The sequence below is a fragment of the Myotis myotis genome, unplaced genomic scaffold (genome assembly GCF_014108235.1).
Source record: "Myotis myotis isolate mMyoMyo1 unplaced genomic scaffold, mMyoMyo1.p scaffold_m19_p_11, whole genome shotgun sequence".
Classification (NCBI taxonomy): Eukaryota; Metazoa; Chordata; class Mammalia; order Chiroptera; family Vespertilionidae; genus Myotis; species Myotis myotis.
Window position 1 is genome coordinate 19488641 of NW_023416315.1, and position 288358 is coordinate 19776998.

Genomic DNA, 288358 nt, shown 5'->3' on the forward strand with positions numbered 1-288358 from the left:
GGTACAGAGTGGAGGAGTTTTATAGGCAGAGGGGACAGGACGAGGAAGTTACTAGCGAAATGTGAATGACTTCAGGCAAGGCCACCTTCCTTTAGGGAGAGGTAGGAGGTCTACCAGGCAGATTACCTGACTAGTGCTGAACAGGTAACTCCATGTTGACTGGTTAAGATCACATTCCTGGGAGAGGCTGAAACTGTAACCAGGTTAGATATTAGTCTTGGTTTGGGGACATGGGCTTAGCACAAGTGACTCTATTTGGGGCCTGTTGAGTCTTTTTAACACTTTCTTTCTCAGATTAAAACAAAGAAAACTGTTATCACAGCCAGGATTCCCATATCTGTTACAAAGGGGTAAAATTAAAGGGACTATAATTTAGTTGAAAAAAAACACAAAAAGTTGCTGAAATTCAGTTCTGCTGAGTCCTCATACATTAAAGCCTCTGTGTGTGTTTGTGTGTGTGTGTGTTTATATGGTATGGTCACACACAGGCACACACAGATTTAATTATTTATATAGGGGAGGGCGGATGCCTAAGGGATTTACAAACACATACACACAAATATGTGTGTATTAATATGTGTATATTTCAAAACAGAACAATATAACCACTTCTTCTCCAGCTCCAGACTGATATTTCCTACAAAAATATTAAATACTATTTAAAAATATTAAAATAGAGAGAAACTAAGATGGCGGCATAGATAAACACCGGGAAATTTCTGCTTCCCACAACAATCGATAAATGCATCAAAAACACAAGGTGGACATCATCCAGAACTACAGGAGGGCTGGCTGAGTGTAAATTCTACAACTAGAAGGAGAGAAAAGCACACTGCGAGCGGGAGGAGCTGCGGAGGTGGAGTGCAGAGGTACGGGGGCTCGCGCGCGGAAAGGGTCTGGCACCTGAGGACGCGGCTGTCTTTTTGAATCCGGAGGGAGACACAAGCTCCCGACGGCTCTGAAATCCGGTTCCGGGAAGTCTCTGGGGACCCAGGGCTCATACGGGGAGATACTGGACTGTCTGGCAGCGGGCGAGCTTGAGAGCGGCTTTCCCTCAGAGGTGCTTGCAGCCATTGCCGGGACACTGGGACTCGCGACTCCTTAGGGCGGGGCTGAGGCTCCGCCATAGCTGCTTTCTCAGCCCTTTGATTCCTTGAGACCCCGCCCCGCCCAGGCTTCGGCAGAGGCTTTTGCATATGAATGCCCCGGCCATTTGCAACCTGTAATTACCTAACCGCAGCCGGGCCAGATAGACTCAGAGCTTCCAAGAGAAGGCCCAGGCCCCACAGCCGCTTGCATTGCTACACAGCTGAGCATCATCAGGGCAGCTGATTCTCGCTGCCAATTGCCCTGGAGGTCAATTCCTCCCAGTGATCCTACAACAACCAAGGCATAGCTACAACAAGACTGTGCACAAAGCCCACGAGGGGGTGCACCAAGAGTGTCCACCTCAGGTAACTGGGGAGGCTGAGCCACTGGGCCCTACAGGACACCTAGCACACAAAGCCACTCTATCAACACAGGGAAGCAGCCAAAATGCGGAGACAAAGAAACAGGTCACAAATGACAGAAATGGAGGAAAGCAAACGACTGGATATAGAGTTCAAGGCCACGTTTATAAGGTTTTTCAAGAATTTTATGGAAACCGCCGATAAATTTAATGAGTCCCTCAATAAGTATAGTGAGACCATGGAGGACATGAAAAAGGACCAACTAGAAATTAAGCATACACTGACTGAAATAAAGAATAATTTACGGAGATCCAACAGCAGACAAGAGGATCCCAAGAATCAAGTCAAAGATTTGAAATACAAAGAAACAAAAAATACCCAACTGAAAAAGAAAAAAGAAAAGAGATTCCAAAAATATGAAGATAGTGTAAGGAGCCTCTGGGACAACTTCAGGCGTACCAACATCTGAATTATGGGTGTGCCAGAAGAGGAGAGAGAGCAAGATATTGAAAACCTATTTGAAGAAATAATGACAGAAAGCTTCCCCTACCTGGTGAAAGAAATAGACTTACAGGTCCAGGAAGCTCAGAGAACCCCAAACAAAAGGAATCCAAAGAGGACCACACCAAGACACATCATAATTAAAATGCCAAGAGCAAAAGACAAAGAGAGAATCTTAAAAGCAGCAAGAGAAAGACAGTCAGTTACCTACAAGGGAGTACCCATACGACTGTCAGCTGATTTCTCAACAGAAACCATGCAGGCCAGAAGGGAGTGGCAAGAAATATTCAAAGTGATGAATAGCATGAACCTGCAACCAAGATTACTTTATCCAGCAAAGCTATCATTTAGAATAGAAGGTCAGAGAAAGAGCTTCACGGATAAGAAAAAGCTAAAGGAGTTCATCACCACCAAACCAGCATTATATGAAATGCTGAAAGGTATTCTTTAAGAAGAGGAAGAAGAAAAAGAAACTCTTACCATTTGCCACAGCGTGGATGGAACTGGAGAGCGGATAAATACCACATGATCTCACTCATTTGTGGAATATAATGAACAACATAAACTGATGAACAAGGACTGATCCAGAGACGGAGAGGCATTGATTGGACTGTCGGGCTTTGGAGGGAGGGTAGGGAAGTGTGGGGGTAAGGGGGAAAGATCAACCAAAGGACTTACATGCAGGCATATAGGCCTAACCAATGGACACGGACAACAGGGCAGGGGGGGGGGGGTGAAGGCATGAGCGGGGGGGGGGGGTAGAGGGTAACGTGGGGACAAGGACACATATGTAATATCTTAATCAATAAAAATATATTAAAAAAATAAAAAATAAAAAAATAAATAAAAAATAAATAAAAATATTAAAATAAACAAATACTTATTTTCCTGGTTTTCACAGACATTGCTGATCTATAGCTGGCTCTCTGAAACAAACCTGTGCCCTAAAACAAGAATAGGTGAGGCTGCTGGCAGGGGTGCTGGGGAGCCAGCAGAGCAGTTACAATCGATTAGAAGGTGGACACTGGCAGCTGATTCCTTGCCAGCTCTCCCTGCCACCCTCCACTCCCCTGGAAAGAAAACCTGCATATGGACTCAGCGACTCCCTTCTTTGAATTCATATCCGTAGGAAAGACATAAAGAGGTTTCAATTATGTTTTAAAATTCAGTCGTACTCGAAATTTCTCAAGGCAAGGAGCCATGCAGGACTGCAGTTGGACGATGAAGTTGTAATCAGATCATCTGGCCTGTCTGCCTCCAGCGAGGCTGTCACTTCCCGACAATGAGTTCCCTGGAGTTTTCTGGCTTGGAGTCGAGCCCCTGGGACACTGCCTTCCTGGTAAGCAGGCCATGAAATGAGGCAGAGGAGCGCTCGCTCTCGCTCTGGGTTTTTCTTTTTCTCCAATGTAGTTCCATCTGCAGTTTCTGTCAGTTCTAATACACGTAGTTAGAAGTCAAACCATCCAGCGCCCTCCAGCCAAATCTTAACAAGGAGGGAAGGTGGAAAGTCCGCATTAGGTCCTTTGTGTTTTTTAAATTCCTCACCTAAGGATAATTTTCCATTGATTTTTAGAGAGAGTGGTAGGGAGGGAGGAGAGATGATTGATAGATAGATAGATAGATAGATAGATAGATAGATAGATAGAGATGAGAGACACATCAATTGGTTGCCTCCCACAGGCACCCTGACCCAGCCTGCAACTGAGGTACATGCCCTTGACTGGGAATCAAACCCATGACCCTTTGATCTGTAGGCTGACGCTCTAACAACTTAGCAAACCCTGCCAGGACTATTAGGTCCATTTTAAAACACATCAAACATTCTTCAGAAAAGTAATTTAAACTGTGGTGGAATCCCTATCATCCCTAATACTTCGCCCGATTCAGAGTTTCTGAACATCAATTGGAAAGAGCAAGGCATCAGGAAACCCTGACTAGGCCCAGCCCTGATGCTAACTAAGCAGCTGGGAGGGCAGGTCCCTGTATCCTGGTGGCCTGTTCCTCTGACAATAATAATACGTGGATTTCCCATCTAACTCATGGGTGTTGCCACTGTAAGAACCAACTGAAGTAACGAAAGTATTTTGGAAATATACAATGCCAGGTATTTATCACCGCTGGCCTGGTTTATTTGGGTTCCTTGAGATGATATAGAAGGAGGGGAAAGACGGATTTGAGTCAGCTAGCTGCTCCCCACATCCTTCTGAGCAGATACAGCCTAATTCTTCTCTCTCCACGCAAACCCGTGGGTTCTGAAGTCCTGTTTGGCTCTTGCTCCAGCTTCTAAATACCTCAAGGGAAGCAGATGCTATCCCACCCAGGTAATTTACTCCCGAGTTTAGAAATCCTCAGTATCTGGGAGTTCTTTCAAGGTCTACCCACTGCCCCTTGCAAGTAAATTAATTGCCTCTTATTTTGATCTCGGAGGAGATAGAGACGAGCTCCTTCACCAGGGCCTGACCTTGAAGGGTTTTAGATTCTTCCTCAGCTGCTGTGTTTTCTTTTTTCTCTCTCCAGTGGAGGAAAGGCAATAATTTATTGCATATGCAGTTAAAAGAAATGTCAACAACTTATTTTACGTGCAGTAGAAAAGATAATCCTGCAAGAACGGAAGACTCAGAATGAGGCTAAAGACAGGCTTGTAGGTAAAGCAGATGTGTAAGTGTGGCCAACATAGCAACAGCCATAGTGGCACCTCCAGGAGCTGTGCAGGAGTTGCCATCTGATGTCCAGGTAAGACGATGGAGGAAGGGTAGATAAAAGAAACACAAGCCCGTCCAGCGTGGCTCAGTGATTGAGCATCAACCTATGAACCAGGAGGTCAACTGTTCGATTCTCAGTCAGGACACTGCCTGGGTTATGGGCTCGATTCCCAGTGTGGGGTGTGCAGGAGGCAGCAGATCAATGATTCTCTCTCATCATTGATGTTTCTATCTCTCTCCCTCCCTCTCTGAAATCAATAAAAATATTTTTTTTAAAAATAAAAGAAAAACAAGACTGCATGTTGACAGTTATAGACCCATAGCACTGGCGCTCTAAAAACCATCGAACTTGTCATTGGCCCGACTAGGGTAGGGACCAGGCATGTTCTGTTTTCCAGAATCTTCTTTTGTAAGACTTGAGAATGCTCTGAAGGCACTCAGCAAACAAGGCTCAGGGGCATATATTACCACCACTGTATTTTACATAAAAGACATTCAAATACAGCCATGATTCACTTGCGTCAGTAGAAGGTTATATGGTCTAGCTGGACACCTAGGTTATGGTCCTACTGAACACCGAGGTTATATGGTCCAGCCTATTGCTTTGGATCTCTAACAAGCTGAAATAAAATCTAAAACCTTTATTTCCAGTGCTTAGAATGTCTGAGGGATTTCAAGCACCATCACTTTTTTAGATGATAGACTAGCAATTTTTAACCTTAAAAAAGTAATCTTGAGGCATAAATTTAGCTCCCTCCGGTCGCCCAGTTTGTGCTTGCAAAGAAAGCTTTCTGGATGAGGCATAAATGGGATTTTTACATCATTGAGGGTTCAGCTTCATAGCTTTCTCCCAACTGTTTTGAAATACAGTCTGTTCTCCCTATTAATGGGTTCTACATCCACAGATTTAACCAACCTCTGATCAAAAATATTAAAAGAAAAAGTTACACTGATGTTATGTAGGTAGGCCTACAACGGTTGTGTCTATCCTAAATAGACATTTTTTCCCTTGACATTTTCCCCTAAAATATAATGTCTGACAATTGTTTATATAACCTTTGCATTATATTGGGCACTATAAGTAATGTAGAGATGATTTAAAGTAGACGGGAGGATGTGTGTAGGTTACATGCAACTATGATGCTATTTTATATAAGAGATATAGGCATCCTCAGATTTGGGGATCGTCTCGGGCACCCAGGAACCAATCACTTCTCTGTAAGGAGCACAGACTGTATTCAGTCTAATAATGAAACAGAGAGAGAGAGAGAAGAGACATTTTTGTTATGTAAATCATGAACACAAAAAGGAAGACTTTTCGGTATTCCACTTCCTTCCAGAATGTGCTGGGGGAAGTAGGTGTGCACCTGGGCCCCTGCTTGCATTTCTTTGCCTCATAGTGACCAGGGAGGGAGAAGAGGAGAGAGGAAGGGCTGAGGGTCCCCGCTGCCACCTAGCAGACCACCACACACTCCGTGGCGTCTCTCACTCAAGTGTCCCCCAGCTCTGGACCTGTTAAATGGCAAGTGTCACATGCAAAACTTACTTCTGCAAAAAGTTTTATGCAAACTTAAAGCAGGGAGTCAACAAGAAAGGGAGAGAGGCAGAGGGCAAGCAGGGAACTCTGAAAAAAGGCCTCCTGCTGAAAAAAAAAATCCCATTTTAAGAACAAATTAGTTTGATGGCAAATTGGCGGTTCTGTCGTATGGAGTTGAGTTTTAGCCTGGCCACCTTGAGGAGCAGCTTGACAGACTTCAGGCTGCCTGCTCACAGCCCAAAGCCTCGCCGACAGAAGACACGGCTGGGCTGGATGCAGATGTGGCCCCCTGCACCCTGACACACTCAATCTCCACCCTACCCCCCTGTCACACCATGTACCGGCAGGTGACAGGGACTTGGCAGGCCCCACTCTGGCTCTGGCTTGAATTCCTTCCTCATGGACCTGCTCCCCACACTTCATTCTGGCCCATGAAACTGTACGTGTCAGCCTGCCATCGGCTGTCTCTCCACACTCACCATCCGGAGGGGCAGGGCTGGCCTGAAGCAGACAGCAAGCAGCATCTCAGCAGGTGAAATGGGTACTTGGAGTCAATAGGTGTGATTAAAAGGCCCAACTCTCTTCTCTCCCCATTTCTGGCACTGGTCTGCCAAGCCCATCTCGTGGGGAAATTGCCTGGTGTTTGTGTGACATCTAGGAAAGGATAAAAGCACGCTTCCCCTTCTCTTGTGAAAAGATAGTGTCAGGAAGGAGGGAGAGCTGGAGGGCAGGAGGGAAGTGCAGCTGACACCGCAGTCGCCGTCTTGCTATCTTTGGATGCTGCCAGGCGCATGAAGCCTTGTGCGCTTCTGCTAAACGGGGGTGAGCAGCTGGGCAGACCGTCAGGGAGCTGGGAGCTGGCAGCTGGCGGTGATTCAGACGCACAGAGCTTGCTCAACCAGCGGCTTTATAAGACGGGCGCAGCACAGGAAGTGGGCAAGGAATGGCTCATCAGGAAGCAATTGTGAAATAGGACCCGTTTAGGTTGGTGACAGCTCCTGGTGGGAGAGGGAGCGTGCCTGTTATTAGGACTGAAGAGGACAGAGTGTGCGGCGCTCCATGGCGGCATTGCCGGCCCCATCTAAGGCCCAGAGCAGGCGGCCCTGTGTCAGGAACAAAGTGCTTTAGACAGACAGACAGACGCAGGATCTGCACGGACAGAGCCTGAGCTGCAGAGGCCCGACATGTTGATAATTGAGTGAGTGCCCAATGCAAGGATCGGGAGATGAATTACACAGCAACATGGCAGAAAATGTAGAGAATGAAAGGAGGAAATGCATGGTATTCTACCTCCCTAATGAAGGTATTTTCATCTGGCAGATGCCTGGCTAGCCTTGCGCACACACACGTTTATAACATGTTCAGTGCACCCAGAATTTCACACTGCTTTTTTCACTTGGCCTATGTACCAGCATTTCCCAGCGTTACTTCATGCTCTCATCACTGATGATAGCTATAAAAGATTCCACCTAATGGGTCTACCATAATTTACTAAACGATTTCTCTATTCTGTAAGTAGATGGCTTTCTTTTAAAAAATGGCGTTACTGAGGTGTGATTGGTATCGAATAAGTTGCACAAATTGAAAGTGTGCCGTTTGATAAGTTTGGTATATGTAGCACCTGTGAAACCATCCCCACAGTCAAGGTAAAAGCATACCCATCACCCCACCCCCACCCCCCCGCCAAAAAAAAAGTTTCTTCTTCCTCCCTCTGGGTCATTTCCATGAGGTAGACTGTAATGCCTCCTTATGTTCACGGGCTTTTATATCGCCCCTTTCCTTTGAATTTGGGCTGCCCTGGGATCTGTTTTAAGCCATAGAATGTGGTAAAAGTGACACCATTCTAGTCTCAGGCCTGAGCCTTAGAAAGTCCTAGCAATTTATGATTTTTGCGCTCTTGAAGTGTTTCTTCTTGGAAACTAGCTGCCATGCCATGAGGAAGCTCAAGCAACCACATAGAGAGGACCCTTTGTCCACGAATAATGAGCCACTCCAGGCCTCCCAGTGCTTGATCCCACACCACATGAATCACGCTAGCCGGTTCCTCCCACAGAATCCTAAGAAGCAGGAAGTCATTTTTGTTCCAGCCACTACATTTTGGATCGATTTGTTACACAATCATCAGTAAGTAAAATAGGCTGATAATGTAGCAGTTATTGCTAAAATAGGTTCCCATTCTTTGAGAATCCCATGAAAGGGTATGAGAGAGGTGAGGCAGGAGTTTTTTCCAATCCCATGTTCCTCTCCAGTTATGACCTCGCTGTTGACTCCTTGAGACTATCAGTAGGCCCTCCTTCCACCTGCCTCTTAGGTGGGGGACACAAGAGCAAGCTGAAGGGAGGATCTGGGCGTGTTTGGGGGCCCAGAAAAGAAACAAGTGACTTCCTGTGGGTCTGTCCCAATGTTGCACTTTGGGACACTCCCTGGGGGTGGGGACACACAGCCCAAAGCAGCCCAGGGCACCCCTATTCACCCTCGCCGGGCAGCAGCACTCACAGAATGAGCGTGCCAAGGTTCCTTTCCTCTTGGAGTGCGAGAGGCTTTGGGAGATCATTCTCCCCTTCATACCATCGTGCGTGCTTATCCTGGAGAAGTGCCCCGGCGTGTTTACCCACCTGCCCACGGATGGACACCTGAGCTGTTTCCAGTTACCAGTTCCCCTGGATAAAGCTGTGAACATTTGTGTCCCAGTCTTAGGGTGGGCACACATTTTCATTGTTCTGTGTATATACCTAGGAACGGAATGACAAGATCATAGAGTAGGTGAATATTGAATTATTTAAAATATTTATCTACTAGATGAACTGTTGTTTTTATTTTTTAAAAATATAGATTTTTATTGATTTCAGAGAGGAAGGGAAAGGGAGAGAGAGATAGAAACATCAATGATGAGAGAGACTCATTGATTGGCTGTCTTCTGCAAGCCTCCCACTTGGGATCGAGCCCACACTCGGGGCATGTGCCCTTGACCAGATCAAACCCGGGACCCTTCAGTCCGCAGGCTGACACTCTATCCACTGAGCCAAACCAGCTAGGGAAGACTGCTGTTTTTAAAGAGCAGTTTTAGGTTCACAGCAAAGTTGTGCAGAAAATACAGAGAGTTCCCATATACCCCTAAAGAAACACACCCACAGCCTCCCCCGCTGCTAACCTCCTGCACCAGAGGGGGGATTTGTAACAACGGATGAGTTGTTACAACCACAGATCCCAGGGCAGCCCAAATTCAAAATGGATAACATTGATGCATTATTATCCAGCAAAGTCCACAGTAGAGAGGGTGCAGGGCAGGAAAAAGTTTTCCTTGACCTTCTTGGAGTCCCTGGCTGGGCCTGGAAATTAAACTGACAAAGACAGATGAGTAGGAGAGAAGCACGCACACTTACTTAATGTGTTTTACGTGACCTGGGAGCCTTCATAAGGAAATGAAGATCCAAAGGACCAGTCAGACGTGAGTGTTCTTATGCTGGCTGATGACAGAGGAGGAATGTGGTAGGTCCCTCCGATGAGGTCAGTGTAGTCAACTGGGGGAAACTGAGCCAGGCCTGTTCATTAGGGCTGTTCTAAAACCACGCTCTTTTCCTCTAGGAATAGAGGCCCCGCGCACATGAGGGTTTTATGACCTGTTTCAGGGGTGAAGGAGGAGTCAGAGTGACCTTCCTGATTAAGTTGTTTTCAGATTAAAAGAAATATGCCAAGATGCCATATTTTGGGTTTAGTAGGTCCGGATTCCCATCAAGGGCAAGAGAGAGAAAGAGGAAGGAAACGGAAGGAAGAAAAATAGAACAAAGGCAGGCAAACATCTGGGAATGTTCTTGCTTTCGAACCCAGGAGCAAAACTCGGTGTCATAAAAATCTATTAAAAATACACCAGCCCATCTCCAGCGCTAGAACTGTGAATTCTCAACTGAATAAGGAAGTGTTTCATTTCATCTCCTTTGCATATTAATGTCATGCAAATACCAGCACGCTGGGAAGTGCAAGGGGCCTGGGGAGTGCCACCAGCCATAAACACTTAACTAAAAAGTTGAACACAGCCTATCAAAATGTGAAAGGGCACAAAGATAACGGGTGAGGAGACTTAAGGTCCGATGAAACACAGAGTCAGTTTATTCCAAAGACGTAAGGACAGACAGAAATGTTGCAAGAGACAGACAGCAGCAGGCTAAGTGGGCGGTAAAGACAAGACACGTCTTTGTTTAAAGTTTGCTTGAGATCTATGTCAGTGGACGTAGTGATCTGCGAGGCGGGAAAACATTGGCAGGAAAAGTGCTGACAGGGTTGTCTGCATGCTGCACAGAGAGGAGCTGGAGGAAACACACGTTTTCACACCGGGAGCCCGCTGAAAAGCGAAAGCCAGCCTTAAAACTCACACTGCATGAATGGTTTCTTTCTGCAGCTTTGCTGAAGACTGGAGTGTTATTTAAGTGCTTTGTGTTCATAAAAGAAAAAAACCAGTTTTGTTTTGAATTGACTTCACTATTAGATACTCGGGGCATTGTCCATCACGTCCGCCGAGCTCAGCTTTTGGACGGAATGTCTGTTGAATGCTATAGGTTTCCTGGCCATGTTGGCTTGCCTTTCTCCTAGCAGCTGTCTCCCACTCCTGGCTGGCCTCTGCTTCTCGTCTGTCTCTGCCAGCCATGCAATTGTTCTGATGGTTCAGTCTACCCGGTGTTCACTAAAATTTAGAGAAAGAGTAGGCAGTGGATTAAGGAGGCACCACCAGGGCTGGTGGCTTACACGACTGAGTACAGCAAGGGACGTGAGGCTGGGGAAAAACTAGAAGCCAGGGCTCAGGCTGGAGGGGGCCGCCACTCAACTGCAAGAGAAGCTGAAAAGGCAGACTTCCTGTGAAATTCCTTGATTCTTTTCTACCAGCAAGTAATTGAAAAAGAATGAATACTGTGAGGGGCAAATGGGATGTGTCAGGGGCGACATCCAGTCTCCAGTTCTCCCCTCTACAATGTCTAGACTAGGGAAAGCTGGTAGGCAAGTGGAATCACGGCATATGGTGGGCTCAGGGTGCCAAGAAGCACATCTTGGCGCTCACTGACATGTCAAGAAGCTGCATTAATTTTTATAAAATAACATCATCCATCCCATTAGTCAATTTTAATTTTGTTGGCTTGTTGTTTGGTTTCTACTTACCTGTAAGCCCACCTTTGGTTTTATAGTAGTATGAGTATTTGTTGATATTTAAGAAATATCCTAATTCAAATAATTTAAGTCAACAGTGGGAATCTGTAAGATAGTCTCTTTCTCAAGTCTGAGAAATGATGTCCTATCTCATTTCATCTTTACACAAATCCCTAGGGATGTGAATAATTATTCACATTTTTAACCATAAGAAAATTGGAAACGCAAAGAGGTTCAGCAATCTGCTCAAACTCACCCAGCTAGTAAGAGGCAGAACTGGGATTTGAACCTGTTCAGCACTGACTCCAAAGCCCATGATTTCCACCCTGACTCCCAAACTAGCAGCACAGGACTTGTGAATGATGCTATCTATGCCTCTCCCACCCGAGTCCTCTCACTGTGCTTTTGACCACTGCCATCTGCCCAGCTGAAGCTACACACCCTCAGCATTTAGAGCAGCGGTTCTCAACCTGTGGGTCGCGACCCCTTTGGCGGTCGAACGACCCTTTCACAGGGGTCGCCTAAGACCATCCTGCATATCAGATATTTACATTACAATTCATAACAGTAGCAACATTACAGTTATGAAGTAGCAACGAAAATAATTTTATGGTTGGGTCACAACATGAGGAACTGTATTTAAAGGGCCAGAAGGTTGAGAACCACTGATTTAGAGAGATCCAAGGTCTCAGAGGGACCTGGAATTCAGGAGGGTTTAGGAGGAATCTGCGATTAGAATTACTATCAATGATCTCTCAGTTACATTTCTCATCACTATGCTTTTTGGGGTCTGGGCCATTTAACCACCATTTACAATCTTTTTTTTTTATAGGTAAATATCGCCTATGTTCCAATAAACATCTGGAACTAGCTGAATGTCACCTAAACTGCCTGTGTCAAGATCAGGTCTGGTTGGTGAGGAACCTTCTGGGTTTGTGTCTCTTATGGGCGGAATAGCTCTTTTCTTTGTCGTGCACCCCACTTGTGGCTTGGTCTGCTGCTGTAGGAATGAATGCCTGGGAGATGTGAAAGTTTTAGCACAGGCTCATCAGTGTACTTGGGCAGTGGGACCGCTGGATTAAGCCACACAAAGGAAAACATGGGGAGGAAATACCGTAAAACGTTAACAGTGGCCGTCTCAGTATGTAGCATTAGGGGAGGTTTACATTTTCTCCTTTATACTTTTCTACAATATCAAAACAATACATTGCTTTTGATATAGTGAAAAATTATTTTTGGATGAAATAAAAAGGAATTTATGGGGGGGGGGGGGGAATCCACTCCTCACAGTGGGAAAAGAGCACTGTTGCCACACACAGCCATCTGCTACATCTTCATAAGTGTCCCACAGTGTGAGGAGGCGACAGGAGCCACAGATTGCATGTGGAGTGAAATGGGGACACTTGCGACAGCTGGGAGTGCTGCAGGGCGCTTGTTAAAGGTGTCAGCAGTGACACACTTCTTTGTTTCTCCTGGTTGACTCAGATCTAGCCCTGAGCACTTGAACAAGAAGTTATCCACATCAGCTTATCCACAAGCAAGTAAAGAGGGAGGGGACTCAGGTGCCTTCTCCCAGATCTAAGGTAATCTTGATAGATTCCTGTTTGAAGCTGAAGTGTTGACTAGGAGACTCTCCAGGGCCCAGGCTACAATTCTCACTGGGCAGTGTGACCTCGGTCGGAGCAGGAGGAAAACTCACCGAGGTGTGTAAAAAGACATGAGCTATCTCCATGCCTTGGCGGCCCACCCCAAGGAGGGACTTGGCTTCAATAAATATCTTTAGATTTTAAAATATATGTCTATGTTCTGCCCTGGCCAGGTGGCTCAGTTTGTTGGGGTGTCATTCCATTCACCAAAAGGTTGCAGGTTAGATCCCCAGTTCAGGTGCATATGTGAGGCAACCAATGGATGGTTCTCTCACATCAATGTTTCTCTCTCTCTCTCTTAAAATCAATAAAAACATATCCTTGGGTGAGCTGTGTCTATAGACAGAACACATGGATAATGGTGGTCACCAGGAGTCTCTGTCTTGAACTCCTAACTGGCTCGTTCTTGTTCTTTTTGTTTTAGTTTATTCTCCCTGGATAGAGCATATAATGGCCTGCTTATAAGCCCACACCAGGTTCCCGATCAGCCTATGGTTGTTCATCACAGGCTCCTGTCCTTAAAGCTGCCAAGCTGAATTTTTGGCAGAAGAAGGGAAAGTGACCCCCCCTTCCCCCTCAGTTCTATGACATACTGTCACCTGGTGGGGTGGGGAGAGGACTGAGCAGCATTGTTTGGGCATCTCCCCTTCATCCTCCTCCCTACTGTCGTACTCCGGTATCCCAGGTCACTTTATAAAAACAACTTCTCCAGCTTTAGTTGTTAAGTCTTCTTTCCCAGAAGGCTCCAAAACTGTCCACGAACCAGAGAAAGGCACCGGCACCTACAGTCTCCTGGCTTAGAACCCTGCAGCTTACCACCTCTCCTTCTCAGTCAAATGCAAAGATTCCAGGCCACTTAAAGAAACCAAATTTGGGGGCCTATCTGCCTCAGCAGGCCACCGACTAAACCAGGACACACCTCTGGTCTGAAGTGCCTTCATCAGGCTCAGCAAGGGTCATCTAACTAATTCTATGGACTTTCCTCAATTACAGACGAAGAAAAACATGAATGAGCGCATGAATGTGGCAAAATCAAATAAGGTGGATTGAAGAGCAGAGACACATAAGGCAGCCTGACTGAGCTTTGTAGCCACACAATCATGGCGACAACATTCAGAGTTGAGAACAAGACAGGCTTTGGGACCAAGGACCAAGGGGAAAGGGCTGATTCAGGAGATATTCCTTAGGAAACAGCAGCCAGCCTGCTGACAGATGGGTCAGGAATGGGTCTGAGTCCTTGGCAAAGCGATTTCAATTGAATCTGAAGTTGTTTGGGATCCTTTGAAAACCCTGGTATTAATCCAAGTCTATTATTACCACTGCCTTTTCATTTCCTCTCCTCTCTTGTGTTTGTATTTCTTGTCGCCCACACACACTAGCCCTGAATGGTTTACTTACAATTTTACACACAAACAACACAAATATTTTCAACCACCATCTAACATGATTAATAGCCTTTTGTTTGTTTTGAGTGAGAGGAAAAGTCTCCAGTTTCTCCCGTAGACCTTAATTGGGCTTGAATAGAAATTAATTTCATTTTCTCCTTTACTATTTATGAAGCATCAGACCATGCTAACATTTCTCTGGAGGCTCAAATGATATTGCTGGAACAGTGGATGGAGGGAACATCCACCCCCAATTTCCCCTCTTTTCCTCCTTTGCCTCTTACTGCCCTCCTTCCATACCATCCCCCCCCCCCCCCCCCGCAAAAATATTTGCCTCATGGGTCAGTCAAAATTCACAACAGAACCTTTCTGAAAGCCACATGGAGTCTACCCTCTTCCTCCAAGGCCAATCTGTCATCTAGGAGTCAGTCCTTTTTCCTCACCTAGCTAATGAAGCTCATGATTTATTACAATTTTGGTCCAAGGCCTGATTTCTGTTCATAAGACCCTGTCATCTTTGGATGAACCGTGCTGATGAAGGGCCAAGACTATAATGAAACACTGGCCTGACAGTTCACAACAGTGGGAGTTAGGAAATAACAGCAGAAGTTGTCTCCAACAGTGAACAAAGACATTCAGAACACCCAGCATCACGCATCTGAGCTGTGGGAGCAGGCTGCCTCCATTCATTCATGGTGCTAGCATTTTCAAGCCTGGATCTTTATACGCTTATTGAACAACTCACCTTGGGAGCCATACAGTATCCTTGTTTCAGATCTTTCGAAATATCACCTCTTCCAAGAAGTTCACCGAAATGAAGTGGAAGTGAAGCCATGCTCTCCCTTCCTTATTCTACTACCTTGGAACCGTGTCTCACCTCAGGGCACCCAAACTGGAACCAGCTGTGTATTTCATTCATCTCTAGATGGGTTGTTTTTATCTATAAATGTGTTGCTGTAATGATTTCTAGAACATAAATGGCTGAAGACATCAGAGCTGGCACAGAAGCTATTAAAAAAAAAAAATAAAGACTTTGCCTTTTCAGCTTTGTATTTTCTGTAGGGCCCAGTACATAGGAGGTGCTACACATTTAGTGTGTGAATTTATTTAATAATGAATCAGCTACTGATTTAGCACCTGCAATGACTCGGAGATACCCCCTGTGACCCCCACCATCTTTTAGGGCTATTGAAGACTATACTTGTGCTTCAGTAAAGAAAGTATAAATAAAAGAAACAGCCTGGACCCTGGAGGAGCAGTAACAAAGCCGGAGGAGTCCAGTCTGCAATGAGCAATGGCCACCATCCAGTCATTGATTTTTATTTTTATTTTTTTTTAGTATCTGGACATTTACTGGAAGGATGAGGTTGGCCTGGATAGTGATTCCAAATTGCTGCTTCTTAGTCTCTTAGCTTCTACAAGATAATATTTTCTCTAACCACAAACCACAGCGGTCAGAACCACAGAGCAATATACTGTAACAAGAGCAGTGTGCACAGTCCCAGTATTCTTCAATGGGTGACCCGCCGGACAACAGTCCCAAGAGCTATCTGTGTCAGAAAGTCTTTGGGGCCAACTGACTTAGTCAGTATCACATATCACACCCCATTTGGGCAATGCAATGTACAGCTGTATATGAGAGACTCAGATGAGTTGGCTAAATTTGATCACAGAATTCTATTTTCAGATAATATCTAGTATTTTTGCACCAAACTCACTTTAAAACGACATCTCTGTCTGAAGTTTATTGATAGTGTTTTCATGCACGTGGAACAGGGATTTGCAACTCACAATATGTTTGCACCAGAAATGGGATGCTGGCCCTTTTTCTCTGAAAGGTGATCCTGACCATCTGCCATTGGAGTTACATTAGCCACATACCCTGCAAGTGAGGCTTGGCAGGTCGACCAGAAGGACCAGACCAGGAGGCCCAGACAGCCTGAAGCTCGATGGATGCGTAGTCTTGTAAAGGCTGGCAAGAGGGTGGAGCCGCCAACCTCAGCTTGGGTTGAGCGTGCACTCCTTCCCAGAGACACAGCAACGTTTCGCTGCTCTGGGATAGACTCTTGGCCTGTCATGGGGATGGGTGGCAGCCCTGGAAGTGCATCTGACACTTAGGTCAGCGGCAGATCAGAGACAGGTAATAACTTTGATATAGGTCCACACCTGGTAGACTAGATGGGGAAATGTGCACAGTTTTCTCTGCAAAATTCAAATTGTCTGCAAGGTTGTGTAGGCTTCCGGGGTCTGTGAAACAGGTTTCCCGTCCTGGCTGCGGGAAGCTGCGGTGTCCTGGTCAGTCGCAGCACTGTGCTTTTCCTGGTGTGGTCAGGTACCACACGGATGTGTTTGTCTCCTTTCCTTCCATCCTCCACCCTGTGTCCTTTCCCCATCAGTCAGCCTGACACCCAGCCTGCCTCAGAGATGAAGAGACACTGCAGAAAGCTGAGAAATACATTAAAAAGTCCATTCTGGACCGGCTGGCGTGGCCTAGTAGTTGAACATCGACCTATGAACCAGGAGGTCATGGTTTGGTTCCTGGTCAGGGCACATGTCCAGATTGTGGGCTCAAACCCCAGTAGGAGATGTGCAGGAGGCAGCTGATCAATGATTCTCTCTCATCATTGATGTTTCTATCTCTCCCTCTTCCTTCCTCTCTAATATCAATGAATATATATATATATATATATATATATATATATATATATATCCAGTCTCTCTCTCTCTCTCTCTCTCTCTCTCTCTCTCTCTCTCCCTCTGTCTCTCTCTAAATATATATATATTCAGATCTAGGCTAAGAAACTGAGGCCCATGGTCACATAGAAAGAGGCCGATTTGATATTCGAACCCAGATCTTTCTGGCTTTAGAACCTCAGCTCTTAAACACTCAGCTATACCAATTCATCTTCATCTTCCTCCACCCACTGCACTGATGTGGACCTGGCCAGGTAACCTGGGGAGAGGGCCAAGGCATACTACAGGGGTGCCCTGCCAAAAGCAAGGGCAGAGCCAGGCATGAGTAGGCAGTATGAATGTTCTAGCTGGGGGTATTTCAGCTCAGGCTAATTTTGTGCCAAAATAAAAACAGCATCTTTCATAACACAACCACTGGGGCTTTTCACAGACTGGATTCTTTTCCCCTAGAAATGCCCAAATAAGAGTGATCATTGGTGGGTCTGTTAGGATTGGTGAGTAAAATCTGACATTAACCAAAAGAACTGGATGTGTGGGTGGCTTCTTTTTTTTCCTTCTTCTAATAGTTCCTTTTTTTCTTTTTCTCTTGGAAAGCACTTATTTCATTCCACAGGCCCATGTGCCAGCAGCTATCACTACAATCTTTGTTTCAAAAACTTGCTCCAGACCAACTCTAGAAAACTGGCTGCTGCCACTTGTTCAAAGCAAGGAGTCCCTATGTCTGCCCTGAATGGTGAATGTTTACTTTGAAGCTTAAATTTTGTTTTATTTTTAATGCAAACACATCTGCAGAATAGATAGCAGGAACTTGTGTCCCTAGGAGGCAGCCTAGCAGTTCTCTTCAGCTCATTATGAAAACTGTTTCACATCAATCTTGGATTTCTTACTGATTTTTCTTTCCTAGCATTCCTTTCTCCATTTTCTTCTTCTTTCTCCCATATGGTCCCTCAAAACTTGGCTTTTCAGTTGTCAAGACTTAGCCTCTCTACTAGTACTTTTAAAATAAGTCATAACATTGCCAAAATGAATAAATCTAACTTGGAACAAGTAGGACAGTTTTCCCCAACATGAGATTTTACAGGAAACATGCTAAACTCAGGATGTGGGGAAGATTCCCTTGGAATCAAACAGCACCAGATGGACTTCTGGATCTAATTGGGCCTCCTCAAACCTACTCTAAAAGGAAAGGTGAATGGATGACGGAATGAGACCTCACGAACCTCACTCCCAGGACCACGGTTCTCTTGAACCGGAATATGGCGTTTCAGATTCAGTCATTAGGCCATTCATTAAGCGTCCATCTGGCACATCAGACACCTTGGGTAATTAGCAATAATGAGTGAGAACACAAGAGCAGACCAGTTAAAAAATTTTTCTATCTATCCATTAGTCATATGTCCAAGTTACCAATTATCAAACATCAGTCAGATCCTGTCCATAATCAAGGATATAAAACATCTATTGAGAAGGCAGACTTTTGAGACCATGACGTCAGAATTGGGTTGAACTGCATGAGTCAGAATGGAAATTCACTAGGCCCTCAAACAGAGTGAATAGTGTAAGATAATAAGACTTGAGAGAGTCAGAACCAATTGGCTGGAATAGAAGAGAATCATGTGGCCAAAGTTGAATATCAAGATTTCAAGATTTGGGCAAAATTGTCACTAGATTTAATTATGTTAAGTGTATTATAGACATCAAGGGTCCTGGACGACGTCTATTTTTACTTCTCATTATATATCAAGCTCTATACAGCATTCAGCATACAGTAGAGATTAAGTATTTTGTAAATGAATGAAGTAATAAATAAATGAATACAGTAAAATATGTTTTCTGTCCTTTGTCACAAGTACTGCCTCTTTTGGCCAATATCTCCAGGGTACCAGGTGGGCAGACCATCATAAGCTCAGGTGTCCCAGGTGGGCAGACCATCATAAGCAATGGTCTGGTCTTCAGCCATTCCCATTTGGCCTTATTTTTCTGTTCTCCGTCAAACCTCAACTATGCTGGAACCCCTCCCCCGAGAGCCAGTTCATTTCATTAAGTTATCAGTACTGGGTCAATACATACAAATAAGTACAGGGGGATAACTGTAGCCATCCCTTGTAAAACATTTTTATTTTAACATCTTGGTTATGAGCAAGGACTTTGGAGTCAGACCTGGATTGGAATCTGCCACTTAATAGCTGTAAGACCCTGAGCAAGTCACTTAGACCAGTGGTTCTCAACCTTCCTAATGCCGTGACCCTTTAATACAGTTCCTCATGTTGTGGTGACCCCCAACCATAAAATTATTTTCGTTGCTACTTCATAACTGTAATTTTGCTACTGTTATGAGTTGTAACGTAAATATCTGATATGCAGGATGTATTTTCATTGTTACAAATTGAACATAATTAAAGCATAGTGATTAATCACAAAAACAATATGTAATTATATATGTGTTTTCCGATGGTCTTAAGCGACCCCTGTGAAAGGGCCGTTCGACCCCCAAGGGGTCGCGACCCACAGGTTGAGAACCTCTGACTTAGACTCTCTAAGCTTTGGTTTCTTCATCTCTAAATAAGATATATAAATAGAACGATTCCTACCTCAAAGTGTAGTTGTGAGCATTCAATGAAACTTTCCAGGTAAAAAATGCCTGGCATAGTGCCTAACATACAAAAATCACGCAGTAAACCTACAGTTCTCAAAATAGGTTCCCAGGCTCCAGTGTCAGCATCACTTGGAATCCCTTAGAATTACAAGCTCTTGTCTCCTCCCCAAACCTACTGAACGAGGAACTCTGGGTGTGGGGCCCAACAGTCTTTGTTTTAATAAGATTTCTAGGTGATTTTGATGTAAGCTAAGGTTTGAGAACCACTGCAGTAAATGTCAGCCATGATAATAATAATAGGTAACATTTATATTATGATAATGTATTGATAGTATTATTGCTTTGACAGGGACCATATAGGAATTTTAGTTCAGTTGTTGTTATTGTTTGTTCAGTTGTTTTCAAACCAAGCTCTGGGAAGCTTTGGGGCCTCTGGAGAGACATGCGAGGCCACTGCACAATGTTGAGGGCAGATCAGAGACAAGATCTAGCTCTGCTCTGACAAGTGAGCTCCCCCTTCTTAGTTTCATGTGCTTCGGTTCCAGTCCATGTTCAGTTTGCTTGACAAAAGAGTCCTTCTGGGAGATAAAGCTTGAAAATCACTGTCTCGCCCAACATGCCGATGGGAATTAGGCCAGACTATGGGGAGAGATGGGGACTAGAAGACTCTCCCGGGCCTGTCACCACAGAGGATGGTTAGCGCTGGCCCTGCATTCAGGTCCAGACTCCACAAGCATTCTCTGGGAACTGTGCTGGGAACCTTTGGTCATACATCATTCAATCACATCCTTGCCAGGTGTTCTAGTCCCTCCTTTTCAGAAGAGAAAATGCAAGTGTGAAGAGGGTAAGGAAACAAGGCCAAGGTCACCCAGTGAGTGCAGCTGGGACTAGGAGCCAGATCACCTGACACCGAGATTTGTCATCATTCTCCAAGAAGGGCTGCTGGTCACCCTTGAGCAGATGACCTTGCCATGCAGGAAAACAGCCCATGGGGGCGCTGGAGTCACCGCAGGGACGGTCAGATCACCCTCTTGAACTAACATGTACAGTAGCAGGCAGCTGCTCAGCATCAAGGCCTGGGCCAACTGATTGGTTTTTTCCAAAAAGAGCCATGGTCACAAGGAAGTAGGAAGTCCCCATTCAGAGGGGCTGTTCCCTGTTTGCTCAGTCAGTCAGGCTGGGAAGATGACCTCAACACACCAGATACGCAGCAGTGAGCTGAGAGAGTCAACAGTCTCCGCCTCCACCTCCTAACCACTCCACCTCCTAACCACGGCCAGACTCAGTGTATGGTCTCCGGCAAGGCAGGATTAACCCTTTAGGCCTTGGTCAAACATCTAACAGAATGGCCAAACCTGTTACTCATCATCCAAGGTGGACTTTGAAACGGAGTTAGATGCTATTGAGAGATCTTTGAGCCCCTTGCAAAGTTGCTTTAGATAAATGTTTTGTCATTAACTGCGGTATTCCTTATTCATTTATTAAGCCATTCTTCAAATGGCTATTGAGCACTCACCATGTGCCAGGCCTGTGTCACATACAGGGGACACAGCTGGGATCCAGACACATGTGGCTCTAGCCTTCTTGGAAGCTACAGAGTGGTGAGGGTGGGGAGTTTGCAGAATGGGGGGTGAGAGGGGCGGGTGGAGTTACTCAGGAGTAGGGAGGGCTTCCCTGATCACATGGGAATATTGTTAAGGATTTATTATGTGCTGGGGACGGTACTAAGTGTTACCCACAAATTTTAGTTCATGTGATTCTCACAACAGTCCCAGCAGTAGGAATAACGATCTCCATATTACAGAAGAGGAACAGGGGCTAGGAACATTTAAATAACTTGCCCAAGTAGAGTTCACTGTTGCTGACCTCAAAGCCGTGCTCTGAGCCTCTAGGTCATAGGTATCTATGTACATATATGCCCACAGACAAAGAACATCTCTTTCTCCCTGCCTGGAAGGATATCTGGCCTATAATGAGTTCTTAGTAAATAGCTATTAGGTAAATACACCCATCTGGGTTATGCTAGAGACAGAAGGTACAGATGACGAGATAATGGGAAGGGGGTGGAAACTGAAGTGATCATGAGGGGCGGGGAGCCCACTCAGCAGGAGCCCCAGGAACAGGTGCAGGAGGATGCCTGAGACTGTCATGGGGTTGCTGAGAAGCCACCGTGCTGGGTGCTGTCCTGTCAGCAGTTCTCAGGAGCAGTGGTGTTGGTTGGGGTGGGGGTAGGAAGAGGGGGCTGGCACTCACCTCTCTCCCAGCTGTTGTCACGGAAGGATGTTCTGTCCGTCAGGGGCCGGTCCGTCACACAGACTGGGAGCTGTGTGTACCCGTGTGGCTGGGAAGAAGGTGGCTCAGAGAGAGGCTGGTGTGATGCTGTGGTGGCTATCCCCTCCTCCTCTGACCCACCTCCTCCTCCGGGTGGCAGCGTTTGATCAACGGGCTGAGCGTACTGAGGTTATTTTCCACTGGTCTACGGATGCAGGACCGGTTTAAATAGCGATGACAGTTGTCATCAGCTGCCTTTATAACAGCGCGCCATCTGCTCCTTCCCCCATCACTTCAGCTACTTAGCTTTAAACAACACTCCGTTTTGGAAAAGCATGTTCATTTGAAAGTGTGTGTGTGCATGAATCCTCACCCAAGTATATTTTTCCATTGATTTTTAGGGAGAGTGGGAGGAGGGAGAGACAGTGAGAGAAACATCAATGTGAGAGAAAGATGGGATTGGTTGCCTCCCACACACACCCCGACCAGGGCCTGGATGGAGCCTGCAACCAAGGTACGTGCTCTTAACCGGCACCAAACCTGGGACCCTTCAGTTCTCGGGCCGATGCTCTATCCACTGAGCAAAACCCACTAGGGTGAAAGTCCCATGTTTTGCTTGTTAATATCAGGTTACTCAATATCCCTGGCTAGGATGAAAGATTTTTGAGTTGATGGAGTCACATGAGCAGAGTGATATTATTGTCACCCTTTTGTTCAGGCCATAGCAGGACATAACCATGTAGGATCCAGACAAGCATAGAAGGAAGAACCCCAAGACCTGAGTTAAAACCCAAGGGCTACTTCCTGTGGTGGGCTGGCTCTGAGATAGCCCCTAATGATCCCCCTCCCCCTTTCTGCCCTGTGTAGTCCCCCCCGCCCCTTGAGTGTGGTTGGCCTAGCAATTTCCTTCTTACCCACAGAATACAGCAAAGGTGATGGGATGTCACTTCTGAGATTAGGTTATAAGAGGTTGCAGGCTCTGCCTTCTCAGCTCACACGCATTGAAGGAGTGGAGTGATCAGCTACATCGCACAAGACCCCGTGGCAAGGAACTGAATTGCTCAAATTCTGTCGACAAGACAACTACTGAGCACCTTGGGAATGGATCCTTGCCCAGATGAAACCCCAGTCCTGGGGGACACCCTGACTGTAGCCCACGAGACCCTGAAACAGGACACCCAGATAAAATATGTCCAAGTTCCCAATGCACAGAATGAGGTCGTAGATGTGTGTTACGTTTTGAAGTTTGTGGTAAATTGGCACACAGCAATAGAACAAGAAACTTCCCATCTGGGTGATTGGGGCAGGTGATTTTGCCTCTTTAAACCTCGATTTTCTCATCTGTCAAGGTGGCAGGGATAATAAAGAAACAGAGTGGGGCAAAAGTATGTTTATAGTTAAAATTGATTTTTAAAAATGGTTTGTATGGAAAATAATATAAAATTAATTAAAAAATTACAGGAATACACTGTTTTGAGTAATCACTACTGTAAACCTACTTTTGCCCCACCACCCTGTATGTCTACCTTCTGGGAATTGAATTAGAAATTGTGCAAATGTTGACATCTCCGGAGTGAATAGGGGGCCTGGGCCCTGCCTGGGCTGGAGTTTGCAGAACGGGGGAGAGAGGGGCGGGTGGAGTTACTCAGGAGTAGGGAGGGCTTCCCTGCGGCCACAAAGCTTGGAGCAATGGGAGCTAAAGACAAAATGTCAAGAGCAGGGCAAGTTGAGAACCTCAGAGACCACGGAAGAGTTCAGCCAGGCAGAGCTGTCCATTCAGAGGACAAGCAGGGAGCGGTGCTAAGAGTGAGACGGGGGAGCCTTTGATAAGGTGCCAGTGAAGCCAGTGGTGGGAAGAGTTGATTAAGATGCTGCACTGGGTTAGATACATAGACGAGCCACGTCAAGGGCACAGGAATCCAGGCCTTTGCTGCCCACCACACTTGGCTCTGAGCCCCAACCATATGCTATTAATGAAACTCCTCTTCACATGGCCCATAAATCCTAGGAGACTCCTCTTCAAACGTGATACCCAAACCTCTGTCAGACTCCTCCACCCATCCGACTGCTCGGCATCTCCACTTGGCCCTCTAATGGGCATCTGAAATTTAACCTGTCCAACTCTGAACTCCTCATAGGTCCTCCAAACTCCACACCTGTCTCACATCTCCACACCTGTCTCACATCTCCCCGCCTGTCTCACATCTCCCCGCCTGTCTCACATCTCCACATCTGCAACATTGTCCTCCGCAGCGGGCAGAACTGTCCCCGGCGAGGTGAACTCTATGCAGCTGGCAGCATACCCGACGCAGAGTCTGTTTCCTTTTCTCAAATCCTATCCAGAGTCACCAACATGAGCTTCCAAATGGAATTTTCAAGCGCACGTGGCAACTTTCGTTTGTGTGCTTCTGGAGCTGAAGAGAGCGGGGCTCAGAGCAAGGGGATGTGTATTCATGGCTTAGGCAAAGGGTTGGCCAGAGTCCCGAGACCAGACTATGTGGACGGGTTGGATGAGTTCATTAGCATCGAATGAGATGATACGTCCGGCGTGCGTCTGGCTAACAGATCTTTTTCAAAAGCTTGCAAGGCATGCACTGACAAGACGCCTTCGTCCACCATGAGAAGGGCACTGGTTTGTTCCCTGTGGGCTAGACTTCTACACCCAATCGCTACTGTGATCTCACTTAGCCCTTCTGGTACCCACTTCCGGGAGTCACTTGGGAGCTGGCCAGGGTCAGAAATAGTCTTGGAAGGAAGAAGACGTCAAAAGATACTGGGATTGCTTAGCTCTGTCCCCAAGTACCGCCCTCTCCTCTGCCTAACCCAGGGGTGGGCAAACTTTTTGACTCGAGGGCCACAATGGTTTCTTAAACTGGACTGGAGGGCCGGAACAAAAGCATGGATGGAGTGTTTGTGTGAACTAATATAAATTCAAAGTAAACATCATTACATAAAAGGGTACGGTCTTTTTTTTTTCTTTCAGTTTTATTCATTTCAAACGGGCCGGATCCGGCCCGCAGGCCGTAGTTTGCCCACGGCTGGAATCACTGCTTTTAGCTACACTGTACAAGGCTGCTGGTAAAAGGCACGGGTTAGGTAATAGTTATTTTTCACACACTATGAAAGCTAAGGCCACCTGCAGATGTGAAGGCCATGCTTCTGAGGTAGTGGTGTGCCTAGTAAAGGTCTGAATTACACTACCCTGTGAAATTTAGATGAGCTTTGAATTATAAAGTGCTCAGTGTCCGGCAAGGTGGGAGGGGGAGGTGATGTGGGGGGAAAGGCGGCTGGACAGCCCTCATTAGGGTGCCTTCAACTTGAAGTCCTGCAGCAAAGTGAGACCTGGTGGGAGACGTGGCCCCCGTCCTTTTCGGTTAATTAGATTCATATTCCGGGGAGTATTGCAGTCAGGGGCTGTGAAACGGACACACTCCAGACCCCAATGTAAAGTCCATTCTTCACAACGGTTTGTATTTTTATAGCCCCTTGTAGCCGAGGCTCCGAGTGGCCCTTCATACTTCTGAGCACGGAAAACACAAGGTTTAAAGACCAAGGCCATCTGGGAGCAAGAGTCCGATCTGGAAAACCAGCTTTCCCGCGTCCCTAGGAGACACGGTCCCCTCCCCTTCCCGAACCCGCACAGCTTCGTGTTCCTTGCAGGATTACATGTTCAAAGGTTGTCTCCGACTCACCGTTTCTGCTCCCCTCCCTTTCCCCTTGCAGCATCAGAGGACAGAAAAGCACCCCTCCTGGGTTTGGCACGTCCTGCTCCCTGCAGCCTCTACAGCCTCTGCAGCCGCTCACCAGTGAGCCCATGCCCACCTGCCAGGACCAGGGGGTCCTGATCACGATCACGGGGAGCTGGTGACGACACTAGGCCCTCAGAATTGAGGAAAGCAGGTGTGGGCACCAATGTTTCCTACAGGAACGTTGTGGCGGTAATGGCGGTAGATCATTCAGACAAACAAATGAGCTTCAGCATGAATGAAGTTTGCTTTTGAAAAGTGTTCTCCAATCTCCACACATTGATCTAAGACACGCAGGAGAATTACCCAGCTGCAGCAGGGTTCTGAGAGTGTGCACGCTGCCTCTGCACAGAGGTGGGGGAGGAAAGTTCTAGAAGGCAGGCTGGAGCTGGAAGCTGTGGGCGCATGATGGTGAGGCTACTGCCGGTTCCCAGGTGTGAGCAGACGAGGAAGCACTATCTTCTTGCTCAGCCCTGGCCTGACCACAGAGTGGATTTTGCTGTTATTTATTCCAGGGGGAGCTCAAAGCCCCTTCTGTTATTAGAAGAGTCTGCAATGGCCTTGAGGAGGGCTCTGCCGGGGGCAGGACCGAGGACGGCAGGTAGAGAAGAGGGCAGGCTGGTTTTCTGTAGCCCTGCCCGGCCCTCGGGTTCCATTTTAGAGTCACTAGTAATTTCAACAAATCTGCTGGCCCCGATCTTCCGTTCCTTGTTGGGCTAAAAGGCAACCCCGGGGCAACTCTGGGAGCTCTCCAGGCTGCCTCTGGGTTTGGACTTGGCGTCTTCTGGTCTTGTGCCCTGGAGCCCCCAGGAATGCCCACCAGTTTTGGGGGGCTCTGACTTCGATTATGCCCAGGTCTCCTGTAGATGCTCAAACCCTCCCCCACCACGTCTGACCCGTGCAGCCCCTGGGAGCCGGGTGCGGTTCCAAGTGGAAGCCTGTGGTCCGGCGCTGCCCCCGGGGCCCTGCAGCTGGGGTGGGAGTTGCAGGTTTGGCAGAGTCTGTGGCTAATGAGCAGCAGGCCCAGGCTGCCTCGGCACACAGAGCGAGGAACTGCTCTGTCCATCCCCTCCGCGTCTCCCCAGCCTTCCAGAGGGAGCTAAGTGCCACGCGCCACTGATCGGTCAATAGGATGCGTTTATGGAGCTGACAGTGTGCACAGCGGGTGCGGGAGCTGTGGAGGAAGATGCAAAGGAAGAAAGCAGGGGAGAGAAAAACAATCTGAGCCAAAAGTTAGGGTTTATGTCCAGGAAAAGGCTCTGTGCCTTCTGCTGTGTTTACCTGGGCTGCTCTCGCCTCTCCTGCCCTTTGAGGTCAGCCCGCTCCCGCACTCAGGGAAACAGGCCAGACTATCCCGGACCAGAGCGCCCTTCCTTGACGCGGTGCTGACCCCTAGAGGCTCCCAATTAAAACACATCCCGAAGGACCCACTGCATTCTCTGATTGGTTTCCAAGGCTGGGCTATGGGCGGATTTTCCTAGAAAATAGGAATAACCACCTCTCTTCTTTACATGTACCTGATAGGAAATGCCTGCCCTGTTTGTTGGCAGCCTAATTACAGCCTGCTCCGATTTTTAGAAATGGCATTGTTTTCTGCTCTGAGAAGGAAAAAGGGAGGGCCAGAGGTCGTGTTTCACAGCTGTTTGCCTGCCATGGGACTGAGGGTTGAGGTTATAGTGCCAGCTATTTTGGGGTGAACTTCTCGAGTTTCCCAGGTGCCAGGCAGCCAAGCCTGCCCAAGGGAGAGAGGGATGATGGTGCCCCTAGTTCTGCAGGGGCTGCTCCACACTCTGGGTAGTGGGCTTTGTTTGGCTTACTTTGCTTCACTTGAACCCATTCATGTCCACACCGAACTCTGGGGACAATGCAGTGTCCCACCCAGCCTGACTTTATTCTGGAAACGAGACTCATTCCTAAAGGCAACGTGACTGTTCATTGTATCCCTAAACAAAACGCCCCAACTCTTCCATTTTGGTCGTAGCTTTTTATTCCACACTAGAGGCCTAGTGCACAAAATCCATGCACTGGGGGGAAGGGGGGTCCCTCAGCCCAGATTGCGAGAGGGCACAGGCCAGGTCGAGGGACCCCATTGATGCGCAATTGGAGCTGGGGAGCAATGTGGGACGTAGGCCAGCCAGGGAGGGACAGCGGGAGGGCTTGAGGGCACATCCAGCCTGTCTTGTTCAGTCCTGATCAGCCGGACCCCAGCAGCAAGCTAACCTACCAGAGAGTCTTCCCCCTGGTGGTCAGTACATGTCATAGCGAGCAGTTGAGCGACCTTAGCATATCATTAGCATATTACTCTTTGATTGGTTGTATGAACAACTGGACACTTAGCATATTAGGCTTTTATTATATAGGATTATTGATCACAAAGAGAAGGGAAATGTAGGAGGTCAGGAGAAAGAATTCAGCGATGTCAGCACCGGGGCTAATGAGCACCTAATATTTTGACTAGGTCGTTATGTCTGAAAGGGATCCCAGGGAAGATGGGCTCAGACTCGGAGAAATTCAGTTTCGCCAATATCAGGTCGCCCAGCCCGCTGGCATGAGATGGTATTTTCCTTATTTACTTTGCTTCCCACCCTCCCCACCCCATCAGCCAAGACAACACACATCCCCGCCATGTGAGTGCCTGGAGGGGACGTGGAAGGAGGCCATAGTCTGACTTTTACAGATGAGGGAACAAAGATGGGGGGTGGGGAGAGGTGACATGCCTAAGGTCACGCAACCTTTTCCCCCAGCCCACAGACTTCGGAGATCACTGAAAAGGGGAAATGGGGGTTATTCTAATGCCCAGTCCCTGCATTTCAATAAAGAAGCCAACCTGGCCCTAGCCGGTTTTGCTCAGTGGATAGAGTGTTGGCCTGAGGACCAAAGGGTCCCAGGTTTGATTCCAGTCAAGGGCTTGTACTCCGGTTGCAGGCTCCTCCCCAGCCCGGGTCCTGGTCCGGGCACACGCAGGAGGCAACCAATCGATGTGTTTCTCTCACATCGATATTTCTCTCTGTCTTTCCCTCTCTCTTCCACTCTCTCTAAAAATCAATGGAAAAATATCCTCGGGTGAGGAATAAAAAAAAGAAGAAGCCAATCTGAGTTTTAAAAAGCATACCTGTGAGTGATCAAGTAACAATACTAAGGGAATTTCCCCATAAGAAAGGCTTTGTCTGGGGACGACCATACCACACCCCGCTGAGTCAGAATGGGCCTGAGCGAGGTTTGGGCCGCTTGCACAATCGCCGACAACAGGCACGTTGACAACAAAGAACCACACGTTATCTGAAACACACACACACACACACACACACACAATATGCTGGCCTAGTAAGGCGGTCGCAAACCTAACTTCACAATCTATAGAGACCTATTCATTTGAAGAAAGAAAGTTATTCTTCATCAAATAATGAGACTTCCCACCAACTGGCAGACTTATTCTTTAAATGCTATTGTTTACCGGATAGCAGTCACTGGGAGGAAAGTAGTGGGAAAAGGTGTCAATGTCATCATAGGACGACCACAGATTTCTAATTGATGCCACAAAGGATTCCTAAGTAGGAGAGGAAAAAAAGGGGTCCCCACATATAAACCTAAGGGACTAGTGTGAAGGAAGAGTGGAAAATTACTGAATACCAGCAACGGCATCAGAAGAGGTACATTCACTTCTCAAAACACATCCATTATTAACGTTTGAATCCTATCAGTGGTTCCTATACCCCTCCCTCTTCCCCCATCACCACCCACCCCTCCCCGCCACCAGCCCAACAACAGCAACCACAAAGCTGGCCGGCGGTCCTTATTCTTGCTCCCCGATTTTATCACAGGACGTGTCCCCCAGGACCAGCCAGGGTGCAGGGAGTAAGAAAGAGGCAACCGCCACGGTGTTTGGAAGGCTCTTTAATAGCAAGCGCATGGTAATTACATCGGTGGGTGAGGCCCCCTCTCCCGGGAGAAAGGCCCAGGTGTGGACACGGTCCCGTTTCGGATTCACACGGCTGGAAGCGGCTAACGAAGGGCAACAACGGTTGGCAACCCCTTTCACAGTTTTGTCATTTACAAGAGATTTCTTTGAAAGGAAATGAAAGGCAAAGAAAGCATATACACCCTGTTGTTTTGTTTTCTGCCTAAGAAAAAAACCCCCAAAAGGTTCCTTGCTTATGCTTCTCATTCGATGGCTAAACTGCTTTTGTACACAGACGCAGGCTGTTCACAGAGAGTCTCAGATTCGTTCTCGAATTGACCGTTTACGTTCTCCCCCAAGGAGCTGCTCCGTGCACAGAGTCCTGCTCCTTGCTTCATCCGCACGGCCGCCAGAAGGTGCTTCCAGTGAAAAATAAATCTTCAGAAACAGAAACGAGAGAAAAGAAAAAACCAGGGAAAGGCAGTTCTACCAAGAACAGACCGTCAGCTTTCTCTGCGGCACCGAGCCTCTCGAACACACAGTTCTCAGTAAATGAAATGTTTATTTTCCTGCTTATGCCTCCTCAGCCTCACAATGCTTTCAATGGGCTTTCTAACGCGAACTGTTCACAGCTCCTCTATTTTTGCAACCCAAATTTAAAAAAATATCAAAGACAACATATTATTTGACAATTTGCCCAATGAACGTGAGCTGGAGCTATTTTGCCATGGGCACCACGTTGCCATGGACACCAGAGGCTACTGGCATCCAGGCGAGTGTGAGAATGATGCTGCATCAGTCTGAAAGACTTCAGCCTTTCCTGTGGTACCCGGTCTCAGAAAGCCAAGATAGCGGGTTGAGTCTTTAAAGAAGAGGATTCGTTTTTCTTTCAGAAAAGCTGTGGGCTTCTCTGGTAACCTGAAGATGAAGCCGCCGGCACTGGCATCTTGAGTTAACACTCACTCTCGGGGGGAGGGACATGCACCCCGCCTGAGCTTTAATTGTGCTCTTCCTACAACCCTGGAGCTGGGTGCAGTGGGTGGGCCTCGCCCTCAGCCCGTGGGAGGGGCGTTTCCAACCCTAGGTCTCCTCAGCAGCTGAGAGCAAGACCAAGTTGGGTTCCCGTTCAGCCTGCCATGTGATTGGCGCCTCTCTGAGGCCTGTTAGCACTTTGGACAGATGGGTTTCTCTGGCTGACAGCTGGCATACCCAGGACAAGGACTCCACCAAATTTACGGGACCCTTGCCGTCTCCCTGGCTGGGAGGCATTTTCAAACACGGACCTTGCCTCTGAACACTTGGGCAGGCAGCCCCTTTGAGCAAATCAGGCTCCTAGTGGGACAGCATGCAAAGAGTGTTCCTGGGCCTCACGTGATAACTGCCTCCTGGCTTTTTACTTGCTTTTTTAAAGACTCAGACCCGAATTCTGCCTTACTCATCTCCTCCCACCCCAGACTTAAGTCCTGCCTGCTCCCGCATGCTTCCCAAGTCATGGGAACTCCCAAGTCATGGGAAGCTATTGATGCCACAGTTTCCCAACGTGTCTGTCATCACATGCAAGGCAGAGTCTGGTGCCGTGGCACCGCAGCTCCCCAGGTCCACACACGTGTGCTCCGAGGAGACAGAAACGATCTTTGGAGACGTGACTGTGCCCGAGAATGGCTTCTGCTCACGTGAAAAGCAGCAGTAATTAGGAGGTCAGAGGTCTCCACTTAAGCATGCCAGGAACTCATGCTGGCACCAGGGCACAAGGGGCATTCCTAAGGAAGAGGCCTGGTGTTCTAGTCACTGAAGAACAAGGACTACGTGCTGCTCTGAGCCTGGGGGCCTGGGTTGGACGCCTCAGTGTGACTGAATCCGAGTGTGGCAGCCACCGTGTGGGTCTTACCTCCTTCCCTGGCTCCATCATTCACTCTCTGATTCCCCGAGGTCTGCTTGGGGTGATTACCAGAGAAAAGTAACCACCAGCCGTCAGAAACATGTCTCCGTGACTCACTCAACTCCAGGACCAAGGTGTGGTAAGGTCATCGCAGGCCCACAGCGATCAACAAGCAATCATTCCCTGTTCACACACCTGCACACTCACTCACACAGATACACACACACTCACACTCCACTGGATGAGATGGCAAGAAAGTCAAAGTCACTCCTTCCAGCTATCCCTCATGCAATTTCCCCTCTCAGTTAACTTACTCTACTTCCAAAGCCGCAATCTGTCAGGGCACAACTAAAACGACACCTCCCACAGGCAGAGCATGTACAGTGGAGACAAGTCTGGTTTCTGTAACTCCTGGGGCCTGGCTCTCACTAAGGAGCAGTTCCATCAGCCCCGCAGGGTCAGGTCCCAGGGGGTGTGGGCGCTCACAGACCAACAGAAACCCGTTCTAAGGTAGCCGGGGGGCCAGGATCCTAAGGACAGTGAGATTCTGAATCTATTTCCTGCTCATTTCCCTTGATTGTTGCTCTTCAGACCCACACACATCTTAAGGCAGTTGTGGAAGAATAGTGGTTAAAGCAGGAAGGGCAAAATCCCTTATTTCAGGCCAGTTAAGTGACTTGCCCAAGGTCACGTGATTACTGGCAGAGTCCGCACTAGAACCCAGGTGCCTCTCCTAACTTCCGGCCAGTGCTCCTCCCACTGTGCCCTGGCGCCTCCTGGGAACGTGTTTCTGAGTCTGTGAAAGTCCAGCCATAGCAGAGACCGCAGGCTGCTCGACCCAGTGATCAACCAGGTGCAACTGCGCTGTGCCAACCCTAACGCCACACACAACCCGGACGTGTGTGCGTGTGGCAGTGAGCCCTGGCGGAGAGGGACACAGAGAAAAGGAAGTTTAGAGGAAACAATCGATTTGTTAATGCCTTTTGAGGTTTTGCCAGGAAAGTAAGGAACATACAGTGATGTTATCCCCAACCCCTGGGGCAAAACAAATACCAGCTTTCTCCCGTCCAATGAACGGCTGAGTCTACTTCGGCTCAGTGTTTATAAACGCAACAGCCACATGAGAATACCAAAATGCATTTAGTCAACACCTAACCCCTTTTTAGATAAAATAACGTTTTACAACCATGTCCATCCCATTTTCAAACATATGCACATTTAGGTTTTGAGCCTCTAGGACACACACATTCCAGTTTACCTTCGAGTGGAGCACACTAGTCGAGCGCCTTCATTTCAGCTGCAGAAGGCGGGCAAACCTGAGCAAGAGCTACAGAAGGGCGGCTGCCCACACACCTGTGCTCAGGCCTCGAGCCTATCAGGTCCCAGCGAGCGAGCAAAGCCCGGCGCGCGTTCACCGCATTGGATGAATCATCAAGGTTTGTTTTGTTAATAGGCTCCCTGGAAGGAAATTCATTTGACTTGAAATTAACCTTGACTGTGTTTTCCCAAGACAAGAAAAAATGTGGTTCTGACGCCTCGGGTGGAACGCACGATGTAATTTTACCCAGTGACTTAAACTGCGGTGCACCATTTGACCACCAGCAGCCCGGCTCCTCCCAGCACCAATTAAACAGAAAATGCTGAGACCATCAGGTTTACACCGACGTGGCTGGAAGACAGACAAGACTCCCAGAAGCTCTGAAGCCTCTGCGGCTGCTGTTTTTTTAAATTTGTTTAAATCAAAACTTTCACAACCTAACAGGCACGCCTGTTAAAAACATCCCCACCCAGATGCTATGTTTAGCGAAATGCTATAAAAGAGCATCGGCATCCATGTTGTTAGGACCAGAGATGCAGAAGGGCCCAAGAAAAGGAATATTTTGAGTAAGTCCATGTTAGCATGACGAAGGGTTTCTCCCAGAAGTATTTGTTGGCTAAAGGATGACAGTCTTTTCTCTGTGAGTTAGCTGAGTATGGTGATCAAACTTCCCCTCTGAACCAAGCTAACCTGCCATTGAAAGATTCCCACTTTTGTGTCACTTTAAATATTCACTGCAGCCCTGGCCAGTGTGGCTCAGTTGGTTGAGCATCATCCCATGCACCAAAAAGTTGCTGGTTCGCTTCCCAGTCAGGGCACATGCCAGGGGCTGTGGACTAGATCCCCAGGAGGGGGTGTGCAGGAGGCAGCCCATCGATGTTCCTCTCTCATATCCATGCTTTTTCTCGGTCTCCCTTATCCTCTCTCTCTCAAATCAATAAAAAGTTTTTTAAAAATACACTGCAATTGAATTTTGAAGCACTTGATTACAATTTTTAAGTAAATACAGTGGGATCATTTTCTTGACTTTTTTTTTAAAAGAATAAAAGACAGATTAAGAAAAAAGGATTCCATCATATTTTTAAAAAAATGTTATCCTGGTTTATTTTCCCATTAGATTTATCTATGGCTTCAAAGCTGATGTGGCCCTTGGATTTTAGATATTTTCATGATTTAACAAGTTGCCACCTCATTATAAAGAGAGAAGGTAAATGTTTCCTGTCATATGTGGGACGGTTTACAAACAGTCTAAAGAAGTTGGTAACTGGTATCACCCCATTTATATTTTCCACTGTTAAGTCTTGGAATTAGCATGTTTTAAAATAATTGACCAGGCAAGTATGTGTATACAACCAGGAACCAGCTGCCACGTCCCCAGGTAACTCAGGACTGGTCGCACACTGGGAGGGGCTTCCCTCCCTCCCCTCTTCACCCAGAGCTGAGTGGCGATCCTTGTCTGCCCTTGTATTTGCACTTGTGCAGTGTAATGACTAGGTATTAAAACTCATGCTTTAAAAGCAAAAACGTTCACTTACGACACGTCACCAGGTACATACAAAGTGCAGACTGCAATTCTTCTCTGCCATGCTTTCCCTCCATAAAGTCACCGGTGAGGACTCAAAACACATCCTTAATACATTCAGAGTTCCCTACACTCAAGTCAGTGAATGTCAATTCTCCAACAGAAGCTCAAGAGAGAACCGTCAGCCACAGAATGGACTCTAAATTAGAAACGGCCAAGGCTACCGAGACAACGCCACAGACACCCACTGACACGGGAGTCAAACGCAGGTCACTTCTGAGCGTAGCTCATCCCAGATATTTTGTGGTTGTTAAGAAGGTATTTCGTTTTAATTTGGAAGCTGGGAGTCAGGCATCCTGTTGCTAAGAGCTAGCCCAGGAGCAGCACGGGAGCCCGCCTCGGGGACCACGGGGCTCACTCCTTGGCAGGTGGGAGCCCTTCCAAGTTTACTGCTGACTGACCCCCATTTGGGGGTGGTCCGCCTCTGGCTCCTCCTCCTCCACGTCTGCACTGTACTCTTCAAACGCGTCGTCGTCAGCATCCGGAAGCCCCAGTAACTGCAGGGAGAGAAGAGAAGCAGCTGTGAGCCCCAAATGCCCCAGGTAGGAAGGCCACCAAAGGCATCTGCTCCAAACTCAGCAGCACTTACAGGACTCAGCACAGCAGCTACGGATTTCCCATGAGAGTCTACCCAACGATTATGTTTATAAACTTATTAGAGGGAGATAACCCTTCAATGGACTGGGGCCTAAAGGGCTCGTTTTTATTGGGGAGCCTGGAGATTCTCTACTTTTAAGCATTAAAACATGACCCCTCCTCCCACCTATGTACAAAGATATGCTATCCACGCACACCCACACATATCTGGGATGTTAGCAGTAGTACAATGACCAGTGCGACTGTCCCATCAAGATGTCAAAAATCGATTCCCCTCATTTTCTCCCCTAAAAGCACAGCTGCTATTATTTTATAACACACATGAAGAAATGTGGAAAAACTCTGAAAAGGTTCAACAAAGTGGTTAAATAAATTACTGTGTGCCCAGAAGATAGAAATCTTATATAGCCACTTAAAATAGTATTTTTAATAATCTAATGATATAAAAATATGCTCACAATTGTGAAAAGAATGTGTTTACATTATGATACATATTTCTTTAAGTTTATACACAAATGCATAGAAAAAAAGAGTTCAATGAAATACATCCAAATATTAAGAGCATTATTTTTAGGCATTGCAATTCTGGGTAAATTTTTTCCTTTGTGACCTTTTCATATTTTCCAAATGCTCTCTAGTCATCATCAGGGAAAGTCACAATAATCCACAGCAAACATTTTCTTAAAGCACTGGCTGGACTTTGGTTGGAAACGGAGTGCCATGAGCTGGGCTGCATCGATATGAACAAGAAGCTCTGGTGTTGGCAGGAAGCCGTGACCTTGGGCACTCCTGAGCCTTGTCCGTGATCATGGGCATCCAGTCCCTGGCTCCTCAGTGAGATTACAGCATGCATGTGGCCAAAGGACTTCCTCACACGGTGACCTCATCCTGGGTCAATCAGTTTGAGGCAACTTCACCAAATGGCCCTATGATCTAAGCTCTAACTGCATTAAGACACTAACATAAGATGGGCCCCTCTGTTTGCTTGCACTGCCTCCCTTGTGCCTTGCCACGCCACCTCCACCCAACTCCCTTCCTTCTTCCTGCTCCTTCCCAACTCCCTAAGTGAGAAAGGATAAAAGCGGAGTCCCAATCATGATAATGCTTTGACTGAAGTTCTCAAAACACAACCCTGGCTGATCTCACAGAGCCCTGTGCACACACTCAGGGCAAGAGCGTCTGTTGGCGCTCCTGGTCCATTGTGCATGTGGCCTGCCAGGGCGGCCGCGGCCGACTGCAGACACGTGCCTTCTCCTCAGAGCACCGAGTACAGAGCTGCCTCAAAGGGCCGCTGTCGACTGGGAGCGGTGGGGCAGGAGGAACACATCCAGCTCATCCCAATAGTTTGTAACAATCTCTTGAGCGGTTGGGAGAAGGGAGGAGCTCCTTGCCCTGACCACAGCCTCCCTTCCATATCTTAGTGGATGGAATGAAAGATCAAGTTTGCCTCTCAAGAGAGAGGAGAGATGGTTGGTACCCTGAACGCAGGTGACTCACATTCCGGTATTCAGGTTTTATTTGAAAATCGAAATAAGTCAGACAGAAAGAGTTAAGAACCATAGGAACTAGAATGTGCCTGGGATTCCAAACGATATCACCCAGACACGTGACCGTCTAGCATTCCCACCCCTGTCTCCATTCCCATGCGTGGCGGGTAAGTCTAAATTTAACTTCTGGATCCGAATTGTGAACAGTCAAGATCTATCAGAGACAGGAGTGCAAACAGACTGGAGAGAATCGTGGAGCCCTTCCTCTCAGCGCACCCACACAGTCTTAGGAGGAGAATGAGACAGGCCAAGAAATCCTGTCATGCACATTTAAATGGCTGCTGGTAGTTATGATCACTTATTCCTTTTTAATCGACTGGAAAAAAACCTGTATGTTCTCTCTGGACAAGTGTTGGCATTCCCAGGGTCTTGCTGTCCACCAAGCTTCCTCCGAGCAACCCATGATTACATAAAATGGTGGTTCTCAACCTGTGGGTCGCGACCCCTTGGGGGTCGAACGACCCTTTCACAGGGGTCGCCTAAGACCATCGGAAAACATATATATAATTACATATTGTTTTTGTGATTAATCACTATGCTTTAGTTATGTTCAATTTGTAACAATGAAAATACATCCTGCATATCAGATATTTACATTATGATTCAAAATTACAGTTATGAAGTAGCAATGAAAATAATTTTATGGTTGGGGGTCACCACAACATGAGGAACTGTATTAAAGGGTCGCGGCATTAGGGAGGTTGAGAACCACTGACATAGAACTCCTGGGGCCCATCCACCCCAACAGGATTGTCCGAGATGGTAGAGATGCCAACCCTTGAATTAAAGTTCCATAGACCCAAGAGAGCATGATTAACTGAAGGACTGAATAGGGGCTTTTTGGAAAGTGGTGTAAACGAGTTGAAGCCACATTCAGTATGGAGATGCTAAAGCAGTTGGGGCATTTGCCACCATTTATCTTACTGATCGTAATGCTGCTGGTACCAAGAGACCCAAGGCCCGGGCAGTCTGTCTTCTTGATATGAGGAAAAGAAGAGGCAGGTGGCGAGATGACTAATGGGCAAGAGTAGTTGCCACTCTCTTACTTTTAGGGGCCATTGTATTTTCTGAAACACACACACAAGGGTTTGTTTATAATGTGAGCAAAAAACAAAAGCCATAATCAACTTAAATTGGCACACGCCTTGGTTCGATTCCAGGCCTGGGTGCCAGCCCTCCTCCCGCACTGAGCAAGTCCGGATCCTGCCCTTTCTCCAGGCCCCATCTCCTCATGAAGCCCCCGCCGGCTCTGCGTTACTCAGCGAGCCCACTCACCCCTGGCACTCCTAGCCCTTCTAGCACAGTGTAGACCAAGCATGTCAAACTCGTGGCCCGTGGGCCACATGCCTTATTTATTTGGCCTGTGTTAGCCTTTGAGCTTGACATGCTTGGTGTAGACAAAATTAGCTTTTTTTAAAAACACAACATAATTTCTGATTATAAATGTTTTCTGTGACATCACAGACAATTTAGAAATTACAGAAAAGAAAATAAATATCACCCATCACCCTGCCACCCAGAGGCTCTGTGGTCAGGCGCCCCCTGGGGGATGGAGTGTCCACTCATCCTCCTTACAGCACTAGGAGGACGAATGCACCTAACACAATGGACCGTACACATTAGCTATTGAATGGTGGTTATCATTTTGCCCAAACCAATGGTGATAAACTTTTGACTATAATACCCCATCAATACCTTTTTCCATCCTTTACGGTAGCCAGGTGCCTCTGTTAAGCATGTGCTGACAGCACTTAGTAAATTGGTTTTTCTCTCCACCAAGAACCCACGAGTCCTATACAACATTTCACGAAGTCCTGCTCACTTCTCAACAGTATTCTAGTGTTGTAAATGCTGTCCTAAGTACCCCACAAGAAATGCATCACTTAAGCATCACAGCAACCCTAAGATAACGACTGTCATTGTTTCCTAATCTTACAAATGAAGAAACTGAGAAACAGAGAGGTTAAGTAACTTGGCTAAGGTCACACAGCCATCAAGTGGCAGAGCTGGGATTTGAATCGCTGCCCCAGAGCCCGGGCTGCTCATCAATGAAGTATCCTGATTCCACATCACTGGGGAGAAAGCACAAACAACACCCTGAAGTTCACATCGCTAATGTCCTCCCAGGAAACAGCTCCCTAAAGACCCGGCAACGCAGAGAACGCAGAGCAGGGACTGGCACCCTCGGCGTGTTCTGCACAGAAAGCACCCGGCAGAGCGTCTGGACCAAAATAAACGCTCTGTCTTGTAACGTGGAGTTTCTCGGTGGTTTCTGTGTCTGTCTCTCCTTCCACAGCCAGCTCCTTGGGGGCAAGAGCGGGCGCTGTGCCCTGCCCTCACTCTCTAGAGCAGGGCTTGGGCAAATGCAGGCGACCGACACATAAGGTTGAAAATGTGATGAAGTAGAGGAAAAAGAGTAAAATGGCAAAAAAGGATAACTTTTATTTTTCCTTTTCACATCCAACAACGGATTTATTGGGGTGGTGGTGGTTTTCAGTGGGGGAGGGCAAACAAGAGAAAGGGGGAGAAGTGCAGCCTACAGAGCTGGTATGTGGAAACAGCTCAGCCTCCGGGCAGGACGGCTGGGGAAGGCCAGGTGCTGACCCCGCCCTGGGCCGTGCACGCAGGAGCGCATGGCTGCAGCAAACTTAATTGACTCTGCTTGACTGATGCCCCAATGGCAACAGAGGGCTGTCAACAGATGGATCTTATCTTTCTAGAGAGACTGCACAGGGTAGGGGCTGGCGATGGGCTGGCCAAGGGAAACAGGACTCACAGCCAGGGAGGAGGCTGTTCTGCGGTGAAAATGTTCCTCACGTGGCTTCCCCGACTGCAAACAAAAGCACCACGTTTTCAGGGAAACGATGTGCTGACGCTCACCTGCTTGACCACCCTGTAGCATTGGGGCATGTGCTGCTCCAGCAAATACTTTCCACTACAACAGCGACAAGACCCTCCCTGTGTCTTATTTCTAAATGCAACCTCCCTTAGGCAAAACAAACAAGTAGCTCTGGCTGCTATGGCTCAGTTAGTTGGGCATCGTCCTGTGTACCGAAAGGTTGCCAGTTCAATGCCTGGTCAGGGCACATGCCTGGGTTGTGGGCCTGGTCCCTGGTGGGGGGGGCCAAGCAGGAGACAGCTCAAGGATGTTTCACTCTCACATTGATGTTTCTCTCTCTCTCCCCCTCTAATAAAAAAATAAATAAATAAAAATTTTAAAAAATCTATTTGAACCAAGTGGGCTTAGAAATCTTTAAAAATAAAAAAAAAAAAAATTGGTTAGATGAATGATACAAATCAACAAAGTGTGGACAAAAGCCACTAAAATTCCAATTCTTGTAGTAATAGTGGGTTAAATGATTGGGACCAGCTCTCCCACAGGGAACCAAAAGCTGGATTAACTATGAAAAGTGCCTTCTTGGATACATTGAGGAATTCGGACCTAGAGGGGTAAACCTGCTTCTGTCCTGAGGTCCTTGCTGACGGAGAAGAAGCAGTTAGAAACCTGACTGAATGGCTGGCCTATGCTAAGAGCTGGGGGACCAGACAAACCCAGGGTCTCCCAGAGGAGCAAACTGTGATGAACCATCCCCACGGTAAGCTGGGACCCCACAGGCCTATACCTTTGCTTTGGTCTGAATGTCTGTGTCTGAAGTTCATGTTGAAATTCTAACCCTTGAGGTGTTGGTATGAGGAGGTGGGGCCCTTTGGGAGGTGGGAGGTGATTGGGTCGGGAAGGTAGATTCCTCATAAATGGAACCAATACCTTATAAAACAGGCCCTGGAGACAGCTCTCTCCTTCCACCGGGTGAGTGACGATGAGGAGATGGCTGTGACCGGGATGTGGGCTCTCAGCAGACACCAAGTCTCCAGGCCACTGATGGTGCCTTCCCGGCCCCCAGACTGAGAGAAGTCCATTTCTCTTGTTTCTAAGCCACCCAGTCTGTGGTAGTTTTTAGGAGCCTGATGGGGGTGGGGGTGGGGCCTAAGACAGCTCTCAGGACAAGGATCAACTAGGAGGAGGCAGCCCTGCAGCCTTGCTTGGCATCACCTGCAGAGTCTGAGAACCACAGTGCCATTGTTCAAAGGCATTCTCAGGCCAATAGGCCTAAGCCCTGGCAGAAGCAAACAGCCCCCACTTCACCCCCTTTATGAAGGTACCTTCATCGTGGGCCTCAATTTATTCCTATATATAAATTTTCAAATATATAAATCCAACGCCCAAAGAAACACAATAGCAGGAGTGAGAACAGTCAAAACAAATGGCAACAAACAGACTTACAAACCTTGAAATACTGGACTATCAAACACAGTCTCTCATGCAACCATGCCTACTATGTTCAGAGAAATTGAAGACAAGCTTGACAATTTCAGCAGAGAAGTACACACTGTTTTAAAAGATTTGAAAAAGAAATGAATAGAAATTCTAGAGCAAATATCCTGACCACATAGAGTCCAGAGGGCAAGGAACTGAGCTCGACAGAAGTGTGGGCACACTGGCTCTATCTTCCAATAATGATACAGGGAAACAGGTCACTTTCACAATTGGGTGAGTATTCATTTTACATGCTTCTCAGCAAGAATGAAGGTACTGCTAGCTAGACACAAACATAGATTCCGAAATCCTAATGGGTGGTGGTGGTTGGGTGGACAAGCTCTCTATGGTGAGTTCATAAAGAGAAAAGAATGGGACCCTTGCCCTGGCTAGTTTGGCTCCGTGGATAGAGCCTTGGCCTGCAGACTGAAAGGTCCCCAAGTCAATTCTAGTCAAAGACACCTGCCCAGTGTGGGGCGTGCAGGAAGCAGCCAATCAATGATTCTCTCATCACTGACATTTCTACTTCTCTCTCCATCTCCCTTCCTCTCTGAAATCAATCAAAATATATTTAAAATAAATAAATTTAAAAAGAAAAAGAATAGGGCCCACACCCAATTTCATGCCCACAGGTGTGGAGGTACCTCCTTTGTGTAGCCTTCTGGCCGCCCCCTGAATATAGGCCTCACCATTATAAGGGCCTGCAGCGCACTTCCCAGCAAGTTGGCTGTAAGACTCCTGGGTGAGGACAGGGATACTCAGTTGTCTCACGAAGGCTGTTTGCTTCCCACCCTATCAGCGATTCTTAACTCCAGTGATGCTAGAAATAACCCTCGTCCCTACACCGAACAGCTGTGTCACATCCCGTTCCCCCTCCCTCCCGCCCTCAGCCACCCTCCGGAGCTGCTATCTTTAAGCCACCAAGCAGACAAGAGACAAACAATTAGTCATCCCAGATTTTGCCCAATTTCCCCACGATCCACATTTTTTCAAAGGGCAATCCGGGTAGAAAACAAGGGCTTTAGAAGCCGGGCGGGCACCTACGGGTCTGAAAGACTTGAAGACTTTTTCCAAGACTTCCTGGAGCGTCTTCTTGCCGCAGGAGGAGATGTAGTCCTGTGCGAGCTGCAGGAAAGGCAGGCAGTCCTCGCTCTCACTCCACACGTGCTGGTGTCCAGGGGCGAGGGAGAGGAGAAAACAAAGACACAGTCATTACACGCAGTGCGAATCCAGAACGCCAGAGAGAGCGTTTCCATCACAGGAACTGGAAGAAGGCCTCCATTCCAGAGTAAGATGCATATGGTCACTGACTTGCTTGCTCTGAAAGGGACTGGAAAATGCAGACCCTATTGCCCGGCCAGTGTGGCTTGGTGGTTGAGCATCGACCTATGAACCAGGAGGTCACAGTTCAATTCCCCGTCAGGGCGCATGCTTGGGTTGTGGGCTTGATCCCCAGTGTGGGGCATGCAGGAGGAGCTGATCAATGATTCTCTCTCATCATTGATGTTTCTCTCTCTCCTTCTCCCTTCCTCTCTAAAATCAATAAAAACATGTTTTAAAAAAAGAAAAGGCAGGCCCTGTGCTCCTGGTCCATAATCTCACCCGCTCAATTTGCAACAGATCTGCTCATGCGTTGTAAAAAGGGCATTGGGGTCGACAGCCCCCACCCATGATGGCCACTGCCCCCCCTTCCAGTGCAGGCCGAGGGCGGCTTTCAACCAGGAGGGAGCGGAAACCAAGGGCCTGCATGATCCTTGACTTTGCCTTCGGCTGTGGCTGAAGGATTAATTAAACATAGTTTGTAACCACTAACTTGGAACAAGACATTCTTTACCCAGATTAGCCTGTGAGTGGGGGTGATGGTAAATTTATTTCAAAATGAAATGAATTTAGGAGAACACACAGAAAAGTCATCACTCAGTCACTCGGGGGGTGGGGGGGGGGGGCGGGGAAGACTTCTGAAAGTTCACCTTCCCTTAAAACGCTTTAAGAAGGCGCACACCCAAGCTTCACTTCACAATGTGAACCTACACCCAGGGGAGACTGGCTCTAGGTTTTACATTTTTCTTAAGGCTAGATGAGTTTTTCTTTTTCTTTCTTCTTCTTTTTTTAATCCCCGTGAGGATATCCATTTTAGCACATCTTTAGGACTAGACAAGTCTCTCCCATAAATGTTCCAGGATTTGGAATAAGCCCAAGAAACAGGTGTGAGAGACCGAGGAAGCGACAGGCCATGGGCTACCAGGATAACGTCAGGATGTGTATCAGTTATAAAAAATCAGTTTAGAAGTGACCAACTAATGACAGCTCAACACTGGTTTTTAAAAAGTATAGAAGGTCCAGCCGGCATGGCTCAGTGGTTGAGTGTTGACCAATGAACCAGGAGGTCACCGTTTGATTCCCGGTCAGGGCACATGCCTGGGTTGTGGGCTCGATCCCAGTAGGGGCTGTGCAGGAGGCAACCGATCAATGTTTCTCTCTCACCACTGATGTTTCTATCTCTTTCCCTCTCCCTTCCTCTCCGAAATCAATAAAAATATATTTTAAAAAGTGCAGAGGTGCGGGAAGAGGGAGACATTGGCAGCTGGGAATAAGAAGCAACAACTAAGCAGCAGGAGATGAGATTTATTTGGAGAAAGGGTCCATATCAAGCACATACTTACTCCCTCCCCTTAATACAAATGATTAGGGCAGTGGTTCTCAACCTTCCTAATGCCGCGACCCTTTAATACAGTTCCTCATGTTGTGGTGACCCCCAACCATAAAATTATTTTTGTTGCTACTTCATAACTGTAATTTTGCTACTGTTATGAATCGTAATGTAAATATCTGATATGCAGGATGTATTTTCATTGTTACAAATTGAACATAATTAAAGCATAGTGATTAATCACAAAAACAATATGTAATTATATATTCAATATGTGTTTTCCAATGGTCTTAGGCGACTCCTGTGAAAGGGTTGTTTGACCCCCAAAGGGGTTGTGACTCACAGGTTAAGAACCGCTGGATTAGGGCATCACCCCAGAAAGTTTGTCCCCATCACTCAATACACTCACTTCGCTGTCTTCCTCCCCATGGCAGCATTTCCAAGAACTAGATCTACACTCTTCCAATACTGCTCAGACCTAAGGGAGACTAACGAGGCGCGATGTGCCATCTTCACAGCCAATTATGTGTGTTTCATAGAAGCCAAGACCCATTTCCCACACACGCTGCTGGGTCCAGCAGACTCCCAGGGTAGCTTTTGGCTCAACCTAATAACGCTATAACTTCGACATCCTCTAACTCAGAGAACAGTTCAAACACGACTCCCCATTAGAGACCCTTAAAGTTGTGGGGCCACTGAAATGCCATCTATGCAACAGCCTCTCCCAGTGTACGAAAGTGGGGCAGTACAAAGTGCTCTCATGTCCATCATCGAACTTGATTCTTAATCGGCGGGGATTCAGCAAGAACAAGAAAGTCCACTTTACGGCACGTCTGCTCAGCACCCACGCTCACGCTTAAATGTTAACAAGTGTATTTCAGATTCTTACCCAAGTTAAAGATGGGACTACCATCTAGTACAGGGGTGGGCAAACTTTTTGACTCGAGGGCCACAATGGGTTCTTAAACTGGACCAGAGGGCCGGAACAAACGCATGGATGGAGTGTTTGTGTGAACTAATATAAATTCAAAGTAAACATCATTACATAAAAGGGTACAGTCTTTTTTTTTTTTTAGTTTTATTCATTTCAAACGGGCCGGATCCAGCCCGAGGGCCGTAGTTTGCCCACGGCTGATCTAGTACCACAGAGGAAGGAGACTTTTAGCCGGACCTCCCTGGACCTGGAGAGAAAAAGCAGCAAGTCTAGTAGGTGCCTGACACCATGCCTGGCTGGCAGGCAGCAGCTGTTCAGCACCGAAGTGCCCTTCGCCTCTGGAGTGTATGGGAGAATGGGGGTGGGGGGTTGGCCTTTCCACCTGCCACATGGCTAAGGTCACACACTGAGCAAATCGGACACCCACTGGGACTTCCCCAAGGACACTCTCCAAGGCAACTGGGGTGGTAGCTGGTTCAGAAGCAGGTGGACCCGTGGACGTGTACACCTGTTTCTTCAATTACAAAGTAAACGAAGGAAAGTGCGTCACTCACAGCATCAGCATCGCATCGCACCCACCTCTGCGTGGAAAGCGGCCTGTTCCTCTGCGAGGTGTCATTAGGGCATCTCTACCAGGAGATGGTTCATGCCACAGCTTTCCTTGCTCCGCTTCCGGAGTTGTTGGCTTGTGAATACATTTTGGAGAAGAATTAACACCCAATAAAGGGTTTCCCATCCAGTCTGCCCTAACTTCTCTCATTTGGCTAACTCACCCTGGATTCCCTGTCGTGTTCGTTTAAAAAAACAAACAAAACAGTTTTGACTAAATCCCTGCCCATATGATAAGGTGAGAGAGCACAGGGTTTGGAAAAAGACAGACTCAGGTGTACATGGCCCCTCAAAAGACACCATGAATGGTTTCAAATCCACTGTATCTCACAACAGACATGTTCGTTTTATTTTTTTGAAATTGTTTCCTTCCCAAACTAATCAAGGCCATCAGCAAAGATCCATAGAGTACAAAATGTGATGACCTAAAGAACAAGTCTGCGGTTGGGAAAGTAAGGACGAGGGGAACAGCAGAAGGAAAAGAAGATAGAACCCAGTGCGATCAGGACACAGTGCAAGGTGGACAGGCCTGGCCACGTGCTGAACAGGACACAGACTTGCCTCCAGAGCCCCTGGGAAGGCAGGAGATCAGTGCCCGAGGCAGTGCCCCCGGATCAAACAGCCTTCAGAACCAACGGGCAAGGGGCTGGGGGCAGGATGGTGACCTCTTAGGAAAAAGAGAGGGACCCATGCCAACACCGGGGCAGGGCAGGAAGGATGTCAGGTGGGTGGGCTGATGCCCCTGGAATCAGGATGTGGGTCTAGTTGTGTCCAGAGACAAATGGGTGACTGAAGGCCAGAGTCCTGAGCCAAAGGCTTGGGCAGCCTCCATGACTAAAACTCGGGGAGTGTTTGAAGCACCTGCAACCAAACACCCACTTTGGCCGTGAAAACAGGGGTCAGAGAATGCGTGGCTTTGAACAGTGTGCAGTGGTCCCCGGGCAAATGTAAAAGTAGGCACAGATGTCTCGGCTTTGCAATGGGGTTGTGTCACCACAGGAGAAATGCCAAGCAAGGGCTCCGTGAAGGGGAGGGCCGCAGGGATCTCCGGCTTTAAGGTGCCAGTCACCTGGAGGTTTATTAAAACACAATGACATCACCGGGTCCTACCGGGACTGTCTGATGGGAGCAGGGCTGAGAATCTGCATGCCCAACTGGCCCCCAAGTGATGCTCAGGCAGCGAAATCTAGGGCCACACCTTGAGCGCCAGAAGCAGAGCAGAAAAGAAATTAACTTCCAAGGTGGGGGGTGAGCATTACTGACTACAAGCAAGTCCAAATCGCAGGTCCGCTGAAGCTCCAGAGCAATCTCTGCCTCCTGACAGATTCCTAAGAGCTGCCAGTCCCCGGTGGGAGCCTGGGCTTTGGGACAGGCCATCTAGGCCCTTCCTTCTGTTGTTAGGTTGGGCTGGAGTTTGTCATCCAAGCTTGCCCCGCTTCAGACAATAGACTGTGTCCTCTGCAACTAGGAAAAAGAGCTCCTTTCTGCTTTCTGCAGTGTAGACGGCAATATCCAGCATCTCCAAAAATGGTAAGAGAAGATCAAGGTCATTGAACCCTACAATGATCTTCTCCAGCACCCAGGGCCTTGCCATGGGCCTCACGCTCACTGTGGTCCTGACTTGAGAACTTTCTGGCATCAGCAGTACCAGGGGATCCATTTTGAGTTTTGGCAGCTTAATCCCTAGTGGACTGCGGTCCACAGAAGAGATGGCATAAGATAAAAGCCAGGAGCCATCTCAGGCATGTCTCTCCTTAACTATGTGACCAAGTAACAACCTTTTGATTCTGGAGAAAATAGAACTTGTTGAAAGAGATGGCATTGTGTTTACCTGGTGGGATAGTGGAGAGAAAGCCCTTTCTTGGCTAATTTAACCTCTACCCTCCGACACACAGACTTCTGCACAGGGTGGGAAAAGCATGGCTGGCCGTCCCCATGACCTGCTCCTTATGTCAGCCACTGATCTGTTTTACCAGGGAGGTTACTGAGGCTCAGAGAGGTTACGAAACTTGTCTGTGATCACACAGGGAGCAAGGAGCAAAGCCAGGACATCACCAGGGGTGCATGCCTTCAACCTCAACTCCTTCACTTGCAGGACATAGAAAACAAGAATACTCACAGGAAGGTTACCGAGGTCCCAGCAGACTGACTCTCGTTAGCAAGGGTCCAATCAGTGTTTATTCACATGGACCTGAACTCACATTACATAACGTGACCCTCCCCAGGATTAGCCAGTCCATGTGTATAAGAAGGAAGGACATGTCTTTATTCCTGAAACAGTCTCTCTATACATATGCTCAGCCACTGTGGAAAGCTCTGTGCCGGGAGCCGGTCCATGCTTGCTGTTTCAAGGGACCTGGCATATATGGCATACTGTTCTTAATATGTTTGCTCACCTTCTTGGCACTATGTGTTTTAACCAAGGTCTCCTCTCTGAGAAAGGTTGTTTCCCCAGGTAGGGATTTTCCCCTGAAGTTAGGGAGGGAATAAAACCTCTTAACTAAGTGCCAGGTGGGTAATTAATCACTTTAACTACGAACAATCATGCTTAAGCTACATAATCTTTACTCCCTGGAATGAAGATAAGAAACGCCCTAACCTTTGAAATAGAGATTGATAGGATTGGAATCAACTGGTATAAATGCAGATGTAAGAAGACAGAACGAAGAGAGACAGAACCTAGGCACAGAACCTACACAGAACGTTCTCTAGAGACAGAAGAACTTCGCTGGAGAGAACATGGCAAAAGATCCTGGACAGAAACTGGCCTCAGAACCTAGAGACAGAACCTAGCGAGAGAACATGACCAAAGATCCTGGACTGAACCTGACTACAGAAATTGGCAAGAGAACCTGACTAGAACCTGGTAACTGAACCTGGCTGGAGAACCTGGAGAACCTAGCAAGACAACATGGACACAGAACCTGGACGGAACCTGGCTGAAGAACCTAGCGAGGGAACATGGCTACAGAACCTGGCTGGAGAACCTGGAGAACCTAGCAAGAGAACATGGACACAGAACCTGGCTGGAGATCCAAAGCAGAACCTCTCTGGAGATCCAGACCAGAACTTGGCTGGAGATCCTGGCTGGAGATCCTGGCTAGGCTGCTGATCAACTGAATGCTGCCTCTGTGTCATTCCTTCTTTGCCGACTCCGTCTACGCCTTTGGGAACCCCTGGACCTGCTGGGGTTGGACCCCGGCAGCTCTGCAGTCTACCACTATTCCCCACTTAATCCTCACCATAATAATGCAATACAGATGTGATTGCCACTCCCGTCCCCCCCCCACCCCCCCCCAACCGACAGATGAGGAAACTGAGGGTAGAGGTTAAATGAGACAAGGGCTTTCTCTCCACTATCCCACCAGGTAAACACAACGCCTTCTCATTTCAACAAGTTCTATTTTCTCCAGAATCAAAAGGTTGTTACTTGGTCACATAGTTAAGGAGAGACATGCCTAGAAGGGAAACGGAGAAAACAATATAGGCACAGCCATACACACATAAAGTTACCTTAGTTTTCTATAAATAAAATCTGTTAATACTATGACAACTGAGGTCTTTGTTTTTGTATCGAGGAGGGATTCAACTACACATTTCAGATCCAAACATGTGTTGATGGGTTGGCAGAAAAAGTAGGACAAGCGGGGAGTCATTCCTTGGCCCCGTCATTAGCGCTCAGGCCCAGGGAGGGGCAGGGCGGTGCTCCTCGTTCAGAGTCCCTTCCTCCTGGCGAGGGCAGGAGACAGCGGAGGGGCTGCCGTGCCCACCTACTCAAGGGCCCCTCTGTCAGGCTGGTACATTAGAGGCTGCCACCACCCTGCTCCTCAAACCTGGCAGAGCCCTCAGGACTCTCTGAGTTGGCAGAAGAGCAGCACGTGCCACCTGTCTGTGATCCCCGGCCCCTTCCCATCTGTAGGCAGGCAGAGTCAGCCCTGTCCTTGAACCTCCAGCTTCATTTTATCCCAGCACCTGACATCATGGGCCCTCCACAGGGAGAGGCCGGAACCAGGGCAGCAGTTCGGAAAGAGACAGCGTGAACTGGGTGGCCTGTGAAGCGAGAAGGGGACAGAGTGCACAAGGGACCTGGGAGCTGCCAACACGGAGGGGAAATAAAAGGAAGTCCTTGTTCCCAGGCCTCTGGAGCGCCTGGCCTTGATCTTGCCTGTGGGACACTCTGCAGGGTGGAAAGGACAGGCCTCTGGGCTTGGGCTCAAGTCCTGGCTCTGTCACGTCTTAGTGGCACAGTCCCCATGAGCCCCTTGCACTCACTGAGCCTGTTTCCTCGCCTGTGACATGGGGAAGAGAATACCTACCTCATAGAATTTTTAAGAGGCTCAAGAAGCCGCCCTTGAACCCAGTCTGAACTGAGTCCCCAGCTGTCACTCCTGGGCTGCCTTTTTCAGAGTAGGGCTATGGTTTAAGTGCTCTACCTCTTAACAGCTGTTGTGGGGAGTTAGTTAACCCCGCTGCACTTCAGTTCCCTCATCTGTAAAGTGGAGATAATTCTAGAGTACCTTACAGATTACTAAGAGTCAATGGGCTCATATATGCGAAGGATTAGAGCACTGGCCGATACACAGTAAACTGCACATGGGCGGAGCTGTTATTTTTTTCTGATGCTGTCATTCTTAAAATTTAACATCTGCACTAGACTGATGTGCATTCATTCTTATAAACATAGACTGAGCACCTTTCACGTGTCTGACAGTGTTCCAAGCGCTGGGATGCAGTGATGACCAAGACAGACAAGGTCACAGCTCTCAGGAGGCTAAGTCCAGTGGGGGAGGCAGAAAAGAAACTGTGTACTTGAAAGAGACCATCAAGCACTAACCAGTGCCATGGTAAGACTAAAAGAAGGTGAGGGATTATGCTGTCAGGTTTTCCCCAGGCCTGACTGGCGTAAAGGAGCTAGCCATGTACAGTGGGGGGAGAACGTTCTAGCAGAGGGAACAGTGATACAAAGGCCTTCTAAGTGCAGCGTGTCTGCAGACCAGAAAGGCCCATGTGGCAGGAACACAGCAAGCAAGGCGGATGAATGGCCCCAAATGAGACTGGGGAGGAGGCAAGAGACAGATGAGGCGTGGGCTTGAAGTCAGGGGGAGGGCTTAGGCGTTATTGTAAAAGTGATGGGAAGTCAGGCTAGGTGAGGTGGGAGGGCTGGTGGCATGACCTGGATTATATTTGAAATAGATCTGGAGACCCTGGATCAGGGAGTCACCCCTGGATCAGTGGAGTCACCCCATTTTAGGCACTTTTCCAAACAGCCCGAGAGTTAGCTACTAATATTGTCGTCCCTGTGTTACAGCTGTGGGAATCATGGCGTAGAGATGAATTAACTTCCCCTAAGGCAGTGGTCGGCAAACTCATTAGTCAACAGAGCCAAATATCAACAGTACAACGATTGAAATTTCTTTTGAGAGCCAAATTTTTTTAACTTAAACTATATAGGTAGGTACATTGTTATTAACTTCTTTAGGGTACTCCTAAGCTGGCCTTTGCTAAAAACGTCCTCAATCTGATTGAGGTACGTTCGCTGAGGTCGACCCCTTCCAACTCTCCCATCCACACTCGTCTTGTATACTTGTTTCGTCTGTCTCCTTTCCAAAAACTGACTTCTGCGCATGGGCCACAAAGTTTCAGTCGCACTGTAAGTGCGCGCCTGCATGTGGTATTTTGTGGAAGAGCCACACTCAAGGGGCCAAAGAGCCGCATGTGGCTCGTGAGCCGCGGTTTGCCGACCACTGCCCTAAGGCATGAAGTTAGATGTGGGGGGCTGGGGTGCAAACCCAAGGAGCCTGATCCCAGGGCCTGCCCGCTCCTAACCACTAACCAACACTGTCTCAGATGGTGGAGTGAGGGCCAAGACCCTGTTTGTATTCCAGGTAGCCCAGGCCTGGTGCAGAATAAGCCCTGCATTAATGTTTGTTGAATGAACGATGTGAAGACACTCTGTACACTGAGAAATGCCATGTCAATATTCTTATTAAGAAATCCTTCAGGTTTTAGAAATTCCAACCATCTCAAGTTCCTTTTTTAATGCTGACAGACTCTCCTGGGAAAGGGAACCCAGTGCAGTGAGGACATTTACTTGTTGCCCGAGGTCCTTTAACTAGAGGCACACAGCAGCTCCACAGACCTGGCCTGGGGCAGACTGGAGAGAGGTCTGCTGGTCGGTTGGTTGGTCGGCATCTGGTCCCTGAGGGCCTCTCTAAAAGGAGAAAGGAAGTCCCTTTCCCATCTTCTTTCTTCCTCATCTATTTCATTGTCAGTGAATGAATATAGTCAAGCATTTTCCTCCTCCAGGTGGGAAAACATTTAAAATATGGGTGGTCTTGAAAAGGCCTGATATGCATAATGTTTCTGAATGGCTGGAGGTACTTATTCAAGACAAGAGAATGACCCTGCACTTTCCCACCTGCTTAATCTCCTTGGAGTAATTTATTTGGGCGCACCTCCTTCAGTCCCAGAGGGAGGCCCATAAAATCCAGGACCTCCAGAGTCTCTTGCCCTAGGTCACAGTAAGGAGGGGGGAAGGTCACTGGGGGGCTAGGGAAGCCCCAGGCTGGGAGGGACTCCTAACATGGCAGTCAGTTGGACCCTGGCGCCCTTGCCACTCGATCCCTGGGGCTTCCTCTCACTTTGACAATGGAGCAAATCCCCCTTTAATGACTCCCACTCCTCCCAGTAACAAATAACACTTATTCTAACCACAGCCCACAGTGAGTGTTCTTCCATAGATTTATAGCTTCCTTGCTCTTCACAAGCACCTGTGATGGGGGCACCCTGACTTACTTCATGTGACAAGTGAGAACATTGAGGCTCTTTAAAAAAGCAAGACAAGCCCTAGCTGGTTTGGCTCAGTGGATAGAGCGTCAGCCTGCAAACTGAGGGGTCCCGGGTTCGATTACGGTCAAGGGCACAGGCTCTGGTTGTGGGCTCCATCCGCGGTGGGGAGGTGCTGGAGGCAGCCAATCAATGATTCTCTATCACTGATGTTTCTATCTCTCTCTTCCTCTCTGAAATCAATAAAAATATATATTAAAAAAAGAGAGAGAGAGAGAGAGAGAGACAAGCTTTAAACTCAGCCCAGATCCAACCTCTGATCCAAATCTGTGGGGGGCTGTTAGGTGCTTTATCTATCCAATCTTCTGGGCCCTGGCTTTATACCCATTTTCTGGATGTGAAAACTGAGCTGGGTGACGGCAACTGACCCGAGTCACAGGGCCAGAACTCAAATCTGGCTGTCACCCAAGGACATCCCTCTTCCACAGTGCACAGGGCTGGGGCCCAGATGGGGTGGGTGGAGGGGGTGGGCGGAGCCTGCTTTATCCCCAGGGCCACCTCTCCGGACCGAGAAACGTGGTCTTGCTGTCTCTCTGTAACTCCTTTGAGAACTTTCCCGTCAGTGGTGGGCGCGCGCCGGCGTGGACCTGGGCACGTCCACGGCTTTGTCTCACCCACCTGAGGGGCAGGGCCGGGCGGTGTCTAGGCGCCGCCCTGCCTCCATCTGCTGCAGCGGCAGCAGCGCCAGCTCCAGGCTCAAGCCTGTGACCACACCGTAACCCGAATCCACAGCCGCCTCCATCTTACATCTGGGGACCCTGACACCCCTGACACCCCACCCCACCGGCCTTACAAACACTTCATGGAGCGCCCAGGCTTCCCATCCCCACCCGCTGTCCTCCTCATCCCCTCCCTAAACTGCCAGCGCCAAGATCCCAAGTGGGCGCAGGACGCAAAGTCAGAGATCTGGACACAGCAGTTCCAGGTCCCGTCCCGCTGCGCCCGGGGCAGGAGCGGGGCTGGGGAATTCCCTCTCATCTGGGCAAACCACAAGCTTGGGGGAGGGGTGCGCGGCGGGCGCCGCAGCCGGACAGAACCCGCTCAGAAGCTCAGTGAGGAGCCATGGAAGCACAGGGGATAGGCGTGCCCGAGTGTGCGTGTGTGTGTGTGTGTGTGTGTGTGTGTGTGCGCGCGCGCGCACGCGCGCGAGCGTTTTTAAGATCCGGGGTGTAATTCCGCAAAGGAGGTCCAGGAGATGGGGCACCGCTAGTGTGGACAGAGGCTTTGTGTCCAAACACGCGGCGCAGGGAATAACCCGGGGAGCGGGTGGGGTTCCCCAGGCGGGGGCAACTGGAAGCCTCGTGTCCGCGCATCGAGAGGGAACGGGATTCCTCACCCGGACGGGGCGAGTGGGCGCAGGAAGCTCCGGACTCCGGATCCTGCGGGAGGGTTCGTGCGGGCCGGGCCGGGCCGGTGCGCGGGGCTTTGGGGTCGAGTCCCTGAAACAGCCCCCCGACGCCCGGCCCTCCGGATCCTAAGGGCGCCCCTGCTCGCCGCCCACCGGCCCCGCCCGGAGCCTGATACCGGAGCAGCGGGGTGCGCGGCGGCGCCCGGTTACGCCCTCCCACCTCGCGCCCCGCAGCCTCCCTCGCGCGGATGCGGTCCCTCCCACAAGCACTCACAAAATTGTCCCCGCAGCCGTTGTCCGGACACAGCACGTAGAAGGAGACGCCGGGGTCGGCGTAGAAATCCATCCTGCGCTCGGTCTCCTCCGTGGCGATGAGCTCGAAGGGCGTGTTGGAGCACCATTTCTCCGCGACGTCCGCCAGCTGCTGGAAATCCATCCTGCCCGCCGCGCCCTCGCCTCCTCGCCGCCGCCTCCCGCTCCCTCCGCCTCCCGCCCGCCCGCCCTCCTCTCCTCGGCGTCCTCCTCCCGGGCCGGCAGCGCGCGGTCCGCGGGCTCCGGGGCTGGCGGCGGAGCCGGGCGGCGCGGAGTGCCCTGGTCCGGGCTCCTCCCGGCGGCTGTGTTTACATGCTGAGTGTAACGGGGTGGGCGGCGGCCCCGACCGCGCTAGCCGCGCCCCGCCCCGCCCCGGCCCGCCTCCCGCCCGCCCCCTTTCGGGCCGCCTCGGAGGCTGGCACAGACCGCACGATCGTGCGCTGCGGCGGGGTGGGGTGGGGCGGGGTGGGGCGGGGCGGGGCGGGGCAGGCCAGGAGCTCCGCGGGCTCCCCAATACCAACCCCCCTTTTAAATAAAGGAACCTGGAGCATCCCGGGGCCTTGGCGAGGCCGGGGCCACCCCGGGCTGTGACGTGCGGGCCCCAGCCAATCACTGGAGTCTGAGGCCTGCGTCCCGGCTTGCGAGTGGGGTGATGTCTCAGCGCGGGCCCCACACCCGTGGCTTCCCCGGCTACAGTGCAGCAGAGCAAGCTGGCGGTCCCTGTTACCGCTTTCTGGAGTGAAAAGGCCAGGAAAGCGCTTTCACGAATGCGATTGAAATGCAGGGACAGCCACAGAGTGGCAGATAACTTGTCCCTTGTGGGAGCTGAGAAAACCTAAGGGAACACTGCGCGTTTCTATTTCAGAATCAACGCGCTGCCCTCCAATGGAGGCAAAGAAATGTTTCCCCAAATACACTTACTGGACACTGATCTGAGCGTCCATTTGGAAAGGAAAAGGACCTCCCCCCCCCCTCACACACCCTCCCAAGCGTAAAGCTGAGTATTTCTTAGAAATAAGCCTCATGAGACTGTCTTGACTAGTATTCAGCTTCACTTCGTAGAGCATAACCTAAAACGATCAGCTGCTAGTTTGGAGAGCAGAAGTACATTTTAAAACAAGAGTACGTGGCCCAACAACCGCACCTGTTGAATGCTCGTTGGCTGCCCCGACTCGACTGGCATTGCTGGATTGCAGAGAATGCGCTGGAGAGAGCCCTCGCCCGCAGGAATTGAATGACTACCAGCAATGACACTTAAATAGCATTCATTCTACAAACATTCCATCAGCTTTTATTTTTAAAGTTTGTCTTCAGAACCAGGCACCGTGCTAGCCCTAGGGACATAAATGTGAATATGTGGCTCCTCCCTCAAAGGGCTACCAGATTGGGCAAGGGAAGCTCATGACATATGAACCCATTTGAACACACCCTTTACTCAATAGTATAGATGTGATTATGGAAAGTTTTCTCTTGCACATTTTTGGAATAGGAATTCTTTTTTCTTTTTTTAATATGTTTTTACTGATTTTAGAGATAGAGGAAGGGGGAGAGAGAGATAGAAACTTCGACTAGTGAGAAACATCATTTGGCTGCCTCCTGCATGCCTCCTACTGGAGATGGAGACTGAACCCATGCCCTGATCTGGGATGGAACCAATGACCTCTTGGTTAAGGGGTTGATGTTCAATCACTGAGCCACACTGGCCAGGCTGGAATAGGAATTCTTTTCTCCTTGACTTACCTTAATAAATCAAACCTGCCTTCCTACAGTGAACTGAGGTATGAAACCTTGACCGGAATTGAACCCGAGACCCGTAGTCATTGGGCTAATGTTCTATCCACTGAGCCAAACCAGCCAGGGTGGGGCCTGGTTTTTTGCCATCAAGGAATTTACAGACTGTAAACCATGCAGGATTCTAAGGCCACCAAGATCCCTGACCTCCTGGTGTACACACCCTCCCAATTATCCAATCAAACACAAATTTATAATGTCAACAAAAAAAAAATAAAAACACACTAATCTAGATACTGCTCTGAGGGATTTTCCCCATTTAATTAAGATCTCAAATCAATTGACCTTAAGATAGGGAGATTGTCCTTGGTGGGCCTGGCCTAATCAGGTGAGCCCTTAAAGGAATCGGGCTCTTCCTGGAGAGAGGTTCGAAGTATGAAGTAAATTCATGATCAAAAAATAGAAACCCCACTAATGGCTTTGGAGATGGAAGGGACCACCTGGCAAGGACTAGAGAGCAGTCTAGGTTCTAGGATCTGAGAGCAACAGCCAGCAAGGAAATGAGACTTCAGTCTTAACTACAAGGAAATGAATTTGTTCAAAGACCTGGATGAGCTTCCAAGTGGATTTTCCACGGAGCCTCCAGACCAGAGCTCAGTTTGAATGACACCATGATTTCAGCCTGGGAGACCCTGAGCAGAAAACCCAGTTATATTGTGGCTGAGCCAGAACTTCTGACTCACAGAACAGGGAGCTAAGAAGTGGGCGTTGTCTGAAATTGCTGCTTGTTTTCATTTGTCATGCAGCAGAAAACTAATACATAGGACAAAGGAGGAGGCCGGCACATGACTTGAAAAATTTAATATGCTATTGAACGGTTACAAAATGTTCCTTTCTCTCTGTCTCTCTCTCTTTTTCTTTCATCTTTCTTTTAACATGAGGACCTCAAGATAGAGCAAGCTTCTTGCAGTCTTACCTTGTTCTGTCATAAAGCATACACAGTAGTCTGGAAGTTCCAAAAATGAAGAGATGCCTTACATTTGAGGCTAAAATACAGAAAATATATAGCTTTTCTTCTTTTTGGAAAGTGGAGAGTTTTAAAAAATACTGTGTTTTAAAATCCATCTATCAAATTTGCTCCAAGGGATGGATGACCATAATTACAGTCATATTTATTCAACAAATGCTTCTTGTCAGAAGATGAAAAATTCTCATGGTGAGAAATAGAATTCTGGGTATAATGCCATTGCTCCAAGAATTGAACAAATGCTGGCTTTCCTTAGAAAGACATTGCATTGAAGAGCAGACATTATGGCGTTCAGGGTTGATTCCTGCCTTTACATTGCTAAGTTTTGCATACATCTGCAACTCATTTAATTGCCCCAAGCCTCCGTTTTCTCTCCAGAAAATGGAGAATAGTGAGGTGCAGTGTGTAAAGGCCCTATCCCAGAACCTGGCACATACTAGTAGTGACAACCCAGGAATTGCCATTATTACTCTTTAGCTGCTTCTTGGGAGGAAATGATTTATAGGAAGATCAGCTGCTTAATTCCAAGAGTAAAATTCAGGAGTGACGTGAGGGTGTCAGCACGGGGAGTGCTGGTCACAGATGAAGAGAAGCCTCCTTTTTTTTGAATGGAGCAAAGTTTTCAGCAGCAGCATTGTCAACACGTGGGGCTGGATAATTCTGTCTTACGGGGATGGTCCGTGCATTGTAGGATGTTTAGCAGCACCCCTGGCCTCTCCCCACTAGCCAATAGCCTCACCCTCCACGCCCCCCACCATTGTGATGAAATGGGAATTTTAGGGGGGAATATAGGCAGGTTTAGGAAATTTTAAAAAATTAAAGCGGTCCATGGAAAAAACACAGGGCTACAGACTGGGAGAAGTTACATTTCCATAAGACAAGGAAACTGGAAGTAGCAAAAGGTCTATATTTACAAAATAAAGGAGGAAGAAGGCCCAGAGGGAACAGGAGAACAATGAGGGAGGAGGGCCCCACACTTCCCAGGTGAGGTTTTGACCTTTGAGCTCAGAAGTTACTACAGTGACCAAATCAAAGGGGGATAGTGGCCAACCAGAAGGGATACCCATGCACAGAAAACTGCAGCCTTGATAAACTGTGGGAGAAGGGACGGGGTGGGACTCTTTCCCCCACCCCACGTGGGAGTCTGTGCTGTGAGATTATTTCTGCTTCCCCACGTGGGAGTCTGGACTTGTTCTTCAATAAATTTCCACCTTTGATTAGTACTTTAAGCAATAAAACAAAATTTAAAATAAATAAATAAAATATAAACTTTGTAAAACCAAAAAAAAAAAAAAAAAAAAAATCCCACCTTTGCTATACCATCTTCCGCCCAGTCATTCTTCGACTCCAACGGACAAAGAATCTGGGGAACCATTCCGCCCAGGGGAACACATGTTCCAGTCCCAAAATCCCGTATCAGTGACACCCCAAAATGTTTCCGGAAACTGCCAAATGTTCCCTGGGGGGCAAGATTGCCCCCATGTGAGAACCCCAGTTTAGAGAGGAAAGCCGTGTGCACTTTTGTTTCTGTCGCTTTATTGACTAGCGGAGAGAGTGACAGCGTGGACTCTAGTGGGGAGAGTGCTCCTACAGAAGTCACCGGCACCCGGGAAAAGGCAGCTGCTTAGACCGGAAGCCTATGTGGTCTAGGGATGCATTCAGGCTCCAGGCACTGGTCGTCCCAGAAACTCAGCTGGGTCTGTTGTGTAGCCTGAAGGTGAAGAAGCATCAGGGCCTCCAGAGCCCCTTCTTGGGGGTTTTGCTTTGGGCCATTGGAAGTAAAAGGGAAAGGAAAATGCTCCCCTGCTGTTTGAGAGCTGGGCCGTCTTCACTGCATTTAGAGAAATGTCTCTTCCTTTACAGCTGTGGTTCTCGGCCTTCCTCATGCCTTGACCCTTTAATACATACAGTTCCTCATGTTGTGGTGACCCCCAATTTCATTGTTACAAATTGAACATAATTAAAGCATAGTGATTAATCACAACAATATGTAATGATATATGTGTTTTCCGATGGTCTTAAGTGACCCCTGTGAAAGGGTCGCTCGACCCCCAAAGGGGTCCCGACCCACAGGTTGAGAACCGCTGCTTTACAGGCATCTAGACGTGGCTCTGAACCATTGTCTCTGGGAAGAGAAGGACTGTTGAAACCCCAGCTGGCTGGGAGGTCTCAGGAGCCCACCCTAGCTTCTCCTGCTCACCTCGACTCTTCCACTAACACCCCCTCCCCCCCGGCCGCCCCCCCCCCCCCCGCAAGTCCTCTGTGGCTTTTATTCTAGTGTGACCTCAACATGATTATATCTTTTATTTACTCCACATTGCCTTTTCAGTAGCCCTGCCGTCTGGTACATCTGCTTCCCCCACCCAGCCCTGTGGTTATGCGGTCTGAGGAATCAGGCAGAAAGGAAGTGTGGCCACACTTACCCTCCAAACCCAAGGTAGTGCCCCTGTATAAGAGGGACTGCAGACTCCCAGTGCCAGGAGGCGGTGGGCAGTAGCGAAGGGTGTGATTTGTCCACGGTGGTGATGGGAGAGGTGAAAAGACCCCCGACTCTGGAGAAGCAACACCCAAGAGGGCAACATGGGAGGGAAGAGCGCTATCCCCAGGCCCTCTCCCCTTTCCAACACACTCAAGAAAGGCGACACCTGGAGGCGGGGAGGATAAAGAGCAGACAGCGTCCGAGTTGGTCTTATGCCAAAGTTTGCTTCCTTGCAACTCGAGTTTGAAAAAAAAAATTAAATTACATTGAAAGATCAGCACAAATTAAAAATCTACATCCGTAAGTCGTGACCCAAATACCGCATAAAGTTCAGGAGAGGGTTCCCTTCGGCATCCCCGCCCTCCGGGAAAATTCTCTCTGCACTTAGTTTCGGCATCTGCCAGTCTCAGTTGTACAAGAGCATGTCTCCTTTGTTCCCCTCTCAGGGGAGGGAATCTAGGCTTTGAAGACACTCTGGGCTACATAATTTGGTTATATCTGCCTTCCAACACGTCCATCTGGTAAACATTTTCCTTTTATGTACATCAAGGAAACAGAAGTAACTAGATTTTATTTTTTTATTCATGCAAACACTTAGATATTCTGTGTCGTTCAATCATTCTCTCTTGCTCTTCCTTTCAGCTGACATAGCTTCTGAGCATGCTCCCTATTTCTAATATTTTCATTGTCTTCTTTTAGTGCAGCGGTTCTCAACCTGTGGGTCGCGACCCCTTTGGGGTCGAACGACCCTTTCACAGGGGTCGCCTAAGACCATCGAAAAACACATATATAATTACATATTGTTTTTGTGATTAATCACTATGCTTTAATTATGTTCAATTTGTAACAATGAAAATACATCCTGCATATCAGATATTTACATTATGATTCATAACAGTAGCAACATTACAGTTATGAAGTAGCAACGAAAATAATTCTATGGTTGGGGGTCACCACGACATGAGGGACTGTATTAAAGGGTCGCGGCATGAGGAAGGCTGAGAACCACTGCTTTAGTGCAACACACAGAGCTTCCTGTTCAGTAGCATCTCACTGGCGCTGAGGGAGAAACAGACTCCCAGATGGCAGGACAGCCTCTGAGCCTCCTCCTCCGTTGCCTTTGCAGTACAGGTTGTCGCCTCTTTCATCTGCCTCCTGAGGTTCCTCAGGACCCAGCAGTACTAGCTCGCCCCCTGGAGGGGGTCCCAAGGGCACATTCGGCCTCGGAGCTCCAAGGAGGGTATTACCTTTGGGAACAGGCATGTATCCAGGTAATTTGCTAAACCAGAAGCTGATGCTGTTATATGAGTGCGCTAATTGCTTGTGATACATACGTCCATTTAACAAGATCTGATGACCTGGACGATGCCCGCATGCTCCCTCCTGCCTTGCCCTGACGAGGGGGTAGGGGGTGCGCAGGGCATGCATGTCCTCAGCCACACGCTGGGTAAGCAGCTGATGGGAAGGGTGCCACTAAGACTTGTGACACAGTGGACTGGGTGCCAGAAAGACTTCACATCATGACTTTGCAGCTCATTAATTGCATGATCTTGGAAAGGTTCCCTGGCCCCTGTGAACCTTAATTTCCTCATCTGCAAAATGGGTTGAAGGACCGGATGTTGTGAACTTGTAAGACTCAGAAAAGAAACGTGAGTGTGCATAGTAGGTGATGCAAAAAACCAACAAGTTTTTAAAAATGTGAGAAATTTGAGTATATATCCAAGGTTCTTGCAATAGCAGTTGCCTATTAGGTGGATAGAGATATTGATTAATTTTAGATATTACATCATGGGTGCATGATAACAGATTGAAGGTGTATCGCTGACAAATTGCATTGAGCTAATAATAAAGTCTTGACTAAAGTGTCTGAACAAGGTAGAAGTCTGCTAGGTTACAGAGAGCTTAAGAAACAGAAAAATGTTTACTTATACAACCAGAATACAGAACATTGAAACAAAATCAACATTTCCCCCCAACAACCACAGTGAAAGCTCCTCGTGGGTTCACTCGTTCGTATGTAATGAATTCCTGTTTCTTGGGTCTTGGGTGAGCCAACCTCTGGACTAAAACCAGTCCTGGAGATACTGACTATCCACCGGGGTGTCTGAAAGTCATGCAAGAGATACCCGCTCAGGAGCCCGTGTCCTCGAGGCGACGTCTGAAGTGTTGAGGGTTTGAAGTAACAGGGATAGTCCTTTTCTGCACCGGGGAAACACTCTGAGACCATCCTTCTTGGCTGAAGACAAAATCTGGCCTGCAGCTCACAGCAGAGCCTTCACACGAGCCCCAGAATAAACCAGTGCTACCTGTGGTTGGCAGTGTCTCAGCATGGCTGTGGTTACTCTGTGGCGGGTAATCCTCACATGTACAGGTCTGATGAGGGGAGCCAAACAAGAATGACGCAACAAGGAAATGTGGTTGTTTCTACGGAATGCAAAGAAGGATAACAAAGCCCTTCCAAAAAAAGAAGAAAAAGGGAAACTGTCCCTAAGGATAATGACTAAGCTTATATTGGAAGAAACCTGATTCATAGAAATAGAGAAACATAATGTTATAGAGGAAAAAATCTTGAAACATAATCTAAGAATACACTAAGAATATAAAATATGGCCGGAACCGCCGGAACCGGTTTGGCTCAGTGGATGGAGTGTCGGTCTGCGGACTGAAGGGTCCCAGGTTCGATTCCGGTCAAGGGCGTGTGCCTGGGTTGCGGACACATCCCCAGTGGGGGACGTGCAGGAGGCAGCTGATCGATGTTTCTCTCTCATCGATGTTTCTGACTATCTCTCTCCCTTCCTCTCTATAAAAAATCAATGGAATATATTTTTTTAAAAAAAGAATATAAAATATGGAGATTTAGGAATGGGATCTACACATATGCCATAGGAAAGTCTCCATGTGAAATCCACTGGCCTAGAAGATACTAGACTCAAATTAAAGAAATACAACTGTGGCCAGGCCAAGGTAACATGTTATATAACAACTGGAATTGTGACTGAGAACACTATACCGCTGTTACCACACTGTTGTTGTCCGACATCATCAGGCAAAGTGTTGCCAGGACTCTGATAAATACAGGAAAACACAGAACAACTAGTTCATAAGGATTTTGATCAGTGTTTTCCTTGAGGGTCAAAAGAGTTCGTGGACAGACAGGGCACTGACAAACCTCCAGGGTCTTCCTAGTGAGCACACCCTTCTGAATATTTCTATAGCAACACTTTATGGATACCAATTCCATAGGGGAAGCTGAGTTTGCCTTCTGATTTGATAGCGGTTCTCCTGCAGCTCATACAATAGCAGCACATTAAACCTCCCCTCTCACGTATTCGGTGGAAGAACAGTCTTTGTGATTCCCAGGTCCCTCTAGGAAACTGCAAGATTGTTTTAGGTGTAAAAAATATCTTGATTTTCTGTACACTTAAAAGTGGTTAAAATGGCAAATTTTATGTTATGTGTCCTTTACCACAGTACAAAAGCTGTCTTCAGTGCTTTTGGGCACACCGAGGAGCGGAATTGCGGAGACACTGCACAGGGGAAAGGGACAGGCCAAGGCGTGGCTTATGAGAAGTCGCATTTTATAATGATGCGCGAGTTTGTCTGAGCTCTCAGTCACGGTGGGCTACAAACCTGGCTTCTCAAGAACGCTTTCCGCCCTTCAGCCCTGACCGCGTCTTACAATTTTCGGAATGATCTCTGTGATGTCCACTCTGCTTCCCACAATCTTCACGTCAACCGGGACATGGATGCCGAAGGACAGATGGCCGTGCCGTGCCAGAGTTGGACCTATACTTAGAAGGCCAAGTGAAACACAGCGCCCACTCCCCGCAGCCCAGCTGCTTTCGGAAGCAGAGACGGATGGCATTCCATCCACACACTTGTCGTTCCCCAGCTTTGGTTCAGATGCTCTTGATGCCCTGGCCCACGGGCAGAGTATTACATTCTGTTCTTTCACGGCCCTTATATAGCAACGTGTCGGGGGCACGTTAGACACCCCAAGCTCTAGTATTAACAGCGATTTTAGCAAGAAAGCTAGAATGGGGGAGCATCTGAGATTCACTGTAGCAAATAGTCATAGTCACAGACAATAGTCAATGAAAATCAGTTCCATGGGAGAGATACAACATCAAGACTTTTATCCGTGGCACAAAGTTAGTTAGGATTGTGGCTCTCCTAAAGTAGGTATTTTCTTTTTTATGCCTAAGTCACAGGATACAGAAAAGTAAATTTAATAACTTTTAATCATATAATAAAAATACAATAGGTGAAAAAATTAGTAAACAGATGTACATATGTGAACCCAGTTATGAAACAGCTGACCCTTGAACAACACGAGGGTTAGGAGTGCCAACCCCTGTTCACTTGAATCTGCATATGACTTTTGACTTCCCAAAACCTTACTACTAATAGCCTACTGTTGACCGGAAGCTTTACCGATAACATCGTCAATTAATACATGTTTTATATGTTATATGTATTATATAATGTATTCTTATCATAAGGTAAGTTAGAGAGAAGAAAATCTTATTAAGAAAATCATATGGAAGAGAAAATACATTTATAATATTTATTGAAAAAAATCCAGCCGAAACCGGTTTGGTTCAGTGGATAGAGCGTCGGCCTGCGGACTGAAAGGTCCCAGGTTCGATTCCGGTCAAGGGCATGTACCTGGGTTGCGGGCACATCCCCAGTAGGAGATGTGCAGGAGGCAGCTGATCGATGTTTCTAACTCTCTATCCCTCTCCCTTCCTCTCTGTAAAAAATCAATAAAATACATTTTTTTTTTAAAAAGAGAAAATAAAAAAAGAAAGAAAAAAATCCAGGTGTAAGTGGACCCACACAGTTCAAACCAATGTTGTTCAAGGGTCAACTGTATATACGTACACACACGTATGTATATTTAGACACACAGGATAAAAGAAGGAAACACATAAACAGTGGTCACTTCGAGGTAGTGGTACCATGAACAGTGTACGTTTCCTCCTAACACCTAGACATGACCCAAGTTTTATATTATTCTGATCAACAGAAAATAATTAACATCACAGTCTTTAAAGGGTGAAATGAGACTTCCAATTCTCATCATCAGATGAGGGGAAAAGAACAGTCCTTTTTACAGATGGCACTGGGAGAACAAGATATTCTTCGTGATCTTGGTTAGCCAATGGCTTCTTAGATACAATAGAAGGACACACAAGCAATAAAATAAAATGAAATTTTATTAACTGAACCTCATCAAGATACAGACTTCTGTGCTTCAAATTATACAGCAAAAAGGTGAAAAGACAACCCAGAGGCTGAGAGAAAATATTTGAAAGTCATATATCTGAAAAGAGACTTACTTGTATCCGGAATACATAAAGAACCCTTACAACTCAATGATGAGAAAATAACTAAATTAAAACGTGAGCAAAGAATTTGAATAGATATTTCTCTAGTGAAAATATACAAATGGCCAACAAGCACATGAGAAGATGCTCAACACCATTAGTCATTAGGGAAATGCAAATCAAAGCCATACCCACCGAAATGGCTGTAACAATCTTAAAAAACAGATACGTATTGGTGAGGATGTGAAAAAGTTGGAACTGTCAAACATTGCTGGGAGATTGTAAAAGACCACATGTTATATGATTCCATGTATGTGAAAGGTCTAGAGTAGAAAAACCCATATACACAGAAAGCAGATTAGTGGTTGGCTAGAGCTGGAGGAGGGAGGATGGGAAGTGACTGCTTAATATGGGTACAGAGTCCCTTTTTGGGTGATAAAAATACTCTAAAATCAGATTAAGGTGTGGGATGTCCAACTCTGAAAATATAAGAAAAACCATTGAATTTTACACTTTAAATGGGTGAATTTTCAGAGCACATAATTTTACTCAATACAATTAAGTTTTTAAAAATTAAATATGATGACATTAAATGCAATATTGGATCCTGGACTGCATCCTGATCAGAAAGGACATTAATGAGAAAACCGGTAAAACCTGAATAATGTCTGTAGTGTAGCAACAGCATCTGTACTAAGATACTTGTCTTAATGTTAATTTTTAAACACAAGTACATGTAAGATGTTAACGTTACAGAAGTGGGTGAGGGTTATACAGGAACTCTGTATTATCTTAGCAACTTTTCTGTAAATCTGAAATTATCCCCAAATAAAAGTAAAAAACAACCACAACAAATCTTGAGAGAGAGAGAGAGAGAGAGAGCGAGAGAGACAGGCCCCAGCCAGTGTGGCTCAGCTGGTTGGAGCACTGTCTTATATATCGAAAGGTGGGACACACACAGGTTTCAGTCAGGACACATGCCACAGGCAGCCGACTGATGTTTCTCATATCAACGTTTCTTTCTCTCCCTCTCTTTCCCTTTCTCTAACATCAATTAAAAGAGACAGACAGACAGACAGACACACAGAGAGAAGGCACAAATAAATAATTAGGAATGACACATGGAGATTTAAACTACAAAACAGTGGAGTTATGATCATAATTCTAAGAACAATGATGTACCAGGGCTGTGCAAGGCAGTCCCCTTCACTGCCACCACCTGTCAGGTCTCTGAGCTCAGGATGAATTCCACAGTGTGACACAGTTTGAGATAAATAGGCTCCTTGAGGGGAAACCTACAACACAAGCATTAGCAGGAAGAGACGCGATGTGCGGTTCACTGTCCTCCATGGCTGCATGAGAGCCATGCTGGGACCTGGGTGAGGAGCTTGTCAGTGTGTCAACAGATCGCGAGCCCGGTCTCCAGTCAAGGGCTTGCTGTTTAGAGCAGTGGCTGAGAAAGCCAGTTGCCCAGCACCTGGAAGACCCTTTTGGCAGAGGAGGGGAGCTACTGGTCTGTGGGAAGCTGGTTTGAGTGGTGGTCCTGCCTCTAAGAAGGTGGGGCCAGTCTGAGCCGGCATCCTGTCCAGTCCACCCAGACTATGCTCTCAGGGTCACATGGGCACAATTCAACTTGCAACCAGTATATTACAAACATACACAAAATGCACAATATCTTAGAAAAACATAACTTCATAAAACTACTCGAGTAGGAATGTAATTTTTGGTTAAATTTTTTACTTAAATCAGAAGTTTTAAAACCCCCTCCTTCCTAAAAAAAAAAAAAAAAAAAAAAGACTAAAATAAAACAACCCATTAAACCCGGAAGATTTTTTCCACTAGCACCCAAACTTCAAAGAACATAATTGTTACCTTATACAACATGTTCCAGTGAATATAAAATAAGGGAACACTGCCCACCTCATTCTATGAAGTAAAATAATTTTGATGGCAAATTCAGATAAGGACAGAACAAGAAAGTAACAATGAAAGGCTAATATCACTTCTAAATGTAGATGCAAAAAATCCTAAATTAATGGTTAGTCAACTGAATCCAGAAATGCCTATTAAAAACACATCATCACAAAGTTGGAGTCATCCTAGAAATGCGAAGATGGTTAAAGTTAGAAAGCAAACTGGCGGGATTTACCATATTCACTGGTTAAAGGAGAAAACCATTGGATCATGCCAACAGATGCCGAGCAACTTTTGATAATATTTGGCATTGTTTCATAATTAACACCAGTAGCGAACTAGAAGCAGAAAGCACCTTCCTTAGCCTGGTAAGTGGCAGCTCCTGAAATTATAGCAATTTAAAAAATTATGTGGCAAAAATCATATGTAACTGTAAAATGTTGAAAACATTCACTTTCAGATCAGGAACACAATAACTTATCACCACTTCTACTCAACATTGTACTGGATGATGCTTTTCACTAGCGTGATAAAGAAAAAGAAATAAAGTTATTAGAATTATAAAAGAAAAATATAATAAATACAATCCAAGAACCTTGTATGCATATATGCATGGCCCATGGCTACAGACAATGAGGCAGTGAGGGCCTGGGGTGGGGAGTGGACTGGGAGGGTCAATGGGGGGGGGGAAGGGGACATATGTAATACTTTCAACAATAAAAAATTATTTTAAAAAGAAAGATTACTTTAATCTGATTTCTAACCCATACAAAAATAAAAAGAAATATAAACTACTAGAAATAAGGGTTCATCAAGGTTGTTGAATACAAAACAGATATGTAAAACTGGTAACATTGCTATTCACCAGCAACAAAAATTATAAAATGTAATTTTTAAAAAAGGATATATTTTTCAATGGCAACAACAACATATCAGGTACCTAGAACTAAATATAACAAAAGATGCACAAAACTTTTACAAATGAAATTCTAAAACTTCATTGAAGAACATAGTAGAATACCTAAATAGATGGAAATATAAACTGTATTTATTGATGGGAAGATTAGAGTTTGTCGCAACAGCAGTTTCCCCTGAAATCAGTCTATAAAGTTCAATATAATTATAATAAAAATTCCAACAAGGTATTTTTCAAAGGTTGACAAAATCATTCTTAAATTCATACAGAAGATTAAAGCATGAAGAATAGCCAAAACTCTTTAAAAGAGGAAACCAAAGATGTGTATGTAGTGGGGAAACTTATTCCAACAGATAGCAGTACTTTCTTTAAAAAATAGTGTGGTACTGGCCCAGAGAGCGACAATTAGGCCAATGGAATAGTTCCGGGTCTAGAATTAAACTCATTTATATCTTACAGTCATGGCATTTGAATTATAGGAAAAGGCCAGCCCCAATGGTGATGGAGCTATACTTCCCTTTAAAACAGCAACAACTAGTAATCTGACCCCCCCCCACCACCACCACCACCATTTTGGGAACTCCTACCCTGTGCTGGACACTGTGCCACACACATCAGGCACAATTCCTAATGCTTTTGCCATAACTAGTGTCACCTCCATGACAGATGGAGTCTTTCAGCTCTGTAACCCAGTGACCACCGTTCTATACCAACGAGGTTAAGGGTTTCGGATTTTAGAAACCTCCCTGTGTGACAGAGAGGGTCCTGAGTTGCTCGCACACATGCCCCAATGGAATGCAGGCCTTCCATGGGTTTCCACAGACACAGTCCTGAGTGGTCCTTAGACAAACGCTTACTGAATGAACGCAGCGCTGCATTCCCTCCTCTGCCATGGCCGGCAGCTGGGTTTGATCCGCATAAGCCAATACCGGAGTACAGCTCTATTGCCAGCAATGTCACTTGGGCAGAGAAGGGGTTGACGTTTCATTTCCAGCCTCACAGAAGCACAAAGAGAGTCCTTTCGGCTCCTCAGATGGAGTGCAGCCAATTCACGTGCAAAATTCCCTTGTTTCTGAGTCTTTCTGGCTTCCTCTTGTAAAATGACTGTCAGCCAGGGAAACTTCATCTTTCCCACTTTTTCATCCGTTTCAGCTGTATGGGGCAAGTTGCTAAGTATCATCCTGGCGTACAGTCTCTCCCATTAGCCATAGAAGAATGCAACACTTACGAGTCATATGAAATGGGAGATGAGTAATATCTCCGTGTGTGTAAAGGAACAAGAGCTTATGAGTGAAAAATAACCAGTAGAGGGGGGAAAGGAAGTGTGATGAGGTTAAGTTAAACATTTACAGTTATCTTGCTGGGAGTTTTAAAACAAAGGCCAGTACAAGTAGCAGTATATGCCAGTGGTCCACCAACACTCTACAGTGCTTTTTCTTTTTTTTTTCCCCTAATATATTTTATTGATTTTTTACAGAGAGGAAGGGAGAGAGATAGAGAGCCAGAAACAATCAATGAGAGAGAAACATTGATCAGCTGCCTCCTGCACGCCCCCCACCGGGGATGTGCCCGCAACTAAGGTACATGCCCTTGACCAGAATCAAACCTGGGACCCTTGAGTCCGCAGGCCGACGCTCTATCCACTGAGCCAAACCGGTTCTGGCTCTACAATGTTTTTTAACCTTGTTTTTTGAATAACCTCCACCCTATTTTAAAACAAAAAAGCATGGTTATAAAGCAAAAGTCAAGTAATATAGTAAAGTACAAAGAAAAGAGTGAAATAAAATCAATACCACTTAAAAATAACCATCACTGCCCTAACCGGTTTGGCTCAGTGGATAGAGCGTCGGCCTTCAGACTGCAAGGTCCCAGGTTTGATTCCGGCCAAGGGCATGTACCTTGGTTGCAAGCACATCCCCAGTGGTGGGTGTGCAGGAGGCAGCTGATCGATGTTTCTCTCTCATCGATGTTTCTGACTCTCTGTCCCTCTCCCTTCCTCTCTGTAAAAAATCAATACAATTTATATTAAAAAACACAACAACAACAACAAAAAACCCATCACTGACTTAGGTGAGTATCATTCTGGACTTTTTTTTAACAGATAAAAGGATAGAGAATATTTTTATAAATAGAGACTCATTTTATTTATCACGTTTATTTCTAATCACATTAATTTGTAAAAAATAGCCTTTTTTTGGTTTGTATTTAAGACAAAAAAAAATAAACTGAAGCAATTACTAAACTTTAAATATTTCTTTATCCCAACAGGAATTTATTTAAAAATCCATTCAAGTTTATTTTTTTAAATTACCAAAATATTCTCCTGGCTGATGTGGCTCAGTGGTTGAGCATTTGACCTATAAACCAAAAGGTCACGGTTCAATTCCTGATCAAGGCACATGCCTGGGTTTTGGGCTCAATTCTCAATAGGAGGTGTGCAGGAGGCAGCCCATCAATGATTCTCCCTCATCATTGATGTTTCTCTCTCTCTCCCTCTAAAAATCAATAAAAGTATTTTTTTTAAATTACCAAAAAATTAAAGTTAGTCATTATGTTTGCTTTTTTTGTTTAGACAATATCAACTCTCTGCTATAAAAATGAGATTGGCACTAGTATAACCTCCCTTCCTCCACTTCCAACTTATGTCATATTATTAAGGTTTATAATATTTGCAATATGTATCTACACTATGATTTTGGTCTTAGTTCTTTATATAAATTCAATGTTCCTGCCAGTCATTTTACTATAAGCTTCTCCATTATAGTTATTGATTTCATCTCTCCTATCAAATGGTTTCTTAAGAAGAACTCATAGGTCCTTAAGAGTACCTGATGTTATCTTTGACAACTTGGCTGCCAATAATATCCTTAAGTCACTTTTTTCCTACTCAGAGTTTTAGATGCATTCCTCCATTTTCTCCTGTCACTGACTCTTATGGAAGTTTCAGACCCTTTGGAGACTTGCATTGTCTGCCTGAGTGGTGAAGAATTCTTCTAGTTCATTACCTTTTCAGGATACGTTTTAGTGGCAAGTACTTTCTGAGAGATTTCCTAGAACATAGGACACTTTTTCAATCTGCAGGTTCATTTCAGGAAGCTCCTTCTCAGAAAACTTTTCTGTATTATGTCTTTCAATACTTCTTTAGTTCCTTCCTTTTTTGGGGGCAGGGAGGAGGTCACCAATTACACGTATGTTAGAATATATTTGTCTTCCTAAAATTATCCACTCAGAGGAAGGAATTATCCATCCTGCCCAACTCTCCAATCAACGTCTTCCCAAAACCTGTGGGTTTTTTTTAAAAAAAACAACACACATTTTTATTGATTTCAGAGAGGAAGGGAGAGGGAGAGACAGAAAGAGAGAGAGAGAGAATCATTGATCGACTGCCTCCTGCATGCCCCACTACTGGGGATCGAACCTGCAATCCAGGCATGTGCCCTTGACCGGAATTGAACCCGGGACCATTCAGTCCACAGGCTGATGCTCTATCCACTGAGCCAAACCCGCTAGGACCAAAACCTATGACTTTAATGAGAATTCTGAATTTGCATATTCCCTCAATGCAGGCAGGATTGGGAGCTCTTTGGATTCATGCTGGAAAATCTGGTCTTTTTCTTTGGTGATCATCTTTTGAAGTTTAAAGAACAACAACGGCTCCTGGCTTTGCTTCATTGCTGGTGAGTTTAAGTGTTTTTTATTTTTAAGTTGTAATTTATTTTGATAGTTATTTTAGGGGAAGGAGGTTCTGTTATTTGGCCTTATTTACGCTAAGAAACCACACAAAAATCTTTAACAGAAGCACTTGATAAAATACTTTAAAAATAACTTTATTATAACTAACGAATATAAAATCTGACAGATGTTTTCAAACATTTTTGCAAAAAAAGTAAAACCCTCCCTTGTTCTGCTTTTCTCCCCCAACCCCCAACAAGATACAGAGTAAGAACTTGGACAGAGTTTTACATGAAACACTAAACATGAAATCTTCATTCATTGGTTGGTCCTAAAAAGGCTCCAACATATTATATTCTAAGTAAAGGTCCATCCAAATTAAGAAATCCACAAACCACTTGACACTTGTTTCCTACTGTCATTATGATGCTCAATTAAAACGTTGAAGGACAAGAAGTGGTAACAAAGACTGCGTGTGACAGATATTCAAAGTGCATGAATCTATGAGAACAAGAACATTCGAGATAAGAATACTGGGGGTGGAATTAAACACTGATTTAAAAAAATTAACCCAAGGAAACCTATGTACATCATAGCCTTTGGCATCTGGTTGAACGTGTTTCTTCTTTATAGAGACATCAGTTTTGTCTCATCTACTAACCAGATTAAAGTGACCTTAACACATGTCTCATCTGACACAGATTGTCCACAGCCAATTTCACATGAGGTAGTTGGGCTGTTTACTGACATTCTAGTGAACTGTTATGACACAGGAGACTCACACATCAAATATGCCATGCGACTGGCTTATTAGCCTTCTGGGAACCAACAGAAGTTACTTCTAGATCACCTTTCCTGTCATCACCGACTCCATGGACACCTATAAAGACACCAGCATCTACTGGAGTCTGTGTGGATGAGAACAGCTTTGCAAGGAGACCAACCATCCCGGGATGGTTTCTGTTTATGAAGTACAGGGAGGAAATACCACACTTTAAAATGTGTGTAAGTGGAAGGACGTGCTTAAAACAAGCAGCCCCTTTCTTGGGTTCTCACATAGCTTAGCTGGAAAGATTTGTTCACTCTGAAGGAGAAGTGATTCAGAGGGTAACCAAAGAATGTTTGCATCACAGAGTCATGGTACGTGTTTTCCTTTTAGTGAAAGGCTATGTAAGAACAGCAGAGGAGCAAGGTTAATGCAAGCGTCAACTGTACCGTCAATAGTGCTCAGTCATGCCCTGACGCAGCTGTGCGGAGAAGCCATGCAGGTGGCTCTGGCGGCATGGATGCAGGGGGAGCGTACAGGATGGTATAGAGAGCAGGATGCACATGGAGCTTCGAAAGGACCCGAACAACCTTGTAACAGATAAGCAGTCTTACACCACCATTAGACAGCTAGTGAACATTCATGTCATTACTGTGAAACCCCTGAGTAAACAACTGCAGGTCACAAAGGGACACCGAAGCAGGACATATTTCTAAGTAAAGTCTTCCGCACACAGTTCACAGGACACGGGTTTGCTGCACACACTGACGTCTGCGCACAGACTGTATCAGATCAAAGGGCAACGGCGCCAGGTCCCCAGGACCAAACACATTCGCTCAGCTAGGAGAACAAAGGCTTAAAATATGCTTTACTTCTAAATCCTAAAGCTAAAAGTATAAAAAAGGTGATAGTTCATCTTAGAAAGAAATGAAACATGAAGGTGGGGGAGCTGAGGATTGTAAAACCCATGACTACAATCAGAAGCAAGTGATTTTAATCAGTGATTCAGAAATGCACCATTGCGTAACCACTTCTTGTAGGACATGGTAGTTTAGTAGGAAAAAAATAGTTTTCATTCGAAAGCTTCCTGGATGTCTCACATCATCTACTGCCCAGGACCCCTGGTGCCCGCTCGGGCCTTACACGATGCCTGAGATTTTCAGTCGGGTGAAGTTTCTTTAGTAAAATGCCCGTTACCCAGCTCTTTCACTGATTCCACACTGAATACAGAAACGGGTACTTTATCTATTGGTCCCCACCACATATTTTAAAAATTAAAACCACTTTTTTGAAAACATGAAGGTGAAAGCATTGACTCTTTGGATGTACACGCACACACGGTTAGTGACTGGAAGAAGGCCGCGGACTTTCCGAGCGGCACTCCTCTAATTCCAGATCACCTTTCCAGGACACCACGCATCCTGGGGGTCACCTGCTTCACAGTGACCTTGGGAAGAGGGCTCTTAGGAAGCTTGTGCAGCCTGGGAGGGCGTGGAGTCCTGCTGATGAGGCACCTAAGCCTGGGCGAGGTGGGTGCCAGAAGGTGCTGCTGGGGAAGGGGCAGGGCAGCTACAGGGGCGGAGCTGATGCTCCGATGGGCGCAGGATGGGCGCAGATGAGGGCAGTGCGGGCGAGCGAGCGTGAGAAAGGAGAGAGGCCGCCCGGCTGAACCTGCAGCTCAGCTAAACCCGGAGCTCAGCTGTCCCTCACCCTGGAACAGGCATTGGGGGAGCTTTGTGTTCAGAATGGCCCTAAACGATGGCAAGCTGCCTCAAGCCACGACCTACAGCTCCTAATGGGCAGGGCACAGCTTTTTCAAGTGGACCCGGAGCCCCACTTCTGAACTCCCTGAAGAGCTGATGAGAAAACTGTCTCCAGCTCACTGTCAATCATGAGTGAGTGTCGCCCCCCAAAGGGCATCCCTCTAACTTAATAATTTTCACAGGATTCGCTATAAAATGTCAAATGTGCTTTCAAAGGACAAAGCAGTTGCTGTCATTGTTCAGTGAGATTAAGAGACCAACCCCTGCCCTAACTGGTTTGGCTCAGTGGATAGAGCGTCGGCCTGCGGACTGAAGGGTCCCAGGTTCGATTCCAGTCAAGGGCATGTACCTTGGTTGCGGGCACATCCCCAGTAGGGGGTGTGCAGGAGGCAGCTGATCGATGTTTCTCTCTCATCGATGTTTCTAACTCTCTATCCCTCTCCCTCTCTGTAAAAAAATCAATAAAATATATTAAAAAAGAGAGAGAGAGACCGACCCCTCCTGAGTGTCAAGCCTGGATCCCACCTGTGGGACAGGTGCGGACAGGACACGATGGCGTACGGAACACCCTGGAAGGGCTCAGTCTGGGAGACACACTACCTTTCCCTTCAGGGTCTCTCTAAGGTTCCTCTTGAAAAGGGATCTCAGTGTTTGAGCCAGGACAGCCAGGTGACTGCTCTGTGACAAACACCGGCGCTCTGCTCTGCTCTGCTCTCCTCTCGTCTGGCCGGCAGGTGGAAGAAAGCTTAGGTGTCCTGGAATCTGGCAGGATTATGGGGGAAAAAGCCTTAACTACCTTTTCTTTGTCCCCCCCTGAGATAGTAACTGCGAAGTAGCACAAATTAGGACTTGGACTAAAAGGGGGATGCAGAACAGTGGATCCAGGAGGAAGTGCCATAGGTGCCAAGCTTCAGGTCGGGTTGAACTTATCACCTGGCACTGGGCTCAATTCCTGGTTCTTTTTATTGAAGGATTCTCAGAGCGTCACACATCTTAGGCAAATGGTATATGCTCCAGGGAGGAAAGTACCTCTCAAAAGACATCACCCTTTCTATGGAGTTGGGAAAGGGGTGAGCAGAAAATGGAACTTACCCCAGTTATCCCACTGGATTCCCAGTGAGCCCAGATAACAGTAAACCCTTCCTCCCCAGAAAACCGAGGCATGTACACCACGTACCTACATCAACAGAAAACGGCCGTGCCGAGCAGCTTTCTTTGTGTGAATTCACAGCTTTGCGGGCAAATCTGAGGTAATGGTCGTGTGCCCACTCCCTCACCTCGCGAGTTCGCCTGCGGCGACAGGGAGCACGCAGGTGGCTGGAACGGAATCGTCACCACACTCACAGGCTCCTGGCCTCATCCTCTCGCAGGGGCACAAGGCCTACAGTGTCCTCATTCAAGGTGCAAGCAAAGGCTGGCTGCTGTCTCCTTCCCTTTAGGAGGCGATGTCAAGGGCAGGACCCCTCGTCCCCATCACTGTCACACCAGCCACACAGGGAGATCCACACTGTTAGTCGTGGGAGGGGGAGCAACACACACACACACACACACACACACACACACACACACACACACCTTGATAAGTACCAACAGGAAGTGCTCAACTACAGAAGAACCAGCATCCTTGCAGCACCACTTTCCTCCCCAGCCTTGAAACATCTGATGTTGCTTTTCTAAGTGGAAGCCTTTTCCAGAAGTCCTTATGAACAGAGTACCTGCTTCACTAACTGAGCGAAATAAACGCCCATCTGTTCAGAGACAGACGGGAGACAAAATCAACACCCCTCCCCACATGAGTCTCCCTAAGGAGGGGTTCTTTGCCCTCGGACAGTGTCATCTGGGGCTGCCCAGGCAGCATTCACCTGCGCTGCTCAGAGGAGCTCACCTTCTCCCCTGGGAGCCGCCTCAAGGTGGAAATGCCCTCCAGCTACTCCAGGAAGCGCCTCTAGGGGGAAGGCCCGTGGCTTCTCCCCAGGCACTGGGCGGTGTGGCTCCTGAGAGCAGGGCCAGAGTCCCAGGGTCACTCTTTCCAGGGCAACGCCCACACAAGGTTGTCTTAAGAAAGACTGAAATCCCGCTGGTAAACCTTGCCACAGTCCCAGAGCTCTGGAGACTGCCGAGCGGCTGCATTTAGCTTGTGTGATGGGTGGTTAAGCCAAGACTGATCAGCGAGCACACTGGGAGCCACCATTCCTGCCTGGTACACACTGGCCGGGCGGATGCTGGCTGAGTTAGAAAAACTGCGGAGTAAATGTGGTACATGTCTCTCTCTCGCTTTAACTGTTATTTCCACAAAAGCCTCCTCCTCTTTGAAAAACAGGACACATCATTTAGCTCATGTGGAAGACTGGAAATTCTGTAAACTAAGATTTAGTCTCAGGATTCCTCAATGCTGTGTGCACAGAATCACCAGAAAAGCACTCAGATGCCGGTTCCTGACCGGCCACAGGACCCGGTTCGCCGGGTGGGTCAGCCTGGGGCTGTGCTTTCTGCCCGGCACTGCATGTGACTTTGACACAGAAGGGTCACAATCACACCTGGACATCACCTGGTTCCTGTTTAGAGGCTGTGCATGGTGAGCAGAAAAATCCTCCACCTCTGAAGCCTACTTTTGAAATTGGGTAACAACCCCCGAGTGTCACGGTGTTGCTATGGTGTCCAATGGAGACAGTGTCTGGGGAAGCATGGGAACGAGGGTGGGCACTAGGCAGGGTCGTCAGGGAGGACCCGCCCCTGCCCTCAGCGTGGGGCACACTCAGCTCTGCAGAGCCATCATCTTCCCACCCCTCACGGGATGGCACTCCTCTGGGTGTCTTCCACCTCCTGCTGGCATGCCGCACCCACGCTCTGCACACTCGACTACAGGCCCCCCGCCCCCAGAGCCCCGGAGGGAAGATCCTCTGAAGAACGTCTAGGACAGCCAACCTACACCTCACAGCTTCCACCGGGGGCCTAGCTCCCCCTAAAGCTTCAGTCTAATCCTAAATTGGCTGAGACACTACCCGTGAGTTACAGTCCTTGATATAGAATTTGCTCATTTTCAGCTTGGGTTGGGTGGCCCATTAAAACTTAAAGCTAAAAACAAAACAAAACAAGACCCAAGAAATTAACTTGTCAAATCTGCTCTTATAACTTGCTGTTCAAGTCTCTAAAACAGCTACGATTTGGTTTCCAGGAGGCCCTTTGAACTGAAATATATAGCACCTTGATTTTTAAACACACAAAACATGTACGCATTTAAAAATGATATATAAAAGCACTAGGCTTTGCCTCCATCTCTCCATGGCCGGCATAAGGGATGGAGAGGGTTGAAGCTGCTGCTGGAAATTAAGTGGGGCATCCAAACACGGCAGCAAGCTCTTCCCTGCAGGGGGCGCCGCTGTCCAGCAGGAGTCACACCACCTCATCGCTCTCCAGCCCGTGGGCGTCGTACAGCGCGTCCAGGATGGCCAGCTGCCTTTCCATGGCAGGGAGGTAGAGGCTCAGGTCCCTCTGCATCCCGACACTGAAAGCGGCTTTCTGGTGGTCGCCCTCCTTTATGGTTAACGCGGCTACAAAATCTTCATAGGACGGAGCTGCCCGCAAAGCCAGCTGCAAAAGAATTGCTGTGAGAATGCGCATCACTCTCGCTCTTGCACGCTTTACCCTATGCACGAGCACATGCGTGAACACACACACACAGACACACACGCACACACAGCTTAGGAGTGCAAAAGTAACAACAGGAATATACCCTTCGAATTTGTGGACTCTAAAATTTTTTTCAAGCAACAAATCAAATAATTTTAAGGCTAGAAGAAGCAGGTATGTACCTGGGCCAACTTGAGGATGAATAAAGCCATCAAGCCAGGGAGTGCTGACAGAAAAGTTTAAGAAAAGTTCCGGTCTCATGCATGGTGTGATCGAGAGGGTTCCCCTTGAACCTCCAGAATCCACCTGTATGTGCATTGCTGCCCGTGTTTGTCCAGTCCTGGCCAGCCTCCAGAGCACATCACTCTCCTAGCTGGCTCTCATCATCATACCTCCGTTTCTCTGTGCACCTCCCATCTCCCCCCACATGGACAATATCTCCTTCACACTCCGGACTGAACATTCTGCTTGCTTGTGCACTGATGCTTTCATGCATTCTACCCCAGTTCATCTCTCTAGGAACCCTGTACAGTTCATATCCCTATTTTGCAAATGAATGTCACATAGCTAATGAGTGCCCAGCCAGGGCCTGAGCTTCGGGTCGTCTCTGTGCTTTGTCAACTACACTCTCACACCACATTGCTCCCGACAGAAGAGCTCCCCTCCCTTTGCAGACCACCTGCTCCCTAAGCTCCCTAAAATCCATGTCTGGCTCTGCTGAGATCTTTGGAGACACTTTAGAATCTTGAATTATCATTCTACAGTTTCTTTCTTGAGTGTCCTTACACTTTGAATTTGAAAGCGTTTGGGAATCAACCCTCCCCCTTTGTGCAGCTGGAGAGTGACTGGCATTTGTCTCTAAATGTTTACAGCACAGGCCTGCCTGGGTGAAGAAGACCTGGACTTGACCCCAAATCTTTCACTTGCTTGCTTGAGGAATTTCAGCAAGGTGCTTGACCTCCGAGAACCTTAGTTCCCTGATTTGGAACAGAGAACTGGTACCACTTTCCTTATTTGAAGGACTAATGGAATACGTATGACATGCTTAACCTACTGCCAGGCACATGTAAAACACAGGCACATGGAGCTGCTGGAGAATGGATTCCACCAAAATGATGGTTTAGGTGGAGATACCTGGTTGCAGGCCCTGGGAAATGAAATGAGGGTGAGGTGGGGATTTAATAATGTAGGAGAACTTGTGAGGAAAATTCCTCGGGCAATATAGCACAACAGGCCTGAACAACTAACTCAGACTGGAATGAGTTTAGAAAGTTATGACAGGGAAGTCTCCAGGTAAAAAACATATAATGACACATTTGTGAGTTCAGAGTGATGGTGCTTTGAGAGGTCTGATGGTGCAGGGAAAAATAAAAACATAAGAAAGAACCAAAAAACCTATAGAATTCTGGCTCATTGTCATAATGTTAACTTGTGAGTCATTATTTTGGGATGGTGGAGGCAGCGGAGGTGAGTTAGTGACAGCAAGGTCTAAGAGAGCTAAATTCTCATCTATAACAGAAAGTTGACATTTAGTGACTATGACTGATCAGGCCACAAAGAACACTAGACATTCTTAGAATCCCGGAGGTATTAGAAGAAACAGCCACGGTGGTTGAAAGTGGCCGCCTCTTTGGAGTAAGTCTGGGAAGTAGGTAGCCGAAGAAGGGACGCTATTTTTTGCTGTAACATTTTGTATAAACCCCATGCACAAATGTTTTAGTATAAGAAGACATTTAAAAAGTTTTCCAGAGTGGGGCCCGGGGATTTCCTCAAAGGCTCCTAGAAGATTGTGATGGGGCCACATCTATTTGGGAACTAATGATAGAACTCAACTGAAGAGGAAACCAAAAAGGCCAACTGATGATGGTGAGTGACCTCGATGGAGGCAGAGCCTGGACTGGGCATCAATCAGTTCTGTAGACTATGTCTGTTTGAAGATAAAAGCTCACTATTTGGCTGATGAGTGAATTAAATTCCTTGAGTGTAAAAGATGTTTCCCTGAGCAACTGAGATAGTTAAATGCACTTGCCCCTGCTTATTAATCAGGACATTAGGAAACTCAATAAACTTTCCAAAGCAGGAATGACTGGGAGAGGCTGAAAGGGCCAATCTGGCTCTTCTAATTGAGAAGGCTGTTCCCAAAGGCTCGACATAATCTATTTTCTTAAAAACCAGCAACTTTTAAAAGTTTTGGCAATAATATCAAGAACTTTCAAAGTGTTCTTGTTCTATAACTTTGGGTATATTATCTGCCCCTTTGTGTCTCAGATTTCTTTGTCAACAAGTAAGGAAAATAAGAGAACCTGCTGAGTTATGAAATTAATAACTTCACACACACAGATCACTTAAAACAATGCCTAGTGCATGGTCAATGCTCAAAATTCCAAGTTATGGCTGTAGTTATTGGCATTAGACACAGCAATTTTAATTCTAGAAACCTATTTGAGAAAATAAGAGGTTTATTTAAGTAAAAAATGCATATGAACAGACACTGTTTTATCTGTATTAAGAAACTTAGAAGCAGCTTAAATTTCCAACACAGAGGACTGGACAAATAAATTATGGAACCTCCATAGTAGGGAAATATTGTACAATCACTAAAAATAACGGTTTTCAAAAACTGATGGCATTATAAAATGGTCATGATAGAATCTATTATGTGGGGAGAAAGAACACAAAATTATACTACAAGCTAAAGTAAAAAAAATTACATGCATGTGCAAAGTACACAAAATAAAGATAATTATAAGCATCTAATATAAACATGTTGATATAAAATATAAACACTTGTAAGTAGATACGTATTTAGAAATATATAAAATTAAATAGAATATTTAAAAGAATATATAAAATATATAAAAATGAAAGTGAGAAAGGTAAATCGCAAAAAATATTAAAAATAGTTCTATGGAGTGATAAGACTATGGACAAGTTTAATCCCCCCCACTTCCTATTCTTCCATAACTTCTACAATGCACTGTGATGCGTCTAAATTACTACATATTAGGGAAAATGCCATAAATTAAAAAGTCCTTTTAAAGACTCATGCTTATGATAAATTTTCTGCTATTGCTGCATTCTTGTTGACAGCATCCCTTCGATCATTAATATTTCAGGATTTAACTTTACCTCTACACCGCCCCCTCCCCCTCCCCCATATTTACGCTTCTTTTACACGGGGCAACTCAATGCTTTAATGCTTTGTCATCTGACAGTATTTACTCAGGGAGACTGATGAATGGAGCAGCATCTACTGCCCAGTTATTCACCAGCAGCTTCTCGATTCTTCTGTGCTCACTGCGGAGACTGTGTGTGGGGAGTGAGCACAGCCTTTGGAGACAGCAGGTAGCTCACTTTGGGACTGGAATGAATAGCTCTGAATTTATAAAATAGTGGGAGCCAATGCTGAGGATTCCCAAAGGTAAGAAACGTGGATGTGCCTGACATGATGCCCAGCACACAATAGGTGCCCAGCAGCTGCACGGCAGCTATTATTCTAACAGGCACTGAAGGACGTGTGGGCAGTTTGTAGCTGCAACAAGTCTGGCTCCTATTATCTCCACGCTTTCAAAAATGATTTCATTTGCACTAATATTTGATTTCTTCCACTTAAATTCTTCCCAGTTTCTTTACCTGCCTCCAAAGAAATCATGACCTAAAACAGTTCCTGCCTTAGGCAAATGATGCCTCCTGCCCTTTCAGTTAGTAAAATATCACCTTCGAGGTTATTTTTAACCACATTCTGCCACGTTTCCTGGTGTTCCCCTCGTGAGACGCAGCCTTTTCACGTCTGCATCTGACTGAGATGGCAGCTCCCGGACGGAGACCACAGTACACATTACTGCTGACCTAAAGGGGCTGCTACTCTGCTATTTCACACACCGGGCTCAGCGATTTGTTCCCGGGGACTGAGAGTCCCAGGTGTGTGTTTTTCCTCCGTCAACATAGTGGGAGGGAAGGAGTGGGGCATAATAGGAGCCAAAAACATGTGCATACAAACACATCCACAAGGAAAATAACTGGGTAAGAAGAGACTCCTGGCCCGAGCGGCTGGAGCACCCGATCCAGTGAACAGCCAAGGAAATTCCATGGGGCGCTGGAGCAGGATGGGGCAAAGCACACGCTCTAACAGTCCTTCTGTTCTACACTTTGTCACCGACATTCCTACACAACAAAGACCTACAGCCTTTAATTAAGTGAGCAACACTCTGTTACTCTGGACGACAAAGCCAACAGGAACACATGCACCCAAAACCAAACCAAACCACCTTCTGTGACCGCCAGAACAGTAGGAGGCAGGAGGATTACTTACCGCGAAAACCCCGCGAACGACCCAGCCGTGGTGCTGCCGTAACGTCTTACCGTACGCGTTGTCTTGAAAAGAAGAAAAGCTCCATGAGCATTGGGTCTCATCAGAATTGGATGTGCTTTTAGTATCATGTCCTTTCTAATATATGGCCTTAGGAACTGATGAAAAGCCAATGAAAGATTATATAGCCCAGTGATACTCAACCTTCCTAATGCCGCGACCCTTTAATACAGTTCCTCATGTTGTGGTGACCCCCAATTTCATTGTTACAAATTGAACATAATTAAAGCATAGTGATTAATCACAAAAACAACATGTAATTATATATGTGTTTTCTGATGGTCTTAGGCGACCCCTGTGAAAGGGTCGTTCGATCCCCAAAGGGGTCGTGACCCACAGGTTGAGAACCGCTGATAAAGCCTAATGTTTTGGGGAGGAAAAAAGCCTACACAGATTTTTGTTTTAAAGAAAAATATATATTCCCACTCTTACCCTGTGTCAATATATCTGAACTCCAGCTTATTATCATGAGGGGGAAAGTTCAATATATATAAGGAAATAGAGAGGGAGGAAAGGATACTGGAAAAATCGAGACTACCTACAACTAGATAGACACTATAAAATATTAAAATGCAGCTATTTGGCCGTAACCAGTTTGGGTCAGTGGATAGAGCATCGGCCTGCGGACTGAAAGGTCCCAGGTTTGATTCCGGTCAAGGGCATGTACCTTGGTTGCGGGCACATCCCCAGTGGTGGGTGTGCAGGAGGCAGCTGATCGATGTTTCTCTCTCATCGATGTTTCTAACTCTCTATCCCTCTCCCTTCCTCTCTGTAAAAAATCAATAAAATATATTTTAAAAAATAATAATAATAAAAAATAAAACGCAGCTATTTGAAAGTTTTTGTGACCCTGAGTCAGGCCCTCAGCTGTCTCCCCTTTTGTAAGATGATCCTAAGGTTCTTTTCTTTTTTAAAAATACGTTTTTATTACTTGCAGAGAGAGGAAGGGAGAGGGAGAGAGAGAGAGAAACACTGATGATGAATCATTGACTAGCTGCCTCCTGCACGCCCCCTACAGGAGATTGAGCTCACATTCCAGGCACGTGCCCTCACCAGGAAATGAACCGTGACCTCCTGGTTCATGGGTCGATGCTTAAACACTTAGCCACACCAGCCAGGTTAAGGTTCTTTTCAGTTGTAACATTCATTCTGGGATGTCAAATGTTTGTTCTAGATGTCCTATGGCCCTGATACACAGCATTAGACCCAGAAACCTTAGAACTATTTTGGAAAAAATGGCTTAAAATTAATGATCTAGTTATAAAGTAAATGGTGAGGCCCATTAATAAAAGTCATTCAGATTCTAGACTTTAAAGATAAAAACCTATTCTTTTTGTCCTATTGTGTTTTAAAATATGATTTAAAAACAGGTATATAATTTTAATTACAAAAAAATAATCTCAAGAACAAGGTGACAGCATTTTTTGCCAGGGATGCATTCCTAAATGCTTTAAGTAATTCAATATGTGCAAAAGTCATAACCGATTTTTCCCAAAGGAATAAATTCAGCCTTAGGAGGCACAGAGCTTTATCATCATAATGCATTTTTTTTCAACGCTCCATTTTATTTTCTAGGCACCATCTCCAGTAGTTTACAGAGCGCTCATTCCTAAATTAACACGGAGTATCGGGGGAATTGTTTGGCCTTCTTCATCACGTTTAGCTCATCTAAATTCTATTCCAAACGTACGTATTGCCATGTGCTAGTTTCAGCACTGGTACAAGTACCACCACCATTTAATGAATGCTTAGGCTTATCATAAGATATAAAGTATTTTAAAGTAAACGAGGGTAGGGAGCGGCTCATGGGGCTAAAGATCCCTGGGGTTGGGGACATTTACATGCCACGAAAGGATTCTGAGCTTCCCACCTGAGGCACAGGGACAGTTTATAAAAATACAGCTTACTGCTTTTTTCCGATCTCACAAGTAATGCATCTCATGTTAAAAATACAGGAAACACAAAAAGGAGGGAACTAAGGAAACCTGAATAATCGTGCCTCTCAGAGAATCACCGTGAGCACCCGGGGTGCACTCTCTTCATCTTGTTTCCTGTACAGATAGTGTATTTTCTTTGACTAATGGTCACGACTGATCTGGTTGGAATTGTGGCAGGGGAGTAACATGGTGAGACTTGCAAATGTCGCTGCCCGGGTCCCCGAGCCTCCAGCGCCTGAACCACCCTGGCTGGACAAACCGCCTGTTTGCAAGGGCTCTGGGCTGTGTTATGCCAACCTGGAGACATTATACTCTCCCTACACTTTACCATTTATTTCTTTATTTAAATATGTTTTTATTGATTTGAGAGAGACAGAAAGGGAGAAGGAGAGTGATACATCCATTGGCTGCCTTCTGCATGCCCCCTACTGGGGATCGAGCCTGAAACCTAGGCATTGTGCCCTCACCGGGAATCCAACCAGTGACCCCTCGGTTCATGGGACGACACTAAACCACCTGAGCCACAGAGGCCAGGGCACACTTTGCCCTTTAAGTTAACCTTTCACAAAAGCCCGAAACCTTTCTCCATGCCCCCCTCCCCAGGGCAACCAGAAAACAAAGGTGCTGGGAGTCTACGCAGCATGGGCAGGCAGCCTGGGCAAAGGAAGAGGGACTGTTTGTGGAGCAGCATGACCCGTGTCCCCTTCCTGGCCCTGTAGGAGGCAGCTCTTCCTTACTGTGTCTGCACCTTGCCCGAGAAGAGTCCCACTGGCAGGATGTGGGCCGGGTGGTCTAACAGAAGAAAACGATGTTAGAGAATTGGCCTGGGTCCTGACCCAGGCCCAGCAAGACCACTGCTATAATTTAAAATCAACAAGGACAATTAAACTCACTAAAAAAAAAAAAAAAAGAAAGAAAAGTTTGCCAGAAGTCCTTAGCTGACTCCTAGGGCTGCATTACAGCACAAAGTCTAAGCCTGACCTATTTTGGTTACCCAGAGATTAGATAATGAAATACATTAATCTTCCCTGTAATACTCATTCGTCATCATCACACGTGCTCTACAACCAGGAGGTATTTTTGGCTTCTGAAAGACATAAATGATGCCCTTCTCTCAGTTCTTGAGAAGTGTCACTTCCCTAGAGCCCGCGTCAAGACTTCTGAGCAGGAAGCCTTGACAATAAATCACCTTGCCCAATTCTCTTCCTTTACAAGCGAAGGAACAGAAAACCCAGAGAGACCGTGACTTTCCCAAGGTCACAAAGCTAAAAGCCATGGGAACCTGGGGCATTCTTGTCGCATTAAGCCATTCTGCCAAAAACTAATGTTTATCCTCTGTGAAGCAAAATGATGAGAATGAAAAATGTGCCTTTCCTACCCACTTCCTGAAAGAATTTGGACCTTAGTCTGTTTGTGGAAACAAAACAAATGTGATTTCTTCCCTGGTAACTCAGAAACTCGCTATGAGGTACTCAGAGACCACGGCTAAACCTACCACAGTATCTGAGCGAGAACCCTCCCACAACAACTGGTGGACAACCATTCAGCCTAGAAATGGGATCTATGAGAGAGTCTTTCTAGCATAGACCTGTAATTGGTAAGAATTTGTAAAGTTCCTTTGAAGACAAAGAAGAAATGCAATTCTATGTTTTGAAAGAGCCCTTGGGAAGTAGATAAGCAAGGCCAGGACAGGTAGAATCTGTCCTGCGCTGAGCCCAGGAAGTGACACCCCTACAAACGGGCTAACATGGCAGCCCTCCAGTGAGATGGGGAACCAAGAGCGGCTCGCAGTGGACACACATGAAAAGCAGTACTGAGAGAGAAAGACTGTGCATAGCGTGACACCATGTATACATGTTTACACACGCAACACAGTACTAGAAACTGTAATAGACACATAAATACATCCTATCTAATAATAGACAAACATGGTAATTGACCATACCTTCGCTACACCTCCCATTGGCTAATCAGCGCGATATGCAAATTAACCGCCAACAAAGATGGCAGTTAATTTGCATACATAGGCTCCAAGCAGTGGAGTGAAGCCTCACGTCCCCGGGGCCGGCGGAGCAGCGAGGCTTCACGGCCCCGGGGCCGGCGGAGCAGCAAGGCCTGACATTTCCGGGACAGCAGAGCAGTGAAGCCTGACGTTTCCGGGGCCAGCGGAGCAGTGAAGCCTGATGTTTCTGGGGCTGGCTCCGGCCAGAACTTGGCCAGAGCGAAGGCCTGGGCCCCCGGTGCCAGAGGCAAACCGGTGCCAGCAGCCAGGGGAAAGGAAGGCCTATTGCACGAATCTTTTCATGCAACAGGCCTCTAGTAGAAGTATAAAAACATGCACTATGGAATGACAAACAGAACATTCTGGTTGAAGATCTATGGAAAAAGAGATAGTCATGGGTCAAAGGATGGTACACGGGTGCTGCACTGAACTGTTATATATATGTGGTCAAGTGACAGGTATTTGTCAAATGTCTGCAATACTTAAAATAAGAAGACTGAACTATTAGAAAAATACCCTCTGAATTTTTAAAAAAAAAATATATTTCATTGATTTTTTACAGAGAGGAAGGGAGAGGGATAGAGAGTTAGAAACATTGATGAGAGAGAAACATCGATCAGCTGCCTTCTGCACACTCCCTACTGGGGATGTGCCCACAACCAAGGTACATGCCCTTGACCGGAATTGAACCTGTTAACCTTGCAGTCTGCAGGCCGATGCTCTATCCACTGAACCAAACCGGTTAGGGTCCCTCTGAGTTCTTTATCGTGACTAAGTTTCAGGCAAAACGGATTGTCCAGAGAAAAGCCAACTCAGGAAGCAGCGGACAGAGGTGAAAGGGGTGCCCAGAGATGTCCTTTGTTAACTCCAGGCACCATCTAGAGACTCTAGATGGAACTTGGATGTGAGCCAATTCTGCCAGCTGAGCCACATGCTGTGTGTTGTTCTGGAGCGAGCATGACTTGATTCACGTTTCATGGTATTGTCAGAACAATTAGTCGAGCTATAATTTGATGCTAAATATGTGATTACAAGTTCGGGCTTTCTTACATAGCTCTCCCTGTCTGTATTAAGTATGTGACCGAGCATCCTGGAGATGCTGGGGGGGGGGGGGCGGTTCATATTTCGCTGACATTTATGGAATCATTCCAAGTTGAGGGATGTGCTGCGTGCTATCCCCCCAGAGGGAACAGCGCAGAGCACGTAGCATTTAGTACAATGGGGCGTGAAAGGCCAGAGCAGCTTTTCTTCCCATCACTTACAGGGATGTTCTCCAAAAGCCCTTTCATATGGCGCCTGCGTTAGAGGGGCTTAGCTATAGGCTGGACCAGTAAATATATCTGCTTTGTGACCCAAATCTTTTCTTAGAATGACTTCTAGAGAATGTCATAGGACACTAGGGGTTCAAAGCTCTTGGCATAACACCACCCAGAATATTCTACATCAGGGGTCCTCAAACTACGGCCCACGGGCCACATGCAAATACAAATATTGTATTTGTTCCCGTTTTTTTACTTCAAAATAAGATATGTACACTGTGCATAGGAATTTGTTCATAGTTTTTTTTTAGACTATAGTCCGGCCCTCCAACGGTCTGAGGGACAGTGAACTGGACCCCTGTTTAAAAAGTTTGAGGACCCCTGTTCTACATAATTATCATTATGAGGAATCCAAGTGATGGCTCAAATACAAGGACGGCAGCATAAAGCCCAAGACTTTCTTCCAGATGCAGGGGACTCTTTCTAGGTCACAGAACTGCAGCAATACAGTGACTATCCATGCATTTTCTAGGGAGTTAATAAATGACAAGGTTTCCATCATGGCATTTAAGCCTTTTACATGTCATCTCCCATTTTCAGCCACTAAGATTACACAAGTTTTGTGAACATTTACCTCAAACCCTTTCTTAAGCAGTATTTTCAAATTTGGGAGTGGCATCCAAGGTTTATCTTTAGTTTATCCCTAACTGTCTTGCTATTCTTAGGTTGGGGAAATTCTGTCATCAGAAAACTACTAATTACCATGAAAGGCAAAATCATCTGATGCGGAGGATAACTAGGTGAGCTTCAATGTCCTAGCCCTAGATGACTGGGTCTCAAACCTCAGCAGGGATACAGCCGTGGGCAAACTACGGCCCGCCCGTTTGAAATGAATAAAACTAAAAAAAAAGACCGTACCCTTTTATGTAATGATGTTTACTTTGAATTTATATTAGTTCACACAAACACTCCATCCATGCTTTTGTGCCGGCCCTCCGGTCCAGTTTAAGAACCCATTGTGACCCTCGAGTCAAAAAGTTTGCCCACCCCTGGATTAGAATCATCTCACTGGCTTGTTAATGCTCAGATTGCTGGGCTCTGTTAGACTTCTGAGTCAGCAGGTGTCGAGTGAGGCCTGGTAGTCTGCATTTCTACTAAGTTTCTAGGGGGAGTGGGTTAGGGAAACCTTTGTCCACACTGAACACAGCAGCGGGAAACTAGTGATCTCTATAAGGAGAATATGATTTAAGTCATGAAAACCTCTGAAATAATCCTGAACACTGGATGCAAGTCTCACATTCACAGCCCCCTTTTCCTTTCCACTGAAAACAGTGCTGAGGGGGAAGAGGGGAAGCAAAGGCTGAAATTGGCTGTTAATTTGGCCTAAAGTTAACATTATTTCCGTTTGGAAGCAGCATTGCCCTTCAAGCCCCCTCTCTTCAGGGCCAACATTTCCTGGTCTACTTTCCTAAAAGGTAGGGGAGGAAAAGGGGCAGAGTTAGGGGCTAGGGGTGGGGACAGGACGGAAAGGGTATATCCTCCATTTCCTCTCCGCCTCCAGGGGCAAAGCTTTTCCTTTCACTTGCTGGTGTGAAAGCAGCTGGGTGCTATTCCACCCCAGTCCAGCAGGGGGCGAGTGAGATTAGCATTCTTCTCTGCCCACACACACAGCCCTACGAAGCAAGGGCATCACCTGACAGACTGTCCCCCTGCTGCATTTCCTGCAGGTGGAGCAGTAGTTCCCAGCGTGGGGCACACGCGCACAGGGGGGCAATTTGATTTTTAAGGGGGGCAATTAGAGATTTCTTATGGTCCTGGGGCCTCATATACAGTATATAAATGTATATTGTGACATATTTATACATTTCAGTTCTCTATTATATGTTTTGAAACTTTGCTATTTTTTCATATCACTTCATATTACTATTTTTTTAACCATTTCTTAGTGATTTCTTCCTCAGTACTTCAACTGTTCTTTCGTTCTTTTTTTTCTTCCTCTTTCATGGATGCCATGTTCTTTGGAAGCTTGTTTAGTCCAAGTTAATGGCCTTTTAGGGTTCCTCCACATGAATAGGAGTTCACTTTTTGAATAATAAGAATTATACGTCATGGGGGGTGGGGGAGACATCAGGATTTTAGAGATGCTTAGGTGAGGCATGGCCAAAAACAGGTTGGGAACCACTGTCCTAGTGTGAAATCTCCCTACTAAGAAGTTACTCTGAAGAGAAATGTCTGGCTTGGCAACCAAGCTTTGCAAACTTTTCATTTCTGATTTGGGACAAATAAACCCCATTTTCTGGTGGGTTATCAATGTCATATATCATGATGATAAGAATATAAATAATGATAGAAGCTAATCTCTATTAAGTGCTTATTATGTGCCACTTTTCTGATCTTTCTACATGCATGAAAAGATTTAATCTTTACAACAGCTTTGTTAGAAAAACTGTATTATCGCTGCCATTTTATAGATGAGGAAACTGAGAAACAGAAAGTTAAGTATACGTTACTGTAGTTAGCTAGTGATTAACAAAGAAAAGAGCAAAGGGAAGTCAGACATTGTAGAGCACGGTCACCTGGGAAGCAGAGACCTGTCTGCGAACCCAGGAAGTTACAGCTTCCCACTCCCTGCAGGAAGCCACCGGTCCATTCCCCCCACAGGTCACTGCGGGAAGGGACAGAACAAAGGGGAGGTAAGCACAAACAGCAATGAAGTTAAAATGGTGCAGGGGGAGGTGCTGGACCACAGAGGCATTCCAGTCTCACCTGGGAAAAAGATCATTGGCAAAGGGGGTGGAGCCAATGCAAGCCCTCGAAAGTTTGGGAACTGATTGGGGAGCACCTGACCACGTGGGTCCAGTGGCCGCCTGGGGCCATGACACTGCACAGGTTCTGAAGGATTAGGAAGCAGAAACTCTGTGCACCGGCCTTTGCCCTGGCGAAGACACAGTTGTACTTTCTCCATGGTGGGGCCGACAGAGATGGGACATTGGGAAGCCAGACGGATAACTCTTTCGACATTACCTCACGAGTAAACGATGCCACCACACCACAATCTGTCATGCATGTCCTTGGAATTCTTTCCTCTTGATCCTGTGGAAGAGCCTGATACCCACCGACAACAAACTGACCAAGGGCACAATGCTATAAAGTGGTGGGATGCAGAGAGCCCATGATCTTCACCATGCCACAGGCCAACAAGTTCCCCAGATACTGGTTAGGGGCGTGACCCGTTATGATGAGTATACTTTTAGTACTGAAATCAGGACACCAAGGGGAGAACATAACTGAGACTGTCCTGGAAATTCAGGGATGTCTGAGAAACCAAAAAATGCAGGTGGCCCCAGGATGGTGGAGACATTGTCAGGGAAATGAGGACCTTGGAGGCAGAGGCCCTAAAGTGGCTCTGATTCAAACTCTGTGGTCTTAGCATGCATGTTAATCTTTCAGAATTGTGGTTACCTGACCTATAAAAATAGACTGATTTGAGGATTAACCTGTCTAAATTCTTCATAAAGTTACACAAATATCAGCTTTTGCTGTTTCATGGCACATCAGCAAGTTTCTAGAGAGAAAGGTCTGGGAAAATCATGTGGGAGCAGAATCCCTCAGGCCTTATGGTCCAGAGGAAGGACTAATAGGAGGAGACAAATTCACCTGGAGACTGACAAAATGCTGCAGTGATCACTGGCTCCCCTGCCCAACAGAAGCCTCAAACTCATTCATTTCACTGCTTCTAACCATGGCTACTTAGAGCCTGACCATGTGCTTCTCCACATCATGGCTTCAAAGTCATAGGGAATTTCACGCCCCACACCCCATGCCTCAGGGCCCATGCTGGAAGAATTTCCTCTAGGACAAGAGTGAGAGTTCAGCCACTGTTAGGAGCACTATGAGGATGCTTCCAAGTCTTTAATGTTTTTCAAAACTGACCTGTTAGACACACGGATGCATCCATCTATCCACCCACCTACACATGAGTGTTTCTAAGCACCCACCATGTTCTCGTCTTTTGACTACGGCCCTGACCTCAGTCTGGGCTCTGCCACTGCAATGGAGCAAGGGGGCATGAAAGGACTACAATTTAATGGCCAATCCTTCATCTCACGCCAGAGCAAGTTCCCAGGGCTCCCCAGCCCCTTCCTTTCATGGGCTCCAAAATAAGCTTCTCTTTGGATACTGATTTTAGAAGACTACTGCATTTGAAGATTAATTTAGGAAGAACGAACTTCTTGGAAATGTTAGTTTTTCCTATTAAGATTAAGAAATGGCTCGCCATTAATTTAACCCTTAAGATACACTAATTTTTAATAAGTTAGATCTAGATGATCAGGTCACTATCTCATGGATTCTTTTTAAAGCGAGCATGTAAGAAACAAACAAACAACAGTGACGAACAAAAATAAACAAAATCATAACCTGAAGAGCAGAATTTCCCCTCCACCCTGTCTCTTCCTCCAGGGCCTCCATTCCAAACCCTGTTCAATCGACCCATCGAAATGCAAAGAACACTTACTCAGGGCTGTCTGGATATCCTTTTCTCCATTTTTCACTTCTGTTAAAAATCCTTTCAAGAATTTGAGACCTCTAAAACAAGAAAGAGGAAGAAATATTAGTTTCAAAATTCACTCCTGTTAAATGGGTAGAAAGAAACGGCAGAGCTCAGCTTGCACGAAGTGGCCACAAATCTAATGGCTGCCACATTGGCTAGCACAGCTTGCACAAATGCAGTACAGTCTTCTAAGTCAGTTTCCAATAATATCTTGGGTTCAGCAGCCAGAAGACTGAGTCATGGCAGGCCTTTCCGGTGTCTCTGTCTGTTCCCTCCAGCTTGCTCTGGCCCTTCTCAGCTGTATGGCTAAACAGGGGTTTTCACAATGTGGTCTCAGGGCCAGCAGCTTCAGCATCACTTGGGAACTTGCCAAAAAGGAAAATTCTGTGGCCCACTCCAGACCTACTGAGTCAAAAACTGGAATTGGGGTGAAGCAACTATGTTTTTAACAAGCCCTCCAGGTGGCTCTGATGTCCGTAGAGTTTGTGATCCACTGACTTAAAGCAAAACCAGTCAACTTTATCATGCTTTAATCTTGTGTATACTATTAATATTTACAATGTTTATCAACATCAAGAGGAAGGCAAAGCAAAAAAAACCCCACAAAACAAATACGGTGTTTTATTCATTAGACCTTCTGGAAAAGGCTATGCACGTCGGCCAGACCCTCCACTCAGTAGTCTCCTTTCCATTACAACTGCTTTGCTGAGTTTTAAGTGCGAGCCCACCCCAGCAGCCCCACCTCTTCAGCCACAGGAGGGCTTCGGTAGCCGAGTTCCTAACCCGGGCTACATCTGCCTCCACTTCGTGCAGCACTATCTTCTGGAGGGTGGTAAACTCTTCCTTGTTGGTGATATACTTCTGATTCACTTTCTGCAGGAAAAGCAGGGAAACAATCTAAGTTCAAAATGCTAGAGCCACCAAGAGAATCAGCATAGTACTGAGACTTTTTAAAAAATATTTAATTTATTGATTTTTTACAGAGAGGAAGGGAGAGGGATAGAGAGTTAGAAACATCGATCAGCTGCCTCCCGCACACCCCCATCGGGGATGTGCCCGCAACCAAGGTACATGCCCTTGACCGGAATTGAACCTGGGACCCTTCAGTCCGCAGGCTGATACTCTATCCACCGAGCCAAACCAGTCAGGGCAGTACTGAGACTTTTGAGTTTGTCAAGCAGGCCTCTTAAGAAATAAAAATAAATGCAACCTCTCTATTACTTTCTTCCTTATGTTTTCAGGATTTGGTTATTATTATTATTATTATTATTATTATTTTGAGAATTCTTATGAGGCTTAAGCTAGAATTAAATAGTCTCAGCATTTTAAAGTACTATTTTTAAAGTAATTTTTGTTCTGCTCCAGAACCTTTCTCACAGCTGTCCTATACTTTCTATTCTGAGATCAAACGCAACAATCATCTATTTGTGAATGGAATCTCATGCAACTATTTCCGCCAACTGTAGTCTCCCCAGAGACAAGCTGGTATATTCACCTTAATATTTCCAACAAGATCCATTTTAACAGGAGCAAACACTGTAGGGCCAAGTTTGTCTGAAAGAAAAAATTAAAAACATCTTTGAAAAAGCAATATTTTCAAGTGGAAACTATTTTTATAGTAACAACCAATTTAGCAGGTTTTCTCCCTCCCTCCCCCAAAAAACCTTATAGTTTTTGCTTTTAAATCCTTTTCTAAACATAAACTTCAAAGGCACCTAGGATACTATCATCACCTTTTTCTATTATGCTACTCTGAGGTGAGTAACTATAATAAGGTCCTAAATGGCAGAAGAGAATAATCCTATAAACTCCAAATACATATTATAATCCTTAGGGCTATACTGTCCAATGTGGTAGCCATTAGACTTGTGGCCACTTAGTGCTTGCAATTAGCCAGCCCAAACTAAAATGTACTGTCAGTGTAAAATACATACCAGACTTCAAAGATTTAGTGCCGAAAAGGAATGCAGTTTCTAATTAATGATTCTTTTATATTGATTACATGTTGAGATGATATTTTGAATATATGAGGTTAGATAAATTATAAAAATTAATTTTAACTGTTTTATTTTACTATGTTAATGTACCTGCTGGAAAATTTACAATTACATATGTGGTTTGGATATTTCTGTTGGACAAGAACTAAAAAAATAACACAATTGGGTAGAGCTAAAAAGCCAAAAGAGAAAATGTAATAAAATTCTAAAAAATACTTGATAGATCCAAAAGAAAGGCAGGAACAAAGATAGGTAGTTAAAAAGCCAAAGAGGAAATAAAATTGAATACTAAAAAATAACATTAATTGGCTAGAAGTCAAGAAAGGAGTAAAAAAGGACCAAAGAACAGATAGGACAAATAGAAAATAAACAGCAAGATGATAGGAACAAATAACAAGATAGTAGACTTACATTCATCCAAACAATGTAATTCACTACATTAACAAAGTACAGGGGGAAAAACAACACTTGATAATTTCAATAAATACAGAAAACATATTTTAAAGTTAACTCTTCGTGATTATAAAAACTTAATGTACAAAAGTCAATGGTATCTATGTGCTATCAATGAACAACTGGAAAATGGGATCGTTTTTACAATAGCATGAAAACTATTAAAATTCTAAAATTTATTTCTAACAAAAGATGTATAAGACCTTTATACTAAGAAAGTGATACAAACATTGTTGTGAAAATAACAAATAACCAAGTAAATGGAGAGATACAGTATGCTCAAGCATTAGAAGACTCAATGTTTAAGATAAATGTCAGTTCCCTTCTAATTGGCTTAGATTCAATGTAATCTTAATAAAAGTATCAACAGGCTTTTTAATAAAACTGGAAAGCTAAAACTTATGTAGACATGCAAAAGACCTAAAATTGCCAAAACAATCTTGAAAAAGAACAACAAAATGGGAAGACTTACATTATCGAATTTCAAGCCTTACTGTAAATGCACGGTAATTAGGACACTGAGGTATTGGCATAAGAAAAATCAAATAGATCACAGAAACAGAAGAGATAGTCCAGAAATAGACCCATGCTTACTAGGTCAATTGGTTTTCAACAAAGCTGCCCAAGTAATGTAAAAGGGAAAAAATGGCTATTCAACAAATGGTTCTGGAAGAACCAGATATCTTATCTAATAAAAGAGAAATATGCAAATTGACCGTACCTCTGCTGCACTCACAAACCACGCCCACAAGCCAATCATAGCTACTATATGCAAATTAACCCAACCAAGATGGCAGCCGGCAGCCACGGAGCTGGAGCAAACAGGAGGCTTGGTTGCCCCAGTGATGGAGGAAGCCAAGCTTCTATCTTCTTATAGAAGATAAATAAATCCCAGATACCTGCTTCCAGCCAGCCTCCATCTTCTATAATTGAAACTTTGTTGCCTTGAGCAGAGGCTACAGCCAGCCAGGGCAGGGAGGAAGCTTGGCTTCCTCCATCGCCGGGGCAACCAAGCATCCTGCTTGCTCCAGCTCCGTGGCTGCCGGCCGCTATCTTGGTTGGGTTAATTTGCATATAGTCACTATGACTGGCTGGTGGGCATGGCCTGTGAGTGTAGCAGAGGTACAGTCAATTTGCATGTTTCTCTTTTATTAGATAAGATAAATAAATCCCAGATACCTGCTTCCAGCCAGCCTCCAGTGGGAGCTTGGGTGGCTGGGGGCCATGGCCAGCCTGCAAACAGCCATCAGCCCCCACCCAGGCTGGTCACACCCTCATGGGATGAGGGTCCCCTCTGGGGGGCTTGGCCAGCCTGCAAACAACCATCAGCCCCTCACCCAGACTGGCCAGGCACCCCAGTGGGGACCCCCACCCTGAAAGGGCTGTGGCCAGACTGCAAACAGCCATCAGCCACTCACCCAGGCTGGCCAGGAACCCCAGCAGGAACCCCCTCCCTGAAGGGGGTGTGGTCAGCCTGAAAACGGCCCTCAGCCCCTCACCCAGGCTGGCCAGGCACTCCAACAGGGACCCCCACCCTGAAGGGGGTATGGCCAGTCTGAAAACAGCCCTCAGCCCCTTACCCAGGCTGGCTAGGTACCCCAGAGGGACCCCCACCCTGATCCGGGACACCCTTCAGGGCAAACCAGCCCCCCCCCCCCCCCCCATGCACCAGGCCTCTATCCTATATAATAAAAGGGTAATATGAAAATTGACCCTAACAGCAGAACGACTGGGAATGACTGGTCACTATGACACACACTGACCACCAGGGGGCGACGCTCAATGCAGGAGATGCCCCCTGGTGGTCAGTGCGCTCCAACAGGGGGAGCTCTGCTCAGCCACAAGCCAGGCGGATGGCTGCCAGTACAGTGGTGGTGGTGGGAGCCTCTCCCACCTCCTCAGCAGCGCTAAGGATGCCCGACTGCAGCTTAGGCCTGCTCCCCACTGGCAAGTGAACATCCCCCAAGGGCTCCCGGGTTGCCAGAGCGATGTCTGACTGTCAGCTTAGGCCCAATCCCCCAGGGAGTGGGCCTAAGCCAGCAGGTGGACATCCCCCAAGGGGTCCCAGACTGTGAGAGGACACAGGCCGGGCTGAGGGCCCCCCTCCCCCCCCCAGTGCACAAATTTTTGTGCACTGGGCCTCTAGTAATAATAATAAAAAGAATCTCAACACTTCCTTCACACTATATACAAAAACTAATTCCAAGATGACTTATAGATGGAAAAATCAAAATCAAAAGTAAAGACTATAGAAGATGACAAGGAGAATATCTTCATAACTTTGGGGGTAAGCAAAGATTTCTAGGACACTGAAAGCACTAACTATAAAAGAAAGAAAACAGATCAATTGGATTTCATGAAAATTAAAAACTCTGCTCTTCAAAAGATCTCAGTAAGAAACGGGCAGCCATAGTCTGGGGAAAAATACTCATAATGTGTATGTTTACACTGGAATGTTACTCAGAATATATAAAGAACTCTTATGAGTCAATAATAAAAATAAAATTAACCTTTTAAAATGGATTAAAGTTTTAAATAGATGTCACAGTGTAACAAATAGCAAAGACCAATAATTACATGAAAAAGTGCTTAACATCATTAGTCATCAAAGAAAGGCAAATTAAAGCCACAACACGATACCACTAAACACAGGAATGGCCAAAACCAAAAATGCTGACACCACCAAGTGTCTGTGAAGATGTGACACAACCAGAATACTCACACGCTGCTGCTGGAAGTGTACAATTGAGCAACTGCCTTTATAAAGCTAAACATGTGAACCCTATGAATCAGCAAGTCCACTCCTCAGCATTTGTTCAAGAGAAAGGAAAACACATGCCACTGACACAAAAATGTTCAGGGCAATTTCACTTATAGTAAAAGTGAAATTTCACTGTAAGTGAAATTTCACTTACAGTAGCCTCAAACAAGAAACTACCCAAATGCCCATCAATAGGAGAATGAATAAACAAAGGGTTAAATTCACTTAACAAAATACTATTCAGCAACACAAAGAAATGAACTGTTGACACATGTAACAACAAGGGTGAAAACATTATATTGAGAGAAAAAGCCAGACACAAAAGGGTTTATAACATGACTTTATATACATGGGATTTTAGACCAGGTGAAACTAATCTGTGGCGACAGAAAGCGGTAAAATGGTTGCCCCGGGCTGGGTGACAGGCTGGGGACCGACTGGCAGAGGGAATGTTCTGGGTGATGAAAACATTCTTTGTCTTGACAGGGATGCGTATTACATAAGTAGGTGCATTTGTCAAAACTTACTGGGATCGTAACACTTAAGTTCTATGCAAGTTATACCCCAATTTAAAAAAAAGATGCTGTTAATTGGGTCATATAACCAATTTCAACATATGAGCGATTTCTGGTACTAGTGACTCTATAAAAATAAAGTAAATATAATTTGAACTTAACAAAAATTATAGCTATAACTTTATCTTTGAAAAAACGTTTTAACTGGTAAGCATTTTTTTCATAGTACCAATGGATTTGAAGGTCTGTTCCTCAATGACTTTCACTTTCATTTTTAATTATGACTTCTAGAAAACAGAATTCCCCTTCTTCATGATGCTTCTCGGTGGTCACTATTTATTCACAATTAGAGAAGAAATGGGAATATGCAGCAATGCTTCAGGTCATGCGGTGCCATGAAGAGGTAGCTAAGAAGGGTCATCTCACTGTCCACACAGTTCAGATCTCTGATGCAATATAACAGCTGTGACACAGAGTCTAGACTAATCAATTTAAGGCAATGCAGCAACCTTACCCAACACTGGAACCACAGCATAGCATGACTCCAAGAACGCTTCTGTGGGAATGCCACTGTCTTCCAGAAGTTCAATGTCACTAAAGCTAAGCCATTTGGTGATAAGGAGGAGGAAAGAATGCAAAAAAGTTAGCACCTGCTGCAGTTCGGAGGTAGTCATGAAAACAGCTTGCCTCTACGGGGCAAGTCATTTGGCCGGATTTTACACATAAGCCAGGTGTTTGTTTTCCTATTACAGTACAGTCTAAATACAACATCATTTTCCAAAGCTAACCATCAAAGCAAACTATAATTTGTCTAGAGTATACTCTCACAATCCAGTTCCTTCTTGTCCACTGCTTCACAGAGTAAACAGTAAATCAGACCAGGTTCTCTATTCTGCTAGAACACACCACCACCCGAAAGGAACACCAGGATTGACCTCCCAGAAGGCATCCACCTTCAGTGATGTTAGAGAGTATAGAATACCTGGTGTTCATGGTACTAAAGAAAGTCGGGATAACTTCTTGGCCTTCTTCCCAGTGGGATTCCGGAGAGCTACTTGAGGAGTTTGATACGGGCTGGGCCAAGTTGTCATGGTTTTCCAAGTTTTCCTCTCCATCTTCCTTCATTATTTCACCTTGGACTGCAGAGTAGAAGATACTTATTATTAATCCATTATTTATTATAAAAACTTATATATACTCATTGCAGAACATTTCTAAAACACATAAAAGCACACAGAAATGAAAATCTGAAATTCTACACACAGACACACACATATACGCACACACAAAATTAGGTTTAAATATATGTAGATTTGTATCTTGCTTGTTTTCATCACTGTATCAAAAGTACTTTCATTATCATTCAATACTCTTCAAAACATGACTTTAATGACTATGTAAAATTGCATCATGTGGGGGGCACTTAGGTAGTTTCTAAAATTTTAGTATTAGAAATAGTCACTCCTCATTATTTATGTATTCTGGATTTGTAAGTTTGCCTACTTGCTAAAGTTTATTTGTAACCCTAAAATCAATGCTTATCACACTTTTGCAGTCATTTGTGGACATGTGCAGAGTGGTGAAAAATTGAGTCACCTGACATACATGTTCCCAGCTAAGGATAAACAAGTGACACTCTGCCTTCTTATTTCAGCTCCCATACTGTACACAAATGTTTCTTTGATACCACATTTTGTGCATTTTTGTGCACTTCGTTGCTGATTTCACTGTTTAAAAGGGCCCCCAAGTATAGTGCTGTCTGTGATGCACAAGGCTGTGATGTGCCTTATGGAGAAAATGCGTATGTTAGATAAGCTTGACTCAGGCATGTGCTGTAGAGCTATTGGCCATGGGTTCAATGTTACTGAATCAACAATATATAGTAAACAAGGTGTCTTAAAACGGAAACACATAAAACAAGGTTGATCAGTGGACAGAAACATTGTCAACTGAGGCTTGCAGGACCCTAACTCTGAATCTCCCCTTGGAGCAATGGTTCAGTATTTGCTAATTCAGTGTCTGCAATGGTTTTACAGAACCTAACTACCATGAATAATGAGAATCAACGGTAATGTCCTAAACAACATCTTTGTGCACAGAGATTTGTCCTTAAATCTGACTATCCCTATAGACAAATTCTAGAAGTAAAATTACTGGGCCAAACAACAGTACTGTTTTGATAGAAATTCTCCTGTCTTTATTATTTACTTAAGGGACAAGACTTCAGTGATATGTGGGCCACCTGCCTTATATTCACAGTTATGAAAATAGGTCTTCTTTTCTAAACCCATCTTATCTGGAAAAATGGAGTCTCTGATTTCAAGAGAAATGAAGACAGTTTTTTTTTTTCCAATTTTATTTTTAAAATATTTATTAAAACCTATAACACAATTAAAAGCTCTACTACTGTTGTCTTGGACTGATCCGAAGTTGGCTTAGGGTAGAGTCAATGGAATTAACAAATTTGAAAGGGCAGCATTTGAACTGCAGGCTATGACCTGAAATGTGGGACTTTGGCTTAAACACAGAGAAGGCCGGGGAAACCTGATGTGGCTAGTGAATTCTGACATACTCAGGCCTCACCAGAAACGAGGAGGATGGAAACCTGAACTGTCATAACTTCTCACACTCCTAAGTCTGACATCATGGTCTAAGTTCAAAGGACTTTGAGATTCAGAGTAGAAGGCCCATGAAATACTTGCGCTCTCTAAAAGGTTAGTGCAGGCAGCTGTGCTCACTGCAGTTCATGAACGTCATGGCCAAGAACAGTGAGTGGGACAATCCCTCTTCTTTCTGCCAGAATTCTGCACCGGTCAGATGGAGGCGGAATATTGGCTGACAAGGACCTGTTGTCCCGCTAATGCTAATTCACCTGCCTCAGGAGCTACCTAGGACACTGTCTTGAGCTCAATTCCCACCAAGTGTCCCATCAGGGATAATGGATCAAACCCCCAACATCCTAATGTTCAAGGGTTCACTTCAGACTTTAAGTCTGTCTTTACCTGTTATATTATCGTCTATATTTTCTTCACTTGACATGCTGCAATTGATCTCTGCAGATTTCAGATACAAGGAACTCTTGTTTTTCATTGGGATTTCTTCATCATCATTTATTTCCTTATTTAAAGATCCATTTTCACAACTGTTTAACTCCATTTGCCTGGGAATTTTTTTAAAAAAGAAAAAGACCAGAAGATCCAATTATTTGGTCAGAAATAGATTGTCCAGGTAGATCTGATTCTGAGAGATGGGGGAAGGATTTACATCGATTGAAAAATAGAATTGTTAAATCGGTCAAATCTCTCACCCCCATCCCTGTGAGGGGAGCAGGCCAGTCTCCAGGCTGAAGTTGAGAAATCACAGCCAGCCATGGCTCTTCTGGCACCTCTAGGGACTCAAACTTCCTGCTCCCCACCAGCAACAGGAAATAGTCATTGACAGGTCCCTGGTTTCCAATCAGCTTTCTGCAGGGACCAAACTTAACACTTTTTTTCTCTCAGTTCTCAAAATCATTGGCCATTTCCCTGTGTTTGCCTAGCAGGTAATTGTCTAGAAGCCACATGCTGTGATCAGGGCAGAACAAACATCCCTGCCAAGTATGTGTGACAGATAAAACTGTGGAGGAAAAGCAACATCCTGAGGTTCTGCTGCTCTTCAGGGAACCGGAGAAGGCAATTTAACATACAGGTGAAAACCTGATTCTGTTAAAGGGACAATTATAACATCTTATTATAAGTGATTAAGACAGTGATGGCGAACCTATGACACGCATGTCAGAGGTGGCACGCGAACTCATTTCTTTGGTTGATTTTTCTTTGTTAAATGGCATTTAAATATATAAAATAAATATCAAAAATATGTCTTTGTTTTACTATGGTTGCAAATATCAAAAAATTTCTATATGTGACATGACACCAGAGTTAAGTTAGGGTTTTTCAAAATGCTGACACGCCGAGCTCAAAAGGTTCGCCATCACTGGATTAGGATGAGCCAAATTAGAAGAAAAAAATTTTCTTCTAATAAAAATAAAGGGAAAGGGTCCAAGCTGCATGATGACTCCAAGAAATTTTTATTTTCTAAAGAAATATCATATTTCAACTTAGTAATGAAAAATACAGTATACTAAGGAAATACCTCAACAGAAAAAAAAACGATAAAGATGTTCTTAGTAGAAATATTTAGGACAGGAGAAAAATTTTAACAACCAAATTGGGAACAATCCAGTATTAAAGAAGTAAACAATATACATAAAGAGGTAAAATGTTAAATAATAACTTTAAAGGACAAATATACTAAGTAAAAATTTGGGAATGCTTATATCAAATAATAACGGAGTAAAGATCCCAATTACTAGGAACATAACTATGTAAATGTGTCCTTTTTTAAATCAAAGCAGCCTTTGGAGGAAGAAATAGTTTAGCTTTTGATGTTATTTCTTTTTTCAACCTGTAAAGCTACATAAGATTTTTATTTTTATGTTAAAAAAATAGCACTGTCCTTCCCAGTTTAAAGCACACTTAAATCCAAGCCCAGCTCCTCCACAAGAGAGGCAGTGCCAACCCTCAGTGCACTGGAGAGATGAAAAGCAGTGATGGTTACAGCAGTTGGGCAGCCCAGGGGACATGCAGACACCTTCCCGGGGAGTCCCTGCGGAATGCAAGGTCTGCCACTGCTTCAGGCTCACCCCAACGAGGGCAATCAGATACTGTTTCCTTTGGGTATCATCTCAAATCATGAGAAAAACCACCATATGATCAAAATATCCTTATTTTTTAAAAAACAAGAATAACAATATCTTTTTTTACTTTTAGGAAGAAGAAAAAAACAAAGAAGTTACTGTACCTTTCCAATGAATTATGAATCGGTACAATAGGATGTTTCATCTTTAAAAGAAGCAAAGAGATGAACGTTTACATGTTAAACTTCCAATAGAGCATTTTTAGTTTTGTCACATATGAAAGTGATAAATATGACCTTCACATGCAATGCCCCGGTTTTAGAACAATTTTAGATCTTCCTAAAAGGGAGTCATTCTTCCCAACCGGCCCTTCATATTTACTCAAATAAGGTACCCAAATTTCTAAGGAAAAGGAAGGTGGCCTTTTGAAGGGCCTAATTATCAGAGCCAAACCTTGGTGGTTTACTTCCTTATAATTTCAGTTATTCTCATTAAACATTAATAAATACCAAACTCTGATGCAGTACTGTATAGGGTTCCTGCCCTTAAGGCAGCAGTTCTCAACCCTTTCACAGGGGTCGCCTAAGACCATCGGAAAACACATATATAATTACATATTGTTTTTGTGATTAATCACTATGCTTTAATTATGTTCAATTTGTAACAATGAAAATACATTCTGCATATCAGATATTTACATTACAATTCATAACAGTAGCAAAATTACAGTTATGAAGTAGCAACGAAAATAATTTTGTGGTTGGGGGTCACCACAACATGAGGGACTGTATTAAAGGGTCGCGGCATAGGAAGGTTGAGAACCACTGCCTTAAGGTAACTGCACTGTAGAGTAAGGTTAAAATGAAGGTGTGCAGAGGAGTTCTCAGCCCCATTTAGGGACTCGGGGAAGAGATTAAATCTTGAGGGATGGATCAGAGCTAACCACGAGAGACAGGGGAGAGGCATTCTTGGCCCTGGGAAATGGCACCGAGATGGGGGGAGCTACAAGCAGTTAGCACGGTTGAGCCAGGTAATGACAGCCAAAGTGGCTGGGGATGTGGGAAGGGGCTAAGAAGTTCTGACTTTACCCTGCAGGCAAGGAGGGAGCACCTGAAAGGCTTGGTAGAGTGGTCCAATTTACACCACATGAAAAGAACTACTGGCCAGCTGCCTGGAAGGGTCAGGCTGAAGGTGACTGTTAGAAAGCTACCACAAATCTCAGGGAAGCTCACTGGACAAGGAGGCTGGAGAGAAGAGGCTGGCTACAGAGATAAGTTTAGGTGGCGAAACTGCCAAAAATAATCGACTGGACAAGGGGAACTGAGGGCAGATGTAAAAGTGGACATAAAGGAAAGTCCACTAAAAAAGTCTTTATCCGCCACCAAAGAGTAATGGAGACCATAGCTCAGTACACCACTTTCTTAATGTTTCAACTTTTCATTAGCCCCGCTGCCGCCGCCGAGCGGAGAGGGCTCTCACCTTGCTGGACTTGAGCGTGGCCAGCTGCGGTGACCCTGGGGGAGTGTGACAGAGCAGCTCCGAGGTGAAGGCTGCGTTTGCAATCTGCATGCATTCTTCCAAAGTCTTCAGAAAAGTATTGCACGTTGATTTCAGCAGAGTTCCCACATCGATTCCCTCCTACCAAACAAGCAGAGTGGAAGACTTCTTTACCTTGCGAAAAAGCAGCAGCCCAATTGCGGAATGTCCTGAGAGGTTTTTATCCACAACCATAATAATACCATTCCCATCTATTCTGCAGGACAAACATGTACATCAGTTATAAAATAAAATAAAAACACTGAGTGAGTCCAACTTATCTACTAACCATACATGAGCCGTACCCTCAATCTGACCCTCCACAGTCACCCACTGCTCCAACCGAGAGCAACAACTTCATTCAACTCAACAACACTCTATGCCAGCACCGTGCCAGGTGCTGGGCACAGGGCCCTGTTTCCAGTCCTCAGGGGTGGCAGACGTGACACAGGGATCGCAGAGATTGTAGACCGGTGGTGTCATTGGAAAAATGTCTCCCATGGCCTGAGTGAAAATGAGGTTCTAAAACAGAAGCGTTAGAGACCACAGATAACGTGCTGTTGGCTTTCAGGATGGGTTTTCTGGCTTTCCCTTCAGATGAGTCTCAGGTTTCAGCAACTGGAATTCTTTTGAATATCTAATCATTTTTCCTCTCCAAGTTATTTTACTTGTTCAATGTGTTTTTCCTCTGGATATTGACATTAATGTGTTGTTCAGAAACTGAGGTCACATCCTGACTCGAGAGTGCAGTGACCACATCCTAGTAGTGTTAAAGCAACCAGATTGGGCCCAAGATGGAGTCCCTCATGTTACACCTCATGTCAGAAAACCAAAAACGTAACCAAGTCTCTCTGCTGGGCTCTCCCAGAAAAACATCGCAGACATTGCCAGATGTCTCCTGAGGGCACCACTGCTCTGGGTTGAGAGTCACTGTTCTAGACTATAAACATCCCAAGAAGAGGCTGAATGGTTTTTTTTTGTGGTGCCTCTCTCCTTCCCTTATCCAGCACAGTGTCGTGCACAAAACAGGCAGGTCCAAATGTTAGCAATTACTTAGTTAATCCCGAATTCATCCTAGGAAGGAAAGCTGTATGCATCCATAGGCTGAAATGCACATATCTGTTCTCTCTGTTAAATTTTATTTTATTTTCTCTGAAAAAGAGTAAAATCCAAGATTCAGGGATGAAGTGAGAGTAAGCATCACCTATAAGCAACGTCGGGTGCGACTTCGCAGGCGGCTGAGAGCAGTAATATTTTACCTCAGAACTGGACGCACCAGTTGTGGTCACTTCTTTCGTTTTTCCCACTTGCTGAACAAGGAGGTCACAGTAGAGTCTTAGTTCTGACATTTTGGTTTTCAAGTTTTCAGTGTTTTCAGCAAACTCTACATAACAAAATGATGACAATGCATGTCATTATCAGAATGAATACACGATGTATTAGTTAGCATATCCTACAGATCATGGAATATATAACCTACGCCTGAAGTCAGGTGTTTATAGTATGGCTTACAGACAGGGTGTAGGTGAAGATATGGGAGCAAGGAAAACAGAAGAGGAGATGGCCAGACTTGGGAAATAATCCACATTATTTCTTGAGCCAGCATATGGCCTGGTCAGCGGTACAGGGAGAAGGAGACAGCATACTCCTGACCCACGCGTGTCAGAATTGGCAGCAGGGTCCAGGTTCAGAGTTCTAGTCTCAGTTCTACCACAGTTTTCCTGTGTGTAAAATGGGGCCACAGCCCTCTGCCTGCTACCACAGTGCACAGAACTGGGAAACGGTGTTCTGTAACGTGCAATTACCACTAATGAGGCGGCTCATTAATTCCGAGGACTGGTCCAGCACGCTGCCTGTCACGGCTAATAGCACCCTCTGTGCATCTGCTGCTCCCTTATTAGCTCGGCACTCCAGCCACCCCGGTGCTGAGGGCTCAGCAACAATCATTACGGCCTGTTTCTTCCTCCATAAAAATGCTGCATGTTCCCACCGGATCTGAGTCAAAGCTCACTGTCTAGATAGAATTGACTCCCGATTTAGCATCAGAAGCACCAACAAAGCGGCCACTTTTCTGCGTCTACTGGAAAAGTTAAGCGCATCTGCCACATCTGTCATGAGAAAGGTTTCCTGAAACACTTTTTCCAGAGGCTCTCCTCTCCCCACAATCTCTCCAGGTGTATATGTGGGGCAAGGGGGCGATGAGGGCTCAGGCAGTGAGCCCTGGCATATGTGTGACCCAGTCCAGAAAGAAAGTTGTGCCCTGCTTCTCAGACCTAATGATGGCGAGTTAATGAGCACTGAGCAGCAGCAACCTGACAATTAAGCATCCATCCCACCCCAGGGACGGGGTGGGTGGGAGGTAAGCGGGTGTCACTGCAGGAAGCACCCTGGTCCAAGGCTTCTCTGGCTCAGCTACTCTTGACCGAAGGGGAACTCGGCCAGACGGGGTGCCACAGGGCTTCAGGCTCACTGATTCTTGTGGTAATCCTAATGTAGGTCATTTCCTCTTTGTAAAATATTAGGAAACTGAGGCTCAGAGGGATTAAGTGACCTGGGCCAAGGTCACAAAGCCAGGAACCTACCTGCAAAGCCATGATTTGCATCCAATTGTATCTGGCTCCAAAGCCTGCACTCTTTCTGCTCTGACATGCTGAGTGTTGGATAGAGACCAGGGTTGTTTGTTTGTTTTTGCATTTAGAGCTGATTTATTATACAGAAAAGCCTTTTATATTTTTCATACAGAGAAATATATGGTTCATTCCTTTAGTTATCAGTGGTCCTTTAAAACCTGTTTCTATAAAGCCTATTGACATTTGAATTGGGGTCCCCTTGGTGTTGTACCAGTAAACATAGAAGAGCTCTGTTATTGCATGAAGCCTGAGCCAGTTCACACTCGACAGAAATGCAGCCTGGAACAAGCTGGGTCTTGTGTTTGCTATAGAGACTGCGCTTTCAGGGGTCCAGATATTGTATTTTCCCAGTTACCAGGCCCAAGAGTCTTTGACTTTTTTGGGGAAGTGGCAGCATTTGAAAATGTTGACAGGGTCCCAGTTTTGAAGGTCATGGCATCCATGGCTTCTGTGAGGCTGCACTTAACTAATTTTAAAAATATATATATTTTTATTGATTTCAGAGAGGAAGGGAGAAGGAGATAGAAACATCAATGATGAGAGAGAATCATTGATCGGCTGCCTCCTGCACACCTCCCACTGGGAATTGGGCCTGCACCCCAGGCATGTGCCCTGGCCAGGAATGGAACTGTGACCTCCTGGCTCACAGAGACCACAGTTTAAATGCCACTGCGTTGTGCATCATTTGCATGACACAAAAAGCTGGCGAGGTGGTCAGAAGCAAGGTAACAGAGATGACAGTGGGTGACTCCCACGGTTCTCAGACCAGAGGACAATCAGTACTTGCCTTTTTCCTTCTGGGTCCTGCTGTCGGTCAGGCAAGCCTTGGCTGACCCCAGGGCCACCAGCCAGCGCTGTCTCTCAGCCACACTTCTGGCTTTCAGGTAGAAATACTGTTCCCCGGGGATAATCAGGTCCATGCGTGTGTTATCTACAGAATGAACTTGGAGCAAAGCAGAGGGAGGTCAGAAACCCAGAAGAACCCTACCTGTAGCCTCCACCCACCACATCCTGAGCTCAGCTGGTGCCGGTCACTGGAGTCTGCTTCTGAGAGAGGATGCCAGCCCCTACCACCTCGCCTAGCTCGTTCATCTCATCCGATGCCTCCGCTGATGAAGAGGGAAAACCCTGCAATTGGCTCCAAGGTATCACACCAAGATTCGGGTCTAAAAAACAATCACCCAATTCTCCTTAGGATCTTTTATCGGAATAGAGAGGGCATCTCTCTTTTGGCTCGTGTGCGTGACATATGCTGCTCTGAGTCAAAACGGCTTGCATGCCAACAAGAAAGGGGGCACTCTATCTCCTTGGCTTTACTGGAAAGTGATCAAGAACACAATGTTTTCCTTTTCCCCTTCCCTTCCCAAGTCAGATCAAAAGTGTGAGAATTCCCTCAGAGCCCTCAGAAGAAGAAACAAGCAACCTGCACTCTCCTTTACCCACCACGCACCAGCCCCCAAACCAAAAATTCCCTTCTCGTCTTTCTCTTCTAATCTGCTCTGAGCCACATCTCGCGATTCCCAAAACCAAGAGGTGAAGGCTATCTGTAGGTCTGTTCGGCATTTGCTGGTTTTGAGTATGTGGTGGTGGTGGTGAAAGTGCGTGTGACTTGAAGTGTTAGATGCTGCAGTGAACAGACTTAAATAAGCTTTGCAAACAGCCACTGGCCCCAGGTGGGCAGGTGACTAAGGAAGGAGCATTAGATGTGTGGTCAGGCCCACTGCTCTCATTTATTTTGACGACCTTGGGACATAACACTATGTATTTTTGTCTGCAATAGGAGAAGCAGAGAGAGAGGCACGGAGAGACCAGTGCTTTCTAATTTTGGGGAGAGGGGGGACAGAAGGAAAAATAAAACCTGCACCGCCCTTGCCTTCTCACCTTGAATCTCACAGACCGCCATCTGGATGCTCCCTTTGCAGCCTTTCCAGGCGTCCTCAGGAGAATCGTAATAGGATAATATCCCCCCACAGAGAAGGAACCACCGGGGCTGCCAACCTGAGAGCAGAAGAAGAGCGTGGTCTTAGTGACTGCCCCTGGTGTGAGGTGCCTCCCAGGGCATAGGCTAGGACCTGATGAAGGATGTGGTCCCAGCGCCAAGGAGCTGACATTCCAGGGGAAACTAAGGGAAGACGTAGGTTAGGAAAGACCTGTATGTTTGATCACATTAAATTAAATTAAATTACATTAAATTGACCCACAGAGGCATATATTTTTAGTCACATAACATATAGAAAATGTCTGGAAGAATCAGCAACCAATACTGATTCTCCAGGTAATAGGATTAGTGGTGGTTTTATTCTCCTCTCCCCCCAATATAGTACTAATAATCTGTGATTTTCAATTGTTTCCTGTAGGATCACACACTTGTTTCTAAACCCTCTGGTTAAGAAAATTATCCTAAACTTAGAAATGAGGCAAAAGATTATGCTGCCCTTTCAACATCATACAGATGCTAATAAGCTGCCAGGGTCCTATGACCACCAGAAGTTAACTTTGACTCACTAGTTGGTATTGAGCCACTGAAATGGAGTAATCTCAAAACAGTCAAGGGCTTAACCACTTTACATTGGGGAATTTCAGGGGACAGACCACATTCGGTCGCAACAGATATCTCATCCAGTCCTCTTACACAACCTGTACACTCACTAGTCAAAGCAAACTCCTGTGCTGTCCTGCTTCCGAGCTTCCCTGGCGCTGGATCTTCAATGCCACCCCTGCATCTCTGCATCAACCTGTGAGCCTTCAGCCAGGTGTACTTTTCTCTCTCTGGCATGCCATTGCCCTTTAGGGGTATATTTCTTTCCTGGGACTCTTATGTGGCCGGGCAGCCACAAAGAAGGTGGCAGAAGCTCTGGGCTGAGCCCCAGGGGCTGCTCAGGTACAATCCCTTGGGGATTGGTTCACACAAACCAGGTGCCTAAGACACCAATCAATGTCAAAGTGGTGTCAATTTATCACGTTCTAACAGCTGCGTGAGGCGCCCCAGCCTAAGATCATGGTGCAGGGACAATACATATATAATCACAAGGCTCAAGGGTCACACCAAATCTAAGCTCAGCACAGGAGTTAGGTGGCAGCCGAAATGTTCCACTCACTATTTACTTCAGGAGGCTCTGCTTCTCTTTGTGTTTTTTCATATTTACTTTTTAATTAAATTTACTGGGATGACAATGGTTACTAAAATCACATAGGTTTCAAGGGTACAACTCAAAAATACATCATCTGTATATTGTATTGTGTGTTCACTACCCAAAGTCAAATCTCCTGTCTGCTTTTCTAGGATTAGAAAACTCGGGCCTGCCAAGTTACCATGTCTCTTGCCTTCATAAACAAAACTGATTCTCAACACCCACTCTCCAGTAGTTCACAGCAGTCACTGAAATATCCTGCCGTTCAAGCCTTTCTCAGCAAAGGTAAGTAATCCTTTCTAGAACTATAGCTTATGCTGGTCTTGTTATTTTCTTTATACTGAGCACTTTCTTCCCAGGGAGACATGTAGACCTTTTACTGGATGTATAGAGCCCACTGGCCTTATCTCAATGTAAGTCAGTTACTGGCTGGCAAATCTCTTGGGATCAACTCATTAATTTTTATTTCAGAAGGTGATGATTCCTGACCTTGACTACAAATTCTATGGAAACTCTAATTTGAAGGCCACTGTTCTTTGCACAAACAGTACAACCCAGGAAACCACATGGATCATCAGACTCTGTCTTGATGCAGAGAATCAGCACGCCTGGATTTAGACATTATTGCTGCTGTTTTAGCTGTGCAAGAGAATCTAATTATTTACATCTTAGGCCACCTCCCCTCACTGAGACAGAAGAAACAATTCCTGAGACTTGGAAGAGAACTTTGAAATCACCTAGTCCAACCAGCACATTTTATAGATAAGAAACCAATTCCAGGTGGATTAACTGACCTACCTGAGGAATGGAAAAGGACTTTGAAATGACCTCATCCAACCAGCTCCTTTTACAGATAAGGAAACCAATCCCACGTAGATTAAAAGACGTACCTGATGTCACACAGGAAGTACACAGCAGATGTGGGAAGAAACCTGTGTCTCTCTCTACTGCAACACCCATGGCATGATAATCCCCAAACCCCAGTCCTACTAACCTTGTACAGAAGAGTAGATCTTCTCACATACAGTTCAACCACCAGGAATTTAGAGAAGGAATTGAGGAAACCCTCAATTACTGCATTTTATTAAATTCAGAACCCCATCTGTGTTAGGGTTCTTCAGAGAAACAGAACCAATAGCATGTATGTATTTCTCTATCGCTGTCTCTACATTTACGTATTTGTTATAAGGAATTGGCTCATGTAATGATGGAGGCTGAGAAATCCCAAAATCTGCAGTCAGCAAGCTAGAGACTCAGGAGGGCCGATCCGTAATTCCAGTCCAAATGATAGCAGGCTTGAGGCCCGAGAAGGACCAATGTTTCCGTCCAAGACAGAAAGCAAGAAAAGGTGAATGTTTCAGCTCAAGCACAGGCGGGAAGGGTTCCCCTTTTAGCCTTTTTGTTCTATTTAGGTCTTTGATTGGATGAAACCCATTCACATTAGGGAAAGCAGTCGGCTTTACTGGATCTACCAATTCAAACGTTATTCTCATCCAGAAACACCCTCATAGATAACACCCAGAATGATGTCTGGCCAAATGTCTGAGCACCTCCTGGCTCAGACAAGTTGACACATAATATTAACCACCACACACTAAGGAATTTAAGATATATCATTATTTCACAAGTCACAGGAAAGAAAAAAATAACCTGCTTAAGCCATAATAAAACATTGATGCTAAGCTGCTTCCTGATTTCAGAGTACTGAAATGTGTGTGTGTTGGGGGCGGGGGGGGGGGGGAGGGAGGGTCTAAAAATTTTCCAGCCGGTGTGGCTCGGTAGTTGAGCATCGACCCATGAACCAGGAGGTTACAGTTTAATTCCCAGTCAGGGCACATGTCTCAGTTGATTTCTTTCTCTCTTTCTCTTTCTTTCTTTCTTTCTTTCTTTCTTTCTTTCTTTCTTTCTTTCTTTCTTTCTTTCTTTCTTTCTTTCTCTTTCTCTCTTCTCTCTCTCTCTCCCTTCCTCTCTCCTCAAATCAATTAAAACATATTTTTCCCCCAAAATCTAAAAATTAGAAAAATAATGTGGTTCTAAACTAGGTTTATTTTACAGGAATCTGAAAAATGTTACCTCCCCTTCCCCCTGAGCACCACATAAAGTACAGCTGTAGTAAGTTCTGAAAGTAGCTGGTAAACAATTATAGTGATTGAAACAAAAACTTCCCTGTAACAGCTCAGTGTTTACCTAGAAGTTATAATTATGCTAGGGGAAGTTCAATATATTGTTACTGCTTTCTGTAGATCAAGCATATCAAACTTGCATGCCTCGTTTATTTGGCCCGTGTTAGCCTTTGAGTTTGACATAGATTGCTGTAGATTGTAACTACAAAAACCATGACTAAGAAAAACTTCTTTAAATCACAAAGTTCCTCGAATTTCAGAAGGTACATGAAGAGACCATAGACGTCCCCTTCTCATTACATATGAGTGTCACTTAAAGACAGAGCAGTGGAGAGTACAGTGTAGTATTGCAACACAATGTTCTTTCATGGTGTCCAGTCCTGGGAAGCTCACATAGCTCAGGAATGATGAATTAGTTAAATGAGAAAAGAGATATGGATGATGAAGAGACCATTAATCCTTGTATTAAGTTCATCTGCAGTTGCCTTAGTTGATATACAACGATTAATTTTATGTATCAACTGGACTGGGCTAGCTGATGACTAAATAGCTGGTAAAACATTATTTCTAGGTGTGTCTGTGAGGGTGTCTCTGGGAGAGATTAGCATTTGAATCAGAAAACTGCATAAAAAAGATGGACCCACAGAGCAGGAGCATCACCCAAACCAGGTGGGCCCGAGTAGAACAAAAAGGCAGAGTAAGGCCAAATTTATGCTCTCCTAGGAACAGAAGGGAACTTCTTCAACCTGATAAAGGCATCTACAAAACCCCACAGGTAACATTATACTTAACTAGAGGCCCGGTGCATGAATTCATGCACGGGTGGGGTTCCTTGGCCTGGCTGGCAATTGGGGCCAATCAGAGCCGGCTGGCTGGGGGGAGGGACCATGGGACGTTGGCTGGCTGTGGGAGGTTGGCTGTGGAAATGCACTGACCACCAGGGGCAGCTCCTGCATTGAGCATCTGCTCCCTGGTGGTGAGTGTGCGTCATAGTGACCATTCAACTGGTCATAACGGTAGCTTAGACTTTTAAATATATAGATGACAAAACACTGGGTGCTTTTCCCCTAGTATCAGGGCAGGTTCTAGCCAGGGCAGTGGAGTTCAAAATGAAATAAAAGGTACCTAAATTGGAAAGGAAGAAGAAAATCTACCTCTATTAGCAAACATGCTCTTATATATTAAAAAATAAACAAAGCCTAAGTAATCCACTAAAAAAATTATTAAAATAATTTAATAAGCTTGGCAAGGTTGCAAGATATAAGACCAATACACAAATACTGTTATCGATGGGGTCCCTTCTATGTCCCCACCTGTTACTGGTGGAAGTGGGCGTCTTGGGGTGCTGTGGGAACAAGAATTCCCTAGGCCCCCATGGGCAGATGAGGTACTGTGGAAAGCTTTATTGATGATATAAGATTAAGGGAGTCTCCCTCCAAAGTCCACCTCCCTCTTCCCACAAAGGAAGAAGTCCCATTTTGTCTTCAGCAGAGTGAGAATCAAAGCCACTGCCCAGAGCCTGCTGCATACTGAAGTCCAGTCCCACATCTAGATGGGTAGCTTGTGTTCCCAGCTGCAGGCCACTGCGTGTGGGGTCTGCATGGCCACGGGCCATGGGCCCTCTAGGGCCACATGGGAGACCAGCATGAGTCACAGAGCAAGTGAATGCAAGGGCAAGCAAGCAAAAGGAACAAGATAGAGAAAGTTACTTTGGGGATTTCAACTAGGAGCTCAAACAATGAATCCTTCAGGATTTCACACACTTGCAGAGGCTTCACCCCTCTAGCCACCCCATGGTTCCCCAGGCTCCACTGACAGACAAGCGTCTTCCCTACGCCACCCTGACTTCACTGCCCATATGCTCATCCTCCCCTTTGCTGGACACCTTCCTCCAGTGATTTGCGGGGGAATGGACTGGTGGTTCCCCGGGGAGTGTGAAACTGCATCTTCCTCGAGAAGCTGCCCAGATGACCATACTTATAATGTCTGGCCTTCCCTTTGCTCCTTCCTGTTATTAATATTAGCTAGCTAATTAAGACAGTAACAATATCAACTGCATTCCTATACAGTTGCAATGAAAAATTGGAAAATGAAATTAAGCAAATAATTCCATTTATGGTAACATCAATAATTTAAATACTTAGGAATAAACTTAATAAAAGAAGTGTTAATCTTATACTCTGAAAACTAGAAACATTATTCAAAGAAATTAAAGATTTGAGGACTTTATTCCAAAGCTTATTCTTTTCTCACATGGTACAAATGCCTTTTATTGAATTAACAGGAACTATTTGCAAGATTTAGTTTTTTTCAATGAGCGTAATTTTCTTCAAAACAATGAACTTATATTTGAATCTAAAATGAATAACTCATGCTAATTTTGCACTATATGTTCTTCCTTTTTCAATCTATATCAGTTATGATTTTTAAATCAAAATTTCTATGTAAAGATGTTCTTATTCCTTTAAAGATCCACACCAAGAGTGCTTACTTGTGAGTCATACTGCCACTTCCCTTTTTTACTCAGTTTTGTGACCAGTAGCTCATCCAAAAACACCATTAAAAAACAAACACTTAAATTTAAAAAAATATTTATTTTTAAATTTACACACAAAATTTCTTTTATGGATAATAGTTCTAAGTTGCTGTTGTTTTGCTAAGCACACAGTTCTCTAACAACCACAATGATCAAGATGCAGAACAATCCCATTATCTTCCCCTCAAAATTCCCTTGTGCTGCTCCTTGTAGTCAAGCCCTGTCCCCACACTTTACCCCAGGCCAACCACTGTTGGGTTCTCATTTTAAATTGAAAATATTTCCTAGTTTTCTTAGACACTTCCTTTTTGACCCATGGGTTACTTAGAAGGATACTGTTTATTTTTCTAATATTTGGGAATTTCCACATTTTTCTGTCATTGGTTTGTAATTTAATTCTGTTAAAGACACAGAACATTGTTTTCAATTTGGCAGAGCTGCTCTTCTTACCCTGATGTTTTAAGTTTCCCCCGAGTACCATTCCCTTCAGGTTAAAGAACTGCTTTAGACATTTCTTTATTACAGTTTTCTTTTATCTAAGAATGCTATTTTATCTTAACTCTTGAAGAGCATTTCATTGAATATAGAATTCTCTGTTGACATTTCTTTTCTTTTAGCACTTTATTAAATAGTTTTTTAAAATATATTTTTATTAATTTCAGAGAGAGGAAGGGAGAGGAAAGAGAGATAGAAACATCAATGATGAGAGAGAATCATTGACTGGCTGCCTCCTGCACACCCCACACTGGGGATCGAGCCCAAAACCCTGGGCATGTGCCCTAAGAATAAAACCATGACCTCCTGGTTCATAGGTCGACACTCAACCACTATGCCATACGGGTTGGGCTTAAATATGTTTTTTAAAAAATGACTTTAGAGAAGGAGGAAGGGAGAGGGAGAGAAACATCAATGTGAGAGAGAAATATCCATCAGTTGCCTCCCATATGCACCCGGACCAGGGCTCCAACTAACAATCTGGGTATGCGCCCTGACTGGGACTTGAACCAGAGACCTTTCAGTAAATGGGACACATTCAATCACTGAGCTACAGCAGCTAGGGTTTTCCAGCACTTCACTGTCTCCTGGTCTCCATTTTTTCTGATAAGCAATTCCAGATATTTAAATTATTGTTTCCCTATATGTATTGTCTTTGTACTCTTGTTGCTTTTGAGGTTTTTAAAGTTTTCAGCAGTTTCATTATGATGTGTGTGGGTATTTCTTTCTTTGAGTTTATACTGGTTAGAATTTGCTGAGCAGTTTTAATCTGTAAATTTGTGGTTTTCACCTAATTTGGGAAGTTTTTCGTTACTAGTGTCTTTCTCCTTTTCCCCTTCTCCTTTCTCCAATGGTCTAGATTACAGGGGTGGGCAAACTTTTTTTTTTTTTTTTTTTAAATATATTTTATTGATTTTTTTACAGAGAGGAAGGGAGAGGGACAGAGAGTTAGAAACATCGATCAGCTGCCTCCTGCACACCCCCCACTGGGGATGCGCCGGCAAGCAAGGTACATGCCCTTGACCAGAATCGAACCTGGGACCCTTCAGTCAGCAGGCCGACGCTCCATTCACTGAGCCACACCGGCCAGGGCGTGGGCAAACTTTTTGACTCGAGGGCCACAATGGGTTCTTAAACTGGACCGGAGGGCCAGAACAAAAGCATGGATGGAGTGTTTGTGTGAACTAATATAAATTCAAAGTAAACATCATTACATAAAAGGGTACGGTCTTTTTTTTTTCTTTCAGTTTTATTTATTTCAAACGGGCCTGGATCCGGCCCGCGGGCCGTAGTTTGCCCACGGCTGGTCTAGAACGTTAGACCTTTCTTTCTTTTATTTTTTTTTATTTTTTTTATTTTTTTTATTATTAGTTAAGGTATTACAAATGTGTCCTCATCCCCCCCATTAACCCCCAACCTCCCCCCCACACACAAACTCATGCTCCCATCCCCCTGTTAGACCTTTCATTACTGTCCCACAGATTCCTGTGATTTCATTCTCGTTTCTCCCCAACCCCCCCCCACCCCCACACACACACACATTTTTTTTTTGTTCTTCAGACTGGATAATTTCTATTGATTTATCTTTAAGTTCACTAATTCTTTCCTGTGTCATATATATTCTACTGAACTCACCTACTGAGTTTTTTAAATTTCAAATACCATTCTTTTTAGTTCTAAAATGTCCAGTTAATTCTTTTTAAATAGTTTACATTTTTCTTCCAAGAATCTCTACCTTTTCATTTGTTTCAGGAGTGTTCATCTTTATTATGTTGGTTATTCAAGTTTTGTCTTCCCTCCCAGTCTGCCTGTTATGGTTTACTTTTCAGAATGATCAGAGTGTTGCTTTTAGTACTCTGTTCAGAATTTTTAGTTATAATCAGTGGAAAAAGAGGCTGCAGTGGGTTTCCTCCATCCTGGCCCAGTGATGACACTCTTAAGTAGGGTGCCCACTCAGTGACATGTCAGCCAGGGTGCATCACTCCGCCTGGACACCTATCCAAGTTCCTTCAGAGCTTTTCCCAATGAGCTGTTAGGGGAAACCAGTTTACAATCTCACTGTTTAACAGAATAGGAGGACAATATTCACACACTGTAAATTTTAAAAAAATCCACGATGAGATGCTGCTGGAATGCAGAAAAACACGAAAAGGGGCCATTTAATGCCATTTGTAGGAAAGTAGCCAAAAGTAAAGAAAAAGGTGGAGGCAGGGTGCTTTTTCGTCAACCCAAGGAGTAAAAAATCGTAACCATAATTAAGCAGGTATAGAACGGGAGAAGCAGGAGTGAATGTGTCCCTAACTTCTTTAGGCTTTAGTTTCTTTTTCTATAGATTTACAGCACGAGCTTAATAATCTCTAGTAGTCTCTACTGGCTTTCAAAACCTGTAAAACCCTATCTAATAAAAGTAACAGGAGACTCAACCCTTTTAAAAAACCTATTTCAAAAGAAAGTAACTAATGTCAAGAAAACAAAGTGAGATTAAATTTCTTGATAGGATTGATGATCTTTCTGAAGTGATGAGTCAAGACTTAATTTATTCACTATAAATTATAGTTAATGTGTTCATACATTATATGATGGTTATAGTATCATCAATGTTATATACATACATTAGTAGTAAAAAAAAAACTACCACTTTTTTTTCAAGCATTTTTTAATGTTTTTGTATTGATGTCAGAGAGAGGGAGGGAGGAGAGAGAGATAGAAACACCATTGATGAGAGAGACTCATGGATCGACTGCCTCCTGCATGCCCCCTACTGGGAATGGAGCCTGAAACCAGGGCATATGCTCTTAACCGTGATCTCCTGGTTCATGGGTTGATGCTCAACCACTGAGTCACACTGGCTGGGCAAAACCTACCGTTTTAAATTGAAGCAAAGCATAATTATTGACCCCTGACCTCCACAGCCTTGATGTTCCCCCCACTATCCAGTCCTGGGTGCTCAGCCATACTCCACCTCCTAAGAGCCCTCCCCCACAGCTCAGCTCCCTAGGGAGCTCCAGACAGGAGCATGGATAGAAAAGCCTTGGGTGCTGCTCTGTCAGGTGGTTATAAGTTTGCTGCAGCTGGGGAGCAGGGAAGAAGAGGCTCCTAACAGTAACAGATAATAACCAAGCACTCATAAAATGATACATTTCTTCATTTACCATTAATTAATTCACAAAGCATTTTTTGAGCGCTTTATAATTTGCCAGGCTTGGCGATTTGTAGAAAAGATCCCAGCCCTCAAAGAATGACAGCCCAGTGGGGAATCAGCATGCAGATGGTGAACAGACTACAGTTACAATATATTACATCAAGTTCTCTTCAGAACCTACTGTTAGCGCCTGCAGTAAGTCACCTCTCCTGTGTGCTTTCAGCTGCTGAACTGGATATTTATTTGTTATATTCATTTGTTCTGGGCCATGCCTCTCATATGTCCCACTAGCACCTTACTCAAGAGAACAGAGTCAGGAAACTTTGGTTCAAGTTCAAACTCATAACATCCAGATGTGTCATCCTGACCACATCACTTAGTCACTTAAGTCCTCGGGCATTATTTTTTAATTTATAAACTGATAGATAAGGACTAAACTGAGTATCTAAGGTTTAACATATTATCTTCCTTCTGACTATAACATCTCTTAACAAATCCTGCATCTTCCTAACAGCCTAGCTCCAAACCTGAAGGTCAATTCGGCCCTTCCCCTCCAGGTGAATCACCGTCATTCCCAGCATGCCACTGTGCCTACACTGGGACATAGCGCATGAAGTCATGGAAAGGACACGAAGTCAGGCAGACCTGGCTCAATACTTATTTGCTGTATGAGTCTAAGTTACTTATTTATCTTGTGAGCCTAAATGTATTCATCTGTGAGTGGGAGATAATGCCTCCCTTCTCCCCTGCTCCCATAATTCAGCTTTGCCCCCTCCATTATCATGGTTCAGCCAGCCGAGTCTTCCTCATGTACTTTTCTATGTGCGCTTTCTTCCTACTTAGAAACCCTGAGTGACTCCCTCCTGTACCATTTCTAAACTCTCAGACCTGGCTTGGCTCACTAATCTAACCCCATCCCAACAACACTGCATACTTCCTCCTCTCAGACAAGAACTCTTCTATTTGGTCCTGCTGGCTTCTTTACTGAGTGCCCCTTCTGTTCCCGCCCCTTCCCCCTTTTGTCCAGGCCAATTCCACCTACCCTTTGATCCCACATCTTCCATGAAATTTTCCCAGACTACTCCTGAAAAAGATTCTCTACGTTTTTCTTGACAAAGGCATGCCTGTCTCCTTTGACCAGTTTTACACCTTCCTCCTATTCTTACTTTCTTCTCTCTTAATTTCTGGCTGCTTATACTGGCCTTAGAAGTTGAGTGGCTGGTCTCCATCCTAACTGTATATATTGGCCAGCAGAGGCAGAAAAACAACAGGATATCTGTGATGTCAAACTGGATGACCAATGACTTTATTAACATTCTAGTCTGTCAGGGGTGCCCGAAACTTGTCTTTTAATTCAAGTAAAGACATCAGAGAATGACAGATGATACCTACCTGCAGCTAGAGACCAGTTATGTGCAGTATCATCCCTCTAAACCTTGTCACGCCACAGCCTCGGGGCAACCACATAAAAGCTTAAAGGTTGAAATCACGAATTTAGCTGGAAAGTATTTTCATTGTTGAGTAAAATTTCCAATAGACTATGACCTCCCTTGAAAACAAGGATTACGTCTTACTCAAAACAGTATCCCCAACACCCCACAACACAGGGTCTGGTAAGATGTTGATGTTCAGGCTTATGTGAATGAATGAATGAATGAATGAATGATTGACTGACAGGGAACTATTAGATGGTGTTAAAAGTAAATTGTCGAAAACATTCCCCCTGGTATTTAAAAATCAAGGCAGAATCATTTTGTTTTGGACTACGTAGGAGCAATTCTATCTGAAGGACATGAAGTAGATCCTCAAGCAGATAATTTGCTTCCTTTGATGTGATAGGAATACTGAGAAAGGTCAGGCCTCTCTCTGGCTAACCCTATAGATATTATTCACTTCTCCATCTCTCCTGGTACTGCCACATTCTCCAACTTGAAATGGATCCAGAAAGAGAAATGCCCAAGCATCATGGTGTTTTTTGGACTTACCCTCCCTGCTGTCTCATTCATCTGTCTGGTGTCCAACAATAGTTCCATTGCCTGCTTGTTTTTTCTCTGTCTCAAATCTATTCCTAATGGAATTTAACTGACTTTTGCTCAAATCTAAACAAGATGAAAGTAATGGATACAGGAAGTGGTAAAGATTAAACACTGAGAGTACAGTCTGAGAACTATGGTTCCCAGGCTTCTTCAGGCCACAGACCACTTCAATGACATAAGACTCCATGGATGACTCCTAACAACTCCAACGTCATCACACATCAGAATCAATGGGAAGACGGTGCTGCTTGTGATGGAGTGCCAATGGGGCTCCAGTTTTACATCTCTTATGTTCCTTTACAAATATTAATTAGTTTTTGTTGGAAACAAATGTACAGACCAGTGCTACACAGAATTACATGATGTTATCACCATTCATCCAAAAAGATGACTGTCCTAAGACTACAGAGTCAATGACAAAATTCCAATGTTTATGTGCATCTTCTCCTTTATAACTTACACTCATCCACTTCCAAAAGGAGGACTGGAGGAATTACAAACACATACACTGGCAGAAGCCACAAGGAGCTACACACAATGCATAGAAACTGAATTTTCCTGGCATCATCATTAAATAACTATCCAACTGACTTACCCTTAAGTAAGCTATGTACAAGGCAGGTACATATGCTTTCCATTTCATATTTATAACAAACCTAGTATGGTTATTATTCTTACTGTCTCCTTAACACCGAGGCTCAGGGAGATTAAATACTTGTTCAAGGAGTCAGCACTAGAAAGTAGCAGCACAGAGGTTTGAACTCTGGGCTTTCTGACTCCAACCTTTAGCACTTAGGCATTCAATTATACTGGCCCATGCCGCCAATGAAAGCATGAATAAAGGAGTTTACCATTGGATATCTACGTGCAAAGAATATACCCTTACAGCACACACAAAAATTAATTAAAAATGGATCAGACCTACATAATTTATAAGAGATAAAACTATAAAAACTTTTAGAAAAAGCATAGGAGTAACTCCTCATGACCTTCTGTTATGCAACGGTTTCTTAAGATGTGACATTAAAAGCATAAGAAATAAAAGAAAAAAAATGATAAACTGGACATCAAAATTGAAACCATTTGTGCCTCAAGTGATACCATCAAGAAAGTGAAATACAATCTACAGAATAAGAAAAAATGTTTGCAAATCACATCAGATAAGGAACTCATATCCAGAATAACGAACTCTTACAATCCCACAGTGGAAAAATAAGCTCAATTAACAAATGGGCAAAGGATGTGCACAGACATTTCTCCAAAGAAGATATACAAATGGCTAAAAAGCACATGAAAAGATGATCCATGCCATCCGTCACTAGGGAAACATAAATCCACTTCAACTCCCTGGGATGGACATAATAAAAAAGACAGACAATACCAAGTCTGGGTGAGGATGCAGAGAAATGGGCATCTTCTTTCATTACTGATAAGAATGTAAAATGGTGCGGCCACTTTGGAAAAGTTTGTAAGTTCTCCAAAATATAAAAAAAAAAAATGGAGCAACTCAAATGTCCATCAGTGGATGAATGGATAAAGGAAAATATGGTATCTCCATACAACGGAACAGAGTTCGTTAATAAAAAGGAATGAAGTACTGAAACATGCTACAACAGTGATGAACCCAAAAAACATTAAGCTAGGTAAAAGAAGCCAGACACAAAAGAACACATAACGTATGAAATGTCTAGAATAAGCAAATTTATACAGACAGATGAGTGGTTGCAAGAGGCGGCGGGGAGACAGTGATTACTAACGGGTACTGAGTTCTTTTGGGGATTGACCACGGCAAGGGTTGCACTATGTAAATATAGGAAAGCCCACTACCTAGCATATTCTAAATGTGTTAAATTTATGATAGGTGAATCATTATCGCAATAAAGATGTTAAAAAACAAACCAACTAAAAAGGCTGACCAGTGGTTGTGAGACCATGAGAATCTCCTCTGGACATTGCTTCCACATCACAAACATGTGCAGGCAGGTCACCTTCCTCCACCTGGGGGTGGGGGTTAGCAAAATTACAGCACCTCCTCTGACAACCATCTGGTCAGCATGATGCAAGCTTCTGTTATTTTTGGAATGCGGTGCTGCAATGTGCTTGTGCCCTAACCCGCCAGAGGGGCCCTGGACGCCTGCAGCTGGCTGGAGCTCATGGCAGCAGCTCTTGCATCTGCTGAGTGGGCAGGGAAAAGGGACCTAAAATGGTAAAGGAGACTGCTCACAGCTGCTCAGAAATTCTCCTTGTGACAAAACATATGCATGACACCGGGCCATCTGCCTCCCTCCTGAACTCCTCCCCACCTCCTACCCCCAAGGAGAATCTGCTATTCTAGGTCAACGTACTTTAAATATAGGTGCATTATGAATCAACTAGACTTACATAATGATCAAGCAGGAAGGACCTTTAAATGCATTATGCAATGGAGCACTAACTCGGGAGCCACTTACTAACTCTGTGAGCTTGGGCCACTTCCTCTACCTTTCCGAGTCCCAACGTCTTCATCTGGAAAATGGGAACAAAAAAGGCAACTGCTTCCTAAAACTGTTGTGAAGATTAAACGAGTGGATCCATGTAAAAGCTTTATATATATTAACTAGTAAGTCTCGTCCTCTTACGGAAGAAGACAGGAAAGCTCAGAAACGGCAGCAGCAGTGATGGATCCGGTATGAGACTTCAGGTCCCTGACTCCTTACCTGATGTGCCGCTGCAGAGCCCTCCGCACACCATGGGTCTGTACTAGCCCTTGACTCAGGGCTTGTCAGATACAAATTACAAGCACACAGTGCCTAGCTGCTATGTCTCCCACAACGGAGGTGTTTGTGAAACGTTTAACCCACTCCCTTTTCGCTGCAGGTTTAGTCTTTTAAAGAGAGGATCTGACACTAAATCCCAGAACATCCAATGTTCCGGTGCTCACAGGGCAGGACGGCTCAGGACTGCTGAAGAGAATACACGTCGCAGTTTCCTCCGAAGGAGCACAGGGTACCTGCGGCTGTGTGGCACATTAGGGAAAAGGGGCTTTTCTTCCTTTCTGTATTTTAGTGGTATACGCATGCAAGCAGTTTGGAAGTTATTCTCAAGGCATGATGTTTTCAACTTTTAATAACTGATGCATATTAATTTAAGAGGCAAGAGAAGCTCACAAAATAACTACATTATCTGACAAAATACCAAAAAATGGAGCCAAGGTAAGCTTTAAGCTTTTAAACAATCTTCTCTCTCTCTCTCTCTCTCTCTCTCTCTCTCTCTCTCTCTCTCTCTTTACACACACACACACACACACACACACACACACACACACAATCACGCCACAGGTCTAAACCAGCGGATGAGGCCCCGCATCATCAGGCCTCCCCCACCCCTTGTTGGAGCCTCCCTCTTCTCCCCTCTCCAGCCATGCAGGTCAGGTCTTTCATTTCCTCAAGCGCACTGGTCTCTACCCAGCTTTAAGGCCTTCACGCTGACATTTCCTGCACCAGAGCAAGTCCTTCCTTACGGCCTCAGTCGGCACCTCGGCCTTGGCCTGGTCACCTACCAGGTTCAACTGGTCATTCAGGCTCTCTTACATCTTTTCTTCAAAGAAGCCTTCCCCATGACCCCGACTAGTCGCTCCTCTTCCCCTCTCCCCAAATGACACACACGTGGAGCAAGCTTCTAAGCACTTACCAATGACTGTCTCCTCCCCCCACCCCCCAACCCCCTGGTTAAGGTGTGAGCTCGAGGAATTCGGGGTTGTGTCTGTCTTGTGCAATGTGCTTACTCTGTGCCCAGCTCAGAGCAGGTAGTGAGGAAATCAACAACTCTCTCCAAGGATCCAAAGGAGCAGCTGCTAAACTGACTTCCTGACTTCTCCACTCAAATGTGACACACGGCATCCATCCCATGTCAACGTGTGCACACGACAGAAAACACACAAGCCACACGTGGTCATGGACTGTCTTTCGGAGAAAAACGCACTTCTAACCTCACTATGCACAGAAAAGAGGTTCTGGGTACACCCAGCAGGTGCACTCGCTGTGCTGTGTAACCTCATTACAGTCACCTGCCGACGCATCCTCCCGGACACATCCGTCTCTAACGCACCCAGACACCACAGCCTTCAAAAGGCTGCCCCGTCAGGAAGGACCGGAACACATATCTCCTCGACCCTGAGAGATCCCGGGGCTACCTCTGGCTTCACACACATTGCCATTAGAATGAAAAGCGCCTCGCTCATTTCCCATAATAAAGAGTATCATTCCAAAAAAGCGCCTAGCACAGTTTCCGGCATACAGACGGCATTGATTTAAAAACTGGCCGCACAAACCAAAAGAAGCAGCAGCTTGTTGTGAATCATTCACAGCTGAAGAACAGGCACGACCTTTTCAAGATAAGGAGGAAGCAAGTCCACAAATCGGAAAGGGGCGGGCTACGATTTTTGAGCCGTTCTGCTCAGCAGGGCAAGAAAACAGCTGCTAATATTTGCATTGATTTTATGGTAATTTCCGAGTCTGTGAAACAAAAAGAGACGCTCAGTGAGAAAGCCCATCGCCAAGCCTGGTGCAAACCCTGGCGCTGTGAACCGGCTGCGATGGAGCGCTGGCGCCTAGGTCTGCACGCAGACGACTCTGATGGCGATGGAGGAAAGTGCCTGCCCGGGGGAGTCTTCTTCTTAAAAAGGGTGCCCCCCCGTACCCCGACACACACCCCTGCACCCCGTGCAGTACAAGTAACTTCGAGCATTGATCTGAACCCTCCATCTGCAGGCCAGGCAAGATCAGCTCCTTCGCCAGAATTCAGCGCCTCCCTCCCGATGCCCCCGCGGGCACCGCGCCTCTCGGGTCACCCCCAAATCTCGGGACTTCCTGGGTTTCCTTGGAAGTGCAAGGGCAGCTATTGCCCTCATCCAGCCCCGCTGGGGAACGTGTCCGCACAGCCTGGGGGACACGGTCCGGTGAGGGAAGCTCTTTGAGGAAATACCCCGGGTCCGCACAGGTCTTCGTGGTCCCAGGAGGGGTCGTGACCCCGACCCCCAGGAGGCGCGATCGAAGTCGCCTCCCCCCCCCCCCCCCACCCCCGGCTGCTCAGACAAAGGACCGAGCGCCCGGCGCGCCCCCACTCACCGCTCAGATAGTTGGTCCACTTGTACAGCACCCCCTCCATGGCGCGGGCCGCGGTCCCTCGCTCGCAGCCCTCACTGCTCCAGGCCCCCCGAGGCGAGCAGCGCCGGCCGCAGGGCCATCGCCCGGCCCCGCCGAGCCGCCCACTCCCGGCGCCCGGCCCGCTGCGGGGACGCCCGGCCGGTCACATCGCCGCCCGGGGGCGGGGTCACTGCAGCGGCCTCGGCACGTGAGGGCAGGACAGGGGCTGGCGCGCCTCCGCTCGGGGGCTGGGACCGGGGTGGGCCGGAGGGGCGGCAGAGCCTCCGAAGTGCCGCAAGCGAGGCAGCGGGTCGCCGGCGGCGCGGGCACCGCGCGCTCCCCGAGTCCCCGACCAGCCGGGCCCGGGGTCTTCTCGCGCATGCTCAGTGCACCGCTGGCGCGCAGGGAGCGAAAATCCACTCCGGGTTTTGGCGGTAACGACAGGGGCGGGGCTGCCGGAGCCAGTGAGGCCCGCTGGGAAATGGAGTCCCGGGAGGCGGGCGGGGGAGGAAGTGCTGGGTGCAAAAGGAAGGGGCGGGGAGCCGCTGGGACAGGTGTGCAACGCGCTCGCTGTGAATGGTGCCCTGGATAGGTCGGGTCCCACCTCGCGATGTTTGGGGGTTCACGTGACCCCTGAGGCGGCCCCTGGGTTCTGGTCCTCTGTCGATGTCAAGGCTGTCGATTGGTCCTACACACTCGAGGGACCCAACAATAGGGCTTACGGAGATGATGGGAGGTTCGCGACAGAATGCTGCGTGGCCAGTGTGAACGCAATGTCGAAATGCTAAGGCCTGGCTACCAGAAATGTGGCCCGTGGGCAGCAGCACTGGCACCACCTGGGAGCTCGTCAGAATTGCAGAATCTCGCCTCTAGCCCCGACCTCCTAAATCGCAATCTGCATGGGGTTCCTAGGCCTATGAAAGTGTGAGAACGTTCCGGGCTAAGGTTATCTGAGCAGGGAGAATGTTAACTATAGATGAGTGGAAAGAGCAGATTACGAAACAAAGGGTACAATGGGATCCAAGTTATTTTAGGCACATGTCACAGAAGCATGCACCAAAATGATAAGGTTATTTGTGGCGTTATAGGCTATCTCCCCTCCCCCTTTTCTTTTCTTAAAATATATTTTTATTGATTTCAGAGAGGGAGAGAGAGACCGAAACATCAATGATGAGAGCGTCATTGATCAGCTGCCTCCTGGCACGGCCCCTCCAGGGATCGAGCCCACAACCCAGGCATGTGCCCTTGACCGGGATCGAACCGGGGACCCTTCAGTTCGCAGGCTGATGTTCTATCCATTCAGCCAAACCAGCCACGGCTCTTTTTTTTTTTTTTTTTTTTCCTATTTAGTATAAGGTTTATTTGCCGTATTTAGCAAATAAAAATACAGAACAGCTGAAACCGGTTTGGCTCAGTGGATAGAGCGTGGGCCTGTGGACTGAAGGGTCCCAGGTTCGATTCCGGTCAAGGGCATGTACCTGGGTTGCGGGCACATCCCCAGTGGGAGATGTGCAGGAGGCAGCTGATCGATGTTTCTCTCTCATCGATGTTTCTAACTCTCTATCTCTCTCCCTTCCTCTCTGTAAAAAATCAATAAAATACATTTAAAAAAAAAGAAAAAAAATACAGAACAATTCGTTGTTTATCTGAAATTCAAATGGCATCCAGCTCCTGTATTCTCACTGGAAACCCTACTTTAGTGCTTTACAGTTTCTTCCGAATCGAGTATAATGAACATGTACTGCTTTTGAAATTAGAGGGAAAATGTAAAACTAAAACATTTTAAACTGAGATGAACCTATGTAACTCGTAACCGTGATTACCGTTTCTTCTCTAAGCGGAAGTGTGCCGCGCTTATCCTCAATAGAAGCTGTTATTGATCCTCTGCAGTAAGAACATCTAAGTGATACATTATTAGTAGCCATAAACGCTATGCGGCGTTGTAGAATGCATCAGACCTGGTTTGAAGGCGGAGCTCAACTGCTTTGGGGCTGAATAACCTTAAACAGGACTCATAATCTCTCCTAGCTTACCTATACGCGTTTTATATGGGATAAAGACCCTGCCTACGGGCAGTGTAGTGAAGATCACCCACGGGAACCCTACAGGACGGTGTAAGTCTTCTGCCACTGGTGCTCAACCTTCTGGCCCTTTAAATACAGTTCCTCATGTTGTGACCCAACCATAAAATTATTTTCGTTGCTACTTCATAACTATAATGTTGCTACTGTTATGAATCGTAATGTAAATATCTGATATGCAGGATGGTCTTAGGCGACCCCTGTGAAAGGGTCGCTCGACCGCCAAAGGGGTCGCGACCCACAGGTTGAGAACCGCCGGGTCAGTTATAGTAAATAGTAAGCAATAGCGGGAGTCTTGGATTGTGAAATTGTGGGGGCTTCTCACCTACAGCGAGAGTAAATGAGTATTTCCGGAAACTTGTACAGTTTTCACAAGGCCCCAGGAATCTTCCCACCTCCCTCCGTCGGGGTACTTGACACGTGCACATCTGCCCGGGGAGTTTCCGGGTTTATCTCCGCGCCCCACCTCTCTTCCAAAATTCCAAGTGGGGGTATGCCTCCATCCGCCGGGCTCTAGGACCACTCCAGGTGGGTGGCCGCCGGGCGACTCCCGCTCCAGAGGGCTGTAAATTACCCTCTTGCAACATCATTGGCTGAGAGGCATCTGAAGGACAGCACTGCCAGCCAATGGGAGGCCGACATTCTCCGACGATCACGTAGTCAGAGCCACTCCGGCTCGGGGGTTTGGGTTTAACCCTTTAGAGGCGAGGTCGCAGTGCGTGGGAAAGTTGCGGGTAGTAGACGTGCCACGTCTGCTGGGAAGGGAGAGTCATGAACTTGCCCGAGGCCGTCGCCCTTGAGCCATCAGCTACACCCTTAACTCTATGAGGTCCGGGGTCCTCCCTCTGTGTTTGTAGGAACTTCTGCTCCAGCGACATGAGGCTTCTCTTGTGGAACTCGGTCCTGGCGCTGTTGGTCACTTCCCTGAGTGGGGCGCTGATCCCCGAGCCAGAAGTGAAGGTCGAAGTGCTCCAGAAGCCGTTCATCTGCCATCGCAAGACCAAGGGGGGCGACTTGATGTTGGTCCACTACGAAGGCTACTTAGAAAAGGATGGCTCTTTATTTCACTCCACGTAAGTCATTCGACCCCGCAGGTAAAACCATTGAGAACCCGCCCACCTACCCCAGCCCCTGGGCAGGAAAGCTAGCGTGTACCAAGTTTTACCATATTTTTTAAAAAACGGAAATGTCTCATTTCCTCCTTTAGGGAAAGAAAATTGTTTAAAGCCAATTTTATGTAAGGAGATCTTTGCAGGTCTTGTTGGAAACATGTTGTCAAGATAAAGAAGGACCACTTATTATTATAAAATAATTTTTATGATTACAAAAATTAGACCTAGAGTCTTCCATGTCTCAGAACCAAAAACCTAGGTGGGCTACGGTGATAGTCACGGGCCACTTTTCAGCGGTTTGCTACTAACGTCTGGTAACTGCCGAGGGCCCTGTGGTCGTGCAGCCTCCGTGTAAATGGCCAGGAACTGCCTGCCCTGAGAATGATGAAGAAGTACCATAAATGGACCCGTTTATAACGCATGGTTGCCATTTCTAGAACCATAGCCTATGTGGTAAATAAATAGAGGCTGAAATCCCTTTGCCGTGACAAGAAGTGTGCCTAAACTGCAGTCCGCTGGGTGGTAGATTCGTTTTTCCTTTTTTTCTCTACCCTTCCCAGATTTTCTACAATTGGAACAAAAGTTCCCTTGATCATGGGAGAAATGGAGGAAAAGAGGAAGTAATAGCCTTTATCCAGACTTAAGGATCGTGGTACCCCTGAAACCTAGTAGGGCGACTGCCCTTCTCTCCTACAAGATACACTTGCCTAGAAGAACACTTTCCTTATTGTGCCCAAAGGGAGCTAACAGGGACTCAGACACTTCTCAGCCCTCAATCCCTCCAGGAGCTCCACAGCTTGGCTTTCTTGGGCTGGCCTTCCTTTAGCTCATCAGCCAGGATATCTTGACCATTCTCTTCTTCCTCCATCCTTGGGGGGCCATTCCTCCAGGCTTCCCTGCACACCCCACAGTAGACCCCTGCGGAGAGAGGTGGGCCAGGGTCTGAGCCGGGATAAAGGCGGGGGGGGGGGGGGGGGGGTGGAGGTGGAAGAGCAGCCTTTTCCAGCTATCAGGGCCGTCAGCAGGCTGTACATAAGGAAAGTTTGTAGGTGGGTGAGAAGATGCTATGCTCCTGCCCCTCAGTGTCTGTGTGGGTATGGACCCATAAATTCTCCCTAGCCCTTCTCCTCCTCCCCAAACCCAGCCACTTTTAATTCTTCTTCTCTCTCTTCTGCACCTGGGACAGCATCACTTTGTGGTTAAGACCTTGAACTTTGTAGTTAAGTCAGATACTGGCACACTTAACCGCAGTTTCCTCATCTGTACCACAGGGGAAAATGGTCCTTACCCCGTATGATCATTGTTAGAATTAAAAGAAGAAGAGTATTTGGGGTAATGCCTGGTATGTGGTAAGTGCTAAAATAATTGTTGATATTTTTAAGCCCTGGCCAGGTAGCTCAGTTGGTTAGAGCATCTTCCTGATACACCGAGGCTAAGGGTTAGATCCCTGGTCAGGACACATACAACAAGCAACCAATGAATTCATAAATAAGCAGAACAACAAATTTTGCTGTCTCTCTTTCTCTCTCTCTCTTTCTCTCAAAACACACACACACACACACACACACACACACAAAACAAAACAAATAAAACAGTAACAAATTTTTAAAATAATAATTGTTTGTTTTTATTATTATGCCATCTGTACTTCTCTAGCTAAGTCAACAGTGTGAAATTTGCATCAAGAAATTTGGGTAAAAAAAAAAAAGAAATTTGGACAGTGAATTGAATTATATCATAAAGTTGACTTGTGTGTGTGTGTGTCTGTTTTCATTAATTTCCAAATTTAATCACTATGGGTGGGAAAAATGTACTACAGCAATAACAAAGTTACTAAAATGTTCTAATGCATTTTCTTTCTATTGTAGCCACAAACATAACAATGGTCAGCCCATTTGGTTTACCCTGGGCATCCTGGAGGCTCTCAAAGGTTGGGACCAGGGCTTGACGGGAATGTGTGTGGGAGAGAAGAGAAAGCTCGTCATTCCTCCTGCCCTGGGCTATGGGAAAGAAGGAAAAGGTAATAACAATTCTACGTTTTTCTATAGCATAGAGTTCTTTCTAAATTAGGAGACAGAAGTTAGTGTAAATACTATGTTTTTTTCCCCCTCTAACAGTAAACAGAAAATCTGTATTTCTTTGGGAAATATAATTATGTCTTGATTATTATTTGAAATGGCCAATTAAAGCCATAATATCTAATGGTCAACTGAGCTAACAATGAAAAAAGGTTCTGGAACCTTCAACTCCATTATTCACATTGTTCACAATCTGATGGCTTCTTTTGTGTATGTGTGTGTGGTACAGAATTCATAACATAATATTTACCATTTCACCATTTTAATGACATTCAGTGGCATTAAGTACATTCACGTTGTGGTGCAAATATCACCGCTGTCCGTCTCCAGAACTTTTTCATCCTCCCCAACTGAAACTCGCCAATTTATTTTAACAATGCAAAAGGATAGATCACTCAACATACGTGGATTGATGAGTTGGACCTTTAAAAGATAGGTTTTTAAGGCATTACATGCAATACTAGATGTGGGCAGTATGTGATACTCAACTGAAGTTTCCCCACAACAAAACTTATACATTTTTTAATGATTTGACTTAGAAAACTAATGGAGTGACATGAAATGAGTTTAGTAGAACAGAAGCAAGTGTGCTCGCTGGCCCAGGGCAGGCACCCACACCTGTGGTTGAGTGGGAACCTGTGTGGCTTTCTAAAGGCTGCGCAGAAGATGTTTCAAGCATGGGATGTGCATGTAGCCGATAATTCCTTTATTGCAATCTAACCTAAGGGAATACACAGGAATCAGAAGAAACATTTGTGAACAGCGATAACCATTCCTGTGTTGTTTCTAATGGCAAGAAAAATTGGAACCAACTTAAGTGTATAATGAGAAGGGTTTAGTGAAATAAAATATGGCCCAGTTACTTAAAAATGGCATTTCAAAGCTTAAAAAAAATATCCAAAATGTGTATGATTTCATTATATATGAAAGTAGAAAATGAAGCTATAGAATATGTTATACTATGATAGTAAGTATTAGAAAAAATTTTATACACAATGTGAATCACAAAGAAATAAAAAGAATGTTAATAATGGGGCTGGGAATTATTTGTATTTCTGGTTCTACCTCTTCCAAATCCTCTGCAGTGGGCACATATTACCTACATAATGAAGAAAAAAAAATTAAGTAGTCATTAGAATAAAATGAAGAACCACTCTGAGGCAATAGGAATATAGACTTCGCAATATCCTTAGGTCTAAACCATTTACAAAGTGGGAACCCTAGTCCCAGTTTCCTGGGAAGAACGTAGGGGTCATACATGAAGCATTGTATATTCTAAAATGGAACTTGAACTTGCTGTATAAATCTTATGCATAGAATGGGATGTACTAACAAATTAATTCCTTGTTTTAATAATCCTCTTGAGAGAAGAAAATCAAGTATCTAGAAAATGTTTCTCTGATGTTCAAATGTATTCTTTCACCTTCCTGCATCTTTATCTTCTCATCTTTAATATTTATACACATAGCATTAGTCCATTACTCTTTGCCACCCTGCATTTAACTCATTTTCACTTTATAACAAGTAGAGATCTAAATAGGAGTCATTTCCTTCTGACGAGCTCCATGAAACTAACTCTGTGAATATGTACTAACGCTAGTTCTGTAGTCCTGTAGCACCTCGTTTGCATGCGGCCTTCCGGTTTTCCCGACGACCTAGTGCATGCCCATTCTCTGTCTAGATCTGAAAGGTAAGGCTTCAGCACGCAGCGTGAGTTTCGTTCCTTCAGCACTTACAAATGCCCTTTCGTGGAAATATGTGGGATGGGGAGACTAAGAAGTATTTGTAGTGTTTACCTAGACCTGTATGTTAAATATAGTTATTAGGAAACAGTTGAGCAAATTGTCTCTACTTCCCAGAAAAAAAATTTTTTTTAAAGTCCCTGGGACTTTAACAATGCTCTTCTCACTTTTAAAGCTTTTCATCTCCCTTGTCAGCAATGTGTTTTAATTTATCCCCTCTCCTGAAATTTCTTCCATATATGTGCAATGTCCTAACTTTCTGAAATTGCTAATCCTTTCTGAATTGTTCTTTTAAATTTTTATTTTAGAGAGAAAGAGGAAGGGAGAGGGATAGAGAGAAACATTGATGAGAGAGAATGCTGCCTCCTGCATGGCCCTCACTACGGATTGGGGAGAGTGAGCCCCCAACCCAGCCATGTGCCCTGACCAGGAATTGAACCTGTGATCTTGGTTCATGGGTCAACACCCAACCACTGAGCCACGCTGGCCAGGCTTGAATTGTTTTTAAAGCCCGTAAGAGAATTATATCTTAGTAACATATATTGAGAGCTTACCATTTATCAAGCAAAATGTTAAGTATTTTGCATGGACTTATCTTCCTTCATCTCCCCAATAGACTCTGGAGGTGGGCATTATTGTCATTTGTGTTTTACAGATGGGGAAACTGAGGCCTAGAGAGAGGCAGAAGTAAGCTGCAAACCTAGATAGTATGATGCCAGAGCTCACCCGATTATAAACCACCTCCAGTGGCAGAAATGGCAGTGTGATTTATATTTCTAGGTCAGGACTTTCTGACTCAAGTTAGTAAATCACTTGTGCTATAATTAACTCTGAAATATCGAAAGCACCTTAAGTCATTTTTGACTTATAATATGTAATACCTTAATTACATTTGAAATTTTAATACCCCAGGCCAGTGGTCGGCAAACTGAGGCTCACGAGCCACATGCGGCTCTTTGGCCCCTTGAGTGTGGCTCTTCCACAAAATACCACGTGCGGGCGTGCACGTACAGTGTGATTGAAACTTCGTGACCCATGTGCAGAAGTCGGTATTTTGTGGAAGAGCCACACTCAAGGGGCCAAAGAGCCGCATGTGGCTCGCGAGCTGCATTTTGCCGACCACTGCCCCAGGCCATTAGGCATGAATGTGTGTGTGTATGTGTGTGTACGTAAAACAATTTTTAATTGCAAAACCAAAATCAGACTGCTTTTGACCTATTAATTTGGATTATTTCTTCTTTATTCTATTTGTTTGAGTCAAATATGATTATAATGGAAATTAATATGTGATAATCTTAGGAGGGCTCTTCATTTAATTCAATTAAAATAATATTTTGTCCAGTACCGTAAGTTTTCTATCATCAAAATTTGGGATCTTTTAAATACAACTGAACGCTCTCCTCCCCCCCCCCCCCCCCCCCACTTCGCATTTAGGTAAAATACCCCCAGAGAGCACACTGATATTTAACATCGACCTCCTGGAGATTCGAAATGGACCAAGATCCCATGAATCATTCCAAGAAATGGATCTTAATGACGACTGGAAACTCTCTAAAGATGAGGTGACCATTCCCTCCTCCTACTCTCTCTTTCTTCCCTTCTTTCAGCTCACTTTTTTAGAAATATGTTTTAAAAGAAAATTTATTTTTAATTTGGGTAAAATGTTATTTATAAAACTTCTTAAAGTGCCTATGCTTTGAAAATGGGCTTTTTCATAGGAAATCATTGTTTTGGAAAGAGATATATTGAGACTTTTAAAACACCGTTTATTCTTTTGCTTTTCTCTCTCTCTCCCCAGTGTATAAATAAGGTTGACTATTTTGTCTTGCCCTAAGTTTTTGAAAGATTCATTTTGCCAAGACAATTCCCATTTCGGAGTTCTGTATAAGAAACATAGCTATCCTGAGAAATAGTTGCCATAAAGCAGTTGTTGTATATCATTAAATGAGCTACCAGTCCAGTCTGTGATACTGTTTGACTCAATGCAGGTTATCTTACAAGTAAGAAGTATTAACGAGACCATTATTTTGTAGGTTAAAGTGTATTTGAAGAAGGAGTTTGAAAAGCACGGTGCAGTGGTGAATGAAAGTCATCATGATGTTTTGGTGGAGGATATTTTTGATAAAGAAGATGAAGACAAGGATGGATTTATATCTGCCAGAGAATTTACATATAAACATGACGAGTTATAGAGATACATCTGCCCCTTTTATATAGCAGCCATCTTTAAAGATTGGGCAACCGTCTTTAAAGAAAGTCTTATTTTTTAACATTGTTTTATTCCATTCTTGCTTTGTTTTTTTTAAAAATTTTTTGTATATTTTTTTCTGAATGTTATTTAAAGAACCCCTTAGGGTTTCTAAGTACCCATTTCTTTCTGGTGAATTACTGGGAAGAAAAAATGTTTTTATCTTTGAATATGGAGAATTCTGGACCATTTTCTACTTTCACCTATGAAGTCTTATAACTTACAACTTTGTAACTTTAAAATATTACAATGGGGACCTTGCCCAACAGAAGAGCAAGTATAGCACAAATCCGTACCCTCTGTTTCTGCTTGCCCCCATTTTCACTAAGTTAGATACTGACATTTGCAAACCTTTTGCAATAACCCAAAGCTTACTATTTTCATGTTATAATGGAAGTGCTATCTGCCTTTGAGTCTCTGCTTGAAGCAACGGGGAAGATGGTTGTTGAACCTTACTTGTTAACAGTTACTGCTTTACTGAGGAGATGTGCAATGCTGAAGTGATGGACAAGTTAATGACTTCTAAGTGTGTATACATTGAACATTCTGCCCAGAACTTAAGCTATGGTATAAGGCTTGGTTCCTGATTACTACTGACTTATCATGATAAGTAGAACAAATAATTTATGTTTGTTGCTTCCTAATAAAATGTGTCAAAATATTGTAGATGAGGTAGAAAGTTGTATTTAGTCTGTGCGTACTTTTTAAGGCTAACCAATTATCCTTTCTGGTTTTTAAAGTAATAGTCTATAACTAGTGTATTATACTACAATAACATTATGTCATGATTTGTTAACCAATCAAAATTTTCCCATTTCTGCCCCATCAGAAAATAAGGCAGACCCACAGTAGCTGCTATTGAATAAGGTCTATCCTAGGTCAAAAGTTTGATAATTTTATTATGTTCTCTTCAATTGGCTTTTATGCTCAATACTTTAAAAAGTGTCCAAATCCCCATTTACTAAGAATATTAGCCCTGGCCCGTGTGGCTCAGTTTGTTGGGTGTCATCCTATACACCAAGAGGTCACTGGTTTGATTCCCCATCAGGGCACATGCTTGAGTTGTGGGCTCAATCCCCAGTAGGGGGCATGCAGGAGGCAGCCCATTGATGTTTCTCACTCTCTCCCTTCCTATCTCTCTAAAAAAAAAAAATCAATAAAAACAGTCTTTTCATTTACCAAGTGTTCTCAAATGTATCACTGACCTTAACTCTCATGGATCTGAAGTCCATGGAAAAAGCTGGTGGATTTTACCTATTTTATAGGTGAGGAAATTGTCATTCAACGAGATTGTTGTGACTATGGTCAACAGCTAACTTACTGAAGCAGACTTCAGTCCTCAAGTTCATTATCTTTTTACTGCCCTGTATATTGAAAAGAAAAATTTTCTTTGCATTTACTGGGTCTAATTTTCTCTTCAGTGTGGGTCCTTATCCTTTGAAGATACTTTACTGGCTATTTCTGGTGCCATAGAATTCTCCCCACGATCCAGAAATGGCTCTGGTTTCTTGAAAAACCTTGGGGTCAGCCATGAATTGCCTCAAAGACCCAATGTGGTGTGAGGTTCCCCATGTGTATCTTAGTCCTTTCATGCCTGTGGAGCTCTGGATTTTTTTTTTTTCTTTAAACAATTATGAACAACTGTTACATCAGATATAGACTACTTTCACTGATTCTGTATTGACGTCTTCCTCATTAACACCTTTCTCTGGCGAAATCAGCTATAGCTAGAAAACTTTTTTAAGTTCACTGCCCTTTTCCTCAACCTGGAGGAGTTCGAAGTCACAGCACAGAAAGCCTATGCGGCATGATGAGGGGGAAGGAAGTGAGTGGCTACTGACGCTGTCTACGGCAGAGCAAGATAAGTAAAAAGGATTCTGACTATTCAGGCAGCATATTCCTTCATCTCGTGTGACTTTGTATCAATTCCCATCCTAACGTTTGGACACAAGTAGGAAATGAAAAGTCACTAGGTTAGGGTTGTCTTTAAGTTAACTGCCTTTTTTGGTTTAGTTGTCTCTTTGCACCTTTCCATTTGTGGGAATAATCAGACACCAACTGTGACTTCACTTGTGTACCACTGAACTCATTAATCCTGCTAGCTGGGTCCTATTTAAATTTGTAGGACTGTGTTATTTGGTATTCTTTTCAAACATAAAGATTACTTGGAAAAGAATTGGTTTTCTGAAAAATTCTTCACCAATTTCTTCAGCAGTTTTACTGATTTTCTTAACTGTTCTTCCTAGGTTTTATATAAAAGCCAGGCGAGGAAGATGGCCAGGTAGTTTGGGGAGAGGTATAAAGACACTTTGAATGTGTCTGATTACTCTGTTTAGATATAGTTGTAAGGAAAGCTGTGGTTTGGTTCGATTGTTTTGAAATAAATACGCATTAAACCTTGAGCATTGAAAGCAATAGTTAATATTGAACGTTGGGTACTGGAGAAAGTGTATGTGGGTTTTTTTTTGTTTAATGGTGGTAGTTATCACTGTTGTTTTGTGGGTTGTTGTTTTTGTTGTTGTTAATCCTCACCCGAGGATTAATTTTAATCTTTTTTAAAAAAAATTTTTTTTAATTGATTTCAGAGAGGAAGAGAGAGGGAGTGAGAGATAGAAACATCAATGATGAGAGAGAATCATTGATTGGCTGCCTCCTGCATGCCCCCCATTGGGGACTGAGCCCGCAACTGGGCATGTGCCTCTGACTGGAATCAAACCTGGGACCCTTCAGTCTGCAGGCTGATGCTTTATCCAACTTGCCATGCCAGCTAGGGCTAATTTTAATCTTAATTAAAATTAAAAGATTAATTTTTCCATTGAAATTTTAGAGAGAGTGGAAGAGAGCGGGAAAGACAGAGAGAAACACATTGATTGGTTGTCTCCTGCACATGCCCTGACCAGGGCCCGTGCCAGGGAGGAGCCTGCAACCAAGGTACATGCCCTTGACTGCAATCAAACCTGGCGCCTTTTGGTCCACAGACTGAACCAAACCGGTAGGGCTATCACTGTTGCTTTGGTTTGGAATTTTATTGTGTGTCATTGTGTGTTATGATTAATGCCTGAGTAAATTAGTGCTATAAATTACCGTATGTAATTAAATGAAGTGCTGGGGTGCTGTAAAAATAACAAGGAAATGATTTCTGGATGAGATGGGAGACAAGCTATTTGAAACTTTCTTTGTGGAAATGAATTTTATTTCTCATCAGATTCATGATACAGGATATTGCTTACCTCTGTTCTGCTACTTGGATATCAGCATGCTCTCTCCTCACTGCATTGAGTGCATGGGTGATTTCTCAGAGTTGTTTAGAAACTACAAAAAGAGAAAAGAGAACTTGGTGCAATGTTATGGAAAAAAATACATTTTCCCACCTTTTTCTTTAAAAAGTGAAGTGTCATTGTATTAATAACCCTACTAAAGGAGAGAAAAGAGCTTTGACTTCCCACAAATTATTCTTCTGTGTTATTTTTTTTTTTCAGGATTACCTATCATCCACTTCTTTAGAAGAATATACAGTCAAGAGATTTTGGAAAAAATAAACCTGTTATCTTTAAAATATAGAGATGCATATACGTGTATGCATGTGCATATTTGTGTGTGTATACATAGAGTACTATATGCCACGTAGAAACCATAGACTGCACACACCTAAAGTTTTCTACTGAAGTCAGTTATTGAAATGCTCTATCTAGTACATGATTTCCCCTCTGAAATTCTGTCTTTCAATTTAGCGTGAAGTTATAATTTTGGTTGAATTTTCTAGTGGTTCTCTAGGTAAAACCAACAGTAATCTTTTTCACCGCTTCAGCTTGAGGTTTATCAAAGGGACTACGTGGCTGGCTTTGACACAGTCCGTAGGTTATGGCTGAGGAACTGGGAAGGAGCATTTGGAGGTTCCTGGAGGTCCCGAGCCCTCTGTCTGTGGGCTCCTGTGTTTGCAGGCTCTTTGTGTCCTGGGCTGCTAGGGAAGCCTCTGGGATGCCATGACTTCAGTGAGGACAGGGCAGCCAATGATCTTCAGAGCCAACGCGAGGGCCTGTGCACTAGACGAACGTCAGTTTTATTTTATGACCTAAAGACAAATGGCATGAGATGTTTACTGAGGCTTTCCTAAAAAAAAAAAAAAAAAATCTGGAGTAAAGCAAATGCTGTCCCTTGGTCTCTAGTAACAGCTGACGTATATCCCACTTGGGAATTTCTGGGCATTTACAAGTCACGTCATTAACTTACTGGTAAAATCCCACACTGCAGCAGCTCAAGATAATGTCCTCTTTAGTAAATAGTTGCAGGAAAAACAATCCCACACACAATGTAAAGTGAGGTAGTGAGGGACAGTTTTCATTAATCTAAAGAATGAAGAAAGGGCCGGGGGGCCCACTGGGGCTTAATTCCAATTTCTTACAGCATTTTCTCACCCATTTGTTGCAGTCACTGGTGGGCTGCATTTTATGTTAATATAACTCTAAGTCTAGTTCTTTTTTTTTTTTTTTTTAACCTCTGGTTAGAAACTGGGAACATTATGACATTCAGCCACATCTTTCTATTGTGCTCACACCCGCTGGTATTCTGTTGGAGACAGTCTAGATTTTTAAAAAGTGGTTCTTAAATTTCTAGCTAAGTTTAATTAAATGGGTAATTATACTTGGGTAGAATACCCATGAAGAGTAGTACAAATACAGGGGATTTGCTTTAAAATAAGAGACAGCACTTTACTTGTGGAAAAAGAGGGAAGAACCTAAAAGGCTCTTGCAATGGAATCCCCTTTTAATTACCAAATCCCCACAGCATAATAGCTCTAGGCTTTCTCTGGAGTCAGAAATTTCATACTTTCTATCAATAGATGGAATCATTGTTTAGTCACTTATAGAAAGTCCATCTTTATTTAATTCCTAGAACAATTTAGACAGACTTTTGTTTCCTTCTTTCAAGAATTGAAAAATAGCCTGGGCCAGTGTGGCTCAGTTGGTTGGATGTCTACTGTTGCACCAGGAGGTTTCTGGCTTGATCCCTGGTAGGGGACGTGCAGAAGGCAGCTGATCTATGTCTCCCTCTCACATAGATGTTTCTCTCTCCCTCTCCCTTCCACTCTCTCTAAAAATCAATAAACTATTCTTTAAAAAGGATCATATTATTTTAAAAAAAAGAATTGGAGAATAACTAATAGTAACTTCTGTTTAAAGTCATATATTACCTTAAGTGAGCAGTGGTATTAAAATTGCAGATATAATAGGCTCAACTTTGTCAATTCTAGATAAGGTTTCATCTATTAAAACGATCCTCAGGCCTGGCTGGCATAGCTCAATGGTTGAGTGTCAACCTATGAACCAGGGGGTCATAATTCAATTCTCGGTCAGGGCACATGCCCAAGTTCTGGGCTCCATCCCCAGTATGAGATGTGTAGGAGGCAGCCAATCAATGATTCTTTCTTATTATTGATGTTTCTATCTCTCTCTCCCTTCCTCTCTGAAATCAATAAAGCTACATAAAAAAACACACACTGTACATAGCATAAGGTGGACCATTTCCATACAGGTAAACTAGGAAAAAAAACATAGGTGGAAATTCCCAAAGGTCATCATAGAATCCCCTGGCCTGTTCTTTGATAGTCACAAGATGAACAATCAGCAATTCCCCTTTAAATTATCTGTACAGTTGACTGGATCCACCAATGGCTCCTAAAGGCAGAGCAGTGAGGGTGATGCATACATAATAATTTTTTTAAAAACTAGGTTCAGAAGACTGATTAACTGTTATTTGAAATGAAATGGGAACCATTGAAATGACACATTTGAATAATTGAATTTAGAAACCCATCACCTAAATATAATGAATAGGATTTTACACTTTTTGCCAAATTAAAATTTATGGTTGTATAAATTAGCAATCTCCAAAGGGCTTGATGGATCATTTGAATTCTAAAAATAATTTTAAAATAGATTTTGATATTTATAATCTCTCCATGTTGTTTATACTCAATATGGGCAGTAATTCTGTAGATTGATTTGAGGGCATTCTAAAGGTTTGTTTCTATGGTAACCAATTCAGAAGACTAGCCTCCTAAACATGGTTGTCATGGAATTAAGGCAGGTGGTTGACTAATCTTGACTAATACTCTTCTTTCTCATCTTTTAATGGCTTTTCTGTTAATCCCTTTCTTTGGTTCTCATAAGATTATATACAAGACAAGCCAATTACACAGGCCTTTTTACTCATATATGAGTGTCTCATTCATACATTGCCTGTCATTCATTCCCATGAGATTTTTCCAATGACAGATCTTTTTCTTCCTGTTACAATTATACACTCAAAGAAGCACTAAAAGGAAAATACCTCTGTAAGCAATGTGCTAAAGGTATTCCTCAATTACATATGTCCTTCAAGCTCCTCAAAATCATTGCATAGGGTTCTTTAGACAATAATACTGGTTAGAAGACAAGTTAAAATTGTCATCAATAATATTTTTAATTGGTCTAGGTTTGGGTAACCTTTATTTATGATCACTTTTTAAAACTTGTCTACATTTCCTAATATGCTAGATCAATGTATTTATCTCTGCATAATTCTTATGTTATCTTAATGGCAACATATAATATACAAATACATTACTTCTATACTTACTTTTCTTGCTTGCCTCTGACTTCTTGAGAGGAGAGGCTATGATATGCCCTTTTCATCTTTGCAGCAATAGTGTAATTCCTAGTATAGGTGTTTGATCATGTTTCTTATTAAATTAGTATGTTGAAGACATTCTATAAGTAAAGTATGCATTTGTAGTTCTTACAATTGTGGGTCTAGTTGAGTCTAAATCAAGACACTTGGCTCCTTAGGGGCATTAAGATTATAGTTCCTAGACTTCCACATCTGCCCATGAAGGAGAAACTACTGTGGGATTTGCTATCCTATTGTGACAAGTAGAAAACTGGACAAAATACAGGTTTCCCAAGCTATCTCAAAGTAGAGTATTATTATGAAATCCTATATAATAAAAGTGTAATATGCTGTGTCCGACCGATAAGTTGACCATTCCGTTGATGGCTCGACCAGTTGCTATGACACACACTGGCCACCAGGGGGCAGACGCTCCAACTGGTAGGTTAGTTTGCTGCTGGGGTCCGGCTGATTGGGACTGGGCGAGAGGACCGGACATACCCTGGGGCCTTCCTGTGGTCCCTCCCTGGCTGCCGAGCCCCTATTGCCCTGGTCAGGACTGGGGGAGATGCCCCGATCGGCCCCAATCGCTGGCCAGGCGATTTGTGCGCCGGGACTCTAGTATATAATATTGATATTGGGCTACAGTTTTCTTGGTTGGACTAAATGCACAATAAGACCCCTTTGTGCTCCAAGAGTGTGCGTGTCACTGCTCTGTTCTCAGCATCTGCACTGATTCCCTCAGCCCTCTCCTACTATCCATTTGCTCATGTGGCAGACCACAAGCAAAAGCATAACATTAAAAAAACATGCAATAAAGTCTCCTTCCTTCCCTCCATCCAGTCACCCAGTTTTCCCTGGTGGCATCCACTATTACAGTTTCTGATGTATTCTTCCGAAGATATTCTATGCAAGTAAGAGTACAGGCATATATTTTTTTCTTCCCACAACTGATAACACACAATGACTTGCACATGGCTTCCTTCCCCTACTTAGTATGGGTTGGAAATCTCTCAGATCAGTACATAGAGATCTTTCTCATTTTAAAATATCTGAATAGCGTTCCATTATATTTTGCTATTTGAATAGCCCCCAATTGACGGATGTCTGTTTCTAATCTTTGCTAGCACAACTAATATAGCAACAGATAACAGTGTACTCATATCATTTCACACCTGTTTCAAACTGTAGGATAAATTCCAGACGTGGAATCCTCCAAAGGCTACATATATATCTTTATATCTATATCTATCTATCTATCTATCTATCTATCTATCTATCTATCTATCTATATATATCTGTTATTTGGGCGATATTACCAAATTGTCCTCTGTGGAGGTTATAAAACTTTTTGATTTTTGCTAACCTGACAGGTGGAAAATGCGACCTTGTATATCTGATTTGAAGGGAAGTGAGCGTGAATATCTTTTCATGTGTCTGAGTGGTATTGCCTTTGTTTTCCTGTGGACTTTCTCTTTACAGGATAGTCTTATTTGCTATTTCATAGAAGATAGAGTCTGTGCTTTGTTAACAGGTAGATGGTTATGTCTGGACCAAATACCTTGATGCCAGTATTCACACACACACACACACACACACACACACACACACACCCACACACCCTTGGTCACCTGTTTGTGTTATTAAACCAGGGATGGAATCTTGGCTTTGCTACTTGCTGTGTGACCTGGGGAGAGTTACTTAACTTCTTTGGGCCTCATTGCCCAAGTACCCTGCTTAGGGTCTGGCCTATCCACATGGCACAGGATGGCATCTTTAAAACCAAGGAACTGGCTTGGATATGCAGGTCAATAACGCACAGGACACGTTCCTCCGAGGGGAAATCTCGCTTAGGTACTGAAGCCCCGGGAGGAAGCGGGGCCTGGCTCCTTAAAGTCCGGGTTTTCCTCTGGAGACAGATGCCACCCGGGTGGTGACTTAGAAATAACAATGGAGCAAAGAGCCACCTTCTGCCGGGAGATCCGCCCTGGCGGCAGCTCCTCCTGCTGCCAGGCACCCTCCCCTCCCCAGCCCAGCGCGGTGCTGCAGCCCCGGCAGCCCAGACAGGCCAGTGCTGCAAGGCTCCAGCCCCGGGTGGCGGTGTGGGGGAGGGGACGGGGAGGCGGGGTGGACCCGCATCACGTGAGCGGAGCAAACTGTAAGCGGGGGCGGCGGGCCAGCGCGCCCGGAGTCTGAGGAGGGGGAAGCGCCGACCGCCCCGCCGCTCGGCCACTGCAGCTGCAGCCCCGGATGTCGCCGCAGTAGCCGCGGCCGCAGCAGCAGCACCCGCAGCAGCAGCAGCAGCAACACCCGCAGCAGCACCCGCAGCAGCAGCACCCGCAGCAGCAGCACCCGCAGCAGCAGCACCCGCACCCTCGGCGCCGCAGCATCAGCGCCGCAGAGCCGAGCCTGAGCCGCCGCCCGCAGGTGAGCCTCGGCAGGCGCGACCCAGAGCGCGGGGCATCTGCACCGCGGCTCCCGCAGGTTCGCTCCCAGCCGCCATCGCCGGGCCCGGGATGACTCGGGTTTGTGGGCTTCGGGGGCGCAGGACAGGGACGCCCCACCCTGGGCGCGAGCGCTGCAGCCAGGTCGGAAGGTGTCCCCGCTCTGCACACCCAGCCCCATCCTGGCCCTATCTCCTTTAACTCTCATACCCTCCACCCCCGCCCCCGCCTCCCGCACACACACTCCCCCGCCGGCTTTTCCTGTTTTCCTAGTCTCGGTATGAAGTTGCTGCCCCGCGAGGGATGTGCCGGTGCGCCCCCTGTCCCCGCCGCCCCGGGGGCCGCTCCCAGGGTGCAGGGCTCGCTGGGGCGCGGGAGCGGGCCTGGCACCCTCCTGGAGGTCACATACCTGCCGCGGGTGGGCTCGCGGGGACCTGGCTGCCCGCTGCGGCCGCTGCCCGTGGCCCGGCTCTGTCCCCGCGTCCACCGGTGCGGGATCTGCTCTCCCCTAAGGGCAAGCGAGGCTGCTCCTCTCCGGCCCGGACTTAACGCGACTTGCCTTCCAGCCACACCCGGGGCGGTTCTTGTGGGGAAGGGTGTCGGGCAAGTTAACGGATGGTGCTGGGTGTGTGTGTGTGTGTGTGTGTGTGTGTGTGTGTGTACTGATCCATGGTGTGTGTGTGTGTGTGTGTGTGTGTGTGTGTGTGTGTGTGTGTGCACTGATCCATAAAAGGCACTCAGACATTCCGAGATGATTATCCGCTTCAGTTAGCCTTGGCGGCCTGGGTTCTCTTGTCTGTCGGGGCGCCGATCGTGGGTGACATCTCTCGTGAGGTCTGAGATGAGTGCGGTCTGCAAAGCAGGAGCTTGAACTTTAGAGAAGAGACGAGAACCCGGGTTTAAGGGTTAAACAGGTCCATTAACTCCAAGTGCACCTAAGGAAGCTGTTACGTGCTGTGGTGCTGTGATGCAAAACCGAGTCAGGGTTCTGCTAAATAAGACGGGCTCCCGGGATTTGCTGTTGAACTCTGGCTAGCAAGCATCTTGAATGAGGACGTGGCAGGCTTCCCGGCAGGGTGTGAGTCTACTGGGTTCCAAGCCTGACTAGACCAGGCATCCCTTGCAGAGGAAACCCGTGTTCATTCAAAATGGCAGCATGAAGAATCAGGCCGGAGGGAGCAGCATGGACCAGTCTCAACCGGGGCCCCCTGGCTTGGGCCTGGGTGAGGGAATGTGGGGAAGGCAGGCTTTCCCCAGCCCTAAGGGACAGGGAGTAATTTTGGCAGCAGGCTAGATTTTAGGCTCCTGGGGAGGGTGAGTGGGAAATTTGGGGAGCTGTATAATTTATTTTCTCTAACTTATCAAAAGCTGGTGCAAAGACCCAATTAAACTCTCTGTGATTCTGATCTGATTTTTCTCCAGGTTCCACTAAAGTTGATTAATGTGGCTGCTGATGTCTGTTTGAGGTATAAGTGCAGTCTTGCTTGGTACCAACAACTGGCTTTTAAGAGAGATGGGTGTCCAGTGTCAACATCATCCAGGAATAGTAGACATAACAGTAGACATAACAAATGCCAGGTCCTTAGAGCCAGTCTCATTGCAGGAATTGATTTAACACCATGACCAAGCACCCAGACACCAGAGGATGGTAAATTCTTGAAAGGTGACTCATTTCAGGGTTTCTCCCTCTCTCTTAAGCAGCCTTCCTTTCCCATGTTGCTGCTGTACTGCCAGCCATCTTCTCATTTAGGAAGAGGAGATGCATGAGGCAGCATTTGTTTCGGGGGATTATGGGATGGAGGAAGATTAGCACAAAGGTCAGGAATGGTCATGCGGGATGCAGCCCGAGAAAACACTATGATGTTAACTCCCCTTGTACAGCCTGGGAGGCTGAGACTAGCAGGGGATGGGGGACCGGAGTGAGGGGGGGTGACCACACCCAAGGTCATACAGCTGGTTGGCAACTGGCAGCGAGGACTGAAATCCAGGTCTTGAAACTCCCCCAGTTTAGGGTTCCACATGCCACCTTTCAAAGCCTGGAAGAATAGGGCAAACCTGTCATGAGAGTGGCAAACAGAGCAACCTGAAACCAAACTGTACCAAGAATTAAAAAAAAATCTAAGGTTCCCTAATTCAAGCCCATTTAACCGCTTAAGCTGTCTGTGCTTCGTGTTCACATTTTGTGGTGACTAAACTGCTTCTGTATTTAAACTCCAAAGACATTATTTTAATCATAACCTTTGAGGTGAAAAATGTGCTCTCTGATTAAAAATTAGTTGTTGATGCTTGCGGACAACCGATAGGCCAATTTTTTTTTTTAACTAAAAGAAAACAAAGTGGGATATAGAATAGCTTTTGAATGTCTCTAATTTTAAGTACAAGCAAATAACAAGCCTGACTTAAAATGCTTTGAAGCAGCACTGAAGACAGAGCCCTTTTTATAATTTGTACTTGAATTCTCTGAATCATATACCAGTGACCTCAGATCTACCAAAGGAATACGAGAAAATGTGCCTGGGTTAGTGTTTGTGCAGAAGCGGGAGGATATGGAAAACCCTTCTGGGCATTCGGTACCTTCACCCCAGTGATCTGCAGAGGAGGAGGTGGGCGGCTTGCAAGCAGCAGGAAGAATAATTTGCGATGGTGAAGTAGTTAGGGGCTAGGTCTGGCCAGATATGTTGAAATGAGGACAGATGCTGACGCCAGGTGTGCCATTAAAAAAACAACTTGCGTTAGAGCAGTGGTTCTCAACCTTCTGGCCCTTTAAACACAGTTCCTCATGTTGTGACCCAACCATAAATTTATTTTCGTTGCTATTTCATAACTGTAATGTTGCTACTGTTATGAATCATAATGTAAATATCTGATATGCAGGATGGTCTTAAGCGACCCTGTGAAAGGGTCGTTCAACCGCCAAAGGGTTCGCGACCCACAGGTTGAGAACAGCTGAGTTAGAGCATGAGTGTGAGGATTCACTCATTGAAATTCCCCTGATATGCCAAAGATGTTAAAGATCACAAGTTTGTTTTTTTTTTTTTTTTTTTTTTTTTTTACAGAGAGGAAGGGAGAGAGATAGAGAGTTAGAAACATCGATGAGAGAGAAACATCGATCAACTGCCTCCTGCACATCTCCCACTGGGGATGTGCCCGCAACCAAGGCACATGCCCTTGACCGGAATCGAACCTGGGACCTTTCAGTCTACAGGCCGACGCTCTATTCACTGAGCCAAACCAGCTTCGGCTAAAGATCACAAGTTTTTTAAGATATAGGATGTCCCCCCAAAATGTGTACACACTTGAACAGCTGATAACTCAATTTTCACTCCTTTTCAGGTTTAACTGATTTGAAATAATGGGTGAAGCCAGAGGAAGCTTTGAACAAAGAAAATTTATCCGAAAGTGCCACTAGACTTTTTTATGGGGATGCATAAAAGATAAAGTTTACGGGACAAAACTAGCAGTATTCGACGGATTTAGGACACACAAATACTGAACAAAATGATTTGTGATATTTGCGATTCCATTGCTCCGCATCATCAGCAGTGCCTGGACCAGACTGTCATCAGTTTGAAAATAGGCACTGACAAAAAAAAAACAAAACTTAATTTCTGTAGATTCTTTTAAATGTTGAAGATGATCTATACATTAATAAACACTGACTTTATAATCATTCAAAGTGTGTATACATTTTTGGGGACACTATCCATAAACTCATGCCATTTGTGTTTATTGGAGAACAATAAAGAATATAGATAATCCAAAGTTATTTTTTTAAAAACACCCATGATCCCTTTATCCAGCACTAACTAGTCTTTATAAAAGTTGGGACCACTTCATTGAGAGAGCCTCGAGTCTGTGCTGTCCAATTCATAGCCACTGGCTAGTAGCCGCATGTGGCCGTGAGCATTTGCAAGGTGGCTAGTCCAAACTGAGATACGCTGTGAGCTTAAAACACACATCAGATATAACACACTTATATGAAGACTTTAAGACATCTCAGGAATTTTGTATTGCTTATAAAGTGAAGTATTATTTTGGATATATTGGGTTTAAGTGCAATATATTATTAAACATACTTTCACTGGTTTCTCTTTACTTATTTAGATGTGGCTACTAGAAAACATAAAATGACTTAGGTGGTTCGCATCTGTCTTCCATTATATTTCCCCTGGACTGTCTTGGTCTAGGTCAGTGGTCAGCAAACTCATTAGTCAACAGAGCCAAATATCAACAGTATAACGATTGAAATTTCTTTTGAGAGCCAATTTTTTTTAACTTAAACTATATAGGTAGGTACATTGTTATTAACTTAATTAGGGTACTCCTAAGGCTTAGGAAGAGCCACTCTCAAGGGGCCAAAGAGCCGCATGTGGCTCTCGAGCCGCAGTTTGCCGACCACGGGTCTAGGTCATTAACAGAAAGCGGGGTTGTTGGTTGAGGTGTGTGATTCTGTTCATGGGACTGGATGTGTTAGGAGAGAAGCCGCACAGAAGCTGGAGGGGGGATGGCTGGATGGGGGGAAAGAATGAGTGCTCAGGTGACTGGCAGGGGAGGGAGCTGGGGCTTCCTAGCTCGAGTCCCACCTGAAGCAGAGAGGAGCTTGGAGGTGGTTAATAAGATGGTTAATCTCGAGCCCCTTCTTCTTCTGTTCTTACTGGTTAGACATGTAACCTGAGCCTCCCCTAAGGTAAGGAAGACATCCTTGAAAGCTCCCATAAGCATGTCCGATCACGGGGTTAAGTTGGGTTACTGCCCTCTGTTGGTTGTGTACATGAGCACCTCTTATTCTAAACGGTGAAGAACTTGAAACCATGTTTGTAGCTCCATCTCTCCTTGGGTTGAAAAAAGTGCTTGTAGGTGGTTAGGGGCTCAAAATTAACTGTTAATTTTATCAGCTGTTAATTCATCAGACTCCTTAAAAATCCCAATTAAAATGATGGACCGTTCTGAATAATTTTCGCTTCTTTCACAATAAAACCTCCCTAGTGTATTTTAAAATTGCACTCAGCAGTGCCCCAGTGACCTGAAAGAATAAACGAAATGTCTTAAAGTGTCCTTTTTAAGCACCAGTGATCAGATTATTAAAATAATAAAGTCCAATGGTTTACAATATATATATCCACACATAGTAACATATTAACTTACATATATTCATATATATGTATAAATGTTCTTTTCAATTAAAAAATGGGATAAATTTTCTGCCCTGGCCGGTTTTGTTCAGTGGATAGAGCGTCGGCCTGTGAACTGAAAGGTCCCAGGTTTGATTTTGGTCAAGGGCACATGCCCGGGTTATGTGCGGGACTTGCAGGAGGCAGCCGATCCATGATTCTCTCTCATCGTGGATGTTTCTAGCTATTTCTCCCTCTTCCTTCCTCTCTGAAATCAATAAAAATATATTAAAAAAGGAATTAAAAAATGGGATAAAACACAGCAAATGGCTATGGCATAAATGGACATTTACAAAGTCGTTTTTAAGTCCATTTTGTAAGGTATAAAGTAACTCTCTGGTTACTAGCAAGATTTAAATCTTATCACTACTTTATTTCTTCTGTAGGAAATAAATTTTTAGCTAAATTTTTTTACAGGGACACAGTGTAAACGACCATTTTTTAAGGATGGGAAGATATTTAAAAATTCCAGTTTGCAGAGCTAACAGGTACATATCAAATCACGTGAATGGGAAAAAATGAGAATACACAATGCAGTATTTACATGGGAGGGAAAGCAGACGGTGGTAAGAGAAAGGCCATAATTCAAAGCAACCCTGCCAAATTAGTGGACACACTGGCACCCGTGTCAAAAAGGAGAGCAGGAGGAAATGAGAGGACCCCCGATCTTTCCCACGGAGAATGCCAGGGCAGCTAACCACACACCTGCCTATTCCACACAATCTACTTGCTTTATCTCCGTTATCATGACATCCTCGGAACCCTGATCTTTAAGAACAAGTTAAGGGAACAAATCCTTTTTGAGTGTTTCTCTATTTTAGATACTCTGCATATATTATCTCATTTAATCCCCATAGGCAGCATGACCACATTTAATAGATGCAGAACTGAGTAAGCAGAGGAACTACATCCAAAATTTGGGTCTGTCTGACTCTTTTTAAAAATATGTGGGGTTTTTTTAAAAATCGATTTCAGAGAGGAAGGGAGAGGGAGAGGGAAAGATAGAAACATCAATGATGAGAGAGAGTCATTGATCGGCTGTCTCCTGCACGCCTCCTACTGGGGATCGAGCCCACAACCCGGGCATGTGTCCTTGAACAGAATCAAACTTGGGACCCATGCTCTATCCACTGAGCCAAAGTAATATTTGGGATATATTGGGTTTAAGAGAACTATATTATTAAACATAGTTTCACCAGTTTCTCTTTACTCCTGTCCGCAGGCCAATGCTCTATCCACTGAGCCAAACCAGCTAAGGCTATCCGACTCTTTAAAAAAAGCCATAATGTAAGCTCTGTGAGAGATTCCCCTGACTGCACAGCTCAAGTGGGAATACTATGGGTGGAGCCACAGCATGGCAGCACCTTGTCAAAATCAGATTTTCCTGCTCTTTTTCTTTCACTGAAGATGAACTATAGGTACCTCCTCCCCCCTTCATTTGCCCACCAACATTTATTGAGGTCTTATTATGTGCAGACCTGTGTGCTAGGTGCCAGGGAACTAAAGATCTACACAGGAGTCCTTGCCCTCTTGGGGCTCACAGAAGGATGAGCAGAAAATACATTTTAAAACTTGAGGAAAAGAAATCCGGCCAGGTAGAGGGGACCAGGGACGCACCTCAGGGCACTAACATTGCAAGCCAAACTGAAGTCCCTTTCCATGCCTCCTGCCCCAATAATCCTTCTTCAAAGAGATATCTGAGACCCAAATAGATACAAGTAGTAACTCCAAGAAAAAATGCTCTGTATTAGATAAGTCCAATGCCATTTCTAACCTTAAAAGAATTTTAAACAGCTTGTTATGGGCTTTACGTTTTAAAAGTTATTGATTATAGAAAATCTCAAGCATACCAGCCTCTCATCCTGGGTTACTTTCATTTTATCATTTCCCTGGGAAATATGGCAGTATATGTCTCTGAAAGTTATGGGCTTTTGTTTTCTGACACAGCCACAGCATCATTATCACTCAGAAATGAACAATAATTCCTTAATATCATCCAATAGCCAGTGTTCACATTTTCCTAATTATCTTATAAAATTTTTGTACAGTTTTTAAAAATTGGCATCCAAATAAGTTCCATTCATTGCTGTTGGCTGATCTGCCTCTTAAGTAACTTAATTTTTTTTCTTTGCAGTTTCTGATGTAGTTGTTGAAGAAACCAGCTTTGTCCCCATGAGTGTTTCATAGTCTGGACTTGACCGATTGCAACCCCACGGTGTCATGTGTGTTTGATCTAGGGGCTCCACCGTGCCACTTTGATTCTTGACGCCGATTTTAGTTACACTTTGGAATGGGAGTGTGTCTGATGTGCTAGGTGCCAACCATTGGTGAGAAGGTGAAGGAGCGAGTAGGGATTGGTGCAAAACTGGCAAACGCATCACCATGAGGAGTTGGGGGAGGAACGTGAACATTTATTGAGTGCCCACTGTATACCTCCACAGACTAGGTGCTTTTCATATGGTAAACACGAGTGGTACGTCGTGGATAGGGCTTGGTCCCATGTTCACATGCAGAAACTCCGGCTCAGAGTCAGTTCATAACCTGCTGTTTCTCACAGTTAGTGGGTGGAGTCGGGACCTAAACAAAGGCCCCTTTGTCTCTAAAGTGTGTCATTCCCTTGCCCTGTGCACATGGGGCCAAGCAGGCAAGATGCATGAGCACAATTGACCTGACATTGACAAGAGGGGAAACACACACACACACACACAATAGCTCAAGGGTGATGTTGGTGGCGCTTCACTGGCCGCTGTCAGGGATGGAGGGGACCGTGAGAGGCACCCTTACCCAGTCCAGTCTCCCTGTTGTGCAGAATGTGGACCCTCTGTTGCCAGACCTTTCAAGTTTTTAAGAGAAGCCAGAATTTATACAGAAAATTTATACAGATGTTACAATGCTAGCTGCTATATTCAGATTAGAAAACCCACTCTCTATGCCTCCACTGTGGGCCAAACCAAAGGTGCAGCCTGCCACCCCCGGGCCACCCCGGCTGCTCGGAGCAATGGCAGCTGATGCCTGGCGCTGCGGTAGGTGTTGCACTTGAAGGCAGAGAAAGGGAATATTAAGCAGCTCTTAAAAGGCATCGAGTGAGAGTGAAGAAAATCTTCAAAAGGTGAAAGAACATTTCAACGCCGCGAGGAGTAAGTCACGTTTCTGAAGCCTGGACAGATCAGACCTTGACAAACAGCCGTCCCATGTACCTTCTCTTACCCTCAAGATGACTCGGTCCTCACTCTGTCTCAGCTGGGATTCTGAGCACCTCATACTATTTGCACGTTTCCGCCCCTTTAAACCTCACCACAACCCTGTCATTCTCCCTGTTACAGAAAGGTGACGCGGGGCTGAGATCCAAGCCAGCTGGTTTAACACGGTCTGCCCCTCATTAGACAGTTCCTAAGTCTGGGCGTTGCCAATCGGAAGCTGGAAATCACTGGCTCCTAACAGTCCCTTCTAATGAACTCCGAAAGCTGTTTGCTCTACCACCTCGAGCCTTCAGTGCAGAACTTCGTCGGGTCTCCCTTTCTGGCAGAGCTTGAGGAGTCTGAGCTGCTGTAGGAGCCTTTCGGCAGCTGGTGCTGACAGCCCCATTTTTAGTTCAACAGTCCCTTCCCCACACACCTTATGTATCCCTTCCTATTCCAATAGCAGGCACGAGAGAAAAATCAATGTATACAGGAGTATCATTTGTCCTAGTTTCAGTTCAGCAGGAAGATCAATACTCTAAAGAATGAATTTATCAATAAGTAAGATAATAAAATAATTCCTTCTGTGCTTTTCCGGAAGTTGGGACATCACAGACATAGGGTGTAAACGTCTGCAGTCTGCTCGGTGAAGCTGGGAGCTGGGAGAGGACGCGAGCCTCGCTGGGCACTTGGGTTTCATGGCTGTGCACAAGTTAAGGCACCTGCCACAGTGATTTGCAAGACAGTTAATAAGCCCACAGCTTAGAGCAGTGATGGCGAACCTATGACACGCGTATCAGAGGTGACACGCGAACTCATTTTTTTGTTTTGTGTTTTTTTTTTGTTAAATGGCATTTAAGTATATAAAATAAATAACAAAAATATAAGTCTTTGTTTTACTATGGTTGCAAATATCAAAAAATTTCTATATGTGACACGGCACCAGAGTTAAGTTAGGGTTTTTCAAAATGCTGACACGCCGAGCTCAAAAGGTTCGCCATCACTGGCTTAGAAAGACAGTCATTTCTCCCTCTCAGGAGACTCAGGGCTTTCTTATAAGAGGATATGGTGACTGATGAGGGTCACTCTAGAGCTGAAAGGCAGGGCAGCGAGGCCTGCAGGCCCCCCCTCAGAGCATTCACAGCCCTCAATGACTACTCACTGAACTTGAGGACAAAGACCTTTTCTCGCAGGCAGCTTCCTGCCTCCATGTCTAGACATTCTGTAAGCGGTCTCCTGGTTACAGGGGTCCTGTGCTCCAGCCTCCCACGCCTGCACCCACCTCCTCTCCTTAGTCAGAGGACGAATGTTGGTAGACGCAGCTCCCGTGCTGTGGGATCCAGGGAATCTGGAGTCTAAAATCCGGGTCCCAAGATGAATCCTGAATCCTGAAAGGAGTTTGACGAGGAGGACAAGGATGGTTAGAAATTGAGCTTGAGGATCCTTTACCCTGGCTGATGGCACAATATGTAAAGCTGCACCGCCTAGTGCCATTGCCTCTAGACACATGTGGCTAATCAATTTAAAAATTACACGTCACATAAAATTTACCATCTAAACGGTTTTTAAGTATATTCATATTGTTGTACAATTAATTTGTAGAATTTTTTTTCTTGCAAAACTGAAATTTTAAATCCATAAAATATCTCCCCCTCCCACCTTTCTCCCCCAGTCCCTGGTAATTACCATCCTACTTTCTGTCCCTGTGAATTTGCCTACCCTGGGAACCTCATGTAAGTGAAATTACACAGTGTTTGCATTTTTGCGATTGGCTTATTCCACTTAGCATGACGTACAGATAAACGTACTTTAACATTTTCTTAACAAGTGCTTTGTAGGAAATGGCTGTCGGTTTGGCCATCTATGGGAGTTCAATTGGAGTGTTTCATTAATTGGAACTGTTAGTTTACTGCCAACCTGGCAAGAATCCTAATGGGTATTTAGCACAAAGAAGCCTTAGTGAGTAGAATAAGCCCATTGCTTTTAAAGAATTTTGCTTGAAACCCACAGTGAAAGAGAAATATTGTATTTCAACCCAGTATATCACACTTATATTTTGATACCCGAACATAAAGTTTCTTGTACCAACACTTAATCCTTACTATGTGAAACCATATATTCTTTTTAAAAATTTCTCTTAAAAAAAAATGCTGATCTTATCCACTAAATTGAAATCTTACCCACTCAGATGATTTCATAACCCAAGAAAAGGCCACAACATACCGTTTGGAAAACGCTGCTTTTGACACACCTGGGTTCAGTTCCGAGCCTCTAGTGTAACACCCACCCCAACCTCTGGGCCCCCAGAATTACTCCTCAAAACAAACAAGTTAAAAACAAAGCCATCAGGCATGGCTTCACTTCTGGTTTTAATGCTGGTTTAAGTAGAAGTAGTTACAATTGAAAATTCATTCTTTAATGGTTGTACTCTGTTTCTCGAAGCCAAATAGAAATGATGAAAACATTTTATGCAGTACATTTTATATGGACGGGAGCACATTTTGCCATGAGAGTAAGTGGAGGACTTCACACGTAAGTCCTTCTGGGATCGTGGGGAAGAGCAGTATGAAAATCTTCATTCTGGTTTTATTGGGAAGCTGTAACACTGCTCTGGTTAATAGGCATCCTACTACCCACCTGTGACTATTTAATTAAACTAATTAAAGTTTGTAATACAATTAAAAATTCCATTTCTCAATCACAGTGACCACTTCAGTAGCCACCTGAGGCTTGGGGCCCATACTGGACACTGGAGACACAGCATTCCCATCACTGTAGGAAGTTCCTTGCACGGCACTGGTAGAGACTAGGGAGGAATCCAGCTAAGTCATCGCTGAGGCTCCCGTATGTAGAATGGTGATCCAGGAAAAAGAAATGGATGATAGCTTTGGCTAATTTGCCACTGGATGTGATACACAGGCTGCTGGTTCATCTTACACTTAAAAAAAGAGACAAATTTCTGCTCCCCTTTGGCATTCCCAATCATTCCCAAAATTCCGCCTCTCTGGCCCACATACCGTTGCCTACATCCCCATCATGGTGAAGTGACCCAATGGCTCAGTCACGCGGACCAAGCAGGGGTCCTGGCTGAAGAGGAGGTGCTTGGCAAAAGCCCTGTGGGTTTTATTTATTTTCTACAGACACAGCTCATCACTGCCGCCCAGGGGATCCCTGCTATTTTTAAGGATCAAATAAGGTAAGGTTTCCTCAGAGACGAGACAGCAGTACTTTTGAACTGGCCCAACAATAGGGGAGGAAGGGAAGTCATGTTACCGACGAGAGGCAAACGGGCACAGGTAAATGTGTCCTTTCTCCATCTCATCTCCTGGTCTGTTTCACTTTATTTGGCCGAGTCAGTAGTTCCTCCCACCCCCAAATTCTAGGGACCCTCTGTAAAGGCACTTTATCTTATAATTATTCTAGGTCTCTCTTGCACATACAGAGTCTTTGTTTCTCTCTCCCCCCTCCCCCGCCCCCCTGAAGTCTGAAGATAATGCAGTTTTTGTGAACATGGGAAAGGTTAAGGGGAGAAAGAACTGGAGTCTCTTTATCATTCTGCCTTTTCTTTCTCACAAAGCAGAGAGGGCCTATTTCTCTGAGCTGGGAGGGAATTATTTTCAGAGTTAGAGGCTGCCCTGAGCAACGCAGGGAGGAACTCTGACAGCCCCGCGTGTGCAAGTACAGGCTAACTTGAAGTAGCCTGGAAGTAGACGGAGCAATACGGCCCCTCACAAAGATGTTTCCAAACCTAGAATGTTGCTGACTCTGCAATTTGAAATCTGCCCTGTTATGAGTGAGGTGAGTTGGTTTTGATTGCCTTTCTCAACCGAAATTTTGAGATGCTGCTCTGTTTGAACAGTGAAAAACCAAATAAAATATCTTATACTCATGTAGCCTCCAGGGTTTGCAAAAATATGCTCCCAAGCATCATTTCATTTGACACTCCTGATCAACCTGTGGGCTGGGGCACAACATGTGCAGAAGAGAAAACCTGGGCTCAGAGAGGTAAAGTGACTTGCTCAGGGTCACACAGCTAGTGGGTAGTGGCGCTGAGTTTTGAATCCCAGCTGCTTTTCTGAGAACAGTGCTTTACTTCTCACTTATATTTTGGGTTTGTAAGATAAAATACATTTAAGTTGGGTAAATAATGACACAAATATGATAGTTGGCTCAATAGATAATAGCAGGGGGTGGGGGAAAGAGCAACTATAGTTGGGAGGCACGGGTCCTGCCCTCAGGGAGCTTTACTTGAAGAGGAAGCAGTACATGTACAAGCAACAGATGCACGTTATCCTAGAACAGACTGGATGCATTAGTGCCATGGATGCTGAGGAAATGACTGAGTTCTTTATAGACGGTTTTCTGAAAGAAGGGGGTTTTGAATCAGATTTGGACGGATATTCACGAAGACTAAGAGCAGGGCGTTCATTCTAGCCAGGGGCAGAGGCGTGGTGGGGAGAAAGAGTTGCAGAGAGTCTGGTTCCGTTTGGTGGACTATTAAGAAAGGAGAACTGGACACCTGTTCATTATTTATTGAAAATCTACCCCGCAGAAGACATTGTGTGGAGCTGGGTTTACAGTAGTATGCAAAAGAGACATGGTCCCTGCCTTCCTATTGCTTAGACTTTGGGGGTGGGGGTGGGGAGACTAAGTATTGATGGTTGATAATAAAATAGTTACCCCAATATTTTAGATTTGTTTGTATCATCTGGTGACATAAATGAGCAGAGCATTTGAGCTGGTCTGTACAGGAGCAGTAGTTAGCTCTGCAGATGGTTTTGGTGCAGGGAGCAGGGAAAGGGGTGCTCAAGAGAGAAGGCACAGCCTGTGCAAAGGCCCTGGGAGTTTGCAGGAGCTGGCAAAAGGCCAGTGTGCTAGCGTTGAGAGAGTGGAGGGGCGAGTGGCTGGAAATGAGGCTGGGGAGGCGGCATGAACTTGATCAGATTTTGGTCTTTAGCCTCAGAGCCATGGGAAACCTATCAAGAATTTTAAGTAGGGATGACATGAAAACATCTTCCTGTTAAAAAGATCACTTTGGCTGCAAGTCTGGGGTGGGGGGTGATGGTGTATAAGAGCTGTATGGAGTCATCCCTTAGGAGGCTACTGCAGTGAGCCAGGCGAGACATGGCGGGGCTTGGTGCAGGGGGTGGTCGTGGAGATGGAGAGCAGTGGTGAGTTTCCATGGAGATGTAGGAGATGGAACCTACAGGGCGTGGTGATATGGAAGGCAATGGAGAAGCAGATGGTAAGATGGTTCCTGAGGTCTTGGTGCTCTTATGGGCTGGGTTAGGAGCTGGCCACTGTGATGGATAACCTTGGACATGGACCAGCTTGGGGAAGATGATGAGATCAGGTTTGGATATCCCGTAGGCGGTTGGGAGGGGAGCTCAGAGGACTGAGCTGCAGTTAAACATGTGGGCCACTAGTGTGTAAGTGACAAGGGCAGCTCTGAACGTGGAGGACTTTTCCCAGAGATGAAAGAACATTAAAGGAGGAGAGAAGGATCAAGCAGTGAAGATGCTCCATGACCAGGTAGAAGAGAACAAGCCAGCGGGAGAGGTGGGAGGGGAGGCGGAGGTGCTGGGGTGTTCTGTCATTGAGATGGAGTAGAATTAGATAAAAAGGGCGAGTCTCTTTCCACCTAGACCCATTTCTGTCACCACCCCACAATCTATTATGCACCTCTAGATCCGAGACACTTGCGTGGGGGCACTGTGACAAGGTCTGTTGATTTCTTGTCCTGGTGCCAGGACAGACTGCAATGTGCGTGCATTTGCTGCCTGGAACAATAGCCTCCTTTCCTGTGCCCGACACCATGCGCTTTTGGCTGGCACTGCAGTTTGTTGCAGATCTGAGCTTGCTTAATCCCACGGAGCACTAAACGGTATCTGGTCTCCGTGGCTTCGTAATTCTACTCCAGGCGCCCCGCCGTCACTTGCCAGCTGGGATCTCACCGAAATGAGCCTGCTGCACACAGTTCAATACTAAACCCTTTGAGCTGGTGAACTAGGCTCCATGAACTCGCGGGTGGCGTGTCCCCCGTTCGCCCGCTCCCATCCCATCGGCCTCTGGCTTCTGCTCTCTTCTCAGGATGGCTGCAGCGCCTCCGCCTCCGAGCTGCTGTTTGGTGGCCCTTCCGCCTCATGCTAAGGACGGTCTGGTGGTGTTCGGCAAAAACTCCGCTCGGCCCCGGGATGAAGTGCAAGAGGTCGTGTATTTCCCGGCTGCGGATCACGAACCCGAGAGCAAGGTGGAGGTGAGTGACGCACTGCAGCCTCTCCATTAGCCCTCACTCTCTCTCTCTCTCTTGCTCTGCCCAGCATGCTTTCTTCCATGACGTCCGCTCACTAGTCTGAACGGTCATGTTGGCTCTGTTGATTCCATTAGGTTTGTTTATAGCCTTAAAAACAGGGTCATGCCGTAACCAGTTTGGCTCAGTGGATAGAGCATCGGCCTGTGGACTGAAGGGTCCCAGGTTCGATTCCAGTCAAGGGCACGTACCTTGGTTGCAGGCACATCCCCAGTAGGAGGTGTGCAGGAGGCAGCTGATCGATGTTTCTCTCTCATCAATGTTTCTAACTCTCTATCTCTCTCCCTTCCTCCCTGTAAAAAATCAATAAAATATATATAAAACAACAACAACAAAAAAAACCAGGGCATATGGAGAATTCTATGTTTATTGCTATGGCCCTTATTTTATGATTAAGTAAAATATTTACATGGTTTCAAAGTCAAGTCTACAGAACAAGGTACAGGCATACTTCGGAGATATTGCAGGTGTGGTTCCAGATCACCGCAATAGAGCGAGTATCATGATAAAAGTGAGATGTAATCTTTTTGCTGGTGAAATGCCTGATTTTCAATTTGTAAAAGATGCAACATCTGTTGAGTACCAGACTGATAGAGGTGGTGGTGGGGGGGAGGTAATCATTTTGTAAGCTAGATAAATGTCTAATCACTATGGGTACACCTGAAATTAATAAAATATTGTATGTCAACTGCAATTGAAAACAAAAAACAAAGCAAAGCAACATCTGTGAAGCACAATAAAACGAGTGATGCCTGTAGACTCATAGAAGTCTAGCTTCTGTTTTCCTCATTTACTTCACTTCCTGTTTCTCCTGTGGGTCACCATGTTTGGGAAGTTTTTTGGTTTATTCTTTCATTAAAACAATGACACGTATATGTAATAAATTACATGTGCCTGTCCATGCAGGCCTTTCCCTCCTTCTCAGGTGAACGGGAGCATGCCACACACAGTACACTTCTCTCCACGTTGCTTTGTTCAACTGAAACCAGATCCTGGAGATCCCTCCATATGGCATACAGAGATGTCCTCTCTTCCTCATTTAGAGCTGTTTGAGGTTCCAGTCTATGGTTGTATCAGAGTTTAATCCATCCCATTTTGCTGGAAATTTGGGTAGTTTTCCAGTGTGTTGCTATTACAGACAGTGCTGAAGTGAATAACACTTTGTCTCCCACAGGGTCTGGTCTTGGTTTATATTTTCTTGTTACGTTAAAAAAATGATCCATCAATTTCTATTTTGAGTGCTTAAGTAAAATAGTTTTGTCAGTATTTCTTTGGGATCGGTGCCTAGAAATGGGATTGCTGGGTCACGGGGTAAATAAGTATGCACTTTTATAAAATATAATCAAAGTTCCTTGAAGGTGGTCTACCATTTGGCATTCCCACCATCAATGTTTGACAATGCCTGCTTCTCCATATTCCCAGTGTGTTGTCAAACTTTTATGACGACTCCTGTATTTTGTTAATTTTATTAAAATTCTTTTATTGGCTGTGTCAGCTCTTACCATCAACTCTTTTAGTTTACCAGGCGTATGGTTATAACACCTGCAAATAGAAATGGATTGCTCTAAAATCTCCAATTATTTTCTTGTCTGATGGGCTTATCGCTTGGATTCAGTGTTAACAGTGGTGGACAGAGTGGGTCTCTAGGCCTTTAAGCCTGACCTGAGTGGGGCAGCCTCTAAACCAGCGGTTCTCAACCTGTGGGTCGCGACCCCTTTGGCGGTCGAACGACCCTTTCACAGGGGTCGCCTAAGACCATCCTGCATATCAGGTATTTACATTACGATTCATAACAGTAGCAACGTTACAGTTATGAAGTAGCAACGGAAATAATTTTATGGTTGGGTCACAACAGGAGGAACTGTACTTAAAGGGCCAGAAGGTTGAGAACCACTGCTCTAAACCTTCCCCATTAAGTAAGATGCTGGCTTTGGGTCTGAGATTCACAGAGCTTTATCATGTTAGAAAGTACACATCGATTCCTATTTTGAGTGCTTTAAAGTAAAAACACCCAAGGAATAGGTGTCACATTTTGTTAAAGGTCTTTTCAGTCACTTAGTAGCCATCCAGATTCGGGCTGTCCTGGCGTCACAGTGCTTGCGTTCATGGAACCCTTATTGTACTTAATAACGCCCCAAAGCGCCAGAGTAGTGATGCTGGCAACTCGGATAAGCTAAAGGGAGGTCGCGAAGTGCTTCCTTTAGGTGAAAAGGTGAAAGTTCTCAACTGAAGGCATTTTATCATGTCACATATCACAGGAAGAAGGGGGAGTGCAGTATGATAAGGTATGTTGAGAGAGAGACCACATTCACATAACTTAGTACAGTGTATTGTTTTAATTGTTCTATGTTACCCTTAGTATTGTTGTTAATCTTGTCCTGTGTCTAACTTATGAATTAAACTTTCTCATAGGTATATTTGTATAGGAGAAAAGATAGTATCTATACAGTTGGTACTATCAGGCATCCACTGGGGGGGTCTTAGATGTGTCCCCAGCAGATGAAGGGGGACCACTATATAAATATGTCTGAAATAACTTTAGAAAAACTTGTTTTCTTTTTGGGGGGAATAGGCTAACTACATTAATATATTAGTCTAGTGGTTACAATCATGTTAAGAAATAGGTTATTTCATTGGTTAGCCCATGGTATATTATTACTAAAATACACTGTAGGTTGAATTTTGTCCCCTTGCATAAGTCAGTGTGGTTTCATACGCCCCAGCATTAGTGTCTCAGGCACCCCTGACCTCTCTTCTGTGTCTTGAGCTGCCTCCCTATATTTCCACATCCAGACTCCGCAGGTACAATAACCTCACATGTCTGAAAGCAAATTCATTTTTCTCATCTCATTTGCTCCATGTGTTCGAACAGCTCCACTGTTTGCCTCAGAGTTTAATCTAGAAAACGATGACCCTCATTTTCCCACTCATCCCTGATGCACAGAGACAGCTGTCGCTGAGTCCTGCTGCTTCCTCTCCCGTGTCCCCTTCTCCTCCCACGGCCCCATCCCGTTCAGACCCAACCCCCTTCCATAATCTGCTTATTGGTGCCCCATCTCTTTGTCCTGGAGTCTGATCGCTGCAGGGTTACCAGAATCCCCCTCCCTCCACCCCCCAGACCACCGCTCTGTCACTGCCTTGTTTAAAAATGTTGTGCTGTGTTTATAGGATGAGAGTCTGATTTGTGTGCCCTTCAGAACTCTTCCAAGCTGGCCCCCTGCTCACTCTTCCTTTCTTTTCTCTCTTCCAAATGAATACTTATTTTTAGAGCAGTTTCAGATTTACAGAAAATTGAACAGAAAGTACAGAGAGTTCCTATATATAACCCCTCACCACTCCCACCCCACCCCCAGTTTCCCTCATTAGGAACACCTTGCCTTAGGGTGGAACATGTCTTAAAACTGATGAGCCAGGATTGCCACATTAGGGTTCACTCTTGGGGTTGTACACCTTATGGACACTTGTATAATGACACATCCCCACCATTAATTACAGGACCATACAGAATAGTTTCCCTGCCCTAAAAATCCTGTCATCCTCCCTCCCCCAGCCTTTGGCAGCCACTGATCTTTTGGTTTTGCCTCTCCTAGAATGTCATCTAGTTGGAGTCACGCAGTCTGTCGCCTTTTCAGATTGTCACTTTCATTTAGTCATATGCATTTAAGGTTCCTCTGCGTCTTTTCCAGGCTTGGTCATGCCTTTCTCTCCAGTGCTGAGTAATATTCCTCGCCTGATGCACCGTAGGTTAGCTTTCTTCACCTGCTGAAGGACGTCTTGGTTGCATCGGAGGGATGGCAGTTATGAAAGAAGTTGCCAGAGACATTTGTGTGCAGGCTTTTTGTGTGAACATAAATTTTTAACTCATTTGGGTAAAGATACTTATAAATGTAATTTTACATTTTGAATAGATAATATATTGATGTGGTTTAACGATTCAGTGATACAGAAAAGGTTTCCAGTGAGAAGTCTTACTCTCCTTTATTCTAGTCTACTCAGATTTCCTTGCTATGTAACGCTTTCTATTCAGTTCTTGGACATAAATATGAATACTTAGCCTTTTATTTTCTTCCATGAAAGTAACTTTATATACACTATTCTGAAACTTGATTTTTAAATATATAATTTTAAACTTCTAGAAAAGGTCTATAATTTGCTTTTTTGGTTTGATAACACTTTCTGAAGAGTTTCTCTATCTGTTCATGGGAATTATAATTTTTTACAGCTGACAGTAGTCCATTGAGGAGACAGTCCATCATTTATTTAATCAGTCCCCTGTGGTGGACACTGGGACTATTGGCTAGTCTAGGAAGTATAGCCATGAAGAACATTGCACGTAAGTCATTCTGTACACGTGTGGACATAGCCATGGATACACTTCCATCCAGGATCGCTGGGTCAGGGGTAAAGTTTGTAGTAATTGAACTCCACGAACGCTGTACAATTTCCTGCTTACTTTTCTATCGTCATAGTTTTCCTCTCACAGCCCACACCATCAGCCCAGCTACGCTGAGTTGCTCACCATTTCTTGAACAAACAGCACACCTATCTTTCTCTGTGCTTTTGCTTTTTCTATCCTTTGCCAGGAATGTCCTTCCTTTCCCCTCCTGTCACCCATTTGCTAGACTCCTATGCATCCTTCAAGGCCCCATCACCGAGACCCATCCTCCCTCTAGCCTGCCAATCTTCTGTGAACATGAACCGCTTTATGCCATTATAAATCAATTGAAATGTACCATCACCTGCATCTGGGGGCGGGGGGAGGGGAGGTGAGTTCAGGAGGCAGGGTCCTAGGTCCTGGGTTCCCATTTACTGAATCTTGGGTCTTTGAGACTCAGTTTCCTCACTTGCCAGCTGGAGATCACAACACCCACGGCGACAGGGCTTTTTGTGAAGCACGTGAGCTGACATGCGAAGCACTATGCAAACTCTAAGGAGAACATTGTGCCGAGATATTTGTTCTCCCCCGTCCCCCCTTTTAAAGAACTGACTACCGTTGAGAGATTCCGTGATCCCAGGTCTCAGTTCCCAAACTCCGCTCTTTTGCACATGCTCCCGAATCTGCTTTTCAGACTTGGGCACATGCCTCTCATTCCCTTGCAGTCGCACCTGACACTTGTTCCAGGCACACAGTGACGGGCTCTTTTCCACGTTTGGGCCTGTGAGCCACATAACGATCATGTTACTTTCATAGCAGCCCTCGCTAGCATATAGAAATTACCTTTTCTATATGAAGAGTCAGAACTTCCCACAAAAACCCTCCTATTCCTCAGCCATTTCATGACCATTTAAACACTCACAGTCTGTGGTTTTCCTAGAAACGTTATACTTGAGTGCTGAGTCCCAGAAGCTTGGGTTCTGAGAATAACCATGTGCAGAAAGTCATCCTGATGACTCATCCACTCACCCACACAGCCGCCCAGCTGGCCCATTTTTCTAGGTGGTCCTCCCTTCCAATTTGTCCACCCTCCTCTCAGTCTGTCCACTTGTCTGCCTGTCCAGCTATCATCTACTGTAGGTCAAGTTCACTTTGCTTGAGACTGCAAGAGGAAGAGATTGGGTCCCCCAGCCCACAATTCCTCACTTCCCAAAATTACACGGCTTCCGATCCACTGCACGGTTGGCAGATGGGAGCATTTTATTTTATGTTCTTTAGTCTTTCTCTGTCGATTCTGAGTTTTTAACAATTCCTGGTGGGGTTGCAGCGTAGGATGGATCAATATGTAGCTATTTGTGAAAGCCCCTTGGTCCCCTCTGAGGTTGCTGTGCCACCGTGCATCATGGGACACATCCCAACCTCTCCTCAAGCCCTGGTCCTCCCTGTGGAGGGTGGTGGTGAGGAAGCAGAGGAGTAATTTCCTGGGTTATGGTGTGTGTGTGTGTGTGTGTGTGTGTGTGTGATCTGAGTTTTAATTCTGAAGATTATCTCTCACAGTAGGAAGCTCAGGTCATTCTGGAATCAAAGGAAGCTGAGCACAGCTCTATGGCCGCTGCGGGGAGAGTGCACCACTTCTGTCTGTTTGTTGTTTTGTTTTCTTCTCTTCATTCCCAGGGGCAGGAGTTCCCAGTCTTGTGTGGAGGCGGGAGCATCTCCCTCGCCCCAGGGGAGTGTGGCTTAGCAGGGGTCGTCCTTCTATCATATACCCTCTCCCAAGCCTGCTTCTGACCCCAGGCCTTGCACTGCCTGTCCTCAATCATCTTACAGCTTTAGGGAAATAAAATGTAATGGGTGTCTTTGTTTGTCTTTATTTAGACTCATCTGAACCTTAAGGGCATATTTTCAAAGCCAGTCAAGTAACAGACAAGACACTGGGATTAAAAAAACCCAACACACATAAAAATTCCTATATAATAAAAGGCTAATATGCAAATCGTCCCTTCGACTGGAAGTTCAACTGGGAGTTCAACCAGGAATTCGAACAGGGGGCAGGGTTGGCTGGCCAATGGCCCACAGCCCCTCCCCCTAGCCACCTCTGCCCCCAATCATGCCCCCCCCCCCATCAGAGGGTGGGGGTGGCTGGCCAATGGCCCTTCCCTGCAGCTGGCCCAGCCTGATCGTTCCTTATTGGGCTGGGCTGGCTGGACCCCACCTGTGCACAAATTCGTGCACCGGGCCTCTAGTAAATAAGTGAAACCCACACCAATGAACTAAGCAAAAACTCTCAGTGATAATTAGCAAGGCTGCTTTAGAGTTGCAAATTTTCCAAAACTAAAAATATTTCTCTGAAGCATCCCATTTCCCTGCCTTTCCTTCTCCTACCCTAAGAAGTCTGGCTGACTCATCAACTCATTTCATTGGCTTTCGCCGGTGGTGCCAGGGCGCTGCGCCCCGCTGAGCCCCGGAGGAGAGGCACAATGGCCATGTTTCACAAAGTGAAGCGTCCATTGTGTGTGTCTATGCCCTCCTTCCATGGGGTGAGATCCAGAAATAGTATGTGTTGGAATGTGCAAGGGGCAGGCGACAGCATGAAGCTGATCTTGCTTTTTCATTTTTGAGACAATCACACACAATAGAGGACTTGCTCTGCAGAAGAATTGTCTTCTGTCCTTGTCTCTAGGGCCTTGTCAAGGCTCATCTTTTTATCCTCTGACCCGGCATGTGTCCCCAGGAGCCACCCGAGTGAGTGGCAAGCTAAATTCAGGGAATACCTTTAAAACCTCGTGATCGGGCAGTTCTGACATTTAGAAGTCTGCCCCCACGCCCCCCACTCTGGGCACTCTCCTATCATTGTGTGGCCTTGGCCCCCAGAAGTCACACTGGCCCACAGATCTGATTCACTAAAGGCTGGTTAGGAGTGGAAGTGGGGCAGCAAGACAATTTGCTCACCGCTTTCACAGCTTAGTAACCGAAGCCGATGCCAGCGACATCCCTGTAAAGATTGATCTTTTAAGGGGTGAATGCTTTCTTTTTCTTTTCTGATAGACATGTGGCTAGGAGTTTTGACTGGGGGAACTACAATGTTTTTGGCACACTGAAAGATTTCAGGTGCTTTTTTGGATTTTTTTCCTGGTGAGGCCTCTGCTCCTTCACACCCCACTTACCCTCTGCCTCGTCAATAACGTGGCAAACGTGAAGGCCATTGGCCGGCCAGCCCCGCCCCCTGTTCGAATTCCTGGCTGAACTCCCAGTCGAACTTCCGGTCGAAGGAACAATTTGCATATTAGCCTTTTATTATATAGGAATTTTTATGTGTGTTGGGTTTTTTTAATCCCAGTGTCTTGTCTGCTACTTGACTGGCTTTGAAAATATGCCCTTAAGGTTCAGATGAGTCTAAATAAAGACAAACAAAAGACACCCACCACATTTTATTTGCCTGTGGTGTTCATGTTCTAGGCAGCTGGCTTTGCAAAGTTCAGCTGATTACACCTTGTGCAAGTGTTCCTTGTTTCGAGGCTTGCTCCTGAAGTGGGATTTTAAATAACCCGTCTATATGAGCCCAGCGGGTCCGTCCTCCCATCCCCTCCCAGACCTGGATGTGATTAGTCAGGTTGCAAACACAATAGCGTGTGTGTGAACTGCAGCCACCGAAGGGCCCATGTTAGGCCCAGGCTTCTGTGGTTCCTGACAAAGATGCCCTGCGGGGTAGGTGTTCCAGGCTGGCCAAGGCTTGGGTAGGGCCACACCCCATGTCCCTGCCACCTGCTCTGTCGCATATGAGGGGCACCTGGGGTGTCAGCTTTCCACCCACTGCTTAGGAGAGACTGACTTGCCCATCTGGCTGCTTGGGGATCTCCTTCCTTCCTCCTCATTCTGAGTTTGGCCTGAGAAGTTGGCTGCATATATTCTGAACTCCCACAAAGACCATATGGTCTTTCTGATTCAACTGTCAACATTTTTCTCAGGCATCACTTTCTGAGCTCTTGCAGTTCTGTGACTCAGTGATGTCACAGCGGTTCTCCTGCGTGGTACAGGAGGGGACTTCCCTGACGGTGAGCACACCTTTGACACCCCCATCTGCCTCTTCTCAGGCTCTGACCTCTGTCTGGAATACCTTGATGTCTGGTTCATTTTTCAAGATCAATGCAAATGTCACCTACTTGATAAAGCTGCTGACCACTAGGATGTGTTCCCTCTTTCCTTTCAATCTCTATTTATGCTCCCTCTAACTTTTGTTATTCATTCATTCATTCGTTCATTCATCCACTCACTCATCCATTCAAAGAAAGGTTTATTGATGCCTAGTTTGTACCAGACTTGGGACATAGCAATGAACTGAACAACAGAGACACCTCCCTGCTCTGGTGGAGGTAGCAGACATCAGCCGCACATGCAGTACATAAGTCAGTTAGAAGTTGATAAATGGAATGGAGTGTGAAAAAGAAAAAGCAGAGCAGGATTGCATTGACCAGAGGTCCCAGGAGGAGGTGGGGGCAAGAAGCAGCACATATTAATAGACAGGCCTCAGTGACGCTCCCAGAGGCGGGCCTGGGGTCCTAGTAATGAGCAGTTGTGCCTTCTTCTTCTTTCCCAACCAGAAGGATGGGGACTGGACAGCTCATTGATTGATCTGCCAGCAGCACTTAGCCCACAGCACCTTGTGTGTGGCTGGTGCGCTATAAATAACCGGTGAAGTGGAAATGAATGTGTAAAAATGCACTTGAGGGCCAATAAGTAAACCCACTTCCTATTTTCCCCTTTTTTCTGCCTGTAAAAAATTATGATATCTGTGTTTAAGAGCCTGAGATCCCTTCCTGCTTCCTTGTTGTTTCAAGACAGAATTGTCACAGGAGCTCAGCATGCACGGGGGTTTGGGAAAGTGTTGGTCAATGCCTGAACTATTTTTTACATAAAAGTGTGCAATTTTAAGATGTAAACTTCATTTACATGTAGAAAAGCACAGAGGACCATAGTTTAATGGTTTACTGTGTTGGCCAGGTTTTGCTCTAAAAGAATCATTTTTTGTAAAGTAAATGACGTTTGGCAACCAAATAAGAGAAAACATTTCAAGGGTATACTTTAGTATTCATTTTTCATGAAAAATTCCAGGTTGTCTTGACAACCTCCAGATTTCATTAGCTTTCAGTTTACAAATATTTGTCAAGTGAAATAACATTATCCCAGGGCACAGCAATATCTAATCATGGATGGCGGAGATACAGATGTCACGTGGCCAACGAGTGTGCATTTCTGCTACCTGTGGTTTAGAGATTATGGGAAATCAATGCAGAAGATTGGGCAGCATTCAGCCGATAAAATTGTGTCTTCAGTCGGAAAAAAAAAAAAGATCTTAGGCTGCAGTTGATCCAATGCTTTCAGCGTCCTCCTTTAAAATGTAAATGGCTGCTGTCCTTGATAAAATTCTCCCTGGAGAGCTAAAGTGCTCTGTGTAATTTAGAGCCATGATTTCAACACTGCATCCACCACACGGAGGATGGCTAGACGGCTAGACCATCCGGGTAGAGGCCCCTCTGGATAACCTGGGTTAGTTTCCAGCCGAGCTCTCCCATGGGGCCCAAAGTGGGGAGGGAAGAGGAGGAATCAGCAGGTAAGGCTCAGAATTACCAACCCCAGTCCCACGCCTATTCTTCCATTTGCCTCTCAATACACTTTGAGCATTTTTATTGTCGTCATGCTTCCACGTAAGAGTTTGTGTGAAGGAAGGGTTCTGAGGACGAAGACACTTTGAAAGAAATAGTTAGATTTAGATGGGCTCATTCGTTTTCCAGCACCCTGGAGAAGGTAAGACGCGCCACTCCCCATGCGTGCACTGCAGTTCAACAGCAGTTAGAAATCCACTCTTTGGGACTGTTTCCTGTGTTCACCTCATAGGCAGCACAGACAGGGAAGCACAGTGTATAAGAGAGTGTGAGTTGAATGCACTAGTGGAATGTAAGGTATTGTCATTTTCTCTTTCCTACTATTGGAGCAATCGTGTAGGTTGTCAAACGGTGTTCCAGGGAACCCTAGGGGTCATTGCAGGAGGCTTAGGGATCTCCCTTCTTCAGACAAAGCCTCTTCCCTTTTGTCTGTTTTCTATGTCAGGCTTCCAGGTACAGTATCTTTTACACATAGGGCTCTCTACTGTTAATAATATTTGAAACCTCTGATAGAGAAGGATCTTTGCAAATAAGAATAAGTAACTATTTGTTTGAAATGCTGCTACTCATCTGTGTCTGTTGAAATGACCAGCCAAGGAATATTCAGAGTGGCTGGCCCCTGGTTCAAGAAGATGACCGCCATAGATATGAGCCTCATGGAAGGACTGTCTGGAAACAAAGAGGCTGAAAACCAAGTGGCTGGCAAGACAACAGTCACCATGGAGACCTGTGAGCTGCACTGAGACTTGGGGTGTCTTTGAAGTCCAGTATTCTCAAGGCCTTGACTTTACTTATTTATTCATTTGGTCTGTCTGTAGCCGATGTGGTGGTTCAGTGTAAGTGCCAAGGTGAAAACTAGTGGTACCTGACAGCTGATGGCCCTTTCTTTCCTGTCTTCATGTTCCAGTGTACTTACATTTCCGTCGACCAAGTTCCCAAGACCCATGCCATTGTGATAAGCAGACCTGCCTGGCTTTGGGGGGCAGAAATGGGAGCCAATGAACATGGAGTGTGCATAGCCAACGAAGCGGTCAATGCCAGGGAACCGGCCGCCGAGACGGAAGCCTTGCTGGGGATGGATCTGGTCAGGTATGTGTGGTGAGGGGGTGGGCACAGCATTTACCTCCCTCCAAACCTCATATTTCGTAACACAATCCTTCCAGAGAATGTGTGTGCCACTTGATATAAACTTTGAGGTGATGAAAAGAAAAAGAATAGATTACCGTGGAACATTATTCAGCAACAACAAATAATCAGGTACTGATATGTGCTACAGCATAATGAATCTCAAAAACATGATGCTAAGTGAGAAAAGCCAGCTACAAGAGGGCACGTATTGTATGACGCCATTTCTGTGAAGTAGCCAGAATAGGCAAATTCATGGAAACAGAGAGGAGATTAGTCATTGCTCAGGGGGTGGGAGTGATTCCTAATGATACGGGGCTTCTTTTTGGGGTGTTGAAAGTGTTCTAAAGTTAGATTGTGGAGATAGATGCACAAATTTGTGAATATAACTAAACACCACTAAACTGTATACTTTAAATGGGTGAAGTTTATGGTATTTGAAATATATTTAAAATATATAAAAGAACAAGGAAACATATAAAATAAGACAAGATCCAAGCAGAAAAGGTCAGAGCTCACTTCCCTCCTTCCTCCTCTACACTTCAGTCATCTTTCCTTCCTTTCCCTGCTCTTCCAGCCACCACATGACAGAAGGGATCCACAGGACAGGGGTCCTTGTCTGCTTGGTCACTACTGTGTCACAAGCACCAGGACCCGTGTGCCTGGCGCATAGCAGGCAAACAATGACGGAGTTAAGAATGAGTGACTAAAGTAGAGGGTGGGCTGGAATGAAACAACTTTCTGAGATGGCTTTCTTTTTTCTGAGATAGTGAAACACAACGGAGTCTCGGACAGAGTTGAAAGAAGATTAGGTGGGAGCCAGGGTCTAGGGCAGTGGTCGGCAAACCGCGGCTCTTTGGCCCCTTGAGTGTGGCTCTTCTACAAAATACCACATGCAGGAGCGCACATATGGTGCAAAGTTGACTTAAAACTTTAAGTAAAGCTTATTAAGTTAATTTTAGGGAATGTTGTTGAGTGAAAGAAGATGTAGTGTCGAGGACTGAGAAAGGTATGTTGAGATGGTTTGGACATATAGAGAGGATGAATGAAAGGAGATAGACAAAACAAGTACACAAGACGAGTGTGGATGGGAGAGTTGGAAGATACCTTAGCGAAGATACCTCAATCAGATTGAGGATGTTTTTAGCAAAGGCCAGCTTAGGAGTACCCTAATTAAGTTAATAACAATGTACCTACCTATATAGTTTAAGTTTAAAAAATTTGGCTCTCAAAAGAAATTTCAATCGTTGTGCTGTTGATATTTGGCTCTGTTGACTAATGAGTTTGCCGACCACTGGTCTAGGGTTTTCAGTGTAGATACACCAAGTTACATCCCCTTTCTGGGCTCCGGTTTCCTCATTTGTCCAATGTGAGGCCTTAGATTGGATGACTTCTAACGAACCCCCCCAAAGCTAACATCCTGTAAAAAGGAGTGCCGATGTTCACATTCTGTAGGTTTTGTACGGAGAAATTGCACATTTACACAGAGACCTCTGTGGTCCACCGCTTCTGCCGAACGATGGATGGGCCTGCTGGTGACACCCTTTTGGTAGCATGTGGCCTTTGTGCCTGCCTCGCCTGTCTTCACTCTTCCTGGTTCTTACAAACTCAGAGGAGCAGGTACCCTGAGCTAGAGAAGAGGAAAAATCCTCATGATTACCATGAGTTTTCTCTTAACAGAATGAAATTATGAGTAACAAGTTTTGAGGTTATGTTTGACAGCTGTCCCAATATTTTTACCACCATCCTTCATAGAAATCCTGCACTTAGAGAGTTAACGATGAGAAGTCTGCCCCTTGTATGCATCATTGATCACTTTGCATTTTGAGTTATCGTAGTATTTGTGGCATTGGATTTACAGCACTGGCAAAGGTCACCACTTTAATGGAAAGCTGACTTACTGCAATCTTCTAATGGGTTTAGTCTTTTATCGCTCTCTTAGGGTCTTAGGATGCAGCTTCACAAATCATTGCCTTGGCACCAAGTCTTCCTAAATAAGCTTAAACGGAGAAATGCCAAGTGAATTGATATATAATTTTCTGACTATGAAAATAAGCCTCTTACAAGAATAAATCCGTAGCCTGTCACCTTTTCTTCTCCCTGGCAGCCCAGTGAAATACATGTCCCTTCAGGAAGAATCCAGCTGGGTGAATTTTAATAATGATTGCTTCTCACACTGAATGTTCACCAAGAACTGGCCTGTTCTTCCCTTATGGCCGGCTCCATCACCTCCTTCTAAGACCCTGTTCCGGCCACCAGAGTTGTGATTTGAATGAAGAGATGAATAAATGGGCAGTTACTGAGGACTTAGCATGTGCCTTCCTCTTTCAAATCAGCCAGAGAGGGAAGTCGTACTGTTTTCACTTTACAGATGAGAAAACCAGGTTCGGAAAGGCTCGGTTACTTAGGGTCATGCTGCCGTGGGTAGCAGAACCAGAACTGAACATGGGTCCCTTTATTTCTCAGTCAACTGTTTTTTAATCACAGTGTGCTACCTCTCACAACTTACTGGTCACTTACTTGGTCTTGGGCCCTTGTGCTATGTATTTTCATGGTCATTTTTTCATAAAACCCATCCTCCTAGCAACCCAATGATATAGATTCTTATTTTATAGGTGACATAAAACTGAAGTTTAAATAGATTATGTAGCTTTCCCAAGGTCACATGGAGGACAAGATCTGTGCCCTCTCTTAGGGGTCTATAAATTGGAAGGGCTGGGAGGAGATTGCTGTTTCGCTTCAAGAGAAATACGTGCTTTTGGACAACCGAAGCTGTAAGCCACCCCAGCAGAGATACGCTGATAGGCAGGAGGTGAAATATGTAGAAAAGGATTGATTGCGTCCTAACCAGCAGCCCTTTCCTACTGAGGTCTCTTGAGACAGTTATATGCACTGAAGACAATGGCTGGCTGTGGAACACTTTTATTACTAACCAATCTACCTGATGTAGCATAACAGAGAACAAGGCTGGATGGGGCAGAGATTTCCTCTTGCCCAGAGGCAGGAGAGTAGAGGCAAGAGGGAGAATAAGCCTACAGAAGGGGTCTGCTAAGAGCTAGAGCAGAGCCTGCCAGCTCCCTGGGAGACAGAGCCACTGCGGTCCTGTGTGGGTGGAGGATGCCCAAAGACAGAAAACACCCCCATGACTTTGAACCAAACGTGTGAGAGCACTGTTCATTTGCCTGCATATTGGCCTGCGTATTTAACATATTTACACATGTTGGTGCACTTTGTAACTCAGCCTCGTCCCAATCTTTGGTTGCTATGGTAATAATCGCATGGTACGAAATGTCTGAGCTATACCTCTGGTTTCCTTACTCCAGGCTTGGTTTAGAAAGAGGGTCAACAGCCAAGGAAGCCCTAGATGTCATCGTCGCCTTGTTGGAAGAACACGGGCAAGGTGGGAATTATTATGAAGATGCAGGCTCCTGCCACAGCTTCCAGAGTGCTTATCTGATTGTGGATCATGAGGAGGCCTGGGTGCTCGAGACCGTAGGGAAGTACTGGGCTGCTGAGAAAGTCACAGGTGAGGGGGCGTGGATAGCGAAGAGCTTCATGGGCAGAGAAGGCTGGGATGGATGGGCTCACAGGACTCGTGCTGCTGCTGGAGACCCTCTCTGTGCTGCCGTGAATCTTCTAGAGAGGAAGCTAGAGTCTTCTGAACCCGGAGGGAAGGGAGGTCACCACTTGGGAAGCATCCTCCTAACATTTCCTATTTTCTGTTTGCTTTCTGGACAGGACCCAATTCAGACCACTAGTGGTTTCATGATCCAAATTGCTTCTCGATGAATTGGTCAAGGGAATAGTGATTTTTTCCATTCCATTGACAATAGGTCAATGAATTACTACAACAGGGAGCTGCCCTGATCACCCCAGTCCTATAGCTCTTTGTGCTTGGAATGTTCCCCTAACAGAGGAATTCGGATTTGTCTGCAAACTGTTGAGTTCCTCTGGGCCAACAAGCCATGTCGCTGGGAGCAATGTTTCTAGAACAGCAGAGGCTAGGAAATCCACCCAGAAGGATTTACTGCCCAATAAATTACTGCTCCGTGCTTCCTGCAGCATCTTGTTCTAAGATAGTTCTGAGGAAGGAAATATTGTGTGTGTGTTGGGGGGTTGGGGGAGGGAATGGCTGTCTTGTATCACTGCCTCAGCACCCTCATATTCTGCACAGGATGGAATCCCAGAGTGGGTTACAGGGCTTCCAGAGGGCTAAAGAGTTCTAAGAAAGGATTGGCCAGTGAAGCCCCCCTTATATCCTGAGGCCTGGAAGACAAATACAAATCACGTCCACAGCATTTCTCTGCTCTCATGCCAGTGGAAGACATGGCTACAGAACTCTTCTCTTGTTGAACCTATACTTGGTCTGTGTATTTTTCTCAACTGAACTTGCCAGGAAGTCTCTTCCAGCTCCTCAGAAATGATGTCAGGGATGACACCTGTTTGCCATCTCTGCCTGAAGCGTGACTGGAACCAAACCTAAGCTGTGTTAGAAGCAGAAGATCTACTGCATCGTGGAGGCAGTGAGGCAGTGAGATCTAGCCGTGGTTTCTTGACGAAGCCGTGCAAAGGCCGTGTCTGCCTGGAGGAGGAGGCGATTTCTTCTCATTCTCACAAGGGATTGCACCTTGAGGCAATCTCAGAGCATTTCTCCACCCACGTACACCCCACATACACCCAGGTGTGCCTGCCTGCCCTACTTCCACAGTAGTTACAAAACTAATGTAGCTGGTGTGGCCTGCCAGGTCTCCAAGCCTCCTTCGATGCAAGAACTTAAGACTCCCTTAAACAAATCTCTTCTAAAATGAAGTCTTACCATTACGTAGTTCCACCAAGAAGGCTATTGGTCCATGCTGAAGGACAATCATATTGTTTTAAGTAGAATGTAAAACTTTTTTAAAATCTATAATTGCATTCAAAAGCTTAGTCTCACTTCAAAGTACAACTTAAAAACCCATCTCATCAAAATGCATGTCCCCTTTCACTAAATATTTAAAGGGGAAAAACCCCAGCCATTCCTTGGACTCATTGATTTCATGTCCTCTAATCTCAGCAGTCGTGTGACTGCAGTAGGAGTTAATGAACTCTGGCCCTCAAATGCTAAAATTCCTGAAAGCAAATGTCTATTATAATCAGCCTTCTAGGAAAATAACATGTGGAGTTATTCACAAGTCTTAAAAATATCTTAGTGTGAATAATGTCAAAATCACTTATTTATTATTTATTAAATAATTAAAAATTTATTATTTATTTTGATTTAAAAAATAATTTTACACTTCTGGTGACCTCTAAAAAGAAGAAGGCAGAGGACATCGGCCAGGCATGCTCACATTGATGAGGCAGAAGATGCTGAAGGAACTCAGCCCAGCCCTGACCCTGCCTCCAGGAGCTGGTTTTCAGGCAGTAATGGCTTCCGTGCAGCTTGCAGTCCAGGCTGTCCTTCTCTACTTCATTCTCCAAGAATTTAGAAGATAAACATGTTCCCTGGAAGCAGCCACCATGAATGGCTGTTTTGAGCTATAAGTGAATACTTCCTCGTGATCTGGACATTGTGTTGAAGCTTGAAGGTCAGGTTATCCTCGCTGTATTTGTAGCTCAGGCTTTGAAGAAGCCATAGCCAGCCTTCCAGCACATAGGAGAACAGGTGCCCTAACCCACATTCTTCACAGGGTTGTCCTCAGAAAGCAGGCAGCCCTGATTCCAGATGTATCTAGCTATTCTTATATTTTTATGAGAAAAAAATTCCCATAGATTTTTCTCACATGCACACGTGACACGGGAACATGCTATATCCAGGTACATTCTGTTAGTTTAACACTATTCATTATCAGGGCCACACTGTTTTTCTAAATTTCGGGACCTGAAAAAATAATTGAATGAAGAAGGATCATATTTGTATTTTTTAAAAAACTACACACATATATGGGTGGGAGGTGGTGGTGGAAGGTGTTCTTCAGGTAGAGCAAGACTAAACTGGGGAGGAAGGTTCTCCATGGTTGCGACATTCACAAGTCTTGTTAGTTGCTCAATGCTTCTTTCAAAGAACCTTTCACTTTTCTTATAAGTAGTAAATGTATGGATTTATTTAGCCAGAAGGAGGGACCTCACATGTTTCCTTTTGATTATAAATTTAAGATCTTGTAATTGTTGCTCATTTACAATGTGGTAATGTGGTCAAACCTTCTGACCAACTAATGTAGCTGATCTTCTCAGAAAAGGACCAAGGACTGTCTGTTTCTCTCTTCAAAAAAGAAATTTATTCCATCCCTGTAGTTAAAGTCAGGTTGCAGGGGAGGGATTCCCTGTAAATTTACATTTCTTGATTAAGTCTTTGTAAGTGTATTTCCAACTAACTGGGCCTTGCACTCTCTGCAGAGGGCGTCAGGTGCATCTGCAATCAGCTCTCACTCACCACCAAGATCGATGCAGAGCATCCTGAGCTCAGGAGTTATGCTCAGAGGCAAGGCTGGTGGACAGGAGAGGACGAGTTCAATTTCTCTGAAGTTTTTTCTCCAGCTGATGACCATCTACACTGCTGTGCAGGCAAAGACAGCTTAGAAAAGCAAGAAGGTGAGTTATTACATCTTTTAACTTTCTCCCTCCAACACCTTTTGCCTTACAGTTATTTTGGAGAACTTGTCTGAATTTAGGAGGGTGAGCAAAGAGGAGGAGTAGAGAATAGACCTTGTATTTGGAGACCAACTTGTACTAAAGGTCCTGATGTTCATACAGGATGACAACTTGCATTTATTCTTATAGGATGATTTCTCATCCACAGAATTTTCCTGCTGCTGTTTAAACATTAACATCATTGTGATACTTACTGCAGCCTTTCTTATACCCCAGCATTTGTATATTTGACTTATCTCCTCCCTAATTTTCTCCTCCTATTAGCCTGCTGGGCCTTGAGGGCAGGGGAGTTGTCTTTTACTCATCTTAGGACCCTCTTGTGATGCCTGGTATAGTCCTTTGTTCTATGAACATTTATGAAGTTAACTGTTGAATTTTCTTCCCAGCCAGCAGGAAGGGAGAAGAGGAAAATTAAGGGCAAGCATTCCTTTTTAGGGATGTGACAAGAAAGTTGAGCATATCATTTCCACTTGTCTCCCACTGGTCAGGATTTACCCATGGCCACACCTAGCCACAAGGGTCTGTAGTTAGGCAGTTGTGTTCCCACCTATAATGCCAGGAGTTCTATTTCAGAAAAGGGAAAGGCGTGAACGGATTTTGGTTAGCAGCCTGCGGCAGTGATATATTTCCCCCACCTCTGTCTTTACAGAAGGAATCACTGTGCAGACTATGATTGACATCTTACGGGACAAAGCCAGTGGCGTCTGCATAGACTCCGAGTCGTTCCTGACCACAGCCAGCATGGCGTCTGTCCTGCCCCAGAGCAGAGGTTCACCGTGCATCCACTACTTCACCGGGACCCCAGACCCCTCCAGGTTCGTCTGAGACACAGTCGTGTAAGCAGAAAGCGCATGGCGCCCTCGAAAGCTCGTCCAACAAGCGCACACCAAGTTCCCGCCCTGCCTTTTGTGTGGTTGAGCCACATGATTTAGTTGTTCTCAACATGGCCGGGGCAGCATAAAAAGCTTCGATTCAGGGGTGTTCCCAGCTTTAGTCACATAGCATTCATCACAATCATGGTATCCAATGGTTTTAAATTCAGCAAATGCGTATTGATTATGTATCATGGGCCAGGCATGGTGCTGTATGTGGGGCATGCAAAGCTAAATAAGACACAATGAAACAGAGAGATTGCAGGATTGCCCAAGACTTGTCACAACCACCAGTTCCTAGCAGTTAGAGGACAAAATGGCCCAGAGGCAAAGCTGATGGAAGCAACTTCACGCACACTGGCCAGTACTTCTAGACATTGGATTTTCAAGGGTTGCTTTCTGCCCAGGAACTTCAGCGAAGAGGTAGAATTGCACAGTGGGTAAGAGCATCAGCCTTGAGAATAAACTGCCAGGATTTTGAATTCTACCTCAGTCAGTTAGGAGCTAGATACATCATGTAACATCTCTAAGCGTCCGTTTCTGTATTGTACAATCGGGATAATACTAGTCCCTACTTTGATGTGCTTGTTGGGCCTCATTTTTGAATTTTATTTTTCAATTGCAGTTTATATCTAATACTAGAGGCTCGGTGCACAAAAATTTGTGCACTGGATCGGGGGTGTCCCTCAGCTCAGCCTGCCCCCTATCACATACTGGGAGCCCTCAGGGGATGTCCTACTCCTTGCTCCCCTTGGGGAGCGGGCCTAAGCCACAGTCTGGCCTCCCTTTGTGGGAGGCGACTGGGCTGATCAGGGGAAGGCACCAGCCCCATCACCCCACTGTTGCAGCCACTGCCAGTCACCGCAGCCACCAAGGTGTTTTCATCAACACGGACTCCAGTCCCTTCACCATGAAATAATGACAACTTTCTTTAGGCATCTTCAAGATGTGTCTTTCATAGGATATGACATTTCTTTCTTTGTTTATCCTCACCTGAGGATATGTTTCCATTGACTTTTAGAGACTGTGGAAGAGAAAGGGAAAGACAGAGAGAAACATCAAAGTGAGAGGAACACTTTGATTGGTTGCCCCCTGCATGAGCCCTGACCTGGACCCATGCCAGGGAGGAGCCTGCAACCTAGGTACATGCCCTTGGTCAGAATTGAACCCAGACCCTGCGGTTGGCAGGCCGAGGCATTATCCACTGAGCCAAACGGCTAGGTAAGGATATGACATTTCTTAGCCCTCCGGCAGTGGACCTTCCTTTTTTTCTCCAGGAGTGTGGTAAAAAACCCTAGATCACCTATTTGGATTCTTATTACCGAAGTTACTAAGAATATTACCAGTGGCATACAGGGAGCTTAGCCAATGAGCAGTCAGAAAAGGTGTTTCCTCTGTAGTTCACACCAATTGCTGGCTCGGCCTCTGCCCAGGGCTAACGCCTCTGGCCGAGTCATTAGACCTGGGCAGGGGACCCCCAGCTCCCACAATCGCCCATTCTACCCCTGCTCCCCACCATCACCGGCTCTTCCCCTGCTCCCTGTGATCACCGTCTCTGCCTCTGCCCAGGCCTAATGCCTGTGGCCAAGGCGTTAGGCCTGGGCAGGGGACCCTCAGTTCCCTGTGATCACAGACTCTGCCCATGCTCCCTGCGATTGCTGGCTCTGCCCCTGCCCAGGCCTAACGCTTCTGACCGATGCGTTAGGCCTGGGCAGGGGATCCCCAGCTCCCCATGATCACCAACTCCGCCCCTGCTCCCGCCATCGCCGGCTCCACCCCTGCCCAGGCCTAACTCCTCAAGGCGTTAGGCCTGGGCAGGGGGCCTCTCAGCTCTGATTGCAGGCTCCGATAGCCACTGGGCGCCTATGTATGCAAATTAACTGCCATCTTTGTTTGGTTAATTTGCATATTTATCCGATTGGCTGGTGGGTGTAACGAAGGTATGGTTGATTTGCATGTTTGTCTATTATTAGGTAAGATTATTTTGCATTAGTTTCAGGTGTGGGCCTCATGTTTTAAATTACAGCCAATATCAATAGAGACTTCTAGCAGGACTGGACTATTAAATTCGGTTTAAGGTATTCTTAGTTTTTCATTCACTCATTTATCCATTCAAAAGCACTTATTAAGCACCTACTGTGTACCACATAGTGTGCTTTTTGGGTACTAGAGACTGTGTACAAGGGAAGAGATGGCACACAGAGACGACAAAGAGAAACACTTCACAGAGAAAGGGACTCTTGAGTGCTGGGCATTGTCGGAAGAATAGGAGTTTGTTAGGGACAAAAAGCAGGAATGACAGTCTGAGTCTCTTAGCATGCTGTCAAATCAAAGCATGTGCAAAAGCATAGAGGCATGAAAGCTTGTCTCCCAATGCTAGTGACTTAACAGCCCCTTGTGAGCAAGCACTCCCTGCTGCCCAGGAGGGTACACGTGGGCTTTGGGAGGGTCTGGATGCTCTGCCGAGGTATTGGACATTGTTCTTTAGGGAACGGGAGCCTTTGAAGAACTGAAGAATGACTGTCCCCCATCCCTTGGCCCCCTGTGTCAGACACCTGCTCTGACAGTGGCTAGAAGCCAGGCCATGTGACGCCAGGACAATAACATAAAGGGAGTCTGATTCCTCGGCTGAAGTGCTCGGCCTAATACAGTCAGAGGAACGGGCTGGGAAATAACCTTCAGGTATTTAAAATGGAAAGTCTCAAGTAACTTTAAAAGCAAATTATTCCTGAGTCCCATTAATTAAAAAGGCCTTAAGGCAGATTTAGAGCCTTCCGAAGGCATTCATTTTTATCTCCCACTGTTAAATGAGCTGTGCTTCCATGGCGACGGCAGGACGGTCATAGCTTTCTTTCCTCGTCAACATTCCAATATTTCCCTGTAATTGGGCATGTTCAGAGTTTTGTATTTTGTCAGCAGGAAGCACAATGAACTCCTCTTGGGCTTTGAGGTAGTAAAACGAGGGGCCTTTGAGCTGCTTCTGTTAACGCTGAAGGCAGCCGAGAGGTGTGTGGGGGAAGTAGTGTCAGGGCAGTGCACTCACAAAAGATTATGATCAAAGCGCAGGACTGTGGGACGCATCCCTCCCGGTGAGTGTCAGACACCGCGGGACACGCGCTGGCTGCTGCTCCGTGTGCTGCGGCACTTCTCCGCCCTCTGCACTGTATTAATTATAGATCCTCTTCTCAAAACAACTTGATCTCACATTCTTTTCTCTCCTCCTTCCCTCCCTTATGTTCCCCCACTCGCCTCCTAGCAAGAACCAGGTACTATGTAAGCTTGAGAGTTGGAAGGAGGTGCAAAAGTCGCAGTTCAAGCTAGAGGGAGATGCAGAAGACCTTGAATTAATTTATCGAGAAAGCACATTCCATCTTACCAATATTCTGTTGTGCCAGCTGGTGCCTTAGTCATTCGATAGTGACACTGATTGGCTTGTGTGCACCTGTTCTGACCTTTGGGAACCATTTCTGGTTGGAGGCCAGTACTTGTTGAAGTTCCATTGATGTGAAGAATCAGAGAGGGAAAGGGTAGCGGTACCTTCGCATTTTGAGACTGTACAGTTCAGTCCTGCAGTGTCGGGAGCCAGTGAGAGCCGATTAAGTGCATCCTTCCTGACTCTATGTTCTGGGGTGTCACATCAGTAACTTGAAATGGGCCACAGTGGGCGTATTTACACCAGGGAAATTGGCAGACGCCAGGAAGCAGGGCTTATTTTATTTTATTTTTTCAGAGATGCAATTGTCAACCCAGCACGCCACTGACAGGCCCCCACAACTGGGAAAACAAACATTCCACATAGAGGATGGATAAACCAAGAGTGGAAGATAATTTAAACACTTTCCATTTTAGATATTAGAAGGCCATTTCCCAACCCATTTCCCTAATTACATTAGGCCATGCACTTCGCCCAGGAAACAGAAAAGAGGGAGGCAGTTCTAGGAAAATAGGGTGTTTGATGCACTTTAACTGGTGGCAAGGAGCTGGGGAGATGCAAGGGACATGGTGTGTGTGTGTGTGTGTGTGTGTGTGGTTGTGGTTTCCTCCTTCTCCCAGTGTAGTAGGCTTGAGAGGCTAAATTGGATCTGCTGAGAACGTCTCATCTGGTTAATTCAGATGTCAGGGACAAGGGCCCCCTTCTTGTTATTGGAGTTGAGAGAAACTGGTTATTCTAGATTCTTTCCAGATTGGTTCCAAGTTTAGCAGATTCATCCCAGTGGGACCCTGTGTGCTGCTCCTGTCTGTGCCAGTCACCCCTCAAGGGATCTGGGGGGGCCTCCGGGGCATGGGGTGAGCCTGGCTGAGTCTCCGGGCGAGTGTCTGCCCCTTCAGTAAGAACAAGTCACGCTGAAGTCAGAAGCGTTGGCTGGCACTGACATTACAATTCTCAATCCCAATCACAAAAAGTATTTCATTTTTCTGCAGCGGCACAAGGTGTTTTTACATAAACCAACAGGACGCTGCAGCAGTGAGAGAGAGTGGGGAAAGCTGACCGTGGCTTTGGAAGATTTGGTTCTCGGTCTGCCACTCCTTAGGAATGTGTCTGGACCAAGCTCGTAGCTTCTATGAGCCTCAGTCACCTCGTCTGTGAAATGGGACAGAAGCCTTTGCCCTGCCTTATTCATGGCTGTAACCCTAGGTCCTAGAGCAGTATTTGGTACTCAGTTACCGTCAGCATGTATTTACTGACTGAGTGAAGGAAGGAAGGGAGGAGTGAATGAATGAAATGAATGAACGAGCAGGGGTACCATTCATTATCAAAAATGGTAATTTTGTTTTCCTTCTAAATGAGAAAACAAATGAGAGGAGGACATTTTTTTTTTACACTGGCTTGTTGCATTCATCACAGAACTTAGGGGAAAACAAGACAGATAAGGCAAAGATGTCCAGATATACTCCCACACGTACATGTACACACACACACGGCCATTTCCTTAAAATACACCCATTGGGCCAAAAGAGCGGAATCAAAGAGTGTTTGCCTGGGCCCCCTCCTGTGCCCAGAGCTCCCCACCCTCTCACCACCAGACTTCTCTTTCTCTGGGCTTCTCTTTGTGTTGTCCACCTTAATCTGTCCCCTCCCTGAATCTGTCAGAATTATTCCAGAATTTTTCAAATAAGGTAGAACTTAAAAAAGAGAGTGAGAAGGGGTCTCAGAGCCTTCCTTTCCCAGAGGCCACTTCCCAGCAAACCATGCGCGAAAGGCCACCTCGCTGAGCGTAAATAGAGGACCCCTTTTCTACTTGCCTCGCTTTATGTCACGGTCTTCCCAAGCAGGCAGGTCTGTCTAGACGTCTCCTCCCTGTGAATAGGAGAAACCGCAGCTTGTAAGTGGCAGTGAACTTCACGGAAACCTTCACTAAACCCTGCAGTTGTGTCTCTCTTGGCATGAACCCACCCTCCACCCACCACCCACCCTCCACCCACCACCCTCTACCCCCAGAAATGGCTGCTGAAAGGACTGCTTCTGGTGCCCTCACACCCAGCCTGGCTGAAGCCCCTCTCCTTTCTCTCCAGGTCCATCTTCAAGCCTTTCATCTTTGTGGACGATGTAAAACTTGTCCCGAAAGCACAGTCTCCCTGTTTCGGGGATGACGACCCTGCCAGAAGGGAGCCCCGGTTCCAGGAGAAACCAGACCGTCGGCACGAACTGTACAAGGCCCACGAGTGGGCACGCGCTGTCATCGCCAGCGGCCAGGTGAGCCGGGGCTGGGCCGTGGACAGGGGTGGGGTCAGCGAGCATGGGCCAGGAGGGCAGGGCACAAGTCACCCTCTTCCTCCTCTCTAGCACGCTCCTCCCCAAAACCCAGGCTCCCAGGCCCTTCCCAGGATGTGGTGTTCACTGTCCCACCCCGTCCCCTGAAAGAAACCAAAGCCTATGCTTCTGGTGTTATTCTGGAGCCTGGTGGGCTCTGAATAGCCCCTTTAACTTACTGTTCTCCTAGGCATCCCCGAAATGTGCAGCCCAGTAGGGACGGCTGCTTCGCTTCTTCCTACAGTTTTGTATACTTTTGGGGACACAAGGTTGTATGTGGTGGCAACACTTTAAAAATGCTTAAAAAATTGATTCTTCCCCAAAGTCCTGGAGATGGATAGGGTCGCACAATGTGACTGTACCTAATGCCACTAAACAGCACACTGAAAAGGGCTCCAGTGGTATTTTCGGTGGGATATACATTTTATGACACTAAAAGAAAGATTCTCAAGTTTTCAGTTAAAAAGAAGTTTTTCTTTAAAGCGCAGATCCCCTGCCACCCCCCCCCCCCCCAAGCTTTGGAACTTAAAGCTATGAGACGTAAATTCTAACAAGGCCACCCCCAGCACCCGCGAGCATTCCTCTGCAGCCCCAGCTGTACTGGCTGGAAGGGAGGAGGAAGGACTGGGCATGTTAGACACGCATCCACCCTCAAGCGTTGAGTGAACAGCTGGGAGCAGGTCCAGTTTCTCCGGAAGAAAGGGCCCCTTTTAGGTGAACGGAGCACGCGTTCTGTGTGGGCCGGGCGAGCACCAGGGACTGCAAAAGGGACATAGAGAAGGCGACCCGGGTGGCAACCCCGTGGGTTCCGACAGCATCTCTGAGCAGGGCAGGCTCAGTGGTCACAGAGCTCGCACCTCCACGCCACCAGCTGTCGGCTGTCTTCCGTCTGTCCGCCCGCCTACCATTCCCTGGAGTCTGCACCGCTGTTCCCGCGGCTCCTGCCAGTGCATTTTCTAAGCCGGGCAGGGACCGAGAACGGTTTTGTGGATCAGGCGATAGGAGGCAGAGGCAGGCAGGGCCGTGTGGGCTGAGCGCTTCTACCCCAAATTCTAGAGCTGAGCCAGTGAGGGCAGGTGGGCTTTGAAATGTGGAAATGACTGCAGGTGTGAGTCAGGGGGGCGGTGACAGCAGCGTCCCCCTCTGGGACTTACTGTGCTACCACGTCTGAGGCTCTGGCGCCTGGAGCCACGCCCCGTCCTCACCCCCCAGGAGCCCAGGGTCTAACGGGGACACAGGCAAGCAGACAGAGCTTCACATGACAGAGAGCAGCCGGCAGGAGGCAAGGCCCTGCCCTGGGAGCCCAGAGAAGAGGCCTGCAGAGGGGTGCAGAGGGGTGCAGCTGACCAGGCCCCTGGGGGACACGCTGGCCCAGGCAGTGGGGAGGATGGGCTGGAGCAGGGGTCCTCAAACTACGGCCCGCGGGCCACATGCAAATACAAATACTGTATTTGTTCCCGTTTTGTTTTTTTACTCCAAAATAAGATATGTGCAGTGTGCATAGGAATTTGTTCATAGTTTTTTTTAAAACTAAAGTCCGGCCCTCCAACGGTCTGAGGGACAGTGAACTGGCCCCCTGTTTAAAAAGTGTGAGGACCCCTGGGCTGGAGGGAGGCAGCCGAGTCAACTGGCTGAGTCGAAGGGGTGTGGCTAGAGGCCAACTAAGAGCCTCCTGTGTCCCACCGGCCGGGATGCCACTCAGGATGTATCCTGAAGGCGGTGGAAACCAGGCAGGTATGCCAAGCAGAGCAGTGACACCCATGCTGGCATCTGGAAGGATCCCCATGGCGGTCCTGTAGGAAACATTGGGTAGGGTCTCCCACCCCAAGAGGCTCTCAGGGTTCGTGGCAATGACCTCCCCCCGCTTGGGTTCCTCAGGAGCAGGGCCGCAGGCTGCGGAGGACCATGCTGGAGCTGGAGAAGCAAGGCCTGGAGGCCATGGAGGAAATCCTGGCCAGCCCCGCGCCCCCGGACCCCGCCGAGGTGGCCGACCTTTTCTATGACTGTGTGGACACGGAGATCAAGTTCTTTAAGTGAAGCCACCCTCCCCCTCGTATTTAAAGTTTCCCACCGACTAACTTACCAGCAAAACCACCGCTCTCCCGTGCGAGAAAGACGAGAGGCCCTCCGTGGCGGCTGGTGGTCCCTTTTCCGAAGCCAGGCCGGACGGACACTTGTGTTCTGCTGGAACCTCAACACGTCCCCTCTGCCACGTGGTCCCCTTCCTCTGCTGTGTGACCTGTGCCCCGTGCGCCCGTGGTTCCCCCGTGTGACTAATCGTGGATGTCAAGCTGCTGCTGTTGTATTTCTGTGACAATGGACACGTTGGCCTTTCCGGGAGGATGTGCGCTCACCAGGCCCTGGAAGGCAGGCTCCGCAATGCTGAGCGGGTGGGGAGGCAAAGTCTCCTGCCGTCTTCCTCGCTGAGTAAGTTTCTTCCAGGCTCACAACAGGCATTGCTGTGTCTGGCCCAGGGCCTTGCCTGTGCCCTCGAGGGAGAAGCTTCCTGGCTGCCCTGAACGTGAGGGCTTGTCTGTAGTGCGGAAGGTCTCCAGGTGTGTCTTCTGAGGGACACATCTGGAGGGAAGGAGGACAGGGGTCCTGTCCAGTCCCAGCTCCGTCCGGCTTCCCGTGATCCTCACAAGCCCGTCTTCTGTGCCCCGTGCTTGTGAGCGGTGGACCCAACTGCTCCCACGTGCGGGAGGGCTGCTCCCTGTGTGAGCGGGACCCGCCCCCTGTAGCGAGTCAGAGGCAGCCACACCTGTGGCTTCCCTGCATCCCCGCGTGGGCCGCCCAGAGGCACCAGGCTCACCTGCTCCAGCGCACCTGCCACCTGGCTGCCCCTGTGCAGAATGGTTCCGGCCTGCTTACCGCCGTCTGTTTAGGGCAGTGGTTCTCAACCTTGGCTGCACATTAGAATCACCTGGGAATCTTTTTAAAATCCTGATTTCTGGGCCTCATCCTCCGGAAATTCTGTTTCTTTGTTATGGGGTGGGGCCACAACATTAGTAACAAAGAAACAGAATTTCCGGAGGAGGAGGCCCAGAAATCAGGATTTTAAAAAGATTCCCAGGTGATTCTAATGTGCAGCCAAGGTTGAGAACCACTGGTTTAGGTGAATTACCAATAAAGGGCCCTCTGGCACAGCTCTACCCCGCAAAGCCGCCAAGCTCTCGGTTAATGAGGGGAAGAGAGGGAGAAAACTTCTGGCTGTTTCGATTCTAGTTAAAGTAGCTGGAATCCGAGCAGACACAGCACTATCTCAGCAGAGACTTTAATCAGACCGATGTGTTTCCAATGTCGTGTTCGCATGAAGGATTTGACTTACCACCGGAGCACAGAAGAGCGTGCGAGGAGGACCAGATGGGCCAGCGCTGGGAACACAGAGGGCAAGAAGGCGACAGATGGAGGTAGAAGCGTCTCGCTCCAGGGTACCAGGCCAGCCCCCGCCCTCCCGCCCAGTCTGTTACAGCCCACAGAGCTGTGTAGGGAGCTGGCTTTCCCCGGGCCTTGCCTCCACCCCTCCCACCCGCCGTGTCCCAGCAGCTGCCTTGAGACGGGTGGCTGGCGCGGGCAGGTGCAGGTGGTGAGGGCTTACCTCCAGCCACTAACCCTCTCAGCCACGCTCGGAATGGAAAGGGGCGGAGATGGTCCGACCAGCGTGGCTCAGAGATTGAGCATCGACCTATGAACCAGGAGGTCATGGTTCGATTCCCAGTCAGGGCACATGCCCGGGTTGCGGGCTCGATCCCCAGTGTGGAGCATGCGGGAGGCAACCAATCAATGATTCTCTCTCATCCCTCTCCCTTCCTCTCTGAATAAATTTTAAAAAAAGAAACGGAAAGGGGTGGAGATGAGTCATGGAGAATGTGGTGGTAGACAGCTAGTGGAGAACAGCAGCTAATTGCTCCTACTGACTTTCCAGAAGCAACATGTCAGGCCACAAGAGCTGGAAGGGCACAGGTCCCATACTCGGACGTGGCCCGAGGGTCACAGGTTTTATCGGAACAAACCTCCTTTTTCCCTACCAACTGCCCTTGAAGAGCACCATGAGCTCCTTGCCCAGGAGGTTTGTAGGAAAATGACCGACCACAGGCAGTGACAGCGAGGAAGACTGTGGGGCTGACAAAGTTAACAGCAGCCATGCATGGTGGCTGGTAGTCCCCGAGGCTTCGCCCAGGTTCGGGCCTTCACTGCTGATTCACTTAGGGTCTCCTCCAGCTGCCATTCTCAGAGTGTCTGCCCACAGCTGCTAAGGGGGCCAGGGTGGGGTTCCAGAACGATGGAGGTACCCTATTCCCCCCTAAGCCCACCTACAGAGTGGTTCTTTGAAACACCGACTTTCACACCGAGATCTCACCTCCACCTGTTATGGAAACATTGCATCAGACCTGTGATGCTTAAAGTGATCCGGGGTTTTACCAAAAGGAGGCTAGTGAGAATAAATGACAGAGGCCTGCTTTCATTATTATGGGCCAAACAGAGGTCACGGTGACCCAGCCAGCCTTAGGCCATTGCCCAGCGTGGTGCAGTGAGACACACAATGGGTGCTTCTGTGAGGGGGCGTTGACCTTAGCCCAGCACTTCAGAGAAGGGCCAGCCCTGATGGAGAGTTGTCTGGGCTCACACTGTACATCACAATTGTGATGCCCCTGGGTGACCACTAGAGGGCGAGGCAGCCCTCCGTGGCACAGCCTGGCAGACGTTCAACCCGGCTGGGGTGCTTCCCTCAGGCCCAGAGGTAGCCTGTGTACAGTCGGACCCAATAATAGCAATGGACAGAGTCCTCGTACAGTGGGCATCACAGGGAAGGGCAAGAAGAGAGCCAAGAACCTGCCGAAATGGCCTGTTCACTTCTAGGGACTTGTATTCACTTAGATGAGCAGCCTGAAATAGGTTGTTGGGTTTTGAACAGGCTGTTGCTGGGGGCGCTGCTTGTTCTTTAAACGCTCCACACAGACTGTGCTTTTAAAAAAATGCATATCATTACATGGCTAACTCCTTGACCGGGGGGATGGCTTTTCTAAAGGCAATATGGAGAAAACAAATATTCGAGATGAACTGTAAGATAATGTTTAAAGGTCAGAGTATAAATAGCTTCCTAAAACACCATCTGTGTATCCATTAACCCTCGGGTGGGGGTGCTGTGCATTGTGCAGACGGAAGACAGGGCCGGAAGGACAGCTTCTCCCCCCGCCCCCACCACCACCCCTCCACCCCACAGCCAGGCATAAGCCAGCCAGTCTTGTCGAGTAGAGGGACTGACCATAGCCTCCGGGAAGGCACATGAACAGAGCAGAAGCAGTTCTCTTTCACTCCAGGAGGTGACTTGGAGCTTTAGGTAGAATAAGGATGTACTTGAAATGATGGCGATTCTTTTGTGCCCAGTAACCTAAGACAGTGTTCTCATTAGAAAGAGTCTGCCTGACAAGCTGTCTAACAGAGCAGGTGTGTGCCTATTAGATTATAGCAGCCAGTTCCTTCACTACTGGGTGGCTGAGTAGGTAAAAAATAGTTATTAACCAGGCAAACCACTTTGCTCCCTAACTGATGTCACCCCACATGCGGCTGGCCCAGCAGGGAAGCCAGGTGGGACCGGTGTGTGTTCTGGAACCAGTAACTGCACGCTCCACCGAGGAGCTGACAAGTCATTTATGGGGAAGGTGTTCCGCTGAGCTCTCAGCATTAGGAGGGAAGCACATAGAGGAAGGGGAGCGGGAACCACCTCGCTGGCCATTCCTTCCTGTCTAAGGGGGAGGGGTGAGGGTCCCAGGCACACACTGTCCCAGAATACTCTGTGCTTCCGGCACTTCACCCCACAGGCCCTGCGTCCCAGCTCCCCTCCTGTGGTCTCTGTCAAACATCCCGACCCGTCACGTGCAGATGTCTCGTGGGAATGAACACGCACACGTTTGCGATCATGTTGTGAGGAGTTAAATGTGTGAGCTGGACAATGCTGTTGGCAGGGAGTGCGAAAAAGGAGACTCTTTGTTTCCTGCAGTGGGAACTGACTGTGTCGTCTTAACAGCCTTTTGTACAATATCCACAGCCCAGACAACTTCCCCATCCAGTGCTTGCCCGTGGAATTGTCCCTAAATACATCAAGCATACAATAAAAAAAAAAGCAAAAAAAAAAAAAAAATAACTGAAACTGATGTCCGGTGGCCTTTTCTACTTTGTGTCTCATGAATAAATGTGGGCATCAGTCACGACATAGAAAATGTATAAAAGGACATGTGTTTTTTCTGACTTTAATCTTCAGAAAACCCAACCTTTTCAGCGGTTTCCTCCATTTCTGTCCCATTCTGTGGATAAGTTCACTCTTTAAAAGTAAATACAAAACCACAAGGAGATACCACCTCACACCCATCAGGATGCTGCTGTAAAAAACCAGAACTGACAAGTGTTGAGGGGGACCTGGAGAAACGGGAACCCTTGTGTTTTACTGTGGGGATGTAAAAACGTGCAGTGCGGGTGGAAATCAGTGTGGAGGGTCCTCAAAAAAAAATTACAGAGAGAATTAGCATGTAATCTAGCAATCCCACCTCTGAGTATATACCCTAAAAAATTAAAAGCATGTTTTCAAAGAAATATGTGTACAGCCATGTTCACAGCAGCATTATTCATGAAAGCTAAAACGTGGCAACTACCCAAGAATTCACCGGTGGATGGATGAATGAACAGAATGCAGTATATACATAAAACGGAATACTATTCAGCCTTAAAGAGGAAGGGAATTCTGACACATTCTACAACATGGATGCCCTGAGGACATCATGCTAAGTGAAATGAGCCAGTCTCAAAATGGCAAGTATTGTATTATTCCATGTAGGTGAGGGGCAGGGAGGGGAAAATGGGGAATTTCTTAGGGGGTATAAAAAAGTTTTGCAGATCATAAAGGAGTTCTGGAGATTGGCTGCAGAATCATGTGAATGCACTCAACACTACTGAATGTTATACTTAAACATGGTTAGGATGGTAAACTTTATGTTGGGTTTGTGTCACCACCATTAAAGCCGTACTAGCAACAGGAGTCTAGATGCTCCAAATGGCTGCTGGCATCTATGCCAAGCATCTTTATTTTAAAGCCCCCAGTGGGTCCACCAGAGGGAAGGATGCCGCTTAAGAAAAAAGTCAGCCTCTCTCCACTCCTGTGGCCTAGAAATGCCAGGTTGCTCCCACGATCCTGTCTCCACCAGGATGGGCAAATGCAACTACTTATCTTGTTCATGGAAACGAGTGACCTCTGTCAAGGGCAGAGTAGTCGACTGCTTCATTTATATGACGAGGAACTGCTAAACCTTTAAACTTGACCCCCAGCTCTTTTCCCTGTAATGCACTCCTACAAAACTCCAAGGAGACAAAGCCTGCATTCGTTTGCTAGGGCTGCTTTAACAAAGTACCGCTAAACAACAGAAATGAACTCTCACCGGGCTGGAGGCTAGAAGTCCGAGGTCCATGTGCAGGCAGGGTGGGTTCCTCCCGAGGGCCGTCTCCTTACGCCAGGGCTCGGCTGGCCGTCTTCAGCACTCCTTGGCCTGGAGAGCATCGCCGCTGTATCTGCCCTCATCTTCCCATGGCGTCCGTGTGTGTGTGTGTGTGTGTGTGTGTGTGTGTAAACACCCCTTTTTATAAGGACACCAGTCATTTTGGGGTAGGGGGTGCACCCTACTCCTTTATAACCTCATCTTAACTAGTAACACCTGGAATGACCCAATTTCCAAATAAGGTCACATTCTGAGGAACTGGGGGTTAGGATTCACCCTAAGAGTTTTTGGAAGAGATACCACCACAGATTCATGAAGGAAGCCAAGGCCTCGTGGGTCTGAAAGTTGCTTCGGGAGCCCAGAGCCCTTCCTGCTGCAGGCACCCCTCCCCCCCTTAACCTATAAGGGGTGCCTGCGATGCTGCTGCTTCACTACCCCCTCCGGCCTCCCTGCCCCCCACCCCCCTTCAGCATCATCCACTTTGTGATCTTTCTTGGACTATTGCGTTTCCTCTCCACCCAGACGGCTCCTCTGGTCATTAAAGAGCTTTTTGAACCTCCACCAATCAGACAGCAGGTAAGATAAGGCAGGGCCTGAACTCACTGGGATGCAGAGCGTGTCGCAGCAAACTCTGAAATCAGTTTCCAGAGGAGATCCATTTAGGGAACATCCATGGATTCTAATTGCCGCTCTCTCCCTGTTCTCCAGCAGCAGGACCGGTGCAGTGTGGTCTGAGCTGCTCAGCAAACGTCTAAAGGGGCTGCCGGGGAGGCAGTGCCCTCGGCAAACTGGTGTCCCCCGGAGTGCAGGTCTCGGGGCGAGGGGCAGGCCGATGCCCGGGTCTGCTGTGACGCAGGGGGTTAAGGGGTGCCCGGGTGTTACGTCACTGAGCCGTCACCACTATATGCTCAGGTACACGTTGAGGTCTCCATTTCACAGGTGAGGAAACTGAGGCACAGGCTGGTGAAGTAATTCCCTTCCCTGAGCCAGCGTCCCCCGTGGGTAAACCTCCCCTCCCCTTCCCACGTTTCGGAGTTCACCTGCAAGTACTGGCATGGAGGTGGGGTGCTACTGCTGCTCATACAGGAGGTTTTGGGAGGAGTTTACGACGTTGTAGGGGGTGGTGCTAAGCATACCTTAGGTTGAAAGTTGTTCCTTTTAAACAGAAGTTAGAGGAATTCTCTACATAAACACACACACACATTTTAAATGTTTTTATTGATTTCAGAGAGAGAGAGAGAGAAAGAGAGAGAGAGAGAGAGAGAGAGAGAGAGAGAGAGAGAGAGAGAGAGAGAAACATCCATGATGAGAGAGAATCATTGATTAGCTGTCTCCTCCATGGCCCACACTGGGGATTGAGCCCACAACCCACGCATGTGCCCTGACCAGGAATCGAACCGTGACCGCCTGGTTTATAGGTCGACGCTCAACCACTGGGCCATGTGGCCGGGCTACCCATATTAATAAACCTGAAAAAAAATGCATTTAAGAAAGTTTTTCCCTTGGTTTTTCCAAATACCCATTCAGTTAGCTTACAAACACCAGGGGAACATCAGACGAAACTGTGACTGCGGTTTAGTCAGCAACGCCAGCTCAGTAAAGAAAGGCCTGACTCTCACAGGACATTTCAGCAGTGCGGGAGCCAGCTGGGCACCGGGCTTCCTCCTGTCCGAAGCCCTCCTGACCCTGAGCTCAGTGCTGGTGACCACGCTGTTTCCACAGGGAGACGGCCAGAAGCATGTCCGTTTGTCAAAGTTTATTAGGTACGGAGAAATAACCTGCAGAGGCTTTTTATATTTGTGTTTATATTTATAAATACAAAATGCATGGGGAACACTGGGGAGCGCAGACGACAGGCCTATTGTGGGAATCTCCGAGGACGGAGACCGCAGTGATCAGCTGTCTGGGGGCGGCAGGGGGTGCATGGTCAGGGGCTCCACCTCTGTCCTGCGAGTCCAAGGGGCCCGAATGCAGTGATCGGTCTCAGAGGAGCGATGCGATGCCAACTCCCGAGATCTGCCCCCACCCCCCAATTGCGATTTGTGGTTTCTGCTCATTCCTTCTGTCTGCCCTTGAATCGTTTTGTTTTTCATTTCCAGCCCAGCGTTCTGGACCAAGCACGTATAAGCACCTCACGGGGCAGACGGTGCCCCGTAGGCAGGACTGCCTTTGTCTAGGGCAGCGGTTCTCAACCTGTGGGTCGCGACCCCTTTGGTGGTCGAATGACCCTTTCACAGGGGTCGCCTAAGACCATCCTGCATATCAGATATTTACATTATGATTCATAACAGTAGCAACATTACAGTTATGAAGTAGCAAAGAAAATTTTATGGTTGGGTCACAACATGAGGAACTGTATTTAAAGGGCCAGAAGGTTGAGAACCACTGGTCTAGGGCCTTCTTAACCATGATATTTAAATCCTTTGCAATTCTGTTGTACAACTGGGAGGGAGGTGATGTGAATACTGTTATAATAAAGGAAGTCTGACCTTTCGGAAACCTTCCAGAACATCTGAAACCCAGCAGCTATGCCCAGAGCTGGCGACCTGGAAAACTTCTTTTCCATTGATTTCTGTTACAATTTGGCTTGATTTAGTCCCCAGAGAAGGGAACTTAACCTCACTCACTGGCTTCTCCCTGCAAGGAGGAAGCACAATGATGGAGGGAAGCATCCTAGGTGACTCCGGACCACCACTAGGTGCGTGCAGTCACGTGTGAGCAGAACCCTCCTATCCATTGCCTTTTTGGATGGCTTGGTCTGGGCATGGTCCCCTCAAGGTGGGAGCCCAAGTGAGGCTGGTTCCAGAGGAAACATTTTTACCGCCTGCCAGCCTCTCCTTCCACAATTTCCTATAATCTGCAGCTATTTCGATAACAGGCCAGAGATGAGCGTGTTTCCTTCTATTTTCTCCCCTTCCTCTGCCACAGCCGGCCTCTCCCAGGACAGGGAGCCCTGGGGGTCAGGCGGCAAGCACACGCACACTTCTGTTCCCTCCCCAGCTCGAGACCATGGGTGTGAGCAGCAGTCGGAGCCCACCCTGGCCTGCTCCTTATCCAGGGGTGGCTGACCATGGACACGGCTGCCCCCGGAGAGGTGCCCCCCACCAGATCTCAGGCCAGTTCCGTTCTTCAGCTCAGAGGGAGCTAGGTGTTGCCTGAGGGGTGGCCCTAGGCCTGGGGGTGGGGAACCAGATATTTGAGGCAGATAGCTCCTAATACATTTGGCCCACACTTTTCCTTGCCATAGAGATCCTGCACTTGGGAGAGAAAATACAGACCGCTGAGATAGGATTAGTCATTTACTCTAAAAGTGAGTGTGATGCAGGTTTCTAACTTGCAAGGAAAATACCCCAGTCTCCTAAAGCTCACCCCACGTCGGCCTGGCTGCCAGGAAGGGGCTTGGAGGGGACAGGAACGACACCTCGGGGACTTGGGCACGAGGGGCACTGTAAACAGAGCATTGGCTACTCGCAGGATCATTCATTTACAAAAGGGGCCGAGCCCGCGCCTGCCTGGGCTGTGTGTTCTATTTACATCAGGCAGGAAAAAAAAGAATCCCTGTACGGCAAGACGGAAGCGGGACGCCGCGGCCCGTCCGCTGGAGGCCGAGTGGCGTCCGTCATCTGGGAGAGGGGACACTCGGGTCTCTGAGCTGTGTCACGTATAAGGCATTGTTCGGTTTGATTCTGCAGTTTGTGTGCTGAGAACATAAAATCATGCCAATCGGAAGTCACCGTGGATACCGTGACTGTAGGGTACCTGGCAAACCAAGGAATCTCCTAAACGCGGGTCCGTATGCAGGAAGGGCCAGCCTGCACGGTCTTTACAGTCACGGGACGGATGCTGTGCGGTGGGGCAGGAGGGCTCCATCTGCACCGGCAGGTGAATGCCAAGATGCATTTTGAAAAAATGGAGAAACGGTGAGGGTGGTTTTTTTACAAAATAAAAGCCGACTATGATACCGATTAAAGCCTGTGCAAACCACGTATTTACAATAAATAAATGCTCCATGCAGAGCCTGTATGTCAACTGCATTGCAACTGGAGTGCGGTGAGGTCAGACATGGCCTCCTGGGATGCCTGTCCGCAGGGGGGAGCCCCAGGGGCTCGCAGGACGTGGGCTTCCTCCGTCTTCTCACCGGAGCGTCTTCAGAGTTAACTGTGGAAACACGACAGCATCACCAGGTGGGGTTAGAAGACACTGCACACAGGTGACCACCCCTCACCTCCCAGGGCTGGGCACCAAAGCGCTCTCTCTGTGCAAGGCTGCCAGGGCCTGATGCCCCCTCATACGCAAGGAGCTGATTTTTACCCCGGGTTGCAGGTGGAAAGGGATGAAATGGGACATGTAGTTCATGACGGGTGGGGCCTAATGCCATCGTATAACATGTATAGGCTCAAGCATTTTTCATCTTTTATGTTTCACACAGTCTGACTTTAGCCAGAAATCTATATATATAAAAGCCAAGCGACTGAAACGAACAGAACGACTGGTTGCTATGATACACAGTGCAGTGGCCAACCAGCCCGATAGGGGCCTGGATCGGCCCCCGACCCCAATCAGGGAGGGGCAGGGCCAGCTGGCCAACCTCCCACAGCTGATCAGCCCCCATCAGGGCTGGTTGGCCGGACCCCACCCATGCATGAATCTGTGCACTGGGCCTCTAGTTTCAAATAAAAATGCTCAATAAAAAAAGTTTTAAAATATTATAATATTGATGAGTAAAGAACGCCCCCCCCCCCCCAGGGTAAGGAACCATGTATTCTATGTATGAGAGAGAACATGGAACTATGTTTTATAAATGTTACAGTCTCTCAGGCTGCTCGAGCTGACATAGGAGGCAGAATGAATGGGGAGTAGACATGGTGACTGCAGATGAGTCCACAGGGGTTATGTGGTGGCGATTCCAGGGACCACCCCCCACCCTCACTCTTTAGGTTTTAAAGTTCTGAGTGTCATTCCAGCAGGAAACAAAGGCACACCCCGTGGCTCTCCCTGAGGAAAGGGGTGAAGCCGTTAGGAGACGACATACCCTCACCGTCTCCGAGGGACCTGAGGGACGCGTTACCTGAGAGTTTCTGCCTTTGATGTCATCGGAGCTCTGCCCAGCAGCCTCAGCGTGGAGCCAGGGACCAGGTGTACGGCCTGAAAGGCATGGGGACAATCTCACCATCTGCTGGCGCAGGGCCCGGCTGTGCACGGCACAGAGACGCGGGCTAGACTGGTGCTCACAGTGCTGACAGTAGCAGCAAAGGAACCAGAGCAATGTGAGCCGGCCCACTTGAGACCTGCAGCTGCTGGCCCCAGACTGTGTGTTTCCACACTGCTTCTGGGTCCCGGACTGCGCATCTATGGGCCACATCCAGCGTGCTGGGGTGGGGGGGACAAGCCACGGAGGCCTGTCGTCTCAGTGTCTAGACAGACAGCATCTTAGCTCAGACACCCGCCAGCCCCAGCACCCAAACGTGCCACCCACAGCGCTGGCCTTGCTTTGAAAAAGAGCCAAAGGTAAGTACATGTTGTCAGTCACCTGTGTTGAAATATTACACAAGTTATATATATTCTCATAATGGAGACTTCAAATACAGAACGTAACAGGAGAAAGAAAACCAACCATAAGTGGCCCTCTCTGCCTACCCCTCCACCCAATCCCCATTTTCCATCCCAGAGTCACCGCTGCTCCGAGTCTGGTGTTTATCCCTGCAGATACTCTTCCATTTGGGATTTACCGTGTAGGTACAGGCGTATATACGCATATATATGGTCTCACTGGTCTGGCTGAGTTTTACTTATTTATTTTCATATACTTTTATGGCTGAGTTTTAATCCACATTCCCTGACGTTCCTGTGAGGACTTCTCCTGAGTCAGGTGTTCCGAACGGTGGTCCTGAAGTCGCTTCTCCTGCTGCATTTGGTACAAGACCCTCTGTCCTGCTTCTGCCACAGACGAGAATTAAAGAACCACCTCCCCAAGTCCTCCGGACACCCCCACTGCGGTGCTCCTCACAGAGCAGCGTGAGCAGCAGGAACAGCCATCGCAAATTATTTCTAAGACTGAAAACCTGATGACAACCCGCGTTCAAGAAAAGGGTCCGGGAGTCTGAAGTGTCCGGGAATCTTCCTCTGAAGGAGTCATAGCAGCTGTGTGAATGTTTACAAAGGATCAGAGAATTTGGGGTGGCATTCCAAGAATAGCAGTCATCCGAACACGCCAGCTGCTGTGTGTGCTCCCTGGGAGGAAAAGCAGGCTGGGAATTGTCTAAGGAGAATGACCAGAACTATTTTTAAAATTCATAAAAGTATGTGTCACAGACTGAATTGATTCTTCCTGGACCAGCTGGTTTGCTTTAATCTCCTAAGAACACCTTTTCAGTTTTCTATAAGAACCCAGATGTGGTCTTGGGAACCTGTTGAGGCAGGACACGGTTTTCTCAGAGAACTCTCTCACAGGAGGTCTCTGCAACTGCCACACCCCGAATCCAACGGGCTCTGTAATTCCCACTAAAGTGCTTTTTAAATAAATGAGTGCACCTGTTCTTTTTTTAGAATCTTCACCCAAGGATATTTTTCCATTGATTTTTAGAGAGAGGGGAAGAGAGAAGGAAAGACAGGGAGAAATATTGATGTGAGAGGAACACATCGATTGGTTGCCTCCTGCACGTGCCCTGACCAGGGCCCGGGCCAGGGAGGAGCCTGCAACCAAGGTACATGCCCTTGACAGAATCAAACCCAGGACCCTTGGGTCCGCAGGCCGATGCTCTATCCACTGAGCCAAACCAGCTAGGACTGCATTTATTCTTGAATAAAGATATTTTCAGGTAAATGACATAGAGAGTGCTAGATTTTTAGCCAGTTTCTTAACTAAATGAAAAGTAAAAAGTCACTGATTTACAGCCCTAATTCCACGTGGCTGTCTGACCTTGAACTGGCTGTTCTTAGGTTTAAAAAACTCCAGGCGACCACAGAAGAGGCTTCCTCTAGGCCAGGGTTTCTTAATGTGGCTCATTTGGGGCTGGTGGTGTGTGGCCTGCCTGTGAGCTGCGGGCTGTTCAGCATGATCCCAGATGCCAGTAGCACATCCTCTATGCCCCAGACCATCTGCAACAACAAAACCTGTCTCCAGACAGCACCAGGGTCCTCTGGGGGCAGGTGTCTCCCGCGCCCCCCCCCCGCCCCCCGCCGGGAGAACCACTGGGCAATACTACAGGCCCCTCCATCGCTCAGCCATGCTCCCTGGTTTTCCTAAACACCACTGTTAACAGCAGCAGAGCTAGAGGAGAATCGCTTTCCTCACACAACAGAAAGGAACGCTCTGCATCTCTCCGTATGCACTGTCGATGGGAATGGACAATGGAAAACACTCTGGTGGGCTCCCCACACCCCCCACATTAAAAGCAGACTTTCCCTATGATCCAGCAATTCTACTCCTGGGGATGCACACAAAGAGTGAAAGCTGGGTCTCAGAGAGATAATCGTATACCCATGTTCAGCGGCATTTTAACAAGTGCTGAGAGGTAGAGGCAGGGCAAGTGTCCACTGGTGGATGAACGGATAAAAGAGAATGTGGAGCATCCAACCGCAGGATATTTTTCAGCCTTAAAAGGGAAGGAAATGCTGGCAAACACTCATCCGGCAGAACCAACGCTGGCTCCCAGACCTCGAAGAACGCTAACCTGGGGAGCCAGGCCAGGGGGTAGCAGGAGGAAACAGTAAGGAGAAATGTAATGGGACAGGCCTGACCCTTCGCAGATTCACACTGACATAATTAACAAGGTTCTACCCCCCCGGCTCGCGGGGATGGCAGGGACATGCTAATTGAATTGTGTAGAAGGCGATGTCTGCTAATCACAGATGCCATTTCTGCTCTGCAGGATGTCAGCTCATTTAGTAGGTTTCTCCTCCTCTTGTTCCTTCTAACCTCCCCAAGTATCAGGAGCCCGTGTTTGGGTCTGGGCACTGATTTGTGTTGAGAGGAACTCAGCACAGACTGCCAACTGCGCCCTCCTGGCCAGCTGTGTGTGGGCAGAGCTTTTCTTATTCTCAGAGATGAGACTGGGCACCACGGGCTCAACGCACAGAAACCTCACAGGAGCATTTCCTGAGCCTGCAGGTAGAAGGACTCCGTAGCACACTGGCAAAGGCTGTGTAACAGGAGACTTTGAAGAACCTGCCTGCTGGAATGGTTTGGGACAGAGATCAGCAGAGTATGGCCAGCAGATCAAATCCAGACAGCACCTGTGTTTGTGAATAAAGTATTATTGGAACACAGCCATGCCCATTCATTTATTTACACACTGCCAATGGTTGCTTTCACGTGGAAATGGCAGAAGCTAGTAGTAGTGGCAGAGACCATATGGCCTGCAGAACCTCAATTATGTCACCTCTGACCCTTCAAAGGAAACGTCTGCTGACCTCTGGCTTCTCCTAGGGGTCGGCCACTGAAAACGCCTCCAGGGGCCAGGGGGTCACATTTGTGTGTTGCAGTTGGGGTGTAACAGAACAGCTGCAAACTAGCGGGAAGCTGAACCCTGGAGAAGGGGCCTCACCAAGTCCTTGTGAAAGAGGCTCAAGGATGCCTGGCCTTGGGCTAAGCCCGGACTCTGATGATTTTACAGTTTTCCACGCTGGCCCACGGAAGCCTGGGGCTGGAGGCCTTCCTCAGCTTGTGGGTGGGGAGCACATTCCACTCTCCCCCGTGTTGCTGACTCTGTCCTGTCTTACCAGCTCCTGTCCAATCGGATTGGCTCAGCACCAGACACGAATCAGCTCATGTTTCAAGCCGATTCAGCAGGATCAGTGTGCGGTCAACACCCCACCTCGCTTTGCTTTGCTTCCTAAAGCCTTGCCTTCCTGGCCTTTGGGCCTGAGGGGCAGGACGCCAGCCCCTCCCTCTTGCACTCTTGGGGCTGAACAGCTCAGCTGAGGGAAGGCCTCCCTCGGAGCCTGGCCACACGATGAAGCCAGAAGGCGGCAGCTCTCACCAGGGGAGACCTTCAGCCTTAGCTGGACATCAGAATCGACGAGCAGCTTTCGAAATCGCCAACACCCTGGCCCTACCTAGGAATTCTAACTTGGCTGGTCTAGTGCAGCCTGGCCTTCAGGGTTTTTAAGTTCTCTAGGTCATTCTGTTGTGTAGCCAGGGTTGAGAGCCTTTGGCCTGAGGACACGCTCGTTTCACTGTCTGCCAGATGGCGGTTCTTAGGGTTCTTCCAGGCTACCAATGCCAAGTTCCTGCATCCCATTTTCCTTGGGGTGTTTAGCTCCCCAGTCAAAAGCCCCAGAGAGGGGAGGGATCAGTGGTGAATTCACCCAAATATGATTAAACGATTAACTCTGGTATTGTGTAAAAGCCTCTAAGTCATTGGTTCTCAACCTGTGGGTCACGACCCCTTTGGCGGTCGAACGACCCTTTCACAGGGGTCGCCTAAGACCATCCTGCATATCAGATATTTACATTACGATTCGTAACAGTAGCAACGTTACAGTTATGAAGTAGCAACGAAAATAATTTTATGGTTGGGTCACAACATGAGGAACTGTATTTAAAGGACCAGAAGGTTGAGAACCCCTGCTCTAAGTGAAGCCTTGGGGACTGGGACTGATAAGTGTTCTGGAACTTCAGACGTATGGACGGCACTGAATCATGGTCCAGCACAGTGAGAGAGGCATCAGTAATCTCTGAGAGGCAGCCTGTAGCCAGTGAACACACGCCAAGCACCGGATGCTGGAGAGTCAGGGAGAACCAGGGGTCCTGGCAACATGAGGGCGGTACTTACTTCGGGGGATCTTGCTGGGGTAAATCTTCTGGCAGGGCTTGTACTCATCCGGAGGAGGAAAGTCTTCCACAGAATGGAACGTGAATTTAGACTCGAAGTCATCTGCACACGCGGGAAACAGCAAGGTTATTCGGTTGTTGTGATGACCCAAGTCGGGAAATTTCCCAGCGCACAGGTTGGCCTGCCCAGTGCTAGGGTTTCAATGGTGGAGCTATTCCCCCCAGACCTCCATCCACTGCTCAATTTTTACTGTTTAGCTGGGACAAGGGGAATCAGGAAAAATGAAATCAACAGACTCTCCCCATCACCCACCCCAACTGACGCCCACCAACATCTTACGGAAGCTTCCAAAGGGAGCCGAAGAGCCACAGGGCTCTCCAGGTGCCAGGGTCAGAGGCGGGGAACGTGGCAGGCACAGGGACAGCAGAGTCCCCACGGCCTGAAGCCCCTCCTGGGGAGGAGTGTGCTGAACGGGAGTCCCAGCCTGGCTGGTGAGATGGAGCATGGCCTGTGTCCATATGGACTAACCCAGGTCCCCAAAGCAAGCGGGCTCTGTCCTGAGCCCTTGATGGCAAGGGGAAGGAGGTGTGGCCTTGTCAGTGGTTGAGTCCCTGCTTTATGATCCAGGCTTTGTGTCTGACAGTAGCTCAACCCACAAAGGGATCCAAAGATTTTTGGTCACATCTGACACCATGTGACTTTCCTTCCTATCTCCATATTTTTGCCCTCATTGTCCCCCTGCCTGCTGGGCCTTCTGTCCATTCATTCTCCTCATCCAAATCACTCTACCCTTTCAGCCTTATGCATGGGTTTCTTTCTCCATGGAGACAGACACAGCTTTGATATTTGTTTTCTTCCCTCTCTTTAAACTCAATCATAAGGTTCAGAGTGGGTTCTGGAACCCTCCAGAAAGCCTCCAGGGAAACCCAGTATTTAACACAACCTGTGGGCTGTTCTATGCTACAGTGAGCACCCTGTTCTTGCAAAGCACGCACCCTGGCGGGCGGGCTTCCTCCTGGGACAGGGAACCACGCCCTTCCCGGCAGTTGCACGGCAGCCCACGGCCCCGCTTACCAATGATGTGCATGTGTAGGCCTCCGTTCCGCAGCTGACCTCCTGGCTGTGGTGTCGGGGTCCAGCCTGGGGCCTGCTGGCTCCTGCTGGAGAGCTCTGTGGTGGGAGATCGCGCAGGGGGCGCTGGGGGTGGGTTCAGCTTCCCCCCACTGGTACCTGACAGAGAAGATGATTTGAGTATTCAGATACTAGAATGCTGTGAGGGGTGAGGTATTGAGACTGCAGATGTAAGATGAAATGGTGAGGAAAAAGGCTGCCTCTGGAGCCAACCTGCTTGGACTGAATCCCAGTTCTCCCACTGGGATAATAACACAACCTCTTTGTGCCTCAGTTTTCTCCTCTGTCCAATGGGAATAATAATAGCGCGCGCACACACACACACACACACACACACACACACACCTGCTAGAGTTGTTGAGTGAAGGAAGTTGCATGTAGTAAGGGCTCAATAAAGGTTAGCTGCTGCAATAATCTTAATGACAATGTCCATCCTCATCTTCAGATGGCACAGCCCCAAAAGGGGAACCACTGCTATAAAAGTATTTCCTGCAGTATTATTCACAATAACCAAAAAGGGAATCAACTTTAACATCTAACACTGAGAATAGGGTACGTTCTGATTATCATGTTAATATGCTTATAAATAAGTTTTAAAGATTGGACAAATTGCTTTTAAAATAATAGATAAAACAGAATAGAAAATATTATACACAAAATGGTATTAACTATGCAAATGCATAGGTACATTCAGAAAAAAAGAAGTAACACACATCCAAATATGACCGTTTTTACTTCTGGGTGATGTTATTATACGGTAGGTGATTTAAATTTCTTCCTATTTGCTCTACGATGAGCTTTTGTTATTTTTAATGCAAATAAATACATTTAAGAAATTTCACGCATCAAAGAATTTTCTGAAAGATCAAGGAACATGTGTATACGTGTGGGTGTGTGTTGGGTGCATGTGTGGGTGTTTGTAAATATAACATTGGGGTATTTATGAGTGTGTTTGCATGTGTGCGTGTGGATGTGTGTGAGCACTTCCCATTCAGACAGCCACCAAGAGTGAACGAAGCCATTGCACTACATGGACATCAGTCATGGGGCAGGTGTGTGTGCTCAATCGCAAATCAAAGCTAAAGGAATTACTTTTAATATTTGGCTGAAATACAGACCCTCCATTTCCTTGAGTCAGCAGGAGAACCTGCCAAAAAAAAAAAAAAAAAAAAAAGAGGCAGAACACTGATCCACCCTCCTGAGGGCCGGTGACCTGCTGGCTGGGAGCCAGGCTGAAATAACTCAGGAAAAATTGAACAGGAAGCTGGTTCTGAAGCAAATGCATCACAGCCCCTCCGCCCCAGGGAGGAGGTCTGGGGACTGGAGGTGATGGGAAGAATAAATAACCCCCTCTAGATCTCCCTGCTGTCGGGCCTGTTCCAACAACTGCCTGAGGGGGCGCTACTGCTATCCCCTCTTCACAGGGGAGAAGGAGAAGCACAGAGAGGCTGTGACTGTCCAGGGTCACACAGCTAGGAAAGGCGAGGGGATCTAGGCCAGATTCCCTGGCCTGTGATCTGCATCACCGTGGACAGGTCTCCCAGCCGCCCTCAGCCTTGATTTCCTGCCTCTAACATGAACACCGCAGCTAAAGTCCCACAGCCAGGCTTTATTACACTCCACAGCGGCACTGAAGGGGTCTGTTCTAAACCAAAAGGCCAGCGTAAGGCATCACAAGGTAGTCCCAAGAGGCTCACAGGAGCAGGTCTCTGGCTGTGGCCCTGGCACTTCCCCGACTGCCAGCAACATCTGGTGACCCTCCTGTCTGGCCACCCTGGACCCGGACAGTGGCACTCACCTGGGCCTCGGCCCGGCCTCTTCTTCTGCAGGAAGGGCTGTCCAGGTGGGGCAGGCGGGGCGGGTAAGGCCTGCACGCTGGGCTTCGGGGGCTGCGCCTGGAAGCTGGGGGACTTGGGGGGCAGAGGGGGTGGGGCCTCGCTGCTGTTGTTAGTGCCTGGCATAGGGGGCGATGGCACCAAGGACCTCGGGGTGCAGGAGGTGTAAAGGGGGAGTGGTGGTGGAGGGGGCGGCGGGGGAGGTGGTGGGGCAGGAGGCTCCCGGGCATCATGGGTGGGGCTAGCAGCATCCGCATGGAGCCCTGGGTACCCACAGGGTGGAAGGAGAGGAAGCGGGGGTGGGATGGGCGAGAAGTGCAAGGGGGCTAGCTGTGGCTTCACTGTCTTGTCACTGAGAATGGAGGTCTGGGGAAGAGGGGGTGGCGTTGGGAGAGGGGGCGGAGGCGGAGGGGGAGGCGGAGGGGCAGCGGGCGGTGCAGAGGGCAGAGCGGGTGCAACTACCAGGGCATTCCCTTTGGTCTGTGAGCCAGGTGGGGACACCAACGGAGCTTTGATGGGGGAGGAAGGGGGCAGGGGCGGGGGTAGCGGTGGGGGTGGTGGGGGCGAGGTGGGAGGAGGTGGGGCAGGCACGCTGGGGCGAGGAGGGGCCGTCCTGGCCTCCGAGGCAGTGCCTAGCCTGGGAGACGCTGGGGCGTTGAGCGGCCCGCTGATAGTTTTGGTGGGAAGCCGGGGAGAAGGCGCTCGGGAGCCAGGGGCCTGCCCTGTCTTGCCACCTGAAAGTGAAACAAGTTCCGCGTTAGCTCAGCGAGGGAGGAAAGAGGAACCCCAGGTGTGAGGGTAGCAATGCCCAGCGCTCTCAGGCATGATGTCGGTGAATCGCATTCTCCCTGCACGTCCATCGAGAGGCCTCAGGGGCAGCAGCCGTCACCCAAGAGGCCCGCTGACCAGCTGCAGGGTCCTGGCCAGCATCACGGTGCTGTCCTCCTCGGAGACGAGCCCAGCTCAGCCACCAGCCTTCCTACTGCCTCCAGCAGGCCCGCATCTGCCAGGCCCCCCAGCCCAGGCACAGGACTGCTCCAGCTCCTCCGCCCTCCTCACCTCAAGGTCCCCTCACACTCAGTCACTCTCGCCCACTGGGTCCATCAGCCCATAGGTCCTAGTTTGGGTCCTTGGGTGTCAACCAGACTCTCCTGGTAAGCAGGATGTTCCTCACTCCCCGCATTTGTGAACATGGATTTTGCATCGAGAGCAGAAGCTTCCTGCTTCCCTGAATATATAAGGTCAGTGATGGCGAACCTTTTGAGCTCGGCGTGTCAGCATTTTGAAAAACCCTAACTTAACTCTGGTGCCGTGTCACATACAGAAACTTTTTGATATTTGCAACCATAGTAAAACAAAGATTTATATGCTATTTAAATGCCATTTAACAAAGAAAAATCAACCGAAAAAATGAGTTCGTGTGTCACCTCTGACACGCGTGTCATAGGTTAGCCATCACTGTATAAGGGTAAGTCCAAAGCCAGTGGGAAGATCCAGGTCCTTGGGGATCCAGGTCCAATGACTTTGAACCTCCCCATCTGCTGGCCTCTGGGAGTGGCAAGCTCCCTTCCCCAAAGACGTGTGCCCATCTCTAAGGGGCTCGCTGCCTCCTGGTCTCCTGGCTTCCTCACTCCATGGAGCCTCCACCACATTGACCCCAACGGGAAGCCCAGACCCTGGTGGATTCCACACCATACGGCCTACAGTCGGCACTGTGTTGGGTGGGCTTCCCGGAAGCCGGGTGAGGAGGGTGCTCCCGGGAGTGGCCTTGCCGCGTCGCACACCCTTGCGTCACCAAGGTAGTTCTGTCCCTCTGTCCTTCTGTTTATCGTACAGAAGTTTTGTAATCACTGATGCTTCCATTTAGGAGGCAGTAAAAGTATTTCTTCCCAACAAATACAGAGCTCTCACTAAGAGGAATTCGGGGGGATGCTTTTTCCCAGTCTCAGCACCCTGCTGTTTACAATCCCCAAGAAAACGTGCGGAAAGCCCTTGAAAGCATGCGTGCTCCCACACCTCCAACCTCCTGGGGCTGCAGACTAGGAAACACAGTTTCCCCATCGGATTCCTACCCCAGCCTCTGCTGGTGGCTCTGAGCCTGTCAGTCGATGAGTCTCTGTGTGTTTTCCCAATGAGGCGCCACACCCTACACCCCAGCGTATGGGATGCCAAAAGCCAGGCCATCAGAGCAAGGTGTGGTCCAGCTGACTCGGCTGAGGCTAAGTGGGCAGGGCTGCGGTGTCAGGCTATGATGTGACAGCCACCTGGACAGCACTACTCATTACAGGTCTCGGCGGTGGAAGGGCTGCCTGGAGGCGGGGCAGTGGAGTTATTATTCCTGTTGAGGATTTCCTGTGAGGGGTCTGGAAGAGCTGCCTTTGCTTGGATGTGCCCACCCTGGCTGACTCGATCCCCTGGGCGTCTAAGGCAGGCACTGCCTGAGCAGCTTGGCTGAACATGAGGGGAGGGAAAGCCCCCAGTGGCCTTCTACCTCCTGGATATCCAACATTCTATGTGAGCTCAAGGGCAGCCGCCAGGCTCAGGGATTCCTGCCTCTGACTTCTCAAACCTGCTTCCTTAGTCCATAGAGAGGAAGGCGGAGAGCCCAGGCAGCTCCCTAAACAAGGCAAGGCCTCCCTATGCCCCGTCGCTGCGCGAACTGTAAAGGGATAACAAAGGTGAGGAACAGAATCAGCCCCGGAATGACCCACCCAAACTTTCTAAGTGGCTGAGGACACCATGTCTCCAAGATTCAAAACCCTGTAAAGAGAGTCAGTTCAAAGTGCAGGAGGCCTCTGCTTACGACGCAGCCAGACCAACGAGAAACGGGCAAGCCCATTTTTATCGCAGCATGAGCCGCAGAAGCGAGGAGGGCACTGGCCCTCCTTCGGCTTGTGTTCATGCCCACTCTGGGAACGCGCGCAGACCTGGCAGCGTGCGCTTAAGGTGAGACAGACAGGAGAGAGAGGAGCTGATGGCGTGAGTGCAGGCGACGAAAGCAGCCGGGCACTGGGCCAGCAGAGAGCTCGGCAGTGAGTGCCAAGGGAAGGGAGGGTGGAGACTTTCCAGCTTAGCATACGCACTAGCCCTAGAAACCCAAACAGAAACACAGGAGGAGACCATGAGTCGGGCGGGGAAGGCCAGCCGGAGCGCACACAGGAGGCTGCGCTGATAGGAGAGGAATTAGCGTTCAGAGCCCCGGGGGTTAACAGAAGATGAAGTCAGTCATCTTCTTTCAATGTGCACACGTTTCCAAAAAACCTTGGATTGCACGGAAGTCTCATTACACATTCGACTTTAAAAGAAATTCAAATGTTTTCATGGGCCCCTAAAAGTATTGTGAGTACTAGACACTGTGCTCTCTGGGCCTAATGGCTCCGAGCAACCATGCCGCCCACGCACACATTTCACTCAACAAGTATTTACTGAGCACCTACTATGTGCCAGGCATTTTTAAGGCGGTGAACAAATCACAGTTCCTGCCTTCATGGAGAATACATTTAGAGAGAGCAGACACAAAATAAACCAGTAAATGATAATAGGTCCAATGGTGGCAAGTAATACAAGAAAAATAAGTCAAGATAGAGGAGATACAGAATGACAGGGTGGGACTAATTTTATATGGATGATGAATGGAGCCCCACTGATAGGTTGATCAGATGCCACTTGAGCAGAGATCTGAAGGAGATAGTGAGCCATGTGGACACCTGGGGAGGAGTGTTTCAGGCCAAGGGAGCAGTAAGTGCAAGGGCCCTGTGGCAGCAATATGCCTGGTTTGCGCAAGAACAGCAAGGAGGGCAGGGTGTGGCTGGAGTGCAGGGCTTGGGCCAGTGAGAGTGGTAAGCAAGAAGAGAGACAGCAAAAGCCAAAGTCCTTTTCTCTGAATGATAAGGGGGCCGATGGGAGAGTTCTGAGAGAGAAGAGCCATGGTACCTCACCCTGACAGGGCACTAAGCCCACGCATCTACCTGTTGATCTTCCCTCCTATTACAAGCATTCTTAGTCCCGTCATCAAGGATTTCCATCTCCTCTAAAGAGACCAATGCTCCACTTCACAGAATGGCTCAAACACCTGACGTGTGTGTCCTATTGGAGACTGTTGGCTTCCTTAGTCTGATCCCTGTTATCACCTGACTGGGGTTATTTCTGAGAAGAGGAACTAGTGGGATTTTTATATCCTGAACGATATTTTGTTGACAACGTGAAGGAAGTTTGAAAAAATGTGGACGTAGAAGAATGCCAGGTCTCAGGAGGACCTTGGGGCTTTCTTGTCTGACAAACCCTCAGCAAAAATGATGAAATGAAATGGCCTCTGAGAAGATTCAAGTTGGATTTCAAAGCATCCTACAGCCCTTGTCTGTGCTGGACTTGACCAATAGGTGACGGCAGCAAATGCATCCCTATGTCAAACAGCCACGGAGCCCATAAAAGTGAGCAAAGTCACACGGTAGAAGATTTTATACCAGGAATTTTGGGGGCTTGATATTCCCTGGATTATTGAAATTCATTGAGTTTATTAAAAAAACAAAAAAAGAAATCCACTATTTTTTGCACACAATATATATTTTCCTAATTCTAATGCAATATATTTTTTTCTTCTTTTTTTATTTTCTAAAGTTTTATATATGTCTCCTTTTTCCCCGATTGACCCCACCCCAGAGGGCAAGCCCTCACTGCCCCAGTGTCTGTAAGCATTGGTTATGCTAATATGGATGCACACAAGTCCTTTGGTTAAACTCTAAACCCCTCCCCCCCTGCCATTTATCTCTGGATCTATTTCTGTTTATCAATTTATGTTGATCATTATAACCCAAATATGAGTGAGATCATGTGATATTTATCTTTCTCTGACTGGCTTATTTTGCTTAGCATAATGCTCTCCAGTTCCATCCATGCTGTTGCAAATAGTAAAAGTTCCTTCTTTTTTACAGCGGCATAGTATTCCATTGTGTACCACAGTTTTTTAATCCCCTCATCTGCTGATGGGCACTTGGGTTGTTTCCAAATCTTAGCTATGGAGAATTGTGCTGCTATGAACATAGGGGTTCTAATGCAGTATTTGTTTAAAACATGACTCCCACTCAAACACAAATGACTGTGGTAGACTGCTTGCAAAAATGGCCTTGATTAGCCACTTGTTTCTGGTTGTAAAACCTTTAAATGTGATCTTACCCCTCCTCTCACCAAGAGATGAAGTCTCTTTTCCCACCCTTGTCTCTGCCCGGCCTTGTGACTTGCTTTGGAAATGAGGATGTAATAGGAGCAATACTATGCCAATTCCAAATCTAAGCCTCAAGAGACTTTATATACTTCTGTCCTCTCTGTTGGAACCTTGCCACCACTATGAAAACAAACTCCGAACAGTCTGCCACATACTGAGGGACCATATGGCTCAGTCAGGCACCAAAGATATGAGAGAGAAGGTGAGCAGACACACCTACCCAACCTGTAGATACTAGATACTACAGGGGGCCTAGCTGAGACCACCCTACATTGCCAACTCAAGCATTATAAGCTAAATAAATGGTTGTCAAAAGCCCCTACATTTTAGGGCATTTTGTTACACAGCAATACCTAACTGCCACAATGGCTGAGACCCTTATGACTCATTCATTGTCAGTGAGGCCACAGCGATGCCACTAATGTGACTTACACCTTCTGCTGTACTTTGCAGTCTGGGCCACGATCACACCATCACTAAACACTGTGCACTATGGCCAGTCATTCTTCATTTATTACAAGGGGAGGATTTAAACAGGAGGATGATTTAAAAGATCCCTCGAGCACAATTCTGTGCCTGGGAAACTTCCGGTGCTTGGGCTCCCAAATGCATGATCTCCTACCACACAGCTCTTCACTGAAGACATGCCACTTCCTGGCATGTGAAGCGTGGCCCAGGTGGGTCTACAGGCGAAGGAGATGAAGGTCGCAAGAGAACCAGGCCGATTCCTCCTTACCTGCTGCATCCCGCTGGCCTGCCGGTCGCAACACAGGGAAGCCGCCAGCAAACAGATCTCCCAGGGCTGGCGGCGTGCTCCCTCCTCGAGAGTTTGCAGGACCTCCTCCTTCTTTGTTGGCTCCTTTAGAACCTTTAGAGAGAAGAGGCCATAGATGAGGACCTGGGAGCAGAGCGAAGCCGCCAATTCTCACCCGGGCTGTGGTCGGACCCTGCCCGGGACAGCCTTCCTGTCCGCTCACCTCCGTGTTACCCTTCTGACGGCATCTTTCCCAAACACCCTCTGCCTCGATGCCCTGCAGACTGGTGCCCGGGCCTGTGTGCTGCCCTCGCTGGGTCTACCAAAGGACCAGCCATTGGTAGCTGATGATTCTGAAAAGTGACCGAACCCAGGGGCCTATCCACTGCCAGTTAGTAGATGCCAATGGAGGAACCGGCGGCGCCTTTCAAATGAGAAAACCCAAACATCATCGGTGCAGGGCTGGTCCTGTTTTCAACATGACTGTGGCGGTGGGAGGATAGGCAGAGAGAACCCACAGATTTAATGCAGGTCTTAATTGTAACTTCCCGAACTGCAGGCAGGAAGTGAAGCCACACACTGACTTGTGCTTCAGCATTTTTCTTTCCTGAGCTCTCCCTGCCCAGCCCCACACCCGTCCTTAATGTCTACGGAAGAGAAGGCTAATGAGCCCGAAGGAGAGGCGTCACTACTTCCAGCCTTCCGGACGCGTGTGATACCATCTACTTAAGATGAGAAGACATTCAGCTAGACAAGGATTCCTGGCAGAAAACCATGGTGACCTAAAGCTAATGTGCTACTGTGGAGAAATTAAGGCACAGCGCCCATTGGTGGACGAACATGGCCAGATTATTCTAAATACCGGGACTACCTATTACCTGCTCATTGCAATGATTAGGAAGTGAGTGTTCCTACAAAATGGACTTCTCTGTTCATTGGGCTTAACCAATTAGTTAGTGGGTCTCGCCAGAAACTAATTTTTATTGTAATTGTTGGAAAGATTTCTTAATTTGTCTATCCTTGTGTATTAACATATATAATTACAGATACTAGATACAATTATATTTTTAGGACTATCTTTGAGAATTGACATCATGCTCACCATTGAAAAAATGTGTGAAGACATAATAATACCTGGCATTGATAAACAGTTCCGCATATATTATTTCAACCTTCCACTATCTTGACACACACAAAAAAGAGCAGGTATTATTATCTCTCCCATTTTGCAGGTGAGCACACTGAGTCCCGAAGAGGTCCCGAAGAGGTCCCCTGGCCCGGTAGCAGAATCAGAAGTCACCTGACCTGAGCCCAGGGCTCCGTTCACCTGAAGACATAGAAAGCTGCAGTCCTTTGAGCCTGTGAGAGAATTCTGAATACATCTTTTTCCTTGTGCAAAACAGAAACTTTGCACTCTTTAATGTTGAGACTTTATGTTTCCTCTCATTGAGTTTGAGGACTATTTTGACACAATGAAGTTTAAATGTTACCTCACAATGGAGAAACAAAGTGTTAAATCCTAAAATGAAATATTAGTTAATAAAAAGGAATGAAGGACTGGTTCCTGCTACATGGATGGACCTTGAAAACATGCTGCTCAATGAAAGCGTCCATAGAGGCAGAAAGCAGACTTAGTGGTTGCCAGGGATTGGGGGATGAGGGGAGTAGGGAGGGACTGCTAATGGATACGGGGTTTCCTTTTGGGGTGATGGAATGTTCTGGAATTAGAAGTAGGTGATGGCTGCAACCACACTGTGAATGTTTAAATGCCACTGAACTGAAGACTTTCAATGGTTAAAATGGTGAATGCTATAGACCGTGTATTTTATAATGACTGTGATATTTTTAAGCACTTGAAGAGTGATGGTGACCGAGGACGCCCTACAAACTGCCAGCACCCCTGGAGGGACGCTCCGACTCTCGGCCGCGTGGCCTGCACACTGAGCAGGTCTGAGAGGGCCCGATGCTGTCCTGGTAACAGACGTGGCCCCTGCCCCGAGCGAGGGGGGGGGGGGGGGGGCGCGTGTCTGGCTGAGCTCCCATGCTCCCGGGGCTCAGGGCGGTCCTGGCCCAGGTGCGCACTTACTTTCGATTTGCGGGGCACTGCGGTCATTGATCTGCGTGACTTTCCGAAGGCGAGTTCCTTGCTGGATATCAGCCAACAGTGCACTTCGACCTTTGGGATCGGCCTTTCTCAAGCTGGAAGCTTCTGTACTCGCCTGTAAGGGAGTAAGAGGGATGCGATTATAATCACACAGAACATGTGCAGAGAAGCCCAAAGTCCTGTCTGCTGTCAGGTTTACCTCCATCGTCCACCTCACCTGCGTGCCCTGGCTGCACCGTTCCTGAGGCCATCTCACCTTGATCTCTAGGCGTTTACGCCCAAGACCCGGTGGACACTTAGCTCCTGCTGCTCACACCCCTCTCCCTGGGGACCTAGAATGGACTCTTCCTTATGCTCACACTCCTGCACGACTCAAGGAAGCCTAAGTCACAGACCCTCTCCCTCCTCAGAGTTAAGGCCGCATGCGGGCCCGGGGTTCATTCAGTCCAGGCGCTCCTGACCCAGGCTGCCGGATTCTGAGTGATCACCCTGCCCGGTGTCCCAGGTCCCCTCTGGGCCACGCCCTTGCTGACCCCAGCCTGATGACGGAGCTGGTCCTGTGGCCCTGTTGTGCCCTGGGTTATTCTCCTAAGTGGCACGAAGTAGCGCGCAGTCCCCTGGTACTCATGCTGCCTGCTGTGGGTGGCCCGTCATGTCTCACAATGGAAGCAGGTTTGGCCTTGAGGAGCTGGTTTTGAGAGAAGGATGACGACCTTCATGTGAGCACGCAGCAAAGGGGAGAACTGGGACCCAGAGGGGTCATATAACTGGGGAGGAAGGGAGGGCAGGGGATTTCAGGAAGGTGCCTGGGTGCATCACTCTAAGCCTCATAAAACCCGTGAGTGTCCAGTGAACTTGCCTTCATTGTACAGATGAGAAAACTGAGACGATGAACTTGTCTGTTCAAGGCCACAGGGCTGGGCTCAAATCCAGATGTGCTAAATCCCCAAGGCCATGTGCTTTGTACTTGCCATCCAGGGCATGTGCCATCATTGGAATAAGTGTCTCACTGACTGCTCACTTGCTTCATAAATATGTTTGTGAGAATAACCTTTATCCTAACTCTGCAAGTAGCCCCGAGGTCCAACGGTTTCACTTCCATTGCAGCTCAAGCTGACACGGCAGGGGTCTTCATGGGCTATCAGAACCAGGGAGCACCAGAAACTACACACGTAGGTTGGTGGCAAATAAGGGGGTGGAGGTGGGGGGCTGCATTGGAAGACACAGCCAGGAGGATCCTCCGAAGTTGGAGGGTTTGTACCACGTGACCCGAGAGCTGGTAAACATTATATATGTGTTTTCCGATGGTCTTAGGCAACCCCTGTGAAAGGGTCGTTCGACCCCCAAAGGGGTCGTGACCCACAGGTTGAGAACCGCTGTCCTAGGTCTAGTTCATTCACTCACTCACCATTCACTATTCATTCATTCACCCAGTAAACAGTGATTGAGATTGTTTTTGTGATTAATCACTATGCTTTAATTATGTTCAATTTGTAACAATGAAAATACATCCTGCATATCAGATATTTACATGACGATTCATAACAGTAGCAAAATTACAGTTATGAAGTAGCAACGAAAATAATTTTATGGTTGGGGGTCACCACAACATGAGGAACTGTATTAAAGGGTCGCGGCATTAGGAAGGTTGAGAACCACTGACCTAGGATTATGATACACATGTACAGGGAGTTAGGACATACATGCACGGAGTTAGGCCACTACATCATGCAGCATATGGCCGAGCACCCATGTGAGTCTCACAGAGAGGAAGGCCCCTGAGAATTCAGAAATGGCCATATTTGCCAGGATGATCTCAGCAGGCTGCAAGGAAGATATGAGCCCTTAGAAGGTTCTTGAAATATAGATAAGACTCATGAATCCTTGCGGCCTTTTTGTTTTGTTATTGTTGTCGTTGTTCATAAAAGGACAAACCAGGTTTGCTTACTAGACAGTCAGAGACTCCTCAGTGTCACAGACTAGAAACAAAGGCAATGTGGTTTTAGCTAAAATGTGCCGAGTCGGCATTTTCCTGGGCTGAATCGGAAGGACACAGGCTCGGAGTCGGTTCTCACTGCCTGGAGACATGCATTTTGAATCCTCGAGAGGGACTCCTGGTCAACAGTAGAGCTCTGAGCAAGGGACCCCACCCCTACTGCTACATCGTTTCTGGGAATGCATGTAAGCATACACATGCACACAGGGGATTTCCCACACAGCATGCTTAAAACCCCCACACATATAAAACATAGACATCCATACGTTATTTTAAACCACAATGTTTTGAGATTTTTAAATTTTATTTTTAAATGTTGTTCATAAATCATTAGTGACAGGAAGAAAGGATCAACAGAAGTATCACGACCCTAGACAAGAGGGTAGGAACATTTTCCTAAGAACCTGGCCTTGTCATCTCAGATGTGTGTTACGGTCAGGGGTCGGGGAGAACGTCCTTTGTCCCTTTTTTCCTAGTTGCAAGGTGACCAGCACCGTGAATTATAATGACAGTCACGACCCGGCTCAGGTGCTGGCCCCGAGGAAGGCAGAGTGAGAAAGGGGCGTTCTTCTGCTTAAAGAACTAGAGATGAGCACACCCTGGCCCTAGTGACCTACAGGGGGTCATCTTGATTAGTTTAGACTCGATTTTTAAATATATTATCAAAATTCACCCCCCTACCCCCACCTTGCCCACCCTAGGCTTTTCAGGGAGGGCTGTGAACAATGTTGTATGTCCTTAGGGTTATGCTATTGAACAGATTCCCAACTTAGCACAGGTCTCAAGATGTTCTTGATGAGTCCACAGGACAGGCTTCAAATCAGTGGGAGGACATGGCAAGGCACGTCATGTTTGCGTGATGCAGTCCAACTCGAGGGACTAAATCAGGGGTCTTCAAACTACGGCCCGCGGGCCACATGCAAATACAAATATTGTATTTGTTCCCGTTTTGTTTTTTTACTTCAAAATAAGATATGTGCAATGTGCATAGGAATTTGTTCATAGTTTTTTTTTAAACTATAGTCCGGCCCTCCAACGGTCTGAGGGACAGTGAACTGGCCCCCTGTTTAAAAAGTTTGAGGACCCCTAGACTAAATTAACAAGCCTCTGTGACTGCTCAGCTTGCTTTCCTGCTCACGGTGGGCCCTGATGGTTTTCCACTAGAGGGCCCTCCTTCCCTGGTATGACTATGTGTCCTCCAATCCTCTCCTGGGAGGTGGGAAAGAATGAGTAACTTCAGGGCTAAGGTGATCATGTGCATGCAGGCTGAACAAAAAGGCAGCTAAGGGCTTATTCATTTGAACGTGGAAAATTAAAACACACAGAGACAGTGGTTCCTGTAATCTGCAATAGTTACTAACAATTAAATCAAAATTTTCTTCTTAAAAATCTACAATCCTAAGAAGTCTTGTTACTGTGGTTACAGGATACAGAAACAGGAAAGAGACTGCCAAATAAACCCCGGGCTTTTATTCTATGCAAATCCCAATTTTTGGCAACTTTACTAAAACTATAATCAAGGAAGAGAAAGCCATTCCTGGACACTTTTCCCAAGGCAAATCGATCCACCAAACCTACCTGCTCCCTTCCCTCTTCCCTCCAAAATGAGAAACCAAAGCATCACTCCAAAGTCTCCTCTGGTTCCTCTGTGTTAGTGTTGTCATGGGGTGTGACAATTTGAGGGGTTCCACACAAGGCGTTTGTGGACTCCGTTCCGCTACAGCAAGTTCCAATGGAGCAGCCCTGATCCTAAAAAGACCCAGAGCAGCCGAATAGTAATGCAATTAGCCCACTGCTGGGGCTGCTAAGGCTGAAAAACTGAAGCGAACCAATAAGATTAGAAATACAAAAATGAGTGGCAGGACTCACCAACCAAGGGCGATAAATCATAAAAGTTGTTGCATACCCACTTGTCTTTCCAACAAATGCCTCCATCAGGTTTCGGTGTAGCTTGGGGGGAGGAAGGATGGCAGTTCAGTCCAGAGCACAACGTGGAAATGCCCAGTCTTCCTGCTATTTGGCACCCGGCCACCAAAGGCCATGACCGCACCTGATTTGAATACTGCTTTCTGTGCAAAATACTAATAAAAATCTAGCCGGATGACCCACACCTAGCTGACTGTTTGTCTCAGGATGATCCAAAGCCTATCGTTTTCCTACAATTTCAGCCTTGCAGCCTCTAAAGACACTTTCTCCATGTGGCTGTCACACCTAAAATTAACAAGCCTCTGTGACTGCTCTGCTTGCTTTCCTGCTCACCGTGGGCCCTGATGGCAACTTTACTAAAAATATAATCAAGGAAGAGAAAGCCATTCCTGTACACTTTTCCCAAGGCAAATCGATCCACCAAACCCACCTGCTCCCCTAGGTTTCCAGGCACACAGCCTGCTCATGACCCTAGACCTCAGCCTCCACCTGCCTCCTCCAAACTTGGGTGTTGGCAGCCAGGGTACCTGCATTTCATGAGCACATGTGAACCCCAGGGACAGCCCGCATGGCCCGCAGGCGATCACAGAGAGCCTGGACTCCAGTGAATATTTTCAGACAACTGACTCTCCCCAGCCAGGCCTGACACAATGTTCCCTGCAACCCCAAATGTGTATAAGTCAGGTCGTTCCAGAATGAGGCATATTGCAGTTGAGTAGTTCTCTGTCTCATTTTCAGAAATGCAAATATACACTTAAAATCTGTGCGCAAAAAGGATGGACCCGATAACCTTCTTTAAAGTCTGGTTTATTGAGCAATGGACTGTTACCTAGACCAGAGAGCTGCCTCATACATGTATGTATACGTGTATTCCTCATTATTTATTTCCTAGACCTGAGCCTCTGAGCTGGTCCCACAATGAGATCCTAATAACTTGGAGGCTGCCCTGGCGGCTGTATTGAGAGCACCCGCTGTCTGATTCTCCACTCTCCACCATGTCACGGACTCAGCCATCCTGCCCCAAGCAATCCTTCCACCTCATTATATATTTCTCGCGGAGTTTATGCTGCTGTGGATCCTTCGCGGGTTTCTTTCCCACTCGCAAGCCGGTGCTCATGCGTTTGCCCCGTCTATGACCACTCCTACCCCGCTCCCGGCCCCCAACCCTGGCCTCACCATACCTGCCAAGGCATTTACTTCTCTTTCTAAGCTTCACATCAAACAGAGTTTACTTTACAAAATTCTTTTGTCCTTTTAACTTCTTCAACCTAATCTTTTCCTTGTATGATCCCCAAGTGCCTTGTCATTTTCTACTGCACTATTCAGATCTGGCCAGGTATTCTAGCTTTATATACTGGTGTTTCCCTTCTTTTTGAGTGGAAATTCCTAGCATGCAAAAATGCAAAAACAAAGCCATACCCCTTTTAGTATCAGCATGTCTTGCTTTAAAAAAACAAAACAAAAACCCACGTGAACAGTCTATCAATATTTTGTGGAAATTAACTCCACAGACACCCTCGCCCCTGGGTCCCTGCCATCTGTCTGCTCGGACAGAACTCGGAGAGAAGCTGCTGCCTTAAGGCTCTGCCACGCCCCGATTCTTCACACGCCCTCACACTTTTTACCCTCTGGTCACTGCCCCGAGAAATGAGAATTCAGCTCAGCACCTCTCCCTCTTTTCTGATGATGCCACTACTCCCAGGCTCATAAGACTAAAATGAAATTAGGAGAAAACCTAATGTTAAAACCTACATTGGATCTGGAAAGAACAGCCTTGTAAACAACAACAACAACCAAGGTCAGCAAAGGAGTCAAGGGCAAGGGCCTGGCCAGTAGGCTGGAACGGCTAGTGCGTAACACATGGTTTGAACAGCGCCTCAAATCTGGTGGAGGTTTCCTACCTTTTATTCTCTTAGACAAAAAGTACTCCCCAAAAGAAACATGTTGGCCCACCCCAACCCTCCCAGCAGATTCATTTGTAAACTCTATCAAGTTCAGCTCATGACCTCAGCAGGACTCTTTTCATTCCAAGCTTGAAACCTTGACTGCTTTCCCTCCTCCATTTGAAATAACCATGTTCACTGGCTCCTTCTCTTTCCTATGACACGCAGGTGGTTCTGGAGTCTGGGAAAGGAGGCTGCACCATGCAAAGGGTGACAATGACAACAGCAATAACAGAGCAATGAGAAGACATCTGTGTGTGCCAAGCACTGTCCCACGTATTTTACATGCGTTAACTCATTGAAAGGGCACTTGGACAGCCCCTTGATGTAGGTACCAGCTGTGAGTATTAGGTCCGGTTTACAGATGGGGCACAGAGCAAAGCAGGCTGTCTATCTACTGCTAGTCAGTAGAGAGCTGAGACGTGAGCCAGACGCGTCATAATCACCATGCCGGCTGTACAGCCTCTTAGAAATAACACCACCTAGGAAACTGGTGAAGGTGAAACACCCAGGAAATACATGGCAAGCCTGCAGCTGGGGGAAGGAAGCGGTCCAACTGCCCTCTGGCTTGGACCACGGTAGATATTGCCTCACAAAGAGTGTGACAGGCAGAGCAGGAAAGGAGGGGGCAGGGAGGGCACCAGAAGAAAAAGGAAGGGCGGGGGGGGGGGGAGAGGGGGAGGGGGAGGGGGGAGAGAGAGAGAGAGAGAGAGAGAGAGAGAGAGAGAGAGAGAGAGAGAGATGCTTCTAGGAAGGCTGGGGCCCAAGGAGCTGGGCCTTTGCCAGGCCGGAAAGAAGGGCCAAGGCTGCATGGTGGAGTCTGATTCGTGCACTAAACGTGAGCCAGCAGCCGTCTTGGCAAGGGGAGCACTGCGAACCCTTAGAATGGAAACTGCACAGAGTAACCCTACGCTGTGAGGCTGATACCCCCAACTGTAAATAGCCGGTACTTAAACCTCCCTGGTCAGGTAACACAGAACCTCCCTGGGCCAACCTGCTGGTCCACCTCTTTCTTTCCAAGTGTCAGCCCCTATCCCCTTTCACACCTCCCGACTGGCTGCGGGAGGAATGTGGGCTTTCAGCAAGTGGCCTGCCTTGGTTGACAGAAAGAGCTAAGGGTTGTGGACAATGCTCAAATATGAAAGGAGACAAAGGCAACAAAAATAGCCAAGAGGGGGTGGGGAATTCCAAAATTTCTAGAAAGTTGAAGGTATTTCCAAAGGAGTGTACCTATTATGGATAATAATGTAGATGGATCTAGACTTTTTCTTCCCACAGTCACGTTTCTAGGTCCTCTGTATGGAGAATGCAACAGAATCCTGTGGGTCTGGACTTGGATTGGATCCTAGAGCAGCAATGGCCCACAGCTTAGCCCAAGGACAGCACCAAAAGGGTCTCACTGCTGGGTCTGATGCCACTCATCCCAGAACCCGCTTCCAAACCTCTCTGGTTACCCTCGGTTACCGACTTGGCTGCTCAGCATATTGCGCTATAACTCTGTCATTACTCTTGGACCTACATCAAATAGAAGTAAATACAGAAAATTATTTCCATGCTATGATTTTTCAGGAAAAGCATATGTTCTTCTTCTCATCCTTCTAGCACTGCCTAATTGAGGCTAATGCTCTCATCATTCAATGACAACTATTCACTGTGCCTCTGCTATGGGTGGGACAGGGCAGGGGGAAGCCAGACACTTCCGCATATTACTTGCTGTGCAAGACTCCAAGATGTGCCAGCAGAGCAGAAAGACCTGGAATCTGCTCCGTCTATCTTTGGACCTGCTGGCATTTATGCAGCATAGATAGGTCACTGTGGAAGGAGCTGAGTGTGCAGCCCTAGACTTAGGCTTCCAACTGGCTGCTGGACATCGCCACATAAGGGCCCCACCAGCATGTTAAACTCAACCCGCCCCAAACAAACTCGCTATCTCCCCCATAGCACCCACCAAAGACAGACAGACAGACACACACACACACACACAGACACCTGTTACTCCTCTTGTGGTATTTGGATGTCAGCAATATCCTTCTAGTAAACCAGGCTCAAAATCAAGAACTCCCTAGATCAGCGGTCGCCAACCGGTGGTCCGTGAGATCCGAAAGGTTGGCGACCGCTGCCCTAGATCATACCCTTGGCATTGTAAAAGTCCTCAAATTGACCTACTATGAACTTTACTTCCAGAATGTATCTCTAATTCCTACCACCTTCCTAGTTCCTCCACCACTTTTTATATTCACTTTTCATTGCTATGCAATAAACACTGTCTTAGATATAACAAATATGCCAAAAAAATCACTCACATAAAATAAGTTCTTCAATGTGAAAAGACAGTGGGAATTAAAAATGTTTTTGTCATGAGAATCACGGAAGGGGCCCACTGGAGAACCCAAAGTGTGACTCATACAACAGACTCTTATTAATGACATTCCTGTGTATTTTTAATAAAATGGGCCCCCCTCAAAGCCTCCCTTAAAAATACAGCGGCATCTGTTGAACTGAATGCCTGCAATTCTAGAGGAGAGCAGAAATAAACTGAAGGTCGAGACAGCTGCAATGAATCAACACGAAATGCAGGCTTTCCTTGTTCTGAGTAACCATCTACACGGCTTGGGGACAATTATGACAGGGACAGAACTGAGCTTAAACGGAGCAGGCCTATCATCAGAGGAAGTGAATTGTAATAGAATGAAGAGGGGAGCTATTTTTAGTTCATTTCCCTCCACTGTATTTTTGTCTGAGACCTCCTAAAATGAGGCCTGCTGGTTGAGGCTATATGGAGTCAGTGGTGTAGGCTGATGCAGCCAATACTTCTGAAGACTGAGATATATCCCCACCCAGTGTCCTTCCTCTGCATCAATGGATCCCTGCCTCCTTGGCAGCTCAGAGAAGTCAGCCCTGCAGAGGAAGGGCCTCCAGCCAGCTCAGGGACAGGCCACTGAAGGACCACCAGGCTCCCGGCAACATGACGACAGCCATGCCCTTCGAGCGTCTGGGAGTCACGAGACTCGTTAAGGGACAGAAGAGAATCAACAACATCAACTGCTTTTGATAGGCCAGATGCTACTCCGATCTTCAGTTCATTTAATTCCATTTTCAGAGCTGACAGGACTGGTACTGGCAGAAAATATGACTACCTTATAGGAAAATATGACTACCTTATAGTAAGATGCTATAAAAGTTAATACATCAACATTTTTTTTAAATCACATTTAAAAATTCCACTCATCTGTGGTACTTGTTCTGTCATTTTAAGTAACAATGCCATCAAAGGAATGGTTTCGAAGATGCTGAATCTTTAACAAAACAGAAGATGGAAGTCTTCATGAAACATCTGGTGTTTGTAGTGGGGGAGGCTGTGCGTGTGTGGAGGCCGGAGGAATAAGGAAACTATTTTTTGTTCAGTTTTGCTGGGAACCCATAACTGCTTTAAAAAATAAAGCCTATTTTTAAAAAATCATATCATATGCCCACACAGAGATACATTCTAGTGTTTACATGGAAATATTTTGAAGAAAATAGAAATATTAAAGCAGTCTAGTAACTGAAGTCAAGGTGTGGGGTGGAGGGAGAGTGGAAGTCCCAGGTCACACCCACGGCCCACAGCGGGTCCCAGAGCTGGGCCTGGACAGTGTAGTTCATCACTGAATTAGTGGTGTTGCCTCTACAGAGCTTTTGATCTGTTTTGTTAACAAACACATCAGATAAACAAACAAATCTGCAGACACAAAGTTCTGTGGAAAAGTTGTGGAAGCAGAGTTCTAAACGATGGCTGTGTCAACTTCTGGTAGAATGAGGGGGAGCATAGTAATTTTAAAAAGTTCACTTATTTAAATGTTTTTCTCAAATAATTGGGAGAAACGGTGCCACGGTTCCTTTTGAAAGAAAAGCAACTGGGTCTAGCTTCTAAAAAGGCTGGGTTACGAGGGAGCAAAGCTTAACTGCACCATGTCACAGGCCAGGGCCCGGTGAGGGCCGCATCTTGGGTGCAGAATGAGAGGATGTAAGTGCCCGGAGGGGCCCTGGGTGCCTCCCCTCTGTCGCCCACTCCCCAGGAAGGCAGCCGTTTTCACCTGACCCAGGACTGAAGTCCCTTATCATGCAGTTCTGGCCCAACCCACTCTCCTTGTTCTTGGCTGCAATGAATACAAATCACTTTGTATTCTTATCTTTTCATGTGTCTTATCTGAGAGAAGAGACCAATGGGCTTCACTCATTTGGGATTACAGCCTAGCATAATGATATGCAAAAACAAAAACAAACAAATAAAAAACACACAACAATAACAAACCCACCAACAACCCCAAAACAGACATTAGAGTAACTTATGCCTTTTAACAGGTAGAACTCAAGATTTGGAAAATAAAATAGGATGAAAGTTAGAGAAAAGCATTATTCCTCAAGCTTCTTACAGTGCCCACAAGGTGCTTACATGACACGTATCTGACCCCATCAATCTTCTGTCCAAGGGGATAAGCCCATTTTACAGTAAGAGCCAGTGATCCAGCAAGGCAGGGTAAATGTAAATAAAAATAACAAAACTCAAATCAAAATAACTAGGCTAAGAATGACCTCCTTTACTAGCTTTAAACAGAACTAATCCTCAAGTGCTTTACTTCTTAACATTTTTTAAAAATATATTTTATTGATTTTTTACAGAGAGGAAGGGAGGGAGATAGAGAGTTAGAAACATCGATGAGAGGGAAACATCGATCAGCTGCCTCCTGCACATCTCCTACTGGGGATGTGCCCGCAACCAAGGCACATACCTTTGACCGGAATCGAACCTGGGACCTTTCAGTCCGCAGGCCGACGCTCTATCCACTGAGCCAAACCGGTTTTGGCACTTCTTAACATTTTAAAGGAAGAAGGAAACAAAGTTATTTTTTTTTTAAATATATTTTATTGATTTTTCACAGAGAGGAAGGGAGAGAGATAGAAAGTCAGAAACATCGATGAGAGAGAAACATCGATCAGCTGCCTCCTGCACATCTCCCACTGGGGATGTGCCCGCAACCCAGGTACATGCCCTTGACCGGAATCGAACCTGGGACCCCTCATTCCACAGGCCGATGCTCTATCCACTGAGCCAAACCGGTTTCGGCAAAACAAAGTTATTTTAAGTAGGACCAATATTTAGGGAGGGAAAAATTTTAGTTTCTAAAGATAGATAAGGAAGATATATAATCAGGAAGGGATGTGGAAGAATGAATAAAAGGGAAAAGAGAAATGTGTATGATCACCCCATACATACAAATGAAGGTGAGGAGTGTGTGTGGTGGGCATACAGGGGGAAAGACCGGTAAGTAAAGCCTGTGAGGGAGATATCTACATCTACATCTATATCTATATCTACATCTATATCTATACCTACATCTACATCTATATCTATATTTATATCTACATCTACATCTATATCATCTATATCTATAACTATATCTATCTAATGCATACATAGATCATAGGGGAGAAACACACAAAGAGGGCATATTGAGAGATAGGTAGGGCTGCCACATAAAATACAGGATGCCCAGTTAAACTTGAACTTTAGATAAACAACACACATTTTTAGTATAATTATGTCCATGTTTGCACTTATACTAAAACAACGATGTGGTTTCATTGTTCAATTCATTTAGTTGTTTAACTGAAATTCAAGTTTAACTGGGCGTCTTGCATTTTCATCTGCTAACTCTGGCAACAGAGATAAAGTAACAAAGAAAAGGGAGCATGAGAGAAAGTAAAGGAGAAAAAGGGAAGGAGTACGAGGATTTGTAAAAAAAATGAACTTCCACTTCTTGTCGTTTCTCTGGTGCCGTTACAAGCTTTACAGCATTCCATAGTTTACGCAAGGACCCCTTGAGCTTACCCGTTTACCCATCCACACCTTTTACCCATCCACACCAGCTATGCTGGAGGGCCATCATTCCAGCAAGAATCCCTGAGGAACAGAGAGGTACCGAGAAGGGAGTCGGCAGCCACTACCTGGCAGGTGAGCAGAGCCATTTGCTCTGTGACGGCTGACAGACCGCCCATAATGGATGCTAAAGCGACCTAAGGTTGCAAGGAATAGACACGACTCTCCCTATGAGCGTCTAGAAATAGAAGCTATCTGCCCATTGATTCTGGGATGCATCACCCCTGCAGCACACTCAGCAGTTTATGGCGTCAGAAGCAAAGACCTTGGAGTCCTTCATAGGATCTGAGAGGCAAAAGGCCGCTTCTAACCAGAGCTTCTGTGTTTTTCTAAACAGTAGACAAAGTGAGACAAGACAGAACAAGTAAGGATAAAACAAGAAAAGCGCAGAAGAAACCTGGGGAGAGGATGCATGCACAGCAGGGGAGTGAAGAAGATACAAGATGCAGGTTCTGTCTGGGGACGGCTGACCCTGGAACTCCCTTTCCCCAGGGACCTTCCCCCAGGGGTGGTGGGACAGCAGAGGAGAGAGCTGGGCAGCACCGAGCTGACGGAGCTGGTGTGCGGCTTCTTCACCAGCCTAACAAAGTGTCACAGCCTGAGCAGCTTAAACAAGAGAAATTTATTTTCTTACAGTCCTAGAGGCTGGAAGTTCTAGATCAAGGTGGCCGCAGGGTTGGTTTTCCTCTGAGGCCTCTCTCCTGGGCTCACAGGTGACCATCTCCTCCCTGTCGTCACATGGTCACCTCTGTGTGTGTCTGTGTCCTGAGCTCGTCTTCTCATAAAGACACACCAGTCATATTGGACCAGGGCCCGCCCTGATAACCTCATTTAACCTCTCTCCTTCGTAAAGACCCCATCAGTCACATCCAGAGGTCCTGGGGATTAGGACTTCAATGTATGAATTTCAGGGGAGGACACAATTCAGCTCATATAACATGTTGGGTCTGAGACTTGGTGGCCATAATCCGCCTCCCACTCCTGGGAACCTCTGACGTTTACCTAAAAGAACTTGCTGGTTGTGAATAAGAACCTGGCTTAGGTCTGTTCTGCCTCAGGCCCTCTGCACGCCTCAGTGCGGCTGAGTTCCTCATATGCAAAACAGGACACCCAAGTTGACCCTGACCCACTTCAACAGTGTGTCAAGGTCAAACAGGTGTTAAAAGCAGTCCACCTGTTGCCACACAGCGTTAACACCCATAATCACTGGTAGACGTTAATACTGCACATGAGAATGTCACGCTCCATTTTCATTTCCAACTGCATCTCTCTGAGGATTAAAGAGCTGAGCCACAGCTGACACTCCTTTTGAGGGCCTCAGAATAGGGTCCCATAAATACAGAGGACATTCTGGGAGGAGTGCACCGCAGGCCGCATTTCACATTCTTTCTCTGCTGATGTCACCACCAGCAGGCAGCTTGGCTGTGTAACCTGAGCTCCTGTGTCACTGATGAACCCCAGGGGGACTGGGCTTTCATTCATTGAGTGGGAATTTCCTGAGCAGCTCCTGAGGCCACGAGGCCATTCTGTGAAGGGCGAGGCCAGCACAAGCTTCCTCCTGAGGGAGTCATCTTCATGCGTAGCGAAGACAGGCAGTAACAGGTTGTCCAGACTGTAAGGTGCTTAAACTCTGTATCAGGTCATCCAGACTGTAAGGTGCTTAAACTCAGTATCAGCTCATCCAGACTATAAGGTGCTTAAACTTGGTCAGATGCTCTCCAGACATGAATGCAGCAATGAAATGTGAGCTGGAGCTTTACATTTACTCGGAGAGGAAGGAATGGTGAAGGTGAGAACTCCTCTGTATCTGGGTGACCTTGGTTGGAGAAGAGCTGCCAACTGGGAAAGTTTTGCTTTAATAACTCCCACAACTGTCCTCTGTGCTTTGTCTGAGGAGAAATGCCAGATAGGGCTCGGTGTCCTTGTACCAGGGCCAGAACAGTAAATGCGACAGTTTCACAAGCCACTTTTGTTATCTGGAGTTCGTGCTGGGCCTCAAGGTACACCTCTGTGCCATCAACCAGCTTCAACAATCATCAAACTCACAGACACTCCTGTTCTATCTTCGCCCTAACCTGCTTTCTCTGCTTATTAAAAACATATATCTAACACTGGATGATATATATCTATATATGAGCTCTTCAAAATGTAGCAAGTATTGTTAAATAAAATTGACTATAATTTCTTTATATCACCCAATACCTCATTAGTGTTCAAATCCCCCATGGTCACTATTATTTAAATGAAACTTTGAGCCAGGCAGAGAAAGACCAAGCTATAGCATTTGAGTCTCCGCTTCCTAGAGCTGCCACAAGGTGCAGAGAACAGTTTTCCTTGCTTTAGGGAGGGGCTTCAGAGCCAGGCGATTGAGAACTCTTGCATGAGCATCACCATTAAACCTTCCAGAGACCCGTGTGCCCTTCCCCTAGGCAGCCTCCTGGTCTGCAACCATAGAGCTGCTTGTAAAGCAACAAATCAAAGAGCAGCTGAGAAAACAAAGCCTCCTCTAAATGTTGGGCATATTTGCACCAGGCTGCCATTTGCACTGAGTGGATCCTAAAGGACCCTCGGATCACCATGCCATGCCTACTCACAGCCTCGGCCCTACAGCTGAGGGCTCATGGCTCAGATCTGTGGCTGATTCCAGTACCTCCCTCTACCCGCCGCTACCCCGGTGGACTCAGGCCACTCCACTGTGTACAAGGCATGAAAGAGGAGAGAAGGCAAACCACGTAGCTCCCCAGAGTCATGCAGCAGAGCAGCTACTGGCATGGTGGACTTGGAACCCCGAAAACCTAGACGGGGTCACCTCTGCCCACCTATTTTGAGTCTCAGCTTCCTGGAGCTGCCACAAGGTCTTTGCTGCTGGCCTGACTGCCCACTTTGAATAACTCAGGCTCCCAGCCTTGACCTTGACTTCTGACCTCCCACCCTGGACGGACCTCAGGGGCCTTTGCTCTCAGTCCCAGATCTGGTTCCTCGCACAGTTGTTTCCTGGTCCCTGAAATAACAGTGGCTCCTGCTGACTAAGCTGGCCTGGGTAAGCACAGCTTCGATGGTTATTTTAGTAGATCCTCACAAGGACCCCATGATTCGTGCATTCAACGCGTATTTGCCACATGCCTACAACACGCCAGGCGCTGCTCAGGTGCTGAGGATGCACAGCAAGCAAAACAGACAGAAATCCCTCCCTGCGGGCGCTCCCACTCTCGGGGCAGTGTACACTGGGAGGGGGCGACTGCTATTCCCATTTGCAGAGGAGGAAACTGAGTGACTAAGTAAGTAGCCTGACATCAAATGGCCCAGCCGGGATTCAGTTTCTAATCTAAGGTGGCTTGGGAGCTCACATTTTTGTTCTGAAAACACCACCTTGCATCATTACATGATCCCTCCTGACACCCACAGCTTGGCACAAGGAGCGCTGGGCGGGTGAGGGGGGCACAGCAGCGTTTGCACCTTCTGTGTGTGCTCCAGATGGAGCCCTGCTTTCGCCAGCTTGCAAACACATTCAGACTCCTCTACGGTGAACAGGCCTGACGGAAATGGAAACTGATTGCTACCATGTACAGAAATGGGGACACCGTGTTGCTCTCCCTGATTTTTAATTGTCTTGATGTAAAGCAACGGTACAAGATCTATTCTCTGGAAACAATGGGGAGGATTGTGCCAAAGGACTTTTTATGGCTTTAAAAATAATACCTGGGTGTTACCTTCTGCTATCCATAAATGTGTTGCTTCTGATTAATCTGCACTTGGTGTATAAAACATGCTTCTTACTAAAACTCGAATGTGTTAACGGTGTTCTGGCAGGACCCCGATAGGGCTCAGGCAGGTGGCAGGTGTCACGTCGTGGCCGGTTCGCCCACAGTGGGTTTGCCTTGGGAATGACAGTCTCTCCCCTAAACTCACTAGTTCAGGAAGTGATGCTAGACACTGAGTGTGTCCTACGTGCCTAGACCTGACCTAGGCACGCACCCCCTGTCCCAGAGTCACTCACTAACTGCTCACTGGCCCCGAGTTCCTTTCATCCCTCGCCGCGTCTGCTCAGGAGAGAGTCACAGCATTAAGACATGTCCAGCCCCTGGAGCTCAGAGCAGCAAGCTCAGGAAGGAGAGTAATTCACTCAGAGGACAGGAGGGCTCCCCAAAGATGAGACTTCGAGGATCCCATATGCGGGAAGTCTGTCAGGACGAAGCAACGCAAGGTACAAAATTCTGGTCTGGGAATAGCCAGGTGTATTCTCAGGATTTCCATGACTGAGCCGCGATCAACGACTTTTTACATTTAGCCCCAGCATCTCGGACTTTGCGGAGGGTCGAAGTCCAGGCTGCTCTGGACTCAGGTTCTCATCTCTTCAGAGGCAGACTGGCTAATTCTGGGCAGCAAAAGCTCAGTCCGTTTGCCTGATGGCTTGCTCAAGGTCAGCACAGTGTGGCCACTGAGCTCAGAGGTACTTACTGTCCCCACTGTGCCCGCATCACTAGCAGCAGCGATCCCATTTTTTTTCTGAGCCCATCAGCAGCCCAGTGTAAACTAAAGACAAAACAATACTGACTTCCTTTGCATCATATCTGCTTCTTTGATGCCGATTCTCTGCTGTTAACCCTCGGTTTTATTCAGAGGGTAATTTGCAAACTTTTAAATGGAGAAAAAACAAACCAATAAGCAAATGGGGAGAAATGATGGAAGCACAACGCAAACAGAAAAGAGAAATCTGAGCAGGAGGCCTGGGGCCACCGGAAGAAATCCGGGTGTCGGGGTGGAAACCACTGACTTCCTGGCTTTTAGATTCAAGGGGTGAGGGCAGGTCTGGATGAAAGGACAGCGGTTTAGTGGTTTGGGGAAGAAGTCCCTGTCCCAAAGATCCCTGCTCCAAACCGAGGTGGCCCCCCCAGGTATAATAGTGCACGTATGGAAAGACACCCTGGGTAGGGGAGTGTTCAGGGGCAGTTGTATAGAATTGTTAGTGACATTATAATACTAAAGATTTCAAAGGCCAAGAGCCAGCATCTTCGGGGTCAATGAAAGCTTTGGTGAACAGTCCTTGCTAGAGGTGGCAGAGGTCTTCGTGCACGGTCCGATGGCCTCGTACCTCGCGTGGCACCTTCCTGCCACCTCCCTGGGCTCAGACGCCGAGCGAGAGCGGCTGCTGGGCCTGGGCGCCCAGGAAACTTGATAAAGGCCTTTATCAAGCGCTGGCAGGCTTTTCTCACCAAGCCCAGGCCTGAGGAGTGCACAGTGTTCCGGCCAGCACACACCGCAGCCTCCGCCTCTTTGTCCCCGCAGGCCCTCCCAGCTCAGGGCTGAGAGAAAGAAACGCATTTCCATACGCCCTGAATGGCCCTTTGGACGCGTGAGTGGCAGGTCCGCCACACCTCTCCCGGGTTCCTCACTGAGACGGCCTGACTGCTCTGCTGGCAGGTGCAAGCCCGCCAACCAGGGGGAGAATTAAGTTTTTAAATGGACTGGAGGACAAAGGTGTAGTTTTGCCAACTGTTAAGCAGAGAACAAATGTAATACTATATCCCAATAGCTTGGCCTAATGCAAAAGCCTTCTCCTTATCCCAGTGGCCACTGGCAACCCTGGGTAACTGTCCCCGGTCCCTTATTAATGGCACTAATCAAAGCACCAGTGTTGGGGGAACCTAAGTGAGTGACAGCATTTAAGATGTTTTAAGCCTCTCATTATTCCCAATGCACCAGTAAACATGCAAATTACCGTTTGCAGAATGTAGGGAAATACACAGTTCTGCTAAGCCCCCTTCCACGTAGCTTTTTTTAAAACAAAGCAAACACAAAATGGAAAAAGGCTCTGGTGGGGTTTCAGATAAGACTCCATTTTACGCGTTTTCGGTAACAGATTGACATGTTTTTGTACAGCACATGGGCTCCTGCCTCCTAGAGATGCTGGGAACCGTACCAGTGTGACCACAGCTGGCATTTCCTGACCCTGTGCAAGGCCCACCTCACCCATGCGCCATGCGACCCTCAGACTACAAGGAGAAGCATCATCTCACAGAGTCGCCTGGATGCAAAGACTGGCAAACAGGAAGGAGGGAACGGATGGCGAGGGGCCACAATATGCCTTTCATTGTCATTTCCCTTAAGCATTTTTAAACTTCACCCCCGGAAGAGGCAGGCAGAAATACACGGCACCAGGGTGTCTTCCTAACTTGGGAGGTTTGCTTCTCATGATAAATAAATGGTTAGCAAGCCAGTTTCCCCTTTGTTTTGTTGTTTTTGTTTTCTGTTAATCCTCACCAGAGGATATTTTTTCCATTGATTTTTTAGAGAGACTGCAAGGGAGGGAGGGAGGGGGGAGAAAGAGAGAGGGCTAGAAAGAGAAAAAGAGAAAGAAACATCAATGTGAGTGAGACACATGGATTGGTTGCCTCCCACACTCTCTCTGACCTGGGCTGGGGATCGAACCTGCAAACACAGGTACATGCTCTTGACAGGGACTAGAACCTGAGACGCTTTGGTGCAAAGGACGATGCTCAAACCACTGAGCAACGCAGGCCAGGGCCCCTTTGTTTTTAAATAAAGAATGGTTTCCTCCTTAGGATGCTTGTGAACTTGCACAGCAACATTGAAAAATAATGCTACAAAAACTTACAGCCCTGTTGTTAGGCTTTGCCTGGGGAACCCAACTCCAAAGAACCTATCAGCTGGGCAGAGGCGCATCTATTTCCTTCCTCTTGTGGAGACAGTGTTATGTGATCGTGACGAGAAAACAAATCACAGGCTGTCACCACGCTTGTTCTCTCATCTCGGATACTACCCGGGGGTCCAAGCAGAAAACAAAAGTTCAGTCAAATTCTACTGCATTGCAAAATCAAACACTTGAATATATATATATTTTAGATATTTTTAAAAAGCTACATCCTGTAACCAAAGCAACAATGACAATATAATTATAAGTGGACCAATGCACCACGCAGGCAATTTTATATTGTTACTGGATTTTAAATGAATGAGAAACAGAATAGAACTCAAAAGACAGGGGAGTTAGGGGGCAAGAAAAATAGTGAAACAGGATGGCGAGGACTGTTGGGTTTAAGCCTGCTCCAAAAATCGGCAGGCTCCACTGGTCCTTCTTCTGGTTTATTACGCCCACGTTCTTGGAAAAAGAGAAGATGCTCACTACAGAAGAGGTGGAGACCAGGATGGGAGGGGCAGGAAGGGAGAGGTGAGAGGTAGAAGGAAGAAACCAAAAACTTTTAGCCCTGGTCTAAGCCCCAGATCTTCCCGAGCTAAGGTGAAGCCAGATAGGACGCTTTTCATTACAGACCATCAGACATGTCACACAAAGATTACATATATTAATCAAAGACTGCATGTAGTAATCGGCCATGCTGGTCCATAGCATGGATGTTTACAGTCCTGAGCACTGGTTATGAAGAGGGTTAGCTCCACTTCTGAGCTCTATTTACACAGATGTTTGCATTCATTCATTCATTCATTCATTCATTCATTCATTCAGTCAATGAGCGGAGTGCTTGTTGTGAGCCAGGTGCTAGGAACCGAAAGACTACAACCCATAAAATGCGGACTCCAGTCCAATAAACAGAATTAAAAACTGATGCGTGCTGTGAGGAGGGTGTGCATGTACGTTATACATTCCAGCGTGGGTGTGAGGAAGTGATGCTCCAGGGAAGTGACACCTGAGCAGAGCTGAGCAGAAAGGGTTTCCAGGCAAACAGCACAGCTGTGCTCACGCCTCAGAGTAGAAGACACGAGGACAGCGCACAGTGCGAGGTCTGACAGACAGGCAGGGAGGGGCCAGACCGTGTGGGTGGAACGGGCGACTGTCACGAGGGGGATGGGGAGTCCTTGAAAAGGGATGCAGAGAGGCACATGGCCTAATGCAAGGTCCCTGGCTGCTGAGCCCAGGAAGGCTGGAAGAAGCCAGCCGTCTCGTAGGATAGGTGTTGGCAAACTTTTCCCATGAAGGGCCAGGCAATAAATATTGTAGGCATTGTGTGCCAAGAGGAGAAATCATGGATTTTATGTAAGTACTTTACAAAGTTCCATAAAATTTTTATTGATGAAATAAAAAAATAGAATAACAATTAATAATAATAATAATCATCATTGAGTACAATTTTAACACTATAGGTTGCGTATAGACAAAAATGGAATTTTTTTGTTGTTGGGAGGAATAACAAGTTGTTTAATTGGTGTTCTGCTATGGCAGCATAAAAGCAGCCATAGACAATATGTAAATAAGTGAGCATGGCTGAGGTCCAATAAAGCTTTACTCGTGAACCGAAATTTGAGTTTCATATAATTTCATATGTCACAAAGTATTATTTTTATTTCAGCCATTTGAAAATGTGAAAACTATCCTTAGCTTGCAGGCTACACAAACACTGGACCATGGACTTAAATGTCTTTCAAGAAAAAGAATTCCCTAATAAAAGCTTATCAGAATTAAAAATTCTCTTCTGATGTCTGCTATTACATATATTACATAGCTAACTTCATTGTGTTTTTAATCCATCACTCCGTGTCTACTTTCCATAATTGGCATAGTTATAAATGTAGTTTTTAATTACCACTGTGGCATGATGCAATTTGTAATTACCAGCATGACCTACCACATTTCACACAGTGCTCATAAGATTGAATTTTTCACTAGAATAAATGGCATTGCACATCCTTGGATAAATTCCTTTTGGTTCCTTTAGGGTTAATCTTTGTATCAGTCTCAAAAATAAAACGACTGGATTTCCAGGGGAAAAGTATGATACGCTCAAGACCACTGTTTTCTGCCAGAGAACACTCCAGAAAGGTTCATTGAACACTGAGTTCCAGGTATTTGTGTGTCACCAGCAAAGTTTTAAAAAAGAGCTTATTTCCCCAAATCCCCAATAATGAAGGTTTTGATAAGTTTACTTATTCTGGCAAAGTTTACGGGTGGATTGTGGTATTTGAAGTGATTATAAGTTGCATTTCTTGGTGCTAGCCAGTCTGCGCAAGATCCCTATGACAGTTCCATGTATGTTTCCTTTACTTATAAACTGTCCATCTCCTTTATCCCTCGTGGGGTCAAGTTCAGCAGTGGAACTTCCAACTGACTCCTACACTTTCTATATCCTGGTCGGAGAGCTTTCATATGGAATTCATCTATGTGATTTCTTTCTATTCTTTTCCAGGGCAAGGGCCAAGTTTCAGGCAGGTCTAGGTCCGTGGTAATTCAGATACGGAGGGTGTGCAAAGGTAACATCATAGGGGGTGTCCAGGCACACTCGTGCTCTCCTGGTAGCCTGTGGCCATGCATTGGGGACCTCCTAACCAACACTGCCATAGTCGCATCATCCGCACACCTGAGGTCATGTCATCCACACCTGGGGGGCGGAATGCATAGTGGGGGAGGATGGCATGGCAGGTGAGGCTCAATTCCCGGCTCAGCTGACTTGGCTCATAGCATCCCTACCAGCCCTGCCCTGCGTGCCGTATCGTCATGGCATCCGTATCTTCCATCTCCCACTGAGAACAGGAGCCATCTGTTGCTAAGCACCCTACAGGGCACAGAAGAGCCCTCCACGACAGAAAGGATCTGGCCCCAAATGTCAGTGGTGCCAACGCTGAGAATTCCTGTTCTCAGACTAAATAACCACCCTCTCCGTGCCTCTCCTACCCTACGCCCAGACCAAACTATTAAACCAAGAGAGAGCATCCGGCAACACAGATGAAATGGCCTGGCGTGGAGAGGGACATTTCATTTAGAGATTTCTATTTCGTTGTGGCATTTCGTAGGACACTTCCCTGACGTGGGCCCGGCACCACGCAACCGAAGCCTGAGCTATCGTTACCACCAGCCAAATACACACTGGAACCTGACTTTGCGGCACGCCTCATTGGCTGCACCCTTCAGAGGTTTCCAGTGAGAGGGAACAGCCGATAAGGGAGACCCAGGAAGCCGGCATGGAGCAGCAGGAATCGGAGGAGAAATTACCTAGAGGTCTGTAGACAGAGACACTGAGGTTGAGGGTCGGGGTGGCCGAGGACTAGGTAGAGAAGGACCTGGCCAGCCTCTTTGGGAATCAGACCCTGGAGCTGCCAGGACCAGCTACCTGAGATGCCACGTGTCACAGGGGAGATCAGTGGTGGCTGGTTCAGAACATGTAAAACCTTCTGCTCAAGTGTATTCAAAGCAGCTTATGCGGGACAGTCAATGAGACAGAAAAACAGGCCTTACCGGGGGTGCTGATGGCGGGGGAGGGGGAGGAGCTCCCAGAGGCGGGGGAGGTGGAGGTAGAGGAGGAGGTGGAGGTGGCGGTGGCACTGGCATATGTCACGGCGTTGGTGTCTCTTGCTTGTGAATGGTCCCAAGAGAATGGCTTCTGCTCTGAAAAGGAGAGAAGAGAGTTTTAAACGCAAACGTCTTTATTCATGCACAGGTACTTCATGTCATGCAGACATACAGATATTATGCCTTCTTCCTTTCTTCCTTTCTCTCTTTCTTTCTTTCAATAAATACGAGTGTCTATTGTGAGGCAGGCATTGTGCCCAGTGCTGGAGACTGAAAGAGCAGCCAGATTCTGGAGAGAATTGGGTGACGGAACTGATAAAATGCAGCTATTTCTGTATCAAAATTAATAGAATACATAAATAGCAACACCTCATTCCATGATCTTTCCAAATAACGGATTTCTACCTCCTTCGCATTACACTTTTAGTTTTATCATTTCTGACGCATTTAAAAAAACATTCTGCACACGTTCCCCGTCCCCTAAGCAGAGCGCACGAATGAAATGTAACCTTTTCTGCAGGTCGCGGGCGCCACATTACTCATGGTACCAGCCTCGAGCAGGGCCCTAAAGGGCATCACTCATTCTCCTGCTCCCTCCTCTCCTGGCAGCTCTTACTGTATTGCTGTCCCTCTGTGGCTTCTATACAATCATCTGGGTGCGAGCAGGCCCCTTTCTGCAAAAGCATCATAACTGGTTTGCTACATAGAGGGCTTCTTGCCGCCATTCTGCAAACACACTTATGTTTCAAACAGTTCATATTGTAAGACACCTGAGCTCCTATAAGTGTGTGTGTGCATGTGCATGTGTGTGCGTGTGCATGTGCGTGTGCGCGTGCGCGCCCTAGAATCCTTATCAAGGCACGTGGCAAAGGCTTAAAACCCACACTGAAGGCAAGTCCCACAGTTTACAGGAAGGAGGAAAACCTATGTGAGACTCTAAACACAATTAAAGCACGAACAGAAATACACATCAGACCTGCACAGGGGTAAATCTGTGTTTTGTGGTGTTTTTTGTTTGTTTGCTTTGTTTTTGTCTCTGTAGTCACTGGAAGGTCAGAACAAGGCCTGTGCCCGCTTCTTCAACTTTGAAGCCCTCTGGCACCTGTATTATTCCATGCTAATACTTTTATCTCCTCGCAGTAAAGAGCAGTTATGTAACACGGTGCCTGATTTTTAGCAGGGGCTACCGTTTTGCTTGTGTAGTACATGTTAGTTCTGTTTGGCTGCTATGTGACAGGCTGGTCACGTTAATTTCCATGATAATATTCTAAGGTCAGAACCACCTTGTTTTCAGCAGGGTTAAGACTTCCCCTAAAATTGTACAAAATTTAAAAAATATATGTAATTTAAAGTTCATCTTTCTTTTGTGGAAAAAGTCCATGATAGTTTCATAAGAGTCCCAAAGATGTGCATGAGCTGATCATTGTGGGTGACCAAAGTTTTCTTAGGAAGTGTCCCCCTCAAAATTACTAAAGCCAGATAATTACTGTGCCACTGCCTCTTCCCTCGACAGTAACACCAGGACAGAAAGACCGGAAAAACAATACTCATCAGAGTCCCCAACATGAAACTACAGTGAACTTGGGCAGAGATCCCAGAGGGTAGCAGGTACTTCTTCCTGGTGGCGTCGGTGATGTGTTTAGTATACAACCTAATACACTCAGTAACGCAGGGTCAGACCAAGCCTGCATTTTACTGGCTGAACACTGAAGCAAGTTGGATGTTGAGTCCGCAATTTAGTTGGAACAAAAATAAATGATCAGTTATTTGTATTTTAACCCTTTCTTTCATAGAAGGCACTGGGCGCATTCTTTATGTGATCCTTTATTCAGTGCCAAAAAGAACGGCAGCCAACAATGTATAGTGGGTATTGAAAGGTTGGCTGAAGTATTAATAGAACAAGAGAAAATATGCAGAGAGTCTCATTATGTGAGGATTCCATCTTTTATCCAAGACAGATGAGAAGACAAAGACTTGCTTCCCCCGGTGATGAACTGGAAAGAGATTAAAAGAGGAACTTTGAAAAGGTAAATGTTTCTTACCTACGGGTTTCGCCATTTATCTAAGGAAAAATGGCCATAGGTAGTAACCTTAGGAGAACTGTGGCTGAGCTGTTCACGGAACCCCGGAGCACTCAGCTAGGTACTATTTCCCAGCCTCCTTTGCAGTTAATTGTGACCATGTGACTGACCTCTGGCCAAGAGAAAGAAGGCAGAGTGACGTGCTCCACCTGGAAGCTGGTCCATAAAGACCTACCTACAACTCTCTCTTTCCCCATCCAAAAGATGTCAAGAATCTGGGCTCCTGACTAACTTTTAAACACCGGATTAGACTTTAAATACCTAAAAAATAAACTTTTGTGTTAAGCTACAGTTTAATTTGTTATAGCCACTCATTTTTAACCTGCCTAACACAGGAACTAAATGGGTTACAGCGAATTCTCATCAATTGCGGGAGGTATGTTTTTATAAAGTTGTCATGATCGCTGAGTTAACAAATCCTGAACCATTGCTCCTAGGAGGTACACAGGGTTAGGTTCCTGTGGACAAACACAAGATTTTTGTTACCGCATTAAATTATAATCTTATTTCATGTCTGTTCCTGCTTCCAGAGACCTTATAGATAGGTATATGCTGTTGTTACATGAACATTCATGCCAACAGCACTGTCCCTCATGATGGAATGAAGCTTACCTCTCACACACATTGTCTCCATCAGGCAAACCGCAGCCTCCCGCCACTCAAGAACACTGGACGGAACCTGGACATTACGCTTGGAGGGCCATTTAAAACAGTGCAACCACCACCAATAAGCACCCACATCTGAACAGCGTGGCACTGAACAGAATGTGTAAAAGACACTAGTTTACAGCATGGGAGCCGCAACAAGGAGGCGGGGGTCACCGTGTGGGACCTCAGCTGCCATGTCTGCACCGGGGCACGCGAGCTTCCCCCACTTTGCACACGTCTCCCACTGACCGTGAAGGCGCCTGTGAGTACCGACTTTGAGGCGACAAGTACAGTTCAGCGAGTGGGCGATGAGCAAACTATGGAGTCCGTGAACAATGACATCGACTGTGTAATTCTTGAACCCCCTCCGTGTGCTCAGCACTGGATCAGGTGCTAATAATCCACTGTTCTGGTTAATCCTCTCAGCAACTCCCTGGTAGACGCCGGCATTTCCATAGGAGAGACCACGCGATGCAGGCAGTTTCTACCAACTTTCAGAAAGCGCGCCCGAGCTGAGTTAAAGCCCTAGCCTTTCAGATTCCCAAACCTCATTTCTTGCTTTACTCACTTGGTATCATTCAGGCCATCTTACTTCTCTGCTTCCATTTTGCAAAGATTTAAAAATCGTTTTGAGACCCTCCAGCGACAGGGACCTCATCCAGGTGAGTGTAATTCTGTCACTCACGTCCCCTAAGCTAAGCACCCTTGCTGCCCACCTCGTTTATCCTCAGAAATCTGAGAATGGTTAGGTACCACTGGGCTTCCCTCTTGCTGAAATCACAGGAGTGATTTTTCAAACGCTGAGATGAAAGAGTATTTTTATATGCGGCACTTGATGGCTGCGAAGGCCCTTTCCTGACAGGGATAGTAATTAAGCAATTAGGGAGGGAAGAGTTTGTTCAAACCTAACAGTCTGGAAGCATGCAGAGTGCCAGGAAGTCGCAGGCTGCACCCAGGCGCTCTCCGATGCCCTGTGCTCTCCCGACACATTGGAAAAATGCTATTTTTCTCCATAATGCATGAAAAAGTGCCTAGCATAAAAACGCCAGATTCTCAAAAGCTTTTCTATTTTCTCCCAATGCATGAAATAACACTGGAGAACAGCGTGGAGACGCAGGTTCAACATTCTTGCACCGTTAGAGGGAGGCGGGGGAAGAGAATGAACAGCACCCCCATGTGAGACCCCGAATACAGGGGACCGGCTGGTCTTCGTGTCATACAGACCGGCCTTCTGCTTCTGCCTCTGCCTCTGCCTTTCCCAGCTGCACAGCTGGGGCCAAGTCACCGAACTCAGCAGGCCTCGTTTTTTATTTTATTTGCAAAATAGCTATAATGCTCGATTCTTAGTTTGTTATCAGAATTAAAGTGAAGACCGTATATAAGAAGAACAGAATACAGGTCCTGACACTCGGCAGACGTCACTGGAAGCTGTATTTATCATCCTCCCACCACCGCCTACTCCATGCCCACCACTGCAGTCTGTGAGTAACTGCAGAGAAAGAATAACTCACGGTGAGCACTTTCACATACCAGTTGCTCTTCTCACACTCACTTTCCCCCGCAAGAGTGGTTTGTCGGATTACAGCTGCTCACAAATAGAACACGGGCCTATTTAAAAATATGTAAGCACGAAGGGTTACTGCCTCTATGTGACAGAAGCAGCTTTTGCTGGTTCTAACAGTACATTTCAGTGGGGATCTGAACGTAAGGTTCTCCACGCACTCCTAACTTCCATGTGTTGACACGGCTCCACTGCGTCTCTTGTGTCTTGGCTATGAAGTCAGGGAAGAGAACAGAGACTTCTCACCTCGGCACTGGTCAAGGTGGACGCGCCCCAGGAGGCAGCCCGTTTCACACGGTGTGGTCTCAGCTGGGTCCTGCCAAGCTACATCAGTCATTTATTTATCAAAGGGGCCCTGCAGCCAGAAAATCAGACCCCGTGAGCCCACGCGCATACAAGGCACCAATATAAAGGTTCTCACAAAACATGTGGCAAAGCTGCCAAAGCTTTCAGCAAAATAATAAAGAATATTTTTAAAAACAAAACACCTTCTCTACAGGTGATGATGACAATGACTTATGAGTGGCCACTTTCTGTGGCCACTTCCTCATCATTCCAGGATGGAATTCTTTGGGCCCAGCCCTTGTCCTGGGACTTCCCGCCTATAAGATCTCGTGCTCCAGGCACCACCTCTCCCAGTTAAGACTGTCTTATACACGCTACGTGGAAGTGCTGTTCTCATTGTCCTCAATGGTACAAAGTCCTGGAAATATTTTGCCTTTTGGGGTGGTGGGGGCGTGTTGGCCCGAGTAAGCAGATAAGCAGGGGACAGGGCAGGGGGAAATACTAGTACAAAGCCCAGCATAAAAAATCCTTGGTGTTTGTGTTCTAGCTAATAGGAACATGAGCTAGCGCGGACACAGCCCTTCGTATGTGTCAGGCACTGTTGCTAGAGCTTTTCATATATTAACCTATTTAAGCCCCCAAACACTCCAACCGGATAGATACTATTACCCCCATTCTTCAGATGGGAAAACCGAGGCACAGAGAGGTTAAGAAAGATACCCTAAGTCAGACAGTGAATCCGTGGGGGAGCTGGCATTCATATGTAGATTCCGATTCACTGGGTCTGAGGTGGGGCCCGAGATTCTGCATTTCTGACAAGCTCCCAAGTGAGGGGAACACTGCTGGTCTGCGGACCACAGTGAGTAGCTCTAGAATGTGGAAGTACGTAAGAAAGGCACAGTCTCCACCCCAGAATCAGAATCATTTTTTGGCAGAGAAGAGGACTTGGAATTTATTAGGGTCACCAGCACCCCTGCCTCCCACATTCAGCATTCCTGACCCACATGACCCACACATGCCACCCCTTTTGGAGCCTGAGGCTCCGAGTCCTCATCAGCAGGAGGCCGGCAGAGTGGTGGGGAGTGAGCACAGTCCAGGGCCCTTGAGGCAGTTGCATGAAAAGGCCCCCCGTGATGTATGCACTGTCATCAGAGGCTAAGAATGTGACCACATCTGCCACAGCCTCAGGAGTCCCCAAATGTCCCACAATCAGACATCCTCAGGGGTCCCCAAATGTCCCACAAATCAGAATCTTTGGGGGTATCTTATCAAGTGATTTTTTTGTCCCACAAAGTTTGAAACGACCTGTTCTAGAACACTAGGGTGATGAAACTCTGCCCCACACAGTCAGGAATTACATCCTTTCCTGAGAAGACCTGTTCGTGGACTCAATTTCAGCAGACTGGACCCAGGACGTGGCACACTGTGCTTGCTTGGAATTGACACACAAGAGTGAAAGGGAAACCCAGCGGGGTGCCCACTCACCTCTCGCCTGGGGACGGAAGAACTTCTGACACCTGAGAAACACCAGCCCCGACAATAGCTCCTAAGGCGGGATCTGCTCAGCTCTAACCAGATATTAAAGTTAATCATCTGCTGAAATGCCTAAAGGATTGTCTATGTGAGTTCTGAAAGGAAGACAAACTTTAACCACACTCTAGTATGAAACCTAGTAAGTCACACCTACAATGAACTCATAAATTGCTTCTTAAAATGAAATTCTTATTGAAATGCAAATTTGCTCCCAGATTATTCATCGAATTCATTATAATATTTGAACAGTATTTGGTGAAGGGAAAATTGGAGATATTGATAATATTTATCATTAACTCAAGTATTTATACTATGGCTAAGTGCCCTAAAAATCATGTGAGTCCCAAAGGAGGAAGGAGAAAATATTGCTTTCCTGACATTTATTGTTAATATTTTTGCTGCCTATGTATTAGCTAAAATAAGAACGAGGCTTATTAAAAATACATGATATTAATTACACATTCATAAGTAAGCTTCATTTTACATAACAGCTACGCTTCTAAAAAATGGCATCTCTAATTTTAACATGTACTCCTTTCAAGGCTCTTTATGGAGTCAGGTTCTAACCTTATCCTCCACCCTGCTGCATGCATCCTATCCTCTGCCCACACCACACCTGCGCCATTTCCTTACATACCTTTTCTTTATATCTCTGTGCCTTTGTCAGTGCCATTCAGGCTGAGTGTGCTGGCCTTCACCGCCTGGAAAATTCCTCCCAATCCTTTAAAACATGCACAGATGCCAGCTTCTCTGCACAGAGTTCCTTCTGCCTTGGGCACAACTAACTGCTCCTCTGGTATCCTGTCCACAATTTTATTCTGTGTGGCACTTGGCACTCTGGCAATTTTCTTTTCACATGCCTGTGTGTCTCCCTTCACTCAACTCTAGGCTACTCAAAGATTCAAAGATAGGGATATTGTCTTAGATATCTTGGTATTGCCAAGGCCAAAGGTAATGCCAAATACCATTGCCTCAGTGTGCTTTGGGGAATAAATAGAAGATATATAGATATATATATAGATATATAGAGATATATCTATCTATCATCTATCTATCTATCTATCTATCTATCTATCTATCTATCTATAGAGAGAGATAACTATCTATCTATATATATATATATCAGGGATCAGGCCAACGACTGAAGCAAAAGATGCAGACATACCTCGGCACCAGAACATGATGTAAGTTCTATGTGAGTCTACAGACAAAATAATCATGTCAATGATTGTTAAAGAGTAATATTACAAGCTAAAGTAAGAAGGGAAGAGAAGTCCAGGAGAAATTCCTGTTCAACTGTAGGCCTTATTATCAGTGTGGGAATAGATTGTGGATGTTGGGGTCTCAAAGTGTCCAGTGCACACTAGGACAAAATACAGGAGACTTTAAGAAAAGTTCTCAAAGTCAGAAAGCCTTTCTAAACACTAGAAAAGAACAGGTTTCTGCAAAACTAAGCACATACAGACAGACATAAAACCACAATAAACAGAGCCAAAGCCATACCACAAATTGGAGGAAAATGACATTAACACAAAAAAGTCATTTCACAAACTGGGAGAAAATTACAGTAAAATAAAAATTGCTGTAAAATGGCCATTTTCCTTTATTTCTTGTATAAGGTGTTTCTATAAAACCATAATACACATCAATAACTTGACAGAAAAATGAACAATGGGCCAAACAGTTCACAGATGAAGGAATACCAGGGGTATTTCAACACACTGGAGAGAGGCTCGACCTAACTCATGAGGTCAGAACCAATCCAAGATACCAGTTTTCACTCAGACTGGCCAACATCAAAAGTTTGATAAAGGTGTGTTGGAGAGCATGCAGGGGACAAGACTCTCATAGTTACCTGTGGAAACATGAATTAACATTATTTTCTGTAAAGGGCAATGTGCCAATGTATCAAAAATTGAAAATACGCATTTTAATTCTAGGAATTTATCTTACTGATACGCTTGTGAGAAATAATGTGAATGTTGACATTCATTGCAGCATTTTTTTTTTAATAGCAAAGGGCTGGAAATAAATGATATACCCATTGACTGGGAAGTAGTTATGAAATTACAGTTCATGACTTTTAATGGCATGCCAGGTAGCTGTTACAAAGAACATGTAGTCCTATGATACCAATATGGAATGACCTCTAGGTTATATTAAGTGAAAAAAGCAGGCAGCAGAACATGTCTTCATTGAATGAGTATGCCTTTATTTATGTGATACATGTATACGTAAAAATATGTAGATGTATTTATAGGTATACACATACATGTGCATGAAATATCCCTGGAAGAATGTACAACACGGTCTGAGAATTTGGGGTGAGAAGGGCTTGCTTTACACCATATATTCTTCTGACACTTTTGGAAGTATGTTTCACTTGCATGACTACCTATCTGAAAAGAGAATTTATAAAATAAAAGTTCTGGATTACCTTCTTGGGATTATTGTGAAGTGTTTTTTAAAAATGCTTTCTTTGCACTACCTGATTGAGACATCTCTACATCTAAAAGGTAAATACAGATAAAGAAAGAAAAACATAAATTTGTCTTGACCATCAGGTCCAGTGATCAGCTGCTGGATCCATAAAGAACGGTACTGAAGGCGGACCCTGGGCCTTGCTGAGCTGGCCCTGCACAGATCCATCCTCCCTTTGCCCCAGGGCAGCTGAAATCACCCCTGGAGCCACCCACACCTGTCAGAGATGACTGACCACGTGTGCTCAGAAAATAGCCGGGAACAGAATAAAAGAATTCTCTCAAACCAGTCCATAACTTGTCTGGTTTAACTCTTCGGTTAATACATGGGTAACGCACAGCGACGAACAGGTTTAAGACACGATTGCCCATTAGGCATGAATCATTTGTGAGTTGGCTCCAGTGGTAATTGATCCTTGTCATTCATTAAATGCGAGAACACAGGCGAGCACAGTGAGGGGGTGCGTGGGTCTGAAATAATTGGTGACTTTCTTTCAACAGCCGCAGACTACTGCACCCCTAGATCTTACGGACAGGGATCCTGACCTATCCTTTTCAGGCAAATATAATTGATACAGAAAATATCAACATGACTACGCTTTTGTATGGCTCACTTCAAACTCACTGAGCATCCAGGAGTGCAAGAAGACAACCACAGGCCTGAACTCAGACCCCCTGTAGCCTCCATCGAGAAGCCTGCAGGTGAATTTCTAAAACCTCAGGCGATACACATTTGGGTGAAAAAAAAAAAAAGGTCCTGCAGAAACTGTTAGAATGTGAAAAAATTCATTTTAAATTTAGGAAAAATGTTTGTCCACTTGTTTTAAGCAGCTATCTTACCTATTTCTTTTGTTTGTTTCACTTTCTTCTCCTAACTTACCTATGTCTGAAGCTGCTTTATTTTTCCTCTGATTTTCTGGAGAGCAGCATGATAAAAAATATTTTATTCAAAAATTTAAAAGGGTGTTGGAATAAACAATGGCTTTAAGGGATGCTCGAGGTTTAAAATCTATTTCTGTCATTAACAGGCAGTTCTTCCATATAAGGAAAAAAATGTCCCCTGCTATTAGGGCAGTGATCATTTATGTCAGACACATAGCAAAGGGGCCAGTGACATTTATTTTTACTATAAGTTTATTCCCTGGGCAAACATAATTGATGTCTTAACACTGACATACATGGGGAGAGCTATGTTAAACAGGTCCACTAACAAATCAATAGATCGCATGGACTAAGTGAATCACCGGTATAGGAACTCTGATTGTTATTTACAGAATTATTTTTCATCCCCAAACACAACTCTGCACAATAGATGTTATTATCCCCATTTACAGATGAAGAAACAAAGGCTCAAAGATGTAAAGTGATCCACCCAAGATCAAGTCAGGACATCACAAAACGGTACCCAACCTAAGTGAGCTGACTTCAAGTCTGTGCACTTTCCACTACTCCACCCAGCCTCTGACAAGCACATCAGACTCCGCAGAGTCAATGCAATGAAGCAGATGTTTACTGAGCTGCTTCTCTATGTTAGACACTGTGCTAGCCCCTCAGTGACACCATAAACATGAATTGCCGGAATCATATATATTTGATGAATACATAAATCTACAGACACATGGCTCCTATTCACAGTTAGATAATCCATAATCTAATTGTTACTAAGCGCCAGGCACTATTCTAGGAAAAGGCAGGAAAAAAAAGAAGTAACAATAAAGCAATATGGTACACAAAAGGACAAAATCAGTTCCAATGATTAAATTCCCTTGCTAAAAGACAAAGATGCTCAAACTGCTTTTTAAAATCAGCTTTATATCTTCTTTCTAAGAAACACAGCTAAAACAAAAGGATGCTTAAGATTCTGCAAGTAGAAGAAGAGAAACATGGCAGGCACTGAGCACTGGTGTGGAACCTCATACATTGCTGGTGAAATGCAAATGGCCCAGCCACTTGGGGAACGTCTGGGAGTTCCTTGAAAAGTTAAACAGTTATCACTGGACCCAGCAATTCCACTCCGAGAAATGAAAACATATGCTCACACAAAAACTTAGACATGAGTGTTTACAGTAGCATGTTTTCATAAAAGCCCAAATCTAGAAACAACCCAAATGCCCATCAACTTATGAGCAGATAAACAAACTGCAGTGTGACCATGCAACGAAATATCACTCAGCAATAAAGAGGAATGGAGTACTGATACCTGCTATCCCATGGATAATCCCCCCAAATATTGGGCTAAGTGAAAAAGCCAGTCACAAAAGGCCACATGCTATACAATTCCATTTATATAAAATGTCCAGAATAGGTGAGTCCATAGAAATAAAAGGTAGATGAGGGTTGTCAGGGCTGAGGGGGGATGGGAAGTGATTGCTAATGGATTTCTTTTTGGGGTGATGAAAATGTTCTGGAATTAAATGATGGTGTAGGTATGTGGCTCGGAATATCCTAAAAACCACGATATTGTATATTTTAAAAGAGTGAATCTTAGGGTATGTGAATTTTACCTCAGTAAGGCTATTATTTTTAAAAAACAGGCACAGCAGATTAACATCAGGCAAAACAGAATCCAGGACAAAAATATATTAATAGAAATATCAAATGCTTTGGAAACATGCATTAAAATCTACTTAATTGCTTCCGTAGGTTATGGACAAGCAACAAGCATAGAAGACCTCTGAGCCAGGCCCTCCATGACTGAAGGGAGTGGGAAGGGTATGAGCAGAGCTCTGCTGTGTGCGCATGTGCGGCAACCAGTGACGGCAGCATGCACTCACAGGGCCAGGTTGCCAAGGAGTTCGAGCTTTATTTTGTAGACTTTTTTTAAAAAAGGAAAGATGTTAGATATTCCTATTTTATTTACTAATTTTATTTTAGATATTCCTGTTTTTAAAAGCAGCACTGCAGGGGCCATGTGTGGAAAATAAATTATGGGGAGAATAAGCAACAAATAGGTAGGATGGAAGATGGATATTTATTTGAATTAGAGTAGGCAATGGATTGTGCCAAGGGGGATATTCGTTTGGATGCTGGGATGGGGGGGAGGAGGTGCCCAAAGGAGTGATAAATGGAGAAGACAGGAGTGAGTGTGGGGGCAAGGGGGATCGGCAGGGAACAGTGAGTTTAATTTGAAGCATATGAAGTACTTTGGACAAGTGGAAATTTAGAGCTGAAATTCAAGAAAGCAGGGCTGGTGATAGCGATTTAGGTATCTTGACATAAGGCAGTTGGGTGTGTCTCATTTTCTAATGCTCACTGTATGAAGAGCTAGGAAAGTATGACATTTTTAAATTCATTTTAAATTACGGAGTCACCTGTACTTTCGAAGGAAGTCAGTCGGGTGTCTGATACTGCTGATTGCTCCTCAACAACCATACCCTCTTCTTCCTCATAGCAGAAGCCCTAAAATTTGAGAGGGGGCTGGAGTGGCAGTTGCAGTTTGCTCAGCCAAAAATATGTGATCTCTCAGACTGTCATGCATGTAGGGTAACCCTGTGACATCACTCTGGCCAACGAGATGCAGGTGGAAGTCCCTAAGAGGTAGGTGGGAGGGCTTTACCTGCTGAGTAAAACAGCAAACCTCCCTAATAGAAGGGCCCTCACTCTTTGGCTGTTGACACTTTCCTCTGCGTCCTGCCTGTGCACGGATGTAAGCACAGAGATGCAGCAGCCATGTGTGGCCAGGAGGCAACCAGGTTGAGGATGAGGTCCTGCAGGCCAAGGTGATGGAAAGAGCCTGACTCTCTGACGGCACTGTTTAGCTCCTGCCTCCTGCCTCGGCCTGGACTGCCTTTCTTGGAAGGCCATTCCACAAAACAAATCGACTTGTACCTGTTTTAGCCAGATCCTGATGTATTTTTATTTATTTTTTTTGGTCACTGAATTCAATCCTGATACAGTATATATGTTGGATACATACAACATATCCACATTTTTAGTACGTAGATACTAAAAATGACAATTATTTCAGTTGCTTAAAAAAAGTTTAAAAATAAAATATTTATTCTCACTACAAAGAATTACTGAAAGCAATAAGGGGCTGAAGAGATAGGAGAGAGCACTGGAATCTTTTCCCAAACTGTGACAAAACTGCAGCTGAAGGGGGATCAGGGGACCACCACTCCTAAGAAAACTCACCCACACACACTCACCGGCTACTGAGCATATTCGGGTGATGACACCCTTTGCACTTTGGACCAGGTAAACTGACTTGGCTCCCGTAAATGGCTGCAGCCAGAACACATGTTCTTCAAATGGACTTGTTCACCTGACTCTCCCAAGAATGATAACCTTTGGAGAAAGAGTCTTTCTACGCTCCCAGGGACACAAACAGGAAATCGCACGACCTTGAGCCACAGACTTGGGGCCCTTCGCAGACAGCTTTCACTGGGCTGGGCTCTGGGATTATGTCTCCGGAACTACAGTCAATGACATTCTAGGAAAGCCTCATTGTTGCCTCCTTCCACAAAGCTCCCATTGTCTTCTTGGCAGGGACCGTGTTGAAGACTGAGATCCCTATGGCAACAGTGACTGTTTTGAAGATCCCTCAGGAGAAAGGTATTCCAGTTTTCAGGATCAGGAAAAGCTGGGTAACTGATCTGTTTTTATCTCCTGGTCACTGTGGGTCAGGTAACAACTATTTGTGGTTTTCTCTTTGTTTTGCCTCCTGGGAAGCTCTGACAAAATTTTTAATCCCATCTCCAGAAACTACATTAGACCTTCCAGTAAACTCATTTCTAGAAAGTACCTACACCTTAGGAAATATTCTTGTTCTCTAAAATAGCTCTGATTTTATCTCATTTTCTAGTCCATGTGTTCTCTTATCTATGAATTTTGTGTTGTTTACTACCTATTTTTATAAGCTTCTCAAATGCTTTATGGACCACTTTAAGACAAGCAATTTTTAAAAGTATCAGGTAATAATAAAAAGTAATCACTAACTTATTGAGCATTGCTATGAATGAGGCACTGTCGTAGTACTGAATTTATCTTAATTTACTTGCCCTAAGTATGAGATAAGTACTATCATGATGATGCCAATTTTACAAATGGGAAAACTGAGTCACAGAGCAGTTAAGTGATTTGCTCACAATCATACAACAAATAAGTGATGGAAGCAAGATTCAAACCCAGGGAGTCTGAATTATGTGAGTCATACAAAAGAAGAAATAATAATATTTAATTTCTAAAAGAAGCAGAGGCCTTCTGATTTTATAGGCTAAGCTTAGCATTTTTCTTTTCTTTTTTTTTAAAAAATATATTTTATTGATTTTTTACAGAGAGGAAGGGAGAGAGATAGAGAGTTAGAAACACGATGAGAGAGAAACATCGATCAGCTGCCTCCTGCACACTACCCACTGGGGATGTGCCCGCAACCCAGGTACATGCCCTTGACCGGAATCGAACCTGGGACCTTTCAGTCCGCAGGCCGACGCCCTATCCACTGAGCCAAACCGGTTTTGGCAGCATTTTTCTTTTATAAGGAGGTATCTATGATACATCTTGTCCATACAATGATCCCTGATGATCTATATCAATAAAAGGCAATGAGACAGTAAAAGTCAAAAGGACAAACAACAAAAAAGTAGTTGGATTTTATCTTGGATCATAAAGATATTCCTTCCTTCACTCACTCACTCAGTCAGTCCCCATCAAGGCCAGGCCTGGTGCAGGTGCTGGGAACAGAGGTGAGGTGGACCCAGAACCTGCCCTCCAGGAGCTCAGGTGCAATTAGGACAAGTCAGGCAGGTAAAGGGCACATGGGGGCTATGAGTGGGCTGATGGCAGGTCAGACAGGGTGTGACATGATCATCCTGAGTGACCCTTAGACTCTCCGTCACAACTGATAATGGGAATAAGAATCAATTCCCTTTTAGGGCTGTCTGATGATTTCATACATATAAAGCTCTTAGCCTGGCCCATCGCACGAAGGGTTCAGTACGTGTGAGCCTTTCCTCTTAAGGCACAGTGGATGGCAGCCTGGGCACCTTGCTCAGACACACACGTGCACTCATGTCCTCAGAAGCTCAAGAGCCGAGGCTGGCTCCTGCCTCTTCCTACCTCCTCCCAGGAGCTGACTTACAGTCCACAGACGGGCCTGGCACGCATTTCTGGATGCCACCTTCTCAGAACCAGCGTCTTGCTGGAATACAGCCCCCACACAGAATGAATATTCCTTCAAGATGCACTTGAAAACCTTTCTCCCCAGAGCCTGGCCCCCATGACTCTCATGGGGCGCTTCTGCCACATCGGCTCCGTTTCACGGTATCTCTTTGGCACGTCCACCCTGTAGCGCACGGTACGAGTCCCCGGCTGCATAAGGGGTCACGTTCCCGCTTGAACAGGTCTAAGGAAAGACCCGACTAGAATTGCAAACTGGCTGAAGCCACAGAGAAAACATGTGCGACACCTGCTCTGCATCAGCTGGGAACCCCACGCCTCTTTGGTTTTGTGCAGTGGCTGAATCAAAAGGAATTAATCATTGCCTCACCAACCCTAGCTCAGACTGAAGAGTTCCCTCTCCGAGTTTGTTTTGTCATGCCATCAGCAAAGTCAGTCAAACATCACGGTTCCTTGCTAAATATTCCAGCAGCCAGATGGCAGGAATGCTACTGTGACAAGGCAAAACTCGCCTAAAGATAACTTGGTGATGCATCATCACGCCTGATGGCACTCGGCTGAGCCCATTCACCCAGAGAGACCTCTTCAGCTGCCCCACTTCATCCAGGTTCTTCAAACCAGACATTATCATTCCAAACATCCAACTCTGCAGGGAGAAACTGGCTGGTAAAACAGACACGTCCCTACTTCCCTAGGCTCTGAATTGCAGGCAGAAGTAGATCACCACAAGACCACATATTAGGACACATTCCTCTACATTCCCCTCTAGGTATCATGTTACGGAACCCTAAAGTTTCAAATATTTCCGCACCAAATTTCATGGGTATTCATAATCATGTTTGCTAGAAAACAAATTTCCTTCCTTCTGCCAAGTCACTTTTGTAGTTCTCTGTGTTTTTTTATTTTAACTTAAGCGTTGATGAACATATCGTTATAAATTCTAGACCAGTGGTTCTCAACCTTCCTAATGCCGCGACCCTTTAATACAGTTCCTCATGTTGTGGTGACCCCCAATTTCATTGTTACAAATTGAACATAATTAAAGCATAGTGATTAATCACAAAAACAATATGTAATTATATATGTGTTTTCCGATGGTCTTAGGCGACCCCTGTGAAAGGGTCATTCGACCCCCAAAGGGGTTACAACCCACAGGTTGAGAACCGCTGTTCTAGACTGTAAGAAAGTTGACTGATCCACCCTGGTGAAAACTCTATATGCTCTCTTCTAGAGTTAATTACATTTTGGTTTCTCAGACCTTTTCTAGATTATATTATGTATTCTCTCCCCCCCTTCTTCCTCTCTCTCTCTCTCTCTGTGTGTGTGTGTGTGTGTGTGTGTGTGTGTGAGTGTGACTGCAAAATCACAACCTGTACTATATGGTTTCTGAACAATACATCTCCTAAGAAGAATGTTGCCAGCTGGGCCAGCTGGCTTTCCCCTGCTCCTAAAACTGTATGTTCTTAGACACACTGCCTCCATCCCTTCTGCTGCTGCCTAACTCCGGTCTGTGTGACACCATCTCACACTTGCAATTCTATGAAAACAACGGAGACTCCTGGAAAGGAACAAAAGGGGGGCATGGCAGGGAGCCAGCCCCGAGTCTCCGTCACTCAGCTGTCACTCAGCCAGCTGTGCCCGGACTCAGGTGGCCCAAGTAGCCTGTTCATGGCTGCATGTATAGAATTTAAGTCTGTGGCCCTAGCCAGTTTGGCTCAGTGGAGAGAGCGTGGGCCTGCGAACCAAAGGGTCTCGGTTTTGATTCAGGTCAGGGGCACGTACTTGGTTACAGGCGCCTCCCCTGCTCCGGCCCTGGTGGGGGGCTCCTGCAGGAGGCAACCAATTGATGTGTTTCTCTCACATAGATCTCTCTCTCCTTCCCTCTCTCTTATACTCTCCATAAATATCAATGGAAAAATATCCTCGGGTGAGGACGAACAACAACAACAAAAGAATATGAAGTCTGTGGACCCAGGTTCTTACCTCTGGTTCTCTGAGTAAGGCATTTCACCGTATGACCTTTTATTTTCTCATCCTTAAAAAGGCACAGCAATAATGTGTGATATGAGGGGATGCCCGTTAAGGCGTTTGGGAAAGCCCCCTGCAGTGTATATTTCCTTTCCTGTAATTCCCCAAATTCCTTTTGCTCCCCTGTCCTTTTATTTTCCCCCGATTTGGATTCTGTGGTTTTTAAATGTCTCTCTAAAATGCATTGACTGGAAAGCTGCATTAAAATTTTATTTACTTTTTTATTTAGGTAAAACTTAAGTGCACAAATCTCAAGGGAATAACCATACATTTCGATATGCATGCCCCTAAGCGGCGGAGGGGCACACTTTCCTAGCACCCCTGAAGCTCCCCTCTAGGTCGTCACCAGGCCTAAAGGCAACCCCTCTTCTAACCTCACCTTGATTAGCTTTGCCTAAAGTTAAAGAAAAAAAAAATCCAGGAAGGCTGGTGTCCCAGGGATAACCGCTATTGCTGACCAAGAAATGTACCTCCAACCCTTCCTCTGAAGAGACGAAGGATCCTGGCAAGGAGGCGAGGGCACGGACTTTCTAAATCACACAAGTCACGTCGAACGAGGCCCTCCTTTTGCAGCCAACGATCTGGAACAAGGCTGGGAGCTCAGCGTCCTGCTACAGAGTAACTTTCCTTCCAAGCATCGCGCCCAGGATGCGGCCGGGGCCTCCCAGCCGGGCGGGCACAGCGCTCCCCGCGCAGGACCTCTCTCTGGGGCGCAGCGCACACTCGGTCCCCAGGCCGCCCCCGTGCCCGCAGCAGGCACCCCACGCGGCTGGCGCGCCGCGTCCAGAAGGCGCTGCTCCTGCGACAGGTGCCTGCCCGCCCACGGGGTCCGGGCTGGCTCCCGCACCCCCCGACACCCGCAGTGCGCCCCCCAGGCCTGCGGCCCCCACAGGCCTGCGGAGTGCATTGCGGGAGCTGGGGGAGTCTCTGCCACCTCCCCCGACTCCTCCGAAGGACTTGGAAGCCGATTCGTGGCCATTCCTGGGAGGGGAGTCCCGAGACCTGCGCTCCTGTGTGACCGTGGGCCAGTCACTTCCCATCTGCAGCCCGACTTCCTTCTTGGGGCGGCTGCTGCTGAACCCCCAAGGCCACCCGGAGTCCTGCAGTTCCCTAGCTCTTCCCGCGGCAGCCCCCGCCTCGGCGAGACCCCAGCCTTTTGTTCTGGGGGTGACACTGGGAAGAGAGGAAGGGGGCTCCCGAGAGGGCCTGGCCGGGCGGCCGGGGCGCTCGGGGCCGCTCCCTGGAGCTCCGGGTCGCCGAAGTCACCGGGCCACCCCGCGGTGACCTCCTTCCTCCGCGATCCCGTTACCCGGGCGGGAGGCTCCGCGTCGCGCGCAGCGGGCAGCGGGCAGGAGGCGGCGGGTCCAGTGCAGCGCGGCGCCCCGACGACGACGGCCCGGGGGACGGTCCCCCGGACGCGGGCACGCGCGCCGCATCCCCGTCCCCGCCCGGGGTCGCTCCGCTTCGGGACGGCCCGAGCGGCCGCCGCCACAGCCGGTCGCCCCACCCTCAGTCACGGACCCGGACGTGCGCGGGGCCGCCACCTACCGCGGGGGCCGGACAGGACCCGGGCTCCGGCCGCCGTTCCCGCCGCTGTTGCCCCCGCCGCCGCCAGGCTCCGGGCTCCGGGCTCCGGGCTCCCTCTGCAGCGCCCAGCTCCAGGCGCCGCCGCTGCTGGGCCCGCTGCTCTCGGTGCTGCGCTCGGTGCGCCCGGCGCGCCCTCCGGCCGCCGGCTCTGGTGCTGCCGGGACGCGGAGGCGGGGCCGCCGCCCCCACCTGCTCCGCCGGCTCCTGCCCCGGAGCCGCCGCCGGGACGCCTGCCACGCTCGGGCGCGGTGGGCGGGGTCGCCGGTGGGCGGGGGCGGGGTCTCCGGTGGGCACGCCTCCGAGGGACAGGGACCGAGTCTGAGCCGTGGGGGTGGGAATGTGGGGGGGCGCGGGACGGGGACTCAAGGCCCAGCGCCGCGGGCACACTCCCCTCCCCGGTTTTTACTAAGTATTTTGTACCTTCCTATGCTCCGGGCGGTGTCCTGAGAGGTGGGACCGGAGGACAAGGTCGCCTCTTGCCCTGGCAGAGTTCTTAATGCCACTGAACTGTACACTTTAGTGTAGTTAGCAGAGTAAATTTTATGATACGGATATTGTATCACAACAGCAACAATAAAAAGATACGACTTAGAGGGATGTGACGGTGTAGGGCAGTGGCCCCACCCTCTGTAAAGGCTGCCCCCCACCCCGTACCCCAGAAGCCCGCAGCGGGCTGGGGTGGTGCTGCCCCTCAGAATTCAGACTTGAGCCTCCAGTGCAAGTCTCTGCACAGGGAAGGGACCGCCCCTTCTTGCCAAGGGGAGCAGTTGAGAGGCAAGGCATTCCATCACTTACCATCAGGCCGGGGTGACTCCTGCAGGTTCCGGGGGTGGTTCCGAACCGGCTTCGTGAGCCCCTGGAAACAGGCACTGCTAGCTAAACAGCAGCGCGGTGGGAAGGGGCTAGTTCTTACAGCTTAATCCCATCACGCTGCCTCCAAAAATTCTCCAGTTCCAACATGTGCCGCAAACCAAAAGTGGTGGAGATCTATCTACCTTCCCCACCCGCAGAGTGAGGAGAGAGAAAGGCTGGGGCCCCTGGAGAACACAGGGGAAGAGGAGCCAACCCAGGACGGAGGTGGGAGAGAAGGAAGGAGAGAGAGAGGAGCCTGGAGAGAGGGGCTGCAGGACCCAAGGGAGAGAGATGGCTACTCAACAGTGTCCTGCTGCAGGGAGGTCCCCAAGTCCCCGAGGTCAGTGCAGGAGGCCTGGCAGAAGCCTCAGCCTCATGGGCTGAAGGAAGGACAGGGGCTGAGGGGGTGGGCACCACACTTTGTGCGTTATTTTTTTCAAAAACCCTGACCAAGAAAAGAAAGAGGTAGAATCATGTCTAGGGGAGGAGAAAGAGTCAAGGAAGGTAGAGGCCCTACCATGTTGAAGGCTAAGAGAAAAGAACCGGTAGAAGAAAGGGTTTCAAGGTTTAGGAAATCGAGGGAGTTGGAGTTGGAGGTGGAGCTAGGAATTCTCTGAGATGCCCTCTTAGACCTGTTCTTTGAGACACTGACAAGGGATTTGCTGAACAATATTTTGCAGTTTCAAAATCTTTGATACTTCTAAATAAATGACATAACATAGTATTTAAAACCTTGATCTTGGAGAGAGAAGATGCAGATTTAAGCTATCATCAACGAGCGTGTGATGTTCACTGTTTCAGTAGCCCGTTAGAGCCTTAAAATCTTCATTCTTTCATCTACAAGACAGCTGCAACGATTTCTGCGATGCCTCCGATCATTAGAGAATACCAAGAGGCAAATTCTATGAAATTCCTAAAATGGAAAGCACTTAGTTTTACTAATAAGGGACATAGAACTGTAGGAAACATGACTGTACCACATTTTCAATTAATCTGCACTTACTGGAAACACCGACTAAAAGAAAATTATTGTTCGAAATGACAGTGTTACTGATAACTGTTTTCCACTTTACCAACGTCCTCATGCTATTTCAGATTATTTCCCTTTATCCACACAACGGTCACCTCCCTTTGCACTGTGGATAAGAGGGACAGTCCAGGTGGTGTAGGAAGAAGAGGGTGATGGACCTTCAGAGTCCCCGCCTCACTTCTATCCAGGTCTGTCACATCTCTAAGATTAGTTTTCTTCACCTGGCTTTTTCTTGACTCTTCTGTAACCAATATGGCCCATTAGCCACAAGGCCAACTGCTTTCGCTTCTTCATTGAAATCATTATTTATCATTATCATTGTCATGTTGTCATAATGATCATCCTAATAACCTGGGGTTGGGTCACCATATTTGAGATGATGCAGTGGAAGCTCTGAAGTTAATGAGCTTGTGAATGTCTCAAGGCCGGTAAGGAGCAGAACTGGCAATGAACACAGATGCAACAACAGTCGATTCTCCTCTCGCTGCCCAGCTCAGTGCCTGGAGCAGGGCACGTTGGTTGAATGCACAACTGGCTGGGTGACTCATCACCACCTCAGCTTAGTGGTGCCAGTGCAGCCTCCATCCTGGTAAGAGCTATCGTGCCATATCAGAAGCCTCTGAAAATGGAATCTCTCTTTCTTCCAGATTGCTTGTTTCTGTTAGAGGTCCTAGCACTCACTGATTCTCTCAAGCAAAACCTCGGGTCATCCTAACCTTCTCCCAGACTTCTACCAGCGTCGTCTGGTCCATCACAAAACCCTATCCATTCTGCCTTCTCGACACCTTCTCTTCCTGGTTGTTCCCCATTGTTGCTGCTTTAGTTCAGGCCTGGTCCACTGCCATCATCTCCAAACTGGTGTGCCTGGCTCCGGTGTTCTACCCACTCCTGCCAACTGTTCTCTACTCTGCATCCATAGTGATCTTCCTAAAGTGAAACTGTAATCAACTCGCCCGCTTAAAATCCTTCCAACGGTCTCGTTTGATCTCCAGATAAAACCTAAATAATGTAGTGTGCTTATAAAGCCATTCAACATTTGTCCCCCTCCCCCCACTTAATCTTCCAAGCCTCACCTTCCTCTCCATATTACACTGTGCTGCAGCTACCCCCAAAGGACTGGGCACCCAAGCCATTCCCTTGTCTGAGAATACCTTTCTCTCCTTGTTCCTTAGAGAACTCCTCCTCACCCTTCAATGCCAAGGCACACTTCTCCAGGAAAGCTCTCTGAGCCTCAAGGAACCCAGGGGCCCCTCTTCTGAATATGTAACACCCTCTTCCTCTACTTGTAGCACTTTGAGCATGGTGTCACAGCTATGGGTTTATTTGCCAGTACAGCAGACCCCTTATTCATCATTTCACTTTCTGTGGTTTCAGTTACCTGTGGTCAGCTGCAGTCCAAAAATATTAAATGGAAAAATCCAGAAATAAACAATCCATAAGTTTTAAATTGCAACCCGTTCTGAGGACCTTACCTCCCTCATCTCATCACACAGGCATTGTGTCATCTCACATCGTCAAAGAAGAAGGGCGAGGACAGTACAGCAAGATATTTTGAGAGAGAAAGAAACTACATTCAGCCCTAACCCATTTGGCTCAGTGGATAGAGCGTCGGCCTGCGGACTGAACGGGCCCCGGTTTGATTCCGGTCAAGGGCATGTACCTGGGTTGTGGGCACATTCCCAGTAGGAGGTGTGCAGGAGGCAGCTGATCGATGTTTCTCTCTCATCGATGTTTCTAACTCTTTATCCTTCTCCCTTTCTCTCTGTAAAAAACTCAATAAAATATATTTTAAAAAAAGAAAGAAACTACATTCATGTAACTCTTATTACAGTATCTATATATATAAAAACCAAACGACCAGAATGAGGGAACGACCAGTTGCTATGATGTGCACTGCAATGGCCAACCGGCCCAATCCCAATCGGCACCCCCAACCTCCTTTGGCCCCTTGAGTTGGCAGGCCCAGCCCCCAATCGGCCCCACCCACTCCAATTGGGGCTGGGGTCGGCTGGCCAACCTCCCGCGCCCCCCCCCCCCGCTAGCCCGCCCCCAATTGACCCCCCCATAGGGGCAGGGCCAGCCAACCTCCCACGGCCCCTCCCCCGCCAGCCTGGCCCCCATTGACCCCCATTGGGGCAGGCCAGCCAGACCCCACCTGTGCACCAGGCCTCTCGTGTTGTTATAATTGTTGTTATTTTATTATAGTTATTGTTCACCTCTTGCTGTGCCTAACTTATAAATTAAACTTTATCATAAGGATGTATGTAAAGGAAAAACATAATACATAGCCTTTAGTACTATCCAAGGTTTCAGGCATCCACAGGGGTCTTGAGACATATCACCCATGGAGAAGGGGGACCACGGTATCTTCAAGGGTAGAAATGGTGTCATTGTCTCAGTACCACCAGCACCTAGCACAGTGGTGTCATACAGGAATTAGCATTCAATGTGTTTAATTGATTAAATAATTAACCAAAAATCTTCAGCCCTCTTTTTCTCATCTGTCCAGGAAAAACTCTGCTTAGCGGTGAGAAGGCAGGGAAAGTGGATACTTTATTTTTCTCTTGGAGAGAAAGGACTTCGCCTGACCCTGAAATCCCAGAGCAGTTTGGAACAGAATGTTAGAATAAGAAAGACGGTTTCTGAGCGACTCCCGAGTCAGAGCTCAACTTTGTAGCTTCGTTATCTTATTTAAAGTGATGCCAACTTCTGAACTAACAGCCACACACATTTCAAATGTTAAACAAAAAAGTAGCTCAAGGTTAAACAGATATGCTTTCAATGTTCCTGCCAATTTGGGCTGGTCTGTTCGCACTGCCTGAACAGAGACACTCTGTTGATACGGATAATCAAGAATTGACTGTTCTCAAAAAGTCCCGGAGTTCTTTCTACACGTTAAGATGATAACAAGGGGTGGTATGTGACATGGTGTTCAATTGCCACTTAATGGCAACAAAGGAGAGTGACAGCTCTGTTGTCTGAAAGGCCGGTCAATCAGATGATACAGCCAGGCCTTGGTTAGTCAAGTCTCAAAAAGAAAAAGCTTACTCTTCTTCTTTTTACAAGTATCAGCTTTGTTTCCCTGTCATTAAAAAAGACCGCTATTTCTATGTTCCCCCCACTGCTGGTACTTCTTGATCAGAGACAGCGTAAGGTCGAAGGCAGACATTGTGTTCTGTAGAACAAAAGACCAGCATGCTTGTCTAATGACATTGCTCACGGGTTCTCTATAGCTTAGTAAGAATAAAAGACTGCCTCCTGAACCCACTTGAAAAACAGATGATCATAAATCAAAGTACATCTTAATCAGCTTAAAGTATTTATCCTTCTCGTTGGCGATTCAAGCGAATAGTCTGGAGGCACTTGGTGAAGATGGAGGAAGGAATGAAACCCCAGCAGGGAAGGAGACCGAAGGCCATGGGATCCAGCCCAGAAATAAAATGCATAGGAATATCAGGGTGTAACTCTCAGTCTATCTCCACACATTCAAAATAACGACAAGTCCCACCCTCTGGCCTCCGCTCTTAGCCACCACCCTGCACTGCCTCTGAGATCGAAATTCAGTAGGATCTCACAGGTGTGGGCAAATGAAGACCGCAAGTGGCAAGCAAGTAATACACCTTCTTTTGCTAGCAGTGGTTCTCAACCTCCCTATTGCCGCGACCCTTTAATACAGTTCCTCATGTTGTGGTGACCCAAAATTATTTTCGTTGCTACTTTATAACTGTAATTTTGCTACTGTTATGAATCATAATGTAAATATCTGATATGCTATATGTGTTTTCCGATGGTCGCGACCCACAGGTTGAGAACCGCTGCGTTAAAGAGTAAAAGAGTTTTATTTGAGGTTTCTCTTATTTTGTTTTTAACAAAATAAAGTAATATATGTTCTTGCCTCCTTGTTGAAATGATTTGGAAAAGACAGAATATTATAAAGAAGGAAATTTGCAAATGACCCATACTTAGTCTACAAAACTGATAAGCACAGATAATATTGTAATGTATTTCTCTGAGACACACACACATTCCCATCCATATATATGACATATGAATACTCACGTTCAGCCTTTTCTTTTCACTTCATGTCACATCATGAACCCTTGTTATCAAGGGTCCAGTGTTGAGAACAGAGGGACCTGCGCATCGGAAGCTTTGCTGCGGTGTACTCCTCATTTGAGGGGTCAACCTGGAGTGACATTACCACTTCAAAGTCCAGTGTTTATTTGGGGTGAATTGAGGTCTAGGAGCCTGTAATGATGGAAAGTCTGCATCTGTAAAATAAAAAGATGTTTAACTAGGGGTCAAATCAAAGAGAGGAAAAGCACGGAGCTCAGTTACGGCAGAATCTAACCCTCCTTTCCTTTCTCCTGCTTGGGGTCAGCAGGGAGCATGGCTAAGCCAGTGGAATCAAGGAGAAAGGCTTGATGTGGCCCGTATGTTGCTCACCTCTGTCATACACACTTTCAAGGCCCATTAACTGCCTTTCAGTTGTTATCTACAAGGGAGAGAAGCTTCCAGGGGCTTCAATCGACTCCTCTTCAGAGAGAGGAAGGAGAAAAGGGAAGTATGGGTACGTTGGCATGTGTTAAATAACACCGTGCACACACATTCTTCTGTCTTTTTCAGCTCGGGAAATGCTTTGAGTAGCTGGATTTCTTAGTGACAAACTTGCACAGTGAGTTTTCAAACAATACTTATCTTTGGAGAGATGTTGTGTTAGCTGTCTTCTTCCCTACTTCCGCTTGACAGATTCCTTCTCTCCACAGCTTATCTCATTAATGCATTTTGGCTTTTTTTTTTTTTCCCCATCAGCAATTAAACTGGGTTCTTAAGAACCCAGGAGTTTAACAGTCTGGTACTTATAAACCATTCCAATGGATCTTTTGTTCTAAAGTCTTCAAGTCAAATAGTGAACCATGGACAGAAATGCCGTGTGTGTGCATGTGCCTCTGCGCATGCGTGTGTGTGTGTTTACACATGCACATTTGTTGTCAATCTTCCTGAGATAAAATGGCATTTCTTATAGGTGCTGAAATTGAGATAGATAGACTTTGAACATGGAAAGTTTGACTTCTGGAATCCTTAGGATCAGTTGATAGAACTATTGAATCCCTAATAAAAATAAAATTAAGCCAGATTAATCTATTAGTTTATTTCATTTCTCAATAATTTCCATGAAGGACACCACTAAAGTAGTTTGGATAATGTAGTAAAGGAAGAACAACATGGTTATTTGTTTTTACGTTTTAAAAATTGACTTTTTAAAATCAAAGTGATAATGCACATAAGTTTAAAAATAGTGCTAAGAGGCTTATATGAAAAACAGAATTTCTTTCCTCTAACTCCCATTGCCTTCTACTGTAGAAGGAACCACTCTCAACTCTTTTAGTTTAAAAACAAATCTATACCCATATTTGTTTGTTTGTTTGTTTGTTTGTTTGTTTTCTGAGAGAGAGGGAAAGAGAAACATTGATGTGAGAGAGAAACATCCAAACATTGACTGGTTGCCTCCTGTACGAGCCCCGACTGGGAATCAAATCTGCAACCGGGTATGTGCTCTGACAGAGAAGTGAACCCGCCACCCTTTGTTGTATGGGATGATGCCCCAACCACACAGACCAGGGCGATGCCCATATTCTTTTTTTTTTTAAATATATTTTATTGATTTTTTACAGAGAGGAAGGGAGAGAGATAGAGAGTTAGAAACATCGATGAGAGAGAAACATCGATCAGCTGCCTCCTGCACATCTCCTACTGGGGATGTGCCCGCAACCCAGGTACGTGCCCCTGATCGGAATCGAACCTGGGACCTTTCAGCCCGCAGGCCGACGCTCTATCCACTGAGCCAAACCGGTTTCGGCGCCCATATTCTTAATGATATACCTAAGTGCTATTGCTCAATTCATCTGTTTTAGACATGATGGTCTAATTTCTATCATGGTAGATAGGGATGTAGCTTTTGTAATTGCTTTGTTTTGAAATTTGTTTAGTTTTCTTTGTATCTATTGCTAAGTTTCCTGACACCCCCTTACAGTTTCTCAGTACAGATGTGAGATCATCTATCCATCCATTCTCCTCCTCCTGGAACTTTTCTCACTCTTCTGGTGCTGGATGCTCTACTTCCTAAAATCCACATTTTCTTCTTTCTTGGCTTCTTCCCTAGCCATTCTTCAGTCGTTGAGACTTTACACACGTGATGGTTAGTTTTGCGAGGTATGGAACTCTAGGATGGAAATTATGTTCCTTGACATTTTGATGGTACAGCCCCAATGTCTTCTAGCTCCTAACAGTGCAATGGACAAGTCCATTGCTATTCTTAGCCCTGATCCTTTGTTTGTGAACTTCCCTTAGCTCTTCTCTTTATGACCAGCAATCTGAAATCTTTAAGGATGGGCCTTAGTGAGAGCCTTTGCCATGTATTACACTTGGTAATTAGGATTGAAACTGCTAGGTCTTATATTAATAATACATTTATGGTTGTTTGGGGTGTGTGTGTAGATTTGCAAATAATAATTCAGAAACCATATAAACTTAGTGGCTTGAGGAAGTTGAAACCATTTAGTCCAGAAGTCTTCTCAACTCCTCAGTCACTATCCATCCAGTATAAAGTTTTATGGAGTTGAGCTGATGGTTGGGATTGAAAATTTGTAAAGATGCTTGGCTGCTGCTGGGTTTTGAGCTCACTGGAGTGGGAGGGGATATGGCATATAACCCAGTAAATAGTCAGGATTACTCTTTATCTTTTTCTTAAAGAAAAAGGACAGGAGAAGAGGGAAGATGGTCACAGCAACATCTTCAGGGCTGTCCAGTGTGCCAGATTCAAATGATTTAGGCACAAATGAAGCAGACACTTTGAAATTGTCCACAAGGCCAAAACTCAGGAAATACTAAAGCCCTTGGATAATGTCAGGTTTGATATAAATCAAAAGACAAGATAGAGGGTGAGGAAGAAAAGCAAAAGCAAGCGCTGTTCAAGCTTAGAGCATCAACTCTTTGCATTCTGTTGGAGGAGCCCAATTTTTTCCCCTTTGAAATGACCTGGGAGGAAAACAGAGAAAGACAGAGACAGAGGGGGAAAACATTTAGATTGTGCCCCCATATGGATTTGAAAAAGAAAATGTCCCTTAGAGTCTGAGTTTCAAGTGCTGCCCAATTTGGTGTCTGCCATTCCTCAAACTGGAACATCACCCACACCATCTGAGGATCAAGTGTGCCCTGGGGTCCTTCTATGGACTCATACGATCACAAGAACTTGCTCACACCATCTTGTGTGAAGAAACAAGAAAACAAAGAGTGCAACTTTTTCTTCCTGGGTGTCCTCCCTGTGGGGACCTCAGCCCAGGCTCCCGGCGCTGATATCCATCTTTACTAATATTGCTGCTCAGCTGCCCTCAGAAGATGGAATCAGGTTCATTTTCAGTTTGAGGAAAGACAGATTCGCCATTTCCCACCACACAGGTTTCCAGGAGCTTTTAAAGAAATCATTAAGGTTAGATAACCAGAGGCAGGGGCCTTAATGCACTCTCGTTGGCAGCTGCTGTTTCTCCAGCCCAGTAATTGAACAGTTCTCTCTCTTCCCTTCTCCACAAGTGCGTTTGAGAATATTTCCTATACAGTTGAGTGATGTCAAACTTTGAAAAAGCCCTGAGAAAGGAGATGGGAAAGAAATCAATCTCGGAGAGAGTTTCAGATTTAATAAACTTAGACAAAAGGAGAAAATCTCATTAGTCCATGGAAAATCTCTGCGTTTTCTCCTTCAGAGGGGGTCAGGACTGCCCAGGGAATAAGCCCCAAAGAAGCTTAGCGGCTTGGTCTAGGGAAGCCTCACCCTAGGAAGCAGGCCCCACCCCCCTCGTTTGCACAATAGCTTCAGAAAGGGTTCTGAAAGCTCTGCCCCAGGCCCCTCATGCTGGGTGGGCTCAGGGGAAACAACATGGGCCTTGAAACCACAAGCCCTGAGTTCATGCCCTGGTACCCTATGTGAGATCTTGGGCAAGGAGCCCGACCTCTGAGAATGTCTCCTCTTCCTTATCTGGATTTCTGGGGTTGATGACAGGAATACCATCTGTCCTGTAAGACTGAGTGTGGAGCATAGTGACATGTAGGAGGGCCCTGTGTATGCCAGGTGATTAAGGAATGACCACAGTTATTACTATGATTGTGCTTCTTCTAATTGGGATTTTTGTTGCCACATCAATTTGTAGCTTTAATGGGGAGTATTTGTGACTATGTCAGGCTGTGGGGAGCATTCTATTTGTGTCCTAAATCCCACCCTTTACCCACGTGGAGTGGGTGGGAAAGGAGGACTAGCTCTATCATGTTTAATTAACTGGACTCCTCCAGGCTTCCACAGGAATTCCTTCAAATAATTGAAGGTGACACACAAGTGCATCATTTGTCCTCAGCTGGAATGCCTAGGGCTTTGCCCACTTTGTTGTTGTTAATCCTCACCTGAGGATATTTTTCCATTGATTTTTAGGGAGCATAGAAGAGAGAGGGAAAGACAGAGGGACATATCAATGTGAGAAAAACACATCGATTTGTTGCCTCCTGGACAATCCCCGACCAGGGCCGGGCCAGGGAGAAGCCTGCAACAAAGGTACATGCCCTTGATTGGAGTCGAACCTGGGACCTTTTGGTCCACAGGCCGATGCTCTATCCACTGAGCAAAACCGGCTAGGGCTGCCCACTTTTATTGGCATACATGGTTCTATCTGAATTTTGAACAAAATAAACAGTGGTAGAATAGCAAACCTCTTCCAGACCAGCAATTTGTAGGACACTATTTTAAGGGTATTAACAACAAAAGAAAAAAACAAATACAACCACCCAAATGTCCCTGCTTCAAACTCTCGAAGGCTCATGTTTTAGCTCAACCAGGGCAAACTCCTGTCTGCTCTACCCAACAGGAGGCAGCCAGTGTGGTGGGTGACAAGAGCTTGGACACTGGAGTGAGACAGGCCTGGGCTTCATCTTGGACCTGCCTGTTCCTCAGTCTCTTTGAACTCGGTGCTGTTGTCTGTGGGCTAAGAGCTATTTCACAGGGTTATCTGAGGAGCTAATGAGCTAACACATGGAAAACAGCCCAATCCCTGGTCTACAGAAGCTGCTCGGTACATACTAATTCCTCTTCATCTCCCCATCACGAAGAAGGGTATCTGCTAACAGTGCCTTTGGCTGCAAGCACAGAAGACCAGCTAGAGGGGCGTAGACTGTCAGAGGTTGCTTTTTCTCGCATAAAAAGAAGTCGGACGGGCAGTTACCTGTTGTTGACCCAAGGCTGATGCCTCTGCATTTCTCCTGGCCGTTTCCAAATGCTACTGCATTTCTAGTATCACATTGTGTTCCAGGCAGGAAGAAGCAGGCAAGAGGAAAGCTGAGGCAAAAAGGCAAAGGACCAGGACAAGCAGACCTGTTAATTTTTATCAGGAAAGCAGCCATTTTCTCAGAAGCTCCACCTAGTGGATATCTGCCTACATCTCATTGGATGAGCTGTGTCACATGGCCATGTCTAGACCAATCGCAGGCCAGGGGGTGAGGTTTCCATGCCTGCTGTAGATCCACTACTGAATATCCCCAGGAGCAAAGTCAGAGTTCTACAGGAGGGGTGCTGGGAGCGGGAAGTGAGTGCTGAGTAGGCAATAAGTGGGATAAAGCACTTGCAGGTGCCTTCCAGGAATCAGGCATGCAATGAATATTCAAGGATGTACCACTCTGGCTTGGGATGCACCAGGGACTCCCAAAAGGGGTGATTATTTCTCAGAATAAGAGGGATTTATGTATCTGGGTCCAGAGAGGCCTTTCCCTTGCCTGTTCCCATGGTTACTGATCAGTTGATGAGGTGCCACAAGGTAACCCAGCCATATAATTCTAGTTAGAACGAAATGAAAGGAACGCCCACTTTGTGCTACAGGTTCTAACTATTGGTGGAGATCGGCAGTTTATGAACAGGAAAAAACATTCCTGAGTGCCTCACGTGTACATTTCCTAGCCATAGTCTTGCATACACATCTGTCCTTCCTCTCACCAGTTGAATTAAACACAAGGAAGCATTCAGTGGCCCCAAATTAGGCTCCATCCAGTAAAATAACCCACACGAACCTCACGGCACTACGCACTAAATCTAAGGAAAATTGAGATAAGCCTGGTTTAAACCTTTACCCCCCAAAACTATCTCTAACTCCAAGCATAGAACATTTTCACAGGCTGTGACAGGAGGCTCTGATCCAATTTTCCCAAATTGTTCTTGGCAAATGATGCCACTGGCTGAATGAGAAATTCATGGAACTGGGAGCATTGTTAGGTTATAAAGGCCACAGCAGGAGGGCTGGGTGGCAGGAGTGGGCAGAGGAATCAGGCATCAGGAGCACAACAGAATAACCAAGGAAGGGGTGGGGAAAGGATCAACAATAATTTACTAACTAAGATGATAATCACAAACATTCACGCTTAATAAGGAATAATTGCAGTAAAAGACTACATTTCAGTCCATAGGAAGTGTGAGTATCTTTTGACAAATAAAACCATGACACCCTGAAGAAGCGCTGCTTGGGCATGCATTTGGGAGCAACAGGGAGTAAATCTGTTAGCTCCATGTCTGTTTCTTTGTTTATCCCCCTGAAGTAAGCACAAATTGTAGGAACTGAGGGTGGTGGTGGGGACGGTGGAACCAGATCAGTGGTCCCAGATCTAGAGATCTAAACCCAATGCCAATAAAGAAAGAATCATAACAAGGAGAGAACTGTGTAAAGGCCAGCTGGAGTCCCAGTGGCACCAAGCAGTAGCTAAGGGCTCAAGTGTAGGAGAGATTTGATATTCACCTCCCCAACTGTAGTTCACTTGGTTTCTATTCCTACCATTAGGTGTCTTCTGTCTCAGGACTCTCATCCTCATAGGGGTCACCCATGAAGAAGTTAGAACCAGTTTACATTCCCACCAGTAGGATAGGGGTTCCAGCTGCTCCACATCCTCTCCAGCACTTGGCACTGTCAGTCCTTCAGTTTAGCCATTCTGTGGGTGAGTGGACTGGCATAGCGCTGTGTTTTACACTTCCGCTTCCCTGACGACCGAGGATGGTGATCACCACTTCTGCACATGCTGGCCATCGGGCTCTCTTCCTTTATGAGGCACCTGCTCAAGTCTTTTGACCACTTAACATTTTGATTTTGTCTTTTTTTTAAAAACATATTTTATTGATTTTTTACAGAGAGGAAGGGAGAGAGATAGAGAGTTAGAAACATCGATGAGAGAAACATCGATCAGCTGCCTCCTGCACATCTCCTACTGGGGATATGCCTGCAACCAAGGTACATGCCCTTGACCGGATTCGAACCTGGGACCTTTCAGTCCGCAGACCGACGCTCTATCCACTGAGCCAAACCGGTTTTGGCTGATTTTGTCTTTTAAAACCTAATTCATAGGAATCTTTTATCACCATAGGAGAGGCGTTCTTAGTCAGATACACATATGGCGCATACCATCTCATACTTCATCTTTTGCCTTTGAACTCTCTTAATGGTATCTTTTGATGACAGAAAGTCCCTACTACTAGAGACAAATGTTTTTTCTAATCAATATTTTCCTTTTACAATTAGTTTTCTTTATACCCTGGTTAAGAAATCTTTACTTACCCTAAGGTCATGGAATAGTCTCTATTTTCTTCTAGAAGCTTGATTGGTTTTGCTTTTGTATGTAAGTCTATGCTTTACCTCACATAAAGTTTTCTCATTTAATTGTCACAACCACTTTCCAGTAATACCTGCCAGGCGATGTAAGGCATCCTGAGTCTTCTAAGTCAGAGAGGTACAGCATGGTTTCCAGGCTTGGATTCCAAGGGAAGTTCTGTGCCCTTTATGCCATCCTGGCGGAGTTGCAGAAGCACTCTGGGCGAGTTTCAAGGCACCCACTCATGCACAGAAAGCATCCTCCCCCATTCCCACCCCACACCGCGAGGTCAGAGCATGCGCACAGAGCACCACACGCAGAGGGGATGGAAACAAACAGCCAGTCATGCAGCTCTTTGAAGCCTTGACCTTCTGATGTGAAATATGTAAAAACGCTTCAATGTAAAAATACAATTGTCCTTAGGTTGCAAAGAGTGCATGTCAGCAAACCTCTCGGGTTCCTTGTGCTCCTTCCGCTTCCTGAGGTTCCAGAGGGCAGTTGAACTGCAAGAGCATTTTCCTGGGGTGAGATGGGGAAGGTGTGCTGCTGTGCCACAGCCCGCCCAGGCCCTGTGCAGGGAGGTGGATGGCTCACCGCGTCAACAGGGAAGGAACGGCCTCTCTGCTGTGAACCCAGACACATGGAGAGATCTCTCTTGTTCTGAGAAAGACTCACCCCCGTTAGAAGTCCCTGCTGTGTTACCGAGCCGAACGATGCTCAATGTTTACTGCTTGCTGCTGCCGGAAGATACCTGCACGAGCTTCAGTTCATTGATTCTTCCTGCGAGCTCATGCGGCAAGTATCGCTACTTCTGCCAAGTTAGGTAAAGGCCCACATTCCCAGGCCCAGCGAGGGCAGAGCTGGCCTGGGAACCCAGGCCTTCTGCCTCCACATTGAATGCTTTTGACACGGATTCTGCCTCTCATTTCCCTACGCTTTCTGGAGCACTTTCCTTTCTTAAATATGCATCTCTTAGGTGGTGTCTTAGTCAGCTCAGGCTGTGTAACAGATGACCCCCGAGGGCGTGGTTTAAATAAGCATTTACTCCTCACAGTCTGGAGGCTGGAGTCCCATGCTCAGGGAGCCAGCGGAGTTGGGTTCTAGTGAGGACCCTCTTCGGGGCTGTGGACTGCTGACTTCTCAGTGCATCCCACGTGGCTGAGAGGGAGCTCTGGCCCCTGCCTGCCCTAAGCAGGGCATCAGTCCTATCATAGGGATAGACCCCAGGACCTTGTCTAAACCTCATCACCTCCAAAGTCCCCACCTCCAAATACCATCACACTGTGGGTAATGGCTTCAACCCATAAACTGGGGACACACAAACATGCACTTTATAACAAATGGGGAGTTTTTGTTTGTTGTTTTATATATATTTTATTGATTTTTTACAGAGAGGAAGGGAGAGAGATAGAGAGTTAGAAACATCGATGAGAGAGGAACATCGATCAGCCGCCTCCTGCACATCTCCTACTGGGGATGTGCCCGCAACCCAGGCACATGCCCTTGACTGGAATCGAACCTGGGACCCTTGAGTCCACAGGCTGACGCTCTATCCACTGAGCCAAACCGGTTAGGGCAAAATGGGGAGTTTTTAATCTAGGGTCTACTTTCCATGCCTTGAGAAGGTCGTGAACCCCTGAAATTTTAAGGAGACGGTGTTTGCTTGTGTGATTAAGTGCACTGAGGCCCTTCCTTTCACCAGATTCCAATTATCAAAAGGTTCCAGCATCACAGCAGTGCCTGGTGATGGAGGAGGAACCCCTGTGGTGGCCTTGTCACCATGAGGCGTGGGCAGCCCAGCGGGAGGCAGTGGGGATGTTTGCTGTGCTCAGCTCCTCGGCTTCATGAGCACGCAGCCCTCCTGTGTGTGAGCCCGAGAGGCCTCCCAGCGCTCCACTAACACCTCTCAACTTCAGCAGTATGCTTTCTTTCCTCTTGTGATTCCAGGGAAGATGGAGAATGCTTATAATAAGTAATCAAGGCTCCTTGTCAGTAAAATACCAAGCACAGAATGTTCTTCCCAGCTTTTTTCTAATTCTCTTCCCACACCCGTCTCTCCTCTTTGTGTTGCATACACATCCCACAGCAGTGAGCAGCCTGCAGACTGGTTAAGACCTGTGTGCAGACATGATTATTATTAGAGTGGCAGAGTCTCTGGGTAGCAGGCAACACGTGCTGCATTTGCTTCGTGAGAAAACCAGTAAGAAAGTCCAGAGGGAAGGATACTCAACAGAAGCTGTTCCGGGTTGGAAAGAGAATCTCTACGTGAGCAAGATTACCGCCCGCCCCCCCCCCCCCCCCCCGCCAAGAGATTCATGGAGAAACACTGACCCAGGGGACACTCAGGCGGGTGGCAGAGGGGCTGGCAATGTGGGTTAGTGTGAGACACCAAGCACAGAATGTTCTTTCCAGAATGTTCCTTCCAGCCATTCCTAGAAGGAGCCAGAAACCAAAATGATTGAAGAGGTTCTGTTGACAGGTGAACAATTAAGGCAGTGCTGTGGTTAGGGATAGTATATCGATCCAATGCTGCATGGCCTTGGACAATGACCTAAACTCTTTGGGCTTCAAGGTCGCCACCTACAAAACAGTGGTTGTAAGGAAAATTGAGTTTACATACATGAAGTTTCAGATAGTTAGTTCCAATAGTTGTTGTTGTTATTATTATTACGAGGGACCCCACTGGTGCACAATCAGGGCTGGGGAGGGACTGCAGGAGGGCTCCAGGGAGTGTCTGGCCCATCTCCCCCAGTCCCGATCAGCCGGACCCCAGCAGCAAGCTAACCTACCAGTCTATAATATTTCTTGAGTGGAGGGTCTGCCCCCTGGTGGTCAGTGCACATCATAGCAACTGGTTGAATGGTCGAACAAACAGTTGGACACTGAGCATATTAGGCTTTTATTATATAGGATTACTGTTATTACAGATCTCGCTGCAGCAAGTACACTGAGGGTGAAGAAACTAGAAGTGGGGGAAGCAGTTTGAATGTTTCAGGAAATCAGATCCAGTCAGGAGGAGGGAGAGCGGCAGCAGTTGTCTTTGGAGCTTGCCCCTGCACAAACACAGCTGATTCCACCCCTGGGTAAGCAGCTCTCCTGTTTACCAGGGCACTAATATAATCACCAGCCCAGCATCTGGCATCTGAGCACATATCCTCTCCCCCACACCCCTGCCACTCGAGGAGTGCTGTCCCACGCTTACCTCCCCTTCCTTCCCCTGCTTCCTGGTGGGGTCAGGGTGAGCATGCCCTGAGCAGGTGGGCAGTAGGATGAATAGAAAGTATGTGACCCAACTCCAGAAGTTAGAGGAAGTCCAGGCCCTGTCTGGGCCCTGAGACAGCAGGCATTTCTTTATCAAATCACCACCACCACTCACCTGCCTTGACTAGTTGTCTAATTAGAAGAGATTATAATAGTTGTTACCACCAGGGCATTGGGGGATCACTTAAAAAAACAGCATCCTACTGCTCTCGCTCACGTATGTGTATTGATTTCAGAGAGGAAAGGAGAGAGCAAGATAGAAACATCAATAATGAGAGAGAATCATTGATTGCCTGCCCCCTGCATGCCCCCCTACTGGGGATCGAGCCTGCAGCCTAGGCATGTGACCTTGACTGGTATTGAACCCAAGACCCTTCAGTCCACAGGCTGAGGCTTTATCTACTGAGCCAAAATGGCTAGGGCCTGCTCTTGCTCTTCAATTTACATGGACTTAAAGGATTGACAACTTTTCCAAAGCTGTTGTCACTGGGGAGTAGAATTGATGGTTTTTATCAGTTTGAGGAGGAGGCAAGTAGCTCAAAACATTTCTCTCCCTCCTTTCATTGTTCTAAAAACAATGTCTAGCACCTCTTTTAAAATGTGAATACCCCCGGAAAGTAAATGCTAAAGTTATACAGAATGCCTCCTTTGTTATGAATAACTATCACTAGGTAATTTTTAGCTGCCATCAACAACATGAAGGGAAGAGCAATGTTCTTGGATGGGGGTGGATGGCAGGAAGAACATGGTTGGCTCAGTAGGGAACTCACTATGGGAGGTGTGTGTCGGGGAAGCAGTATGAACCCAGGAAATCAAGAGCTCTGGGCGGAGGAGAATAATACTGAAGAGAAGGCAGCAGGAGGTTGCATACAGGTCACAAGGGAGATGAGATGGCACTCATGAAAGTCTTGTTGACTTAGTAGCTGGGCCAATGGTTGGAAGCAACTACCTGAATGTTATTGCAAAGCACCTGCTGGGCTGCTTTGGGCATTTACGGTGTCAATGTTTTGCTTGCAGAATAAACTCGAGGAACTTCAATGGACACCCACAGCCCTCCCCAACGGAGTAGAGCTCAACTTCATCACCCACACTGCCCTCGAGGCGCTCTCTGTTCCAGTAAGAATGTCCCACCCCACCCTGAGAGCAGGCGTCTTTCCTGGCATGGAGAGCCTCCCCCTTCATGTTTGCCCAGTGACACCTGCCCATACTTCCAGGTCCAGCAAAAGCTTCGTCTCCCATGAGACCCTTCCTAACACGTGGTCCAAAGTGAGCTTCCCCTCCCATAGTTTTGTTTACCACTGGAAACTTTTTTTTTTTTTTTTACATTACCTTTCTTGTATTATTTACTGTTTATTTAAGAAAACAGTGATTTTATATTAAAATTAGCATATTATCTGCCTAATTAGAAAATTTGAAAAACATAAAATGCCAGAAAGGAAATCATACAGAAACTGTTAAATTCTGATATTCTTCCTTTCAGCTATTTTCTCTTAATACATTTCTTTTTAACTTAGTTAGCATGATGGATATATGCAAATTGCTCTGATTTTTGTAAAAATAATGTCCACCTTTAATGATTATAAAATATGCTCATTAAAAAATACTGAAAAGCCATGATCAGTTTGGCTCAGTGGATAGAGCATCGGCCTGCGGACTGAAGGGTCCCGGGTTCGATTCCAGTCAAGGGCATGTACCGTGGTTGCGGGCACATCCCCAGTGGGGGGTGTGCAGGAAGCAGCTGGTCGATGTTTCTCTCTCATCCATGTTTCTAACTCTGTATCCCTCTCCCTTCCTCTCTGTAAAAAATCAATAAAATATTTTTAAAAAATACTGAAAAGTAGGAAAAACTTTAGATTTCCTACACTCCCAACAAATAGAAATAATCAGTATGGATATTAATAGATTTCTTCATATTTTTTCTATATATTTTTACATGGTCAAGAGCATACTGCCGAGGTCGTACTGCATGTATTTTAAAGTCCAGTGACGCCAGGAGGTCCTGCTGCTATGAAGAGCGACCTGGTGACAGGTGACCTCTTCCCCTGGGCAATTCATTAGGTTCCTCCTACTTATAAGACTACTCAGAATCATTTAAGTTTAAAGATCCCCAATATCATTATAAAAATTGCTCAGCCATAAAAGTATCCATTCTGTTGTTCCATGCAATTCAGCTTTTATAACGGGGGAAAAAGACGTTTTGTTAAGTACTTCTTCTGGCACAGTGTCCCACTCCAGTGAAAACCTGGCCATTGTTAGCAAGTCAAGAGATTCCATCTGAATTGTTGGGTGGAGATTATGGCTCAGGGAACATTATAGGGGAAAGGAAGAGAGGAGTGGGTGGCTAGTTAACTGAAGCAACTCAACGTCAAGCTCTCTCCCAAGACTGCAGGATCCATCTGGAAATACATGATTCAACCAGATTCCTGAAGTCAGCGTGCAATGTGAATAAGGGAGATCTTTTCTCCTTTGAACTACATGTTTTCCATCCTTGCTGGTTTGGCTAAATTCTGTCTTCAAATAATTTTTCCCAAAATACATATAAGAGAAATATTGCTTATGAATAATTGAACGTCCATTCATTCATTCATTCATTCTCTCAAAATATTTGTTGATGTCACCATATGAAAGCACTCTGTTAGGCATTGTGGTTATTTAGCACCTGCATTCTGGTGGAAAAGATAGGCCAGCAACCTGTAATACAAATGCTGGGATAGAAAGAAAAGGTCCTAAAAAAAGGCGGGTGTGTGGGGTGGGGGGGCATACTAAACCTGAGAAGCTTCGGGGAGGCCTGCATGGCAGGTCATACAGACTCAGAGACTGAAAAGCAACCACATAGGATGGTCTGAACATAAACATTTCTAACTAAAAACAGGTCACGTCAGTCGTTGCGTCCCCTAGGCCTGCAGCTTCCTAGGCAAAGGTCAATCTCTACCACACGTGAACTTTTTTATTGTCCTTTTGCATCTAAGATAACATACCTGTCAGAGTAATCTTTTTTCCTAGACCCCTCAGGGCACAACCACTGCCCAGAGCACAGACCTCCTCATTGTTGTGTGTTTCCCGCATACCATCTCTCTGGGCTGTCCATTTTTATTACTAATCATCCTGTAGCCACCAATGTAAAGTAGAATGTGTTGCTCCATTTTGCTTTTTATCCAATCCCAGAGATTTCCCCCAGTTTACTTTCTTCCCCCCCCCCTAAATCTACCACCTATGGATTTTATGTAACCCTCCTTACGTTTCCTCCTTTGAGTCTCATATAATAATTAGCTGCTAAACCACCATTCTCCAGAGCAACTGCACAATCCATTGAGGTTTTGCTTCCCAGCAATTGTTGTTTGGCTCAAATAAACTACTAAAAATTTTCTACAAAGGAAGAAAGGAAGGGAGAAAGAAAGAAATAAAGGGAGAAAGAAAGAAAGAAAGAAAGAAAGAAAGAAAGAAAGATTTTTACTGTAACCATCCAAACAATAAAAATATTCCCTAGAGAAATCTTTTTCCTATTTGTTTCCTATATAAATTTGATTGTAACATTGCATTATTATAATTTCCATAACAATGCCTCACTACCCGAGTTCCCAAAAATATTCACAGAATTAATTTCCCTAACTACGCAGCTCTACCATGTAGAAGAATCTTGGTCCAAAAGCACACGGACTATTGGGCTCCTGAGTGAAAGAATTTATGACATGTCCATTTAATCCACTGTGACTCAACTGAACATCGTGTGGGATTGTGTTCTGTTTAGGCAGCTCATTGAAACTTTTTTCAACTTTTGGGCAACTAGCTTAACTTTTGTCCCTATTCAGGCGTCGCTATATACGAAGTTCTCATTTCAATGTTGGTTGTTCCTAAGCTGTCAGAAAAATAGACATTTTGTGGCCTAAAAATAAACATAAGAAGTTCCTGTCCTCAGAAATGGCAGAACAGATTTCACACAACTGTTCCACCGCACTGACTGCATGACACTGGGTTTGCAAAGTGTCAACACCCAGAATAATACCATGGAAACTTTGGGCACGAAAACAAGGGCTAGAATGGAAAGCACTTCCTTTCCTTCCTGTGTGAAGAGAGATAACGTTAGCTCTGTTAGCTGGCAAGGACAGGAGCAAAAGTACACAGTGTTACTGGGTCCCATATAGGACCAAACACCCCCCACCCACCCCAGGAATGCAGAGACAATTAGTTTACAAAGTTTTCCTTGGCCATTCCCCAAGCTTGTAAAAAAAGGGCTTCTGTCCACCAGTAGGCAGGCTCTCTCTCTCTTACTGTTCATTCAAATCATCAGGCCACTCAGTGCTTCCTGAAGAGTAGACCAGGAATTACTCGCTCTTAAGGATAGGCATTGATAGAACAAAAGGTTTCAGGGTAAAAAAATATCAAGAAACACTCATTTAGCTCTGGCCGGTGTGGCTCAGTTGGTTGGGCATTTCCTATACACCGAAAGGTTGCCAGTTAGATCCCGGCCAGGGTATATGTTGCCCGGGTTTTGGGCTTGAACCCCCAGTAATCATTGATTGGCTGCCTCCTGCCAATCTTGCCTCCTGGGGATCGAGCTTGCAAGCTGGGCATGTGCCCTTGAACCTGGGACCCTTCAGTCCGCAGGCCAATGCTCTATCCACTGAGCCAAACCAGCTAGGGAAAGTCTGCATTCTTTTTTGTTTTGTTTTGTTTTGTTTTGTTTTGTTTTGTTTTGTTTTGTTTTGTTACTCCTCACCTGAGGATATTTTTCCATTGAATTTTAGAGAGACTGGAAGGGAGGGGGAGAGACACAGAGAGAGAAACATCAATGTGAGAGAGACACATTGATTGGTTGGTTGGTTGCCTCGTGCATGCAACCCAACCAGGGCAGGGGATTGAACCTGCAACTGAGGTACGTGCCCTTGACCAGGAATCGAATCTGGGACCCTTCAGTCCACAGGCTGATGATCTATCCACTGAGCCAAACCGTCTGGGGCGAGAGTCTGCATCCTGGATCCTTGCAGACACCCTGGTTTCTGTCCTTTCTGGTCACTGTTTTTCCTTGGATTCTGTGATTCCCCCCATGTTTTCAAAATTTTATTTTTTTAACTTACCAGAGTTGGTTTCTGTTGCTTGCGAACAAAGAACTGGAACAGGTTCAAGTGTTATATAAACAAAGACTATTATTATTGCCCATTGGTGTGAACCACTTCACGTTTCCTATTTGTCTTCTACACAACAGAAAAGCTGTGTGCTAAGACCTTCTCCCAGAGTCAAAGGTGGTGTCTAGGGTGCAAAATTCCAGGAGGTCCTCACTCTCAGCTGCATGCATGTGCAGCCTGGGCGCCTAGGGGAAGATTTTCCTTAAGGCCTGAGGGGAGCAGCCACTTCTGCATTAAGTGAACCAACCCTATAACATATGCATCATAGACCAATAACAGAAAAGTCTGGTATCTTCCAGGAGGTGACCTCATCTACAGTTTGTTCAGATATTGTTCCTTGGAGAGGAGGAGCAGACACTATTCCCAATAGATTTCTGCGTGCAAGTCTTAGGAATTCCTTTTTAAAGTTTAATAATATCCATTGAGAATATCTCCAAGGGGTTATACACACACACACACACACACACACACACACACACACGTTAAGTTTATAGCTCCTCCTAAAAATATATACAGTATTTATACATATATATTTAAATTACTTATATATATACTGTGAAAATAAATCATTTACATATATAAATATATTTATTTATATTTTATGTATGTAAATATATTTATTTAAGTGAAGAAATGTTATAAAAAATATATGTGTATATTCAGGAAGAGCCATAAACTTTTTAACATCCACAAAGGCATTTTAACAACTGTTTTTCCTGGAGTTCTGATAGAAACCAATCTGTAAGAAGAGCGCCCTCTGCTGCCACTTGTACAAAATAGATTTTCTGTCTGGCAATACTGAGAAACACACATTAGAAGGCTCTTAGGCTGTCTAGTTGCTGTCTATAATAAAAAATAAAATCATATTTAAAAAATAAAATTATATTTGAATGAATAGCACTTTCACCTCTCAATATCCTCTTGATTTTTTGGTTTTGTAGAAAGCCATGTTGCCACATCTTTCAATTTGATTTTATTCTTTCAGTGGTAACTGTAATCCAAACTCTTAACTAAATGAAGTAACCTCTCTCTAGATGCCCAAATCCATAGGCAAGAGGTCAGAGGTCAGGGCTAGCTCATCATAGTGGGCAGGAGGAAATGTCTTTATTCACTTCAGAGCCCCCAGGAAAAGGAAACGTGCGTTGACAACCAGCTCTGCTGGGCGTTCCCAGGGACCGTAGCAGGAAGGGGGTTGGAGAGGGCAAAGCAGTCAATCTTCTAACAATTCCATGACGCAGTGATTCAGGAAAATAAAGGACACATTTGCTTGGCATCTGTACTAAGCTTTATATTGGAACAGATTGGTCCCAGATCTTGACTGTCCCACCCACACCTGACCCATCTGGACAAACTAATATGGACATGAGGGACATCAAAACTGCCCCAGGTGTTAGCCTGGAAACTTCCATCCTGTCCAGCATTCCCACCTGCTTTTGTCTCTGTAGTTTGCAGATTCTCTGGCTCTGTTTTGTGGCTTCCAGAATCAGCTCTGAACGCTCACCTTTCTTGGCTCACTCTTCAACGCAGGACTTGGTAGGCACGTCTTGATTTAGAAATGTTTGCATCTTCAGGAAGGAGACACCCTCTCAGCCAGCTTCATCCTCTTAGCTAAGAAAAGGGATTGGTTGTCACCACATCTCCAAGGATAGTATCTTCTCTAAGCCCCAATTTCTTTATCATCTGTAAAACGGGAACAATACAGACGTCACTTCATCACATTTCTGTGAAAATTGTAGCTGATAAAGCACTTAGAATACATGTTGTTATAAAAGGTAATAAAATAACTATAAGGTGTTACAGACATTTTCTAAGTAGAGAAAAATATTAATAGACTAGAGGCCTGGTGCACGACGTTCGTGCACTGGGGGCAGGGGAGGGTCCCTCAGCCCAGCCTGTGTGTGCCCTTTCAAAGTCCGGGAGCCCTTGGGGGATGTCCGATTGACAGCTTAGGCCCGCTCCTTGTAGGGAGTGGGCCTAAGCTGTCAGTCCAACATCCTTAGTGCTGCCCTGGAGGTGGGCCACTGTGCTCGCCAGCCATCAGCCCAGCTTGTGGCTGACCACCAGGGGGCAGCTCCTGTGTTGAGCGTCTGCCCCCTGGTGGTCAGTGCGCATCATAGCGACCAGTCATTTCACTGTTCACTCAATTTGCATATTACCCTTTTATTATATAGGATGAGCATCTGATGATTATGACCCAGCCAGAGGGAGGAAGGTTAGACATCAAAGGAAAGCATTTTGTCCATAATAAACTATTTTTAAAAACACATAAAAATCAATCTGGAGATAAATATACTGAATGTTAACAATGGTTATCTTTGAGTGAGGAACCTACAGGTGACTTTTTCTCCCTTGCACACGTGCACTTGTTCCTCTGGGTTAGGGAAATGCAGGTGGGATAGCCGAGTCAGGGGCTGCGTAATTTAAAATGTTTAATCGATTCTCTCTAACATTAATGCTCTCTACCGTGGCTGCTTCACTTCCCACTCCCTCCCATGGCAGTGTTTCAGGGTGCTCGTTTACCCCACTTTCCCCAGGCGAGGTATTTCTCTACTTCTCAGTGCAATGCTCCAACTGCTGTGAATTTGTACTAGTACCTGTGAATCAATGGGTCAATGGATCCCTTCCCCTGAATACAGTCAACTGGTACTCAAGTCATTCTTCCTCATTTTAATGCACCTTCCAGTACAGCAGGGACTGGAAAGCTTTTAAAACAAATTAAATATTTACACTTTCCTACAGGTAAGGTTCTGGGTGCAAAATCGGTCCTGCCAATAAGATGCCCTCATTGGAAATGTGAAGGTAGAAATGCAGTGGAAGCATCTTCCTGTAGCTCTGGGGGCTGTTTCTGATCCACACATGGTTATGGAACGTAGTGTTTTCTTCCTCCCAGAAGTGGTCCAGTGTCCATTCTCCGGTGTGTGGATGGTGAGACTGTTGGGGACTTCTGGATACCAACTACTTAATCCCGTATCTTACCTGCATTGGCCTCTCTCTCTCTCTCTCTCTCTCAAAACACCATTAAAATTATGCACAGAATTCCATTTTCTTGGACTCAATAGTTCTATAGCTCCAGTGGCAGCCTCTTAACCATCTACCTTCCTGTTTGGTAGGTAGATAGTGAAAGCTTCCTTAGTGGTCCTGCAGTGTTCTGAGTCCGTTCTTAGAGACTTAGCCTGCAGCCCAGTCCTCCACTCCTCCCCCCAGTTTCCTAAGCACCTAACTCCCTATAGTAAATCCCTTCTGCATCAAATCCTGGCCTGTGGTCTCTGCTTGCTGCAGTTGAATCCTGACTGATACATACGTGCTACCTGGCATCCCATCACTTCTCAGTTACAGGCAACGGCCCCACTTAGCAGTAATCCAGGGCCTTCCTCTCCTTGTTGGTAGACCAGGCAGTGCACTCTTGCTATTCAGCACAATGGATTCCACATAAAAGTACTTAGCAGAGCCCAGGCTTCAGTTCTGTATCCCCTGCTCTGGTCTTGGCTCTGCCCCTTACCAGCCAACTGACTCCCATTAAATTCCTTGCCTGTTCCAGGACTGAGTTTCCTGGACTTTAAAATGAAGACGTTCCGGGTAGCTTTTAAAGGCCATTTTAGCTTCAAGACGCAAAGGTCCTAGGAAGCCATTAGGAACCTAAGCATGAAAGGGTTAACTGCTGAATGCTTCATTAAAAGCCTCGCAAATGAGGCTTCCCTTCCTCCTTGCCTTGCTTGTCAGCTTTAGGTGCTAGGGTTTCTCTGCTCTCTTTGCTTTCTTTTGTTTCGCCCTCCATTAATAGTAAATTGACATAAAATTGCAGCTCCAGAGCATGAGCGGTGTTGCTATGGAAACAGCCTTGATTCATAGACGTAAACATTAAGCTGTTCATGCTATTCTCTGAGGCGCTGTCACAAAAGAGAAACACAAAGTAAATGTGAGAACGTAAATGTGAGAATGACGTCTTGTTTTCAGGGACCGGGACCACACTCTGAAGGCTGATCTGAAGGTGGATGTCGCCCCTGATAGCAGAGATGTGGATATAACCTGGCTCTAGTGACACTCCCCGACTCTGTGTCTGACATGATGTACAAGACTGAGATGTGGGTGTTCATTCTGTCTCTTGATGCCCATGCTACAAAGGACTCCCCCAACTTCCAATCTGATTAACATAAAATAAACATACCTCCCCTTCAGGCTTACTGGTTGTGGCTCAACACTGTCCCCTTTTGGGGGTGGGGGGTGGGAGGGTGGAAGCTACTGAAATTTAATTTCTTCCCTCAAATCATTTCATTTACTTTCAGAATGCAGATTTCCTATTTTTGGCTCTCCCTCCCTCCCTCCTTCTTTCCTTCCATTTTATTAAGGTATAATGTAAATACAGTAAAATTCACTCTAAGTGTATGTTTGATGAATTTTGATGAATATATATAGTCATTTAAATTCCACCAAAATGAAATACAACATTCCCATCATCCTAAAAGTTCCCTCTGTCCCTTTTCAGTGGATTCCCTCCACCCTGGTCCCCAGCCCCAGACAACCATTCATCTGCTTTCTGACACGCTAGCTTTACCTTCAGTAGAATTTCACATAAATGGAATCATACAGTATGTAGTCTCCTGTGTTTGACTCCTTTCACCTAAAATAATGCTTCTGATATTCACCCATGTGATGGTATATATTTCTTTTTAAATTATAACTAGAGGCCCGATGCATGAAATTTGTGCAAGAGTAGGCCTTCCTTCCCCTGGCTGCAGGCACTGGCTTCCCTCTGGCACCTGGGACCCGGGCTTCCCCCTGGCCACCAGCAGGCACTCAGGACCCAGGCTTGGTTTGGAAGGTCGTCCGAAAGGACTTCCAGTCTAATTAGCATATTATGCTTTTATTATTATAGATATTTCTTATGTTCTTTCATTTCTTTCTTCTTGCTGTATAATCTTCCATTGTGTGGCTAGATCACAGTTTGTTTATTCACTTCTGGCAGATAGAAATTTGGGTTGTTTCCTGTTTGTGGCTATTATAAATAACTAGAGGCCCGGTGCACAAAAATTTGTGCACTCGGGGGGGAAGGGGGGGTCCCTCAGCCTGTCCTGTGCCCTCTCGAAGTCTGGGACCCCTCAGGAGATAACGCCCTACTGGCTTAGGCCTGCTCCCGGGTGGCAGAGGGCAGGCCCAATCCCTAGGTACAGCCCCTGGTTGGGCTCAGAGCAGGGCCGATTGGGGAGTTTGGGTGCCTTCCCCTGTCATGCACAGAGCAGGGCGGATTGGGAGGTTGTGACGCCACCATCAGTCATGCTCAGGGTAGGGCCGATTGGGGGGTTGGGGCACCGCCCCCTGTCACACTCAAGGCAGGGTCAATGGGGAGGTTGCGGCGCCACCCCCTGTCACGCACAGAGCAGGGCCAATCAGGGGGTTGGGGCGCTGCCCCCTGTCACGCACAGAGCAGGGCCCATCAGGGGGGTTGGGGCTCCTTACCCTGTCATGCACAGAGCAGGGCCCATCAGGGGGTTGGGGAGCTCACCCCTGTCACCCACAGAGCAGGGCTGATCAGGGGGTTGGGGCGCTGCCTCTCTCACACTCAGGGTAGGGCCGATGGGGAGGTTATGGCTCTACCCTGCCACACACAGAGCAGGGCCCATTGGGGGGGGGGGGGTTGGGGCGCCGCACCCTGTCACACACAGAGCCGCAGGGCGATCAGGAGGTTGGGGAGCTCCCCCGTATCAGACACAGAGCAGGGCTGATCAGGAGGTTGGGGTGCCTTCCCCTGTCACGAACAGAGCAGGGCGGATAGGGAGGTTGTGGCCCCGCCCCCTGTCACACACAGAGCCGCAGGGTGATCAGGGGGTTTGGGCGCTGCCCCCTGTCACGCTGATCCCGGTGCTGGGAGGCCTCTCAGCTCCGCTGATCCCGGTGCTGGTAGGCCTCGCGGCTCCGCTGATCCTGGTGCTGGAGGCATATTACCCTTTTACTATATAGGATAGAGGCCTGGTGCATGGGTGGGGCTGGCTGGTTTGCCCTGAATGGTGTCCTGGATCAGGGTGGGGGTCCCCACTGGGGTGCCTGGCCAGCCTGGATGAGGGGATGATGGCTGTTTGCAGCTGGTCACACACCCTTCAGGGTAGGGGTCCCCACTGGGGTGCCTGGCCAGCCTGGATGAGGGGATAATGGCTGTTTGCAGCTGGTCACACACCCTTCAGGGTTGGGGTCCCCACTGGGGTGCCTGGCCAGTCTGGGTGAGGGGCTGAGGGCTGAAGCTCCCAACTGCTCCTTTTTTTCTTCTTTTTTTTCTTTTTTATTCTGGTCCAGCTCTAGCTCTGGCTCCAGCTCTAAGGCCTCTGCTGCTGAAATCAGGTATCTGGTTTGTTTGTGTTCTATAATCGAAACAATGTATAACTCCAGCTCTGAGATCCCCGGCTCGCTGAAAGCAGGTTTCTGAGGTTTTGTTTAGCTTCTATATGTTACAATGTTTCTTAAACTGCAGGCTCAGAGGCCTGCAAGGCAGGCGGGGAACATTGCAGTCCTCCGTCACTGAAGCAAGCAAGCCTCATGTTAGTTTCAAGCTGCCTGGCTGCCGGCCGCCATCTTGGCTGGCAGTTAATTTGCATATCTCCCTGGTTAGCCAATGGGAAGGGTAGCGGTCGTATGCTAATTACCATGTTTCTCTTTTATTAGATAGGATGCTGCTACATACCAGTCTTTGTGTGAACCTACGGGTTATTTTTCTTGAGCGGCTACCTCAGAGAAGGATGGCTGGGGTGTATGGTAAGTGCACAAAGTTTCTTAACTTTATAAGAAGCTGCAATAGTATTTTCTAAAGTGGCTCAACCATTTGCATTCCCTCTAGCGATTTGCCAGAGTCTCACTTCCTTGCCAACAGTGGGTATTGTCTCAATTTCTGTGCTTATCTCCTCTTGGACAAGCACCCCTTTGTGGACCACACTCTGAGCAGGGCTACTCCAAGCCTTTCCTAGGAATATGTCCAGAATCCCATATGTAATCTAGAAAACAGCTAGGCTTTCTGGTGTCACCAACCAGAACAACGGGCTCTAATGCAAAATCCCCGGATCAAGAAAATGAAAATGACACACGTCTAGTTGTACAGCTTTACTCTGAACACCAACACTGCAGTAACTTTTTGTGTTAGGAACACTTTAAGTTTTCTATCTCTCCTAAATAATGGGAAATAAACATCAAATCTCCTTTTAAAAAATGAAACCTAATCCAGCGCTAACATGCCTCTTGGCTGTGAGAGCATGTCCGTTGGCATCATTGCATTCTCTTCAGCACGGCCTGCCTTGAGCTTGCACGGGGCAGATGTGATGGGTGGACAGCCAGCCAGCAGTCCTGATACACACGCTAGATGGGGGTGGGTGGAGTCACAGAGATGCCCCCTGAGTTTGAGTAGGAAAAAAAATCAAGTCGAACCCTAGTCAGCAGGCATGGAGGATAGAACACTTTGCCAGAGGGAGTAGCTGAAGCAACTTTTCCCCAGGCCAGGGAGGTTTCTTACCATTTGGTGTGGAGAGAAGGAAACACCGTTGATCTGACATGTCAGGAGAGCCTGTTGGCTGTTTAATTTTCTGCCCCTTTAGAAGGCAAATCTGAGTCACCGCACAGTCAAGGGAAGCGGGTCACACAGTCCAGTGTGTGGCTTTCAGTCCGGCCTCCACAGCCCTGGGGCAGGTTGCTCAGTCCCTGTTTGTGACGGAAGAGTGTTTAGAGTGGAATACGCAGAAACGCATTGAAACAGGCTCACCCCTAATTACTTAGCGTGGGTTGGAGCCGAGAGGCGTTGTTTTGCTAAGTAGCGCAGAAATTCCATTAAAAGATTAAATCACTGGGGAGAGTGCTCTCTTCTCAACGTGAGAGTAGCCAGAAAGGAGGGGCCGTCCTACTGAGCGGACACGGTGGCGGCTGCTGAGGGATTGTTTTTGGCAACATGTTCCGGAATGGGGTACAGTCACTGAAGGCACGCAAAGAATTAAGCCTGAGCTAAAGCACAGCACTCATTCTTTTTTTTTCTTTTCATACACAAACAAAAAAATAAATAAACGTTGAGGAAAGTTTATGGTGAAGAGATTTTTTTTGGGGGGGGGGAGTAAGAAGGGATTATGGGAAACAAAGCATATTCTTATTTTGACTTGGAAAGCCTTCTTTTTGTCCCTTTGCTATAATCAGCCGTAGGTTACAGTGGCGGAAAGATTGAATGCATATCGTTTTACATTACTAAACGTGTGGTACTTTCTTCCTGAAGCAACCAGAAATGAATGCACGGGTATGAGTGCAACGCTTATAGTGAGTGTAAGTGTAACTTTATGAGAGACTGTCCCAGTGTTTTCCAAAGTGGCTGAATCATCTTGCGTACCTACCAGTAGCAGGTGAGAGTTCCTATTGTTCCGCATCCTCATTAGCACTTAGTATGGCAGTTTTGGTGTTTTTTTTTAAAATTAGTCATATTGGAATGTGGTGTTAATTTCCATTTTTCTAATGATTAATGATGGATAATTATTTGCCATCTGTGTATCTGTTTCGGGTGACACGTCTATTTCAATATTTTGCCCACTTAAAAAATTGGTTGGTTTGTTTTCCTATATTATTTTCCTATAATTGAGAATTATTTGTGTATATTATAGACACAAGTCATTTGTCAGTTGTGTTTTGAAAATATTTTCTCCCAATCTGTGGCTTTTCCTTCATCTTCTTAACATGGCCTTTTGAGGAGAAAATTTTAATGTTGATGAAGTCCAATTTACTATTCTTTTCTTTTATGGGTCATCCTTTTTTTTTGTATTTAATAAATCTTTGCCTCATTCAAAATCAGTGACTTTTACCCATGTTTTTCTTCTAGAAGGTTACAGTTTTAGGTTTTCCCATGGTTTTTGTTTGTTTGTTTGTTTGTTTGTTTTAAATTAAAGATCTCAAAGACACAGGCCTAGAGAAATATGAAGCTATAAATTCCCATAGAAGAGGAAATTAAAAATACCTACATTATATTTTATTTGATGCTACACAGAGATAAGATTGACCACCTCCCATTGTCTGCACAGCCCTAAGCTAAATACACAGGCATTTACAACATCCACCATAAGTGTGGACACTCACTATTTAAGTCTGCCTTTCTCACAAGGCCCCTTGACTTCCCTTAGGCCAATGACTACGTTTGATTCATCTTTGTATCCTGAGCTTTGAGCCCCATACCCTGCCTCGTTAACAGGGTAACCAACTCGATTAGTCTCCAGGATTGTCCCACTGCGCCACCGCCAGCATCATGGAAAAGCTGCCAGCCTGGGACAGGGATTTCATTCACTGGCCTCATGTTTTATATCCTGAAAATGAAAGGTTCGAAGAGATGGTCTCTTCCAGCTTAGAAATTCTAAGATTCTGGTTGGACAGTTGCTTGGGGTGTAGTGGACAAAGGAGACATCGGTGGAGGGAAATTTGCCCCCTCTCTTCTTGCTTTATTTTTTCTGCAGCTAAAGCTGATACCTGGAATGTCAGTGACCTGTGTCTTCTGACCTTAAAACAAACTCTCTCTCTTTCTATTTAATCTCTCTCCTTTTTAATGTCCTTTGTATTCTCTGATTCACAGCCTACTCTGGGTTTTCAAAAACCTTTAAAAGGCTTGAGTCCACCTTGCTTGCAAATTGTTGGGGGAGGGCATGGGAAGAAAGAAGAGAAGAGAACAGTGCTTGTGTCCCGTCCACCCGCACGCAGCAGCATCTGCCCTCGATTTGGACAAAGCCGATGAAAGGGGAAGGGAGTTCTTATTGATCGGAAGGAAACAGAGACGGCAGAGCACAGAAGCCTTTCTTTGGCCAGCCTCCCCATTGCGTTTCCCCCTCCACACCGTCCTCCCAGGGGCTGGACACCCGACACTCCCACCCAGGTTCTCACGACATTGACAGTTTAGCTGGAAACCCCAGTCCCCATCCTGAGGGATTTCTCACTGCCTTCCCACGGACGTCCATCCTGCAGCCCGGGAGGGCCTGTCCGCAAGCAGAGGAAATAAGAGGCCACCAGAGCAGGTGCCAGGTGACACTCCTGCTCCGGGCAGCCCCCAGTGGCCAGGCTCGGCCAGCCAGGCTGTGAAACCAGAGACCAGCCCAGTCCACAGAGACTCTCAGCCACGGTAACTTCATTACTATGCAACTAGGGCGCCTGGCCCTGCCAGGGTGGCTGCAGCCATGTCTGCTCAGGCACTCTGGCTCGTCCTCACCTGGGCCTGGGAAGATGGATGCCCTGGGCTTTTGGTTCTCTCCTTTCTCTCTCCTCTTCTTTCTCAACAATGTCTCTCTCTCTCTCCTCGTTCGCTTCCTCACTTCCCCTTTTCTGCCTTTCTTTTTCTCTATCTTTTCCCTCCCCCTTCCTCTTCCACCCTGCCCTTCTCTCACCTCCCCCCTTCCCGCTCCCCCATGTCTCCCACCTGCCTGCAGTCCTCCCCCGCTCCTCTCTAACTCTCCTATGGTGGAGGACTTACCCAGGAGTGCTCACCGGCTTCCTGACCAGCTGCTGATGCACCAGGCGTCCAGGCAGACACACACCCATGTCAGCAAATCCTCACCATAAACTCTCAGCGATTGTGGCCTAGAGGATGGGAGGAGGTTCAAGACATTTTCTTTACATTTTTCTTCCTTTTTTAGAAAGAGATTTTTTTTTCTTTTTTGGATATCATATGTCAGTTGGATTATTGTCTCTGGATTCTCTCTCTGTCTGAAGCCCTAGTGAGAAATCGGAGAGCTCCCTTGCAAATATCATAGTGAATCTGAAGTGAGGCATTGCAGGCCTGCATGTCACAGGGCTTTAGAAGAAGGAAGTTACCCAGTAGCCTCCGTTCCATCACATGGCCAGGTCCTCTCTAAGACTTTTCCTCTGGCTCAGGTGGGGAGTCCCAGGAAACTTAAAGCCCCAAAGAAGTTCATCTAATGAACTTTTTCACAAGCAAAGCCACTGTGGCCAGGCACGGGTCCCAGTGGCCTCCTCTTCTGACATAAGGACAATGGGGAAGACGTCTCTTCCCACCAGAGTAGGAGAGGGGATGGTCAGTTATCAATATGTACTGGGGCCCAGCGACGCTGCGTGGCAGAAAGAACCATGTCCGCTGCCTCCCAGGCCTGGGCAGCAGGCATGGCCCTGTCGGCAGCCACACAGAATGCTGCTTCTCCACGCAGTCATAGAGAGAAGGCCCTCACGGCAAAGCCCTTGGGGGACCACCACGGCGACTAGAAAGTGCACAGTGTCCATTCTCAACCTTGTTCCTATTCGCAGGCCAGTCCACCGGAGCAGTGAGACTCCCATTCGCTCCACGCCTGCTGTGACCTTGGACTCCACCAGTCATCTGAAGTGGTCTCTGGTGTCTATGGATTTACATGAAAGACTCCTGCTGTTTCAATTTCATAAATACCATGAGATTTCATGAGAAACAGACCATCTTCAGTTCCCACTCGGCTTGGTCATTTTGCAGTAAATACTGTCATTTCATTGAACGTAGCAGTTTCAAAAAAGAGATGGTGTGTTCTTTTTACCGTGGATGGTTTTCACTGTGGATTCTGGGGCCAGGAATGTTAACACTCTTCCCACTTGAAAACTGAAGAATTAGGGGAGGGGAACAGTCTTTATTATAAACACAAGTGGGTCTTATAGATTCCACTGGTTTCAACTGTAGAAATAGAAAGCCGTGTACCTAAAATGTGTATTACTACTCAATTGTAAATGTATGAAGTCTTCTTCTAAACTAAAAACCTACCAAATCTAAAGATCTAAAGTCTAAAAAAAATTTTTTTTAAAAAAAAATCTAAACTAAAAAAATCTACTTAAAATCGTGAAAAAAGTCAATTTTATTCTTACTAAATTCTGGTGTCCAAATCCTATAAGCTGACTCTATGCAGCTTTATTGTTTCCCTGGGATGTGTGAAAGGAAAGGGTATTCTCTTTGGTGTCAGACAGGTGACGGTTAGGATCTCAGCCCCGCATAGTACTTAATCCCTTGGCGCCTCACTCAGAGAGACTGCCACACCTACAAAACAAGGTTGTTGTGAGGATTAAACAAGACAATGACAAATAGTGTCTTGCTCAACACAAGGCCGGCTGCGCCCTGAGTGAGCAATACTTTTACCTTCCCTTCCTCTTTGCCGGTGACACTGGGAGGAAACCTGTGCTGCCAACCTTACCCCAGCAAACCACTAGATGGCACTAAGTTGGAGATCCTTCATCTACCTTCTAAAAACATCCGGGAATCTACCACCATCCCATCCCACGATGTTTACCTAAGTACTGGCGATCTAATCTGTGGGCTCTGCTCTTTCTGGCTTAAGCTCAGCGACTGAGGATAAATTATCTGGACGGACATTCCTCTATTAGCAAGGCGCACACTCCACCTAGACCCGCAGGATACGTGGTACGGAATCTGGTCCATGGCAGAAGAGGGGTAGGAAGAAGAGAAAAGAGAGACGAAGAGAATGAAAGAGAAGCAAAAAAGGAAAGTCAGTGGGAGAGAGAGGGATGTGTGGAGGACAATAAGAGAGACTGGGAGAAGAAGAGAGGGATGAAGTTAATATTTGACTAAAAGGGGAGAGGACTTTATTTTTGTTTTTCATTCTGTGAAGCCAAAAGAGATGCTTCCTTTACTTGGTAAACCAAGAGGCTTGGAGGTCTGTGTCCCCAGCACAGGCGGATGGACTGCCCACCCTATGAATGCCAGAGATACACAGGACCCGGACAGAGTCTGGCACCACACCCAGTTACCTTTCAGCTGTCAAAGATATCGCCTCCTCCCTGAGATGCAGAGGTGAGGTAGAGAACATCGCTTAGGGCAGTGGTTCTCAACCTTCCTGATGCCGCCACCCTTTAATACAGTTCCTCATGTTGTGGTGACCCCCAATTTCATTGTTACAAACTGAACATAATTAAAGCATAGTGATTAATCACAAAAACAACATGTAATTATATATGTGCTTTCCGACGGTCTTAGGCGACCCCTGTGAAAGGGTCGTTTGACCCCCTAAGGCAGGGGTCCTCAAACTTTTTAAACAGGGGGCCAGTTCACTGTCCCTCAGACCGTTGGAGGGCCGGACTATAGTTTAAATAAAAAACTATGAACAAATTCCTATGCACACTGCACATATCTTATTTTGAAGTAAAAAAACAAATGTTTTCGGCGGGCCGCATGTGGCCTGCGGGCTGTAGTTTGAGGACCCCTGCCCTAAGGGGTCGGGACCCACAGGTTGGCGACCCACAGGTTGAGAACCGCTGGCTTAGGATTACGGGAAGGTGTGGGATATGAGGGGAGGTGGCCAGCAGGGTGGTTTTTCACTCTGATAATTCTGAGGGAGAAGCTGTTCATGGCACATGACAACTTTTCAGGCTCAAGGTTAATTCTCCAAGGCAACGAGCTGCCTGTCCCTAGGAGGCAGGCGGAGGCTATGTGATTACCTGTTAGGATGCTGGGAGTGGGGGTGGGGGTCCTGCACTGAGCAAGAGGGTCTCCCAGTTGACCCTTAGAGTCCTTTCTGATATTGCCTTCCTTGTTCCTCACAAACGTGGAAAACAGAACTAGCCGTGGCAGCGAAGCCCGAGGCATGCAAAGCTGCTTTACAGCCACCATTATGCTAAGTAGCCATGTTCCGCAGGAAAATACACGTTCAGCAGGCAGGCAGATAACGCCTTATCTGGTTGATTGGAGCTAATAAAGAAAGCCTACTCCCACTCCTAATCTAATAATTCTTTTAGAAAAAGCCTTTGAAACAAATTTTAGGTCCATGTTTTCACTAGGTCCAACAATAAAATTAATCTTATTTCAGCAGATTTCGAACAATGTCTTGGGAGTTGACTTGGAAACTGAGTTCACATTTTTCATCTCTGAAGAAAACTCTGGAAAATACTTGCTGGTGGCCAACCTCCAAATGGTGATCTGTCATTCAAGCCTATTAGTAAAGATATTCCCCGTGCTGTCTAGACAAGTAGGACCTACTTTATTTTTAGTGTGCAGAAATTCTTCCAGTCTCAAAGTGTTTTCACGACTCCCACGTGTGGTTTCTGGTATTCCAGTAACTCTTGTTTCCTTTCACAGAACCATTTCTCCATTTCTTCCCCCACTTGGGCCTGTGCGCCTGAACGGGGCAAGGGCAGGACACATGAAACTGGGCAAAGCTAATCCCAGTCTCATTCCTCTAGCCCCAAGTATTGACTCCGAGATGGCCGATCACCTGTTTATAACAGGAGACAGAATGAGACCTTTGCTGGGAATTCTGGGTAAGATCCTGGCGGCCTGCGGTTGGCCTGGGTGTTGAGAGATAAGAACTTGGAGTCCCACATCCCCTCCCTGAGGCTGAGAAAGGAGCCACTCTGTAGAAGCTGAGCCAAGGCACTAAGAAAGACTGGCCCTTGGTGAACCACTGAAGCCATATCATTGCCTAGACTCTTCATTGAAGTGAGATAATACCTTTTCCATGTGTTAATCCTGCTGGAGTTGGAGTCACTTGCCAACTTGGATGCTTGGCAAGGCTGGTGTGTCAATCACCGAGACAACCCAGGAGGAAGCTGAGCACAGTGCCCGGCCTGGGGGCCCGCAGGCATTTTCTCATCTCGATTGGCAGTGCCAGCCCAGGAGTCGCTCACTAGGTGTCCCAGGATGCTCAAAGAAAGCCTCCTGCAGGGTCTGAAGGTGGGGGAAGGATGGAGAAAACGAAGAAGAGGAGAGGAGGGAATGAGAATCTCAGGTAGCGAGAGGAAGAATGCACAATGCCTGTGGGGGGCACACTGAGAAGACCAGCCGACAGAATGAGGACTCGTGGAGAGAAAAACAGGAGATGATCCGGCTGGACTGAGGCCTCCCTGACTGCTGGTCTTGGGTGCTGGCTAAAGAGCTTGGACTTTGACCTTTAAGACAGAGGGAGATAGGATGGCCTGGCTTGATCCCACAAGTCAGCATTAACCTGACAAATCCCTGCCTGCAGGCAATGCTGTGGCACCCAGGCCATTCCCCAGGCTCCTGCAGGATGCAGGCCAGCAACAGCCCCGCTGCAGAGCAGGCCCTCTGGCGGGAGGCAGGCAGCAGGGGGCCGGGCCATGCTCTCAGCACCCGGCACTTTGCTCTCCTGTGCGTGACCTCTTCTTTGCGGGGGACGAAATGCCAGCCTCTAAGCTCCAGATGCCTGTTAGCCTTTGTCCCTGAGCAAGACGGATGGAGATTCGCAGTGTTTGCTTTGCTTGGCTTCCTCCGTGTTTATCAGTTTTCTGGGTCTGCTCCCTCACCGCGCCCTCTGACTCACCCTGTGCGATAGGCGGGTGCTCCTTTTCAAGGCTTCAGAAGAAACTTCTTTTTCTTCTACACCCACCTCGTTTTTCAAGAGTGCATTCAACTTAGATCGCTTTACATTGACGTTCTGCGAGGTCAGAAGGCAGTTCCGGGAGAATCTTGCTCTGTAAAGCAGAGAGGAATTGAGCAATTAGTGGTTAATTTCACACACAGATTTTTATGGAAGCGTCAAAGGCAGAACAAAACTAAAGTTTGCTTTTCCTAACTGTTAACGCAGTTTTGTGAGAGAGGCCCTGGCGAGAGGCCTGGAGTTGAGTCTTAGCTCTTGCTCTAGCCCAGCTGTTCTCAACCTGTGGGTCGCGACCCCTTTGGCGGGCGAACGACCCTTTCACACAGGGGTCGCCTAAGACCACCCTGCATATCAGATATTTATATTACGATTCATAACAGTAGCAACATTACACTTATGAAGTAGCAACGAAAATAATTTTATGGTTGGGTCACAACATGAGGAACTGTATTTAAAGGGCCAGAAGGTTGAGAACCACTGCTCTAGCCAATGTGGCCTTGCGCAGGCTCCTTAGTAGTCCTGTCCCCCGAGTTTTCTCCTCCAATAATGAAATGGCTGCAGCTGAGGCCCTCTGGATTGGCTGCCAGCTCCGTAATCCTAAACATCTGTCCTGAGAGCCAAGGGCTGGGTGCCGCCCCGGTGGGTTAGGTGAGGGTGAGGACTGGCTCCGTGTGGAGCTGAGCGCTGGGGGAGCCGTACTCACCCTGGTCCGTGGCTGCCTCCTTAGTAGCCTGAAGAGGACAAACTTTATTCAGTTTTAAAAATATGTTTTTATTGATTTCAGAGAGAGGAAGGGAGAGGGAGAAGGGATAGGAACATGGATGAGAGAGGAACATCGATTGGCTGCCTCCTGCAAGCGCCCTACTGGGGATTGAGCCCAAAACTCAGGCATGTGCCCTGACCAGGAATCCAATCAGCAACCTCTTGGTGCATGGGACGATGCCCAACCAGCTGAACCACACTGGCCAGGCAGGACAAACTTGATTTTCAAGAAGCTCTACATTTTATTCGCCTCTTATTGGACCTGG

General features: G+C 46.4%; 5 protein-coding genes and 2 long non-coding RNA genes across 18 annotated transcripts; 2 read left to right on the forward strand and 5 right to left on the reverse strand.

Moving 5' to 3' along the window:
* Window positions 1-10275: 10275 nt before the first annotated feature.
* Window positions 10276-22384, reverse strand: LOC118666065. Its single transcript, XR_004970826.1, has 2 exons — window positions 21902-22384; window positions 10276-10869 (listed from the first exon to the last, which is right to left on the reverse strand). It is a non-coding gene; the product is annotated as an uncharacterized LOC118666065 (long non-coding RNA).
* Window positions 22385-29542: 7158 nt separating this feature from the next.
* On the reverse strand, window positions 29543-53832 carry MTURN (maturin, neural progenitor differentiation regulator homolog). Of its 6 annotated transcripts, none has more exons than XM_036327728.1 (3): window positions 53463-53822; window positions 41846-41926; window positions 29543-34839 (listed from the first exon to the last, which is right to left on the reverse strand). In XM_036327728.1, the coding sequence occupies exons 1-3, from the start codon at window positions 53622-53624 to the stop codon at window positions 34729-34731; spliced, it is 354 nt and encodes a 117-aa protein (XP_036183621.1). In that variant the 5' UTR covers window positions 53625-53822; the 3' UTR covers window positions 29543-34728. The 6 variants fall into 6 exon arrangements, with proteins under 6 accessions (XP_036183621.1, XP_036183619.1, XP_036183620.1 ...); XM_036327726.1 differs by having other exon boundaries at window positions 41846-41968; window positions 53463-53816; XM_036327727.1 differs by lacking the exon at window positions 29543-34839 and adding an exon at window positions 37100-37553 and having other exon boundaries at window positions 53463-53832.
* Window positions 53833-61472: 7640 nt separating this feature from the next.
* On the reverse strand, window positions 61473-124395 carry PLEKHA8 (pleckstrin homology domain containing A8). Of its 6 annotated transcripts, none has more exons than XR_004970827.1 (15): window positions 123986-124395; window positions 107299-107415; window positions 106205-106360; window positions 104047-104171; window positions 102731-102889; window positions 101416-101456; window positions 99576-99733; window positions 97556-97712; window positions 97088-97173; window positions 92343-92401; window positions 91590-91720; window positions 90812-90882; window positions 81041-81102; window positions 74276-76689; window positions 70709-71925 (listed from the first exon to the last, which is right to left on the reverse strand). XR_004970827.1 is itself a non-coding variant. In XM_036327732.1 (14 exons), exons 1-14 carry the CDS (start codon window positions 124023-124025, stop codon window positions 62932-62934), a joined length of 1368 nt encoding a protein of 455 aa, XP_036183625.1. In that variant the 5' UTR covers window positions 124026-124395; the 3' UTR covers window positions 61473-62931. The 6 variants fall into 6 exon arrangements, 4 of the variants coding, with proteins under 4 accessions (XP_036183625.1, XP_036183627.1, XP_036183623.1 ...); XR_004970828.1 differs by having other exon boundaries at window positions 70709-71070; window positions 71785-76689; XM_036327732.1 differs by lacking the exons at window positions 70709-71925; window positions 74276-76689 and adding an exon at window positions 61473-62937.
* A 2361-nt stretch (window positions 124396-126756) lies between these two features.
* FKBP14 (FKBP prolyl isomerase 14) lies at window positions 126757-135440 on the forward strand. The gene is made up of 4 exons (XM_036327735.1): window positions 126757-127157; window positions 129065-129216; window positions 132451-132578; window positions 133050-135440. The coding sequence occupies exons 1-4, from the start codon at window positions 126961-126963 to the stop codon at window positions 133206-133208; spliced, it is 636 nt and encodes a 211-aa protein (XP_036183628.1). The 5' UTR covers window positions 126757-126960; the 3' UTR covers window positions 133209-135440.
* A 6616-nt stretch (window positions 135441-142056) lies between these two features.
* Window positions 142057-184392, forward strand: SCRN1 (secernin 1). Its single transcript, XM_036327736.1, has 8 exons — window positions 142057-142339; window positions 156797-156962; window positions 167959-168140; window positions 171500-171702; window positions 174552-174746; window positions 175456-175621; window positions 181193-181373; window positions 183309-184392. Exons 2-8 carry the CDS (start codon window positions 156798-156800, stop codon window positions 183465-183467), a joined length of 1251 nt encoding a protein of 416 aa, XP_036183629.1. The 5' UTR covers window positions 142057-142339; window position 156797; the 3' UTR covers window positions 183468-184392.
* A 5872-nt stretch (window positions 184393-190264) lies between these two features.
* WIPF3 (WAS/WASL interacting protein family member 3) lies at window positions 190265-250343 on the reverse strand. Its single transcript, XM_036327737.1, has 9 exons — window positions 250060-250343; window positions 231725-231874; window positions 209721-209853; window positions 207617-207748; window positions 201623-202393; window positions 199768-199923; window positions 198694-198795; window positions 193986-194062; window positions 190265-193075 (listed from the first exon to the last, which is right to left on the reverse strand). The coding sequence occupies exons 2-9, from the start codon at window positions 231815-231817 to the stop codon at window positions 193052-193054; spliced, it is 1488 nt and encodes a 495-aa protein (XP_036183630.1). The 5' UTR covers window positions 231818-231874; window positions 250060-250343; the 3' UTR covers window positions 190265-193051.
* Window positions 250344-273307: 22964 nt separating this feature from the next.
* Window positions 273308-288168, reverse strand: LOC118666071. Of its 2 annotated transcripts, none has more exons than XR_004970830.1 (5): window positions 288034-288168; window positions 287274-287424; window positions 282485-282591; window positions 279518-279702; window positions 273308-273708 (listed from the first exon to the last, which is right to left on the reverse strand). It is a non-coding gene; the product is annotated as an uncharacterized LOC118666071 (long non-coding RNA). The 2 variants fall into 2 exon arrangements; XR_004970829.1 differs by lacking the exon at window positions 273308-273708 and adding an exon at window positions 279027-279398.
* Between the last annotated feature and the right edge of the window lie 190 nt (window positions 288169-288358).

What these genes read in the sequence shown, in the direction of transcription:
- PLEKHA8 (XM_036327730.1), bottom strand. Translation starts at nt 124,025, where the DNA reads ATGGAGGGGGTGCTGTACAAGTGGACCAACTATCTGAGCG. An exon ending in ATTCATAATTCATTGGAAAG is followed by an intron (nt 99,734 to 101,415) that starts GTACAGTAACTT and finishes AAAAATTCCCAG; the next exon opens with GCAAATGGAGTTAAACAGTT. An exon ending in ATCTTGTTGGAAATATTAAG is followed by an intron (nt 91,721 to 92,342) that starts GTGAATATACCA and finishes CTTTTCCTGCAG; the next exon opens with AAAGTGAATCAGAAGTATAT.
- WIPF3 (XM_036327737.1), bottom strand. Translation starts at nt 231,817, where the DNA reads ATGCCAGTGCCACCGCCACCTCCACCTCCTCCTCTACCTCCACCTCCC. An exon ending in CCCCGCCATCAGCACCCCCG is followed by an intron (nt 209,854 to 231,724) that starts GTAAGGCCTGTT and finishes ACTCCCTTACAG; the next exon opens with GCGAGTACAGAAGCTTCCAG. An exon ending in CAGTGCCCCGCAAATCGAAA is followed by an intron (nt 207,749 to 209,720) that starts GTAAGTGCGCAC and finishes TTCTCTCTAAAG; the next exon opens with GTTCTAAAGGAGCCAACAAA.
- MTURN (XM_036327724.1), bottom strand. Translation starts at nt 53,624, where the DNA reads ATGGATTTCCAGCAGCTGGCGGACGTCGCGGAGAAATGGTGCTCCAAC. An exon ending in ACGGCTGCGGGGACAATTTT is followed by an intron (nt 41,969 to 53,462) that starts GTGAGTGCTTGT and finishes CCTGGACACCAG; the next exon opens with CACGTGTGGAGTGAGAGCGA. An exon ending in TCTTCAAGTCTTTCAGACCC is followed by an intron (nt 37,554 to 41,845) that starts GTAGGTGCCCGC and finishes TGTGTGTTTCAG; the next exon opens with AAAATACAATGGCCCCTAAA.
- SCRN1 (XM_036327736.1), top strand. Translation starts at nt 156,798, where the DNA reads ATGGCTGCAGCGCCTCCGCCTCCGAGCTGCTGTTTGGTGGCCCTTCCG. An exon ending in AACCCGAGAGCAAGGTGGAG is followed by an intron (nt 156,963 to 167,958) that starts GTGAGTGACGCA and finishes TTCATGTTCCAG; the next exon opens with TGTACTTACATTTCCGTCGA. An exon ending in GGGACCCCAGACCCCTCCAG is followed by an intron (nt 175,622 to 181,192) that starts GTTCGTCTGAGA and finishes CTTTCTCTCCAG; the next exon opens with GTCCATCTTCAAGCCTTTCA.
- FKBP14 (XM_036327735.1), top strand. Translation starts at nt 126,961, where the DNA reads ATGAGGCTTCTCTTGTGGAACTCGGTCCTGGCGCTGTTGGTCACTTCC. An exon ending in CTATGGGAAAGAAGGAAAAG is followed by an intron (nt 129,217 to 132,450) that starts GTAATAACAATT and finishes CTTCGCATTTAG; the next exon opens with GTAAAATACCCCCAGAGAGC. An exon ending in GGAAACTCTCTAAAGATGAG is followed by an intron (nt 132,579 to 133,049) that starts GTGACCATTCCC and finishes ATTATTTTGTAG; the next exon opens with GTTAAAGTGTATTTGAAGAA.